The sequence below is a fragment of the Acanthochromis polyacanthus genome, chromosome 6 (genome assembly GCF_021347895.1).
Source record: "Acanthochromis polyacanthus isolate Apoly-LR-REF ecotype Palm Island chromosome 6, KAUST_Apoly_ChrSc, whole genome shotgun sequence".
In the NCBI taxonomy this organism is placed as follows: Eukaryota; Metazoa; Chordata; class Actinopteri; family Pomacentridae; genus Acanthochromis; species Acanthochromis polyacanthus.
In genome coordinates, this window is record NC_067118.1 from 28846150 (window position 1) to 29116081 (window position 269932).

The following is a 269932-nucleotide window of genomic DNA, read 5'->3' on the forward strand; positions in this document are numbered from 1 at the left end:
ATTTCGTATGTAACTGGATGAACTAAAATTAGCAAAAGTAACTTTCCTCATTCATTAACGGGTGTTAAGTAGCAAAGAGAATTTTCATCTTTACACCTCGAATAATGGGTGCAGGAACCTGTTGTGGCAGACTACAGTGTAGCTTTTGAAAATTACAGATGCTGAGAGCAAAACACTTTACAATGTTTGACTTGGTGGTCAAGCATGCTGAATTTGAATTAATTGTATATATTTTGATGCACTCGATTGATTGTTTATTATTTGTTAAGGGAGTAACTTTGAAGAAAATGGCAGCAAGGAAATGCTGGGCTTGAATGAATCGTTCAGTGAACTCTTAGGCTGCAGGTAGACACGAAGCACTGAGTCAGCCATAATTAAACAGCTGCTGCTACAGTAATCTGCTTAGTGGGTTTTAAACGGATGTAGAAAATAGCAGCATGATTTAAATTTATTGTATCACTACAGGACAAATAAAAATAAAAATAGGGTGCAAGAAAATATATTTTAATACATCTCTACTGTGAAACTCTACTGCTGTTGATAGACGGTTACACTGTGATCAGTCTGTTGAACTAAATTTTAAGAAGCACCCAGTTATTTACTGCGAATACAGTAACTCAAAGGGAAAAAAAAATCTGATCCGCTGCATACGAAGAAAGACTTAAGAGTCAGCAAAGACTTATCAAGATAGGTACTGAAGAGAAATTGCTCCACACATTTCTGGTTGTAGCTGGCGCATGTAATTATGTTGCTGCAGCAGAATCTGAGGTTGTCGTAATCTCTGAAGCAAATAAACAGGTTGAGAGCTAAAAAAAAAAAATGCATTTCAATTTCTGATTTTTATAATTAAACATTTTTTAAACAGAAACTAAAAGAAAATAGAGAATACTTTGTAATAACAACCATAAGAATACAATTACAACTACTCTCTTCTTCATCTAGTATCACTTCTTCCTTTTTCTTCTCCATCTCCTTATTTCTTCTTCTTCATCATCTTCTTCCTTCCTTCTTCCTTCCTTCCATTTTTTTATTCTCTTCCTCCTCTTCAACTACAGCTACTATTAACATTTTTGATACTACTACTGTTACTACTACTATTACTGTTCTAATAATAATAAATATATTCATTTAAAGATAGTTCCAGGATTTCGTAAGAGCTTGGAGAGTATTCATTGAAATGATATTCCGTTTTCTCTGCATTTTTGAGACACTTTTGTTACCACCCTTCTGGTGATACCAGATATAATTTCCAGTTCATAAATAACTGATATTCTACTGCTGTAGGACCTTTTAATGTTTTATACTTTACATAGATACGTGGTTCATTCATAGTATTCTCTGTGAGGTATGTGTAAAGAAGAAAAAACAGGATTCATGGTGAGAAATAACCACAGAGGAATACAGCCGAGTATATTGTTCTTCATTCGTTGTCATTCTTCAGCATAAAAGCAAACAGTTCCTCCTTGGTGGTGGACAGGACAGAGGTGCCTGTCAAAGCTCAGTAATGTAAAGAATAAATGCCGAGGGATGCAAGGAGTGTTCAGGCAGTGACGCATTCTGTGATTAACTGCCGTTGGACTGTGAAACCTTGGAGGGCCTTACAGAGCAAGCATACCTGAGAGAGAGGGTAACAATCTGTCTAACAAACCCACAGTCAGCCAGATAATAAGGCATGAATGGATGAAAGTCCTGTTTAACCTCTTATCAGGAGGGACCGAGAGATGGCAAGGGGCAACAGTTTATATCTTTTAATCATTTCCGGTGCAGAGGCGAGAGCCAAGGCAGAGATATGTGATCAGTGGTATTTGTTTGCCTTCTTGCCTGTCTGTCAACAGGATTATGTAAAAACTGCCGAGCCGAATTTTGTACAACTTTCAGTTTCCTGTTCAGTTTTGGTGCTTTTATTAGAATTGCGGGGTAGGGTATTGGCCTTGGCAGAAGATGATAGTCTTAACTCGAGTAACCTTACTTTAGGGTTGGACTGCTGAGCCCAGCATTGTAATAAAAGAGAGAAGCAGCAGTCCTCAGGCTGTTTTGGTGAGTTGGTCCTCATTTCTGAATACACTATGTAATCCTCTCTCACGGGTGCATAGGTTCTTTTTGTGTCCCCCCCCCCCAAACTTGAAAACTACGTTACGCAACAATAACATGTACATTATTGTGACATCTGGAGCACAATGTTGATGACCTGAAATGCCGATTGCAGACAAACTTTGTGCTCAGCATTTATTTAGAGCAGAACAAAAATAATGCAGCCACTTCACTGCTTTGATGGGATCGTTGGGAGCAGATGTGAGACCTAAATAATTCATGTTCACTAACTAATCTTGTGAATACTGGGCTTCAAATAATGAAAAAGGCTAAATGACTCACAGCAGGGACATTTCTTTATAATGAGGCAAACAAATCCTAATTCTTTTTTTAGTATTGTACTGTTATACTGTCATACATATTAACGTTTGTAACAGCAATATGGTTTTCCTTTTCATTAAATGTGGGTCATATAATCCTATTTGTGATGACAAGTAGGCTGTTTCAGACATGAAGGAGAACCCTTACACACTGTGTTAATCAATCTGGTAATAAACCATTCATATTAAATTAAATGTATACCGAGATACAGTATGTCCTGTTAGCTTTGTCCATGTAGTACACTAAACCTATGGACACAGACATACACATATTATGTTAAATAAGCTTACAACTAATTGAGCCTTGCATGAACTTGTGGCATATTAGCTATCTCATGTTAAAGGTAGGGCTGCACAGTGCTGTAGTGGTTAGCACTTTCGCCTTGCAGCAAGAAGATCCCTGGTTCGAGTCTCTGCCTGAGCCCGGGATCTTTCTGCATGGAGTTTGCATGTTCTCCCTGTGCATGCGTGGGTTTTCTCCGGGTACTCCGGCTTCCTCCTACAGTCCAAAAATATGCTGAGGTTAGTTGGTTATTCTAAATTGCCCGTAGGTGTGAATGTGAGTGTGATTGTTTGTCTGTATATGTAGCCCTGCAACAGACTGTTGACCTGTCCAGGGTGTCCCCTGCCTTCGCCCGAGTCAGCTGGGATAGGCTCCGCCCCCCGGTGACCCAAGTGAGGATAAAGCGGTGTATAGAGAATGGATGGATGGATGTTAAAGGTATATTATGCAAGTTGTAGCTCCCGTTCAGTCAATCACCAACACAAGGCGTTCTTATGGTACAGGCATTTAATTTCACCTCTCATGGCGTGAAATAATGTCGTAAGAACTAAACAAACATAAATTAAACTGAGGTTACACAGAGTATGCTTACAAATACAAAAATAAAATGAAAAATATACACAGACACATACCTCATTGGCCGCATTAACCAAACGGAATTAAAAGAAAAGAAACTTCAGTCTTCATACTTATCGTAAACCTCTTATACACCGATCATTCACGTCTGCTTCGATCATAATGTCCGTCAATTCAAATGAACCTGACGCTACTGCAACAAAAGAACATTAGTTCCGCCTGATACACGTACACATTTGTTCCCATGCTTCTCAATCGGGACATGGAAAAGAACAAAATTCTCTTATTTGTACTGCAAATTATTGTAGCTCCAATTCAAAATTACATTAACACAACATGAAGAATCAATATGAACTTAAAACTACATAGGTTGTGCCGATGGCAGCTACACAAGTTTTGAACATAAATTTAGCTGTATTAAAGCTGCAAACAATGTTTTACCGTTTGACAATATAGTGGAGTGATGGTGTCCTTCACAGAGAATGAAGTCACGCTCATTCTATTGGTGTTACGCCGTCTCTGTTCTGTGTTTTGGCAACTGGTCCAGCTACCCGTACATGTTGGTGCATGTGAGTCCCTCCCTTTGAAACTGTTCGACCTTTGCTTTTCAAAGAGTGCCTCACACTGCCTTGTTAAAGCAGTACTCCAAAAGCCAAATAGTTTAAAAATTAATTTCTATACGTATGTTTTTGAGCTAATTTATGTGCATTTTTCTTTTCATTTCAGCTGAGAGAGTCATTGCTGATGTTTTGAGGCTGTCCTCTGCTTCTCCTTCCCTGCTATGTTTGCTATATTCCATTCCACTTCACCTTTCTCTACTTTGCTGCGCTCGGAGGAGAATAATGTTAAATAAGTTGACAACAGCACATTACGGCCCTTCAGTTTATTTTATAGTGCTAGCATAGACAAGTGGTTGTGACTGTTGGGTACAAAGCCTTTCTATGTAACTGAAACTTGAGGGGACGGGGACATGTGGCCAGCACATCTGTTTGTTTTGGTCTGAGCTACTGGTGCTCCAGCAAAATCCAGTAGCTCTGAATGTTGCATAAAGAAGCTTTAAGCTGTGACTGGTGTCTGCTAACAAGATGTACTTTGAATGCCTTGCAAATATTTTATGTCAAGTAAAAACTTAAATACCCTACATTCATAATTCATGTTTGGCTTAATCCAACACATAAATTAACTATCAGTCTGTCTTTTACATTATTATGTCAACATAGTAGATGTTGACATAATAATAAATGAAACTCACGCAAAGGTTTTGGTCTATTTACCAGTGAATGATCAAATACTGTGAAAAGACATCAAATAGCCCATTGTGGCACTGAATGAGTAGGCTACAAAAGACAGATCTGACAACTTGTTTGTGTTGATCAAAGTGGTACATTGTTGGGCTCATTTTAGATGCTCATTAAGTAGACAATGTGGCCATTCCTACACTAGCGTTCAAAAGTTTGCGGTCACTCAGGCAGTTTCATGTTTTCCATGAAAACTCAGACTTTTATTCATGTGCTAACATCACTGCACAAGGGTTTTCTAATCATCAGTTAGTCTTTCAACACCATTAGCTAACACAATGTAGCATCAGAGCACAGGAGTGATGGTTGCTGGAAATGTTCCTCTGTACCCCTATGTAGATTTTTAATTAAAAATCAGTCATTTCCAGCTAGAATAGTCATTTAACACATCGACACTGGATTTCTGATTTATTCAATGTTATTTTTGTGGTTTTCTTTCAAAAATAAGGACATTTCTAAGTGACCCCAAACATTTGAATGGTAGTATATATGTTCTATATTTTCCAAAATGGATCAAAAAATATGTGCACAATACATGCGTTGCCTCTAAACCCAATCTTAGATGATGTGATAAAAACTTAAGGTGAATAATTATTAACTTTTTGTGCAATGTAATGTTTATGTGGGTGTCACGTAAGTCATATGTATAAGAATTTAGATCACATATTATAAAATCTGGTTACTTTTTAGCTTTACTGCTATTTGCGCTTGCTAACCTATTGTTTTTCCAAAACCTGACTCTTGTAAGTAACATATGAGAGAAAGCAATTTTTCAATGCAAATATGGGTATCAGTTCTGGTGTTGGTTTGAAACTGTGATATACTGGAGCACAGTAGTAGTGGTTAGCACTTTCGCCTTACAACAAGAAGGTCCTCAATTCGCATCCAGAGATCTTTCTGCATGGAGTTTGCATGTTCTCCCTGTGCACGCATGGGTTTTCTCCGGGTACTCCGGCTTCCTCCCACAGTCCAAAAATGCACAGAGGTTAATTGATTATTCTAAATTACCCGTAGGTGTGAGTGTGATTGTTTTTCTGTGTATGTAGCCCTGCGACAGACTGGGATCCTGTCCATGGTGTCCCCTGCCTTTGCCCCAAGTCAGCTGGGATAGGCTCCAGCCCCCCCCCCCCAATGAGGATTAAACGGTGTATAGAGAATGGATGGATGGAACACTGAGGCAACTAATTTTAGATGAATGGGTCTGGTTGCTAGGTTTAAAATTTTGAAAAGAAAATGAAATCTTAAGTGTCTGTCGAACACTTCATGCAGAGAATTTACCTTTGACTAATCAGAGAATGTTGTTTCATATTCTTGATTTTTGTGCATTGGTGCTATGTATTAGAAGATTAAGATATAATTGCATTTGCACATTTTGAATACTTAACGTATAATAACTAACATACTGCCATTGGTTTTAAAAAATTACACGTAGTACATTACAGCAGGTATTTGGAAGATAATAGGCTTCCATTGAAATGTGATATTCAATATCAAATCAACTGCAGGAAACCCTCCCATGTTTTTCTCTAAATAGGTAAATGTACAGGGACCTGGAGCAGATGGTTTATAGCTAAACAGAAATGTCACAGCATGAAAATACAACCATTTTATTGGGGCTGCCGAAATGATATCAAGGGAGACGAGAGCTGCATTGTTCACCCATACCAGAGGCATGGAAGTCCAGCGAGCCAGTTTTTCATCCTGTCTTGTGGCACTGAGCACCAGCAGGTTCATAATAGCTCTGCTTAATGAGGGCTATGATATACCTCCGCCACTTTATTGGCAGAACTTGGATTCTTTCCCTGTGCAGAAAACCATTATTCACTATAAAAGAAGCCCAGCTCCAAACAAGCCTAATGCACTGCATCTGTGAGGACTCTTGTCCTATACACTGCACAATGAAAAAATGAGGACTTGTAGTGTGAGATAATGGGCTAGGTGCCGGGTGACTCACTTGGCTCAGGGGAAGCACAAAGGGTGAATTTTGTGCTAAAGAGATAGCAACTCTTAAAAAACGGGAACTTGATTTGATCTGCCTGCTAAAGCTCTATTTTATCTTCAGCTGAACATGCATGGAAGGTGTTTTGGTACAAAAACAAAGCTCTTTCTGCTCTTATCACTTCCACTGGAGACTTACTTTAGTTAATATCAACGGTACGAATGATTATGGCACCAGAAAAATACAACCTTATACTTGGAGATGTTTTTTTATTTATTTATTTATTTTTCAAATTACAATTCATGTGATCTCATAACATACACTAACTGGAAAATAAACCAAATTTGCAACATGATGATCACTGTAGTTAGCTGTTTTTGTTGTTGTTGTTGTTGTTTTTGCCATTTTTCTTCTGACTGTGCAGATTTCTTTGCTCATGCATGCTTAGTCTTAGGTGGTGTGTATGTAATTTCTTGCAGTGCTGTCTTTAGCCCTATATGGGAATTCTCTTTTCTGCCATTGTGGGCTGTATTTAATTTTGCAACGTGGTGAGACATTTCATCTTCTCATCTTTCCTGGAGTTCACGGCCAAGACAGGCTTTGCAAACAAATGCTAATCCACCACCAGCTACACAATGCAGCCCAAAGCTTCCTGATCCCTCGTATATCCTTTTGAACAACAACAAATATATATATTTTTTTCTGCTGAGACCGAATAAGGCCTTCTGGAAGAGACCGAAATCCACTCTCTATTTATTCTCCACTTTCTTTTCTTAAAAAGTAGTTCAGCGCCAGTTAACATGTTGTCTCAGTGGAGGCAACAACAAGGCTTGTCTTACACTGACTCTTGCTTTTCTCATCTTGCACAAGCCCCCACATTTTTTGCGTTATTTAGTGTATATTTTATTTATTACCCTACACCGTTATATGACAGAATGAAGGGGATAAAAATAGCTGCTGAGTGAATATGATGATTTAGATTTAGTCTTTTATCGTATGAAATTCAGACAAACTTATTCGACATTGCATTTACTAAATCTAAATACATATCACATCCAAAACGCAGTCCAGTGAAACGAAATACAAATATTTTCAAGTATAGCTGATAAATGAATATGCTACTGAATGACATATGATAATTTCTATGACTGTGATGTGGTTTTAGAAGCTAGAATAACCAATGTGATTCACCAATACTCTAACAGAGATTGACTGTGAAGTTGAAATATGGAATTTTATTTGTGTTGTGGCACAGCTTTCACGTGGAACATTATTGACTTCACACTAATCAACACATTTACTACAGAGATAACAAAATCTTAAGCTACACAACCATTAAGTATGAATGGGACCACATATTCCAACCTCTTTAATGTGATTTGTATAAGGTTAATTAGCTCTTTCTGCTTAAGGTTCCAGGGGTAACATCCACAAACCCTTGTTATTGATTACACTGGTGGCTGTGACGTGAACTGCAGTCAGCATCCTTTTCCACTCATGAATGAGCAACCAGGGCATTACACATTACATATACAAGACGACTGTGATTGACTGTAATCAAGGTGATAAATGACGTACTTAAAGTTGAACCATTATTATAGCTTGACTGTAAACTACAGTTGCGAGTCTGGAGACAGGTCTGACTATGCAAGACTATAGTTTGACTGAAGTTTTCTCCCTGTTTCGACCCTCAAAGAAACAAATGTTCAGTCAATACAATCAATAGATTTATTTCGAACTTGGATCAAAGGAAAACAATACATACATATATGTACACATTTATACATATACAATAAAATAAAAATGTTTTGTACTACCAATAATCAATTTCAAATCCAGATTTTGTTTGAAAAGGGTGTAGGAAGAAGTAAAAACAACTTATCTAGTCCCACCCCTTATTCCTTATCAAAATGTATCACTAAATTCACCCTGAAACACTGTTCAGGTCATAGCCAGTCATTTAATTAACAACAAAAACAAAATGTTCTACTGATTTTGATCTTTTTGTGCCTTCAGGGAGGTTCTGTTAAAGTCTGTGTTGTATTGGAAACTGGTCGTGTCTTCATAATTCCATTTCTCAGCTAATAGTTGCTAGTTTTAGTATTTAAGATTTGTTCCATAATGGCACCTTATTTGTGCTGTTACGAAGATTTAGAGAAGCATCGAGGCAAAGTATTCAGCAGCATTTTTGCATAAATGTTGCATCTTTTTGATTTCCTTGGAAAATTCATCCCAAGTCCTTCACACAGAAGTCAGCCCAGGCTTTTATAGGCAACAGAGAAAGTGTGGGAGGGTTTATTAATGTTACATTACAATCTGTTCACATAGTGGCTATAAAACAGCAATTAATGGCTACATGTAAAATGTTTCAAATTCTTACACATTTTCGTGATGTATCGCTGCAAAAAAATAAGTCGAAATTCATTATGTAAAGGCCTTAAAAGAACTTTATTGAAAGCTTCAGATATATTTTAGCTCGTCATGTCACTGTAAAGTAAAGAACACGTTTCTATTTGAAAGGCTTGAGTGTCTCATTTCCTGTGTGGAGTAAGTTATCACGCCACAAGCAATAATTTCTCCTGCTTCTAATAACTGTTAAAAGGATTAGGTTGCAGCTTATCAGCATGAAATTGGAAGATGGAATCACATCTGTTTCTCAAGGTTTGCTTTTGTCGCTGTGTGTCATTTCAATGTACAGAGTTACCACACATTACTCTTTGGCAGATTGTGTGTCCTGCTGAGAAGCATCAGAATATTGCCACATTGTCCCTCCTGCTGCTGAAGCCTGTGGAGAAGGTTACTATTTTCAAATGCATCTAATAGATGCACTAAAAATAGTTCCTTTGTCAGTAAACAGTTTCTCCTTTGAAGAACACACTTGAAGACTCTTGAATGACACAAACTTGCTAATTCTACAGCGGTGCATTGTCCTAACAAAGGAGTTCTGCACTGGTTCAGCGTTTCTTAAACCCATACATTTTGCGTTAGTATGCGTCCACATTGTTTTTGTGCTTTTCTAACCATGCTGAAGAACTGCTATACTGTCATACACCCGAACTTCAGAGAGCAGAAGATCTAAACTGAGTTGGTTTTGACAGAGCGACATAGTGATCTGTGACACGTAGGTTCTCTTTCACTCTTTGTAGTTTTGTAATTGTGTCTGGCATTGCATTCTGAGGGATACACGAGGTGCTCGCTGTGTGGAAATGATTTCCATTTATTGAAAGTGAAGATTGCCTCATTACATTTCTTTTCAGAGATGTAAATTTAATGAAGCACCGTACAAAAAAGGTCACGACTGAATGATTTGCTGGAGCAATATCAAAACCTATTAAAGTATAATAAATAAAGAAAAATATTTTCACCAGAAAGTGGAGCCTTGACAGTGAACCCCATACCTGTAAAATATTAAAATATGCATGTTTTACTGCTCAAAGTCAGTCTTTAGAGCCTGTATGCAGAACGCTGATGTATTACACCTTCCTAATTGGTATGGGGGTGATGCAGCTCATTAGGTGTTGGGGAAAAATTATCATTGACGGCAAGTCACTAATTGTTTTGTTTTGCTTAAATAGTTTTTCAGACCTGGTACCGCTTTGCACCAACTTCATCTTGAACCTTTCATGGTCTCCTTTTTTTTTGGTAGTGTCTACGGATACGGGTCCGTAGGTACGGCACTTAACCATTTGCCAGACAGATACAGACCCGTACGCGAGTCTCGCGAGTCAAGAAGCTACTAACCACTGCAAACTGTTGAAAGGTAAGCAAAGGTTAAGGTTAGGGTTAGTGTTAGGGTCAGGTTTAGGGTCCGTACCTGTCGTACCGATGCTACGGGTCCGTACAGCTAGCGTCTACCGGGAGTCACGTGACCAGATCTCGCGTATCTGATTGGCAAATGGCAAGTGCCGTATCCGTAGTCCACAGGCTACGGGTACGGGTCCGTACCTCTAGCAACAACCTTTTTTTTTAGATCTTTTAAACTGCATTGAGCTCCACAATTAGAAACATTTCCAAATGACATCTGGACATAATGTGACTTCCGGGGGAAAGATTAATGCCGTCATCTCAACAGAGGAGATTCTTGTCATAGTAATTTTTGTCTGTAGAAGAAAAGGCCAGTCGCTGCATTCTGTGTGTCGACACAGCATGGTGATTACAGCAGTTTCACTCTGACTGCAGATGCCAAAATGCGTTGAGGAATAATCTCCAGGGCAAACTCATATTCTTCTAATAGATATGTCAGCGTAGCACTGACAGGACAGGTGGTAGACTGGAATGCAAACTGCTCCACTGGATGGTGGCCACACATCTTACATGCAAGCTGTTGCGTGCTGACAGTGAATAAATGCTCCGTACACAAAACCCTCATTGTGGCGAACAGCAACACTCCAAGACAATTAAAAATAAATTAATAAAAATTGTGCCGTTTTGCCATTACAAGTTTTTTGTCTTTCCTTTTTGCTCCAGTTTTATTTTTTTTGGCTTATTCATTTCCTATGTTTATTTCATTTGCTCTCAAATGAAAAACCACACTGCTGCTGATGAAAGTTTGAGCCATACACCTCTCCTGTTTGGTAAGTGAATTACTAACCATAAAGACAAATGGCCGGCCGTGGCAGCAGATGCTCTGCTGAGGAATGGCATAGTATTATTGGATGTTTATTGGAACAAGAGAAAGGGAGGGAGAGATTGAAAGGGTTGGGCAGTTTAGAGTAATTCTGCACAGTACTGCTCTTTAATCTTCATTTCAAGGCAATTCACCAACTGCTGGTGATCAATAGATGATTTCCCCCTACAATGGCTTCATAGCAAAGCATTATTTGAGCCTGACACACCATAAAGGCATCAATGGGGGAAATCTGTTGATCCTTTCAGCAGCATTTCACAGCCAATGATAAAATTGATTTAATAGCAACGACTGATAACCTCAATAGAGGATGCTACGACAATTTTGCTTCGGGTAGAAGATGATGGCAAAGAACATACATCTGAAGAAATGAGTCTGAGAAGAGAGTGAAATGCCTTGTTACATTTATGCAATGTAGTTCTTTGTTGTTTTTTGCTGCAAACCCTTGAATAAAATCAAACTAAGCATACAAGCGGTTGACATTTATGCTTTTCCTGTAAATGCAATGATAAAAGCATATACATGTTTTGTTTCTCCAAATCAAATGACAGAACAACAAACTGGGGCTGCTGGGTATTTAGACAGACAAGAGAGGAACTTAATTCCACACCGGTGTCTTACTCTGAGAAAAAATGTAATGTCCTCTCCAGGAGTAATTGCATGGATCTGAATGTACTCGAACAAAGCAGCCCTCATATTTATGGATTTCAGAATTCATACTCTTCCTCAACTGTCGCAGAATTGATAGTCTTGGACATGCACATTAGTTGCACAAATGAAATCAAACTCGTATCTGCTCTGTAGACAAAACAGAGCGGATATCCCTCGTCTCATAAACGATTCAGCATGAGCGCTGATGAAAACTAAATTGATCCCTCAGTGCAGTTAACGTCCTGCCACTAGACCATGACTGTCTATGTTGAGTCCTGGACCTCAGACCACTGGAGTAGAAAGAGAAACGGCATGTTGAGGAAGTGGTGTGCTGATTCGTAAACTAACAGAGGAAACATGTCTATACGAACAACCTGGAACAATTTCAGGGAGAAAACAATGGTTCAAACTGATTTTATACGCGGTTTTTATTCTCCGGAAAGTTCATAGTTGTGTTTTTTGATCACAGAAGAAACTGTTCACCAGCTCTTACAATAAGTTAATTCTAGCTGTGATGTGTACAGTTCAGGAAATGCTTTTAGTTATCTGTCAAGATGAATATGGACCAAAATAAAAATTTACCATTACTACTGAGACCTGTCAATTGTCATTTCACGGCTTTCTGTTTTCTTTTTGGGCATAGTTTTTACATTTCATATGTAAATCTCATTCCTATGAGGGTTTATATTGAGTCAGCCTGTTCAAAAACAACCATTTAATGAAAGAAAGGACAATGGCCACCTCACAGTAGTGTGGGTTGTGTTGCAGCAGATCTGTGGCAGAAAGTGAGAACAAAAGCTTGTTGATGCAAAACAGAGGGCGTGATCTTGGATTTAAATGGACTAGTTTTTCCCGACGGTTGCCATCTTTCATGTACGCTGCCTGGGATTGTTTGGTGAAGGCGGGCCTTCTACGACACCTCAAGCATGATGGAGGGACCACAAACTTCATGCAGGGATCCAAATGGTTGGAGGCTCCTCATTAATATAGATGGGGTTTTTATAGGAATGGCTGTTAGGCTAAATTATTCAGTGGGTTCAGGGAGACATATGGGTTGGCCCTTTCACTAGCACAGCTAACTGAACGCGTAAATTCCTACTGTGGGGCAGATGAAGCGGAGGCACGAGAGGAGAATCTGGTGTGTGTGAAAAGAGGAATGGCATGGAGTCATGACAGCCCTAAATCATGAGCTGTAATAATGTCACCGGGGTAGCAGCGGCCGTATACATAAACATCCACAACAGCGTGTTTATATTTGTAATTTGAGGACGACTGACTGCATGTGTACGACACGTATTTGCACATGGGATGCATACAAATACTGCAAAAGGTGCATGGTGTTGACCTCATTCTAATCTGGATGCATGATCCAGTTATATGATGATATGTTAACCAGGACAGAGAGAGAGATCACAAACAGCTGTGGAGACTGGAGGTTAAAAATAGCAGTGAGAATACTGCTGACTTTCTGTCTGAGCATGTACACGTTTGATTGACATCTCCTCACAGATGACAGACTGCTGCAACTGTGCAGACACAAACTCAGCAGCTTCTAACCTGACTTTTCGTCCAGCTGACATGTTTGGAGATGTACAGATGTAGCTAATATACACATAGGTCCTTTAATTCTTCCTTCAAGTGTTGATATGTTGTCATTATTATGCAAGAAGGGCTTTGCCTCTTGTGGCACAGGAAGTGTGGATATCTTCCAGCGACAGCGGATGCCGTAAAGTTGGCTGTGGAGTGCTACTATGTGGACAAATGCATCTATCGAAAAACTTGGTATTCAAGAGTACATCAAGAAAAGAGAGAGGCTGCACTTGTTCTTCAGAATTGCATTAGAACTTATTGGTTTTTTCTATGTATGGCTGTTTGTGACTATCTGATTGTTCATGGTGAAGTTGCAAGTTCGAGAAATAACGATACCTGATGATAGAAATACTGACTGGCCGCTGACACCAAACTCGATACATCTGTGAGCTGCCACTTGTTTTTTTCTATTCACTGATGAGGACTGCGAGTTTAAATGTGAAGGTGCCAAGTCCATTTACAAAGCAGCATGCCTCCGTGTTTTTTGGGTTATGACTTATTGATCACAATCTCTCTCTCTTTTCTTAATTTGACCATTTTCAACTTTAATAAAAGTAATATAGAAAGTCAAGTGGAAGTTCTACTTTCAAAAACTCAAAGTATTTTGCCAATATAAAAACACAAGTAAACATCTTACTTTCAAAATCGTACCTAAATATACCCAAAGTTATTGACAAAATCTACTAAAATTAATAAATGTAACAGTGCTCATATAGAATAATTTGGCATATCTGTGTAATAATACTATATTATTATTAATGTATGAATAGAAAAAATCATTTTAATAGTGCAGTAGGTTATGGCAGTGTTACTATTGATGTTTTCTGTTGTGATGAAGCATCTTTAGTGTGTACAAACTCAAAATTGTACATAAGTACAGTAATACAATAAATTTGTAGTCGCATTCCACCTCTGGAACATGAGTGCATCCAACCTGAAATCTGTTTTATTTAGCAGGCAGTTTTGATGTCACAACCTTGGATAAATCAGAGGTTTCATTTGGAGAATTTCCATTAGTACATTAGGATTGTATTCCGATTTCTTCCTTTTGTAACTGCTGATATAATTTCAACCTTGAGAGACAGATGATTAGCTGTTTTTGTTTTTTTTTGTATTGGTTGCACAAACTTGTACGCAGTGTTTATCTCTGCAGTTTTAAAGAGGAACCCAAGTGTGTTACTGATGGAATATTTATCTTTCTTCAACAGGGTCCCATTATGCTGTCATGCAGTTTAAGATTATTTGAGGTCCAGGAAATGGCTGCTGTTATGCATAATGAGTTTCTTCCTGGGTGATTTAAATGTTTGTAGTAGATATGTGCTCATTTGAATTTCAATTATCAGATTCTAGTGGAGACTTCTTTCCATCTGATTGTTTGATGGAGCATGTCCATAAACTCCTCAACTTGTCGGGACTAATCGCAGTGAAGTTATAGCACAAACGTAATATATGCTAAAATACCACGTCATCTGAAGACGCGCAAGCCCTTTAAACATTTATAAAGAGGCAGAGCGATGGTCTCGTTCAAACAAATTGAACAAGCACATCTTCGTTGGGGGGGGGCATTGGAGATATGCATAAACTGTTAATGGCTTTACTTCAAGATATATTGTCAGGGCGTCAGTGGTTTGCCTTCGGCGGCTGCTGTTCATGAAATGTTTTCCTGTCAGGCTACAATCACTGCCTAAACAGTGCACATGTGAATACATGGCATTGTTGTCCAGCTTTTTGATTTTATGTTGCATGATGGCTGCCTGTAAGGAGTGTAACATGTCATGTAAATGACAGGATCCTGCATTAGTGTTTAAGTCAAAAATTTCGATCAGAATTACATTAAACATTAAGTTTCGATGCTGATCTCTGTGCATTCAGTCATTTGCAAGCATTTGTGTAAAACGTGTTATTCATATTATAATCTGTTTGTGCTGTTGTTTTTGGTTGATAGGCTATGAATCATGGACAGATGAGGAACAGGACAGAAACAGAAACAAGTAATCTGAATATTTTTTTCCTCTGTTGTCACCTCTCCTCTCATGTTTGCCCATGCAGGTTGTGAGCATCAGCAGTGCCAAACACACAGACATTTAATGGTCAAGAAGGAAGCTCAGACAAACAGGAAGAGCTAAATGACACACATCCAATGCTGTGCATGAGGTTCTTGTCTGATTTTCTACTGAAAATATAGGAATGATGTACCCTTATAATGTTTCAGTATGCTTCAAAAGGACAGACTGGCCTCAGTGATGTTGTGCCAAGACATTTTTTTTTTCCAAACTCCAAAAGATTTTTGCTCTTGTCATCTTTTAGGTGTTCTTTTATGAATATGTGCACTGACCAATGCTCATCATAAAAACAAATCCAGAAACATCCAGTAACAACAACTAAAATGACCAACCTCTGTTCTGCTGTACCTGCTACTCAAAATACTTCAAAACTCCTTAAAAATACATTAACTACACTAAAGCGTTTTCAACCCCAGTGTATTTCACTTGTACAAACCCTGGGTGGATGAGTCATTCTCACAGTGTGTTCTGGGGTTTTGAAGATCCATTCAGTGCATGATGACACACAGATAAGCATTCAAGTGATGATTACATTGATTTCAGGACAGCTCACGCTCATTTCTGAACCTTTTACTGTGCTGGCTTTCTGGTGAGGCTCACCGTATACCGTCTGCAGTCAGGTGAAGATTAACCTCGGGTGTTTGAAATTTTGTTAGATTGCACGATTCAGCAAGACTCTCCTGTCTACAAATAATCATCCTAACTGTTGAGAGGCCATAAGCCACACAGCAAACCCTTCCCTCAGACGAAACTGGAGTGCGATTATTTCATAGTAATTACTAAATTTTTCTGACTCAAGTCAAGGGAGGTCCAAATGAAATTTCTGGTACAGGCTTGCTCTAATGGGCCACAAAACTGTGTGGGTTGTCATTATGATTTATTGTAGTACCCAGGAAACCCCCCCCCCCCCCCCCAACTTTCAGTCTTATGGCTTTCATTTTTCCTTCTTGTAAGAAGTGTATAAAACCTGGTTAGAGTGGGACCTGTGTGGTGCCATACACGTTTCAGGATGTCTTAGTGAAGGAAATGCAATGAAAAAAAGCAAATGATAAAACAAGCAATCATTTGTTTAATTCTTCGCAGATGTATATTGAGTTGGGAAACCATTTTTACGGGTCAAAATACGTGCATTATATATTATTCATGTCACGAGAAGATACAGCCTCACATTGCAAGGAGGTAGTTTAAACTGGCCTAGTTTTATTCCCTTTGTCATTAGTGCTTTGCTGCCTTCTAGCTTCATCACTCACAGTAAACCCCTATCTAGCTGACAGAAGCCGCTTCACTCACACAGAGTCAGACACATGTGCACGGAGTTAAGATTAATGGAACACCACATACAGCTATTGGGATAGCTGGAGAGTATTTGAACAAACGGGGAAAACCGTAAAGTGTCCAACCACAAAGAGACACAAAAAAAATGTGTTTGATCTAACTTGTTCAGCAGTACGCCAGAATCCAGCTGGGATAACTTTAATCTACACTTACTACAGCCTTAGCATCTGGGTATGTGTCGTAGCCACGGAGAAAAACAAACACCTCAGCCACATTTAATGTTTTTCTCCTGGGGAAATAATATAATGCCCTCTTGCTGGTAGGAGAAGCAGAGTAGAGATATTAAAGTGATATTTCAAATGAGGAAAACCTTTTTATTTTCAGCCTGTATTCCCTAAATGATCTCATGAGCAGTACTTATTAATTTGCAAAATGGGGATGTCAGCGTGATAATATTACCTTTAATGTGGAAATATTCAGATGAAGTGGTGTTTTATCCATGATATGCAGGAAATAAAACGGAGGACAATGCATCCTGGGCTGATAAACCATCCATGCATGAAAAAAATCAAAGAGGGAAATGCATTTCAGAATCTCTTTGCTTACTGTGTGAGTAGCATAGAAGTAACAGAAGTTTTAAAATAATTCAGCAGTTAATTCTGACAATATTTGGGGCATAACTAATAATTGGTATTTTGTTAATGACGTTCCGCAGCCGCACACCATGTTGGTATGTATTCACTCAGGCTAAATGTTGCAAACCAGCAAGGTAAAAAGTGGAACAGATGACATCTTGTAGCACAGTTTGGCAGCATTTTGATATAGAAAATGAAAATTAGGTTCTGTCTGAGGAAGCTGGCATACTAGAACGTAGCAATTCTGCATTTCTTTTTAATGCTATTTAGAATACGATTTGATTATTGAACAATTTGATTGATGGTTTTACATGGCTCTTACTTAGATGCAGTATTTTTTCAGACACTGTTTTATATTCATGATTTAACTGTGTTAAACTTTTGACTTTTTTTAAGTATCTAGCCTAATTTAGATTGCTTTTTAACAAATGGGGATGTAAGTAATTATTACAAATTTTCTTTTAAGTTTGAACCTGTATCATACTTTTCATGGTGCATTTTCTAGCTTGTGTTAGTGTATGAATCCGTCTTCACGACTATCAAACTGTGCTGTCACTGACACAACCACCCTGCTTCCTGTTGTCTAAAGTCTAAGTCAAGCATAAGCACAAGATCTGCCTCTGAGGACATGCCAATGGAAAAGCCATGATTTTAAAAGTAAATAATCCTAAGAGCCTTAGTAAAAAGCAACTGGGCGTCTTTCTTTGGTTCTTGGAGATGTTTCACCTCTTATCTGACATGCTTCTTCAGTTCTAAAAGACTGATAGTCCTATGTAGAGTTTCATCCCCCAAACCTTGGCTAATGGTCCATAAATTATCCCAAAGCTACATACCTGGACGTGTGAATTGCTCTGAAACTGCCAGGTCAGAAATGACTCAAGATGCTAATGATAGTGAAGCTTTCTGGAAAAAACATCTCAAGGCTCCATTGTAAGTAGCTGATAAGTGGTGTTGTAGACCCTCTCATTTGCTTACAGATAGAACTTTCAGTTTATCATGTATGAATTTCTTCACTCATTTGTCTCCTCTGTCCAAAATGGCAACTTTGCTGTCCTCAGTGGATTGTACGTTTCTTCGCATGCGGGTATAGTTGGGCAGAGTCTTATTCTGAAGAACTGCCTCTCCTGTGGTGGATCCGTTGTTTAGTTCCTCCTATGTATACATCTGTCCACTCCTTGCTGCATTGGACTGCTTTGACAGTGTTGCTCAGCTTGTGTCAGTTTGTTTCTTCCTTAGGATGAGATAGTTATCGTCTAAGAGTGTTGCTGGGACTGAAGTGCACAGCTGTGCTGTGAGTGGAGAACCATATGTACATCTGGGACTCCCCATCAGTCAGTCAGAACTGAACAAACTTCTTGAATGAGAAGTGAAATGAACCACAAAGAAAAATCCAGTAGCCCTGGCCTGACGCTCTTAGGACTACCATGACCTAGATGACTGATAGCCTGCACAGATTAATGTGTAAATACTTTTGTAAAGGGAGAACATCTCTCAAGGCAGAGACAGAAATAATTCATCACAAGTGAAGCGACTTTGAGACAAAGTGTTTAGCATTGGGAATCTGTGTGGCTTCCATATACAGTGTTTAAAAATGACAGTTTATAGTCTATTTCATGTACAAAGCAGTAACTAAAACTTGCTGATAGTTGCGTCTGATTTCAGCCTTTTGTTTATACATGAGCAATAAAAAATATGACAAAACCAAGAAAGCCAATAAGACTGTAGTGTCTGTGGGAGCAAACAAACAGTTTGCCAGATTTTTCATTTTCAAAGCTCCCACATGTTATGAGAATACTGTCTGATGTCTAGAAAATAACCAGAATAAAATCAAAACATTTTGAGGAAAAAACTTAGAAGGATTGATTTTCGTGGGAAGTTGGCTTTAAGCATTTTCTGATGACACTAATATTTTACTTTGCACTTTTTGGCAAAGCTGTCTAGATGAAACAATGTTCCTTCTGTGCCTTCAAAAAACAGCAGGTTCCACCAATCACGCATCCAGTAATTTGTTAAATTTGTTGTGACTGATGACAAATGGTGTCACACCACTTCCTAACAGATGTACAGTGTGTCTCCAACGGCAAGTGTTTATCAGACAGCATGCAGACAGCATGGAGAAAAGCTAAGAGTTGTATTCATATTATGGGCTACATTTTTTCTAAAGTCGTCTTGCATCATCAACCCTTCAAGGGGCTTCTTGCAGTCACAGCGACTCTGCACCTGCTTGACAAGTAAATCAGCTTCCTGTGGTGGGAATTTGACACGGCAGAGCTGTTTATCCTCAGCCATGACAAAAAAATAAATCACAATATTGTACATAAACGATGTGTTAAGAATCCCAGAAATGGCGTGGCAAATTCAGCCTCCTTCAATAAAAATGATCACAGCAGACATTCTGACACAAAAGGAAAATCACATGTGCACATAATTCTGCTGTTTACAGCCACATTGTTGTTAGAAGTTCAAGTGTCAGAGTTCTCATATTATAGTATATCCTCCTCATCGTGACTTACTGGGACAGCTGAATAGAGTGAAGGCATCATTAATAATAAAAATTTAATAGGTTTGACCTGAGGTTCCTGCTATGACAAGATGACATGTCAACTGAAAGTAAATTCTATTTGCTTATCATGTTTAAACTTGCCCAACCAAGTCAATAGATTTCATTATAGACTCACCCTGTATAAATTATAGCTTTAGCATAAACCGTTATTGTAGTGGGATCCTGTTGTATTATCAGGCTTTTATTTCTACATCTAATAAAATACTGCAAAGCGTAAATAATTTTCTATAATTTGCAAGTGGCAGTCTGTCATTTACTTGTCTATTCAATATTCAATTAAAAATGTATTTTCATTGTAGTTTACGGCTGGAACTGGATAGAGAAAGTCAATGACTTTTAATTGATTACCTCCAATACATGCCAGAGGAGAAAATTCTGCCAATTTTTTAACACACTAGTAATCACCAGGAATGTGTATTTTCAGATCAAATACTGCAAAGTTGTTTCGTTTTACCTTGACTGCATAACTCCTGGTTTTTGTCCTGTTCTAAAGTGGCATTTCATTGTTTGTAACTTTAAACCCAGCTGAGCTGCAGTGATCCACTCCCCCTTCAGGAAAAAGACTCTCTCTGCATCGGTGTGTCTGCATCAAGAGCACGGACCAGAGTGGTTCACTGCATGGAGTTTGGTGGCTTTGAGGGACAACATTGTAGTTTTTAAAATCAATATTTTAGGTGCAGCTTGAAAATGTCTGACAACAGAAATGTAAAAATATGTAAATTACAACTTAATTAGAAATTCAGATGTATTGAAATGCAATATGTGGGAGCACAGAGAGGAGCAAACGCCAGTAAAGTTTAGGTTGCACTGAAGCGCAACAGGCCACATTGAGACACAGCAACCCACCCAGTCCTTGTTTATGGGTTTCATATCGGCATCATAGTTTCCAACATCTCTGGAGCGTCCAGCTTTACAGTTACTATAGATTTCAGATCTGTGAGTCAAAGCTAATAGCAACGTGACACTAGGGGTCATTATTTTAACTATCCACTCAGTCTCCAGATACTTAGATGTTGGGAGGGCATGAAATCTCTTGTGTTCACTCTTGCGGGCAACAGTAGAACATTTACTGTGCTTTGCTGATTCTGAATGTCTCACCTCGGAAGCACCAGGCAATACATTGGGCAGAAATTTGTTAATTTTTGGCTGCATGCTTTATTGTTTCTCAGTCTCTTCTTACCAAGTAAACAAAGTTCTGTCCAGGATATAAAGCTACGAGGCCACTGAGTTAAGAGAGGGACAGAGCAATGACAGCAGTATGTGTTTTCATATTCTCACAGCTTTGAGTTAACACTTTCACATTTTAAAGACATACAAAACACAATAAAAATAGATCTTTCCACCCAGCGGGACCTTAATACTGGACAGAAGTGTGCACTATTGTATATGCATGTGTCTCAAAAGCAGCACAAATTGCAGAAGTAAGACCAAATGCACTTGAGATTTATGGTGTATTTCTTATCAAGTTGTTATTTTTTTATCATAAATTTTAAGGCAATAATTATTTGAACAAATTAGTTCCATGCAAGGAAAAAAAAAGCAGGAAAATTAAGATCTTTACCTTTGCAGAACAAAACAGCAACAGTTTTGGTTTGAGGGATCAGTTTTGAAAATTAGAAATGCAGTAGCTTGGCGACTTCAGCAGCGGGGAGGACAGAATTTGAAAAATGTAGACTTCCTCCTGGGGCAGTCTCCTATACAGCAGAGAAAGAGGAAACTATGCAGCTTTGTATATACCACTGGTTCGCTAACTGTACAGAGCAGGAGATTCACTTGGAACACAGAAGGCTAATGATAGTGCTGTATCAGTGATCACCCAGGTGGCAATTTCTGACCTGCAGTAAATCCACCAGGATAGTTTCACTGGATCTACTTTTCATTTAGAGTGGCTCATAATTCTGTCAGCTTTTATAGATAATATGATATTTTCTCAATTTGTTCAACGCTTATGCTGCAGGTGTAGCTGACTGTATTGATCCACCGTTAAACCGAGGTTAAGGTTGCGGATAGCCTGATTACCGGTGAAGCTCATAACCCGGAACATGCAGGATTGTAATTCTACGCTCTGTTTGACTTGTGCTCCGTGTTCACGACGGTTTCTGGATAGTTGGACTGATATGGCAGCATTTTGAAAAAGAACAGCTCAACCTTGAGATCCTGACAGATTATAGCGAAATCTATTTTTTCCAGCCCCTGAACAGCTTCTCCTCTCGCAAATCACCTGACTTTATGATTTAGGAGTAAAAATTACGGGATTGAAAGTCCTGATTCTTTCATGGCAATGCAGGTCTTAGCTCTGGGCCATCCCCATATAAGATGCTGTGTGTGTGTGTGATCTAAATGTGACTTTTCAGTCTTTATAAATCATGTTGATAAATTATCCAGTAGTCTCTAGGTACATTCACAGAGTGTAGCTTGAATTTGTCATTCCGTACAAAGACAGAACACTACACTTTAACATTCTACATTTGGTACATTCTGGGATTAAGTGATACTTAAATTTGTCCATAAATGATAAATTATTGTCATGCAAGTTTCATGGATTTCAAATTGACAGCTTTAATAGTTAAATATCAAATGCTCCAATGGGAGAAGCTGGAATCAGAGAATATTGGGAGCTTTGCTTTTAAATCATGTGCACAATTGGTTATTAAACTAGTCATTCAACTCAGTCTAAATACCTGATTTCTGGTATCCACATCGTTAATTTTGTGCATTTAATAACAAATGAAGTTAATGTAGCATTTCATTTTTTTAGCCTAGAAAAAGGTATTTATTTAGAGAACACCGTAATAAGGAGCATTGATAATGTTTAGGGCTGAGCAATTTGGGAAATATGTCTAATTGTGATTTTCTTACAGATTTTGCGATTTCATTTGCAATATAAGATTTTAAAATCAAACTTCAGTTCAGTATTCACTGAGCATTGCATTTCAGATGTGATGGAGTCTTGCCACATGAGACGCAAGTAAAAAGTGTAACTGTCACACAAGGAAGGCTTTGTGAATTTTAAAAACCATTGACATGACAGTTTAAACTTTAGGTCAGACATGCCGCATACAGGAACTCTTATCCTAAATTGCAGCCTGTTGCATTTTGCCCCCTATATTCTGTTTCAAATTGGTCAGCTTTAATAATAATGCCGAATACGTACTGACATTGTTTTTGTCGCGAATGAAACATGCTACCCGAAAAGAAAAAGCAACACAGCATTAGCAAAACAGTCTTTTATTAGAAATATCTTGTATAAAAATGAACATGCTCTACACATTTTTAATTTTTTTTCTATAGATAGTTCATAAATATCCAGGCACTGTAACTCTTTTTTTATCTTTCGTTTTTTTTAAATAATTCAGTACATAAAGCAGACATGATCAATCCATTTTAATAACGTACATTAACTTGCCATTTAATTTCAGTCAGCACTTACATATTCTATTTTTGTAACACAGACAAAGTGTTTTAGAAAAATAAAGAAGGGGAAAGGGGGGTTGTGGCAAATAAAAAAAGCAGTAAATTATCATATTCACAAACACAAACAATCCCACAAACAATACTTTATCAAATGATGAAAAAACAACATTTGCGGCAACACCTTAGACTTGTTGAAGCTGAGAGCTGAGAGAATCATTGATTAAACCAAAAACATTAGTTATTTATAATCCTCTGCAGTAGTTTTCCTTCTGGACATGATGCCTTTCTCTCAAATTGTTCACATGACTTGTTATGGGTTCTGACATGCAACATACAGACTTTTGCATTGCTGAGGGTAACATTTAATGAGACAAATTCCAGAGTTACTGTTTTTATGACGAATACTTCAGAGACTGGAGACAGAAATGGGGTTTACACACTTAATTTTACATTTTACACTGAGTCCTTTCTTAATTGTTTTTGAACAGAACACACCTGAAAGGTAATGGTCGCAACACAAACAACACCATGAAAGATCCAAGGAAAGAATGGCAGGAGTGGTTTAATGGGTATGAGGCACAGAATGAAGGCACTGGCCCTTATTTATCAAGCAGTTATTCAAACCTTCTCTAATCTAGAGGACTATACTTTTGTCAATAGTATTGTAAAAATCAATTAATGTAGTTATGAAGCAGTGAATATGAAACCTGTGGAAGTTTAAAGCTGTACTGAAGAATTTTTAACCACTAGGGGGCAGAGAGACGCCAAAACAAACACAGAAACCTGAGATGCTACACCGCAAATTAGCAAACAACTGCCTTCTTGCACATCCTTTATAGAGCTTTATCCTTTATCCAGCAGCTCCTGTGAGAAGGTGGGTGTTCAGCCTGCTGGATTCCAAGTCATAACCTTGCCAGCAAGTTGATTTCTCGCGATATTTGTGAGTTCACAAATCTCTCAAGAAACCATCTTGCTCCGCTCCCGCCTTCACTTTTCGTACAGCACCAAGTTGGTTCGGGCCAATCACGCAGCAGTATTCGTGTGTGGGGTGGGATAATGGGCGGGATATCCGGGTGTGACGACAACACCAAGCGCCAGTAGATCAAAACAAACCCGGCAACGGAGGACAACGATCGTGTAGATGCTGCTATTAAGCCAGTTTTAGCTGAATCTCCTATCGCTTCTTTGAAGGAAGAACAACGAGAGGCTCTTTGCGCATTTCTGGATGGTAAAGATGTTTGTGCTTTTTGACCAACGGGTTTTGGTAAGAGTTTAATCTACCAATTGGCTCCACTCGTTGTGAAGATCCAGCGATTGGCTAAAAACAAACCTGTCAGAGGCGGGACATACTGTTGCATTGTCCAATCCGTGCCTCTTTCCTCCGAACGGATTTACATGGAGCGGTCCCAGATTGATATAGTGGAGTACTATCAAGTACTACACAATTATTAATCTGGCTATTGCCAGGTTAGCCAAGTCAGTCCCTGCATGACATGCAGTCATTGTGTCTGAATACCTTTGCTGGAAACAAGTGCTTTTTTTACTCTGTTGTGGTACATTTTATATTGGGGGATTGGTGAAGACTCATCCAATTTGTGGTTTGATCAAGCAAACAAACAGGGAGGAGATCATTTACAGCATGTGTTGAAAGGTAAAATGACTCCTCATACTATGCATCTCACACTCATTTTTGAGTTTTGTTTTTTTTTTTTTTTGGCTGTTTGGTGGAGCTCAGCTTGCATCTTCTCCAAATGGGTGATGATGGTGATGATACTGAGCAGCAACATGAGCCTAATTTTGCATGAAAATGCTATTAAAACTCTCATTCATCATTTCCTTGGCAGCCTCCAAATTCCTGACCCAGAAGAGGAAAACAATTTGTGCATATAAATCTTTCGCAAGAAACACAGATTACCCATACATCTACCACACATTATGTTGTACTGTTCTATGCATTTTTACCATCCTATTTATCATATACCAGCAGGATTTAATGATAATAAATGTGGCACGACATTAGGCATTCTTTCTCCCCCTCCCAAAATCAAGCATTTCATGAAGTCTTTCATTGAGGGGCAGAACACACTTCCTCAGCTGTATCACTGTTGCTCCACTGCTGTAAGAATTCCGGATGTTGTGGACAAAATTTAGCACATTATTTTTTTTAGAAACTATGAAATACACAAGTATGGAAAATATGGATTAGATAATTACATTGATCTGTGAAGGGCTTTTCATTTTGTCGAGGGTGCAATTTTCAGTAATCTACCTGCTTGACTCCGCAAAGGCTTCAACAAGTGCACGATAAACGAGGGCCAATAAATCTGGGATGTTTCAGTATGAGTTGTCAAGTCTCCAAGTCCTGGCTGACACATATGGAATGTGATGTAAACCACAAAGATATTCCATGGCAATTTGTGTTTATTGTGGCTCCTTTTGTGTTTGTTCGCTCTTTATTTAGCAGAGGGTAACCCAGTGGGTAATGGTCCAAAATGACATCTCCACTGTGAATGACAACCATGACAAATGTTGCATTCCATAGACGTTGACAACACAGCACAGTACACGTGATGCTCCCATTAGCATGCTCTGGGACTGTACACTATTGGTTTGCCAAGAGGACGGTGTCATCATAATTATTATGAAACATTTATAAAACAACTGGGGTGACCCACTGCTTTATCTCCATGTGTTTCAGATATGGTTTGTGTAGGAATACTGAGTGTACTGTAGTAAGGCATGTACAGTCTGAAGAGTACTGCAGCTTTCGACTTCAATGATACCTGTAACCAAAAATAATTACTTTTTTTTTAACGCTGTTTCATCTTGTCAACTGCATTTGACAAAAACAGAACACTTTTCCCCTGTTTTTGTTGAAATGAGACAAAGGATTCAGCTTCAGCTCGAGAACTGAGACTGTGTGCTATACACTTCAGAAGAAAAACATACCGTAGACCCCAGCTGGTTCAGTCAGCCTGCATCTGGAAACGTCACTGATCAACGCTTGCTCGTGACTTAGAAAGGGTGGGAAGAGGAAAATTAGCTGTCCAAGCTCCTTTACATCTCCCATCTCCCTCCTGCAATCTACAAATTTTCCCATAAATTTGGCATTGAAGCCTTTACCTGATTCCCTAGAAAAATATGACATCCTTTGGAGTGACAGATTCCCATCTTTCCACCCCAGTCCTCTCTGCTGCAGCAGCTTGAAAGTTCTCCGGTGTTTCTCCTATATTCCCCAGAAGCAGGTGATTTCTCCTCAGGCAGGCCTTTGCTCCTCTTCCGCGGTTCATCTCTGTCTTAGATGGCATGGTTACTGTAGCTTATGTATGTCTGCTTTGAGGCCAACACTGCAAGTGAAGTTGTGGGACACAGAAGGAAAGTGTTAAATATGCAGTGGGTGAGATTAAAATAGGCATAGTGTGGAAATCTTCAGGAATCCAGATTGTTGGGATCCAGATTGAAATTGAAGATGTGAAGTTCTATTTCTAGATGAGTTGATTAAACAAGCACAGATGGAGGCAATCATGATAGCAGGGTGCTAATGTAAAATACTTTTGTCAGGAACATCTCCCATCATGTTCCATTTAAACTGAAATGCATAATTTGCTGAAGAGTGTCAAAATGTGACTCAAGATTCAAAATGAACTATTGGTGACCTGTGGATTTAAATTTGTCTCTAAAAATGCAATTTATTCTGGGACACAAACCATCCAACATTAAGTTCAACTGAAAATTTCTTTAATTTACAAAAGCGCTACTGTGTGAAATGTGACTTGCAGTCACAGCTTGTATTGCTTGTTGCACAGGTTGGATTGTTTATTTTTGGCTGGCTTTGTTATTGTTGGCCTAAGACTCATGGTTTTTCCTTTGCGTTGTTTAGTTTCTGTTCTTAATGTGTAAAAGTTTGTCCAGTCTTCTTTGGAGATCTACTCCCCCGTTGGACGTTAAGCTCTATTAGTTCAAGTCAGTGGCCCAAAGGATCAGCAACTGCATTATAACACATGATTCTTTGCTAAAATGTTCATGGATTGTCTACATAAAATTGGAAGGGAGAAATCAACTATGGCTTCCAGACTTTCCAACCACCAAAATTAAATTTGTTCATGTGAGCTGCTAACAGTGAGAATATAAAGTCAAGAACACTTTCAAATGGCAAAATGGCAAATCAACACTTTCTCAGTGTGATGGTAAACAAAAAGTCTAATCGATGCAATGCATTTAAAATAAGAATCAGCAGATTTTTTTTTCTTTTAATAATAATTTAGTCTCTGCTATATCAATAATTAGACTACCTCTTAATTCAAACTGGCATCTTTAGAGTGATTATTTTGTCTAACCAACCCCCAAATCCAAACGCATTCAATGTAAAATGATACAAAAAAGAGAAAACCTTGGCTTTCCAAAGGTACAAAACCAAAGATTATTTGGGATTTGTGCTTGAAATTTACATAAATGACTAACCAATTATCAAAATGGTTCAATTTTCTGCTTATTGACTAATAATTTTGTATAAATGTTAGTCGATTAATTAGTCCATTGACTAATCAGTGCAGCTCTGCAATAAAATTCAAATGATGACAAAAAATAATTGGAAAATAGCATATAATAACACTACAGAAACTTTAACACCATATCACCAAGAAATTTTTGTAATTCCGATTGATGCAGTCACAATTATTGATTTTTATCAACAGTTATATCAGGTGCATGTATGCAACTACAACATTTGTGAAATTAGAAAAATATCGTAATGTTTTCCTCGCAGCCAAGTATTTACCTTGTGAGGCAACTGGATTTCTGCAAGATTCACAAGATCACAAACAAAAAAGAAGATGGAAAAATCCATCCTGTCAGCATCAAGCTAAGTGCTTGTGGCTGATCCACAGCTGGTTTGGACCAATCTGTATCCTATGAGCTACTGCTGGCAGGTATGGCCATGTTCAGGCATGAGTTAGTCTGTGATCGATGGTGATAGGCAGATGGTTTCTCCAATCACCTGCCAAGGTTTATTTAGAGAAAAACCTGCATGTTTCTAAACAGTTTCCAAAGGATGACCTCACAAATGGTTCTGTGTAGCAAACCATCTGGCATATCCAGTTAACAGATTATACCATTAATTTGTCTCCAAAATGCATCATATAGAGTCACCAAGCATAATCATAACAGTAGTATAAAATGCAGTAGTAACCATTCAAATGCAAGTCTTTTACTCCATGCAAAGACCTGAGATTTCTGTGCACCAAGCAAAGCATGCAGCAATCAGTGTACTAGATTTTTAATTCTAGGAAGTCAGTTAGTTGTAAAATACTATCAGGGCAATGTGTGATCTGACCTGGCACTATAATTATTGTTATCAATGTTTGATAGCAGTTCCCATTATTCTTTTACATTCTTTTTGTGCTTCTTGGAATTTCACATCCGTTTCAAATAAATGAGCGATGGGCAGACCACAGTGACCATAACGAGTCCAAACTGCTGGTCAAACGTGACAGTTGTTCGTACATACAGTACCTGTGTATATGTGTGCCTTCATGCTCGTCTGCACACATATGTCTGTGTGTAAGTGTCAACACGTGTGCCATTTTTCAAAATAAGAGTCCTCAGCGTGCATGCTCAGTGGTGGTAATCACACTACCAATCTGCCAATCTGCCCACAGCAGCCTTGGCTGATTGAATATGTCAGAGGGGATGAATCCAATCAGAGGACAGCGGCAAGCCAGAGCTAGGGCAAAAGAGCTGCAGAGGAGGGGGGGTAATAGTAAACACTTCTGTATATTTGTCAGTGCCACGTTGGGTGTGTGAATCGGGGCGGTATTCTTGCCATTTCATCCAACGCATCTCTTCCAAGAGAAGCATTGATAAATGAACCTTATTTGAATATTTATGTGCTGCGAGGCCAAGATAAAGAATAGATGGTCCAGAAAGAATTGGAGCTGGCAGACCCATCTGTCTTTTCCTGTTCCCTTTTATTGTTGTTGTTGTCCCATTACCACAAATTCCCTTCTTTTGTCAACGGTGAAACAAATTAGAAGGGACATATGGCTATCGCTTGTGTCCTGCACTCAGGCAGAGTGGTGTCATCTTCTCAAATTTACAGACTTTACCATGCTGATTGGCCATACCACAGCATCACACACTAACATTGTCCGTCCAACTTAATGTGTGTTGGTCAAGGGGTGGATTTGTGAGTGTGTGATTACTGCCTTGTGTCATTCAGGGTGCTATTTTTTATTTATTTTTTTTAGTTGGGGCAGCCGGGATGCTTTGTGCATAATATAGGCAGGCACGAGTGTTGTGGTGAACATTAGAAGAAATTAACAGGAAAAAATGTGGTCACAGATAATAAAAAGGGCAAAGTCATTTTCTAATCAGGTTACCTGAGAGTCTAAAGTCCCTCACAAGGATCCCCTCCCTCAACACAGTCTGATACATAAGCACAAAGAGCAGTTGTTAGATACACAGTTCAAACCAGAGGGTGAGAATCAACACCCATAAATTGGCTCTATAATTATATAAAGATGCAACAACTCCATTGTGAGGCAGGGGGAAAAAAAAGCCATACATGCAAGTGTGGGCGCAGGATTCTTAGTCCTAATACACACATCATTGTATACTGTTCAGCTTGTCAGAGTATAAAATCAGGACCTTCAGTAATCAGAACATGTGGGGTTGCTTGATTAGAATTAAGCCTGCCCCCACACAGGGACTGCCTACTCGTACACTTTATCTCGGTGATTGAAATATCCTCCATTCTAACACTGAGCTACCCTTCTTTTCGTCCCTTTCAAAATCAGAGTCGTGTGGGCACCCTGTCACACCTCCTGATTCACAAATCCACTACGGTGCGAGTTAGGGAATAGTAAAGTGAATAGAATAGAACTATTTAGCTCTTCCTTGTTTCAAAATGCAGGATAATCCCGCTGAGACAGGAAATGCTTCCAGTCTATGTTGAATTTCATACTGGATAGGTGGAACATGAAACATTTCTTTATGAGGGGATCTTTGCTGATCTATTATACGCATTAGCTTGGCGTTTATTAAGAAGATGATTCCCTGAATAATGAGAAGTTCAGGAAGCGTTCACAACTATTCAAACTAGCGGATAATAAGACATCATTCTTATCAGCTCTAAATATTCACAAAGCTCTGTGTGTCACTTAAAAAATCTGGCATATTTGGCCCTGAAATCACACCTTAATTTTGAACATGCTCATGTAATAGTTACTCATTCCCCACACTGCTAAAGTACAAAATCAATCACAATTCAAAATTTTCAATTCAATTTTTGACATGTGTTCTAGAACTGCTGGAGCTTTCCTCAGAAATATGCATGTGAAATCAGCTGTCATTTTTGTTGTTTCTGTCTGTCTTTTCTCTTTATTGAAAAATGAGACGTGGTACCAACCTTGTGTTTCAAGACTTTCACATAGTTCAGACTTGGCCTCTCCGTTGGGCCTCAGGCTGCCTTTGGGGTTGAACTTGTTGGACATAGTGGCTGCAGTGACCACAGCCTTCAGGCTGCGTTTGCGCTTGGGTACGTTCTGCTCTGGATGGAAGAGAACCACGTAGACCTTGGGCATGTAGAGCATTCCCAGAGAGACCGACGCACTGAGGCTGACAGAGATGGTCAGGGTTGTGGTCTGGATGTACATCTGTAATATAGAAATGACAGTAGAGATGAAAATATAATTATTAGTTGAGGATACACAGAGTGATGGGAGGTGAAGTCTCGGGTCAAGCTGAGCAAACAATACTAAGAATTGTGCCTCTCAGAATCTGCACAGTTTCAGAACAAAGTATCCATCTTACATTGAAAAAAACAAGTTTTCCATGTACTACTAACACTAAATGACTATACTAAAGGATATTTCTTGTAAATTACATCTTCTTATGTATAAACACACAACCTTGAACTACACACAATCAAATATCTGCCACATAATTAGACACACTGATGGCACACAGCACCTTTTTATTCATTTTCTTTGAGTTCTTGTCTTTCTTGAGCTTTCCTGTCATCGCGGTGCTTGTTTATTTATGATATACATCTAATAGACGTGCCCCCTGATGGGTGTCTATGTAGTCTGTGTATAGATGTTTCTACCCTGAGGTTTTAGACGACAGCGTAAGGATTGTGTGTTCTCTGAATCTAGTGACAGCTGCAACTCACAGCTGGGTAGCAGATATACAGCTACGGGCAAAAACGAGGGAGCGGAGAGAAACATCCTACAGCATAGCAAAAGTGTGTGCAAGTAATTTTTCATTTATGATAATCATCCCACAACTCATACACAATCCATCTTTGATTTGTTTACGTGGGAAATGTGATGAGTCGGAGCAGGGGGCTGCAAATATGTAATGAGCAGATCACATTTGACATTTATACTTGCGTATGAAGTGTATCTTATGTCCAGTAAAAGTGAACATGACCGAATAAAGACGACGTATGGAAAATTGTTTGAAATTGTAGTTTCTTAAATATATATTTAAAACCAAAACCAGACCAAAGAAACGCTTGTTTCACAGCGATTCTGCTCTGTCTTTTTTCAGCACTGCAGCGATAAAAGCATTAATTAGAGGAAAAAGGGTAAGCAGAGAACAGCTGACTTTGCCTCTTCTCTGAAGTTGATGAGCACAAAGCGACGAGTGTACAGTGGAAACACAGCTGGGAGAAGTTTTTCAAAGAAATTTGCCTGAGGTTTTGTCTGACATTACATTTGGAGACATCAGAAATAACTGAGCTGCTTGACATGAGAATAGCCAACAGGGCTCCGAACCACGTCAGCTGTTATAGATGATGTTTTCCAACATGCAGTGGTAACATATGTTGCTTGTATGTGAACTTGTACAGCATTTGTATGATTCAAGGGTGTTTACAGAGTTCTACAAACCTTACAGTGCCATGAGCGTCAGAGTTTGAAGTAACACTCAGTGTCGCTCTCACAAGATGGCATTAAAAAATACATCATTACATTTGACTGTCTGAGTAGCATCTCTTGAGCTTTGTGAGTGTTTTTGTTTACCAAGGCCTGGTATTCATTGACTACGATCTATGTTGATGGAATAAGTAAAATCTAAAGGGGAGCTTTTCAGAATTTAAACCCCCTAAAGCGGTGTCAGTTTAGAAAAAAAATAGATGTCAGCGGAAGATGGAACCGATACAGCCTTGTGTTCTATCATACTGCAAAAAGCACATGGGAATTCCTTGGTGATAGAGGGGGAGTTTTGTAATCTCCTGAGAAGATTACACGTGGCCTGGGGTGAGTTTGGAACAATATTGCCAGCCCCCTGGAGTACAGAGTGGAGTCACTCTGTGAGGGCAGCCAAGACCCTTGTCCACTTCCATCGGCCTTGGTGACATAAATTTTCTCTGACATGTTGAAATGATTGCCAATCTGCTCCATCGGCACAGTGTAGGAACAGGACTGAGGACAGAAACCGTTATGAAGTTCTTTAAAGCAGATTTCCCTCTTTTTGTCATTCCTTGTCCAGACAGTGCTGTTACTACTGAAGCATGTAAACAGTAACGCACTTTCACGGCACACTTTGACGTTGGGTTTTTGAATATAGAGGAAATTAAACAGAAACGAAAAGAGGTTTTGATGTGAGAGCAGTGACAATGATACTATTCCCACTATGACAAGTCAAAATTGCTGATGGGTAAAAGTTTTAATTTAGTTCAGTTTCAAAACATCACATAAGGCTACAATTTCTTTGCATTATAATACTTCAAAGTAAAGGGTCAGATCATAGCAAAACAAAGAAAATCTTACTTGAATTAGTACCGGTAACTGTATAATGACTTTTCTGAATAAAATGAATATTTTTTGGATATTCTTATTCAACAGAAAATAAATCAGACTTAAAAGTTTGTAAAAACAATGCTTAATTAATAAATGGAACACAGCTCTTCTGGGAATATAAATATCATTAATTGCTTCTCTGCAAGGCAGAGAATAGAACATTTGCAGCTGCTTATTCAACCCTGATAGCGTGTGATTCATTTTGTGGTGTAGATAATGTGACCTTCAGTGTTTGTGATGGCAACACAACAAGTCTTTGATTTAGTGATATTGGGATCTAATGCAATCCATTCAAAGCAGGTTATACATGTCCTCTTTAATGATGGAGATATGGGTTAAATTACAGAAACTATTTGTATCTCGGCTCCTTCATAACTGGATGAGTTTACATACATGTAGTGTTACTAACTGTTGGCCACAAAGAGGGAAATTATGCTAATGGAAGCCATAAAAATGTGTAATTTAGAAGACTAATAGCTTCCAAACATTTCTATGAGAACCCCAAAATTTTCTTGTCATCACTGATTTACTTCAACCGTATTTTATTTAAACTGAGAATACAGAGCGTGTCCTTTCCTCAAGAAGCTGTTTGCAGACTTTTATCCACTAAACTCAAGGTGTTACTATCACTTGTATCAAATGTCCATGGACACGTATCCACTATATAACACAAACTCTGTCAATTTGTTGACAATCTAGAGGCTGCTATTAAATGCATTACTGTGCAGCACCACAGAATTCCCACACTAAGGCTTCTATTGCAGAAATATCACTATTTTGACTTGTTCCACTCTCTGTTTTTTCAATGTACACCTATGTTGCGCAACTTCAAAATTAGCACTTGTGAGAAGTAATTTGTGATTCACTTTCAACTGACAAGACACGCCAACAGCCACAGTAATTTTATGCTACTTCACAAACATGCGTTGTCTATTTCTGTGTGCATGAATGTGCAGTGATTGACTACTCGGTATGTTCACCCAGTGAGGCTGAATCAAACGCGCACACAGAAACACAGTTAAAGAAAACCAATCCAAGCGAAATTGTGGTGAATGAAGAATCCACACAAGCTGACTCTAAGAGTCTTGTAATCCCCACATTGGAGCACAAAGCCCATCAGCTCATGATGAATAGCGGCATCATCCACACACACAAGAGGTTGATTCGATACAATAAACATAATTTGAGAGGCCATTTTCTTCTTAATGAAGCATAGAGAAAATATAAAAGAACTCTTAAAGGGAAACTGACATGTCACATGAACAAATGAATTTAGAGGGCTTTCTGCCATTGTGCTCTTTGTAGCTTTTGCGACTGTAAAAGCACTTGACAAACTGGGAGTTGTCATCTTTTATTTCATACAGTACTTTCACCACATTTCAAATGGAACGTTTACCTTTTCTGCCGATTGCGAGGTTCCAAAGAAGATGGGGATGAAGGCCAGCCACACAATGCAGGTGGTGTACATGGTGAAGCCGATGGGTTTGGCCTCGTTGAACGTCTCGGGAACGCCTCTTGTCTTGATGGCGTAAACCGTGCAGGTGACCATCAGCAGCATGCTATAACCCAGCAGACAGATGAGAGACAGGTCTGATATATCGCATTTCAAAACACCTCGGGCCATTTCAGGATTGGCTGTGCGCTGGTCCTCGTAGTCGATGATTGCTTGCGATGGGTCGACACCAAACCAGATGCACACTCCGAGGAGCTGCACTGATATCAGGCTGAATGTGATGACTAGCTGGGAGGCCGGGGAGATAAATCGAGGGGCACTGACTGACATCTTGCCCTGCTCGAAAATTCTGTAGATCCGATTAGTCTTGGTAAGCAGTGCTGCATAGCTTATACTCATACCGAGGCCCAGGAAAATCCTTCGCAGGGAGCATATCACCACATCGGGAGCGGAGATCATGAGGAAAGTGGTAGCATAGCAGAGAAAGATACCTGTCAGCAGCACATAGCTCAGTTCTCGACCTGATGCCTTAACAATGGGTGTGTCGTTGTAGCGTACAAAGGTGGCGACGACTAACAGGGTGGCCATAATCCCCAAGACGGCGATGAGGACAGGGATGACTGCCCACGGGGAGCTCCACTCCAGCTTGACAATGGGAATGGGAACGCAGCCAGTATGGTTCTCGTTGGGCCTCAAATCAAAGCGACACATCTTGCAGGTGTAAGTGTCTGCCTGATACTGGTAGCCGTCACAATTCTCACAGTGCCAGCAACATGGAATTCCCTTCACAGTCTTCTTGCGCTGGCCTGGACGGCAGGGTTGGCTGCATATAGAGGAAGGGACTTCTTGTGTTCCACCAGGCCACTGCATCTCATTGGTCTGAGGGGGAAAGAAGAAGAAGAAAAAAGACTCTGTATTTGTGTCTGCACAGGATATGTATCAGCCTTGTTTTTTAGGCTGTTGTCCTTTGAGCAAGAGTGCATTTTAAGGTCTATATCACTGTACTGATGACATGTAACAACAATGATTGTATATTCGGCTTTTTCCAAAATGCGCTTGAACTCAACACTGGGCATGAACACCTCCTGTGGTGACATAGACGGAGCACCAGAGTTGCTGCTGCTACTCTGCTAATGTGCTGTGTCTGTGCGGGCATGATGTATCTCTCCACAATAACACTGTTTTACTCATAGGCACACATATACTGTCATCCGTCTTCTTCATTATACGCCATCTGGACAGTGTCATAATCTGAATTAAATAGCTCTTTTAAAATAGATTACAAAAAAATTTAAGGGTCAGTCTAGCAAGAAAATTGACACGAGTAACTACATATTGTTTCACCAGTTAGATATTAATCAATGCACCACACACCGCATGAGGACACAATTCAATTAACAGATGGTAGATTAGTTTACACGCGCAGAAGTGGATGATAGAATGAACAAACTGCAAATGGGATATTCGCCACATGAAAGCAGCAGTCTTTTTTTTTTTTTTATCTAGACATCACCGTGTAAACGCATCAAATCTTAGCCCAACAGGAAATGACTTTGCTCTTTAATTACACCCAAGGAATGTTGCATTTAACGTGAGGAAAGACGAGCAAAGGGAGTCGAGCTGCGTAGCACTGCAGTCTCAACACAGTGCAGTGCAGCATCATGTGCCTGTGCTATTACACTGACATCATTTTTTAGTACAGCACAGTTTGCTTAAGATGCCTTATTAAGAGGAATGGGGTGTGGAAATAGATGGAGAATATTCAATTATTTAAATAAACATCTGGATAGTTTAGATGATTGGTTTTTCTGTCTAAAAAAGAAATTCCACATGGTGCTCTGGGTGTTCCTTGGAGAGTAACCCGGGCAAGTCGATCTGTGTGCAGCAGTAGCTCAAGGCCTTGATGTCTGCAGTAATCCAATACCATACCTACAGTGTGTGCATCAACAAAATATGAACACCTGGGGGCTCATGTATATTGCATAGCTACAAAAATGATGCATACACATTTCTATGCAAAGTTTAGTATTTAGCACAAAGTAGTTTTGATCTAAACATATGCAACACTGCAGATTGTGCACTCTAGGCAAATGGAAATGTTGAAGAGGAAACTGGTGATACTGTATCTAGTAATGATGGCAAATGTCAAAATAAGGTTAATGCAATAAGAGGCTTTTTACTCCATTATGGACCTACTCATATCAGCATAATTGCGAGTGGAAATGCTGCGGACGATACTGTGCAACACACTCGGTACTGACCTACAGCATCTGTCAGCCTCTCTTTCTTTGCAAATTGTGAAGCCAAACAGGAAAAGGATGATTCATTGATATTATTCTGTTGACTGTTGCCCTACTATAAAGCCTGACGTAAGCAAAATATGTTCAGCAAATTCTTTGATACCACTGCAAGGTGAAGATGCATAAATGAATCTCTACAGCGTGTTGCAACACTACACATGCTAGATGTAATGGTTGCAAGTTAAGAGGCTGCTTTGGCTCTATTAAAGTAGATGAAACTCGAATGAGAATATAAATTCTGAGACTACATTGGCTTCTAAATAATGGATGTCTTACTTTAGGGCAATTTTCTTTTTCCAATTCCTCCGTTCAGTAGTTTTCATAGTTATGGCACTGATCTGAACAGTTGGAGAAGCTACGGATTGTGGTTTCAGTGTAATGTATCGTTTTTACTTTTTCTCAAGACTAATTGAGCTGAATTAGCGATGAAACTTTAAATATGAGATGTCTAATGAATTATTTTCTTGGTTAATTGTCCAAATTTGACACAACAATCTGTCACTCGTATTACCAGAAGACTCAAGCATGGAAATCTTCTAGACACACTTTATCAAATGCATAAAATCTTCATACGTCTAAGTGGAGCTGATCTGTCCAGTGACCAATGATCTTGTACTCTGTGGTGTTATTGGTGATCTGGTATTGGTAGATTTCATAGCGGCCAGGAGCATCTCCATTCACATTGAAGACCACCGGGGTGCCAGCGATCCCTAGGGAAGATAGATAGATAGACAGATAGATGGATAGATACTTTATTAATCCCAATGGAAATTCAAGTGTTCAGCAGCTTACATACAACAACATAAAATAAAAAAAAGAGAAACGTTACTTCGGTTTTGAAGGACAGACTGTGACTCAATGTCAGTGTTAAGCAGTACAGTAAAAACTCAAGGTCTTCTTGCCCTGAGACCAAATGAGCTTGCAAGGGGACTTGAAGCCAGTGCCGTTATAGTGTTAATGATGGGAGCGAAATAGATGTTGACAGGCATGTTGTCCTGGTCCTTTGAGGAGGGCCAGGGCTGCTGTCTGTTCATGTTCCCATATCATTTCACACTCCTTCATTCTGCTTATTGCCCCATTGCCTGTTTTCCGCAAGGTCTCCACTCAGAGTGCTAACGAACGACAGCACTGATTTTGATTACCACTCTGAGGTCTCTCTCATGACTCCGCTTCCCATCTCTGAGCCAACCTCCAATCCCCTCTCGAGCTCCATAACTTGTTGTAAAATTGCACTGTGAGGGAACGAGGATGCAAAGATTTAGTGATGAGAGCTTCTCTTAGGAAAGGAGCAATCTTTATTTGAGCCGACCGCATTTGCTTTGCCTTCTTTGATGCAATCATCTGCTACTCAGCATTACATTGAAGTGGAAAGCACAAGTATACTCTTTTAACTTGCAGCAACAGAAAAAGGATGTACACCATGTCCAAGCACTTGACTGCATTAGAGAGAGAGTTGATCATATTCCGCTAGTATTGATTGTGTTCTGTCATAAGAAAAAAGGGAATTATTTAGCTGTTAGTGTTTTGTTCTCCTTAATAGGTCACAGTATTGATTGTTGATTGTGGTTTGAAGCTATGAGTCAGAGTAGGAAACCTGTGAGTCATTCTTTGAGGCCAGATGTATTTTTGCTCTTCTGCAGATTTGTCAAAAGTCTCATCAACAATCTATAGGAGTTAATTGCATTAGTATCATCCTGATGAATTATCCGGAGGGCACGTCGGAGACAACAGCAGGCAGTATTATCAATTATGAAGATTTTCTTGCCCATCTCAGCAGCAGAAGGAATTGAGTGGGATGTATGTTTCTGCTAATTTGATTGCTGCAATTGATTAGTTTCACCTCTTCACTTGCAAAAAGATGCTGTGGTTTTCATGCAGAGGCAGCAAATATTAACAAGATGCTTGTTTAATAACCAGGTCAGATCTCTGAGGAAAGACCTTGTCAATACCTTGAGAACTGAATTAACTGTGCTGTTGTGGTACTGGAGGAAGTTTGTGCATGAGGCAGTGTGTGGGTGCTGTATTAGCATGCGGTTTCAGAGGAGTGGGACACAAATGTATGAACATGAATACCATTTACTCATTGCAGTTGTGACAGTGGTTGTTAAACTGAACATTGTCTGCACTACTTATTCAAATTAGTTCAATTCAAATTCCAAACCTCTTGTTTTTGGCCCTATTTTAAGGCCGGTTTATTTGAGACGCATTTAAAGCTCTAATATGCATTTCCTAAAAATTAATCATGCTTTCAAACAAAACAATAATTTTCATTGTGTCACAGTTGCCTTCCTAATCCTTTCATTCTGTTACAAAACCATTAGCTAAAGCCATGAGAAATGTGTTTGCAAATTTTGAGTAAAACTTCTATTGTGAGGAGTGTGGAAATGACTTTGGTGGACTATTTCTTTCCCCCCAATAGAAGTAAAACATATAATTACTCCTTTTTTTTTCATAAGAATAGCTGCAATTTAAAAATACTAAGACATTTGTTTTCACTATTTAAGGAGGCAAAGTCCTTAAATGGTTATTAAATATTCAGTTTGATGGAGTAGACAACTTCATAAGTGTAGTATCTGTAGAAAAAAAAATACACATAATCAACATGTTCTTTTAACAATTCCTTATAATATTAGCAGTGTTTGTGCAAATGACCATTTACTATATAGCAATACAAGTAAGGACTTCCTCAAATCACAAACAAATTAAATGGCTAATCAGACCTAGTGAAAACAGGCAGCTTAAAATGATTATGTTAAAACCCTGAAGTAGCATTAAAACTTTAATCACAAGTCATTTAACACCACTTTATAATCATGTTTGTGTCTTGTAAGGCTGCTTTGTGAAGCAAAATGTCTGCAGGAAAACTGTACCTGACCTGAATGTAGACGACAGCATCTTTCCTCAGCATCACAGGGATTACAGTCTTAATACCGTGCATCAATAAGTATCAGCTTTGTCTACAATATCCTCAGTGTTTGGGTTTCCTCTTTCCTTTAGTCAGCATGGATGCCTATAGACGGTTCCCAGAATACACTGGGATCGTATGGACATTCCTGTTGCGTTCCTACAGGCCTTTTAAATTCTCCATTCCATTGTGGCGAAAGACTCTTAAAAGCGAAGCAACCCAGGCAGTATTCCGGTAATGTGTAGCATTGATTTTCTAGCCATCTCTGTTGTAAACCCTATGGCTTCAGTGCTGACAAGCCTTCCAGTAATCTAACACCACGAATAAACAAATGCATAAACAATTGAAGTTTAATTCTCTAACACATGTTTGCTGTTCAGCACTGGAGATAAAAGCTTTACCTCAATGATGTGAGAATTGATCTGTCTTGTGGAACTAAACATCTGTGACCAAAGGATACAAATTTGAGCATGTTCTTTTTCTTTTTTCTTTTAATTTTACACAAATGTGAACTGACCTGCTTACATAGTAATAAGCATGCTCAGGAACAGGTAAACAATGTTTTGACTTTGAAGATGGGGCTCACAGTAAAACATTGCTGAGCACTGCAGAGTTTCCTTTCAAAATCCATTAGAGAACAAAACTAACTGCTGCAAACATTAGTGTCAAGTTAGATTTTGTTATCCCCAATGATAAAGGTTATGTTGACTGCATTATTTAAGAAAAAAGTCATCCATACTTTGTGTTCTTGATTTCATATACTTTGAGACTGTGTAGCGTACATCCAGAAAACTAAGCACCACTAAGGAGGAAAAAGCCATAGTATGTGTCATATTGTAGCACAGTTTTTGCATTTTACTGAAATCCTCTTTAATCTAGCAGCCATCAGACTGGCTGCCAACACCTACTGTCACCCCGTGGAGACTACAGACCACCATCTACCTTCAGTGAATGCAACAAGTCCTCAAATTCATACGACCACATCGGTATGTAACGTGCACCGGAATACAACCCATGAGAGCGCATGAGAAACGGCTTTTCCCTCGCGAAACAGCTTTTTCCTCACTTTCCCAGCACGGATTTAGGGTTATGGTTAGGGTGAGGGATAGGGATAGTGTTAGATAAAAGTTTGTTCATGGTGACGTTTCACCTGCGACACCGGAGTGTCGATATTTACTCAACCGCCAGAGGTGGCATAGTCAAAACGTAACACTCGGTCGTAATACGGGCGTGTACAGACTACCTATGTGGTCGTTTTTGGTTTGAGGACAGGCTGGTGAATAATATGAAAGACCTGATTTAACTCCTCTTTCAGCAGGAAAAAAAACAACAACATTATTTTCTGGTTCTCCTGCATATATGGCCATGATCTTCCACCGCTTGATTTGAGGTCTGCTTAAAGGTCCAACACTGCACCACTTGTCAGAACATATATGAAAGTAGCATATGTTCCCCGAATGTTCCTTTTTCTTTTTCACAATAACTGCATCACCTCTGGTTTTAGCCCTGTTCCAAACAAGCCTTTTCTGCAGGTTTAAATACAGTTGAGTTGCCACTGTCCACAGCCCCTTCAGGAAGAAGACTCTCTTTGCGTCTATGGTTGACAAGGGGTAGCAAAACCACACGGCAGCTGTCAAGGATTTGAGTGTGTGAGACCAGGATTATCGATCATTGAACTTTATCTCTGACTGATCATGGACATATTAAGTAGCACAGAATTTACAGCAGAGTTGTTTTATTTTGTATAGTGAGTTTGTCAGACAACATTGCAGTGAGAAGATCAGTACTTTAGCCACAGCTTGGACATGACCACGAAATGACTTCTGGTTAACATGAAGATGGTAACAGGCTGCATTTTAGTCACTGTGTCATTCTCACTGCGTTGTCAGACAATAGAGAGAGATAAATATGTAACTGAGACCAGCTTAATTGAGAATTCAGCTGAATTAAAATGAAATGAGCAGAAGAGAGGTAGTCTCGCTAGCCAGCCCATTGTGTCGAACATCTGGTAGCACCACACTATTATTGAAGGACATTGTCTTCAATACTAAAATTAATCCATTGGATCATTAGTACCTTAGATGTTAGGAGTGCATGAAGACTCTTGTGTTCACACTTTAAGATTTGATGTGTTTTGCTTGTGGCTGAGACATTTTAGAGTTAACAGAAGGAGAAAGTCTTAGTAGTAAACAAACCTTGCAAACAGCTGGCAGTCAGAGTAAGAAACAAAGTTTGAGCTGGGTGACTGGTGAGTATTGGTTCTTCTGTTGCAGCTCAGTAAAATTCTCACTGGCTTGTAAACCTGAAAATCATTCTAGTTGTAAGGTGCTTGAATTATGGTCGAATTAAACATCTTCATATCTTAACAACTTTTACTGAACATATCCAAGTTTTGTATAATGAATTTCACCATATGGGACCTTTAAGCCAAATGGACCATTTAGCAGCTAACTGTTCACCGGTGACTAATTTTAGAGTTGGGAACCAAATTTTTGTTGGTCGTTGCAAGATGTTCTGTTTGAGAGGTGTTGACACAGCACCAGATTTTTTTGCATGAACAACCAGAGGTCACGTTGCTGGAGAACTGGTTCAGTTCTCGGCTTTGTCAGTTGTCTTTCAGACTAAGCAGAATGCTGATCCAGTTTCCTACATGGTTCCTGTTGGTAACTACACTGAGGTGGTTGTAATATTGCAGTAGTATTCTACATGCTGAATTTTACTGCAGAACAGATCATATTTTTTTTTACATCTTTCAGCCAGTTTTACCTCTCTTTGTATTTGCATTCAGAGTAGGGAACCTTGTCATGGTAATAAAACTATTACTTGGTGGAGGTTACATTAGTGTGATTCAAAGGAGCAAATATTAGCTGTTAGTAGGAAACAGGAAATCCAAGGTCACGCATTTGATTCACTCCCCCATCCATGGAAACCTCTTCCTTATGAGATTTTGCAGCTCTAATAATGATGTCAGCCTCATTCTGTCTCTGTTTCTGACAGACAAGAGTTACATTTACAGCCGCCAAAAGTCATTGCTAGGTGAATGCGAGCATCCCATGTGGAAGGCATTTCAGCAAACGGAGGCTGTCATTTTTCTTGGGAGCACAGTTTCTGGAGCCACCTCCTGCTTAATTTGTCTGACAGTGACAACTTTTACACACACACACACACACAAAAAAACATTGTTGAGATGTATTTGAAAAAACAGAGGGTAAAAATTGCTAGTGCAGGACCTGGTCTCTTGTTTCTCACCTGCAAACACTAATCGTGTTCCGTGGGGCGCCTGGCCAAACTGCTTTCAGTAATGCTCGTAGCTGAATTCTGCAGAAGTGTTTTACCTCATCTAGACGTTCCTTTATCTTTTTTATTTCCTGTTAATTATTCCTGTCAGATGCTTGGCTGTGGCATGACTGGATCCCTCTCCAAAGATCCCACTCTGCAGTTGAGACTGTCAAACCACTCATGTTGCATTCTGCTTGATTTCATGACCCTCCACTTATCTGATGTGTAATTAGCTCAAGCTGTTCTAACTACTAACACTGACCTAAATTGGACCCCATTCTGCAGAAATTTTTATGATGTCTTCACAAGGCAGCAGGTTACATTTGTGCACATGCAGTTTATGTGGCTTTGTGTGTGTGTGTGTGTGTGTGTGTGTGTGTGTGTGTGTGTGTGTGTGTGTGTGTGTGTGTGTGTGTGTGTGTGTGTGTGTGTGTGTGTGTGTGTGTGTGTGTGTGTGTGTGTGTGTGTGTGTGCATAGAGGCCTATAATTAGTTGTTAAAAGTACTTCTTTCTTGTTAGAACGTGATAATAAAAGTGTTGCAGAATCATGCTCTGAGTGTGAACTTTGCACCTTCTAAATATTAGTTTGTGAATGCCTGCAGAATATTTTATCACTTAAGCACTTCAATTCTCTATTAGGATTTCCAACACCAGTTACTGGAGATGAACACCAGAACACAACACAGCAGTATAAGTCATAATATGTAAGTAATGTAGGTACTTTATGCACATACAGAAATGGAAAAATAGCAAATGCAGTCCAGTTTTTTTGTCTGAGGTCAACTGGTGAGAGACGGTATTTCTCTAAATGGAACTATTACAGTTGTATAAGTTTTGCAGAACTGGAGGCTAAACTTTTGCTCTCTATTACATTTTAGGTGTTCATCTACTGCTTTTATAGAGAGAGATAAAATGCAGGGGTCATGGCCATGTGACATTTGTCGTGTACACATAAGTGTTTTAACTTACACCTATTTCTGTCTCCAGAGATAACTGCATATTGCATTTGCCAGGAACACAAAAAGAAGTGAATTTAAGTTTACATAGGACAGCCACTGGATATCTACTGATGCCCATTTCTGTTGTGCTGTCTGTTAACTCTCTTCCCACTCTCATTTATTGTACAATTTTAACCCAGCAGCCCGTGCACTTCAAGCAGGAGATCTCTTGCGTGGGCAATTCAGTGCTGACAAGATAAGGCGGGAATCTCACAAAGCACCGTTCCTGCGCATCATCAGCTCTGATAAAACATGCTGTTCTGCTGGTGATTGTCAACCCTCCTACAGATCTCAGCCTCTTATACTCGCCGGGAATAATTTACATTCAGTAGCCTGATAATTTGAGGCCACTGCATACTCACAAAGCCCCTGCCTGAGCACGTTAGTGAACCCAAAAATAGAACAAACAGGTTGCTTCAGATGCCACCACACAAATGCTCCAGAATGAGTCGACCGTCAACTACTGTTTGTGTATGCTTTATATATCGAATTTCATAGATGCATTTCCTGGAACTCGCTTGCTCTTCTTGTTTTTCGTGTAAATAGAAAAAACTGGCGACAACAACCCATGCTTTACGTGCAGTATGCATGCAGCTTTAAGCCCACCCAAGCAGAAGCAGGAATACACACCTGTAAAGTTGACATTGCGGATGTATTTGAGCAGCAGTGTGCCGTTGATAGTGTCCATCTTGGAGCAGAGGCCAACTTTTCCAGGACAGAGGTCTTTGTGCATGTTATGTAGAGCGTGAGCCATGGCATAAACAGCGTCTATCACGAACTGGACCTTCCCCTCCTGTTCGTAGGATGAATCTTTCCCGATCCGCTCGTGGTCTAAAAGAAACGAAGGTAAAATTACAATACATGAAAGTACATCATACAAGGGACTGGAGTGATGAATTGACAGATGCTGATTGAATTATGATACTTAATTAAACTAATATATGTTTAATAACATATATGTACAGTATATAAATATATGTGAATTTCCAACAGTTTTTAATAGGAATGGTGCAATATTCTGAAGTGAAATCTCGTCAGCGATCAGTGAAAATTGTAAGAATTCAACTATGATTGCTTGATATGTAAAATAAAGCAAATGATGACCTTTCAAGAGGCCTGATTACTCAGTTCTGAAGCCATCTTTTTCTCACCCCATGTAACTTATGTAGAGACTGGCATTAAATTATGCATTAACCACTGATTGTATCTGAAAGTCATTCATACAGTCTACTACAAAATCCAAAACAGCCTCTCATGCAGCCCTATTTCTCATTATGGTCTGTCGATCACTGATTGGACCCACCCCACAATATTCAACTAGGCTCCTGGCATCATGTATCCCAGCCCGGTCTCACGGGGATTCGTGAAACTGTCAAACGCCGATGGACAGCTTAAATTGTCATGAATCCGCCGGTATAAACCACTTTCAGATGTGATCTGGCCGCTGTTGTGGCCGGATGTCCGGCGGCCGCGGCGGCGGCCGCAAACGCCAATGGACAGCTTAGATCGTCATGAATCCGCCGAATTTGCATAGGAATTTAAAGAATGTGCGGCGGCCGAAGCGGCGGCCACAGCAGCGGCCGCAAACGCCGATGGACAGCTTAGATCGTCATGAATCCGCCGGTATAAACCACTTTCAGATGTGATTACCACAGCGGGTTTTGCTCGTGGTGAGCGGCACGATAAACATGACGACATCGTGTTGGTGCGCACGAAACCGAAACAAAAACTGACGTGACAGTTTCACGAATCCCCGTGAGACCGTGTTGTGTATCCCCATATGTCCTTTGCAGCGCAGCATGCTCAGATGCTCATCAAAAACAGGTTTAACTTTTAAACCAAGCAAAGGTTCATTAGTGCAAACAAAAGGTTTTGTTTGTCCCCACAAAGTCACATGCCACTGTACACCCAATAATCAGGAGGGCAGAATATGATCGAGTGGTAGAGGAGGAGAGGAAGACACAGCTACACAGGTCTAATCATTCTTCAGTATTAATGTAATTAAGTGTGACAGGTGTATATTAATCATCACTGAGGTTGTTTTAATGCTTTGAAAATGCGTTAATCGCCAGGCAAGGTGACGATTAGCAGCATAATCCTCCGATTAACCAACGCAGCGCCAGAGCGTTTATGCAGGAAAAAGTGACAGAAGGATGCTGTTTAAGTTTCACATAGAACCAGTAAGAGCTGAAAGGAAGGAAGCAGCAAGACTGGAAGTTGTAACCTTTCAAAGTAAAACTACAGCACAACAGTCACTTTGTGTGATGTTGAATGCTGTTGAGTTTTTTTGAAAATCTTACAGAAGAACTGAAGCTTAAATTACGTCTCTTTCCTTTTTCCTTTTTATGTTCTTGTGATAAACACAATGAAAGCCACCATTCACTTGGTTAAAACAGCCAACTGTGGCTTTACCTCCATCCAAGTTTTTTTTTTATCATTTATTTTTTAAACCCGAAAATAAGAAAATAGTGTATAACAGTAACAGGAAAAACAGATCACTCGCTTTCGTTCAGCACACATTTTAGTGCTGATACAGCTGTAAGGAAAAGGGCTGAGTAAACGCAGACACGCCGCATAATTTAGTCATCTTTTATTTAAAACCCATTTCAACACAACAATTCTTTCCCCGTTGTGATTTTTTTCTTCTTGCTCTACGAATGCATGAGGGTTTACTGTCTTCTGATTCTTGCAATCTGAAATGAGTTGTCTTCAGTGTAATTGCCCCGAATATGACAGAAACATCTTTTGATAGATGCTCAACATTTGAAAGCATGTGAATAATAAAGCATTACAAACAAATCCCCGGAAATAATAAAAGGAAGACAGGTGAACAACAACATTTCACACATGCACCTAAACCACTGACAGGCTGAAGCGGAGGCTCATTTGTATTAGCGAAGTAGATGATCTATGCCAGTGTGCTTGTGGTTTGAAGGTTAATAATGCCTTTTTGTAAGTAGTTAGATCTGTTTTTGAACTTTGCTCAATATGAGGAGAAAAATGTTGGAGATGAAGTGATATATGACGGCGGAAAAATGGCTTTCAAAGAGTAAGTCTGAAGAAGGGCTAATGTCAATAACACATAATAAGAAAAGTGGCAACACTGACCATAATTTGTTATGGTAATGGGTGTACTCTGGAGAAAATTGTCTCACGTGCTTTTGCTGTCTGTTTCCTAATTACCCAAATGTTGCTTTTGCGCTGACATTTGGTGATAATTATACGTAAAGGTATAATTTGAAAGATCTGCTCGCTGTCACCACTGGAGCAGTATTTGAGTCATTTGTGTCATTTTCTTTTAATTACAGTTAACCTCCATGCTGCTTAACAAAAGCATGGCCTATTCCCTCACTTCACATTGGTGACAAGAAAAGCACAACACAAGGCAATGTAAATAGTGCATCGTGATCAGATAAAAAAAAGAGAAAAACCTACATGAAGCAGGCGATAAAGCGGATCATGTTTTGTTTGCAGGCCTTGCCAGAGCTCTGTGGCTGCCATTTCTTATCTCCACAAAGACACTTCATTTTTACAAGCAGTGACTTTAAACAGATGAACAGTTTTTGTTTGCCTTATTATCTGTACGCTCCCACAGTATTTGCTCATATACGTAGAGGAGACCATTTAACATCAGAGCCAAGACTCTGAATGTTTAAAGGTCCCCTCTAGTCAGGCATTAAGACGTGTCAAATTGCTTTGGATAATAACTGATGAATAATAAGTTGTCTATTCTTTTTTTTTTTCCAGAAATAAAACCTTAATTTAACCCATCAGAAATTCTCCTTTAATTAGTAAAGTCAGGTTCTTTGAATATGTAAAATACCCAAAGCAAGACGTCTCCCATTTCAATATTATTCCACGGTCTATATGGTCCATGTAGATAAATCTCAGTAGATCCGTGACATAAGCATGCAGATCACACAGCGTCTAGTTGGTATTGTAGTGGGATTAGCTCGCAAGATATTGTAATGTCAAAATTTTGCTAGGATTTGCACATTTTAAAATTAGTTTCAGAGCAGCGAAACATTCCTTTTTCAGCAGAAAAATGTAAAAACAGTCCGCCAGTGTGAAACTGTGCATTTATAATTTTGACCAAGGAAAAAAAATGAACAACAAAGTGAAGTAAAATATAAGCAAATCATGTTTTTTTTCAATGGAGGGGAACTTTGAGGAGACTTAGTATAACCAGTAGGTCTGGAATGAATATCTCTCTCTGTCTTTGATCCAACCTTGTTTGGCTTTTGGCCTAATAAAGTAAATTTGGTTCTAACCTAGTGTCACTGAAGTGATATTATCGATGATTTTTTTTCTTTAATCTTCATGTGATTCCTCATATTTCGGGTGTGGAACCACTGAAGCAAATTGAAGCCTGTGCACGCATGTTTTACTAATGCATTTTTACTGACTCCTTTGCTCCTATGTTTCTCATTAACACTCTTCTCCTTGGAGATTTGAGATGGAATACAGTGAAGCAAAGATGAAATGAGTAAATCCGAGGCTTGTTGTGACAGCACCTCATCAAAATGTGTGGGCTATTGATTATGTGCCTGATGTGTCGGATATAGTCTCATAATCAACTTTTCAATGCACACCCAATGCAAGAGAACTACCCAGTAATCTACAGCTGTCACTGACAATGATGATTAACCTGCTGTAGAGAATGAGCTGTAATATTACTGTACCAGAAGGCTACATTTGTCAAATATGTTAATGTTGTTGAACTTGTAATTGTACGTCATTCATTGTGTTCTTGGCAAAGTCACAGTCTTTAATTTAAATAGTTAATTCACCTTCAAGGACCATCTTCTATCCTGCTGTCATCTGTTGTGATAGAAAACAACAAGATAATATTGATTTTTGTCTGATATCGATATGTGGATTATTTTTAGGGACATTTGAGAAAACAGTGACTTAATAAACAATGATATTAATTTCTGCCCTATTATTTCTGTAAACAGCGTTATGTTAATGTGACTGCATGATTTTACATAATATTTTCGACAGGTGTCTATTTTTTTAAAAAAAATTTTGTATTTTAAAAATATGTAAGCATTTAATTTCATGAATCCTGTGCTTTAGGAATTCTTTATTAGAGCAGCATCTTCGATATTTGCCTTTATCAGATATCCTTCTTTAGAACTTGACGAATACTGCATAACATCCATGTCTCGATGCAGAAAATGAGTTTTGTGTGGTTTTGTTGACTGAAAAATGGAGAAAAAGCACAGCGAGTGGTTGCTAAAATGTGTGGCAGACAGGTTGTCACATGCCTTAATGTGAATTATGATGACACTTTGCTCCTTTATCAGTGTTCTGGGCGTTTCCACAAAGGGAAAAGATGTAATTCTGAAGGGGCACAATGATCCAGAAAGCTGCAGGTCATACTGCATACGTTTGCTTGTGACATTTCTTTCAATGGAGGCTGATTTCTTTCTTTGTCAGGCTGAAAATTATGGGCTGTATGTCCAAATAATGTGCTTGGAGGGTAGAGCAGACCAGATGATTCTTGCATGGCCATAGTTTGTTTCAACTGGGTCACATTAGGGGTGTGTAATGATATAGAAGTTGGCTCAGAATAATGTATGATACATTTTTCTCTTCATAACTTTTTTTGGCAAAGTTTTAAAACAGCTGAAAGTACAAAAATGTGCTTTAATCTATAATGTTCTTACAAAAAAATTCTTACGCTGTGTCTACACTTGAGGCAAAATATGAACAGAAGCAGATTCAGTGCCACATTTGTGTCCACATAGGATGAATTCAGCTGTGTTTTTGAGCTTTGAGTTTCACCATACACACTTCTTTCCTACATGTATTATCTGAGCCTGGACAGACAACTTTCCTGATTAGCTTAGGTATGCAGCCATGAAGGGGTAATTCTAGTTCCCTTTGGGCTTAAGAAACGCTGTATATGCCTGCTGCTGACACTGTTCAGCACAACAAAACCCGTACGCTTGATTCGGCTGAGCTGATGCTGATACCAGCTCTCATCCAGACTTGCTGGCCCTCAACACTTCCCATGTATACCGACCTGCAGCATCGGATGCTGAAGAATACTGAACAGAACACTTGGGAGCTTCAGGGGTTGTCAGATATGTTCATGTAGCAGACTCAGACTGTAAACTCAGTACTTGTTAGCTTGTTAGCCTGTGGATACTACTCCTGTTTCTGCTGCTTGTAGAGATTCGCTGTCGGAGTTCAGTTAAATTACAGTAGACAACAGTTGGTGCCTGTGCGTTTGCAGCAGTGGCTGGCAACAATATTGTAATATTTTGCATTTTGATATACAGTAACTTCAGGAAACATATGTATTGATTTGATCATTTAGCAGCTTTTTGTAGCCTAATGATGAATGTGTTTGGATGATATTGAATAATATATGGTTTTATTTTCACTCAGTACCGGAGTGTCATATTTGCAAGACTAGTGACTTTGAAAGTGTGCAACACAATACTCAGAAAACATTGCAGGGCTGCACATTTAATCCTATTTTAATCATGATCATAGCTTCCCACAGTCAGGGCCGGCCCTAGGACTTTGGTGGCCCTAAGCAAGATTTTTTTTGTGGCCCCAAAACATGCACAGTGCAACTACCATATCACGTGCACAGCTTGTAATTGGGTTAAAACACACATGCACATGATTAACAGCATTAACAGATTTATGTTTCATTGGAATAAAGACAGGGACAAAATGCGAATCACACACTTATTGTGGTGTGGCCCCCTCTAGTGGATGTGGCTATAAACAATGGCATAGAGTGTTTATGCGAGCGGCCGGCCCTGCCCACAGTTAAATGAACATGTAAATAAAATGATTTGATTTCATATTGGGTAAATCTGATGCTGGAACACCTTATTTCACTCTTTTCAAGACATTTTTGCTTCTTTTCCTGCAGTCGCCAGCTAGCATCTACTCTATCCTGCATATGAGCCGTTTAGGGAACCCTTAGTTCAGTGTATGAGATGTTTTAGGTGCAGTTTAATTTATATTTTGCCTCTAAGCGATATACTGAATTGAGGCGTAATTTAAATCTTATTTTGATGCAAAGATTTGAACATTAACAGGAATGTGGCATGACATGGAAATGGAATCAGTACCACTCAAATGTGAAGCAGCTATAGAAGTTAATTCATCAAAGTCAGTGAATAATTATGACAAATAATCTTGAGATTAATCTGTATAATTGTGATTAGCATTTTAGCCACAGCCAGGCGGCTCTACCTGATTCATTTAGAGATCAAGGTCCAGTATGTTACAGAAGAGAGACAAACACAGCCAGATTTCAAGCTAAGTTTAAACTTGCATTTTTCATTTCAGATCATTTTTGTGCCACATTACCAATTATTACTTCAAGTCATTCAGCTGAAATGTTGTCAAAATGCAGAAAAAGACATACAATAACACTAATTCTAAGTGTCAGTCTCTGTGATTCGGAAATAACTCTGGGTGAAGTGTGCCTGTGGTCACATGCATGTTTTTGCCATAAGTTTCTTTGATAACTGCTAAAATGATCTGCTAATGTAGCCCCAGTGAAGGCTTTGACAGACTTCAGTTGACATCCATTACAAACCCCTCCCATTTTCTTTTTCTAATTAAAAAGATTGGGCATCATCACCCAGGGGACAAAAATAGACCACAGTGCTTGACAGTGCTTGTCATCATGGCTTTCAAAGACACAGTCAGTCAGATTAAGTGAACTCATTGTTGCAGCTCCCAGCTATGGATAATAAATGGGGTTTTCTTGCTTTAGCTGCCTTCAAACAAAAATCCATCATGGACATATCTGGGTACAAAAAATTGGGGGATTTCAAATTACTTTTAAAGAGCATATGCTGTTATATAGAAAATAGAAAAACAATTCTGGACCAGTTCAGGTAAATATGAATTTCTCCACAGTGTTTTTCTCTGGCTTATCTTCCCTGCAAACCTTGACATTTTAGTTGTATCTCAGGAGAACCCAAGAAATGTTCAAAATCGCCCAGTTGCGTGTGGTGTCCTTGATTTTTTTTCACTGAGCAATGGAATTCAGACAATTGAGCAAGCAGGCAGGCATGTATTTGTGTCTGGTAGCCTTGATGACTCATGCCTGCAGGGATGCAAAGCAAAAGAGTGACTCAAGCCAGCTTGCTTCACTCAAACTGTGACCCTCAGTGTGTGCTGAAATGACGTCAGCGAGAGGCACAGCACCTGCCGAGGCTGGCATCTCTGCCAACAACGCAGTAAGATAGAAAACTTTATGCTGTATGAAATGGCCCGATTGTTGGTAAATTTCTGTACTTCATATTATGAGGATGCAAAAATTGAGCCTCTGCTTTTGGAAAAATTACAAGAAAAGCAATTAACAGCTTCTTGTCATGCAGTCAATGTCAGTGTTCACAAAATCTGAGGAGTACAGGTTCTGTTCATCCCAAAGTCGTCATGATTGATGTGTCAGTCCTGCTCATTGCCGATATCTGCACCTGTGTCATGCTATGATCTGGTGCGGTGTCTTTCTGTTACTACCAATTTGTCTCTGTTCACGAGCTCAGCCCGCATACCAGCCATTTCTTGTTCATTCTGCTCTGCAAAACAGGATCATGTTTTATGGTTCACCAGCGTGAAATACTGTGACTGTGACAGTACAGCGAGTGGCGAGCTGATCAGATGGCAAAGTTGAGAACTGCTGAATCCTGCAGCCAGCATTTCCCATTTTGAGTCGGAGAGAACGTAAACGTCATTTTGAATTTGCAGTGAATCAGTTGTGTCCGATTCGTTTCTGGGAGTTTCTTAGATTCTGTCTGTGGAAAATTTCAACTTTTAATCTTGATCAAACCCAGACGGCACCATTTTCAGTTGTAGTTTAATTCAGGGGTTCGCTTACAGGAATGTCTGAGGTAAATTTTACCTTCTTGATATGGTTAGGTTTTCACATTTGAAAGAATAAATGTCTTTGATATACTGTTTGTTTGTTCTAATGAGAGAAATACAGGGGTGTTAAATGGCAGTGTGAAGCTGACAGTTCCCTAATAACCCTCGCTTGTAAAACAGATTGCCTGATCATCCCTTAGCAACTATAACCAGACGCTGCAGGAGTCTAGAAGCTGTTGCATGAGGTTGGCATGAAGGTAATAATCTGCGTTTGAGTATTTAAAGCAGGATAAAAAATTAAATTGTGTGATTTATTTTTTTCTTTTTTAGAGGGGCATGCCAGTGTTACAAAGATGAGCAAAAATGTGATGTAGCAGCAATTCACATCCCCATCAAACCACCTTATGGTCCACCCACTGTGAGGAAGTCATGCCCCCACTAGAGGTTAGTGAATCTGTCATGGTCTTTATTGGATTTGGGGAAGTTTAGAAAGCTTTAGAATTTGCTGTCAAAGACAGAGTTACACTTGCCAAATCCATCAACTAGTCCTCATCCTTATTCCTAAAAGAGCCTTTATCTTGTTAAAGTTTAAAGCGAAAGCAGGTTGTTTGAAAAAATAAATATGTAAGATAAGCTTCCAAACTGAGGTGTGTTAGAATGTAATACTGCGACCTGACAGGTTGCTTTAATATGCTATCCTTTCATACGTGCAGGACTGAACATTACTGCAATGCAAGATCAGTGCTGTTTTTTTTTTTAACACGTTGGGTATGTTTTTGCCTAGATTATGCATTTCCAGTCTCAGTATTCTACATAATATTGCATATGCAGCAATCACAAATAAATTTAGGATCCTTTTAAACCATCTCCTTTAAACTTAAAGGCTGGGGTAGTTACTAAATCCGAAAATTCAGTTATACCTGTAGCATATGGTAGTTTTCACATTTAAATTATGCACCTTGCACATATGGATAAAGATGCAGGTTTTTTCTCCACTTCAAAGGGTGTTGATGGTGTTTTGTTGCATTCAGCGAATGTGGCGGGAAAATGGCCTGTGGATAGGCGTTGACAGTGTAGATCTGAAGCTACAAAGTAAACCTTGTTCTCTGGGGCAACGGATACAAGAACTCTAGGAAACAGAACGGCAATAGGATGTGAATTATACATCTGAATTCTGTGTTGTCTTCCCTGCACACAAAGTCAGCTCCACTTTCATGCTTCAGTCCTGGAAGATGACCTGTGTTCATACCCTGCTGTTGTACTACATAAATCACATGCCAGCGACTTGCATTGTGCGATTAAAAGCTTTGATATCGCACAAATAGAACAATTACATGCCCGTCTAATCATGATAGCACTTTAAGAATATCATTTTCCAGCCTGTGGTGGTTGATTAGTCTTCCGCAGATTTTTCGAGTGAGGAATTTACTCTGCCCTACTTATTAAGTGTATGTGTGTGTGTTTTTAAAGCTGACGATGTGTGGACCGTGTTTAGAAAATGCAATCACAGCAACAAGAGGATAATTTGCCTCTAACATGCCACTTGATATGTTATGGATGGTATCGAATCCACAGCGACTTCAGAAGTGGGAACAAGAAATTGTTCTACTGACAAAAGGAGCAATGAGGAGCATAGTGATAGTACTTGCAAAAGGCTCTGAGTGAAATGATTGTTCCTCTTGCCTGTAAAAAATTTTACTGTGCCCTGGAGGCTACTCAGAGGAAGAAAAGGGGCAGCAGCAATTTGGCTCAAGAGCAGCCACCATGACAACTGATAAATACAGAAATCATTTACAATTGCATGTTCTCCTGAATGTGTGGATTGTTGGAAGCATCTCTCTGCTTTGCCAGAGGACACAATTTATTTTCAGAAGCTTGAGACTTTAGTCGCTCCCAAACTGGTTAATTTTGCATCTACTGTACGTGCTTTAGTGTTTCTGCTCTGGTATTTGGTCACATTTTCTTTTCATTTTCAATATATAGTGAGAGCACAGAGAAAGAAAATGTACATACCGCAAATACAGCATATTTCACCTATCAAAACAAACCAAACACAGCTGTGCTTTTATATTCTGTGTTACAAGTTACTTACTGTTTAAAAATATTAAAACTGGTACCTTTTCTGAAAAGGTATCTGTTTTATCTTTTTCTTAGGAAACAACTGTAGAAAAGGTATTTTTCCATGAGACAGCAGCGCTGCCATTTGCCTGCAAAAGGCTGACAGGCCCCATTTTCTTCTGTGTAGTTCAAAGCCTAAATTCCTTTGGAAACAGTCCAAGAATGCATAATTGTGGACACAGAAGCAACTCGGCCAGAATAATTTTAGATAAAATTTTCCGCACACACCCAAATACAGTGAAATTAGGGAGCCTTTTCGGACCTACGTTTTACACATTCATCTGATACTGTTACTGGTAAACTGATGCAGGAAAGACGGAGTGATTGAAGTGAAAAACATCGATCATCTCTTTACAATGCAATGTTATGCTGGGAAACCTGGGGTCTTGGGATTTCGTGGATGCTACGTTGACTTGTAACACTGACTTGAACATTGTTGCAGAATAATCATACTCGTGATGATGTCGCTCACAGATGGCAGTGACGGGGTGCTCCACCACACAGCAAAAACAGCTTGAGGAGCACAACTAAGAGTCCAAAGTGTTGACTCAGCCTCCAAACTCCCCAAAATCCCATTCTGATTGAGCATTCACGTAATACACAAACTGAATGGATTCACTGCTGACATCCCATTATCAGACACCAGGGGTCCAGTGTCCATGGCCCATAGGGTCACAGCTGTTTTGGCAGCACAAAAGGGAACCCACACAATGCTGGGCTGGTGGTGTTAATGTTGTGGCCATCTGTTTAATTCACATCGACTCTAATTCTGAATCTTATCTAATATTCTAGTCTGGGTCTGGTAATTAAGGCACACTTTAGTCCACTCATCTTTGATAACTAGAAGTAGTTACACCAGATTCTCAGATATTTCTTTGAAACTGTCTATAATTATATCTGATATAAAGAACAGGTGGCAATGTCCAGACTATTGCAGCTCTTATTTAAGCCATGAAGTAGTACCACGGAAAATCAGGAAATCAGATCCTTCTGGCATCACAGAAGTTCAGGCTCAGCCATGGCTGTCGTTTGTTAATCAAGAATTTGGTGAAGAGCTTTTCCAGACTTTCAAAAAGTGGTTGTGGGGGTGTGAAGGCATGAATAGAAGAAGTGCAAAAATTGCAAAAGAACATTCATTTGATATTGTTATGTTAAGCTTTGGAAAGTAGGACGTGCTTCATATTTAGCTGGGACTGGTTTTAGAAAGGTCTTTGAAAGGTGCACTTCTCCAGAAAAAATAAAGAGGTGTGTTTAGTTTACCAGTCTAGAAACTTGATTAGTGGTCTTGGAGGGGAATATAGAACATTTCTAAATGGAAGCTCAGAATTATCCATTTCTTCATAGAAACAACTTCTTCTATCTCTACCGTCAGTTTTTCTGCTACATTGTGGAGCATTGCCTTCTTCTCCAGTTTTGGGGTGTTATGTTGGCATTTTACTGCCTTCATGTCTTGTAACTCAGCGATTCCTCAGAGAACATCTCTGTCAGGCGGAATTTTCTTATTGAAGACATTTTATGGTATCTATGACTTTATCAAGGTTGCTTTCAGTCTCTTGTCAACAGGCTTTCACTGGCAGAGAATGTAGTTTTTGAACTTGAGACCAGCTCAGTTCTGTTTCTGCTGGTTGCTTGTCTTGTTACAGGTGGGCTGAGTCTTTCTTCAGGCTGATCAGGCATCTTTATGCATTTTCTTCTCATTTCTATGTTCTTCATTAAGGATCTGTTCATTTAATGGCTATTTTTGAAACTGTAGGGGTTCAAGCTTAAAAGGTTTTTTGAGAAAGCTGAGGTTACACATGAATAGATGGCAGCCATTAGAGTGCGGTACAGAAGTACAATGGATCTGTAGAGCTTTTAAGGTTGAAAACCTCACTCGGTGAGAGTGAACCAAAATATGAAAGGGGCAGGTAAGACAGCTAAACTCAGTTAAACTCTCTTTTACTTGTCTGTATAATAGGGCTGGACCCGAATATCCCGAATATTCGTTCGCTATGGCACTATCCGGATATTAATTTTGGTATCCGAATATTCCCCCCCCCCCCCGCTTAATTTAACATTCCCACACAGCAGACCTGTCCCTGCTCTAAGAGGCTAAAACATCATATTGCATTTTGGTTTGTGAAGGTTACAGAATTGTTTGGACACAGTCTCCAGTCCCAAACCCCAAATTATGATTGTGGAAAAAGATTGGCACGAGGTGTTTATTGAAGCTGGGACACTGGCTGAATAGATGGATGCATCTCAATAGCTTAGAACAGGCAGCTTCTCCAGTGTTGGTTTTTGGGTTTGATTGTGTATGAGACTGCAGCATTCACACGGCTATATGAGAAATGGATTGCTTCGAAACATTACAGGTGCCGGCTTTAAATCAGTCTGAACTACTTGAGATGCAGCGTTGCACTGCACAGTGTGGTAGGAGCCACACTCAGGGAGCCGACTGATTTTAATGACCTGAAAGCCTGTTTCTAATGGGCTGACTGGATTTTTCTATTGATTATGTTTTCGACACATGCGATGGCATAGTGTCGTGATTGCTATTGTCGCACACTGCAAATTGAACTAGGCACAAGCAATGACAACATTCATTCATTCTTGCAAAATGAGAGATTCCCATTTGCTTATCTGTACCCATTACACTTAGCCTAAATTAGAGGAGTGTGATCGTTTACTCCCTGATGACAAATACATTTATCTGTGCATACCAAGTACACACACACACATACACACTTTGTATCCACACCAGACCCAATCAATATACTCAGTCATTGATTGAGTGTTGTGTATTGACTGAGTGCCATCTTTGCTATTAGTGTAGACTCACTTGTACACTTTTTGATGCCGGATCCTTTCTTCACAGCATGCCGACTGAGCTTGCATTGGAAGTTATTCTCCCAAAACTCTGCAAACCAGATATTCCTCCTGTTGTTCTCTAGTGTTCGGCTGATGAAGTAGCGATCAAAGCCTGAAAGAAATAAATATCCGATGTTAGAATTTAATCTCTTATGTTTCTACATTTCCAGTAGGACCGGTTAAGGTCATTGCAATTTAATTTCCTTTTATCTTTAAAAGTTTCAAAAAACTCTGCTGTGCATACAAATCCAAATCCACAGCACAAGAAAATGCATTTTTCTTAGCAAAACAGTGAAGTTAAAGTGTCTGATTATTGTTGCATCCCATAAAGTGAACTATTAAAATGAAAGGCCTGCTTTTTTTTTAGCCTGCTGATTATGACTTTTAAGGATCTGAAAAGCCAGTCGGCTGCAGTATAGATTTATTCAATGTAAAAATCAATGTGAAATATAAATAATAGCAGTATAGCAGTGACACAACAGTTTATGTATTGTGTGGTTGCAAGGGAGCAAAATTGGGAAGCATCCAATCAAAAAAGAATCATTTGAATGTAATATGTTGAATATAGAAATGAAAACATCTAACATCTAATTCAATGCAAGCTAAAACTATCATCTTGTACAAAAATAAGCCATTGTGGACAATCTGTAAGGTAAGGTTTGGCAGTGTGAATACCTTTGATGGACTGCCGTTTGGGGAGGATGGTGACAGCACCTTCTGCCATTTCTTCTTGGTTCAGTATGGGGGAAATTTTGGAGCCCCAGCTGTCTGAACCCACCCAGATGAAATGGCCTGTTTGATTGGCCTTCTTAGCTGCCTGAAGGAGTCGCCTTTGGGACAGAGAAGTAGAGCAGTGTGTAAGTGAAGCATACAATGCTGCTTTCTTCTGTATTTTTCTCGCATACAGTGATACTGTGCATCACCAACGAACCACCGTTCCTATTTAAATACACCCTAAAGAGGGAGTGTAGCTGCCATGCCGTAGACTTGAAAAGCCACCACAGACTCACTGCAGCGAGTTCTTCCTTCCTGTGGCAGAATGACACCCTTGCCACATTTGTCCAGGCTTGTTGCCAATGGACGTAAGTTTTGGAAGTCATAAAAAAAAAACCTGCCAACAAGCTCTGCTGTAGCAGCAGAGTTACATCAAGGAAGCATGAGCGCAGCAACATAAATTTTAAACACAGCCACCTGGTATATGAACCATTACCGACCTTTACATCGCCCCAAAGATGCCAGGACAAACATAAATATTGAACGTTACATTGTGTTGTAGACAACATCAGTCTTTTACTTGGCACATACTGTTTTAACAACCCATAAGATTTTTTGCAGTTGCATAAAAAAGGACAGTGTAACCTTGTAAAATAATTAAATTCCCTTGTATAATGTGGAGTGGGCGAGCAGTGACTCATCCAACTAACCAAATGTCTCTTTACCTTAGTTTTTATGACCGCAAGGATTTATGTCTGATTGGTAATGATTTTTCCCAGAGTCTGGTCTCCAGAAATTTTGTGAAATGAGCATGTCTTAAAATGCAATTATGAGCTCCACGTAGGAAAAATGAGAGAAATAGATTTTCTCACCATCGGGAGACATGAGTAGACAGGCTGAGAAGTCTGATGTGAAAATAACAGAGTGAGACGTAAAGGTGTTGCTTAGAGCTGGTCGATGAGCGTTTATGCTTCCCTTCAGCTTTGACAGGACAGCATCAGATTTAGTGACAAGGCTGTCATTTTAATGAATTTGTTTGTTTGTTGCAAGTTTTTTTAGTCACTTAGGGACCTTTAAAACTTTATACAATCATTTGCTCTTGAATCTGAGTCAAGATTGATAAATTTTGCATTAAAAAAAACATATCTTCTATCCACGCTCCCTGCCATTATATATGCCTAAATTCAACCATGTTTCATGCTGATGAAAAGGTCAAAATGGCATGTATAATGCATGCTGCTGTAAATTAACCAGTTGACGGAATTCATAAATAAATGATAAGAATGATTCCATTACATTTGTTTTAGTGAAATTTTTCATTCAAGAATTTGTGTTTATCTTCTTTCATTTTCTAGGCCTATGTTGTTTTCTCACCGTCCTAACACCTATCTGGCCAGATTATGGAAAGCTAACCCATAAATATTATATTATTATGACACCGAGACGAGGCAGTATTTTTTTTTTAAAATAATTGTATCTTGTTACAGGGCTCTATCAACACAGCTCAGCCTCTGTTACTTTCTTTGTAGGCAATTTTGGGTTCTTATTCGGCTGCTGCAGGCTCACACTGGCTGAGTTTAAGGCTAGAGCAGGCATGCAGCGCTGAAATCCCCTCAGCTTTCTGTAATTACTATATATCCAGACTATTACCCGTTATCAGGACCGGATTAAGTCAATGAGCACTGGGACTTCTGCCCTGGTCACCATCAGGAGACCGCCCCCAAATCACTGCCCACTTCCACTAGGAGTTCGCCGGCCTACTAACTGGTTGCTGGGAAACATTTCCCTCCTCAAAGCCACAACAGTGCTGTGTGTGTTGACTCAGCTTGAAACTAATTAATTCATTTTTAATTCAGACGATCCGTCTTAATAGCAGATAATGAATTTCAATTGATACGTTTTAGTCCCCACAAGAGAAGGAGTAACTTTACTTTTCTATAGTGAGGCCAGATATAATAGAGTGGGGACGGTGGAATAGATGCCAAATTGGATTACAAGGCTGTTTAGTGAGATAGAAAGAGCATGAGGGACTGGACAAAATATAGAAACGCTTTCCAATGAAACTGTATTTGATGTATAGAATAGCTCCTTTCAGAATGTTATAATAGTAGATACATATATTATTGAATAGTTGTTATTGTGTTATTAATATGCTAACATCATTTTTAATATGACACCTTTTGGATAATTTATTCCATCAAATTAACTATAAGACAACAAAACAAGATAACAGAGTAATAGTGCCTTTCTTCATATAAAAACATGAAGAAAAAAATATACGCTTGCATTTTAAAATAGAAACATCTTTGACATTTCGAACTCATAAATATTAACATGTGGTTAGCAGGACGTATTTTGCATGGAAAAGGCAGTTTAATGTCTTTGAACACACAAGAGACATTTGTGGCTTTTTCATTCCAGCAGCAAACACGGCTTAAGGGAAAGCTCTTACATTGCTGAACAACATTTGACACGTTTGGAAACAGTTAAATGGCTTTACATTATCAAAATTAAGTGTACTTTCACTTACGCAATAACAGTATGACGGAGCAAGAATGTAACAGTGGTTGAGAGAAGTCAGGATAATCATCATGCTAATTGACAGCACTTCACTTGGCTGCACTTACCTGATGTCGTCCTCGTTGGCAAAGATGATGACTACTCGAGCGTTGGGGTTCTCACTCAGCCTGCGAATGATCTTGTCAAACTCTCCAACTCTGGGTTCGCGGGGTATTTTCACAGACTGTGAAATGCACAGACCACCTAATGGGAAGACAAAAGTGGAGGTTTCCAAATTAAAAAAGATCTCATTAGCAGAGTAACAGCAAATTAATGCTGGTGCGTTGTTTCCCAGCTCTGGATGATCTTGAACCTGATTTTGCTTTTCTCTTGTTTTAACTCACACAAATCCTTTTTTTTTCCTTCAATCCTCCTGACTTATTTTATGATAGATGCACTATTAAATGTGCACAGGGGCAATATTTCACAGCATGAGGGACGCAAGGTATTAAAAAAAATCTCTCTTTGGACCGCAAGGGGCAACTTGGAGACATGGCTTCCCATCAATTCAGGTTATGGTCCTGCCAGTGAGAACGAGGGAATTTGGTAGCATTTCGAAGTACATAAATTTTGTAATTGAAAACTGGTTCCATTTGTTCAGAGTCATTTGTATTACATAGGTTGTTTGATGTTATCCAACCTACAAAGTACTGTTTACTAAGATTTTCTAAATTCCGCTTCTTGCCTAAAGAGAGGCAAAGCAACAGGAAGTGTAGGTCCATCTAATTTAATTAGTTAATTACTTGCTGGTAAAACCGACAGTATTGTCCATTGAAATTGATTAGTTTATCTAGTTAGACCCTGGCCAACACATAATTCTCCACAGATTGGTTTAAAAAATGTCCTTCCCTTCTTAGAAAGGCCCATCTATTGAACACAAGTCCAGAAGCAGCAGGGGACTTCCCCTAGTTAGCAACAAGCGAAGGCTTTTTAATTCCCAATGCAGCATTTCAGGATAACTGTTTTGTCACTCTGCCAAAATGCCACAGAGAGTATGTGCATGCTAATGAATTTCCCTTTCGTGACCCAGTACAAAGCCAGCCCGATGAACAATCAATGCATGAATAATACCCTGTAGTCCGGTTCATGGCAGCCAGACTCGCACCATAAAACAAAGCCTGAGCCCTCCTCAGATACGAATAGGTTGGGAAACTGGAAACATGAGTAAAGAACAGGGGATGCCATTAAATTAACGATGATGTTGGGCTGCTTCGCTCATGGGTACAAAAAGTCACATCCGCTTAAGTCAGTGAGGGGCTTCAGCCAGTGACCTGCACTATTGTTCTGATTGTACTCTCAGGATGAATTTAATGATGTTTGCTTTTTCCTCAAATCCCTGGTTTCGCTCTTCCACTGGGGTGGTTTTCTCAGGAAAGCCGAGTATATAAGTTTCGTGTGGTCATGCATGTCACAAGTAGAACACAGCAGTTCTGGCTTATATAAACATTCACTTGGCTGGTTAATGGATTAGCAGTTCCTTCACTAGAGAAACAGATTCATTTCTTCATGTGTACTGGCCCATGTCCTGTTGTTGTGTGGTGATGGGGGATGTCTCCATCAGAAAAGACCTTTTTTTCCCCCTAGCCCTTTGCTATTCCCTGTATATCAAATACTACCGTTTTGTCAAAGTCCTTTGCATCTGATAGATACGCACAGGGTGTCCTTTTGCGTCATTGCCATCTGAGTTAATATTCAGTGTCAATAGATGTGGTAGTTTTTCAAGCTTTAAAATAAGGCGAGCAACTCATAAATTATTGGATTTAGGTTTGTATATCATGTCAGACCAATATTTTTTCACTTAATTTTAATTTAGTCTCATTTTCAGTTGCTCTTTGGCACCAAAGCTATTTGGTTAAGCTTAGGCAAAGATTATGGCTTGAGGTAAAAAAAAAAAAAAAATCATTAACTGCATGTTGCAATTCATGTGATCTGAAAATGATTGATATTAGTGTTGGAATCACTATTTAATTGCATACTTGTGGCATCTATTTCTGATATTTACAGGTGTTCATTAGTCAAACGGACTACCCTGCACTTTGAAAAATGATGCTGGAGTGCGATAGTGTGCGAGTGAGACGCAGCAGCATCACAACCCCAATTTACATGTCTTTCTACTTCTGAAACCTGGCTTTAAATATCACAATGAACACAAATTTACTATAGCAAATGGTGTGCTCACAGTAAAAGAAAAGCCATCCATTAACCATTTCATACCACCACGTTCCGCTTTTGATTTATATCGGAGTTGTCATTTTCTTTCTCTGTGTGCATTTTGTTTCCAATTCACTTGTTAATTTTGATGCAGATATAAAATAGGTTTGTATGCAGTATTCATTCTTAAAGATATTGCGTGAAATGTCTGTGGTATGTCTGATGTCAGAACCACATGTAATGGTAGCACACAATGATGCCTGCTCTGTGTTGCTGAAGAACTAGTCATGTGACATAATCTGTGATATTACACTGCTTTGTCACCTCTCTTTCCACAAATAGACATTAAAATGAGTGTTGCAAGGAGAATGATGTGCAAATGGCTGATAAATGGCATGGCTGTGTGCATTAAAGGCCCATTTTGGCAGAGGACACGAGGCATGTGCATTGTGACTGAGATGAAAGCAGAACCGTGTTTATACTCTACATCTGTGTGCGTTCACATAGTTCTAGTTGTAGACCTACACACGGTTTTATGTATGCCTTTCTGAATAGCAAGTGGAACTAAAGGTGTGGAAAAATGCAACAAACAGAAAGCAAATAAAGCATTTCATGGCTCGCAATATTTGCATACCTCTCTCCAATCTAAGTGCCCCCGATCGTGGAGTCTTTGATTAAAGCGACACAGAGATTTATCTGTGTACCTCTCTGTGCCATTGCACTTACATCACATGGGGAATTTTTCCAGCAGAATACTAGCAACTCTGCTCTCAGAGACTCTATCAATCATTAGATTCTATGTCTTTGCGCCACTGGTTCTTCGGTCCCGTATTCCCCCAACATCTGCTATACGGAAGCAGAGCACTCATCCTTTCCTTCGCTCCTCACGTCATGGCAGCAGGTTGCAGCATTGCTTTACTTCCAGAGAGAATAACGGGAGGATCAGGGGATATAAAGCCAGCCTCTGGGAGCTGCAGCACGCTGAACAGGGCCCTCAACGGAGCCACTGCTGTAACTCTGTTAGCTGTATAGGGCAGCCATTGTAATTTGTTTTATTGCCGACACCTGGCATCTGTCCATCTCTAAGAATAGAATAGCTTAAGATGAGGCACCTCGACTTGAGCACCTCAGTTCGAGTCCCGATAGAAGGAGCAGCTTCTGAACAGGACACTCAGTCTCTACCTTTCACTGACTTGTTTTCTTTTATATATCCACCAAGGATATAAAAGGGGTAAACTATCTTACACATGTTGGTTCAGCTCTGCCCTGCTGCTCCAAACTGACTTTTTTTTACACAAGTAGTTTCTAAATGGGCTAATTATAGGTCTTGCTCATTGCATATTTTATTTTAATATTATCTAATGAAACAAGTCTCGAAGTCTCTGTTCAAGAATCTGATTTCCAATGAAGCACTTCCCCTGATTCCATTTTGCCATTGGACAGGATGTAATTAGGGAGCTCTACTTTAAAACTCCCCCTCTTCCTGTCTGCAAACCACTTCTCACCACTTTCCTTTAACTGAACCAGACCACCTAGCTTACGCTGTGAACACAACAACATACAAAGAGAGACATTATAAAGCAATTAATTACAACTGTGCAAAAAACACAATTTAGTTTGCTACTTAAGTCTCCAGATACATACAGAATCATCCGGTGATTAATTAGGGGTATACGTTAAAATTACCTGAAAATGATCTCTACAGATTAATAATCACTGGCTTGTGTAATGGCATATTGAACAACTAGGTTATGCATTATCAACACCAAGCATTAATTAATCTTCAAGTGTCGCTATTGCTGTAATTTTCCTGATGACATGTTGCAGTTTGTCAAAAGCCAACTAGGTTATGTGATAATTAAATTTAACAAATGCACAGTCCACTGCTGCTCCCTTTAAGCTACAGCCACTTCACAAAACTTAATGTGCAGTGTATTTCTCTTCTAATACTCATCCTACACAAGCCTTCGCATCTAAAAACCCCTCTAAAAATATCGCTGCTCAGGAGGCTGCAGGCCTCCTCTCTTGTGTCTTCCATTGTCAACCCCGGTCTCGGCTTTCCTAATAGCTCTGAACACTAATATTCCTTCTCATCTGACACCCGTGGGAGAGACGGTGCTGCCATTAACATTAAATATGCCCTGGCACTGTGGCTGATTGCAGCACAGCTCATGCTGCTGGTGAACAGTGTTACAGAAGTGCACAAAATACACCCAGTGGGGTGGTATGGGGAAGGTACAGGTGTATAAATAGCCTGTTTATCGGGATGCCCTTTGAGGAACTACCTACACAAACAGACTTAATTTGCAGCTGGAGAACACTGATGGCAACAAAACTTTAAAGAACTAAACCACTGTAATGCTGCTCCTACAGCACTGAGTATGTACTGGTTTCCATTGCAGGATGCATGAAAAACGTCACTTTCTCTACACACGTGGACAAAATTGTTGGTACCCCTCAGTTAAAGAAGGAAAAACCCACAATTCTCACTGAAATCACTTGAAACTCACAAAAGTAACAATAAATAAAAATTTATTGAAAATTAAATAATCAAAATCAGCCATTACTTTTGAATTGTTGATTAACATAATTATTTAAAAAAAACAAACTAATGAAATAGGGCTGGACAAAAATGATGGTACCCATAACTTAATATTTTGTTGCACAACCTTTTGAGGCAATCACTGCAATTAAACGATTTCTGTATTTGTCAATGAGCGTTCTGCAGCTGTCAACAGGTATTTTGGCCCACTCCTCATGAGCAAACAGCTCCAGTTGTCTCAGGTTTGATGGGTGTCTTCTCCAAATGGCATGTTTCAGCTCCTTCCACATATGTTCAATGGGATTCAGATCTGGGCTCATAGAAGGCCACTTTAGAATAGTCCAACGCTTTTCTCTCAGCCATTCTTGGGTGTTTTTGGCTGTGTGTTTTGGATCGTTGTCCTGTTGGAAGACCCATGACCTGCGACTGAGACCAAGCTTTCTGACACTAGGCAGCACATTTCTCTCCAGAATGCCTTGATAGTCTTCAGATTTCATCGTACCTTGCACACTTTCAAGACACCCTGTGCCAGATGCAGCAAAGCAGCCCCAAAACATTACTGAGCCTCCTCCATGTTTCACCGTAGGGACAGTGTTCTTTTCTTCGTATGCTTGGTTTTTGAGTCTATGAACATAGAGTTGATGTGCCTTACCAAAAAGCTCCAGTTTGGTCTCATCTGTCCAAAGGACATTCTCCCAGAAGCTTTGTGGCTTGTCAACATGCATTTTTGCAAATTCCAGTCTCGCTTTTTTATGAGTTTTTTTCAGCAGTGGTGTCCTCCTTGGTCGTCTCCCATGAAGTCCACTTTGGCTCAAACAACGACGAATGGTGCGATCTGACACTGATGTACCTTGGCCTTGGAGTTCACCTTTAATTGCTTTGGAGGTTGCTCTGGGCTCTTTGGATACAATTCCAACGATCCGTCTCTTCAATTTGTCATCAATTTTCCTCTTGCGGCCACGTCCAGGGAGGTTGGCTACTGTCCCGTGGGTCTTGAACTTCTGAATAATATGAGCCACTGTTGTCACAGGAACTTCAAGCTGTTTAGAGATGGTCTTATAGCCTTTACCTTTAAGATGTTTGTCTATAATTTTTTTTCGGATGTCCTGGGACAATTCTCTCCTTCGCTTTCTGTTGTCCATGTTCAGTGTGGTACACACCTTTTCACCAAACAGCAGGGTGACTACTTGTCTCCCTTTAAATAGGCAGACTGACTGATTATGAGTTTGGAAACACCTGTGATGTCAATTAAATGACACACCTGAGTTAATCATGTCACTCTGGTCAAATAGTTTTCAATCTTTTATAGAGGTACCATCATTTTTGTCCAGGCCTGTTTCATTGGTTTGTTTTTTAAAATAATTATGTTAATCAACAATTCAAAAGTAATGGCTGTTTTTGATTATTTAATTTTCAATAAATTTTTATTTATTGTTACTTTTGTGAGTTTCAAGTGATTTCAGTGAGAATTGTGGGTTTTTCCTTCTTTAACTGAGGGGTACCAACAATTTTGTCCACGTGTGTAAATGTAAACATCAACACCCTAGTGTAGGTGCTACCTCTGTTGCACAGCAGCAAATGACTTGCTATCTTACAGACACAATCAGTTAATAATTACAAAGCCAGTTTGAGCTGCACAAAGCTTTGTTTTTCCATCAGTCCAGTCATGGTTCTCTTTATCGTGCCTTGCTCCCGACTAGTAGCACAGCGGACAGATCAGCAATGTTCAGCTCCAGTGTTGTGATCGCGCTGGTTCCACAAACACTGTCTTAGGAAATCAAAATAATGACAAACATCAGGAACAAAAACAAGGTGATGTGGCTATCACTAAATAGGAAGATAAATAATATCCCCTTGTCCAATGTACTACATTGTATACCAAATGATTTATGCAAATCAGCTGATCAGAGGCCTGCGATAAACTGGCAGCCTGTCCAATTATTCGCTGCCTTTAATCCATTGCATGCTGGGACACTCTGAGACCCCTGAGAGGGAGAGAGAATGACTAGATGGAAATGATTTTAAGCAAGAACAAGAACAGTACAGGTACAATCCCAACATTCCTGGTAGCAAACCTAGATGAACTGCGGGAAGTGTGCTGTGTTTTAATATTGGTCTATTTTCGACAGATTGTAGTTGTCCTCTGTTATCATTACGAAGTGAGGGAGTGAAGTGAAGAGAGAGGTGGACTGTGATCATTGGGGAAACGGACCCTGAACTGAAAAGGCCTAGATTCTGCTCCTGGTTACGGTAGCCACCCTGCTAAAGTGTCCTGCAGCAAGACACTAAATGTCTCTACAGTGTCCATGAGGTGCTGTTATGTCGCTGATGCTACGAGCTCACCTCAATGTGCAGGACTGAGGGGGATGAAAAGAAATGAATTTCTCCTAAGGGGATCAATTATAGTATAATATCCTATTCTAATTATTATAAAGTGCTGAGCCACATAAGTGCCCCAAACTACCACAGAATTCGTCCAAGACTGCAACATTAAGGGTACAGCTCAGATGAATTAAAGGCAGTAACTGGCCAGCTTTTACCTGCAACATTTGGAAAACCACACAAATGGAAAAACATGAATGAAGTAACTACGTGTTATAGATTGCACATTACTTGAACTACATGAACGGCTTTCATATAGGGAGAAGATGAATAGCCCCTATTCCACCTATGTATTGATGCAATTTGTCTTCATTATGGCGAGCATGTGTGTCATTTTTCACATCTACACCCTTCATCTACTCCATTCCATCAAAGCAGTCTTCCCATAGTAATGGTGTGTTTGTGTGAGTGTACACAGTGCATCTTCATTTAAAATTTCATTTCAAACACAATGATGTGTCTGAATGCATTTTCTGCACAGCCTGGACAACTTATCAGGGACTTGCTGAGTCTACAGGTTAATATCCGAGAGCAGCTTTGAGCGGGATCATGTGATGAACCCCGGGTTCACTGTTGTGCACTGCAGGGAAAATGAGACTGAACCCTGTTTAGTGTGAGGCTGGTGGGAATCTCTGATATGACTGAGCAGCAAACAAACTCATGGTCTCTGTCTGCCTTTGCTCTGTTAGTTTAAATAAATAGCTATACAGGAGAACAGATCAGATGCATATTGACAGACCAGAGACGTAGACTGAGCTGTATTACCTACTGAAATAAAATGTAATCTTATTGCGATAAATGAGACCGTATTAAAAATGGTTTGGTTGTTGAGAATGTGTTTTCTGAATCTCAAAAGGATTTTTATTATACTAAGAGGTGCATTCTGTCGCTTAATTTACAAATAAGTCACAAATCATTTTGGCCGAAAGGGATTCAAGGAAGGTTCTGACAATATGAGGCTCAAAGTGGATATTAGCCACAGCGCCTTTGAATCACTTTCAAAAATGTTCCCTCAAAATGTCATTTTAGAAATAGTAGTATAAATATCTAGAATACTAGATATATATTCATGTATTCTGTTTTCATTTATTTGACTTAATCATGCGTGTCCAGTGCTTCTTAGACCGACAAAACAATTCATGCATTTCCTCTGCTTCCCAGTCAGTCTTCAGACTGAAAATAGGTCATTTGAGACATTTCAGATGTTTGTTGAACAAAAGCCATGAAAGTTTCAGTCAGATCTGTTTAAAATTGTAATTATCTGATAGTTTATAATATCATTTTGAACTAAATAACTTCAATAAATCAAACTAAAATGTGATTTATTTCAGCATATGAATCAATGAATATGGTAAATAAAAATGTATCTATCCAAAATTTTATGTTCATTGTTCAGTACAACAAATTAATAAGAGCTCCACTGAAGAATCTTGTTCACAAGTACCTTTATGCTTTTATTGACCTTTTTCTTTTCCATCAATAACCCACTAACCACACAGTTCACCTGTAACACAGCTTATGTTGCTGAAAGAAATGATGCTGGTGGATGTTTGGGTTTCAAAGGAGCAGAAGATGAAACAAGATGATAGGAAGCAATTTTCCACATTGTTGTGTAGTCTTTTATAATGGATTTCAAATCATGGAGAGATGCTCTGATGTTAATGAGAACGACGTCTGCATGGTGATGTGTGAAATTAGACAGAATTAAAAGAGACTGTGATGCACCGTGCTATATGTTTTCTGGCGAGGGATTATACCCTCATTACTACGGAAGATATATCTCAAATTACAATCGCTTACATTACGACATTCATCATCCATATGTTCACATACTATGCAATATATGTAGAGCAATCATTTGTTTTCATCTGACTGTTTGCCAGATTTTAAAATAGTTTTCCCACATAAACGTGCATTCTCTAATTTATCTATAATTTTCTGACAATCTGCTGAGGAAGACTGAATAACATGATCAAAGGGCATAATACTACATAGACACTGTGTTGAGGCACTTTCAGTCTCATATTTTAAGCTAAGGAGTTCAAAGGGCCTTCAAGTGGTTAAAAAAATAGGAAATCTGAACATCTGTGTTCTTAAGCAACTGGTGCAAAATCCATGTGCTGAGAAAGATCGGGTGATGCAAATGGAAGCTGCAGTTACTGAAAAACCCAATGTGATGTTTCTTAACCATCTTTCGTTCTTATTCTGATTACACCACAGTCTTTAAAATGTTTCAAGTCCATATATTTGAAATCTGAAAATAGGATCAAATGATAATATAGATACAGTGTGTCTATTTAATCTTTAGGCCTTTTGGTGAACAGGTCATTTAATTAGTGATGATCTGAATGCAGAGCCACATATTAAGATGGAACAAAACTATTAAGCATCAAATCAACTATTATTAGCCCCATTAACAACTGAAATGATGGATGGCACTGCCTGTCTTTCTTTTGTCCGTCTGCACAACACTTTGGTTCAGGCTGAAATACTGCAGTAAAATGTTGTAAATATTATATTACATCAACAACTAATTACTGTGGTGATCTCATGGCAATTTATTGTAATTTACTGACATTCTTCATCTACTCAAAGAAAGTACCTGAGAGCAACACACTCATTCACAAAGGTGTCCTGAGAATACATAATAAAATTAGTTCCGCAAGTTGTACAATCAACATTCAGCATGTACATTACAGAAGGACAAAGCAGGCACATTAATAAAGCTTTCATTATATAAAGCATAATTTAACAGAGGCTTAAACTTATTTTGAAAGACCTGAAGCCAGTTCCACCGATGAGGAGCATAGTAGGTCAAAGCAGTTTTTCTTAATTTCCTTTTCATGAATGAGACCTCCAAGGAAATCTGGTCTTATAATCATGTACGGTAGCCCATATTTCTCAATTTTAAAAGTGATGACAGATAACACAGTAGTTTATCCAGAATGACTTTACAAATTAAAAAAAAACAAAATGGTGTTGTTCCCTTCAGGAGATGAGTGATGGTCACCTTAATTTCACATACAGAATACAATGATGGGTTCTGAAAGTGTCACCTGTAATAAATCAAAGAGCAACGTAACACACGGCACCGAGTGCCTGAAGGGTATGAGCAGTAGCATGCTTGTAAATGACATTTACATAATCAAGCACTGACAAAAATGTTGCCTTAACAATTTGTAATCTGGTGCTAAAAGTTAGACACTGACTAATTCTTAAAACATAGCCGAATGTAGGTTTGATTTTCTTAATTAGTTCCTCAATACGAATTTGAAAAGATAATTTATCATCTACCCAGGTACTTTTAACAGTGGACTTTGTTCTTCAGTTATTGTAATGATTGTAAAACATGTAGACTTTTAATTGGGACCTGGTGGACAGCATGTAATTAGTCTTATCTAGATTTAATAAAAGCTTATGTCTAATAAAGGCCTTTCGAACAATTAAAAAAAATATATCTTAAACAGATTTTTCTATAATGAATGCTGATAAAGAAGTATGTATGTAATGAATGGAGCTACTCAGTACAGTTCTTAACATTCCTAAAAAACATACAGCAACAAAGAAATATTCTGTACTGTGTAAGGTCGGTTGCATGACAGGAGAATCGGCGATGGACAAATGTTTTGCCGATTGAAGACCTTTAAAGATGTTGCCTTTTTCAGTGCATGAAACTTTCTGAGAGCTGTAATGCGCTTTTCCTTGGCATACATCCAAAAATAATGACAGTCCCATAAACTACTGTGCTTTTTCCTGATCGTCAAATACTAGCATGCTAACAAGCTAAACTAAAGATGGTGAACTGGAACGACAATGACAGTTTAGCAAAGTTGATGCAAGTAAATATGACACGGACACCTTTATTATAATCAAATAATCAATGTTAAAAAAAGTGTGTGTGTGTGTGTTTGGGAGGGGGGGTGCTGTGAACTAGCTGCTAAAGTGACTCTTATGAACTGAAAGAGTCTAATCTTTGGTCTCTGCAACAAAAACAAATTATCCACTCAAGCTCGTATTGATGACTCTGCTTACTGTCTGTGAAAGCATATATGAGGCCACAACAACAGCACGGAACTGTAGCTTACACTCTGGCCTCAAAGTTGATGGATCAACTGAAAGTATTTGTTGGCATGGCTATTTTCTTAAGCCAAATGGCTACCAGTCCTGGTATTACATCTGTCAGCAACTCTGCTCTGATATCAGTGAGCTATGAGTCCCCAAGGGAAATAGGCCCACTCTCTCTTTATCCCCACAGTGTAGGGGAAGCTCACAGAGGGCAAGAGGGCAACAGTGACAGAACATGCTATTTTCTACATATTATTTCTCAAAGTGGTACATGCAGTGCCTCCACGGCTGATTTTTTGTTTTGTTTTGTTTTTTTGCTGATAACACTGTCATTTGAGGGACAATAGAAACAAGCTATTGTTGTGTATCTCTATTAAGACTGAAAAGTGTCTGACTAAAAGTGAAAAAAAGACCAAAAGTTGAACTTTAATTCTATACTGTGTTTGGCGTATATGGTTTGCCAAAAATCCTTAGCACAAATTGGTTTTTTTGCTACAGTCTGAACGGAAACCACACGATATTCCTATGGATTAGTATTGTTGTTGTGTTTTAAAAATCGGCTCATGATCTAAAATAAACTTAGTTACACTCTAAGTTACAGTTCAATGTAAAAACACTAAATATCAGCATCGTTATTAGCTTATCGGGACCCATTATGAACTTACATTTCTTCGTAAGAAAGCTTCTTTTCGGTACAACTATGTGTTCAAAATCAACTTTGAAACATTGTTGCTGCAACAACAAGGATGAGCACCATTTTTTGACTACCATGACATACATAAAAAACGATTATTTCCACTCGGTGGTGTAAGCACAAATGATTTGTCGTGTCGGCAAGAGCTTCAGAAATCCAACGCTGCCCTATTTTTCAGCAGCTGTGAAGTTCTAAACTATAATAATAGCAAAGTTTTGTGCACACTTGTCAGTCTGACCTGAGGATACACACTTCATATAGAGACATTTTGATCACCTATTTGATCGTCTTTAGGAGAGAGCAGTATCTTTCTTTTCCTTTCTTTTCTTGCTCATTGCCAGCCATTTGCTGGAGAGCATGTTGTCTTTTCAGTTCCCAGATCATGAATAAAAAAAGAATGTACATGACTGCAGGTTCTAGGGCAGCTATAAATTAGATTTCAGAATGACTGAATGACATTTTCTTTCGGAGTGCAAATGATTTATAAATCAAAGGCAGGCCTCTAAGCACTGTGAAATGAGCTTTTCCGCACCGTGGTAAAATGACTCACCTGACAACCATGGGACGTTCCTCTTACCACGGAGAATCGGCACAGCAAGGCTCTTGCTGCGAAAATGTTGTTAAACCTTAGATGAAGAGTTTAAAGTTTACACTGCTTCGTCTTATAAGGCAAAGCCAGCATTCATGGTGCTTTCTAGTCGGGCGTGGGCACTGTTGAGGTCCTGCAGGACACCTTGAGGGGCATTTCCTCCCAATGTCCGAGAACTACTGAAAACGTTCCCGCATCTGCATTTGATGTCAGGCTGTCTATCAAGCACTATGCCGCCTTCACTTGTTATCATACATTTCTGGCAGCAGATGAGTGCAGTAATGGTTGACATTCTGAATTTAAATCTCTTGGCACATGACAGCTTCTTTATCAGAGCTTCAGATGTGATAAATGGCTCCTTGGCTTTGCTGCCATTCTTCAGTGTAACCAGCTGATACTGCCAGCAGCAAGTTCTGTGTGGTCGCAGGTAAACAGTTGTAGCTTCTTATATGATCTGTGGTGGAGTTTTTTTTCTTTTAGTGAACAAGCTCATGGCTTCACTAATGTTTGCTTGAGTGTTTATGGTAGTGCTGATAACTCAGAATGTCCTTGTTTCTTATGAAAAAGATTTCAAATCTAAGTTACTTCTTAACTCGATCTCTTAATTCTTATTAACCAACGTCTGTAAAGCTGTAAAATAAGTCTGGATGAGAAATTCCAGTTGGTTTATGTGCAGAAAAGATTTGTGTTTATCACAAAAAAAGCAATGTGCATGCAGAGTGGAACAATCTGCTCTCTGATTGGAGAGTTTTGTTTGTTCACAGTGACAATCCAATCTGATCTAGATGTCAGGACAACAGCACAAATCCTACTCATAACTTCAGTGTCAGCCACTGTGGGAATTTGGAGTTTACACTGAGATTTCTAATTTGTATTTGTCCACAGATGTTCACAAAAACACTTTTTGCTATAATGGCAGAATTATTTTGCAAAGGAAATAATTTCTACATTTGCACACACAGTAATTTCTCATGCATATATATATATATATATATATATATATATATATATATATATATATATATATATATATATATATATATATATATTTACAGATTTGTGAAGGTTGATTTACAACTCCAGTAACTGGTGGTAAATTGATTGTTTTCCAGTCCCAAATTTTAGAGATCTGCAAGTTTCACCTTCTCAAATATGAGGATTTAATGTGTTTCTTTGTTTGAATATCTATACTATTTAGACCACTTGTTGCAAAAATTAAAAACTTAAATGTATCACCTTGGGTTTTTAAAATTATGTAAGTAACAGGGTTTTACATTTACAGTAAGGCAACTGCAGTTTGAACAAGGAGAAATACAGGAGTGTGGCACAGTAGTCATGATGATGTGATTTAAAATACTTGATTGGGTGCTCATTAAATGATCGTTGTTGCACATCATTCCCATAGATGTGGGCCAGTAGGGACCTCCTCCACCAGAGGGGTTATTATTATGCATTCTGATTATTGATAAAAGCAACATAAGCCTGATAATGCTGCCAAGTGTTTGCTCATAGGCAGCGGCGCCGTATAGGGGTGAAAAGTTAGGACAATTCCAAGGGCCCATGGATGACAGGGGCCCAAAAAATATGTCGAAAAAAATTAAATTATTAAACTTAATATTAAGCGCAGTATTTTACTATTGTGTGTTTCAAATATAATACAGTTCATATTCGCTATGTTTTTATTGCACTAAAAGTTGAATATCCATTGACAAAAAAGTAAACATCTATATTGACTGACCACCCCCCTGTATCTGCATGAAATGGTTTGGTCCGCTTTAGCGTCACTCACTAACGGTGCTTAATTGCAATCAGACAGGAGATGCGCCAAACAGACGTCGCTGCTGTGTGGCCGGCCACAATGTTGTCAAAAAAACAAAAATCTGGTTACCAGAAGAGGAAGGAAAGGAAAGAGAGAGAGGAGAGAGAGAAAAAAAAGGCGCACGATCTCTGAGCCAGTTTTTCAATAAGAAAGGTGAGTAGCCTGTAGTCTGTGAATTTTGCCTGTTGGTTTAGGCTAATGTCCATGGTGAAATAAACCAACTAGCTATAGATTAGTGTTAGCTTACATTTTATCAACATTTAGTCAGTGCAGGGAAACGTTTAGGAAGGTATTCATATTAAATCACTGCCCCTGCCCCTTTTAGCAGCTGCTGCTGATGATGAGTCAGCAGCACCCCTGTCTCCCCATACCATCACCCCTCCCTGCCCCAGTGAAGAAGGTGAGCAACACTGTGCTAATGACATTGGCATGTCAGTTAGTATCATTGCAGGGAGTCTGTGAGGATTTCTGTCAATCTTGCTCTTTTCACCATTACAAAAAAGAAAATGAAATATTCATTAATGACATAAATTCCAACAAATTATTTTTTATCACATCATGAGCATTATGAAATGATTTATGAATAAACAAATAACCTTCTGTCTGTACTGGATGATACAAATCACCAGTAGTAAATCTTGCTAGTACGAGTATAGAACTACAAGAAGAAAGACAGTTGCAAGCCTTTAATTAGAGTCATGTAAAGCTTTGATGGGACAGTTAGGTCCTAGAGATGTGGTAACAACGGTAGCGCAGCAGCACAGAGGGGGCCCAATTTAATTTTTTTTCATGGGGCCCAAAATTCCTGGCGGCGCAACGACACATGTTGTGAATTGGCTCTATCCATTCTCCATACACCGCTTTATCCTCATTAGGGTCGCGGGGGGTGCTGGAGCCTATCCCAGCTGACTCGGGCGAAGGCAGGGGACACCCTGGACAGGTTGCCAGTCTGTCACAGGGCTACATATGCAGACAAACAATCACAGCTCTATATAAATAAAAATGAATTGAATGGAATGAATGTAGGTATAACTTCACCAAACATTGACAACAAAAAACAGCAAGTGAAAATGTAAATCATGAAACTATTACTATAATAATGGTCTAGCAGGACTTGACCTAAGTCTTTAGCCTGACAGTACTTTTTTAAATCACCACCAACTCATTCAACATTAAAATGCAGACTTTTGTTCCCCTCTTGTAATGTGGTGCTATCAGAACACCACTGAATGAGGTGATGATGGGTTACTGAGCTTGCTGGAAGAGGTCCCTACTGATACACGATGATAATGCTTTTTTAATGATGTGATAACATCTGATGCTGCGCGATTTGAAAACACAGATATGCTGCAGGTTTGGACATGTCTTTGACAAATGACTACAAAACTAATCAGGATACTTTGCTGTATAGACCCATTCTATGTCATAGCTCTTTTTAAATAGTGGAAGAATTCATGTGTACAAAGGTCTATCTGAGAAGTGCAGAGCAGAGTGAAATCGGAAGAAGGATGCATCGGGGTTCATATACTAGCCCATTACAAATGATAAAGTGTTGTTTTTGAAACTGTGTTCCAAATATATGTGCAAGAAAATATCGCCTACCCTCGCTTCTTTCTTAAATGTGCAACACCATCAGACTGCACCAAGGTTCACAAGTGTCCCCCAAGCTGCAGCAGGATCCAGCTAACCGAAGGTCCATCCATTGTGTGATAAAGTGTCCACACCTTTTATATTGCCTCTGCAGGCCCCAGGACATGTGGAGGCCAGAGCCGTCTTGCAGGGCGTACATCTTCTCCAAGATGCAGTAATGAACAATCCTCAGATGGATACTCCCTTGTGTTGAATTGCTATTGTGCCAAAATAGTGGTCTTAATACCTCGAGCTTCACAGTCCAAACAAGGCTAAATAGCTCTAGGAACAACTGCTATTCCTTGTTAAAGTTACAACATTATTGTGCTAAATGTTTAATTACAAACCCAGAAAGTTTTCTTCCCACATTTTGCAGACTAGCTAACTATCGTCTTGTCTTGGAGTGACAACCCAAACTTAACGCAAACAAAGTATTAAGTAGGATAAGTGAGAAACTTTAAGCTGATAAAGTAAACGCACAGATCTATGTTTGGTGACGTGCGTGGAAGTTGGGGCCATTCTGTCATGCTGCGTTGGCAAGTTTCTGTGACATGATGGAGATAAAGCACATTATGCAAATAGAAGATCTGTGGCATCGTCTTGATAATCATTTTCTCGCCGCACACCTGCAGCTAAAACCCTTCATTGATTTTCAAACTGTCTGAGGGAACCGAGTTCCAGGTGGTTGAAAGTAACATAAAGGAGCCTTTGGAAATGTAGCTGTGACAGTTTTAAAGACATGAAACCATTGCGGAATGCTGCAAACTGCTAATCAAACAAGGTAATGAACAGTGGAAAATAGAGAAGTGCTAAACGACCAGAGAAGCATAACAAAGCTCCAAAAACAGGAGGATATCCACCAATCTGTTACTGTATGAGTGTAGGTAATTACTTCTTCTTCTCTTTGCTAAACTCATACCAAAAGTTCAATGTATCCTGTGTTAGTGTTTGAAAAGTACAGTATATATATATATATAGATATGTATATATTTTTTCTCCCATTTCTCACAACTACTCTGTTGTCTTTAAGCAACGGATGTCCATTGTACAAACAAAATCAGCCGGTGAACAGTTGGACAGTAATGAGTGAAATGCCAATGACTCCCAATTAAAAAATAAACTCTGTAAATTAACCTTCAGAGGCTCAACACAGCATTCATCAGTACTCAACGAGGCCTGAAGCAGGAGGAGCAGCTGTCTCGGCTCTGACAGGGATATCCGGTGTTTAACAGGTTGAGCCAGAGGGACATGAACTCCTCACTGCCTTCCTCCCCTCCCTCCTTCCCTTCTTCCTTCCTTCCTTCCTTCCTCCTTTGAAAGCATAATTATATTTAGAAATTTTGCCATACAGAAAATTCTGTTAAAGCTACAAATTTGCATTGTTCTGACATCTTATTGAGTGAATTGTTTGTTTGTTCCGGCATTTCATAGCAGAATGAAAATTTAACATGAAATCAGTTCATTACACAGCGTATACAACTTTTCTCTTGGTCATGGTAAGAGCTCGATCAAATCTGCTGCATCATAAACTCCTGATGTGCATTTAGATATCATGTTACTACTGCACAAACAAAACATTCTTGAAAATCCACTTTTCTCGTGGCTTTTTGGGTTAATGAGTATTCCAATCATTCCTCTTGACATTTCCCTCATGACAAAGGTTGAAGTACGCAAACCTCATTTCTCACATTTGCATAATCTCCCTGTCATCCCAGTGCTGCTGCCTTTGGCCTTCTCCTCCTCTGCTTCAACTGTCATTTATAAAAAAAAATTATCTGATTAATGGCGATTTTAAATGATCCATCCAATTAATCATAGACGGCAATATCTGATGATCGGTGTCCAAGTTTAGGAAAAGGAAAGCACGCCAAGAAACTCAGGGTTTTATTTTGGAAGCTGCATCACTTGAATAATGCCTCAGTTTTTAAATCGCACCATCTTATTCTGTGAAACTCGCTAAACTTGATTATATAAGGGATATAATAGGAAACTGTACAATATCCACGAAAAGAACATCACACTATACTTTTCACAAGGTGAGGATAAAATAACACAGATTGTCAGCCAGCATTACTGCAGAGGACTGTACAGTCTCTAATAAGGACACTGGAGGCATAGCAGCTTTTCGGGAAAAAAAGCACAAACAGAAGGGAATCTACTGAGGCACCAAAGACTTGTGCATCAAGAACAGTCCTGCATTTCAATGGCGACAACAGCAAGACATCACACTGAAAAACAGTTTCATCCTTCTTGTCTTGTAATCATCTTCCATAATGACACTCAGGCCGTAATCCCAGGGGGCGGATCGAGAGTTGGGAAAGGCCCAAATGAAAACATGGCTGTGTGAAAACAGCTCTGTGTCTTAAAGATAGAAGCTTTCTGTGACAGTCCAGCAACTGCACATGAAATGGTTGTCAAGCTGTCGTTGTGATGACGCTCCTCAGCAGGCCCCGACTCAGGAGCTGACAAGCCTGGTAGGCCCAATGCAAACAGGTTCTGTATGTGAAGCTGCACGGTCTGGTATTAATCATTAATGCCTCTCTTCCTGCTCCCGCATCGTTACTGCTGAGGATTCTTTTACTGGATCTTCTGTGTCCATTTGCCAGTAAAAATAAACTACCAAACAAGCAAAAGCTTTCTTCATCTGACTGTATAATTTGTGGTATTAGGATGTACTGTATTTCAGTGTGACTAAACTTTCATTGTTTTTTTTAAATTGTTATTTTTTTTAGCATGGCCTCATTTTGGAGACCGTGTTCAAAATATAAACCAGTTCGATATTTTACCCTCAGTTAGTATAAATAATTTACTTTCTTTGGTTTGAAAATAATGCACATTTATGCAGCACACAATCCTCATGGTTACAAAAAGGGAAGTAGCCTAGTTTGGCACTGGTTAGCCTCTTTTTAGTTCAGTTGCTGTGGGAATAGTAATGTCTGTCTATCTGTCGGTTGGTGGACCACGAATATTTCAACCACGAATGGATGGACCGCCATGAATTCTTTAGAGGTTAAAATACACTGAACTTAACCTCCTTACTTTACCTCTGTGAGCACCATGAGGTTGATATTTTTGGTTTAGGAGGATGTCTTGGCAAACACTAGATGGATCGCCATGAAATTTGATACTTGTGGTGCCCAGACTAAGAATACAATGATTTCCATTATCAGTTGGCTTTTCTTCTCTCTCCAGGTCCATACGACTCTAAAGCAAAGTTACTGATTGATTGCATGATCCTCAGAAGGTGAATCCTAATGGCTTTGATGATCTCCCCACCCCTCTTCTAGAGCCACCATCAGGTCAGAAATCCAGTTCATCCAGTACAGTGATTTGCTTATTGATTTTTTTTTTTAAATCATCCATTATTTCCTCCTAGAACCACAAGCTTAGCTGCATCATTTAGCCATGATATTCTAGATATTTTAGCCAGGCTACCAAAACTTACCACATATAGCACCTATAATCAGGTTTTACATTGCTTCAAAACAACACAGAAAAGACCAACAGCCAAACAAAGCTGCCACCCTTTGAGGATCTTATCATATTGCCAGGCATATTATCAAATACCCAGAGAAATCCCACGAGTTATGGAATTGAGAGTACTTCTTACTGAAGACAAATGTTAAGGTAAACAAAATTGAAGAAACTTGAAGTGAGCATTCTGGCAGAAATCCAGTGGGGGGAAAAATGGAGCTCTTGCTTTAACTTCAAAATGACATATGTCGACACTAATGCATCAGAAGATCGTTATCCTCTGATTTGTTGCAGCTGAAGAGCAGATTTGTATAAAGGCTGTCATTGGATTTTGAAGCCTCACACATTGTTAAGGAAGTCTGGCTGCTGACGGGAAAGTGAACATTCCTCAGCTTTAAGTAGGTTATGACAGAAGAAAAAAAAAACCCTAAACTTCAAAAATTAACACTGCAGAAGACCTTTTGTGAGAAACACCATCTGGATTGTGAGAACACATTGTCCTCGTTTCAGTTACAACTTTTTCCAGTTGATACTGGAGATATGCTGTATTTAGAGAATACCAAGAACTGTCATTCATGGTTTTGAAACTGTTATTTAGGGAAATATTTGAACTCACCTTAACCCAGCCTTCCGCTTTCTGAAACAAAGGACAGGATCATCCGAGGAGCACAACAGTCCCCCTCGGTCTTCGTAATTGTTCTCACCCTTTTCACTTTGAGTTCACGCTTGCCCTCACAACACTGAAGGTTATTTGCAACATCCTCGGAGATATTGACTGCCCCAGTGTCAAACTGTTTCTGCTTCACAGTACAGATACTCAGGCCCAGTCAGTCCGATCAAATGCTTGTGTGAGTCTCCAGTTTAATTCAGTTTCCACTTGAAAGCCCTGTGAGCTGGGATCAAATGATATCAGATTCTCTTGCCAGCAGGACCTTGTGTTATCTAACATCTAACACAACACTTCAATACCTACACCAGCGCCCCCAACCCTAAAGCCAGCCCCCCATAAACCGACGCACGCGTTGATGCTTTGTGAACATAGATCAGCCTATACATGAGATTCTATTCTGATCCCTTTTCCCAGGGCCCAGAAAGAAAAACATACAGTAAGACTAAGTGGATATTTGAATGTCCTGCCTAGTTATTGTGATTGTTTAGCCTTTTATTTTCTTTTGTCACATTGGAGGCAAAATTTTACATTGGTCCTCCAGCTTATAGCTTTAACCAGAAACATTAAACTGCAGGACATTGTAAGGGAAGCATTAAAAATATCACAATATCCATTTATGAGTCTGAATCCCACCACAGCTAGAAAGCTTGAATCTCACCACAGAAACAGCAGCTGCAGTGTGTTGACAATAGGAGCTCACAGGCATATGGTCTGAGGGTCAACACAGCAATCTGTGTCTACTCAGTCTTATTATGTCGACTGAAATGTCCTCGAGAACAAATAAAGCACTAATCTCCATTATAAAGACCTTAAAGCCATGTATAATTTTGTTGATGTAAGAAAATATGGTGATGCTTTAAATACTGGTCATGTTTCACAATAATTAAAACAGCCTGTAACAATTATTGCAGAGACATGCTCCTTATTTCAAGCGTCTTTATTGCCTTTCACCTGTCTGAATGATATTTTGGAGTGCTGTCAGCTGCAGTACGAAGCTGCTAGAACTTCATGCTGTAAAGCCGCTGCCAGAGCCTTTTCCCGTCTTACTGCGAGCCCACATATTGTTGCCAGTTACTATGTCTCTTTACACACTTCAACATCATACTGTCAAGATTTGTATGCAGCCTGGAAAGTGGAAGCCAGCTCACTTGACTAACTTGCTTCCTCTTGGAAAATGTGAGGCAGTCTGCCCAGCTCGCAGACATTAGTGTTGTTATCGTAGTTTTTCCAACACCTGCTGAGCCATCCGTGCTGGCTGTCTCTGCTGTCTCTCTTTCATGGGTCTACATAGTGGTGACAGTAGAAGACCAGTCAGAACTCACAGAAATACTCTGATAATCTCAGACCTCCATATGTTACCTTGTGAATCGAATCGCAAGCGTGATGGCGACTCTGAGTAATGTAATGAGAGCTAGGATCATGTCAGCAGCTCTGTTTATCAGCAGCCTTCATGATGGTTGGACTTGAAATGATGTTATGTGTCGCTACCCACGCAGATGATTCACCAATCAAATTAGTGCATCAAAACTGTCACTTGGAAACAAAAAGCAATTCTCCCGGGTGAACACGAATGTAGTGGTTGGCGTAATTGCAAAAAAATAAACAAAATTTGCTTAAAATGTAATTTTGGTAGAAAAAAAGTCAATAAAAGAACAAAACTTGACGATGTGTTCTGATTTTACTTATAAATTCAGTAACTTTAGCCAAGCTATACTGTAAAATATAGTGAAATAAAGTAAAACCTTGTAATAATCCAGCAGTTGGGGCGACAAATACTGTTATAATCCAACCTAAATATCTCATTGGGAAAAAAAAACTGCAATATTCCATAGGTGAGGAACAGGTTTTAATTTCTCTACAGAAGTGTATTTGCATGTGTATAAGCAATTACATTCACTGTAAATATGGTTAAACAATGTTATATTGCAAATAGTGAGGCTTAATTCTGCAGAAAACACCATTATTTATTAGATATATCTAACTTTACATAAAAATTGTGTATATTTGTTACAAAATATAATTTAAAAAATGTAAAATCATCATTATTAAATTAATGCTTATGATTATTATTACAATGACGGACAGTTCAGTTTAGATCATACCAAGTACAAGATTATCCAGTAGCTTAATAGAAAAATCTTGTGTTTTTGTTCCCGTTAAACATGTAAATTCAGATTTTTCAAATTATTTCACATATGCACATAAACCTGTAAAACTGCCCTTCTTTTTCCTCTGTGTTTTTTTCTACCTAATTCAACATATGCAAATCTGCAATTCAGAGCCAATGCTAGTTTTTCCTCAACAGAAACAGCACAGTGACGTTAGGTGGCTGAGACTGCTGCTCAGTATGGCCTTTGGCTGGTTAATGAGATGGAACATTTGGCCAGTTCTGATCTGGCTGTTTTATTATGTGAGCAGACAACGGCAGAACCCATTTAGCAGCCAAATACCTGTGGCTTTGATTTTGACAGAGGTGCCTGCTTGTCCTCTGCGTCTCTCTCACATAATCAATCAAAGCCTGAATCGGAGGGAAGGGCACTGTAATCAGACAATACTTCAGCATGTGAAAAACAGACATGTAAAAGTTTTGCTCCGGCTGTCACATTTGAAGGAGCTATAGACGGGCTTACTTGACAGATATTTTGTCTAAATTCCTGTTTACAATTGAAAGGCAGTGAAAAGAGCACGGTGTTCGTCTCTAAACAATGATTTTGTTTGCCTGGTTGACGGTTTTTGCCAGACGTGCTGTCTTTACTGTCAGGTGGTTGAATCAAGTGACAGCAGAATTTCAGAAAGTGTTCAAAAAATAAGTCAAAACTCAAAGTCGGCCCCCTCGAGTCTTCTGAGCAAATACAGTTGTACAAATGGCTTTTAGAAACCACATCAAATGTGTGCGAAGACAGATGTTTGACCTTCTGTGGTGAGGAATTCAAAACTAGATGCCTTGTCTTTTATGCTTCATCTTTGTCTTGACATCTCTTTAGTCTTAGTGACATTGGGGACATCAAACTAAGGAAGGGAAGAGACTTGCATAACTTGCATACTTAAGCCGAGGCGTCAGTCAAATGTACCCCAGAGCCAAACTACTGTACTTCCACATATGATCCAAATCAGATTTCTGTCTTTTCCCATCACTGCATAATTATTCCTTTAGTCCACATCAGCAGAAAATAGAAGTTGTTATAGGTCACTATTCCAAAGAAATTGGAAAAAGTTACATTCATCCTGTAAGCTCATTATATCATGAGTTGATAGCATATAGCATAAAGGAAAAATGTCAAATGTGCATAGGCCTTTATGTACAGTCGTCAAATCATGTGTCCTACCACTATAGAGGACACTACAGTATTACAGGAATATTTTTAATCACAAAATAATCAAAACAGCACAAAATTCTATTTCTGTTTTGAGAGCTGCCAATTTTAAGTCATTAAATTATACGTCAGATGGATAAACACAACACGATATCAGACGATGATGAAACTGACAAAACTTTCCAGTTTAATTCAAAAAATTTAAGTTGGCAACATATTGCCTCATGCACTCAGTACATGTTGTAAAAATACTCTGCTTTTGAGAGTATATGAGGATACTAACTTCATCCCCCCCCCCCCCCCCCCAATTTACAGTGTAATTAGCCACCAAAACACAGATTTAACCCAAACACAAAAATCACCCATTCCACCATGCTTACATTACAAATGTAGTCGTAGGACACCAGTGTCTAACATATATATGCAACCAACACGTCGCATCTCCCCTTCGATGTTTACGAAATCTTTCCTATTAAGGTGACCTCAGGAAAAACGCTGGACTGGAATGATTTCACCAAATGCAGTAAAATCCTTTGGCAAATACATCTGTGTAGCCCGAGAGGCTTTCAGGGCTTTGAGCATTCATTACCAAGTGAGGGCTTGATGTAATGAAAGACAGCTAAGTGTGGATAGAGATGAGTCAAAGGTGCCTTCAGACATTCAGAGACCTTCGGAGCATAAGCAAAACATCATTTCCAGGAACATTAGTGTAGCAGTGTGAGCTCAGCCTGAACCAAAGGTGCCCTGAAGAGTTTTTTATATACGCAGGTTTAGGGTTAATTAGCATTTAACATGGTGTCATTATGAGTCAGGGTAAAGATTAAAGCATGTTTTCTAAAAATGAACATAGGTTCAAATCACATTTTATCTGCCCAGAGGGGGGTTGATTCCCCTTTGGATGGACAGTACCTATGCAAATAGGTAGCAGAGCTGAACACTCTGGGGGGGTTTTGCAGGAGTAATCGGCTGCTGGTGCTTCTGCAGGATGACTGATGATGAGCAGCAGCTTAGAGCTGGCAGGACCGAAAGGGATTCAGTGGCACAGAGAGTACTGGACATGTCGCTAGTGATTACATTCTGCTACACAAAAGGTCAGGGGTCAGACTGAATGTGCACCGGCAGCCTCATGCACCAAACCGACTGTGTAGCCAACACTGTACAATGTCATCTACTTATGATGCTCCGGGTTAGCTCTGCAGCCCCATGTTCACACTGACACTGCTACTCTGTATTTGAAAATCAAATTCACTTCCCTCATTGCATCTGCTGTGCACACCTGTGTAGCTGAAAACATTCCCTGGAGATAACAGATGCAAAGTCAGATTTCAGGGATGTAATTCAAATTCCAGCATTAGTCACATCAGATCACTTCAGTTTTACATGCAACAATTAGTCAGTATGAGGATTCCTGGACTGTTGTTTGTCCAAAACAAGAATCAGTGGGAAACAGGCATTCCACGATGTTCAAATATTTTAAAACACAAAGTTATTTTGTGAAATAATCATCAAATTTACTGATAGCCAGGGAAAAAAAATGCTATTAGAGGCACAAGTCTGTTTTATGAATAATACAGTTAAAGTAAACATTCATATCTCTGAGGAACACGTTCAGTTTGGAGGCAAAGAATAACAAAGTCTGTTCACTTCAGGACTGTGCTTACCATTTAAAAAAAAGGCAAAATTAACCTAATAAATATAAAATTGGAGTTAAGACCCTACAGTGTTTTTTTTTTTGGTGTGAGTTCACCTCAGTAATTTACATATGAGGAATTTGAACCTTTAAAAAACAATATAACGTACTTCTTTACCTGACTATGATATATATTAGGGCTGAGACCCTACAGTGATATTAATTATGGAGAATATTCTAAATAATGTAATAACATAGCTAAGACCCTACAGTATTATAAATTGACCTAACTGATATAAATATTAGTCCTTAGATTCTGCAGTATTTTTAATTATGGAGACTAACCTGACTAAGTTTTGACCCCACAGAAGTATACATTGCTAAAGCAAAATAGCTAATTAACTATAAGGCAGTTGTCTATTTTTGGGCATTTCTTTACTAGCTGCTTCCACAGCATGTTGCTTTTTTATTTGCTACTTTGATTATTTTAAAAATCAAGTACTTCGTCCTGTTGAGTTAATCACATGCAAGGTTCAAATTCAAGCATGTAAGACTAGAATGCATTAGCAGCAAGTAACCCATGTAGCCTTTCAGATAACCACTTTTATCTCTCAAATATTCCCTTTTATAGTCTGCTTTTTCCTAAGTTCTCTTATAGGATGTTGTTCCTAAAAAAAAAAAAAAAAGTATATTTGAGAGACAGGGTTGCTTCTTCACTCGCATGGGAATACTATAAGTGGTTCACCAAGTGAGATTCAAAGAGCAAAGGGCCACTTTCACATTGGTTTAAATAAACCCCCGGAAGCTTGCGGAAATGCTTGAAGAGAGACTCACCGTCCTCTCGAGACTTTTGAATAAACGCATCGACACCACTTTCTCCGTAGTTTCCCTCGGATGCCACTGTGGAGACGTAGTTCCAGCGCATGGCTTTGACAATGTCCACCATGGCCTGAGCCTGGTAGGTGTCTGGGGGCACCACACGGGAGAAGAAGTCGTAGCGGGTGTTGTCACTGAGCTCCGGGGCTGTGGAGGCGTAGCTCACCTGAGGGATCTATGAGAGAAAAGAGGGCAAGACACACATACTGTTATATATGGTGAAATATAACAATATACCTTCTGTAAAGTCATTGTACAGCATATGCAGCGAGAGGTTTTGCGTGAAAAAAGCAACATGACAATGTGACACGTAACATCTGGTGAAATCTCTCTTCCACTCCTACACTGCCGCTTTAAAAAGCCTTGATGATGACAGAATTAGCTACTATTCTCTCGAAGAAGTGCCGAACCAATCTGCTCAGAGATTCACACTCATCTCTATCACAATGTGAGATTTATTTTGTCTTGAAAAACGTACAAGCACAAAGATGATCGGCCTCCAGAGCTGAAATAATACCTTCTCATCTTCCCCACAAAGACATTATTGTTTCTGGAAAAAAAAACTCTAATCCTCTTCTGTTACTTACTTCAGGGGTAGCTCAATAAACAGAGAATAATAGAAGGTAAGTTAAACATATTGTAAGGGACGGAAACTCACTTGGATAATCTTGAGATGGTGATTAAAGGAGGTGATAACATCTTACTGGCAACTTTCAGAATTCTGCTCCTCTCTACATGCAGCTGCTCTAAAAGGTTTAACTCCCTCTGTTCTTAGTTTCACCACAGATGTCTTTTTCCGTTGCCTCCAGCAGGAAGCTCTTAGCCTCAACTTTTGCTTGCTCAAGTTATTCCAGATTTATGGCTGTCATAGCTTCTATGATCTTCCTATGGCTTTGGTGCTGCACAGTTTGAAAGTTAACTGACCAGATTTTATGGCATTCAATAATGTGTTTCATGGTTTGACTTCAAATATAGACACACTTTTTATGCTGATGCATTTTTTGTGCCCTCATTGTGATAAATTCAGCCAATAGATGCAAAAGGCAGAGTCCCAGTCCCTTTAAGCCAGTATCTGACTGCATCCCTTAATGTGCAGTAGTAGGGTGGGATACCTGTCCTTATGCCACTCCTGGTTTTCAAGTAGTCGTAATCAAAGAAACCATTCATCATTTCATTACATAAAAGCACTTCAAGTAATACACACAAAAAAGCATATGATGTTGGAAAATCAAAGAAAGGAAAAAGGCTGCAGATTACTTGCTATAGTAAAGTGAACATAACCACAAATCTCTAAATAGCCGATTTCCTCCTTTGCTCTAAGGTATGTGTTTTTCTGACTTGTTTTAATAAAAACTGAATTGCAACAGCCATTTCTTTTCAAATTAGAAGGTAAAAATAGTTGTCTTTGACTGTGAGTTCTAATGATGACTGACAACTGAATGAAATGTCATCTCTTCCAAATGCCGTTTGTCATGGCTCCTCAGCGTAGCTCTGGGGATTTTGGCAAATAGTGTCACCTTTGAGCATCTCTTCTGAGATGGAGGGATGCGTGGATGGAGGGATAAGCCAAACACGACACTGAACAACACTTAGAAACCTGCGGTATTTTAGAATAACATTAATTTGTAACTGCTTTGAAGATTTTCGACTGTGTGTCTGCTTTTTATAAATAGGAATTTGACAGTTAGAATCTCACACCTTGGATTTTTTTTTTTTTTTATTTCTTCCTACCTCCCCACTTACAGACTTTATATCCTGCAGTGCTACATAAAAGCAAACTTCACAAACAAAGTCGTGCTTTACCAATATTTGCTTCACTAACTGCAGAGAGACTGCAGCAGGAGAGATACTGTCCCTTCCTCTCTCCCTCACTTCTCACAGCAGAAGCCTTTAATGTGGTCAGCTGTAGCGCTGCACTGATCCGGCTACTACTGTGCTCCCTGCTTGTAGCTGGACCCAGTGTAGGGAGCACAGCTGTTCAATCTGTGGAGATGACCTATGGTTCCTAACAGCTCATGTATCTCTGCACCGGCTTTCAATTTTGCTGCAAGAATCCAGTGGATAAAGCCAGGGGCCAGAACATGTTGGTGATGAATTAAGAAATGTAAAATATTTATTTTGGAGCAGTAACATGCAAAGGTTCAGTGCAGGCTTGTTTTTATAGACATGTGATGCAGCAAACATGCCGGTCAACAGCAGCCTCATTAACTTGATTTCCTTCCAAAGAGGAGGAGAGACAGATAAAGGGAAATCTGTGTGTGCAGCAATGGACCTTGCTCATGTTGCATGTCAGCCTCGTGGAATCCATTCGTCCAAACGGCATTTCTGCATCAGTCGGCTGAACCTGAATATCTTGTACAAACTGCACAGCTTCTTGATCTGTGAGCAGTGAGCGACATCGATGCCGGAGACTGGCATGCTTCATGCACGTGATCCTCTGGGACGCTCTCAGAGGGCGTGACAGGGTCTCTGCTGAGCTGCACCCTGTGAAAAGGCAGCAGTCAGCTGAACACCAGACGACCAACGCACACCTGAGCTGCAAGCTTATTCACTTTAGCGCTGACAGGAGGCAGAACTTCTGTGTTTCTCTGCCTTTTGGAAGCAACAGAGCTGTGAAGTTTTTTTTTCTTATTTTCCTCACACTGCTTTGACGTCACGGGGCAGGATGCAGCAGGAAGCGAGTGAAGTGTTGTGCATAGGTGTTGCAAAGGTGTTAACGATGTCTCGTTTTAGACTTTTTCACTGTTCTAGCATACAGCGAAAATGAACCTTTCACTCATTTGCACCTATGGTTCACTCTTCAGGTTTTGTGTCATGGGGAGAGATGTTATATTTGTTGAATTCACAAATAGCCTGCATCCTTCGGAATAAAATACAAGGCGATAACACGTGTGCAAAACTGTCAGTGGTATCTTCCTCATAAGATCCTCCCATGAACTCTCCTCCAAAATTCCCTGCTGACATTTACGACTGCAACTAAAGGTGGAACAGTTTGGGGAAATGATTGCTATTTTCATGGCAAACATTGGGATTTCACTTGTGATTTAATCTTTTCAAAGTCTATACTTTAGGCCGGTATTCAATGTGTAATCAGTTTAAAACATAAAGACAGGGCATTACCACGAGACGCCGTCAAAAGCGTGACTGTCACACAAAAAGGATGGCATTTGTTGTGAAACCATTGACGCAGCAGATTAAAGCCATAGTCAGACTTGCTGCAGAACATCCTCAACTGTCGCCTTAGCAGGAAAAAAACCCTGCAGTCCTCCAGAAAAAGATCGAAATAAATGCTTTCCCCCAGATTTTAAATATCCTCTTCCTTTGTGTTTTTAATTTTGCCGCTGTCATGTATTGTGGGGCTGTCGTGACAGGTCTAGTCCCATATCTGCCAAATAAGTGGGAGCTGTGTTGTATTTTTCACCTGAGGGATTTTCACTCATGTAACAATCACACAATTTCAGCTTTTTGTCAAGAACCGGGACAGGCAGAGCTTATCATTTGTTTGTTTTGCCGAGATTTCCTGCTCACTGGACTACAGCGATGGTCCTGAACAGTGTGCTTCCTCTAATAGAACACAGTCACTTCTTAGTATTGACTCAAGAAATTAAATTCTTCAGCGAGGGCTCGGTCTGATCTGCTTCGAGAGAATCAAAAGAAACAGGGATTGGGAGAGAAAAAAAAGACATAGTGTGCTGTGTCTCGGCAGGGGGTTGATGCATGAAAACTGCACTGAGCAAATGAATTCAGAATCGCAGAAAGATTTACTGATAAAGATCCTAGTGGGTTGTTCAGAAGCAACTACAATTTGGTGATTTTGTGCACACACACCATCTTTTCAGGATGAGACTAAAGCAGCAGAGCTTCCTATCCTCTGATGGGAGCTTTTGTGACCCAGTCACTTCATACAAAAAAAACCCACCAATGCACTGTGGCCCCTCTATCCAAGTCTATAGAGCTCTTTTAATCTGCACACACCCCCGACTCCAGCACTATCCATTTAATTTCTAACGGGCTTGGGAAATATGCTTAATTGCTGTGATGTGAGTCTCGAGCAGATATTTGATGCAGATTTAATGTTCAAATCACTTGCTTTAAATAACTGTGCCTTTTTAAAAATTCAACGAGCTCATTTGAACTGCATCAATGCAGGAGTAATGATGCTCATTAGAACTGTACAGAAATATTATACATCTGCAATGTTTGCTGGTGGAGGAAAAATCAAAAGCTTGAGTTGGGCTTTGGAAATGTATCAGTAAATACTTCCTGCAAAAAAAAATGTTAGCAGTTTATTTTTAATCTATGAAAAGAGAAAATAACTTGTGTTTACTTGGCTGTTAGTCTTACTGACAGGTACGCAGGACTGCTGGTAGGTTATTGATGTTTGTTGTACAGTCACATGGATGTAGATACTAGGGGCTAATTGATTGCTGAAATTTATTTGGGTTTGTTTTTTCACAGATTTTATCCAACAAGCACAGGGGAGAAAAAAAGATTATAAAAGTAACTTTGTGCAAACAATTATGTGTAAAAATGCATCTTAAAAGAGCATTTCCTGTTTCGATGCCAGAATTATTGCACAGATATTGAGCAAACTCTCAAAAATTAATACTGTTTGAGGTCATCCCTCACATTGTGATTTAATTGGCAAACCAGATTCTCCCTCGTCTGACACACAGAAAGCATACGCAGGAATTAGCCTGATTCTGAAAACCCTGCGAGCATTTACAACCAAATCTTTTTTCCCGATCTGGACCATACACAGCATCTAAGCTTTCTAAAGCTGCACTGATTAAAGCCTGTGAATTAATTTACTCTACAGGATGAAAGAACACAGAAAGGTGCAATCAATAATATTTTTATTTAAATATATATATATATATACATATATATATCAAAATCCCACATACAGTATCATCTGATTGGGTACACATCAAGTAATAACCTGATATCAACAGCTCAAAATAAATGGTGAAAAGTTCCTGTTAAATTAAAGTTTAAATTAAACATAAGGGAGAACATAATTTATCAGAGGGATTTCAACATTTCATTTTGGAATTTGTTATTCTAAATTTTGACATCACCATTTTCAGTATTTTTGCAAGTATAAATCAGGTTTAAGTATTGGTTATTGGTCTCCTTCATACTAATAACCAGCGTCAGCCCCAAAAGAAACATTATCTGTTGATCCCGAACATCGATTCTGAATGTTGAATCCACCACTGTTAAAACTGCAAATCCTTTTTGTGCACTGTTGAGCTGGAAAGTTTGACTGATGGTAACTAAAAGAGAAAGGATTAGCCAAGAGTCAGCTCTGCTTGACCCTTTGTAACCTGTCAGTCCTGAAGGAGACTAATGCAAGTCGCCTCAATAATGCTATTCTTGCTTCTAATTTACAAAACAGCTCCACATACAAATTTTTCATATTCAGTTTCGAGGCAACTGCAGCTACCGAGTTGCTTCACAGGTGCTCTGGAGAGCCAAAGCGCCCTCAGGCACATATTGGTAGTCTTCACTGTTCAATTAGGAACCAGCTGAATATAACACTGGATGTCATCCAAGGTGAAGCCTCCGTTCAGTGAGTCCCTGCAGTGTGGATTTTCATTTTTGCCCAGCAGTAAGTTAAACAATGCTTTTCCTGGCATGCCGATTGATCAAGCTGTTTTTTTGTGGGGAATTTTAATGTGCTTCCTTACATTCAGCTACTTAACAGTTTCAGTGTTCTTGTCATTAAGACTCCTCACGTCTGCCAAGTGAGAAAGGTTGCTTTTTCCACAGCTTGGCCTGACCCTGTGACTAACTGCAGAAGGATTCTGCTGAGTCATAAAGCAAGTTGAGATCTTTCCACCCATTGTTACTGAGATCAATATAGTGTGAATAAAGTGAACAATGCAAGCTCCTCACAGATGCTTGTGCCAAGGATCAAGCTCTGATCTGCTCGCACAGGTGCTCATTTTATGTTCTAAAGCATTCTTTGTTTGCGCCGTATTGTGAGAATCCCTAGTATTTCCTATAAACAGATCTTGAACAGACGTTTGTGTTTCCTTTTACCAGCTGCATGTCCTTAATTTAGTATAAAATTGTTACTCGAGGAGAAATCTCCGTGAGAAGAAATGCACCCTTTGCTCTCAATTCTATTTTAACAAAAAGGCAGCTACTCGCACACAAACCTGCAGCCGCTATTCAGTGTATGAGCAATTTAAAATGCAAACTGAACAGATTTATAGTGTGCTTTTATTATGTACCCGACAAAGAATCAATGCAGTTTGCTGACAGCAATCTTATTACTGTAAAGTAATTATTTATCAATATCAACAGGGCATGGCATGAAAGGTCCAAGTTATAATGACTAATGCTGAAGCAATGAGTTAGCGCTCAGTTTGTAGAATGAACTGAGAATGTCGTTCAGATGATCATCTAACAAGTTTATCCTCTTCATCCATTCTGTTTCACTCTTACACACTTCCCCACTCTAATTGGGTTCAGGGCAGCCAATGTGTCAAACTAAAAATTAAAATAATGAGCAATAAGCAAGACTCAACCAGCCTTGTCTGCAGTCAGCAGATTAGCTGGCTAGCAGCACAATATCAGCAGTGCAGACCCCTCCATGTTTGTTTTTCATATAATTCTAAAATCTTTATAGATTCAAGAGACACTAAAGCCCCTCACAGACAGTGTCAGGCATTTCTGTCAACAAATGCACTTTATTGTTCTCAAAGGACTGAAGCAAAACAGAGACATTAAGGTCTGCGTTAAAACACTTTGGCTCAGCTCCCAGCTTCAGTTCACAGCAAAAAATCCACTGACGATCCACTGACGACTCACAGTGCTTCACATGAAAAATGGGGATGTGAATGGGAATTTGTGTCTATAGGATCACTCACAATTCACTATATACTGCCTCATATTTCCCTTACTAGTGTATGGATAATTCAAGTGAAGTTGACATTTAGTTTGAACATCATAACCATAATCATATTTATTGTACACATACAAGGAATTCGAGTGTGGCCTTCTAAGCTCTCAAAATGCAAAAAATAACAAGGCTAAAGAAGCTAGAATTTGATTATGTGCAGCAATAGATATATGTGAAAGAACATAATCAAAGTTTAGTGCAAAAAATTAAAGCAAATAAAAGCTTAGTGCAAAATATATATTATTAAAAATAAATACGGGGTTAATAACACTGACATAAGGTAGATGGATGATAGTAGAACTGAACAGACAGCAGAAATGATGTATACACAGACATATGACATTCAGTATATCGAGCATTAACTGTGGTTCAGAATTGGCATTTAAAAAGAGGTGTAGACTGACTTAAATGGAAGAAACTGTTTTTACGACTGGTTATTTTGGCATTCAGCGCTCTGTAGTTTGCACCAGAAGGGATGAATTGGAACAGATTGTGCTCCAACATGTTCCACACTGATGAGGAAATTTCAGATAGGGGGTCTCCGTATTCTTTCTTCAAGAATTTCTGATTGCCAAATTCATAGTTCCTGGTGATTTTCAAAATTTATGTTTTTTTTTTTATTGAGGTGTACAGAAGGATGTGCTCTAAATGTTGAGGTGGACATACTCCCTGCATCCCCGCCTCAAAATCTGCACCACTGTAGGTGGCTATTGAGAATTGTTACATAGCGCTTCTAAAAATACTTAGTTATGTAATATTCAGATAAGTAAACTACAGAAAAGTCATCTAAAATTCGCAGTTGTGGCTCTGATTTGAAAGTGCAAACAGACTGCAAACATTATTGAATGAAAAAAGTATATAGCACTTTATGCTAATAATCCCATGCTGCAATGCCTTAGGGACCCAGATACACGAACGTAGCATCAGACACAGTATTTAAAAGAAAGTTTCTCCTGATGTCCTCCACCTTTTTTTTTTCTCTACACAGTAGCACAGACCAGAATGACAAGCCAAGAAAAACGGCATTCGGTCCAATAAGCCCGACTTGGTAGCAGCATTACTATGCTTTTCTTAAATGTACCAAGAAACATAAAAATAATGAGGTATGTCTCACTGACTCCTTGCTTCTGTCTCCTCGCTGAGATCTTGGCACATATGCTGTTTATATCCATAAATGTGACAGTCATGTTTACAGGGCACAGGCACTGGCAGATGCTGTATGTTCAATGGAGGTCTTATTTATCAGGATTTTGATGGCTCTACTGTCATTTTGAACTCATTGTAGATGTCTTCAAGAAAACAAGTAATAAAAAAGTAGCAGAAAACTATGCAACATTAATTAAAATACACTTCTTTTTTACAGTATCTTTGCAGTATTAGTATTTCATTGCTTTTGTCACATCATGAGGAACAGCATGTTTTTTCCATTGTCTACACCGGGTGATTGAATTTGGCAGCAGTTTAGAACAGAACATTCAAATTTGTACTATGGTATGTCTGCACACTTTAAGTAATAACTGCCAAGAATATTGTTGACTGATTCACAGCTTAATTTTTAAGATTTAAAATTGAATATATACATATAAAAAAAGTAGAAACCAAACTTAAAATGTAAAAAAAAAACTCGGCGCAATTTGTATTTTTGTTCATGTTTTTTTTTTAATATTTTCTTCCTCAGTTTTATATTACTTAATGAGCCTTAGAGGTAGATCCTGTTTCATGGCACAGTCTAAACACTGGGTTGCTGCAAATTACTGGATCGTTCAGTGAATGTGTCTAGAAGGAACAGGATTCTATGAATGTTTCATCAAGAAGAAGAAAAGAGAAATATGTTGTCCTTTGATGCACCTTATATTCTATGGGGAACAAGGCATGTGCATATTTGAAGGTTGGAGTTTAATTGATTAATTGGGTGATTCTGTGAAGGATCCACGTTGTTTTCCACTCTATCTAACAGCAGTTTCACTGACTGGTTCCCATTTTGTCACCAAACATCCCCAGATCTCCTCCACTTCAATGTTCCAAGAGCAGATTTACAAGTTTTGCGGTTGTCAAAGCCCTGGGTGTGACAAGATGGACCAACCAGTCGACACAACAGCCTTTTGTCGTCGTTTGTTTACTCATTTCTACATTCATTCACTCACTCACACATACATGCACGCACACTTATACACACACACACACAAACCAAATCCAGTGCAAAACAGTAGCCAGCAGCGATTTCTGTATTGTTACAGTTTGCATAAATCTTTGTATCTCTGGAAAAGGAGAACGGGCAGGCAATACTAGATAAAAATTTATTTCCCATTCTTGCAGGGGTGAGCTGTTCCATTTCATTTTCTACCTTTTGTCACAAGTAGGTGTCTCATTTTTCATACTTTGTTAACAAAGGCAAAACAAAACAGGCGGAAAAAAATGGTGCAGCTGAATTAAATATTTGATGGGATCCAGCGCTTATTGTTTACCCCCTGTTCTGAAAGCCACTCTATGCTGTTTCCACACAGGGTTTTAATTCTATTTGTTAAGCAGTGGCAATCATTAATTTGGGCAATGGCAAGTGTGATTAATTTCCTCATTACAAATTGAATTATTACTTGCGTTACACATGCAAATGATTCCAGCTAAAGGTTGAGGATGCTGCGAGATTTGAACTGAATGACATTTGTGATTAATGATTCCGTGCACGAACAATAATTCACTTGTTTGCCACAAAATTTGAAAGCTAATTGTAAAGCATGCAATTAATGTTCAGATCTGAATGACCTTCCACCTGGTTATACTGAGTTAGCATTACAACCAACCAGCAAACATTAACAATGACACAAAAGGGTGAAAGTATGATCAAAACACCTCGAATGCCTTAGCAAGGGTTTCTAAGCTACAAGAAGCCAGAGTCTTGTATGAGATCACCGGGAGCTTCACAACAGATGATTAATAAATGTGAATCTAATGAAATGTCTGGATGTATCTGCAGTTACCACAATGGAAATCCCTTTTGTATTCAACAATCCTGAACTGGTGCTGTCCTCTGTCTCCTCTCCCCAGGCAACAGACATTACTGCAATGGTTCAAAAGACATCAGTGTAGGGGAAGAGGGAAACTCTCAGCAGTGCCTTGGGATACAAATGGATTTAATATTTCTGGGAAGATTCAGAACAAGTCTTGCACATTATGTCAGATTCATGCTTTATTCATTAATCTAGCGCGGTCTCAAAAAGTGTCTGAAACATCATGAGGTCAGTGGTCCACAAACCATCTACCATATATTGGGATGCCTGTTGTTTCTGCATATGAACCCTAAATTCTTGAAGCATTTTACATAAAATTTATTGCAGTGCTTCACACCAATGAGCACTGCCAGTTTTGTTAGATGGAGCTACACCAGAAGCTGCCAGGGACTGAACCAGAGATATTTTTTTCTTCCCTCCGGGACAGTTCACAGCTTCTTTGTATAATCATATGCCCAAGTAATTTTTTCTGTGTCACTGAATTATGACCTAAAAGAATTTCGGCCCAAGCCACTTCATTAAAGCTTTTGTAATCAGGCCTCGAGTTGGCTGGCAGTGGCCATAAACATTATCAGCAGGCGCAAATGTGACAGACAGCAGTGTTAGCAGTAACACTGGTGATAACAGCCTGAGAAGATGGAGCTAACTAAAAATAATGAGTTTACAGCAAATCACATTTTCCTGAACCCTAACTTGATGGGAAATATCATGTTCATTTACAGCACTTCATTTCAAATATGTTTTATTTAGTTGGTTCCGTTTCCCTCAATGCATAATAAGCGTGAAATTTATTCTATATTCTATGTCTTTAATGGAAAAGCGGAACCAGATATCTGTTTAATACAGCAAGACCGGATGTAAAATCATATATTTTTTTAACATAAGTAACTTGTGGTCTTAATCGCTCACAACTTTCTAACATTTGAATCCATTAAGTAAGGGGAGAAGTTTCTGCAAAAAACAAAAACAAATGTCATCTGTTGATTTCAGTGAATTGGGTGGAAGGCATATAAATATATAAATGAAATATTATATTTACTATTAAATAGTAAATACTGCCTTTTAAGTTTTCTGAAGTTGCACACGATGAGATTACTTTCATAGAAGAAGCTGTAGTGTGTATGATATTATCGTTATCTTGACTGAGGCCCTACACTGACTGGAAAGCACCAAAGCAATCCCAGATGTTCATCAGTGTGGCTACTAAAATCAAGCTAATCTTGCTTGTTATCCTTTTGTAACAGTTAATTTCATGTGAGTGGCATGACTTGATGGATGGCATGTTTGGTTTATCAGTTCATCTCTTTGGTCTAGACTGAAATCTCTCCTCAAGATGGACTTTCATGAAAGTTTGGAAAGACAGTCATGGTGCCCTGAGGAAACATATGAATTTTGGTGATTGCCTAACTTTTTTGTAGTGAAACCTCAAAGTTCCCATTTGTGGTTCCGAGCAAAATACGTTGTCCACTAATGGATTTATTGCCATTAATTTAGTACAAATATTCATGTTCCTCTCGGGATGAACCAGCATTCTGTGCATATTATTACGCTAACATTAGGACTTATCTCAAAGCATCAATGTGCCTGGAAGAAAACCCTCACAGAGCCAGCATGGCTATGGACTCTTTCTAAAAAGGTATGCAAATATACTGAAATATTAGTATTATGTGTGCATTAATCATTTAAATTAGCATATGCGAGACACTTTATAGTGTTTGATATTTGGCTTGCGTTGAACTTTGTTTCATCTCCCTTCTATGAATGCAGAAAAATTGCTTGTAAATACTGATTTAATGGCCACATTTAAAGAAAAAGTATCCATTTTTCTTTGTAGTTTCAATGTGTCGAAGCCATTATTTCCAGAATCTGACTTCGGTTCCTCCCAATAGTGATTTAAAACACACAGTAGCAGACAGCATTGTCAAATACAGTGTATGTTTTTCCTCCCACTGATATAATTTGTTGAGAAGGAAAGATGATTTAGTCATGTTTAAAAAAATTCTAAATATCACATTGTATGCAGAAGAGTAGCACTGTAATCTGGAGTGCATAAATGATATCAAAGTCTCCGAATTCATTGGGAATTCAGAGAAGTATTCCCAGGAGGTGGACCGCCAGGAGACTAAATGAGGCATCAGCTCCATTTACAGAGGGTATGTCCCAAATCTTTTCCCCACTGCTCCCTTTTCCTTTCTCTTCCCAGTACTAATTCTGCTTCAAGAATCAAGTCAGGTGAGACACGGTAACACCAGGATGAGAGAGAGAAAGAGAGAGACTGTAAACTTATCCACTCCAGCATGAGAAGTGGGATGTAAATTAGTGAAGACTGTTCCTGAAGAGGCCTCCAAAAACATTTACTCGGGATATATTATGGTAAATTGCCGTCAACTCTCGAGCCACTCAACCTTGAAAGTTTATGTAGAAACTTTTAAATTAAGAAGGAGTCATATAGAAAACTATTGAAACACAAATAACACCCTGTGGCTACATACATAGAAAATCCTTAATGTATGTGTGTATATCTTAGTATGTACATATATATGTCAGCATTGCTGTAGTTTCTGAGAATAACAGATTTTCTGAGAGGCTATTGATCTGCACATGTGAGGGAATGTTGGTTTTCATGTACATAGTGGGAAACTGTGCCAGGCTGGGCTAGACTAAGTGGGTTATGCAGACACATCCTGCAGAAGATCCTCTTGAGGTCAATTTTAGGGCAATGTGCTACTATAGCTATAAAATTTTCAACAGATGTAGAACCTTAAATACACTCCCTTTGGCCCGTTTAAATCTGTGGCATTTCTGTCAGGAGTCTCATTATTCCATTATGGATTATTTGCACATTTAAATATTATCTTCCCCTGTCCCAAATGGTTAAATTTACAGTGTGTAAACAATTCTTGTTTTACAGTCCTCGCTAATGATCCGAATATACTGAATGTCTGTGACAGCTTATTCTATTTATCAAGCAAGCTTTGATCAGCTGCTTTTCACCTTCACCGTTGGGTAAACATGTAAAATGTGTCAGTCAGGCATTTCCATCAAGGAATAAGGGATCTAGCAGGGATAGGAGGGCTCATTTCAGAGGGAGGACTAAAGATAAATAGAGGTCAGAGAGACCACTGGTGCCCACTTGTTTTTCTCAAAGTCAAAAGAAAAAAGCCTAGCCAAATTGAATCCAGTGTGTAATGTGAAGACTTGTCCCAAGTGAACAAGGTAAACAAGTGTTGTTGATGTGAAGAGCAGAAATTGGAGCTCACTTCTATCAAACAGCAAGCCAAGCCGGCAAAGCTCAAGAATCTCTTAATGAAACTGCATCAGCAGGGAAATGTGATTCCCAGCAGAAAACCTGAGAAAACAAAAACAGGATAGTGCTTGGGTTTAATTATTCCCATCAGAGGAGAAGCAGCATTTAAACAGCACATACAGTCAGATGTTTCTATCATTCCTGGACACGCATATCAAACTAAAGTCACCCAACACCACAAATTTCTACCTGCTGCATTAGTTTAAGACAAAGCCTGATATACTGAGGTCAACTATAACAGATGAGGTGAAACTTTGTACTGTATTTTCCGTGTTGATTTTCAGCAAAGATCAAAATAGACTACATGCCTTGTGCTGCACTTTTTAAATGTGTAAGGGAACAAACATAGTTTTGATCTAATTTAGTTACATAAATATGAGAACACTTTCTCCAGGCAACTTCCTGCTCCTTTAAGCATTACATTAATTGTGTTTGCTTTGCACTGCAGCAACCTAAAATCTTTTGCAATTTGGGAGTTTGCTCAAGAGAAGCTATTTCTTTCTGCTTAGTGCATTGGTTACGTGTACATAATTCCAGGCAAAATGGGTCACTTCATTATTTTGGATGTAACCCCAAAGGAATTTTGACCCACTGTTGTGTGGAAAAGATTAAGAGAATCTCTAACCAAAAAACATCTGAGGATGAATAGTCCCTGTACCTAAAGTGGAACAGTAGTAGTTGTGTTACTGTCTGTCCTTTTCGTGATTGTAAGCGAAATATTTGAGAATGAGCGCAGACTGAGTGCACAGGGCTATGTTGCAATAGAATAGCTAATATGATGTATATTTTTATGATGTTTTCCTCTTTTTTTCTTTTTTGTCTGCATATGGAAGACACATTGTAATCTTAGGTTTCAGTCTCTTGGATAAAAGAAGGGAAAAAACTGTAAAAAAAATGCTGAAAATACTTTTAAAATACAATGGATAACTTTAACACTGAAAATTGATAAATCAGTGAAAATAATGACAAATATCTGCAGCATATTTATATTTTTAGCTAAATAAAATAAAAAAAATACTTGACATTAAGTACAGTTGAAAAAATATACCATTTTGGAATCCCTAATGTATATATTTTTTCTTTTCAATAATGGCAAATATTAATCAAATTACCTGTTTGGCTGATTTTAATACAGTGAAAAATAGTGTAATTTTACAGTCAATCATTGTGTAAAAACTTTGCGAAATTAAAAAAAAATAATAAATGTGGACATTATATTCAGTGTTGGCCTGTTTTCTTACAATTAGCTTGGAAATTAATACTTTTCCCTAATGATTTTACTAGTTATTATTTGTAGTTTAACAAAACTGGGAGGATCTGTAAAGTTATGGTAAATTCTTTAAAAAAAACTACACTTTTTTTTTTTACAGTGCACTGACCACTACACCCTTACTTTCCACCCCTTTTCTTGTCTACATATCACACTACATATAAGACAGCTGACATGGTTTTGGAAATACATTGCGAGATGCAGTTAAAATGGCTAATTTCCCTTTAGAGGTTATGTGTATTTGGTGTGTTAGATTTAAGGGTAATTTATTTGCCTGTAAAGCTGCCAGCTCCAGTAGAGCCTCATTCCTGCTTGGACTGTTTGAGAGCCTCCTCAAATATAACTGTACAACCATTAACTATAAATGATCAATTACTTGACTACAGCGTCCAACATGGGAGCTGCTTATTATAACCACAATCCTCGCTAATCCTGTTCATGAACTCTCTCTCTACCTTTTACATGAAAATGCTTATGAATATAAGTGGTATCTGCTGTAAAAGTATAGTTAACCCGAAAAAGAAACACAATCAAACCTCTAGCAACTCGGGGAACGTCAAAACCTAACGTCAACTCACATTTCTGTCTCTAATTTCTTTAGTTATTAAAGTCTGAGTTTCATACAGCACCCTCTACTCTTAGATTCTCAATTTATATAGGAAAAGAAAGAAAAATAGTCTGATAAGAGGTTACTCCCAAACTCACAGCATCTAAAGGCTAAACTCCTGTGTTGTGTTAAGGGCTTTCATGTCAGTAATTGGCACCCTGGGTTCCATCTCAGGGTTGCAAGTTTTTCATTTTGGCAAAGCTGTAGAATAAATTTGGGACCAATCAGATTCTCCCCTGAAGGCATGATGAGAGAATCTAAACATCTAAAGTGCCTAAAAAAAGTCTTGTATAGAATGTCCCCAAGCAATTAGATGTTATGTTTATTCCAAGTTCAGAGACAGTTGCCGGTAAAGGAGTGTTGTCTAATCAAAAGCTGCCTCCTACTGCCAAGGAGGAAGACACCATTCAGAGACTGAGAAAAGAAACAAAACAATTATAAACTGAAAAGAACATTAAAGCTTTGAAAAATCTTGTTTACGTGCCACTATTTATTTCAGTTATCTATGAAGCGTATGTCTGTTTTGTCATGCTGAGTCCTGAGTGTTCTCTTGATACTTGAGTATTCATATGGAAAAAGCACAGTATAGCTAAATGTTATAGAAATATTTGTCCTTTCTGACATATTTGGACAAGCAAACCGTTAAGTCTCTTTGATGAAGGTGATATGTCAAATATCTAAAAGGAAAATGAGCCTTTTCAATCACATATTCAATAGAAAAATCAATAATTGTGATATTCTTCTGTGAGAAATGGTAGCACACCCTTCCCATCAGAGGTTATTATTGTTCCATTTATTAGAAATACCGTCTTGTAGATGTTTTGTATAATTGTCCACCAGTCGCAGACAATAATTTGCTGAAATTTTTTGATCACTCTCTCATACTCCTTCAGTTCCAACATGTTTTCCTTGCATGTATTGCCGGTTTCAGAGATCATCTCCCTCACAAAATTTCAATGGGATTCAAATCAGGGCGTTGATTACAGCTAACAACTCTCCATTTCTTCTTTTTGAGCCAGGCCCTGGAGGATTTACTGGAGTGCTTGTATTATCATTATCCTGTTGAAAGACCAACTTCCTGTTCAACTTTAACTTTCAGACAGACAGCCTAACTTTATCTTTAAGGACACTGCAATATGATGTAGAATTCATAGTTGAATCAATGATTGAGTCCATGGTTCAATGAAGAAACTCTTACTTCATAGTTGGTATGAGGTTCCTCTCTTGAAAAGGTGTTTTTGTTCTGCACCAAACATGTCCGCTGGTACTGTAGACAAACAACTCTATGTTTGATTCATCTATCCAGACCACATGGTTCCAGAAGGCCTGGTCTTTGCCTCTACTGGCTAACTGCACTTTTGTTATGTTCTTTTTGGACAGCTAAGGCTTTTTCCTGGCATGCCTTCCATGCAGGTCAAATTTGTGTGATCTCTCTCTGACTGTAGACACGTGGACTTTGACAGTTTGACAGTTGCTGGAGTTATGGACAGATGGGCTTCTTGGAAACTTCTTTTTGCATCAAACCAGTCCTGAATGAACTGGCATTTGTTTGAAATCTAGACAATTTTCCTCACACTTTGGGATAATTTGAAATCCCTTGCTGGAGCCAGAGGCATTGATCTTTTTCTGACCTTGGAGAGTTCCTTAAATCTTGGCATGGTGACTCGAGATTAGGTGACATTTCAAAGAACAAACAACACCAGACCCTGGATATTCACCTCTCACTTCATGAGGAGGTTGGACTCACTGATACTTAATCTAAAACCCATTTTCTAAAGGTGACATAAAAGTAGGGATGCATTTAGTTTTTCATGACTGATCTTTAGAAGTTTTTTATTCATTTGAATAATGACAATTATGAAACATTTCAGTATAATATTCTTATTAGTCAGTGTTATATCCAAATGGATCAAATGTCCAAAAATCTGAAAAAGTCAACAATTTCCTTTTACTAACTTACTTTATAAATGAAATTCAAGTGACAAATGTGACCACTACTACACTGTAGTAGATTGCAGGATTTTTTTAAATGGGTGTTTTTTCTTTGGGCTTTTTCTTGTATCTAAATCGAACTTTTGTTTCCCATTTTTTCATATTCTCTGAACATTGTAGAGCAAAATTCATAACAGTTGACTGCACACAATCAGTCATTGTGGATATCTAAAAAAAATCAATCACTGTAAAAAAAGAAAAGAGAATTTGGAATACGCAATCAGTCAAAAATGTGCATATGAAAGCATTTCTCTCTATTTTAAGGCATCCACTCATGTGTAGACTGATCAATATTGAACAATCAAAAATAAATGCAATGTATCACACTCCCAGCAGCGACCAACAAAGAACAATTGACCAGTGGCTGGTGTGATAAAACCAACAGCTGCAAATACGTGCTGCACTCAAAATGTTTTTAGGATATTATGTTCAGTTTAGCTTTCAACACCAGCATGTCCTTTATCTGAGATGTGACTCATTGTGTGCATTGACAAATTCAGTGTGTCAGCACAATGTGAATATCAGGGATCACTGCTGTCTGTCCTATGAAATATTTTTTTGTGTTCCTCTTACATTCTGCAACATGCAAATCCCAACAAATGATGTATCTTTTTACAGATGAGCTATTCACACCTCCAGGGCTTTGCAATTCGGGGAAAACGCCCTAGCTCAGCAAAAAGCAGTAGCTGTATGGCTGTAAATAAGAAAGTGATGCAGAAACGGGCAGGAGGGATGAGCGCTGATGGGCAAGCACAGCCCCTCTCCTTACAAGACAGTTCATTAAACACCTTTCACAGATTTCACAGCCACTGAGCCACTATGTCTGGAATGAAAAGGCAAGATATGAGCTCATGGGGGTCAAGGGGTCGGCCTGCTATAGAGGGTTCACTGATAAATGCTGAGACAGGAGCGGGGAGAGAACAGCGGCACACGAAGCACGCCAAGCTTATCACCGACACTGACTGCTTTGCATTTATCTGGTGTTCACTTTATCTCCACTGAAAAACGTGTGGTCCCTCAACTTTTTTTTTGTCCCGTATCGCATCACTGTACACTTGAACTGAAGGACAGTAATGAAGACAAATAATTAAAGGAGCATCAACAGTGAGGAGTCGAAACGCTGAATAGATCTACCATGAGCGATAATGCATGGCGGTGAGTTATGCCAGTAAGATAAGTTGGCTGTGCCCTATTTTCCAGAGCTGTCAGATTTAAAATGTTATATCGCTGCAAACTCTGCTGGGTGCAATTTAATTTTGTCTGAAACTAAAACACAAGCAACCAAAATAAGAGGGTCATCTGTCTTGCCAGCTCCTTCCAACATTTGTCAGGACACTGTAATTAAACGACCTCTTTCTAATGAGAATCCATACGGCTGTAATTTGTGGTGTAGCAAATGTAGTCATATAGATAAGCAGTGTGCAAGTTTTGATGGACTTTTTTTTGTGGGGCATTCCACTGTCAGAGAGGCAAATTAATGACCTCCCTGGAGAGTAGGACTGGTATATGGGGAGGCTTATAAATAGAGCAATGGTATGATGGAAAGTGTGTGATATCTGTGTGTGACTCCGACTGATTCCAGACGACCCAGCAAGACAGGAACAAAAATCTCTCCTTGGGCTGAAGCAGGTGCATATTGTTTCCTTTGAATGTGTTACAACTCTATGAAATGGTAACATTTTCAAGAACAATGATGTAAATTGATATTCTTCTCAGAGTAGCGGTTGGATTTGGCACATTTGCTAAATCTCCAAAATTCTTCCGACTTATCCCACCTGTGAATCGCTCTCTGATCAACAGATTTGCTTATGGAGACAAAGTAAATTTGAGCAAATTATTTTCAGCTGTGGTGAATTGTGGTACACAACTTTACGAGATAACAAGTCCAAATTGAAGGAAGCGGTTAAAGTTTATCAGCTGTGTTGTGCCATTGGTTTGGTTTTGACCTCCTCTGTCAGTGTACACAAAAGAGAAAGACAGTTATGACAGCAGTCAGTGGTGCAAATAATTACTATTAATAAACTCTTAATGTCTTAAGCTTGTTATCAACAGAGCCAGCAAGAATGCTAACTGATGCCAAGTTTGGTCACTGTCTGCTTTCTCTGAGAGTTTTTTTTTTCTCTTTTTTCATCCGTAATGAATTAAATTATATGTATTGTTTAGAGTAAAATGAGAATGAAAAATTAAGTCAAGGTGTTCAGGATACATCCTAATGCTGGGTTAAATGTGATTTTTTTTATTTTTTTTTATAGTGAAATGGTGTATGTTTCTTGACAATTTACCACATTGCCAGATGATGATCTTGCAGTAATTTTCAGAGTCTGGATGTGTTTTTATGTGGATTTATGTAGGCCATTCCAGAACTGGAAGACACTTTATGTCCCACCCATCAAATTTCACATAATTCATGTACAAAATACTAAGGCATGCAGCTGTTGTCTAAACTTACTTGTCCTGAGACCAAACCTAAAAAAAAACTAGGAGAAAAAAATGTTTGAAAATATTCTTTAAAATACCAAATATGTCTGGAGTTGCCGCTAAAATGCCAACAGTTTTCCAAAAGAATGAGTAGTGCAAAGCTATGTCTTCTCTTCTATTTTTCATATTTCCATAACATTGTCATTCTTGATTGAATGTCTCACTCTGCCTCATGCAACCCTGTTATGCATATTATCAGAATAAGACAAATTATTTAGACTTTTCTTTACTGTTTTACATCAGTAAGTCTGTCCTCTTGGTCAGCAGTAACAGCTAGCTAAATAGCTAGCTCCTACTCCTATGAAAAAGCTAACATTAGCATGGAGTAGCAACCCTGTTACTGTGTTTAGAGTAGGGTTAGCAAACAGCAAACAAAACATAAAATAAAAATTGTACCATATATGTGTAAGCTGAGCTATTCAAGCCTTTGATAGTTTATTATCAATTATTGATAAATATGTAGCAGAAAATTGTAAAATAGAAGGTTCATTTAAAAAAAAAATGAAGCCAAAATGTCCTCCAATTCTGGAATGACCCATGTGTTTTCGTGATGAACTTCATTTTGATTAATGAGCTGTGTGTATTGTTCTGAATCCAAGTCCTATAATATCCTATTGGCAGCACCATTTTTAAACCAACTCATGCAAAGTGTTACATTAAAAACTTCACATGTTGAGATTAGGTGTAACACAGAGTTAAAGCTAAGCCACCCAAAGTTTAGAATAATATTTAAACCAAACCAACTGCTTCCCATAGATTTATTTTTCACAGAATAAGACATTCATCTACAGATTAAGCCTAAGATGTTGCGTCTCTTGTGAACATGTTTTTAATACATAGGTTTCATGTGTGCTATCTCCCTTGTAGACAAAAATGAAATTGTCAATTTTTGACACACAGTCTCTTGTCATGCATATTTTGAAGCCTGGGTCTAGAGTCTATTGCAAATATATTCCATTTATCTCCAACCATTCATTTCCATGTTCATCCATCATAGACAGCTAGATGATAAATAAATAGACCTGCATGCATGCATATCATGCACCCATGATGTGGATGGAGAACTAAGTAGATATAGCAGCATACCTATTTATCCATCAGCTATCATTGATGGACAGAGATGCCAAGATAGGTCATATACATATATATATATATATATATATATATACATCCACTTATATATCCATATTTCCATGATAGTTACCAATCATATTCTGATGGATGATGGAGAGAAAAGTGACCAGATGTGTAGATATCAAACATAGACCACAAACAGTATTCACCTATAATATATACGGCAGGTAGAACTAAATTGCATTCATAGTGACATTTATACCAAATTTTATAATCAATCATCTCTCCATTACCATCACTCCAGCCAAATTCTTGCAAATATTTGTTTGAAAGTTTTAGTGCTACACAGATGTGTATGTTGTAAGTAACATAAATATGATTAATCTACCTTTAGTTTAGTTTTGTTTTTTAATTATCCAGCTAGAACCAAATTGTGTTAGGGTGAAACCCACCTCTCCCTTACATAGAAAATACATAGAAGCTCTTGAAGCAGTTGTCACTGACATACACTCATGTGTCCCAGCTGGTTTACATGTTTGTGGTTAGCTCTTCAGCTTCATCACACAGATAAATTACACTTCTTGATGTTCCTGACCATTTAGTCTAGTGCATGGTTTCATTTCTGTCTAATCGATTGTTATTTGAGTATAAAGTATATCTGAACCTATGGCTACAAAGTAACATTTTATATTTCTCCTGGAAAGCCAGTTGTTTTTCTGTTGTAATATCTCAAGTATATTCTAATGCCATGCTTCACATCACAAACAAGAGCACTTTACACTACCCTCCAATATTGGACTACATTCCCAAAAGTCTAAAAGAATCTAAGCAATCTTAGGCTCTACTCTTGTGACGAATCAATACACTTGAGGGTGGAGGACAGAAACGAAGGGCCTGGCAGTTAATAGGAAAGTGAAATGAGAGTCTCTTTAAGCACCTCTGTTCTCTGTGTGTGCCGCAGGATTCAAGTTGTCCCTGAAGAAAGTTTATCACATCAACTTTCCTGTGCTGTGTTCGACAACTCAGGAGAGGCTGCTGATTATCCTCGAGCCATCTTTATCATGCATTACTCAGCAGTTGAAGTTTCTGTATTCATTAGAAAAACAACTGTGCAGATCTTTTGAATTCTGGTTCTTGGTTCATATTTTATGAAGTACAATTTGTATACAGTAAGTTGTGGGTTCTCTTTTTTAAAAATCTGTTATGCCAGGACTTAAAGTTATTGGGATTTTTGCGTTAAATGCACTGCAAAATATGAATATATTCAAAGAATTTTAAATAGCAAAGTTAGAAACATCGATTTTGTTTTGTTCTTGAAATGCTTTGCTACAGATTCTGATTCAAGAAAAACTTCTAGTAGAGCTACTGGTCTGTGCTAAAATGGCTCAATAGCAAGTCAAGCTAGAGCAAGTGGTGTATTGTATTGTATCATCTTGCTGGTTATTTATACTTTTAGTTGTGCCTGAAGCAAGTTTTCGATTGTTTACTGCCAAACATGAGCTCCTGTATCCAACATGCAACAAATCAGAGACCAATGAACTGTGTAGGACATTGAAGGCAGCATCTGCACCTGGAGTAGAATATCTGCAAGTTCAAAACAAAAGCTCCCTAATTAAACCTTTGTTCGCTTTGATTAAACAGAATTCTATTGGATATTTACTTGCCTAATATTGGAATGGATCATACCTGGCATAAAGCACTTGCAAGTCATTAAACATGACCTTTTCTTCAAAGCAAAATCAATCACCTCAAAGTCACGGCCCTGCCTTGTTGATACTCAAACCAAATGAAATGTGCCATCCAATAGCGAGCCTTTGCAGTTTTCTATGGATCCCATTCCTTTACCACAGAGTCATTTCAATAATGCCTTTCATTGTTCTGCTGTAGTTGATGGATGTAGTAATAATCAGCGAGAGAGTGAGAGATTGGTGAGATTTAAGGAATTAGTTTGCAGATAGGGTCCCCAAGGTGTCGGTCTTTCTTTCAGTGATAATATGTATTTCATAGCATTTTCTAAGGTTGCAGTGGGCAGCCACATACAGGGAACACAAGAAGGATTGCAAAGCCCATAAGGCTCCAGTGTGTTGTTTGCTTTAATGATTTCGGTTTAGGATTCAGATGATTTTGTGGTGTGGGACCTGCTCTTAATAATCACTGCCATGAAATATAAGGAACTCGAGACTCGGGCTGTTAGCTATAATTTCAAAAGCAGGGTTATTAAACACAAATGTATCCATGAAAGCTTAGGCGATCATTGTATTTGGATTACTTCTGCTTTTGACACATTTCCATCCGTAAACAGAAAATCTGCAACAGAAATCAGAACCTATAATCCTGCCGGTCTTTTATTGCTCACTGATCCTTAATGGAACAGACCTTTGTGTGAACCTCTGAGCGTTTTCCTTTCCTGTTCATTCCTCTCGACTACACTTCAGCTGGTAATATCCCTTGATATGGTAATTGACCGTTGGTAAATATTATTTATCATGCAGCTGCACTGGGAAATTGCAATTTGAGAAAATCCTTCTCCTAAAAATCCGTTTCCATTGTGCAACGTTTCTGAAGGAGACGCAAAACCACCGAGTTCAAAATGCAGTTAAAGGACCCACAGCATTTAGAAAGTCTGAGGACAATGATGACCATTTTCTGTCTTTCTTCCCATCAATATGTTGGAAGTATCAGTTTCTTTTCTGGGCAACACAGTCAGATTGATAGACGCCGTTATAAGTAGCAGTCTAGACTATTGTCATAGAACCGGTGAAGAATACAACAAATCAGCTGATGTTAATTTAAAACTCTGATAATACAAGTGCGAGGACGAAAAGGAGAGCACACACTACACCAGTTTTAAATTCTGTACGATGATTACCTGTTAGCTTTTGTCTCGCTTTAAAAAAAAGAAATTCTTAGGCACAACATGTCCTTGCTCCTGACTACCTCTCTAAAATGACCCCTCAGATCCTCCAGTTCTTCTCTTTCAGTTCTTCCACACAGCAGAACAAAAGCATTTGGTGAGGCTGTTCTTAGTCATTGGACAGCCTTCAGGTCAGTGTGAGAGGAGATGAAAGTAATATTTTTATCGAACATAAAATAGAACCCCATTCATTCCATCTGGCTTTTTGTGTAGTGTTCAACAATTTTTTGCTTTTCGTACTTTTCATGCAGTTTTATACATTAATATTGTTCAATTCTTTTCATTTTATCAACATTTTACATCCATCAATTATCTATACACCATTTAGTCTTCATTAGGGTCAGGGAAGGCTGGAGCCTATCCCAGCTGACTCGGGCGAAGGCAGTGGACGCCCTGGACAGGTCGCCAGTCTGTCACAGGGCTACATAAACAGACAAACAATCACATTCACACCTACGGGCAATTTAGAGTAATCAATTAACCTCAGCATATTTTTTGACTGTGGGAGGAGGCAGTACCCGGAGAAAAACCCACACATGCACAGGGAGAACATGCAAACTCCATGCAAACATTTTGCATTTTTAATATCATCAATATATTTTGTGTAGTATTTATTTATCTTTATTGTCATTGATTGTTCCATCTTTTACTCACATTTTATCATCTAAACTAGCCACTGAGTTTTTCTTTTCCCTATTGTTTTGTTGCAAATTTGTCTCTAAATCTATTTTAAAGTTAGGGGACAAATTAAGTTTCATCAGACACTTGTAAAGTGCTTTGAACTGCATTTAACTTGTCACTATAGTGCCATATAAAAAATAATAGTTTGATTGACTCAACGTTTGACTCCTGAAGCACATTTCTTCCTTATATAAGATACCAGGGTATCTTGCAGGTTGTTTCTGTGGCTGGAAATAGAGATTTGTTATGCTGGTAAACAGCTTTGGATGGCAGTTTAATCAGCAGAATATTTTTATTTCACAATGGTGAGTAAGCACAAATATAGATAGACTGGCTGGAAAATAATAGAAAGACATATCATTATAATAGATGACTGGTTAAATGGACAAAATTCAGAGGACTTCATTGATTTTTTTTTTTTTAAATTAAAAATATCCACAGTGAAAGGATATTAAGCCCAGAAGTTTCATGTAAAAAGTCCCTGACACAAAAGGCAGAATAAAGCTAAGCCAGCATTTAGATGTGATTTTATGTTTTCATGAGTCCAGATTTGGGGTTACACAACACGCAAGTCTCTTTCGTGGCTGTGGTGTGCAGCTGATTACTGGCAATGCAGTTAGACTTTGAAGGAAGTGACAGGTCACACATTAAATCCGCGCAGCAGACAATGTGCTGAACAAAAATCTATTATTTAGCAAAGCAATGTAACTCAGTCAGGAAAACATAATTTGTCCCTTTGCGCCCTGTACCTCCATTTGCCTAGACAGGGTTTTTCCCGGATCAGAGGGCCTTTGGGGGTGACTATGCACAGCAGTAAGCATGACTGTCAGCATACACTAAAAGCAAATAGTCCTTGTTTGACAAAAATTGATGCATTTTCCTATTTTTCTGTCCTTTACACTAAAGAAAACTGAGCACAAATGGTGATCATGCTTGAGTAAATGAAACCCCAATTAACAAAACTCATTAAAAATTGCTATTGCTCCTTTCAATTATTAGCATTTTGGCACTGGTGATTCTTTGGATGGTGCCAGAAAATTCCACTATGCAGGATAAAGCAGCTAAATCAACATGCTGCATTTCACATATCCACACTGGATGAGTTGCAGGAGCTTTTTTTTTTCAGTCCCTGATATTACATCCGTGTGATGGAACACTTCTCTTCCATTTTCACCATGCAGCTGTCCATACCAGGTGTGTAATGGCTCTTGCTTTAGCTCACTTTCTCAGACTCTATTTGTCTTCCACTTACATTCAGCACTCTATTTGAAACATCAGCAAAGGTGAGAATTGAAGCCACAGAATCTGCAGTTCAGCCCTTTCTTCCCTGTTTGTCTTCAAAAATGTTTCATATTGCCCATGGTTACTCACCAAGAGGACAAACCATTCCATGATGTATATTGTTGTTTTGCAGTGGGTTCTCCTTCAGATCACTTCACATGCGCCCAATATGACACTTTAATGACTGAACGAGACCTGCCGCCTCCAGCCAGTGTGTTTTTATTACATGTCTTCTCATCCCAGTATTTTTTTCACACGTTTTCAGATGAGCACAGTTGAAGCTGCTCGTCAGCATCTGTGAAACTGGGGACACAGTGGTTGAATGAACTAGCTCTACTGAAGTTCCACTGCTGTACAACCACGTTGATACCAAAACAACACTGTGTCTGGGTACCGCTGTCATCATATTACAACCACAACTACAGAAAAAAAAATTCTGAGTCTCGTTTTTTATAGACTGTCATCTGTCAAATACAGGAAACATCTCGACAGTGTTAGTAGTGTCTTCGTAATGGAAAGCCAGTTAAGCTATACACTCCCATGGTTCCATGTTCCCTAGAGGCATAATGTGCCGAAGTGTATATTGAATACTGAAATGCTCCGAGGATTGCATATATTGTAAATATCGACAGCAGCAGGCAGTCTGGGTTCTGTCAGGCAGGAAAACGATGCTGTGCTTGGCTACACTGTCATCTCCGATGCTGAAAATCCAAATGTTCTGTGCATGCTCTGTAACAACAGACACACTACAACATCTTGCAAGTGGTAAGTTGTGTTAGTCATATAATCAGTCTTTAAAGAACAAATAACAATGTGACAATAGGCTGTTTTCTACTGCAGGAAGCACTAGAACACTTTAGGACGGCATGAACCTTTTGGTTTGATCTCACCACGACAACCACAAATGTGGAATCCCTTTCAGGACTATTTTCAGGGAAAGGGACCAGTATCTAGGGCTTGATGCTGATTGGTTAACATGGAGAAAGCAAATGCTGATTGGCTGAACTCAAAGGATGCCAAGCACCATCAATAATCTAGCACTCGTCAGTTATTAAGTTAACATAGCAAACACTCCACTGTTGTTTCCTACACAGACACCGGAATATTGTCAAGTAAGGACCATTTCTCAGTGTTTTATGCATTCAGAGCTGCTGTAGAAGTCTAAGTTGTTGGGTCATACACCGCAATCTAACCAGAAAGCCTGAAAGAGCTGATTTCAGGGTGAATCCTGTAAATGTTGGTGCCACCTTGTGCCCACCTTGAATTCCTGTAGTGGAAAGACTCCCAACCTCAAAGAGGTCGTTTATAGTGATGAACCCACCGAGAATTAGATGCAACTCCCCTCGGATTCAGTTTTATAGGGAGTTCCAGCTCATGGTTTAACTGTCTGACCCACATCTTTACTGTTCTGGTTCACTCTCACTTTTATTATATTATATTATTAGCTGCACCACATTGCTGTTTGTAAGAGAAGAGACTCTAGAACTGTACTGTGCATTGCCTATTTAGCACTAAACATTATACGGAGTTAATACCATGCTAAACATAGTGCCACATGTAGAGGCTATCATTATTTTCCACCAGCAATTGGTAGAGACCAAACATAAAGCTAAAACAGAGGACGTGAACACTGGACATAATTTGGCAGGTGACTGGGGACGCTATAAAAACAGATAATGTTCCTCCAAAGCTTCTGAATGTGTAAATAAGCAAGTGTCCACAACACGTGGACTAAAACATAATTTGTTTAAAGATTAAGCGTTCTTATTTTCTCTGAAAACTGCTTCCGCAAGGCCTCTCATTTCTGTTTGATGTGAGCTTCACCGAGAAAGACAAAACAAATTAATTTTATCAAACAGAAGCACTAAAGTGGTTCCCTCATTCACTGTTTTCAGTATAACCTCACTGTGACCTTAACCACTCAGTTGTGTCTTTGTTTATGGAGGGATGAAGGAGAAGAGAGGAGAGAGGAAAGCGAAAATGAGAGAGAGTACAGTACTGTAAGTCCACGGTCCGAGAGATCCCTCTACAGCTACAAAGAGCGATGACATGTTTGATTACATTTATGTTTGATTGAGTTTAGGGCTCCCTTAAGCTAGCTTGGAGAAAATGAGATTTCCCCTCCCAAAATATTACCCTGCATCTTTCTTCCAAGCCATCCATCACGGTCCCATACAGTTTACTACTTTGCCAATTTTCCAGATCCCATCAGGCACTCCCTGTCTGCTTTACCATCTCCCCTGACACATTGCACTGATCGGACCAGAGTAAGCCACCAGGTCCTAATAATCATTACACTCCTTGAAAGTCAATGAAATGCTCGAAACAAGCCCATACTGCAAACTTAAACCCTCCACATGTTCTTGAGCTCTGCAGAACAAACACAGCTCTTTAATTATTTACATAGCAACATAAATTTCAGCCGTAACAAGAGGCTGTGTGCATGTGCAGATCAGCAGAACTGCACGCTGCTGGGTTGCAGTAATACATTACACTGCAGCATAGTAGCGATGTGTCACAGCTTGAATGCTGCACCCCGCTCCCAACAAATGGCAAGCATTACCGCATGCCACTCATACTGGATGTTTGTCATTAAAATGAGGTAGAAACTGCCACATTACACGAGAGATGGGAAAACAGCGTCTTTCAATACACGTGGTCGATGTTTTTGCTTTATTTGTACTTTCACTTTTGCCTTTTGAACCGTGATGAGCAAAGGAAGATTCTATATTGCCTATGATTGCATCAGGCTGTATGTATGTGTTCTCAATCTGTCAACTTTATTGTAGACATCCATCTTTCTCTCATCACACCGATGCAGATTGGCTTGTATAAAACCGTGCAGCGTGAAGATTTTATGTGGAAGAATTAATCGGCTCTTTGTGGTGTATTTAATAAATACCTCGGTGTTCCGTCATTGTGTTAAACTGTGCTCATCTGATGTTGGCTCCTACAAGAGGCCATAAATGGATATTAATACCTGGTTTGCATAGAAATATCAGGAATCATAACTGACAAAACTATCAGCACTTAGTCTTTTTTTGGCAGCATTGTCCTCTCACATCACACCACTGTTGTCTCCCACCATTGCACACTAATATGTGGCACCATAATGGCCATCTGATTGATATTTTATATCTCGGTATGATTTATTCTCCCCTTTGTGAATCAGCATTCCGCTGCAACACTGAAAATTTGTTGGCAATCTGTGAAGTGATGCAGTTTGTCATCGATTAAAAAAAATATATGTTAATCGACTTCACTAGTCACCTTTATTTTTATTCTTTTGAGGCGACTAATAAAACATGAGAAGAAAACAGATTAAAACTCAAAGGAAAATCTTGCTATGCTTATTTAATTTGATTCAAAGTACCTGTGTGCATGCAAAGGTGGTACATGGAGAGACATCATGGCAAACATAATAGTTTGGCAAATACATGCAAAAATGTTTTTTGTGTGTGTGCATATGCAGCGTTAGTGTGTGGTGCCTTACTCTATGAAACCTACACGACAAACTGAAAAAAATCAAAGGCAAAACAACAGAAACTGCTCTCGAGGGAGAGGCTCATAGCATGTTGGGCTGATATTTGTGGACTAGCTGTGCTCTCAGTCATGTAGCCAGTCCTTACTTGACTCCGTTCTTTTCTATCTCAGTGCGTCTCTCTCTGCCCATAAAGCCGGATGCTGTTGGTTACCTTGACATGAAGGACGTACATAAAAAACACATTAGTCTGGGTTATGGGATTCTGTTCTCTGTTCAGTGTGCTACTGCAGGAAGTGTGGAAGTCATTTTGACATTAAGCATCAAAAGATTTTCTACACATGAATGAAAAGGAGCCCAAAAAAAAAAAAATCTTTGGTCTTCGCTCAGTATCAGATAGAATGACAGCAGTGATGGTGTTTGGTGATTATGGCACAAATTACCGGTTTATAGACCAAACCTACCAGTGAACAACAACAACAACAACAACTGACTGACATATCAGATATGGTTTCCTATATTATAATATTTTCCTTACGGGAACTACTTTTTGCATGAAGGTTTGTTCTCATCTGGCCCTTTTTTTTCCATCAGTGTTGACTGGAGAGTTTCCTATGGTTTTTAGTGCAATTCCTTTACCTCCCTACAGCAACTCACTTCAGATTCTTTGATCATGCCTCAGCTGAGACTCCTATCTCTCTGTTCGAGATGCTCACAGATTGCCATCATATACAAACTCCCTCTGGACTACTTGGGGCAGGAGATTTGATTTGCTTATCATCATTTGCGTGGAAACTGCCATGCAAGCCAGCGCACGATTGTGCCACAGTGTAGCGGTTACATGAGTGAGGAACAATGAGATGCAGCTCACATGCTACAGTATAATCTTTTCGGTGACACTTGAATCAGAGGTTCACATTCAAGTCAAGATTCTTAATTAACCTGCATTTATACAGAAATGACACAGACGGGGGGGGGGGGGGGGGGGACCTATATGAATGCAGGGAGAAAACAAAGCCCACACACAAATTTTACTTTACAAGAACTGGCTTCAACATTATAACTCGTCCTATTAATCACATCCAATTCCTGTTCTGTTACTTTGCGCTTCTACGGAGGCGAAATAGCACACACAAGACAGGCTGGGTAAACAAATGACTCCAAATTATGCAATCTATCAATACAAGAGGGACCTGCAAATACCAAGCTGTCAGACCCAAATGAAAGCCATTAGTTTGCAGCGATCAGAGCTTTTGACTACCTCCAACACAGACAACCTGCTGTAGTGCAGTCGGCAGCTATTCTATTAATAACGGCTATGATGGCACCTGCCACAAAGAGGCACAATCAAGGTCGCGGCGCTTACAGGTGTTCGCTGTAATTTGTTATTCAGTCTGTCTCTCAATTCCACGTCCATATTAATTCTCATTTTATCGCTGGAAAAGTGACAAAACTGAGTGCACTCAAAAATGTACCTATGGCTGCTGGCTTGGAAGCTGGGGGAACACACTGATTTGAGGCTGGTGAAGTAGCTCTAAGAACATATTGCCTTTTTGCTTGTGTATTTTCCATATTTTAAATTGGAAGGAAATGTCCAAGGTTGCATTTTGATTGACATCTATGCTTGCCTTTTGCTGTATAAAGCAGCATATTCAAGCATGGTATTTATGAAGGGGCAGCAAATAATGATTATGTAATTTTTGGAACTATTTTCCAAACAAAGTATTAGAAAAAGAGGGAAATGCCTTTTATCATTTCCTACCATATAACAGGCTACACATGTTAAAAGAATTGACAACATGTATTTTTGTCCTGCAGAAGTGTACATTGCCTTTTTCTGTTTTTCAGAGTGCAGCAACAACCAGCCTCACCTGTGAGTGTGTTTTGAATACTGGTCCAATTTTTCACTCTAAAATGTCTTAAACCATCACATCACATCATCACGTAGGAAAATATTTGGCTCCATTTGAACTCATCCAATTAGAAGGGTGAAATTTCAGAAGAACAGAAGACTGGAGCAGGCAGCTTTTTTTTTTATTACTGAGTGAGCATTAATTAAAAACTCTGCATGTCAAACCCACATTTGAATCCCCTCAGAGCATCACATCCAGCATAGACCACAAAAATAACAATCTACCATCACCCAGAATTCATCCTAACTGTATGTCTCGAATGTCTCCAGGGCTTTGCTGTTCAGTATCCAGTTCACCGTTTTGAGCTCCTCATCTAACTGAGCTCCTATTTTCTTTCCACGTTGTTTGATTTAATTATGTTATCTATATTTGTCTTGTCTGGATTTTTGTGTGTGCGCTGCAAAAGATAGATTCTTTGTTAAAGTAGGGCACCTCTCTCATTATATTCTCCCAGGGAAAAAAAAAAAACTGCAAGAGGGTTTTGCACTTCATTATCAGTCTTAACAACAAGAAACTACTCTTCTTTTTCCTAAATGATTAAGCAGGTCCTCTCCGGCTCAGCGTATTTAACTGCACCACTTTCGGCTGGCTGTTTTGGAGCCATTAGTGGAGGAGGAGAAAAAGTGGAGCTAACATTTCAACAAAAACGCCGCGCTCTTACCGGAGTCGTGTTGTCTCTTTCGCCATTGGTCTCCAGCAAATTTTTTTTTATCACTGTCAAGCGGCTGTCCCTCATACATTCTATTTAGAAAAACACGACTGACACAAGCTGTAATTACAGCGCACAAGATTCCAATTTAATATGTGGTTACTTATTTAATGAGCAAACTGTTGGCACGAACAAAACAAGCAGAGAGCCCCCCGTGAGTGATTCGGTGACCCAAAGAGAAGAACCGAGAGGGAGAATTTTAATTTCATGTTAATATTTGGGGATTTAGATGTAAATGTTGTTCCAATAACATCATCTGTTTTGTTTTTGTAATTTATTTATTTGCACTACGGGATAATCCTGAATACTCTGCTGCTTTTTGTCAGACCAATACTTCACACAGTATTTAGGCTAGAAAGTCTGACTGGAGAATTATTTGATTTTTCCTGAAGAAAAATATAGATTTTAATTAATAGAGAGTTAAAATGAGGACGACTGAATTAGTGTATAAATAAGGGGAAATTAGATTTATGTAATACTGAAAACATGTGATTATGTTTTGAAAAAAAAATTGAAATACTATAAAACATTATATTTTTGCAAAGTATTGTTTTAACTCCTTTGAACACCAATCAGTACACTTACAATACTGCATTTTGTTGATGTATCTTGCGAACTTGCTCATGATACATCTTGCGTTTTTGGTATTTATCTTGATAAAATGTCATTTTCTTACCTCTAATAATTGCTGTTGTTTTGAATGTCTTGTATTTCTAGATTTTTTTTTAAATGGATTTATCAGTCACAGATGTTCCAGATGCTAAAAATAAATAAAAATCATTCTCCACAGCCTTGGAGCACAGACTTACTCAACAGTATGTTGTGTGGTATATATCTAGATAATGATGCAACATTTACATAAACTGTTAATATCATTGTTTGTTTAATGTTCAAGTCGTTAGCAGCATTTACATACAGCCAATAAGCCAACAATGATCTCAGAAATGTCTCCAGTTTCAAGTCAATAAGCAAGTATTGTATTGTGCATTTGACAGTAGAGAGATGACAGTAAATGAGTGGAGAGAAACATGGGGAGTAGCAAGCAGTGAAGACTAAATATGAACCACAGTCATTGCTTTAACCTCTTTAATGAAAATAGCCCTCCTTTAATTTTTAAATGGAGCTGTAGTTTGTTTGCATGCCAACGACTGTGTTGTTTAACTTCGCTAATATCATAAAGATTTACATTTCTAATAGTAAATGCTCTAGTAACTCCCATTTAAAAAATGCAAATTGCAGAATTTATGGAACTGAGTGCAACAGCCACTTGTGCAGAGGTAACATCAGGACTTCTGCTCTCCCAGAATGAAGAAACCGCACATAACCTATTAACGACAAGCAGAAGACGGAGCTGAAAAGCCCTGGTAAATAAAACATTGTGTCTTGGAGAAGAGTTGTGGGATGTGTTTAATTTTGATGGACACTGACACTCGCGCTGGTCTGAAGATTTCCTACTTTGCGTGAGGCAGTGCTGTGCCACAGGGCTCACAGGGAGATGTTACTGCAGCCAAGGTCTTACTCTATGTGGGGCTGATACTTAACACAGGCAGCACCCAGGGCTACAGAGACTCGCTGCTGGATCAAAGCAACCCGATGTCAAACTGGGCTCCAGGACATCCATCCCCTAAGCCACATATCCCAAGCATATCCGAGCTAATGGGACTTCCCAGACAGAATCGTGTGAGTTTGAAAACCTCTAAATGATGGGAGTTGCAGGGCCACTGCACTGCCGTCTGAAAGGTTTAGATCTCAGCTCCAACAGAGATTTAAATTCCAGCAACAACATCATGCTGAGTCAAAGTCTTGCCTGAGTAGCAGTTGCTGTTATCTGAACTTTGGTAATACTCCTGTGACTGTGATTTAAAATGTATGTTATGTATCTAATTTTTCCTGCATTTTTCATCTCGCTGTGTGTATCATAAGGTCTGTTACTGCGTATCTTCAGACAGGAATGTCTCTGGGGCAGACAAAATGAAGAGCATGCATTCATTTCCTTTTGATATGCTATCTGTGAGACTATCTGAGTGACAGATCCTGTTGTAAGAGGGTAAGTGCTGCAGATCGAGGGAATAGGACACACAAAATACAATTTTATTCACTGCAGCAAAGTTTTCTGTGGAAGTCCCGAATGCTTTCACTGCGCTCTCACTCTGCGGACTTTATTTTGTTGGACATTCCTCCCTGAGTACTCAACCGGTTCACGTTAACATTAAGTATTAAGTAGACAGGGACAGCAGATACCATTTGTCTGAGTGATTAAAAAAATCTCAACAAGCCTTAAAATACAAGAGAGTTAGTGGTCTGGATTTAAAAAAAAAAAGAAAGAAAGAAAGAAACCATGTGGGGAGCTAGGGAAAGTTTAAGATCTTGACTTTTGGTTCACACATCCACCACTGGAGTTTGTTAAAAAAAAAAATAGTGTGATAAGCAATATCACCCTGTTAGCAGACATCCATTGGGCGAGAGTGCATCATTATTTGGAGAGGTCAAGGGAGAACGGCAAGACCTTTTCTATCAGGAAGTCTATTAAGTATTCAAGTAAGAGCTCAGTTCAATAAGTGCACAGAAAGGTCCAAACACACAGACTCCGTCGTGCGTGGAACTTTAGAATTCACTTCTCATTAACTTTTGCAGTAGACGGTCTAGCAAGTACCAAATGAGTAATGATTAAACATTATAATGCAGAGAAACACAATCATAATGCAAAGATCAAAAGGTGTTTGATAGTGCCCAAGTATTGTGACAGTGGCATATGCCAGGTCTTAAAAGGTATGTCAGCATTAGTTTTTGAAGTGTCACTGCTATCCTTCTGGTTCATGGTTTCTACTGCAGCAACTTATTTGAAGTGTTCGGGTTACCAGTACCTTTGTGCATGTTCTTACAGTAAGACCTGCCACTGTATGTACTTTTTTGTTGCTGTGTTCAGGAGAATAAAGAGTATTTACATCTACATGGCCCTGAAAAACTGTTGTGTGGTGCATGAAGCTTGTTGGTTAAACTCAGAAAAGACAGCAAGAGGAAGCAGCATTGTTTCAATGCATAGTTTCAGTGTCCATCAGCAACGTTACATTCCCCATAGCTAAGACAACAAACAGCAATGCAATCTTGGTTCCTTCCATTATTGTTACGCTGCGTTCTGAATCGTCATTGCAGTCAAAGCAGTCCCAAAATTAGCCACTATGTCACGGCGTGAGTCCAATGGATCCAATACAATAATGAAAACAGAAAAGGCACAGGTCCAATTAGAGGGCTGTTCTGTACATGTTCGATTCACCTCACACTTGTCCCAAGTTCCTGCAGTGGAAAGGCTAATATTCCACAGACACATGATGCTTTTCCTCATCACACAATGAGGCTGCATTCCAGTAACCATGCTACCATACTATATAATTGGCCAGAAAAGATTTAGTGTGTCCTCATGTATAGTATCCAGTCGGATTTTGATGTACTCAAGCCAGCATGCTTTTCTCACCATTCATATTAACACACCAAACAATATATACAACCAAAATATAAGAGTGCGTGATGAAAACGAAAGTTCATTGCAAACAATAGAACAAGAAAATTGCTAAATTGTGGAGAGCACCATACCGCTGCCTCCGCACACGCTGCCATAATGTCACATTTGAATAGCTTTGTGAGAGCAGCTGTAGTACATACTTCAGAAAAAAAAAAAAAAAAGCAGCGCGAGTCTTATCGAAATACTACAAGTACAATAACCTGCTGTTATACTCGTTTTGTACGTACAGATACCACCATCGTATGTGTCGTTCTCCTTTTAGTGTCAACATCGATTCGTTATAGTTAGCTAGTGGAGCCATAGCCAAAGTTCAACCATTAACCCTCACAGTGTTTTAAACGTCACTTTTATTTGTGCGATGTATTCAGTGGAATGGAAATGTTGTAGAGCGAATGCTATTAGCAAAGCAGCAGCATTTGTCAGCAAAGATCTACCACATGCTCATGAACATGGATATGACACTGACATTCAGTTTTCATGTGGAATATGCCCATCCGACTGCAGCAACACAACATTTGGAAGAGTTGCATATGACACAAAGCAGTAGTGGCCCTCCACATGAGACAGGCTGTTTATGAATTACACAAAGCCTATTATATTCAGCAATGACATTGAAAGTGTGTCTGACAGAGGAACATGTGTGGTATGTAGCTTATTACAAGGAAGCAGAATGGCAACGGCATACCAAAAGCCAACAACAGCATATTGCCAGCCACTTCTTGATCTTAGTGTGTAGAAATGCTAGTTGATATTTTATGGCCACTGCCTAAGATTTTCAAAGAAGTACCTCGGGCAAAATACTGGCTGTGTCATTATCTGCTTAGAGTTCATGCTGATAAATGAGTGAGAATACACAGAAAGCTTTGCTTCTGTATTTTAATGTTATGCTCATGTTGGAGAAATTGCAGCTCAACTGTCATTTTGTTTTTCTGCTTGACACCTTGCATTGCTGTTCACGAAGATGAGTCGTTCAGTTGCTGCTGGCTAACAGGTGATGTGGTCCATCATCATGGCTGACTCAGCCATCCCTCAGGAAACCGTGATGTATGTCATGATGAAGGAAACGTTGTGTTCTGCGAGTTGTTTCCTGAAAACATCGTGTATTTTTTTTCTTTGAATTAGACATATGCGGTACTGAACTGCACTGTTATTCAAGTGGCTCTTGATGCTGTATCATCTAAAACCAGATATATGAACAAGGCTCAAGCAGCCCCCAAGTTTCAACACAGCATTTTTGCAATAAGGTGAAACAGGATGTGTGTAAATTTGAAGAAGAAGCTGCTGGCGTCAGCACAGACCAAGATCCCTGTGCAGCCCCCTTGTTGAATCAGTGTGAGGCTATATCAACAGCAGCACAGGGTCCTGTTTGGTATATGTGACTATCTAGGTGGATGCAGGATGTTAACGTGTATATGAATATGGCTGTGAAGGTTGAATAAGAAAGACATAATTAATATTAATGTTCAGGTTTCAGCTGCAAATCTTTCAGAAAAACAGTCTTTTTGTGTTTCTCTGACATTTCAATCACAGCTAGATAGAGCTGGCAGGTTTGAAATTCACCAAGTGTGACAGTGCTGATGACATCATGCTAAAGCATGCAGACGGTCCATCTCTTCATTTTTATGTATGGCAGAAGATATTTTTGCTAATGTGTAAGATTAGAATTTGTTCTTCTTAAAGAATGTATATGATTCATACTGAAATACTGAAAACATAAGTTAGTCATGACTGTATTTCATCATCGTAGATTTGTTTGTGGTCCTCTCATAGAAGAATAATAGTCTTGATCAAATGAATTAAATTTCATTCATTTGCATATTCTTCTGTTTAAGGTTACAATATTTAACCTGGGCTAAGTTGTTTTTCCATTCATGTTTGAGTACAATCATATGACTATAAAGGTTTACTTCAATAAACTGTGGCATGCTATTTGATTAATTGATTTAGATGAAGAGATTTACTTCCTCCCAGCTGGTAAATAGCACGCTGGGGAGGGGAGAAAAACAAACGATAGCTCTGCTGATATTTCTGCTGAAGGGTGGAGAATATAAATCCCTTCCTCAGAATGCATGACTGCGCATTTCTTTCAAATCATCACTCAACACTGTGTACATTTGTTGAACATTGCTATGCACTCATCAATAATGCCAAGTGAAACATTAATTCATGGAAATGAGCTGATTATCTGTGTAGGAACCAGTCATTATTGTGTTGCCGTAATTGAACCTTCTTCAAAGTTTGCGCATGGATTTTTTTCTCGTTTATCTGCTGACAGTTACCGGATATTGGATTGGGTGCTGTTGGTATGTTGCAGGTTCCACAGCAAATGTGATTTTCTTTCGCACAAAATCTCACACACTACTCGGTATAAACAGCAGCAAGCAGTTTTGTCACAAAGTACCGAATGTTCACCTGCTTTAGTTCAGCTATTAGAAACTAATACTCAAAAAATAGGAAAAAGAAATGTCTTTGCTTGCCTCTTATTAAGCCCTGCAGGTATAGGATGACCACGCATTAGTGCCATTTTGAAACTTTTCTGACCATTTGTCCAGAACAAAAGAAAAATCCTTCTACGTCTTTCTCAGTGCCGAATAATGTGAAAATGCTGGGATTATGCTCATATATATTCCTACAAAATATGTCCCTGTCAAACACAAGTAAAAATATTCATTTTACAGAAAAAAAAACCCCAATCTATAACTGTACAGAATATCAGGACTTAGAATTGCTCATCTGCACACTTCAGAGATTCACACGACAAAGATTTTTCCTCTGATATCCTGTATTTTTTTTCCATTAGCCTACTACTTACTGTCTGCCTGTTGACTTCTCATTTTGAATTTTTAAGCTCAGTTTTGCCCCAGGTATGCAAACAGTGATGAAATTCTGTCTAATTCAGTGAAATAAATGTTGTACTATGCCCTATAGTGGTACACCCTCTGAAACACTAAGAGCCCAGTCTTGTAAGCCTCTTCTGTCTAGCAGGCATTTGTAGTTTTAGCTTTGTGATGTGTGAAATCTCAGCTCAGTAGCCCATGGAAGACTGTAGGTGTAGTTTGTTTTTTGTTTTTTGTTTTTTTGCTAAACCTTGATAGCAAAAAAGCAACATGATTTCTCTTTTATTTTTGGACGAAGCTCACATCCCACTCCTTCAGAGATGCGAGACAAGGATAGACCTTTTATTTTTCTAGTTTTTGAACATGCTAACTATAATAATTATGTTGGCCAATGATTTGATTATTAGGTGAAACAATGAGAAACATTCCGTTGTTATTTTGTTATATTTTTAAAAAGCTGACAAATGGTAATAGAAATAAAAAAGTAAAAGTCAAAACTGTATTTTCTTTATTAGCCATGTTACCATATATTTGGCCCACACAGAAATATCTCAACAATTATGAGATGGACTGTGATGAGATTTTGTACCAGTATTGCTAGTCCCCAGAGGACGAAGTCACGCATTTTTGGTTAGCCTCCAAATTATTCTACAATTTGGAAATAAGACTCTTTCATGTCAAAGTGATAATAGATTTCTGCCAAGTAATGCCAAATAATTAAACATGTAAAACATAAAATAATAGATTGCAAAAGCATTCACCCTCTTCAAGTCAGTAATTTGTGGGTGCACGTTTTTGCTGCAATGGCAGCAGGCCTGTGTGGATAGGTCTGAAGCGACCCTGTGAATCTGACCACCTCCTTGCAAAACTGCTCAAGCTCTGTCAGGTGTCACAGAGCTTGTGAATGAACAGCCCTGTTTATGTCCAGCCACAAATTTTCAGTTGGATTGATATCTGTGCTCTGATTAGGCCATTCCAAAGCATTTACCTTGTTGTTTTTAAACCTTTTCTGTATAGCTTTGACTGTATGCTTCAGATCATTGCCTTGCTGGAAAACAAATCTAGTTTTTGTGTATTTTTTTTTCATTAATTTAATCTTTACAAGCCTTCCAGGGTCTGCCACTAAGAAACATCCCTATATCATGATACTGCCACCTCCATGCTTCTGTGTTTGCGATAATGTGCAGTGTTTGGTGTCTGCATCTAGTCTGATGGCTAGGAAGCTTAATTTTGGTCTAATCGGACCAAAAAAAAATCTTCCTGTTGAATTTAGCGTTTTCCATATGCCTTCTGGTGAGCTCTAGTTTAGATTTATTACAGGCTTTTTTCAATTGTTGTCTTTTTTTTTTGTGCCACTGTCCCAAAAAGCTTTGGCTGGTGAAGAATAGGCAACAGCTGTATGCACAGTTTCTCACATCTCAGCTGCTGAAACTTGTAACTTATTTAGAGAAGTCATAGGTGTCTTGGTGCCATCCCTCACTCGTCTCTTTCTGTCTAGACAGCATGCTTTATGCAGATTTGCACATCTGCCATATTCCTTACACTTCATAGTGACAGAGAGATATTCAGTGACTGAAATTTCCTTTTTTTCAATCCTCGGACTGAGACTTTTCAGCAACCTCGTGGAGTTGCTTGTGTTTTCTTGTCATCACTATGTACTTATAGCCAGGAGAACAGAATCAACAAAGATTGGACCTTCAAGATACAATCACCTGACACACATTTGCTGCACTCTGATGATCTCCATTTTACTAAATTATGTGGCTTAGAAAATGAACATGTGATCATGGTAGCAGTGCTGGTTTGAATAAAAATGCCTTAGTGTATGTCAACTAGAGCTTAATTAAAACAAAACAATGTTAATGTGACATCATGTCTAACACGGATACTAATTTATATTAGTGGCCAAAATAATTAGGTTGTATTTTTCTGCTGCTGCACAAGCAAAAGCCACCTAAGTGACACCAAAAGAAAGAAAAATAAAAGCATTAATGAAAATTCTTTTCATCATAGAATCACATAGAACTTGTATATTGCTAGCAGTATTCACTCTGCGTCTTAGCTGAATGAGCACTAGAGAGGCACCCATTATATCCACTGCTTATGCCAATACAGCCGAGGTTGTGTTTGTGCTGCCATGCCAACAGAAGCCCAGAGCCAAGTCCAGGTATTGTTCAGAGTGATGGTGACAATAAAGATGAGGAGAATGAAGCACAGCTTCAAAACATGATGAATGATCTTGTGTTATTTTCATATTCAGGGAAGAGTGTTATTAATTTTCAAGCTGGATAAACAGTCTGGTGCCAGTGCACAGCTGTTAGTGTACCTTTGGCCCTTTGATTCACAAGCTGCTCAGACCAGCCTTCAAGGTAATGATATGAAAGTTGGTCTGACAAAAGAGACAGTGTCAATTATACAGATGTCACCATCAATCTACCTTTTGAAAAATTTCCACCTGTTATTTCCCCTTTTATGAAATATGTTCATACTATAAAGTATTAACTAAAATGTTCCATTTTGGAAAAAGGATCTGAGATTGTCCTTTTAAATGTGTGTGGAGGTGTTCGGCACTGCACATGAAAAAACAGAATACAACATAAGACATGATTGCGAAGGTCGTGCAATTTCCTGAGTGAAACTGTGTTGGTGGATTGCCACTTTCTGGATTTACATATGAACACCTGTGAAAACAGCTATATAATGTCCTCGTCTCTTGCAGGAGCAGAATCCCATAAATTCGATTTTTCTTTTTAAAGATCAAGATATGTCTAAAGTGAGACATTTTCCAAATGAATAATAAATTAGTCACTGCTGCCAACTGAATAAAACTATGTAATGGGGACATTGTTTCTACATTCACGGAGACCGACTTTGGCAGTCGACAGTTTCTTTATCATTTGACGCATTCTCGATTTTTCTTGCTTGTTTTTTTAAGTCGGCTCTCCAAATTGGGATTGTTACAAGAGAAATTGTAGGATCCAGTGTTTGAAGTAAAGTAGAGACTAAACGTCTGGATACCTCTGCCACCTCAGCCTGTTTTTCTGCTGATTGCAGTTGGTCAAACGGTCCAGATCTTTACAATCCAGACAGAAATATCTCAGCAGCCATTACAATCATCATCCCCCCAGAAGATAAAGAACACTGCCTGTGGTGATCCTCTGACTTTTCTGCCAGAGTCACTATGAGGTTGACACTTCGAGTGTGTGTGTGTGTGCGAAATATCTCAACAACCTATGGGTGGATTGCTATGAAATTTGACACGGACGCACATGGAGTTTTCAAAATAAATTCAAATATCGCTAAGAATTCCTTAACCTTTCATTGCACCATCATCATGGCAAAATGCAAATGTCTTCCATATTGTGATTTAGAAGCAGTTACCAAAAAATACCATTTAGTTCTCCTTCAAGCCCGTATGGATGGGGGCATTGTCATCCTGGAAGAGATCATCCCTATCAGGAGAGGATACAGATGATCAATCAGAACAACTTTGTAGTGATTTGAAGTGATTCTTCCCTCTAAAGGAACAAGTAGACCCAAGCCATGCCACCAAAATGCCCACCCCCGCCCCCATGCCAAAGCTACAGATTCAGGTTTTTCCCTTTACCTCACACCCATCTGGAAGTAAAGTCTTACAGGGCCTGCATTGCCAGCAGCCTCTCAGACGTATTTTAATTCGTCCCTTTCAAACCCTATGAAATTTGATGGAAGGGAATACTAAATCACTGAAGTACCCCTTAAATTGCTTTTGAATTCCTCTAGAGTTCATCCATCGCATGTGATGAGAATATTTGTGGTTCAGATCTAATGGAAGTTTACTCTCAGAGAGCCAACCAAGTTAAGTGGAAGCAATGAGTCCCAATCAAATATTAGCCTGTAAGTAAAGCATTACAGGTTGTGTAAACTGACCCTATCATGGCATGAGTGCATTGCAGGGGTTTTTCATCTGACACCACCAACTGGCATGCATTCTGGGAATCTTCTCATGTGTTTTCCATCATTTCGTCAAGGAGCGGATCTGCTAAATAACTTTGAATCAAGATTAGCATTTTGAAAACAAACACACCAAATGTCTCCTTCCTGAATTTAAAAACATATATTCAGTTTTGTAAGCAAGAGGGAGATTTGAATTTATTATACTTCCTCTGTGGATAAGCTCATCTGATTCATCAAACAGAGTGTCCCTTCCTTTTGATTGTATAAACTATCAGCAGTGAGCAATCCATACTCTGCCTCACTGCAGTCTAATCCCTATTCACATACTGCAGTCATTCCACTGCATGCAATTCATCTGAAATTCACAAATTAAACTTAAAAAAAAAAGTCTTTTAGACTATAACTCACACTTTGTTCTGGAACCCAGAAAACACATCAGTGGAAGCAGAATTTCCTTCACTGTATGCCTGCTGATGAAATGAGAAGCACACGGTATCTAAAATAGTGTAATATTCATGAGACGACAGTAATTTTAGTTTCCTCTCCAAAACTGACTGCAAGTTTATTAAACTCATAATTAGAGCAGGGCTAAAGACCATACCAAGACAACACATCTTATTAATCAAATGATGTCTGAATTGTGGCACCTTGTATCGGTGTGAAACTACACTTTCCATTTGTAATGAGAAACACAATCTGTCTGCTGTTAGAATGGCAAAGTGCTGTTTTGTTGTTGACAAGGGCATCGGTGCTCATCAGGAGCTAATGGCTAATTATGCCCCAGTGTTTACCTTGATGCTACCAGGGTATTTTATTTCTTCCACATTCAAAGCAAATCAATTCACCGCAAAGTCAAGTACCTACATTTCTCCAGCTGTGAAGTGGCAGTGACTGACAGATTAAAGCCGATTAGATGATCTATGGGCTTTACACAAAGAATTAATGAGAAGGACCCACTTCATGTGTCTGTAATGAGCGGTATAAATATTAATGTGAGGTTTTCAGCCGCAAAATATCTGAGAAATTTACAACTAATAGACGATCAAGATAAAGGACCAAAGCTGTGGTCTCTTCTGGGAAGGTGAAGCTCAAACATGTAAATAATAATAATGAGACTTCATGAGTCCACCCAGCGCCTATTTATTTTTTAAAAATGTCAGTGATGTTGTTGATATTGGCTTGAATAATCAGCAAAGTGAGAAACTGTGCTGTCAGATTATGAAGACCACCTCAGTGACTTGGCTTTGTGAATGTGATTGGTGAGTGTAAGAGCTAATACTGATCGCCTGATGGACTGCATGATTGCAGTGTTCTGCCTGAACAAATGCAATGCTCCATTTCACTCAGAAACGTTGGAATTTGCCACAAAAGCCTCTGCTCTCTCATATACCTCCTCCAACGAAGCCATGCAGCTTGTGTCAAATTCTGTGGTGAGTACAATAAAAACACACAGCAAAGAAAAAGCAACACCTGATTTTGCAACAGAGCACAATTGAAACGGACTCAACTGCAGAAGCAGCAGCATCATCCCAGTGCTTTGTCCTGGAACATGCATGTTGTACGTCTGACTACTGCGTCTGAATCTCTCCTCACTGGAGGTATAAGCTCAACGAACACACCGGTTGCCCTCAAATGGCCAGAATTGCAGCAGAATATGTATTCAAAGGGAATCTTCTGAGCCTCTCCTGAGCTTAGATACAGCAACATGCTGTAGGTTGAAAGAGAATGTCAAATGGTCTCAAATATGAAACTTGCAAAGCAGTCTGTGTCATGACAGCTGGTTTTGTTTTGTTTCTGCTGCTCATTTTTTCTCAGTCGCTCCCTTTAGCCACTTTGTCATTTGTTGCCACCCCTGTATCTCTTTTCAGTCCTGGCGTTTTGCCGATCTTCGGAGTTTCCCATCAGCTCCAGTCACTTATAGGCATGTATTTTCAGAACTGATCGACTTTCATGAGTTCAGCGCATTTGTTTCTCTGAATAGCATTCAGCCAGCTAATAATGTACACAATGTAAATTTGTCACCTTCAATCTAAATGATTTTATTAATTTCACTGAAATTATACATTTTAAATATTCTGTAGCAAAACAAATTTTATCTTGAGGGATGCTCCCGTGATTTTAAATTCCACTCTCTTACAGTTGGAGGACTTTACACGGCTTTTATTTGCTTTTTAAAAAGTCAGAACTGATGCAGCAGAGCCTGAGATAAACTATTCTAAAACTGCACTGGATTAAAATCACCGAGTCCACATTTAAAGCTGAAATAATGCATATTTTTACGTTTTCAGTGGATTTTCATACTTACAGGTCTACTCACCTGACTTCCACACACTAATCAGCCCCTCAATATTTATATCAGATTGTCTGAGAGGCATTTTGTCACTCTTCCTGTCACCTGTTCCCGATGTCCTGCCTTGTGTTTGAAAATCCTGCCTGATTTTCGATCCGTCTGCCTCACCCCTCTGGATCTGTTCGCTCATTTCGACGTCTTTCTTGTGACTGACACAAAGTCCATTTTCATTTGTCCGCTCTGCTTCAATTTCTGCGTTTGAGTACTTTATTCTGTTTCCCTGTACACACACACCTGTGGCACTGCACAGTGCGGTATTGAAATTGAGTTTTATTAGTATAGCATAATTTTTTCTCTGCATAAAACTCAGCCAGCTAATAATGCTCATAAATTAAAAAGTTTTTAATTAAAATCTTTAGGCTTGAATCGAAATGGTTTTATTAATGATGCTCTAATTTATGACCCTATATATTCTATAGCAAAAACAAATGCTCTGTCTTGTTAAAGGGACACTTCAATGATTTCATATTGTGCTTTTATTTTTCTTTAAAGTCATAACTGATGCAGCAGAGCTTGAGATAAACCATCCTGATTTTACAGTTCCTTGCGTAGGACAAGCGTGAAAATGCGCACCTTACATTTCCCATAATGCAACTCAATAGAGTCTTTCACTAGATTCTGTGTTCTTGGTAAATGCCCACGTCTTTCAAACTCCTCACCCTGAATTTGTGAAGCACACCTCCAGCTATAAATTCCCCAAACCAAACAGATGCACAGATGGCATCTTAAGGATTATTTTATCAGGCTTTCAAAAGCTCCCTGCAAAGGTTTAGAAAATATTATACAACTGCTCTCAAAGGCTGAACTACGATGAATTAGAAAGAAACAGTCAGAGTTGAGGTCAAGGTCTGTCCAACACTGTCACAGCAGCAGTGGCTGGCCTGTTCTCTGCATTATTATTACCATGCACTGTGCTGTTTGTGTGCCCGTTCTGTTTTGTGAGTCTGCACTAGTCAAGAGCAGAAATATCAGAATGATGTTAGTCTTGAATGATACCTCGTCTTCATCAGAACTGATTGATAATTCCTGCTTCTTGTTAAAAGTGAGCGAGTCCGACCTTCTGAAATACCTTCTGATGTGTTCTCCATAGTTAAATACAGAGGCTGGGACTGCATTTCCCAGCAGTCTTAGAGATGTCTTTGCATGGAAATGTCTTTGGAAGTGAAGGTCCTGGTGTTTAATGAGTTGACGGTAGAATGCTCTCTCCTATGAGCTCCAGTATTTAAAACTCAATGCATGTGTGCTTCCCAATTGAAAGAACCAGATAATGAGCACTTTCCAAGGCCTGAAGCAGAAATTTATGACTGAGCAAGGCCTTGATATAATGAAAGGCCACTGGCTTAAAATAATCCTAGTTTGGACTCTTGGCTTCTTAGCGGGTGTCGCCACATACGCTGACAGCAGCTTAATTAGTTTCAGTGGCATGCAACAAAGAAATGGTGAGGAGCAAAACGGCAGAGGCATTGGGAGTGGCACAAGGACGAGGAGTCAGATTTTCAGGATCACCTCACTGATTTCTTTATTTTAGGAGACGTGTGTCAATTAGAGTCATCTGATTAGTGATCATTTGATTCGTGCATAACCTCAGCGTTCAGCCTTTTGAGCATCCAGCAGCACCGAGCTGTTTTAAGTCAGAGTTAATGCCGGTAGTGATTTCCTACCTCACTTCATTCAGTAATGATCCCAGTCAACTCCCGAGCAGTGGGCTTCTGTCCTGTCCTGTTAATTAGTTCAGCATTAATAGTAGCTTTCCTTTTGCCTGAATCTAACTCATAGACAGAGCCTAAGATGCAGAGGGAAAGATGAACTTCCTACAAGGCCAAGCAGTTTCTCAAGTTTATCATGTTGCCAAGGTCTGAATGTCCTTCTCCTTTGTAACATCGTGAGCATCTACCTAAGCACCAACATATTGACGGTGTGCCTTTCTCTCCTCGTGTAATGAAGGCAGAACAGTTAGATGTTTATTTCTATAGAAATTCTAGTTTAGTTCTATTTTTATATCGTCAGAATCAATGCTTTTTAATCAGTATGACATTTTGTCTGTTGTGTCTCTTGTTTCATCTCTCTGATTTTTAATCTCAGGAAGTAAAACAGCAATGCTCCTTTATCTATCCCTTCATGCTGGTCTAATTACAAGAGAAGCAAAAAATACACATGGGGGATGATTACACAGTGCATTAGATGTGAGCAGCACCTGCCCACTTTACATCCAAAGTTTGTTGCTATTTCATAATTTAAAAGACAAAGGAAAGCTTGGCATGGCGTGACTAAACTTGTTTGTGAACCTTGTGCCAGTGCATGATTCTAGAGAAAGTGCTATCATATTTGGAAAATTAGCATGTGCCAAATTTAGCATCATGAACACGGTCAGGATTCACTGGAAAAGTGCTATGTGGAAGAAAACAGAGAGCAGACAGCCTGCAGACCGTGAGAAGATATGTGCAAATTTTACAAAAAGTGTATTACTAGAATTAGGTACTCTACCTTTAAAGCTAAGATATGTCATATTTTTATATCATCAGTGGATGATATAAAACTCCCCACTCCACCCCAACCAGTTGAGGCAGATGGCTGCCTTCCCCAAACCTGGTTCTGCCAGAGATTTTTTTTCCCCTCCCCGTTCAAGTTTTTGTTTTCCTTTCCACTGTTGCTGAAAGCTGGCTCATAGAGAATCCAGGGAGGACTTTGGATTGTTGGGTTGTCTGTTAAAATTCATAACGTCTTCACCTTGTGTTCTGAATTGGCCCTTTATCAATAGCACTGAATTGGATTTTCATGTCTACTTCTATGTAAATGAGGTAACTCATTTTGACAAACCCACGGCGAATTATCAGTTCTCCAGAGTTCATTGTAGGAATACAACCAACTTTTCACACTTGCATCACCAAATAATGCAAAATACATTAACTGTTATCAAGTATAAAGCCAAGAGAATAAAACAACAAAGACAAATGATTTCTCCTTTTGAAGCATCTTATCTCTGCATGGATTTGTGGTAGTCTAGCAATTTATCCGTCTGCTCCACGAGGACATCAAAAGTGCCTGCTTGTGTGAGTCCACACTGTTAATCATGTTAAGTTCATTCAGTGTAGAAACATAAGTTCCCCTGCTGCCTTAAAATATGAGTTAACTACACTGTGGATGATTAATTAGTTTCAAAGTAATGTGTAAAAGCAGCTGAGGTAAATTAATCGAAAGTCCAATAAGCTTATGATGTTTAGTTGAATCAAATACTCACACAGGCAATGGTTACAGACAGATTTGATTTCCTTTAACATTTTCTGAGTTTGAACAGTTTCTTCTTCATTTAACATGAAGAATTTATATCTCATCTGCTGATGTTAGTCAGGACAAACACAATCTGAGTGGTTTCTCTTCTGTTTACACTGAGATTGTAAGTCTACAGCTGTAGGGACTGAATTCAGTAGGGACTACGTTGTTTTGACTGTTTACAAAAGAAACAACCACAGCTTCATTTAACATGTATTTAAACACACATCAAGTTTCCACCATGTCTGTTTTCTAAAACTACAAAAAAAGAAATATCAAGAATCACTGGGGAGTTTAAACTCTCTAATAATATATTCTGGGAGGTCTACTAATACACTAGTTTTGTTTCATCTGTAAGTGAACTCTCTGCTGTTCATTTATTTAACTCATCATTTTAAGTAAACTGCCTCAAGTAATAAGAACTCAAGTTTTAAAGTTCTAAAGTGGTCTGAAAAAAAAGAAATTTTAAGTCCAAATAACTAGAAATCAGTTCAGGAAAAACTCATATCTACATTATGTAAACTAGAAAAGATACCTTGATTTGACTAAAGTCTCCTCAGATGTTTTACAATATAACATGTAGCAGAGCATGTGCTACATTGTGTTTCTACCCAAGTAGGCTATGATCGGACCAGGAAGGCTACGAACAGGACTCGTGTACAGTATCATTCAGGAGGTCCTTGCTTTAATCTCTAATTTCTAAGCAGCTATAGAGAGGCACAATAAAAGTAAACAGTTTCTCAATTATTTGGATTCTGCTTAAACTCGTTCAAAATATTCACAATTATGAGATTCAAGTAATTCTACAAGTTCCAGTGTGCGCCAATGACGTCGGCCCATCGGTCAAATCCGATTTGTGTACCAAAAGTCCGGTAAAACTTACTACATTACTGGTCTCATGTCCGGTGTAATTTTTTTCCTGTAACCCCGAAGTTCCACATAATGCGATCGCGCCGCGCAACGGAACGAAGCGCCGCTGTCTTGCTCCGAAAGTCAAAGCACACAGCAAGCGCAGCTCAGCGGCGCGCCGTCCGGATGGGGAGGGCTGCTCCTCAGAGAGGCGCTCGTGTGAACAGCGATATCACGCGATAAAAATGCATGATAAAAACAGAAAATAAATAAACCACACCTCATTTCGCTTCTACAAGGTCGCTCTGCTTGACCCAGCCACATTGCTCTGTGATTTATAGTACTTCTAGCATGGTTGAGTACATGATTTATGTTTTGATCTCAAATGAGTGCTTTTCTTTATCCAATAGTTAATTTTGTATGGTTTATTCTATATAAAAACGGTAATTTCTCTTCGCCTATGGTGTCGTGTTGTATCTGGGACATAATTAATAAAGTAGTAAATTTGTATCACAATTATTAAAATTAAATTATACATCAACTTTTGGTACATTTGTGCATAAAATATTCGGTCCAGTATTTCAGTCCAGTAAAAAATTACTGTTTACTGGTCCACGGTCCAGTAATAAATTGTGCCCATTCGCACAGACTGAAGTTCCATGCTAAAAATTTAAGCAGCACTGTCAAGATAATATTGATGCAAGATGAGGATTTCCTCAACAAAGCCACAGAATGCAAGCTGACAGCATCACATATTAGATGAAGCTGGAGATACAAGAGCAATTTATGCACGATTTCATAAAGCACAAATAGGAATAAGATGTCAGCAAGCATCTTATTACTGTTTCATCATTGCAAATGTCTCTTCCATAAGATCCCATTTTAAAAGTGATGACTGAAAGATAATGTCAGCTCTCAGAAAATGCTCGTGACAAAAAATGAACAGTGGAAAGCTGTGAAAATTGTCGAGGTTGTAGTGGAAATTTTGCACATATTTTTGATGAAAGCTTGCGCTTAAAACGATGTGCTACATCATCATGTGTTAAAATATATGGATCGAAGATGAGGTGAATAACTTCACTTTCATTTCTTTCAGGGGGTTTCACTGTCCAGAAGCTGTTCTTGTACCAATTTCTACCATCACAACAAACATAAACTCTATTTCATGAACCAAAACATCTGTTGTATATTTCTTTACACCAATTTAACATAAGTCATCACTGAAATTTTGGCATGTGGTGTATTCCATACCTGCCAGTTTTCATTAAATGCTGCGACACCTGGCTGCATTTTGTATGTGAAGTGTTCCCATATTCCTGTACCCACAAACTAAGGATAATGTTAAATCCTCCCTGGCCAGCTTTTTGCCATTCATTCACACCCTCAGGTTTGCCAGTGTTGCTGCACTAAATTATACTCACAGTGGACCGCTGTGCCAGGGGGCATATCAGTAACAGTCTAATTCACCAGTGAAATACACAGGCCCCACATGAAGACAATGAAACTCTAAAATATGCAGTTCCTTCTCAGCCATGATATCACTGGCACCAGCACTCTAATCCATTACCCTAGACGCCTACACTGGAAGGGATCTGTGGATGCCTGATAAACACAAACAGAAACAAAGCCTCAAGACTCTGCCCACATTTACTGTATGTTTTTCTTGCCATTATCACTCAGCGGTTTCGTAGGAGGAGGTAAAATACATGCCTTTATGTACACCCTGTCTTTCTTGAAACAATTTGGGGTTATATGACCCCAGGAGGCCATTTCACAGGCTGCTTCAGCAGGTTTCAGGACTCACAGGTGTCTCTCCTGTGAGTATGGCACCTTTTCTCCCCAGCACCAATGGAGCATCTCCATGTCTTGAAAAAAAATCGCTTTTGTTCTCTCTCTTTTGTGCCATTTTATTTCACTCTCCCGTTTTCTGACAAATAATCCCTCAAAGATAGCCTCGAGCGACAAGCAACTCAGAGTCTCCCCTCTAACCACTTTATAATTGGTCAAGAGCCATTACAGATAGCTAATCAAAGTGGAAGTTGATAATTACTGTTCAGTCGCAGGGTGTCTGGAAATGAGGGATAGCTGTGGTTTGGAGTTGAAAAAAGGAGGTTGAAGTTCCCCCCGCTAAGGAGCGAAATAATTAGATGTGGTCTCCCAGAGCTCCAGCTGACAGGTCTGAGTGTCTGAGTCTTTTGGGATAAATGGGAACAGGTGTTGACTGGAGTAGAGCTGTGCACATTTTTTGGTTATCCACTCCTCTGCCATCATCTTTCAAAGCATTTATGACAGACAGGTTTAATTAATTTTCCAGGACATTTCTCTTTTGATTAATACACACATAGTGAATCGGTGCATGTACTGCTGAATTTTTGCTTTCACAATGTGACCACTAACATGTTCCTGTTATGCATTTGCTTTTGTTTTAAGTGTTAGTCAAATGCAATTCCACAATTTATGCTACATGAAAGATATTCACATCTACATATCATTTTTGTGCATTCTCACATTCTTCTTTGTAGCTGGCATTTCCTCTGAATTTCTAACATCTGTGCATCATGAAGCTCTGGTAGCTCCACACAACTCCAGATCCATATGTATTTACCAAGCAGCAACCTCTTGAGGCTGACTCCAAACAAATCAATCCCCATAGACCGCCATGTTAAAATATCCAACTTTAGAGCAGAAATAAACATGTTTACAGTTTTCCTCTCAATCGCCAATTTCCACTTTCAAAACAGCTGTACAACGGGTCATTTTTAGTGTGACTCATCCACAGAAATTTTTGTTAAGGCTTAAAAGTATGCACACTTAAGGGTGTGGCCAGTTTTTCAGTTTTGGTTGAACCAGGAATTTCAAAACCACTCAGAGGGTACACAGTCTTTGGCATTTACTGCTCTATTTCCTGTATGGCATGAAACATCAATCTGCCATGGAAAGGTTCATTGTGCTTTTGTGGCTACGGTGTCATAACTACCCTGCTCACTCTTCTCTAACAGCGTTCCTTTGCTTGCAAACATATCTGTAATTTTGCATCATTTAGCTGCACTTTCCTTCAGGGCTTCACTTCTTTTAATGTGCTCCCTCTTGGCGCCAATTTCTCTCTCCCTCTCATTTTCTCCACATGCACTCCAAACACTAACTGATTGCTGCGTTGTTGGCTATGTGCATGGATTTGTTCGTGGGATAACGGGTAGAAATCATACCATCAAGTTAAAAGCATTCGAGGCAGCTGACAGTCTACAGTTTACCCTTTTCATTTTGCTTTTTTACTACTAGCCTGACTCCCCATGCCAGTCTCCTTGGACTGTTTATAGCTAACGTTACTCTTCACTTGTTATAAACATAAAGCACCTCAGGAGCATTGATCTGCTCCTGCATGCACCGCCTGCCATTTACAGAAATCTGTCACGTCCAGAAGAATCCTTGCTTTATGCTGCCCTGTCAGGACCTTGACAGTATTCTCAGCCTCATTTTAATGTGGAGCCTTGGGCAGAGCAGGTGCCTCAACATGTAGTATGTAGTGTGGTGGAGGGACTGAAAATTGGTTGCAACTTGGTGGTAGATGTTTTTTTTTTTTCCCTGCTAGTTTCAGTTAGTGATTGCATATATTTTCCTGATTGCATTTTGTGGCTAAAGCTGTGATTTTGCAAAATTGAAGAAATGGCTGCTTGACAAACAGCAGTTGAAGCATTTTCAGTGATTTTTAGTGAGTGGCTAACGGTGGATGAAATTACCCTGGAAGAAATAGTCACTCGAAGAGGTCCACTTTAAAGTAACACACATATGTGTCCCTGTGTATTTATGTAACATAAAACTAATTTTAGAACATCATGTCCGGCATTAAAATGGAACTATTCCATCCATTATGTGAAATGTGGCTTCATCCCAATAGTTCAGCTGCCAAAGCTTGTTAGAATTAAACCCACTTTCAACACTGTTTTAAACAGCGTCCACTGATGAGTCCTGGGTCCATCGTGTTGTTTGGTTGTGTGTCTTACTCGTTCTTGTCATTAGAGGACCAAATGTGTCAGCTGATTGCTGTAATTGACCTGAATGCAGTTTTGCCACAGGCGTGTTTTACACCAAGTCTCACATCCTTTGTGTGGACAGCTAACACAGCTTCCTACTTGTTTTGAAAGAAATCGCCTTGACGTCATTTCTTGTTTTGTTTGTCTCCGTTTTTTTTCCCTAAAACATTACAGTGATTAGCTCCATCTCCCAATAGCAAATTACTTTTTAAATATTGATGACTTTATTTGTACTTAAAGTGATGTAGTGTTTCTCTTCCAAACGTTAACACAGACAGATGAAAAGTTATGAGTGAAGCGTGTCTCTTCTCATATTTTACGTCTGGGTCCCTGCTCTTTTGAATGTAGCTGTGTAAACAGTCCTGTCAGCGCTAAGGAGACTGACAAATCCACAACACCATTGAATAATTCAAAGCACTCTGCCATCCATTCATCCTGCCAGCTTTTAAAGCTTCTGACTGCACTATTGATCTGTGTGCTTTGGCTGTACCCCATTGGATGTGTATCGAATGACCAAAATCAAAAGAACGAGATTGTTGGGGGCGGGGGGATAAAGTTTTAAACTTTAAACGCAGATATTGAATCCTTCCAACATATCCCAATGGCAAGTTCCTCAACTCAAACTTATGTGGACCGTGTGTTGTCAACTCTAAACTGAATCTAGGGTAAGTTTTATCTGTCCTTTTGATATTATGGGATTTGAGTCCCCTCTGAATATCCCTTAAGTACTTGAAGGCAACTGATTAGTACCACTTAATTATCTATTAGAGAGCTATTAAGAACCCAAATAATAAAAAAAGAAGTAATGAGGTTATTTCTTTCTGTTCTGACAGACCATTAAAAACTATAAAGCAAAAGATCCTATTAATTAGATTTTAATTGAATCACATCTTTACCATCAAACAGAAACATATTAGCATAATAATAATAAATAAGAGCTGGTACAGTGTTTTAAGTTCCGGCAAAAAGTTTCTGAGTAGAGTTTGTATGTTCTCTCTGTGCCTGCGTGGGCTTTTCTCCGAGTGCTCTGGCTTTCTTCCACTGTCCAAGGACGTGCATGGAAGGTTAACTGGGGATTCTAAAGTGGCCGTAGGTGAGTGTGCATGATTGTCTGTCTCGTTGTGTTAGCCTTGCAATGAAGTGGCGTCCTGTCAAGGGTGCACCACCTTTAGCTCGTTGTCAGCTCCCACGACCCTCTGCAGGATAGAACTGGTGGAGCTGATGGATGGATAATGAATAAAGCAAAGAACTTACACAATCAACCTAATAAAGCAATGAGGAAATATGTTCCTAAATGTTTAACTCCGTGTTCCAGGGCTTTGAGCATTGTGCACATTGTGTGTCTGCAGTGTGGGGGGTCGCCTTATCGCCCATGTTCCAAAGCAGTTTAATTGGAAACAACTATCTGTGCTGAACTGCACAAAAGCTAATGCAAATCATATTTCATTTGCATAGATTGCTTAATCAAATTAGAACCCATCCCACAGAGACTAGCTCAATAGAATCTTCTGGCAGCTCTGCCTCAACAGTTGAAACAGTGATGTAAACAAGTGGGTGACGGCCCACTCTCATTTGCTTGACTCATATTACCTCAACATCTACATCTTAATGGAGCCACGCGGTGATTCTTTATCATGAATTACATCCAATCCGAGGGTAACCCACACCTACATGTGCAGCTTCTCTGGGACTTAGAGAGAGAAAGAAAAGCACTCCTCTGCACACCCCAATAGTTTGAGTTTAAATATTTCATTACTCCTTTTTCCAGCTTAACTTGCAGAAAAGAGAAGTGGGGCGGTGAAAAGCATTGATAGCACATGCAGTGTGCAGCAGTTATGAGACAACAGAGTGGGCTGAGTGAGTGTGCCTGCAGTCTCTCCTGCTCAAAATCAAGCTGTGCCTTGCTAATGTCTGTAAGCAGTGCAGGCTGATTGCCTGAGTGTTTCAATCTAGTCATTCCTGTGTGCGCTTTGACATTGATGCCAACAGACAGCTAACTTCTCCGTGTGTAAGCAAAGCAGGCTTTTCACCTGAGGCAGATCTTTGAAGTTTAAAACCTGCAAATGGAAATATAAGAAATCATGTGTGTAACACTGGTGATGTGGCTTTTACAAAGACTGATGGCAGCATAAAACATTTAGAGCTATAAGGCAAATTTGCTGAAAGTCATAAAACTCTGCAGACTTTTGTAGAAGTGGTTCAGAGTTACAGTTGATTCTTTATTTTAACAAAACTGTTGCCGTTCACGGTTAACTCCTGACTGGTTGTATTGCTTTTAGAAGTAGTAGCTGTTAGTTGTGATGCTTTTAGCTGACTGACTAATATGCTTGGAGTATTTGAAGACATGACACAGCACATAAAGATGCACTGGCAGGCTATTTAAGGCTCATGCAAGACTGATATTATTGAAAAGTGCAGACAATAACCATCCCCTTAACTTTTTCCCCATTTAAGGTCAGAGCACAAAGCTACGTATGATATTAAACATATTCCCTTTAGAAACAGTGGCTTACAGTACATCATATAATAACCAATATTAGAAATTAGAATTGTGTTTTGTTTGCTTATGTTGCTCACAGCACTAAAAATGTGCCTTGAAAAGAACAGCATGTCTAAGTACAACATATTAAATTCCACTTTCGTCCCATTCCTGCTGTCACGTGTAAAGAACAAAAGGAAATTTCATAATGTTCCTCAATGTCGCAGAGCGTTTGCAAAAACAATTAGCCTGTCACATCTTATTGTTTACCAGCTGAAATTGTGGCTTTAGGCTTGCTTCCCCTAAAGACACAACATTAACCACACTTTTGGCCGGTCAAAGTGAGCTTTTATGCTTTTAAAAAATTTAACAAAGGTGAAGTAAAGCAAAAAAAACCCTAAAATAAAAAATGCACTCTGCAGCAGCCGCGCAGTCACTGAAGGCCTCTGTGTCAGGATCTGATGTCTCCATTAACACTGACTAGCTGATTAACTGTGAGAACGGTACACGGTCAGGTAATGTATTCTCTGAGTCGATGGTAATGGCTTTTACACAAGAGTGTCACTGTCTGCGCAGGTTGTCTGTTTTAGAGGAGGCGCATACTGTCAGAGGACGAGTGAGCGGCTGGATACATTTGTTGTTCTTATTGTAAAGACTGACTTTGCTGTTAAAAACATTTCTTTTCCTTCACAACCTCCCAAATAATTTCTCAGCTTCAGACTAAATTAGATAATTGATATAAACTATGTTATCCTCTTGATCCAGCCATGGCCTGTATGCCTTGTAGCTGATCAAACCAAAAGAAAACACACAGCGATTAAGCATAAAGCTTCCTCAGGGTTTCTCTTGAACCCTCTAAGCACCACTGAAGCTAATTTCTATTTGTGCAAAAGTGAGTTTCACACTCACATTGGGCATAATTACCTGCTTTCATTAATTGAATGTAATCATCTAAAGCTTTCTCCCCCTTGGCTGCTTAATTGCTCATCAGGAGGAATATTTCCAGTTTTCTATAAGATCTATGACTCTGGTTTACGAGGAGTATGTCCAAAAAGAAAATGAGTTTCCTTTTCTTTTTGGATTTTGCACACGCCAAACATCACATCTTGCCCGCAGTGTGTCTACATATACAGTGTGTCTGATTTTATATAGTCTGGAAAATTAATGCAACGGAAAAAAAATGACGAGGAGAAAATTAAGACAAGAGCCGCACTAACTGCTCTTGTGATTCACATAATAATGATAAATCTGCAAGGATTGTTTTGCCTTCAGACACAAAGAATCACTAAGTGAGTTCATCTTTCTCCCGAGGCACTTTACAGACTGTTTGACACGATGAAAACTCAACAATTTAAATCATCTGTGCTTTGAAAATACCAAATGACAGAACTGATAGAAAGTTTAATTTGTAATGCTCACTCACACACATTGATTTGTCTTGCATAAACTGCACTACCATCTAAAGGCACAGCATCTTTGAGTGACTTTGGAACGGGTCCTTCCACCCACTGTATTCATCCCCACGTCGATACTGCTCGGGGTTTTAAGTAATGGTCGAGCTCCTGCAGGGGTCAGTGGGATCTTGTGGGTTTACCATCTGTACTGTTGACTTTGCAGTGTCATTGAGACACATAAGACAGTAAATCTGGGGTCAAACAAAAGGCAGCAGGTTGTAATGTTAAGAGTAGTAAATCCTCCCCCAGATTTAGAAAGGCATGTGCGACAAAATAAGGAATGTGACATTGTTAATGGGATTAAACTGCTGCCCTGTTGACATTTCATTTACTGTGAATCAGCAGCGTTGTGAGATGCCAGTGGCTCACAACACAGGCTCGATTTATGTCTCGAGTTTTATCGAGGAGCCCAACAGGGTAGAGATCTCCACCCTGAGATGATATCATGGTATACAAAGGCACTAAAGGTATCTTGAGATGGGGAACTGCAGCATCCTTCACAATGACACTCGAGCCCCTGCAGGCAATTCTGGCATAACCTGCAACAGTTATGTGTGGATAGACAAGAAGAAGAAAAACTCACAGTACTCAAACATTATGGAGGTGCAAAGAACACAGTGAGTTAGACATGAGATTTCTGTAACTTCTGCCTATAAAAATATGTTTTTTCATCACGTCTATGTTAACGTATTCACTTAAATGGCATTAATAGTACAGTTTTAGTACAGATCTCTAATTTTGGACTCATATCTATTGACAGTCACAGTTATAAATGGGGAAAAAAATACTACTTGCTTTAATATATGGCCAAAAATGACACATTAATGTTCAAGTGACAAATCCCTCAAGCTGCTCTCGTGAAAGCAAAGCAACAGAGTCAATGGTGGTTTCTTCTGAACATAATGATGTTGTTTACCCAGCTCTACCCAGGTGGTTATTTTAACACAGATCTCTCATTTTTGTGGCCAAGTCTAACACTAAGCCTTAACCAGAGTGGAGAGAATATAACAGTAACTTGTAGTGCTTTGGAAAGGCTCAGACAAATGATGTTGCTCCACCAGTAGAAGCAAAAGATCAGAAAAAACAAAAAAAAGTGGGGAAAGCTAATTAAAAAATACTAAATAGCATTGTAGAAATTTAAATAAAATCAAAAACTTTACACGACAAGGATTTTGGGGGATGTGCTTAAATGATTTTTGTGATATATCTTCCAACTTTATAAGCAAAGTATGTTGCTTGGTCCCACCCTTGAAAATATTTCAGAGTTTTTTAGATTAATATTATTACTTTGCTTGGTCATAGTTACAGTGATACTTGCTTGTACGGGGTTTAAAAATAAATAAATAAATAATTATATATAATATATAATTACTAGTTGATGTTTTTTCCACATCCATCCACTGCAAACACTGTTTACATTCTATAATAATAATATCTCTTCACTTCCTTCTTTCAGCATAATTTCTCAGCTCTGCGGAGGATTTTTTTTTTTTCATTGGAATAGAATCGTATAATTTTGGGACATTTGCTTTTATTTGGGAGGACACTTTTCGGCATTTTTATTAAGGGTCATCAAGCAGTGTCCACTGATAGACGCAATTATCCAAGTTGCATTGATGTGATTTGGACTGATGACCAATTCCTACATTCACACGTAAAGCAATACCTGAGGGGAAGCCACGAGTGCAAAACCATCATCTGCAATGTAGTGCAAATAAGATTAGATAAGATGACCTACAAGATATGTTGCATCACAGGGCAAACTGCATATTTAACTGGAACAAATGGTATTACATGAGACAGATCAGGAATGACTAATGCAAAGCACCTTAGGATACAAAACGGCGCTTCAGCATGAAATGGAAAACGCTGGTTCCTGAGAACAGGATTTGACAAAGAGTCTGTGGCAAAGTAGCCTCATGAGAGATGACTATTAATCTTCTTTATTCCGATTCTTATAACTGTTTTTGTAGGGAGTGATAAATGCAGCTGCACGTGAAGAGTCGGTTGGTCCCATGGGGGGAAATATTATGTAGAATTTTAAACATTCAATCGTCCTCGGCATTGTAGAATGAATTCTTATTGACACAGCATTTTATAACAAAGCACAGGAGTTCAGAAATTATCCTCTGAGGAGTCAGAGGGCAGGATGCTGTTTATCATTATTATGTAAGCAAGGGAAGGGAGGGCAAGAAGTGAGGCTGGTATCAACCAGATGTGAAACATTGCTGTTGCACATATTTAAAGTTTGGGCTGGAAACATAAGTTGACATATTTATGTGAAGTTTAATATCAACATTTTTGATGAATCAATAGTAATATGTTCCAGTTCTGCACTGTAGGAGTCCAACACCCCAGAAGGACAAGGTAAACATATCAGGAAATGAGGCATGTTGGCGCGCCAGCCTGAAGACAGCGGGTCAATACGCAGGTGTCTGTTTGTAATGGAAGGTTTAAGTCTTGATGGCTTAATGATCGCAGGTTAAAGAAACAAGGTGATGGGGTGGTGACAAACAGACAGCTAGTCTCTAAGGATTTATTGTGTTTTTTACCAAGTGAAGAAGCTCTTGGGATGATAATCAGATGAGAACTGATCCCCCCTTTTGCCAGCTGGCAATGTGAACTCGTGTAAATATTTGGAGAGCGTGTTCTGTATGCCTGGCTTCTGTTTTTACTCTGTTTGGACGCTGGCTTTTGGATACTAACTGATTTCATTAAAACGGGGAGTCACTGTAAAGTCATGTAAATGGTGTTTTTTTCTTGAAAGACAGTGCTCCACCTTTGTACTGGTGATGAAACGCAAAACTGGGAAGGCTCAAGGGTATCACAAAAGCAGCAAATATAAACAAATTCATGGAGACTAGTGGGACCATCTGGTGTAAGAACATCAGACATGTAGGGTGGGAGCTTTTGAAATCAAGACTCAAGGAGTTGAGAGCGTTTTGAAGCAGCTTTTAAAAAGCGGAATCAATAAAAAGTGTACTGCTGCCGTAATTTTTTCTGTATTTTAGTTATTTTTCCTCATCTCTTTTGCCTGTTAGAACAGACACATATCAGCTGTCACAGCCAATAAAAACATTTAATTTGTGCAGCTTTGGTTCACGTTTTTGCATTCTTAAGAGTTTTGAGAGCACAACAAGCCTGTAATTGCTTTTTCTTAGCATGTAAAACCAACACCTTCATATCCCAGAGCAAATATTCTGGAGCGAATCAATTCTGTGCTCATCACATGGAGCTAAGACTTAAAAAGAAACTTAAATTACATCCCTTGAGCATACTTTAAACAGTTTTTCAGGCATGGCACTTTCAGTGATTTTAAAATGGTAAATCATTGGAATTTGCATATTAAATGTTTATTCCTGTTATTTAAGGAAGTATGACACTCTAAACATCACTAAGGAGTAACTGTAGTTATTGCACAGATTTTGGTTTTTGTACATTTTTTAATATAGGTTACTGGCTGGTTGATGGATTACATTCATTACAAAGATGTTCATATCCAGTGCTGATATCTGCGCATGTTTGTTACCATCACCCTGCTGTGGTGGGTTTTAAATGCCGTTAGGGACCCATTTTTGACGACAAGTGCAAGTAGCAGGTATTGAGCTCGCAGACTGTGTAGGCGTCTTCAAGACACCTGTTATTTTGGTTCATATATTTGTAGCAATGCAGCATACAAAAGGCTTCCAGCAGGTGTGGTGAATAAACTTTAGCCAGTCACATCACTGGTCATTACCATAGACAGTCTATGGTCATTACACAGGACAAGTGCAATTGACTGAATGGAGAAGAGGAATTCCAGGTACAGAAATTGAGACGTGTTTTGTGCAACATGATGAAGTGTTCGGTGATTTTAACCCTGCAAGTTCATCAAGAGTGTGTCAAATGTTCCTGAATTAAGCATTGTAAGAGAAAGAAGGTGTTATGATTGCAATTTTGCCACCCTGTAAGCTGGTCTATCCTGTCCTCCCAGTATGGGATATTTGATGTGTGGCCAGGTGTTAGCTTGGTTTTGTATGCCAAATTGGAGTGTTCAGGATACAAGCCAACCAAATTGGGTGGATCAACTGCGTGGCCTGCAGATGATTGGCTCCGGCCATTGACAGCCCACAACAAAGGAATTGAGATGGCCTGAAGCCACTGGGAATCACCAACCTCCCTTTCCTTCTTGCCCAGCCACACTCACATCCAGGCTCTTCACCTGTAGTGTTGTTTATTTTTGACATACGGTTGATTTTGTAAAATCTGTTGGAGTTTGTAGGAGTGGACAGTGATTCATTTCACCCTTGTTTTCTACCATTTTCTTTCTATATTTTCTGTATTTTGGTTTATTGATTTTGATTAGGTGACCTTGTTTGCTTTCTTTAGACAGCCTTCCTGCACCCTAAAGATGACTTTGACTCCTGAGGCCGGTGAATATATTCTAAATAAATGCTCCTATTATCAAATCCAAACAGTCTGCTTCGGAGACTGTTTGGGACCTGGGGAAGATGGGTTGCTATTATGCTGTGTCTCTGTCGCGCCGAGACAGGGCATGACAGTATAATAAAACATGTTGATGAAGCCGTCTGTGTGACTGCATCAATCTGAGCCATTTCCTTTTTTTAATTCCACTGTATCGCACATCATAAACGGTCACATCATACTGTAAAATGTGACACAGCAGAACTTGCACCGTCAGTCACTGCAAAGATAAAATGCGACTGTCACTAAAAGGAAAGATAGAGAGAAGGCATGATAACAGGACTGACATTACTCATAATAATGTATGTAGTATAGAATGTGGTTTGCTTATGGAAGTCTGCATGTGATGCACATGAAGGTAAACCCAGTGGATGGTTAAGTGTAATAGCACCGTGCTCTGCTGCAGCACTTCACAAATGAAAGGCTGCAGATTTATCAACATATGTGGCTGCTGCTTTCAGACGCTGCAGGGATTTAATGTTGAGGGAGAAACCTTTTCATGCGGTGTAATGCAGCTGTGGGCAGGTACTGGAGAAACCACTTATTGTAGTTTGTGTTATAATTTATCAATTCAGACTGCTTTATTCCTGCTTTAAACACAATAAACCTTAGCTTTTAAGGGATGGCTTGATCGGAATGGTTTGTTTAGATTTTAAAGTGCCTCCCCGGTTCTTGATTAAACCCTCTGTGTGTCAAAGTTGCACATTTAGATGTTTTTTTTCATCGGAAATATTCCGTAGCAGCCATAATGGGGGTCTTTAAGTGTTGTTGCGTCATTGCTCTGCATTTTTTTCCAATTTAATTTAGTTTGCTCTTGTTGACAGAATCACCAAAGTGGCAGCAGATTGACCTTGTGCCAGAAATAGATGCGGTTTTAAGGTGTCTCTTTACATCGCAAAGTCAGAAAAAAATACTAACATTTCACTTTGCACTGCGTCTTCGAAACGCATCTTCAGTGCACAGCCGCAAAAATACAGTGCATTGTTCTGCATTTTATGGATGATGAAGCCCACTGAATGCACACAGGAAAATCAAATGCAGCAATGCTTCTTTTTGTGTCGCATGCGGTGGAAAATAGTTTTTGCTTTTTTTCTATTTTGGACACGAAAACGATACCATTCATAATGACTGTCACTTTACAGTGCTTGGCATAAAAATAAATCACAACTTGCCCCAGTCCTATTGTTTCAAGATTATGTCTTGAATTTTCTTTTTTCACGGTAAATCCCAAGTGCCTCTGACCAGAAGGCGAGTCCCTTTGTGGGACTCTGCGGTGACTCATGGGAGCCTCCATGTTGTCTCATTTGCTCGAAGGCTGGATGATGTCCAAGCTGCTTAGCCCAAAGGCAGCCAAACTTTCTCTCTGTGTCCCCGCTGCAGGGTAGGCAGAGGATTGCGCCTGGCGTTAGGTTGACAGAACAATTCCCTTACAGTGGCCTTATGAAAATTGCATAATATTGACCTTTTCTGCTCACATGTTTTATATATATTTGTCAAGAGAAGTGCACAGAAGCTAAAATGAATAAATAACTGATCTCTCACTTCACTCGTTTTCCCCATAGATGAGAGTGTCACTTTGAGTGCTCGGATGAAAAAACAAAAAATCCCTCTCCTGCAATCAATATAGAAGCTGTCACGGCACCATTGATCACTTTTAATTTAAAGCTGTTTGAGCTGCTCAACGATTTCTGCTTCCTCATCTTTGCCGGCTTCAAACCTTTGTTAAAGTCTGAGTAAATTTTAAGCAGTGCAGCCTCACACAGCAGGACAGTGATGGATTGGTGGGTTGATGGTGAGATTATGCAGGTGAGACAGCTCCGAGCCTTTTATCCCACGCTCTTTTCAAGACAGCCATCTGATGGCTCTGCTCTGTTTGTTGGGGTCTATTGTGAAGATGTGAGATTTTGTAAACTTTTATAGAAAAGCCAGAGCGGGCAACCGGAGACTCATCCTAATGTTAGAAATTGGAAGATTGCAGCCACTGTTGGTACAGTGACAGCTTCAACACAGAGAACATAAGCAAACCCTGCTGGTTTTTATGCCGTGCTCCTCGCTGTCCGTCTTGTAGTTTCGAATTTCTTAACAATGCTCAGCAGAACAGAATGGTGCATTTAAAAAAAGAAAAGACATTTTCCACTCCTGCCAGCGTTTCCTCTGTAGGCCTGCTTGTGCTCACTAATTAAATGCCAGTAATTAATTTGACTGAAACGTAACATATAGAGAAAAAGAATGCACAGGATGAGAAAGCCACACAGTAGCTTTTTGTCACTGCGTTTGGTGATTACCAGCAGAGGTTTGGATTGCCGGCACACGGATTTGCACACAGCAGGAGAAAGGATAAAATACTGCCAAGAATAAAAGGCAAGGTTCTGGGCAGCCTTCACTCATGGCTGTCCTGGGAATTGACCGCTTGAGCTTGGGTGGGCAAAGTGAGTTGAGTCAGAACTAATCCTGAACTAAAGGAGCTGCTCCTGTGTTGCTAGAGCATGGTAGATGGAGGGACGTCTGCAATCTGGGGTCGAGAAAGACAGCTTCATGGATTTGGCCTGCTCCATTGTAAAAGTCAAGTTGAGGGGCACAAATGAAACCATGGAAAGCCCACTGGTCTGTGAACACACTGAAAACAATTGCTTGTTTTTTAAGGCATTTACTTGATTCGCTTCCGTGTTTGTCTGTGCTGGTCAGACTTTCTGGATGCAGGGAATTCAGCACATGGGATTTGCTGGGTGTAGATAGGTGGGTTTCAGGGAATGGGCTGCGAAATGAACTAATGTAGCGTAGTGTGCACCAAATTACACTTGGAACAGAATGGGAGTGAGCTTAGTCAGAGTCATTTCTCCTGTCCAAACCTGTTTCTTCTCATATTACCACGAGTCCCAGGATGTTGAGGCTCTGTGAAGGTGACAGGGTGCACCTTGGGACTGTCCGTATGTGAAAAGTGCTAAAAGCCAGAGTGTAGGCTTCAGCCAGGCTGCTCTTATTATTATTATTGGTAGTCAGGGGATATCTGACCACACTAATGAACATAAAGATCCATTAAATCAGAAGACATCAGAGCTTAACACTAATCATATTTTTATATGGACAGCGGGTCCAATGACTGTAATGTGAAATGGGGCTCTGGTATGACAAATCCTTAAACCCTTTGCATCAAAATACTCTGATAAACACAGTGTAACAGCAGATTTAGCAGCTAAATGATGATCTCAGTGGAGCATTTAGTAGCTAAAGAGCCCAATGTGTCCTCTGGAGTTGGTGGAAAACAAAACTGAGCTAAAAAGAGAGTGACTATTGGACTTTAGATGACCTGTGAAATGAATCCTAATGCTGCTCTATGTCTGCAGAGTGTGTATAGATAAGGTCTGCTGAAACATTTGCTATAATAACTTGTTTTTTATGGCTAAGCCAGTTGAGATACTGAGATAACTGATTAATGCAGGTTTATCATTAAATGCAATGTTTTATGTTAATGCTGCTGTATTTTCATCCAGCCCTGACAGTGACAGGAAGAGATATTTGCCTCTATGGTTGATGAGTAGATGGGCCATTAACAAGTGAAAGTAAAAAGCATATGTGTGCATATTTTGAGAGCCTCTAAAGCTTTCAGCGTATCTTTCTGTAGCTGATCGGGTAATCAATAAAGTCTGTCTCAACACGGTGAAATGCTGAGGGGGAGTCAGGCTCCGTGCCTCAGGGTCAGCCTCTGTCTCTAATGAGGGAAGAGAGGGGATGCAAGGTCTCTGCTTCACAGACAGCAAAAGGCAACTAGTTAACCTCGTTTCTGCTCAGAGCAGACCAGCTACACTCTGTCCCTTCCTTCATCCATCTCCGCAGTTCCAACCTCCTCTCCAGAGGAAAGGCTCAGTCTGCAGACAAATGTGCTGCTTGTACCTAATTTAGAGAGCTGTTGTGTGGAAGTTGCCCAAGCTAACCTCCTTTGTCTGAAGCTTATGATTGTCTCAGCAAGTCGGCTCCGATACCTGAACCAGTGCATGCTCCTGCATTTTCTGACTGCCGCAGCAATAACTCAAGCCAGTCACTGTGGCTGTTTTCAGTGACGTACGAGAGATACAATCAAAAGCCTGGGGGCTTAATTACCCTCAGTCTGTCTTGAGTATCATAAGCAACCAACACTAATTACCTCAAGTGCTGATGCACTTTTCTCTGCTTATATAGCAGAATAAGACCAGTGATGAAGGACCGAGAGTCGGACCGCTGATGAAGGATGCAGAGAGGGAGCTTTCAACCCAATCCTGGGCGTAAATTACGTAACAATGTAGTAAATATTCATGACAACCATGGGACGGAATCCTTGCTCTCTGAAGTGCTGAGCAAACACTTTGCCTCAGCCACTCTAGACTGTGAGGAGGATAAGAAAAGCCATAAGGAGCTGAGAAACATTGCAAGTATGGAGATGGAAAACGGAATTGGTTCTGAAACTGTGATGGTGTGTGCTGTCCAGTTTGCAGACTTTCATTCATGTGCTCTTTCGTGATCATATCATCCATCAAGTATAATAAGCAACTCTGAAAAAAAACCTGCAAAATATATATGAAAAAAGGAGAAACTACTTCCAAAGACATAAAGCTGCAGCTATTGAGAGACAGAGTAGCTCATACACCAAGTTGTGCCATAAGCAAAAGACTCATCTTATTAGCTTCACAGCAACAGCTCAGGTGAGAAAAAACAGATCGAGAGGCCGAAAGAAGCTAGTACCAAGTTTGTAGAAGAAATCAGAAGTAGCGAGCATGAAACCTTCTTGCTGCAAGGGAGTCGACTCATGGTTTTATTTAGACTTTAATGATAGAGAAAGAACCAGAATCTGCAGGATGCACTGTGAGAAAGTGCAACCTTAACTCTACTTGTGAATCAATATCCTGGCAAGCAACAGAGTGATTTCTGATGGGTCTCACTGACACTTACACTCTGATATTCAGAAGTGTTAAATTCAAATAGTGTTAGAAAGGCCAAAGTGAAAGTTTATGACAAGTATTTCAAAGAAAAACTATAATATTCTCACTTGTTATGTAAAATGAATACATATAAATCTTTAATTTGTTGAGTTTGTTTTTATTTTCTGAGTATACCCGCTCTCCCTCAACCTGACTCATCTTCTTCTACTTCAGTTAGTAATTACCTGCATCTCCCGCAATGCCACTGGACAAATGCCAGAGAATGAGCATGACTTTCTTCACAAAGTCACCAAAAGTTTAGGCATTTCCACCGACGCTGAGAGACACTAAACACTTGGCCAATTTAATGACCACCACTCAATAACATTCCTCCAGCTTGCCTTTAACAGTCGTGGAGGCTCTGAATGTGCATTCTGGGTTCTTCGTTCTTTCTACAGCAGTGTGTTGCCTTGCAGCACCTTTATAATAACTGCCTCTCTCTTATGAACTGATTGATTTTTGCCTCCGAAGCCTCATTTCACTCAGAAATACCTTATTTGACAAAATAGCCGCATAATTACGTCAAACAGCAATGCGAGCAATGCAGTCAAGTAAATTCAAATTTAATGCGGGGCAGTAAAACGAGGATGACGGATGGTGGATGTGATGAAGCTAAATTAATCACAGTGGGAACATTTTTGTTTACGTTATTAATTTATTCACACACAAAGCTGAAATCGTGAAAAGAATTTTTTAGAAACAAAGGCACGACAAGAAATAATGTGTATCTGCTGCACTACACTTCATTGAAATATGAGAACAGCACTACCTCATGCATATGTATATCATCTTGTGACCTGATGTAGTGTTAATATAATTCAAAATATTAAACCCTGTATTATTCTTTTCACCTGGGGCCACTTCCGGGCCCATACAAATCACATTTCCATGGCTTCTTGTTTCCCTATCAGTGTGATTCATGAAAAACCGTTACGCCTGTCGAGTACAAAACAGAAGATAAGTTGATTAAAGGCTTTTTACGGCTTCCCAGTTCTCCACAATGTTTATTTGAAATACTATAGATGTGAATATGGAAAAAGAACTTTAGGAGCAGTTACAGCCATTGTTGACTTTACTTTTTATTTGTCATTATTGTATGTTTCTCTTTTTAAGTAACTTTAGGTACCAAAGAGAACCATATTTACTCACTGGGTCTGTTATATACACTATTTTCACCTCAGTCACACTCAGATGGGAATGTTTTTCGGGCTGGGTTGTTAGAGCAGTTGTCAGATTTTGGCTGTATGAGCATCCGATGTCCATTTAATTATTCAGAGATGATACGCATGTGCTATCAAAAAAGAAGTGTTTTCAAACGCTTGAGGTTGGACAATTCATTGCCTTCCTTCAGTCTGTTCTCTTTTCTGTGAAGTAGCAGAGCTATAATCAAACTGGCCTGTTTACCATCCATTTTTTCGCCGGAGTGGTACTTGCCATGCCATGTTGTTGCTTTCAAAAACAAACCTGAAATGTGTCAGATTTTTTTTCAATCCCCTGCTGACACAAAGACTTTGTGATACTGGTTTAAGATCTTAAATGATAGTGAACATGTCAGAACAGAAAACCCCTGTGTTTGTTTTTGCATCGCAATCCACCACTGGAGGTGGATGCCGTGTGCACATATTCCATTACCTAAAAGCCTTTTCTCCTCCTTCCATTTGTCCCACTTTGGATGCAGAGAGTTTGTACAGGGGTGCTCCATAGTTTTCTGCAGCCAAGGTGTTTGTAGATATGGCATAAACATGCTCAGCTAATGGCTGCTTCCAATAACTTTCAGTAGATAGTGGTTTTGTAAAGGGAAAGACTGGGAAACTCTTGGTTTGTACCGGCATGGGTTTGACCATTCACCGCTTGCAGTTAACGATAATTTCCTACTGTAGGTGAAGAAATAACACAAACTTGTTTACCAGTTCCAAATATCAAAGTCTTTTCATGAGTGCTTTGGAGAAGATAATTTTTAGCAACCATATCTTGACTATAGTGTTTCATGCTTGGAGTGAAGTGACAGCATCTTGTAGCAGTCTCCTTTTGCCCTCAATGGGATTTGCCAAGTGGATCTCAAGGCCCTGTCAAGGCGGTTGTTCAAGCCCACTGGGCAGACGCCTTTAAGGCCTTGTGTCCATCAAAAGGATGCTACATACTCTGGCTTGAGCTAGAGGGGAATAATTTGTCCACCCTTTGGGTCCATCTAAAGCTATCAGAGTCTGAGTTGTGCTACACTCACACAAAATTTATTCTTTGACCAAGAACACTGAGTCTTGGATGCTGACGCTCTGCCCTTTAGAGCAGGAGAAAAAAAAAGAGAAAAAAAGCTAAATAATTTGTTCCCACTGCCGATTTGGCGTATGATTTGGAACACACAACAGATTCATTGGCAAATTCTGCCCACACAGAGGCTTGCCAATTCAGCCGTGTGAAGACATCTCCAAGTCTGTGAGTGGACAGGCCCTCCTCTGGCGGTTCATGTGCCCTCCGTGAGGGTCCTGGCAGCATCGACAGCACTATGTGGTGGAACATTGGTGTTGGAAGTTGTGCAGTAGCTTGCGGGTGTAGGAGTCATCCCAGGTTTTGGGCTTCCCTTTATACATGGCTAAACAGTATCTTAAGAAATGTGTGTGGGCTCTTTCTGCTGTGACCTTTGCCCTCTGCGGCGTGAAGTTAAGTTAGCAGTGATGCTGTAGTTCAACTCTTTCTTTTTGTGCTCGTGCTCTGTGCTAAGAGCCTCATCGTGTCATATCTTTGCTTGAGCAGAGAGGTTGATTGTGGACTGCTGTGGAAAACACCTCCCACAACTCAGTGCATATATGAAACGGAGTCATGTGCAGCCTGAGAAGATGCTGTCAGGTGTCATGAGGCGTTGGGGCAGTGTACTAACCAATCTCTTCTGGCAATCTATATTCTGCAGTGCTGTGAAACGAGACACTTCCCTGTCTGAGATATGTCACAAGTGGTAAGGATAATCAGACTGTGCATTCCCATGATGACAAAGGTTGTTGACAGGTCGGAGCATGGCACTGGAAAATGACTAAAACACATAGTTCATCCACCACTTTCTAAAGAAGCACCAAGGATTTGTAGTGCAACATTTATTCCATATGATTTGTGACACATCAATCAGGCTTCTTTACGTGGCATATTGTACTATTTATCTTCATGCTCTCTGCTGTGCAGTTAGTCTGAGCTAGAATGGCTTCAGACAGGTGAGATATTGTTGAATCAATGCCACAGCAGGAGGCCTAATTTTCTATCGCGTGCTTTTAAACGATGAAGTTTGTGTGAATAGAAGAGATGCTATATGTGGTATTACTTGCGATTTGAAATCTGAATGCTAGCAGAAGCTCTGGCTCTGAGATTCATTCAGACTGACGTGCACATTGTTAGTCAGTGATCAGTCACAAATTGAAAAAGGTCCTCACCTGTGTTCACAGAGTAAAGCCACGATACATAACCACACATAACCATTGTTTCTTACTTCTACTGACTTTAAATGACAACAACCTGCTTTGACACAGGCCTTTTGCTGATTAGTTTTGGTTAGTGTAGTTTGTTGTTGCAGCATCAAGCAAGTGTTAAAATAGACCCGTCATGCAGTATATTGTTTATGTTTTGTTCCCATTTGCACATCATATTTGCATCTGTTGACCCAACAGCTCATTCTGTACGCTATGTTCAATAGCAACACAATGAACTTGTGGTGCCATGCATGACTTCCCTGAATTAATTAGAAGAAGGCAAGATTGAGGACTCGTGGCTAATTAATGTCATTAGTGAGGAGAATTATGGTGTAATGATCAGCGCCTAGTTTTCTGGACAGAAGGAGAAACGTCTGAAAGTAATGTCATTCAGGCCGGTGGGGAAATAATAAGGTCATAAGGAAAGCGACAAAAACATGAAGTGAGTGTATGCATGTGGTCCTGAATGTTTATGTTCCAGTAAAATGATCCCTGTGTGCTTACAGTGTGGTGATATTTACACTCTGTAAGGATTAAATACATTGTTTGCTTTTATTCTATCTTATTTTAAAGTGAAAATCTGATTGCCAAATAATGAAAGAGTTAGGCAAGAGTTAGTGTGTGCTGTAGGGTGCTCTATGAAATAATTACCCTCTGCAGCCAAGATACTGAAGAGAAAAAGTAAAGTAAGTGCGTGCATGCATGCTGTAGAAGAAACTGACCTTGAAGAGGCGCAATATGTTGGCTACCATGATTGACACGGAGCTGGCAGACGCACCAATCACTCCCACCACTCTCTCAGGCTTCGTGATGATGGGCGGCCCTCCGCTGAGACACTTGACATCAGTTGAGTCTTTCTCAATCAATGCCTGAACAAATGTCAGCGACTGTTCCAGAGCATGGGTGTCCCGGGAGCAGGTGTCCAGTATGCGTGCCCCCAGAGTGATGTTAGGCAGCAGCTCATTGTCATTATTGATACGATCCAGGGCGAATAACATGGCCTCCAGCCTGTGGATCCCTTTCTCCTTCTTCAGCTCTCCACAGGCTTTGCCATCGTTCCCCCTCGCATGAACCGGGAACAGCCCACCCAGAGATATGTCCCCATCAATGCGTATTGAGTTGAGGTGTGTGTGGCCCGGCATTTTGGGTTTGGCTGCCAATGTAATCAAGAAATAACAAGCCAGCAGCAACACCCAGCAGCAGACGCCTCTGTGGCAGCCAATCCACGCTCTCTCAAAGCTTCTTCGCAGAGTCATAATGAAAGGCTAAATCCGCATCCAAATACAAATTCAAGTCCTTTGAAAATGAAAGAGGTGTGCACACATATACCCACACACACATATACAAATGTCCTGAAGGATGGCCGCAATATTTTTCAGAACACAGTTGTCTTCAGAAGTCTCTTCTCATGGTTTCTAGCTCTCACACAAACTCAGTAATACTAATTATGCAGCCTCGCTCTCTTTATCTCTTACCCTTTCTTCTTTCCTCTTTGTGTTTCACTCTTTTCTTACACCTGAGAGCCGTGGATACATGCAGTAACTAAACAGTACAGAGAGTGCTGAGGTGGAGTCCACAGAGAGCACTCTCATAAGGCAAGAACAAAGGTGGGAAGCTTGCCTCTCTTCTCAGGTTCTCCAGAATCACTCGGGTGCATTTAGCTTTCCTCTTGGTCTGTCAAGGAGGCAGAAAGTCACAAGGCGAGCGAGTGGGTTCCTGCAAAGAGAGAGGAGAAGTGTGAGACACTAAAGAAACAGCGGAAAGAGCTACCTCTGTAAATATAAGGAAATAAAAGATGAAATGGAATATTATTTATGCAGTATCAGTAAAGGTGCGTTTATGCAGGGTTCAGCCTTGTATTAGTCTCAGTTAAGGTTTTTCCTCCTTTGTAGAATCTCCTATCGAGTTCTACTTAAGTCAGTGGATGTGAGACTCGCTCCAAAGTGCGCTCCGTTTTAATGAACTGCACTGCATTTTTGCGCTGGCCAGTCGAAGCTCCAGTCTGGTTCCTGGATCCTTAAGTTGAAGCAGAAATAATACCTGGGCCCAGTGCTCCGCACAGGAAATCTTTTCTGTGTTGCACCCAAGCCTCAACTGCTTTCAGACCACAGCAATGAATTATTTCTATGTGCCTTGAGCATAACTGATTTGCTGCTGCTTGGCACTATTCCATAAGCTTCATAACTGCACACTGCTCTCTTCATGGAGATCGTCTCCAGAGTGTTTTACCAAAAGGTTATGAAATACGGCGCTAAATTAAGAGCACAGGATTCTCATAATCAAAGGAACAATATTCCTTGAGTTAATAACATATCTGCCTTTTGCACATCCAATCCCTTGTATCCCCTTTCCCTTGTATCAACAGTGGCGCTGGGTGCTCTCTTTCTTTGCTTCTCAATCTCAAGATACACACACACACACACACACACACACACACACACACACACACACACACACACACGTACGTACGTATATATAAAGTGGGTATGTGTCTGTGTATGTTCTCTCAACAGTGAGCCGACTTCCTCCACAGCGCCAGACTAATAGACTGATGGATCTGGTCACAGTGGGAGAGGCCTGCAGCTGTCCCTCTCTCAATTGACCATCACACACACACACACACACACACACACACACACACACACACACACACACACACACACACACACACACACACACACACACACACATGCGGTATCTGCCAGGTTTTACTTTATGCTGCTTTTGTATGCTAACATACAGCCTCCTGCTGTGTCGCTGCCTGTACCAGAGGACAGAAAGGGCAAAAATTCTTTCAAGATCACATAGTTGCACTACATTGCAGCAGCTGTCAAACCGTGCACTTTGGAGCTGTGATATTTTTTCAATTATTTTAATGGGGATGGAGGTATAGTGGCTGGCAGTAATGGCCCTTTCTTATCATAACATGTTTTTCTCTCATTTTGAGTACGTATTTGGAGATCCCACTGAAGTAGAGGTGTCAAGAGATTTGCCACGGATCATGAATTATTGACGGCGTCGCTGTCTGCCGGTCACATGCGAGTCTTTGCTTTCTTTAACTCTGGACATGGAATCAAATAATAAAGATGCCCTTGCTCGCAGTACACTACACAGTGGCCTGTCTTATGCTGCTTCTCCCATCCTGCTGGGAACCAAAAGGAGATATTTATATCACTCTGCACAGATCATCCTCCTAAAACACAACATCCATAATGGATGAAAGCCAAGCAGTCACTGCATAACATCTCATTCTAGGGGAAAGCCTAGAAGAGAGGAGGGAGAGGAAAGGGTAACTACACAGGTTTGAGTTTTTTAGAAGAGTTAAAAATAGACAGACAGGTAGAAAAGTAAACTGGCAAACATGTTCAAAGGGGACTCTGAGTAATGATGATGGAGCGATGCCTGCTTCTAAACCACCATTAACAGACATTTTTCTGACAAAAACACCATGTAGAAGGAAAACGATCCATGTTATGCAGACCATAATGATTCTCTTGAGCTCTCTGTGCTTCACTTTGAAGGATTTGCAGCACTGGTGGCCCAAAAATAGCTATTTAATTCGACAATTGCATTTCTCTTTGTAGGTATTTATAATGATGTTGTGTGATAATTTTCCCTGAGATCATAATAAAACCAGGAAAATTCATGACAAATGCTGCAGGCAAGAAATTACTTATTTCAAATCAGCCCATCCAATCATAATTGTGATTATAAACTAATAAAACCACAATCAAGATAGCTGAAAATGCACCGCTGAACAAAACAACCAGATTAATGTCTGAAGTGCTGGACAGTATTCTGATAATTGAGTCAGGTTTTAAGAAATCTGAACGATGAAGTCCTCCCTCCCTTAAGATCTTCATGAAAAGGATGGACCCTCGCTGTGCCCCTTCACTGTCATCGCTCTGTGAAACACTGCATGCACAGCGGCAGCTTTACCAGATGTTTAGTCACAAGGCCCAGATGGGCAGAGCAGATAAACATCAGCTGTCTACAGAGAGTAGGAGTTAGGGGAAATTTCAGAATCCATATAGCAACCGTCTCCCTGCTCACTGTGAAGTGGAGGAGCTCCAGTTTCCTCTGCCCTCAACCGGAGTCCCCTGCTGCTGCGTGAACGACACACTGACAGCTGACAGAGCTGAAGTTTTACTCCAGTAAAGGTTTCACTGAAATAGAAGTGCACACTGGATTAATTTGTCAGCACTGTATTTACTGGAGTGTGTCTGGAATTTAGTAGACGAACGGGCTCTTTTCATTAGTGAGTGAAAACCATTCCGTTAAAGTTCTATTAAAGTCAAATTAATCACTTTTAAAACCGGTTGTTTACACTGTACAGAAAATTAATCATGTCTGCAACAGCAAGTAAGTGATTAAGCCATCTCACCAGTTAGCATCTCGCATGTGTTGAGTTAATTGTTTTGCATTTGAAAGTGGGTTAAGGAAAATTGAAGGTACATGTGAGTGGGATTTTTAGGTAATTACATTTTTTGGCACAAATGCGGTTGTTATTAAAAAGTCACCGATGAGTTAAATCAGCCATCCAATTTTATCTCTGCCCCCAAACGACAGGTGCAGTGAAAGAACTTTTTCTGATTTGATTTTTGTTTTTTGTTTTTAAAGCCATTCCTGTCAATTATTTTTAGCTGCACATGTTTTAAATATGGCTCCTTTTTCAACAATGCAACACACTCTGTTCTGACATTTTAATTGAGTACAATCTGCTTAGATTTTCTAAAAACATGGAAAAGTTTAATGCCTCCTAGGGGAGGAAGCTGCTCTTAAAGATTGCTCCAAGTATTGGAGAGCTGGAGAAAGATTAAATGCTAAAATGGAGGGACACATAAGCAGTGCCTCTGAAATAGTTTTAAAAAGTACAAATCTTCCTTTTCTGCCAAATGATCAAAGATTGCCGACAGCAATTCTAAAATTTGAGTCAGCCGTTGGCTACTCGCCAGCTACCAGCAAGCCAGAATGACAAGCAAACTCCCACAAAGCCAGACTGTTTCTGAGGAAACACGGCCAATAATTAGCAACTGCCTTGCTATAAAAAGGTTTTTGTTTGTCTGGCTTTGGTCTTAGCTTGTGTTTCACTTCACACCATAACAAAAAGACATCAGAGTGATTATAACAGCCCCATACATCCACATCCTCCCACCATGAACCCTCATTCACAAGCTCTCAAATCATGTGAAAAACATTTCAGCTATTGTTTATAGCTCCGAGACGCTATATAAGTAACAATAAATGTCCTGAACTGCTCGATTAGTGTCTCCTGTAATCAAGCTCTTTATTTAAGAGGAATGTTTTGATGATTACTAGAAACCTTTTCAACCAAGAAACGAGACCCAAAGATGCAGCAGCTAATATCAGCATCCCCAATTATCCTCTATCAGCTGAGCAACCAAAGAAATAACATTTTCATTTCAGACACGCTAAATAACCAGTGCTGGAGATGCTGCTAGACGTGTACTGTTACTATGTACTTTTTTATGATCTGATGATTCCACATCTTGCTGTTTTATCTGGTCTCTCTGAACATCCTGTAAGCTCCAAAGCAACGCAGTGAGACACACAGCTCGATTTTACATCGTGTCGTCGCTGCAAAGCCTCGCAGTGACATGCGTCCTGCTAATAGGTCCGTCAAAGCGGAGCTGGGCAGTGTCTGACAGTGATGTCCTAATCCAACAGGGAACTGCTGTTTTGGCTGTTATGCTTCAGCAGAGGAGATACTTAGGCCCAAAAGGCCATTATGATCACAGCAGAGAATAGAGATAAAGTCCTCAACATGGAGAGCGTGACACTGCCTGCATGTCTGTGGGCTGGTAGGCTCGAAATACTTGAGTGGGTTTTCTAGCCTCAGATTTATTGTTCATTCTTATTTACATCGTGTTCACTCAGTACGTTTTTGCCATAATGTATTTTTACGCTGTGTGTGTTAAGTTCACCTGCTTGTGGGAGATTGTTTTTACATTTTCATTGGTGACAAATGCAATCACCCACTGGATTATTTTCAGAGATATTTTTTTCTGTAGAGAGAATAAACCAATGACATTTACAGGGCCTACAAAAAGTCTTCACCTCACTCAGAAGTTTTCCTCTTTAATTTCATTTTCAATGTTTACTCATGATCAAATTAGTTCTGCTTTTTGACAAGAATTTTAAATAAAAACTCTTTCAGGTCAAAATGAAAATAGATCTCTACAAAATAATGTCAGGTAATTGAAAATACAAAGTAGGCGATTGTAATGTGACTCCCCTGATTCCACACAGGTGCAATCACTTGGTGCTAAAAGTCACAACATTAGTGAAATGGAGATTTTTTTGAGTGCAATGAATGCATCTCAAATGACTGTAGTATGAAGACATCTCTGAATGTGGAAGGTTCAGTCACTGGTGAATTAGTACTCCTGGATATAACTACACCATGAAGACAAACACTCCAAGCAACTCTGTGACAAAGTTATTGAAAAGAATAAGTCAAGGGATGGATTAAAGAAAATTTGGAGTACAATTAAATCCATCATTAAGAAGTGAGAGGAAATTGGCACATGTGAAAATCTGCCTGGAGCAGGCTGTCCTCAAAAACTGAATGACTGTGCAGGGAAGAGACTGGTGAGATAGGCCGCCAAGACACCTATGACTCCTCTGAAGGAGCTGTAAGCATTCACCACCATGCTTTATGTTGTAAATGTAGATGATGTGCTGTGTTTGGTGTCCACCAAGCATGGATGAATACTAAACCAGTGGCCAAAAAGGTCAATTTTGGTTTAATCAAACCAAAGAATCTTCTTCTTCTAGTTGACTTCTGAGTCTCCTGCATGTCTTCTAGCTTTTCTCAGTAGTGGCTTTCTCATTGCCATAAAGCTTTGACTGGAAAAGAACAGGCAACAGTTGCATATATTCTTCCATCTCAGCTGCTGAAGTTAGTAGGTTATATATGAGTCCCTTTAGAGTAGGTGATCCTTATGCAAACACTTATTTTACATGTTATCTTTTAAATTACTGACATTACTTTGTGGAAATCAGTTTTCACTTTAACATGAAAGAGTTTTCTTCAGTGAAAATTGTTGTCAAACGTGTTAAATTAAATTGATCATGATTCAAGTTGAAAAGCAACCTTAAGGGGCATGAACACTTTTATAGGAGCCTGTCCTCAAACCAAAAACAACCACATAGGTCGTCTGTACACGCCCCTATTACGACCCAGTGTTACGTTTTGACTATGCGACCTCTGGCGGTTGAGTAAATATCGACACTCTGGAGTCGCAGGTGAAACGTCATCATGAACAAACTTTTATCTAACACTATCCCTGTCCCTATCCCTAACCCTAACCTTAACCATAACCCTAAAAACGTGTTGGGAAAGTGAGAAAAAAGCCGTTTTGCGACGGAAAAGCCGTTTCGCGAATTAAATCCCGTAATGCGTTCGTTTTCCCCGTAGGGGCGCAAACGTTCATACGACCGCATAGGTCGCATTCCAGTGCACGGTGCAAACGACCGATGCGGTCGTATGAATTGGAGGACTTGTTGTTTATGGGCACTGTATATATCACAAATTGGAAGAGTGGAAGGTAGACGTACAAAGCAGAAGGCTTTGACAGAGCATCCAAACTTGCACGAATGCTTCGGGTTTCAGCACTTTACTGAGGTCAGGCAAAGGTTGTGGTTTCAATTAAACAACAATGTACACATTTGGTCTGAAGTCACAAAATGTATTTTTCGTTAACCCAGAAAAAGATCTGTTCCTAATGGTGACTAACTGCTGCTATGGCTGAAACATACGCAAAAATTCAGCAATGCTGTCGCTACTTGACTGGATATTTTAGCTGAAAATGTTTTACTGATACACTTAATTTATATGGAGGACCAAAACTGACAGAATTGCTCATTAATTAACAGCATTACCTCTTGATATTAATAGAAAACATAATCTGGCCAACATTGTTCCCTTCAAAACATATTTGCTGCTGCAGATTAGTTTTGTATAAGCACACTTTTTCGAAGACTGGCTTAGAGAAAAAAAACTCTCAGCCAACAAAAGTAGAAATTATTGCGCTAGCTTCTAGTGACTCAGTGCACAGCTGTTAATAAGTAATTGTCATTTTAACATTATTGTCTCAGTTTAAGTCTCGGAGTCCATCAGGGTGGAGAATTGCAGCATTCGGTTCCCTTCTGTATCATTTTTCCATCACGCTGACATTTTCTGTGTCACTTTCTGCTGAAATACAAAAGAAACTGGAGCTTAATTATTATTGACGTCAATCTGATGACTATGACTGTGGTTTGTAGACAATAAAAGCAGCAGCAAAGAAAAGCCTGTCTTCATTGCCAAGGGGAGTAGTGACAGATCCTCTAAACGCAATGACTCACTGGTTATGGTATTTGAGAAGAAAACAGTGTATTTACACCTCAGTATATGGTAGGAGGGGGGAATGTAATGCCGTTTACAGCATGTTGGAAATGTCTTGTTTCCATGTTTACGTTTTCTGTAATTGATATATTTTTTTTAGTTCTTGTAAACAGAAAATTACATGGATGGGATTACATACTACCTTGGGATGTATAATGTTGCTGTGGAGTCAGCTAGTTAGCAGACAGGTTTTCTTAGCTTATATTTATTTAAGGGGCTCAGGCGTGTTTTCCAATACTAATAAAAGAGCATCTTTTATCATCAGATCACTCAGCAGTTTTATAGGTGTTTATTGTGATGTTTTTTATTCTCCGATTGGATCAGCCTTATACAATTTTGATATATTTTATTTTACTCTTTTAATAAGTCATGTCTGTTTTTTTCTCTCTCTCTTTCTTGTGCTGCTTTTATATCTTGCATTAATGCCATATGCTAATCAAGTGAAGCACTTGCCTTCCTGTTGAACGGTGCTATTCAAACCTTGCCGATCCTCATGAAGAGGAAGTCACGCAGAATATAAAAATCTGTTTATTATGTCTGTGTGCTCAGAATTTACTCACAAAGGTGTACATACATTGACGCAAATTGCGGCCATCATGCATTAAAGGTTTTTATTCCGCAATGAATGTTTTCTAGTAAGAGTACAAAGTTACCTTTGTGGCAAACGTTGCACAAATCACCGCAAGATGCATCATCGTTTGAGTCAGTGTCACATTAATTCTGTGTGAATCGTCCCTTGTATGATGAGTCAGATTCAAGGCGGAAGATAAAAACAAGGGGGGAAAGAGCGTGGGGGGCCCGGGGAGCAGAGGGGACTGTGCACGGAGCCTCATTACATGCATTGTAACTCTAGAGACGAGGCTATCTGCATTCATCCCATCTCTGCCACAGACATCAGACACCCACCTCAAAGCTAATTCCCCTTTTCTGCTTTACCCTCTTCCCCCCTCTCCAGGACACTGTCCATTAGCTCGCTCCGCCAGAGCCCAAGATATTGGGGCCGATTCATATTCGCTCATTAACACTTTCTTCATGCAAAATGCAGATTCCATTAGCAAACAGTCTGTGTTGCTGCCCTGGGCAAACTGGGAACATGGAGAGAACATCTAACAGTGAAAATGCAGAATGGGACAAAACAAGGCTTTAAAGAGGTCATCGTGGTATAATAAGGAGATGAAAGATTCACAAGCAGATTTCTGCTGTGTTTATATTGCACAGCTCTAATCATATGGCGCCTTTGCTATTTGAAAATGATCTCGAATGTGATTCATGTATTTATAAATCAATCAATACAGACTGCATGCAGACAGACAGCAAAAACTAAGAATAGAGAACAGCTTTGTTGAAGACTCCCAGAATTGAACTGTTAGTCAGATGTGGTGCTGCAGCAGCTAAATGCCCCTTCATACAGATTCTTTGCTACAAGATGCAATTTCCAGGATATATAGTTTGAAACCATATCTCCTCCCCACTGCATGTATGTACAATGTGAATTATTCATGGCCAAATCCTTCAAGGCTCTGCCAACATATGTGCAATTAATGACAGAAGGATTGTAAGGGTGGAGGAATGGTGTGGCTTTTTCGTTGTGTTTCCTTTATTTCTAATTCAAGACAGATTTTTTTTTCTTCCCACAGAAAGAAAGATAAGAAATATGTGCATGAGAGGCAGTGAAGCAATAAACATAAAGGCAGTAGCTGAGGCTTTGTGTGTGTCCCACTTTGCTTGAACTAATTTTTCATGTCGCACCACAGTTTACAACATCAACACACAAAAAGCACCCTGTGAGCTTTGCTGTGGAAGAGCCAAGTGCAGTAGTTCCTAAGTGTCTGAGTTAGAATGTCCTAAATGTGCCAAATGAGACGGACATAACGAAGGGATAGTATGACAATTCAAGTACATTATAATGCTTTCTACTCAAAACTAGGCAGCAGACACACTCAGATGGCAAATCACCAAGAGCTCTCTAAGTTAACTGTGCTACTGTGTTTATTTAAAACAGCTGATTAGCGGCCTTATTAACTGTTGCCAGTTTGCTTTATTGCAAACCATGACTCAGAATGAAATCCAAACATAGTCACAGCCTAAACTGCATGAATACATCAATAATGTAGATGTCAAACATCCCTGTTTGCTGCACAAGGGATTTGCCAGGGTCCCCAACCAAGTGAAAATAAATACAAATGTCTGAGCATGTTGATAGATGAAGCTGTGACACTTGTTCTGCAGATCAATATGCTGGTGTCACGTACGGGGAGATGAGTGATAAAGACACACGGAATTAAAATGGCAAGAAAGAGCGAAATTTGTATTTAATTTTCCACAGTAGGACTTTTTTTTAATAGGTGCTTTCATCTTTTTTTCCGCATGTATACTTCCTTCACAATGTGGGAGTTGGATCACTATTAATCTGATGAAAACAACAGAGCCAAAGGCAAAGCTAACAGACCAATTTCTTTCAAACTAGATGACAAAAATGAAACATTTTTTGTGTCTGCTGCACAGAAATCAAATGAAAGAACACTGTGGCAGCTGCCATGTAAAGCACTCTCCGAATCCAATAAATCTCTCCCCGAGAGCAGCACCCTAATAGTCAAGTAATAGCGGGCTAACAGAGCTGAGCACATTTCTGAGTGTGCAGGGGAGATAGTTTTGTCACAGAAAGCAAATGTGCCAAATGCACCTCCCTCAGTGGTGACAATAGGGGGGCAAAGACGTATTTGTGAGGAATCACATATTTCAAATCACACATTGAGCTTCTAAGTATAGCTCGGGTTTATCTGCGCTCCTGGAGACAGAAGCTATGAATACTGCATCCCTCTGGTTGCTGCCACCCTGTCAAAGAGGGTTTCAATGTTGAGGCATGCTTGGATGGATAAAGTGGAATTTTTATCATGAGAACAGCCCCATTCACTTCTCTTTTGCGTTCCTTTACATACAGGCGTGGGGTGCAGAGTGTTGCTGACTGTTCCCGAGAGACTCAAAGGCAACACTATATTTGAAAAGGATAAAGCAAGAACAAGAGCATTAGAGGCTCCCAAATCTTCTCTATAAACTCTATATGTTAGAGAGTGATGTGTGATTGTATCCACCGGACAAAGTCCCAGTTTGAAATGAGGACTAAGTGGTCAGCAGGGGGAATCGGTGCAGGAGGCATTCTGCTTCTGCTTCAACTGGTCGAACTTCGTTATTCCCGCTTCACTCTTTGGACCAAGGATTGATTTTCAAGGCTTGGTGAAAGCAAGCAAACTGATCCACAGCTCTGCATCTCTGCCATTATTTCACAGTCCAGCACCTGGGCCTCGTTTTCACTAATCATACGTCACTCTCTGATATATGATATTTTTAGCAAATGTAGGGTAAGCTCCAAACCCAACTGGCGCATTGATGGTTTTTGCCAAATGGTTGTGGTTTCCGCACCATTTACATTTGGCTGACACAATGGCACATGCCATATGTGATGGCCTGAAAGAATAAACGGAGCCGTTCCATGTGAAGCCTTCACTGCAGGGTAGTAAACACCTTTTTTTCATTCAGATGAAATTAAAGGTTATTATCTTTGCAAATTAAACACAGTCCTGTAATATTTTTAATATCTAATATTCATCATACAGTGCTTTAAAAAAAAACGTATTCAAAAGGAAGGTTGCTCCTTTTATTGCTTTCCAACATTGAATCGTGGTCAATTAAATTTGGCTCTTTTGACAAGGATTTACAAGAGAGAACTCTTTCCTGCCAAAGTAAAAAATGACTTTCACACAGTGATGTCAATTAATTAAAAGGCAGAAAATGTCAAAGAAGTAATTACATATGCATTCACTCATATAAAGTGATTCATCTAATTCGGCACGGGTGCAGCCATCCGGTGCTGCATCAGAGAGACGTGAATGTGTCTCCAGTGACTGTAATATAAAGTCGCCTGTATGTGGAAGGTCCAGTTGCTGGTGAAACAGTACTCTGGATATAACTACACCATGAATACCAAACAACGCTCTAAGCAGTTCCATGAAAAGGTTATTGAAAAACATAAGTCAGGGCATAAGTATGAGATAAATTTCAGTGTCCAGACATGCAAGGCGGATTGAGACGCATCCACACAGGCTGAGTGCTGTATTTGCGGCCAAAGGGGAATCTACTAAATACCAACTTGAAGTGGGTGAATACTTGTGCAGTCACTCTTTGTGTGTTTTATATTTTTGATTAATTGTAATTACTTTCTACTTGGGATGTCCGATAATATCGGCCAATTGATGTTATCAGTAGGATACTGACATAAAAATGCAGTATCGTTAAATATCATTATTGTTTTATTTGGCCTGTATTTATTTTCAAAAATATAGCATTTTTTCCGTAATTTAAGTTGAAGTCGTTTTCTTCACTTGCACAATGTCTACATTTGGAAAGCCTTGTTGCATTTGAGAATGCGTCCAGTGGGGCATCACAATAAAATCAGACATGTGTAAATTCCACGACAGGAGATATGTGATGTTATCTAAAATTAGTTAAATAACCTACATCGATACCAACAGTATCGGTTGATATTGGTGTCCGAAATTGAGAGCTGGACAATGTCGGCATATCGGTTATTGACAAAAAAGCCAATATCAGACATCCCTACTTTCCACAAATCTGTCTTCACTTTGACATGAACGAGTCTTTGTTTGAACATTCTTGTCATTAACACAAAAATGAACTAATGATGATTCGATGTTGGGAAGCAATAACAGGAAAACGTCCTTTCCTTTTTATAGGCACTGCAAGTAGGCCTGGACGATAGGCTGTATAAAATGTTTCACTGATTATTGATAAGTTTTAACTTTTAATGACCTATGTTAAATAAAGACCAACAGAAAAAAAGTATTTACCTTTACTAAGGCATACAGGTTCTGATTTTAACACAACAATTAAAAAAACGCACAAGTAAATACATTTACACATATAAATCAATATAAATAAGGGCAAAGGTATGATCTCACCTTGATACACTTTAAATTAAGAGGGTGACGAGACTGAAGCCACTACATCACACTGAGGTTATGGTTTTCAAGGCTGTCATGCCCTGCTCTTCTCATCTAATGCATTTAAGTGAAACTATCAAATATTCTAGCAGCATATTGCTGTTGATGACGTGTCTTTCAGTGGAATATATCACTATTGTTTTATCACCCAGGCCTTATAATTGATGCCTGATGCAGATTAGTTCCATGAAGAAGTGTTCCCAGAGGTTTAACTGCCTGAACCTGATTGTCAGCTGATAGTAGTTCAATATCTTACATGGCACTTGTACTCTAAGTGACTCTGTCCACTCCTGTCACCACACAGAATGCAGTGTGCTTGCAGGGCCAAATAGGGTACACCCTGAGTGATTTGAATGAGTGTCAGTAGCAGGGCTTTAATAACACTTTTTCTCCCGGCACACAGAGGAAAGCAATGACACTCTGTTTCATTTGTCTTTCTTTGAAGATCTCTGGTGAACTCTCAGGAATTTCAATCTCTGTTTTTCTATCCTGTTAAATTTCTGGTTTTGTCGCTGTATTTATTTTCATTTTTCACAAATGGTATGGCTCTGAGGGATTTCACAGATTTTTCATGTTCTGTTGTCCATATTTCATTTTTCTGTTATTCTACTAGAATATCTGTATTTGGTCTGTTATCAGCTGTTTTGTCAAGCCACGCGTGCTCTCGATAACATGATATGGTTCAACTGGACAGCTGGACTAAAGCAAAGACTACAAAAAAATAACAGTAAAATACTGCAGCTTCGTAACAACTATGACTTCAAATGTATTGTTTCATCCATCAACAGTCATAAATAAATGTTTAGTTTGCAATTATATAGGATGAAGCTTAGCAAATATTCACAAATGAGTTGTATGTTCAATAGAAAAACAGGACCGAAAGGATCAACTAGTTGTCAGAATGGCAATTCATTTTCTGTCAATCAACTAATACATTTATCAATGAGTTGCTTTAGCTTTAAAGATATCATTAACCCTTTTATAGCTGTGCTAAAGCGCCTTAAAGAACTTCATCAAGGTTACAGAATGATCATGATCTTGTAGTATGAGACCATTAGTTTTAAAGTTTCACTGGATTGCTTTTTTTTTTTTTTTTTACTTTTGCTGTTACCATTAACTTCTTGGAATCTCCTCTGGTTACCTGATATAACCCCCTCTTCAACAGTAATTTGCCTTTTTGGCATTTTAGTTTCCATATGAATTTAACAAAGTCCTGATAGGCACTATGCAGCCATCTTGCTGAGACCCCCAAGCAGTTATTATGGGCTAATAAGACCAAATTTCTCTCTAAATAAGTGGGAAGAGAAATTGCAATTTCAATGGTTACTGTGATAGTAGAACTGCAATTCTAGAATCACCAGTCAAGTTTGATGGAAACTGTTTGAAAGGCTTGATAGCTTTGCTCCCAATAAAAGGATAAAAAAAAACATATTCCCCAAAGGTTATACTTCTCTGGGGCATAAACAGTTTCACAACATGGTGCAAATATCAGTGCAACAAATAATTTTTTGATGTTTCTCAGTTTGACTGTTATGACGCTTGGCTTGTTGTAAAGAGGGATGGAGCGTGTCCTACAACCACCATCTTTACCTACTGTAACTCGCTCATAGATTTCATTTTGGGATTTTTCCAGTAAAACGTCTCTCCCTTGAGTGATTTCTGTATTAAACGAAACACGACATAATAGTATAATTAGTGGGTTTTTGAATGAGCTGACAGTCAGATTTTGTTACCTGTGGACAGAGCCAGTCTTCACGCTAGGCTATGTGAGCGCATTTACAGAAATGTTGGGGTTTTTTCTTTAGTCGAGCTACAATATTTTCTTAACCTTGACCAACTAAACTAACAACAAACGGAATGAAAACTCAAGCATCCATGACCCTGCCTTTTGTCTGCTACCTTCCACCACAATTTCCTCTCTGCACCTTCTGTGAGGTACAAGTAAATAAAACCCATGCAGCAGTTACATTTCCTCAAAAACATATAGATACAAAGAGTGGCAGGGAAATACTTGCGATTATATACTTGAATCTCTGCATTAATTTCCTTTGCTCAGGCTTCTGTGGATATGATGTTCTGTTGTGTTGTTGTACGGTAACCTCATTGTGTGCTGTGTAACTGTAGACTGATGTTGAGTACTGGTGCATCATGCCACATACTTGTTGGCACTCCTGGGCATGTATCAAGGGTTCCTGTCATCATCTCAACCAGAACCCTTTCAGGCACACTCACTTCCTCGTGGTGTCATCTTTACTTTTTAGTGGTATCATTACTAAAAAAAACTAGAGAGGAAAGCCCAGGCTGCTTAATGCTATCTGCCAACACTGAAATCTCTCCTCTATTTTGCCATTCATCCCCTCTTAGAGGGATCTATCTGGCTTCAAAGGGTATCCAGTCAGCCTTTGGTCTGATGACACGGATTTAATCCCCATACTAAAGATTTTTATAAAAGTGATTTTTTTTTTCTTTATACCCTTCTTCTCCTTCTTTTTCTTGTCATGTGCATGCTGGGCAGCTGAAATGTGGCTGAAAGAGCATGTTATGAGTCTGCCAAGAGAAGAGGAGCTGAGAGTAAAATGCAGGAATACAAACAGTGAATCAAAGGGTGTTAGGTTGTAAGCTTTGCATCACTGCTAATTGGGTTGCCAGTGCAACTTATTAAAATCTGACGCTTTTTACCCCCCATTCCAAGCCATATTCTGTGATTCTTGGCAGAAGGTGTCTTGCAAACCATTAGAGAGGTACATTTGAGCTCTACAGGCGAATAGTGCATGATGATTATTAGAGTCAAATGAATATTTCAGGAGCTTGGAAATGGTATTTGTGTATCCTCCAAGTGTGCAGACAAACCGCAAAAGTTCTAAGAGCAAGTTTAAGATTTTGTCAGTGCTTAATCGGTGCGGGTATACCCATGGCAGTTTCCTCTACAATTTTTTATCTTAATTGATGTTTTGCAAGAGCTGCTCTCTGGGTTTGTGTGTAGGGGCTGTCCTTTTCATTTACTCTTTTATGATCATGCTATTGTGAGGACTTTCAAGGCTGTAATTCTGATTAATGGCTTTGCAAATGCACGCCACTTGACTGTGAACATTAAATCTAAAATTTGACCTTACAACAGCTTTTCAATTCAGGAAGCACTGAAGTCAGTCACATTGCAAACACATATTTCAAAGAGAAAGTCCGATACGTAGATCCGATTTCCTTTAGAAGCTTCTGACCCATTTTGCTAACGACGTTTTTTGAGCCCTCTGACTTTATTGGAGCTTCTTTCGGGGAGCTTTGAATCATTTACAGTGAGCCACAGTGATTGGAGGTGTCGATGACAAAATGAGACATGATGATGGCCTGTCCAGCTGTCTGTCAATCCTACCAAAGCTCACTGTCAAACCAGGTTCCTGCGTCGTTGGTTTAATACTTTCTAGTCCACTTGGGGTCTGCTTGGAGGAATCTATCTCATACTTGCACAGCAGACCAGCATCTACATATGCATGCACATTACTGCTGAGCCTTAACTACTGCTCTTGTTGCATGTTTGCTGCTTGGAAATAAATTTTGGCCTGCATGCAGACGTCCACAGATGAGTCCACAGAAAATGTAACACTGTTCGAAAACAGCCCATATGGCGTGTACCAAGACTTAGTGTGAATGAATGCAAGTTGACAGTGCGATACTGTGCACTGTGTTGCCCTTAAGAAATATAAAGCAGAGCTATAATTAGTATAGCAAAGTTTTATTAAAGCTGAAATATGAATGCACATTTCCTAATACCTGCCTTCATAATTCTCAAAATAACTTCTTACACCATGTCATGCTGTCCCTGCAGTATTCCAGCTGCAGTGATTAGTCAATTAATCAATTAGTCAAATTAGAAAATGAGTCTGCAGCTAATTTGATTAGCTGTAATTTCATTAATTTATTTTTAAAGCAGACATGCCAAAAAAAAAAAAGTGCGGTTCCAGCTTCTTGATTATGAATATTTCATTATAGCAAATCTAATCTTTGTGATTTGAGCTGTTGTTTGGTCAAAATAAGAAATTTGACAATGTCCTACAACAAATGATTAATCAAGAACAGAACTGCTGGGGGTAGCGCTACATATTTATACAAGCATCTTGTTTATTTCAGTTTGCTTAAGTGAGAGAGATTAACTCCAATTCAACTTTATTCATTTAATTTTAGCCAGTAATCAAACATGCAGACCATAAGAAGGCACTGATGACTGAAAACAATATTAATATATCGCCACAAACAACAGAGCACATATACACATATAACAATATAAATTATATAAGACAGAGGTTGTTAGATGTTCTTAATCTGGTCACTGTACTTTGTTAGATTCATTAATGACCACAAATAAAGAACTCGAGGTTGAGATGACTCATTGCTCTCCCCCGTCGACTGCAATGAAATAGAAAGTATGTCTTCCACGTCAATACACAGTACCGGTAGACATTCTGGGCACAGCCTTGTGCCTCCTTTGTGGTTTTCAGCAGGAAACATATTTGATTCCAGGGTTCTTCCTGTACAGTCTCGCTGCTGTTATATCCTTGCGTCTGAACTTCAAGGTCTTTGTCTCACAAACATCACTTTCACAGGGATAAAAGAAGGTAACCTCAAATTCAGGGTCCTTTGACATACTTGAATTTTGAAATGCTGTGATTTACCTGCACTGACTCACTCTCTCTCTGTCTCTCTCACTCTCTGCAGTATCCATATTTACAGGCTTTCTGTGTGCATCTTGGGTTTTTACAATTGAATACAATCCATTAATTATTCACCCCTCCCCGCTCTATCACAGCCTCCTTAGTCCTCTTTATCTCTCCCTTCAGTCTCTTTCGTTGAATTCCCCTCGCCAGATACTAGGAGAACGAAAACCGCCCTTTGTAGCAAAGCTTAGCGTAAACCAAGCTAGCTTCATGTCAGGCCGTCCTTTAAGTGAAGCGTGGGACCTGATAATTGTTCCTTTCATCTGTCTTGTTAATTCTTTGATCAAAGGAGATGAGGCAGAGAGTGAATGGGACATTGATTGCAAACCGCAGTTAAGAGTTGGACGAGGTTAGCAGCCCCACAACACTGCCATCTGCGCTTGGAGATCAAGGCAAAACATTTTTGTGAAAACGGTCTGTTGTGTCCGTCAGTCACGTTCCAAAAAAAAAAACACAATGCCAAGACACAATTTCAGCAAACCCTTGTGCAAGTTTCCAGGCCTCGTGTGTGCCTGTGCAGTCATCTTACATTGCTGAATTAAAAATTTTTGTTCTCGTAATTGTGCTTAAAAATTAATGCAGGTTTTGAAAGCCAGTCTACTGCTAGCATTCATCATGTTCTGACAGCTTTCCCTGTAGATTAAGCGTTCACCCTCGATGCCAGGGGAAAATAAGGAGGAGCTCAGATGAGAAACAGGGTCATTAACTTGAGGCTCCTCGGCAGAAATAGGTGTCTGATTGAGCAATTGTGATTTTCTGAGGAGAAAGCTTTGAGACAGACTTTGAACCATAAAGAAATCATGGAAAAGATTTGTCTGTGAAATATAGGCCAGCTGGATACTGGGTAATACTGTGGTGAACATTAGTACTGGAGCATTATTTGTTTTGCAGTAATACACTGATCTTTTGGTTCTGGATGAGAGAACAAAATTGCTAAGCCCATCAGGTGCTGTCTGGGTGCTAATCTAAGGCACATTTGAAATAGATTCATTGCACAGCTGCTTATTGGTCTAGCTTTGCAGTGAAGTCAACTTATTTGGGAGATTAGCTGCTCAAGAGTGAAATGATGACACTCGAAACAAGCACTTTCATTTTTCCACTTTGGGGGAGATGAGTATTCAAATTAATACAGGATTTTAGAAGCGCTGTCTCACTTCACTCTCAAACATTTATCCTAGCCCTTTTTTTTTTTTTTCGAAATCGCATAGGTCTGCCTGAAACTTTTTAGTCTGAGCGCCTTACCTTAAAGTATCCTTGTAGATAAAATGATTGAAAGGAAGAAATTGTAATCCTGTATTCCACAAGGTCACCTTCATTTGTCTGCGCTAATTGGTACCTCTAGTAATTAAGTACTCAAAGTGAAATAAATCACTTGCAAACAATGTTTAATTACTAGAAAATGAAGGAAAATTGTTACACAGTAGAATGCTGCTAAATCTCTCTCTTGGTGTCAGGAGGGTGAAGACAGACGAAGGGTCACGCTGTTTATAATGAGGCTGAGTCCAGAAATACCACCTCCAGAAACTGAACCAAGTTCTCAACAGCTGCTCACAGGTCTCTCTTCCCTTTACATTCTGCCTGACGTGCCGCGCATTCAGATCTCAGCACCAACTGTGAGTCTTTACAGTGGGTCAAAAGATAGACATCTGCCACCATTATGTACTTATTGGTGTACATCTGTGAAATGTTTTCAGTATAAATATGTACTGCCCTCAAACCTCTACGTGTAAGTGTGTAGGTTAGCTGAGCATGAATGCTCTTTTCAGCAATGCCCTGCTGCACACTCTCACAGTTGCACAGAGTCACAGCTGGAGACTGCACACTACACTCACAGTTTTATCTATTGGTCACAGAGCAGCCCCGCTGGAGCTGTTGCCCTTGACTTACTGCTCTCACTACGGCTGAAAGTAAAACCTTGAAAGAAGCGCTTCAACACGGGAATTTGCACGTCAACTTTTTCACCAAGTCGTAGCAAAACAAAAAATATTATTTTGTTGTAAAATTCTTTGCCATCTGTAGCTAAAACGACAAGATTTCTAACACATTCAGGCTGCAGGGTGCCTAAATGTAAAGCTGTCAGTGCAATGACTATTGGAGTTATTCTGGCATGCAGCTGGCAGGGAGCGCAATAGACAGATAGCTGGTCCTTCTTAGACAGACAAGCGAACACATTTAGTCTGAAATGCAAACCTACAGGCAGTTCTGAGTTTCCACTTCACCTCATTTGCATGTCTTTTCCTTCTTGGCACGTAACAGTAGTGTCATCAACAGCACCGCTAGACCATATTTAATGAAAAGTGAAGAAACCCTGGAGCATTTTGATCACTAGTAACACTATGGAGCACTGTTACAATGAATAGGTCCTGCTTTCTTTTTTTCTGTTTTGTAAATTTTGCTCTCTACAAACTAAGACTGCAATAACGACTATTTTGATTGTTGATTAATAAGTTGATGGTTGTAATTACTCTATGTTCCTCATTTAGCTCTCAGCGTTTAAAGCTAGCTTGAGGTCGTTTTCGGCATGTTTTAACCAACAGCAAAGACCAAATAGAGCTGAACTTTTTCGACCAAAGGCTGGGTGATGATTTGGTGAAACCATTGGGCTCACCAACCATTTGATCTGTTAAAATCAACAGTTATAGCCATAATAACTCCAGTTTAAAAAGCATCTTCCCCAATGCTTAAGCTAAGTGGTGGTCAATTTGCAATATACTGTTTGCAATCCTGGTTAAATTTTCAGTTCATCCAGTGCTCCCCATTTCACCTGTGTTGCAATCAGCCTTGAACTTGGTCTACTAGCAGCAGTGGGTGGCTCATGCTTTTCTATAATTACATCAGGTAGCAACTGACAAAAAACACACAAAGACATCCCCAGCAAATTGGCAAATTTGTTGGCAGCTAATTTGGTCAGTGAGTTTTTGTGTCAATTATTTATTGCACTCTTACTATAAATGCACATTTAATGGTGCAGACCTCCACACACACGTGCAGTTAAAGAAATATGTATTACCTCTTACTGCAGGTGGTAGTGATATCCAGCTCCTACAAGTCTGGTCCCATGATGTTACACTATTCAACTGGCTGTAGTCAGATGACACAAAGCGCACCCTTGCACTTAAAGAAGTTGGCGAAATGGAGAATTGCTGTAAGCATATACTGAATTTATGTATGTAGTTCAGCAGAGAATTTTGCCACACATGAGTTCATGTTTTGAATAAATTTGTGCGACTTGAAAACACTGCAAAACCAGTCATGCTGTGTCGAAATGACTGCAGCTACGCTCTGGCTTTGTCTCCTAATATACTGTACTGTATATGCCTCGTTGCTAATAAAGGTCCTGTCAAGCTCTGTCTGTGTTTGCCAGGGGGCTGCTTTGCTGTGCCACTGCATAATTGTACAGGTCTCCCTTGTCTGTTCTCCAAAGCTCCCTGGGCTCAACACGAGGCATCACAGCAAGAGAACAAGGGTCACAACCACTAGACATATCATTAATCACAGAATCAGGGGGTTTTAGCCTGGGATTATCCGTCCCTAGGGGGGCTAAGTCAGTTATGGAGTCCCCTGTAGGTGCTGCAACCAGAGGGAAATGTCAGTCTGGTGGCGCCTGATAGACTCTGCCCCGGTTGAGGCAATCTGCAGAGAGGATGAAAGGGCTGGAACATTGATTTCAGTTCAAGAAGCAGGTGGGAGGAAAAGGGAAAAGGAGGAAGTCAGAAAGGCCTTCAAACAGTCAATCCCCAGTCGAGGAAAATGTAGTCAGATAAGGTGTGGCAACATCTGTGTGGGTGCTGGAAAAAAACTCAGGCTTTAGTCAAGATCATTCAGGTCACTTTCACAACCAGTTCTTTCTTCCATTCACCTTACATTTTGAAACCAGGGGAAGCTGCAGTACAATCCTCTTTAGCTTTCAATTGTTTCAACTGAATCTATTTTTTGACCACACGGTATTTTATTTTTATTTAGACGTACAGTAGATGGAAATGTTTAGGCTTATACTGTGGATGAACATCTTTATTTCCATATCAGCACATTGTATCTAAAACAAAAACAGGTGCCATGATAAGGATTGTTGCCATTTACCACTGAATCATAGTCAATTTAATTTGGCATTTTAGACAAGAATTACAAAGAAAGACAGATTTTTAGCACTGTCCATTAATTAAAAATATCAAATGTAAAATAAATGATTGCATAAGTGTCCCAATCTTCACGTCAGTATTTATTCGATGCACCTTTGACTGCAATTACAGCTTTGAGCCTGTGATCTCTCAACCAGCCTTGCACATCAAGATACTGCAATTTTATTCCATTCCTCTTTGGTGACTTGCTGGAAAACAAATCTTCTCCCAAGTTGCAGCTCTCCTGCAAACTGCCTCTGGATTTTACTGTGCTACATTTATTTTACCCTCTCCCTTCACAAGCCTTGCAGAACCCGCTGCAGAGAAGAAACATCATCATATCATGATGCTGCCACCACCATGCTTCACAGTGGGAATGTTGTGGTATATTCAGCATGACATCAGTGATTTAACTATATTTTCCATCGTATATACCAGAATTTCCTTTATATGAATCTAATAATATCGTAAATGAACTTAAATGACCACTAAACTCTGACTGTTGACTGTGCAATACTGATACTGTGAAATACTTGTTTTTTTTTCCAGAAAAACACTTGGACTTGCCAAAGGAGTGCACACTCTGGCTCTAAGCCTAGAAAAGGAGACATCGCGTTAAGAACCCAGAATGTCATAGCAATAAGAATTATTGCTAATCTGATATCATCTGAGAGTATGACTCCTCACATTACCTCTGAGGTCTCCGGGGTGTTGTCTATGATGTCTACATCGAATTAAAGAGCATAAAAGAATCAGATGTTCTGTATTTACACATTTATTCCGCAGATGACTCAGTTTTTGTTTACTCTTAAATGAAAGTCTAATATACTGGAAGATCACCATCTGCTGCTGTTGATTTGCAGCACAATAGCATGTTTGTGATGATCTGTAGTGTTTGGTGTCTGCCAAAAATAGTCTGCATTTTGATGTCCAAGTAGCTTAATTTGGTCTCAACAGACCAAAGAACCTTCTTCCAGATGACTTAAGAGTCTCCAACAGGCCTTCTAGCACACTCTAGTTGAGATACAATTTGAGCTGTTTTTTTAATAGTGACTTTCTCTTTGCCACTCTCCCAAAAACCTTTAACTGCTTAAAAACAGGCAACAGTTGTTGTATTGATTGTCTCTCCTACTTTAGCCGCTTAGGCTTGTAACAGAGTAGTCATAGTTGTCTTGGTGGCCTCCCTCGCTAGTTTCCTTCCTGTATGGTTACTCAGTTGTTGAGTAGAGCCTGCTCTAGGCAGATTTACACATGTGTCACATACCTTCTACGTCTTAATGATGGATATAACTTTACTGGCAGCCTAATCCGACCCTTTTTATGGAGTTGCTTGGAGTGTTCTAATGCCTTCATGATATAGTTATAGCCAAGGGAAACGATTCACCAGTGACTGGACCTTCCAGATTCGGGTGACCTTTATACTACAATCACTAAAGACACATTTGCTGCACTCAAATAATCTAAATTTCATTATTGTGTGACTTCTAGCACCAGTTAGCTGCTGTTGAATGAGGTGAGTAGCTTGAAAAGGGATGAAAACCTCTGCAATCATTTATTTAGTTTATTTACAGGATATATTTGCATACTTTGAAATTAGTTACTTTTTGTATATTCTTGTCAAAAGAAAAGCCAAGTTAAATTGATCAATGTTGAAAAGCAGTGAAAGGGGAAATCTTCCACAGAGCATGAATACTTTTTAAAGGCACCACAGCCATTTTAATAGGTAAAAAGAAAAATAATATGCGTGGTGTGAATTCCACTGTACAACACACAGCAAACTGTCCTTGTGTGAGGCGTTGTAAGTAGATTTTATGAGTGTCTAGGACAAGAAGAACAGGTGACCAGTTTTCTGACCCCATCCCCTAAAGAGAGGGGAGGTCAACTGCCCCCAAGACTGTTGTCTTAACCTGCGTGATTAATGGCGCATTAACGAGATGGCAGGTCTTTGAGCACATCGCGACTCTCACACTGCCTCTGCATTATTAATGCCAGCACAAAGAGGCTGTTTAATGAGCCAGAACTCTCACTGGATGTTGATTAGGCGTGCAATTGGTGTAAAGGCTCACCCTTCTGAATGTATCTACATTCCAGGAGATGTTTTGCTTTTCGTTGCTGTTTTTTGTGTTAGTGTGCACGGGGTTGAGTCGGATTAGTCCATTAAGCCACAAAATTCCACAGTAACCCCTTACACTTTGGAGGTGGAGCCTTTTCGAAGGCTGCCAAACATGGCATATTCACTAAAGAGGCAGCCTGGTACATTTAATACTAGTAGATTTCCATTTGCACATTTTTAGAATCATTTCACAAACATCAGTGTTTACTTAGTCGGTGTTACAGGCTTATTTACCCTTCAATTTACAGTTTTGATTAGGCGGAAGTAAGAAAGATGGAGACTTATTGTATTTCAAGATTCTCCCAAGGACCAAGGTTGTTCAGTTTGCCCTTACACTTCTGCAGCTGTTACTCACTCAATTTGAGAAAATGCTTTGTTTGGTTTTTTTTTTCAAATGGAAATTCCCTTACTTCAGGGTTGGATTTTTAAGCAACTGTAAATAAAACTGCTTCAAGTATACTAACTAAAGACACTTTAAATATAGGCTGATCCTGTGAAGGCACAAGTTCAGGTAATAATTTGATAATGTGCTTATTGACTTTCTTGCAGCTACATGAGAAGATTGATACCACTGTCATGTCTGCACATTAAATATCAATCAATCAACCAATCAACATTTATTTATAGAGCACTTAACAACACTCAAGGTGACCAAAGTGCTTTCCAGTTAAAAACAAATAACTGAGGAACAAGTAAATATGAAGATACGGTCAGCTTAGCTTCGTATAAATACTGGAAAGAGGGAGAATCAGCTCGTTTGTCTCCATGTAAAGGTAACAAAATCTCCCAGAAGAACCTCAAAGGCTCCCGAAACAACATTTTATACCTTGTTTATTTATTCTCCACAAAATCACTACACTCAGCTCAAGAAATTTTATTAAACAAATTTGGTTGTCTTTGGAAAGAGACAGGCTGCAGCAGCTACTTCCTCTGCTGACAGTCCTTACGCAAAGGCAAGTTTGCATCTCCCAGCTCCAGCTTTATATTTGTGTCGACATGAGAGGCAGATTGATCTTCTGGATAAGAAAGTGTTTCCAAAATCTGGAGTGTCTGTTCAGATTTGATCCGGTGTGTAGATACTGTGGATTCCACTTTTGTTAAACTGACATTCCATTTAGTCTTTGACATTCATACTCATTTTCCGTGGGGGAAAAGAAAATAATGAGAGGGAACAGATCCAATTGAAATCGCTGTTTAGAGCGAAGGCCCTACCAGTTTTTACTGTTGGATTGCTGACTGAATTTTCTATTTTGCATCATCTGTCATTAACATTTTTTTTTTTATTTTCCAAAAGCACTAACAAAAAGAAAAAAAAACCTTTAAGTGCAAAAGTTCTTTCCTTTTCTCAGGATTATGTCTAGTATGATACCAGATGCAAGATTCACTTACTTAGCTCAGTGTTGAATGTGTAAAAGTAACATGTTTCCTTTTTCAGAGGATATTATAAACAGCAAAACTGAAACAATTTGAGTCCCCAACATCATTTGTGTCACCTATCGAATTTTTCAATATTTGGTACTTACAGTGCTACTGTGTAAATACTGAAAACTGAATGATAAAATTGTCTTTTCCCATCATACATCATCCAGTGAAAATATCCAGCCTCTCAGATATTACTTACAAATTCAACAATCATATTTTTAGAGAAAAATGCACACAGGCACTTTCCAAAAAGACTAATGGAAAGTTGAGATCGCCGTCCAGGGATAAATGTGCTCTAGATAAATATTCATGATTTGTTACAAGCCTAATAGAGAATTTCTGTGTGTAGAGCTTGTAAGTGCATGCTCCAGGATTTGCAGCTTTTTACCCACACGGTGCAATTTCCGAATCTACAGCAATCCATTTTCCACTGATTAAAATAAAATAGATTTTTACCTCCGCTGTCACCGACTCTTTATATGATGATGTATCTGCGGTCATTGTACGCCGCGGCCTACAGCAGTGAAGTAGGTTCATCACAGTTTTGCGATGGCGCAGGACGGCTGAAGCGAGCAGGTTATTTTTTGCTTCTGCTCCGTTAGGAAAACATGATCACAGCAAGACCAAATAACATGTGCTGTCTCATTATCTCTGTGGCTCTGACAGGAAAGGCGTGGGAGGGAGAACCACAGGCACTGTAATCACTGTCAATGACCAGCATATCAATTTCAGAGGGCAACATGCAGGCCCACATTGCTCCTCAGACAGAAGCTTAAAAGTGCACTTGTTAATGAACATCACTGCATTGTGCTATTATTTCTTGCTTAACTTCACACACAAGACCGTTTTCCAGCTGTTGATATCCAACATCAAACTCCATGCATATCATTGCTTCAGTTTAAATGATCAGAATTTCTTGCTGGCACACATTTGCTTTTTTTTTTCTTTTTTTTTGGTCGCGCATTATAATTTGCAGCATCTGTGCAATGGCACAACAGCTTTGAGTGCAGAACAATAACCAGTTTCTAGAAGGGGGGGAACATTCCAGTACAATTCAACAAATGAATTCATAACGCGACAATTACTTTGACCGGCTGTTATTATCCTTTCAAACAGCGGCAATGTTGCGACAAAGGTAGCAATTAAGAAACATTCTCCTTAAAGACTAGGCTACATTCCTGAGCAGCTCTAATTGTCACAGAGAATAAACCTCTTCTATCCACGCTGCTCCCATTACAGGTCCGTGCTGCTGTAACCGCTGTGAGGGCTAGAAAGGTTTCCACATAACAGTAATCACTTTAATTTCCTTACATAATCGGCATAATCAGAGCTCTCTTTAGTTTTTGTGCAGCAAGGTCGGGGAGGATGAGGACCTCTGCCGGTGCTGAGCAGTTCTTTGCTATTGACAAGCTGATAACACCAAGAACATACAGCTTCTGTGCTCAGTGAAGATGAAATCAAATGATCGACCTGTCATACACGTGTGAATGAGCTCCGCTCTGTGGCAATGTCTCACCTTGCATTGTTCTCTGGCACTTTATTAATGGTCCACTGATTGTGCTGAAAATTGCAGTGAAGACAGGCTCAGTGACAAAAGAGGAAAAACGCTCCGAGCTTCGTTGTTCATCTCTTTGAAGTGAGATTGCTTAGTTATTCTCAGCTCTTAATGGCTTCTCTTGTCCTTAAGCATATGGGCCGCAGTTATTTTTTCCTCTTTTGTCACTTTCCACTGGACACTGGAGTCGCATCGTCAGTCTCAGTGACTGCAGCAGATGGATCAAACATCCTGTGGCGGACACACAGAACTCACACAGAACTCACACAAAACTCCTGCCCAGCCATCCAGCATACCTGATGCAGCTGAGGCTTTAGAATACTGTGAGGCTGTGTTCGTGTCTGTGTTGTGTGGCTCTCCCTCTCAGACGAATCAATATAGCTCATGATAAATACATTAGACGCTTGGATCAAAACGCTGTAATTCAATTCTGATTCCACTCAAAACAGACACAATTGGGATTCAATATTTAGGTGATAAAAGTATTTCTGATCTGAAACATTAGAAGAAGAAAATGAATGATATATGGATTTTATGACACACAAAGATCAGTAAACACAGGCAGTGATGCACATTGGGACTGTTTATGCTTCAGAAATGATGGATGGTAACTATAAGTGCATTTGCTCTTTTTAATGTTGAATATGGGACTTTTAAATAGATGATCCGAGTGCTTCTGCCACCACCACGGGAAAGATTAATTTTTCACTAACATGCTGCTGAATGGATATTGTCTAACAGTTTTTGGATCAGCAGCAGTGCTGATGGAGAGATGGGATGTCATTCTGACTCATTCCTACAATCTAAATAGGCTGACAAGCCACATATGAACAGCCTTTCTTTCCAGTCACAGGTTTCACCTGTAACTGATCACGTTTATGTTACATGTCTGTGTTGAGAGCTTCCCTCTGTAACTTTACTTTCAGATCTAAATACTTTAATTTTACATAAAATATAAGCTACAATCTGAAACAACATGACCCGCACTTAATGATTGAAAAGCTTAATGACACATAATTTGTGATTCAGCTTCCTGTCAGATCACAATGGCAGCACACAATTTGCAGATAAATGCTTTGAGTGCTTCCCAAATATAGCTTTATTTTATAATATTTGCTATTTGATGATTGAAATGTCAAAGTGAAAGCAAGTGGAAAAGATTCCGAAATTGAAAGTCAGCTGCCATGTTCCACCATTGGTAAACACTGCCCACATGATGCAATGTAAATTTGTTCAGGCTGTGTTGTTCACAGTAGTCTTGTCTGTAGAGGAACTACACTCTATGGTTGAAATTGCTGTTCATCAGTCGCACGTCCCAGATGTTATCTGAGAAAAGTTAATATTTCACACTGGAAATTAATGGAATTTACCACATCTAATTATAATGAAGTCACAATCAGAAGTCATAGATTCTGATTTCATTGTCTCTCAGTTCCTACACGAACAAATTTACAGCACCATCACAAATCATCATAATCATCATAATCAGACAGAAAACATTCATTAACTACTGCTGCTAACAGTTAACAAAAATGCAATAATGACACAACAGCACACTAACTACACTTACAAAAACAACATGGGAGTAAAATTAATGCAGGACTTCAGCAGTGGAGCTGTACAGCAGGTAAACAAACTAAATGATGGCTGTGATCATCATTAAAAACAGCTGGTAAGAGCAGTGATACGTTTAGAATCAGGTCTGAATTAAAAAGCCAGTTGTATCTTTTAAATTCCCACATTTAGTACAAAGAAATATCCTGTTACTTGCTTGTGGAGTAGTTGGAAGACGAGAGGGTTTCAGCAGTGCTGGGATGTGGTAGTAAGTATCCATTGGCTAAAGGTGGTTTGTTACCTTTAGCAAGGAAGAAAAGCCAATAAAGAAAAGAAAAATCTGCTCAAAAAAGGGGGAAACACTGAAATAAAGCTCCCAAGTTGCATTTAAACAATGATCTTTCATCAGCAGTGTTTTGGAGCAGATCATTGTCTAACCAATTACAGATGTGCTTTTCTCCATACATAGTGTTAGAATTCAACTCCCCTCTTTGTAGATACACAATCAGTGAGACGTCAAAGGCCAGATGCCATTCTAACCAACTTTAAGACAATTTCTTAATTTCCGGTATATTTGTCTGATTATTATAAAGCTTTAATGAATAAAGACCTGAGGTCCTGTAGGATAAGAGTGGCTTGGATTATTGATTCTGGATTTAGGGTCATCCCACCGGTGATGTAAGGTTTTTTTGTTTTGTTTTTTTTATCTTAGATTTTAAACTCTTCATTCCTTTTAATGTATAAACTTCTGGGTGTTAGAAGGAGAAGAAGTCAGGAGGTGAGTTGCAGGTCACAGCAAGGAAGAAGAGGTCTGTGGAGGCTCACAGCTGACACTCTGAGCCCTTATAGGTTATTTAGGATCCATCTAATGTCTCCAAGAGGGCATTAAATTGTCTTCATCATTGGAAACATCCATCCAGCTTGCTGTCTGTGGTTCCATATGAATAAAAGTCTTTTTTCTTTTGCCAGTGACCCCAAAAGGTTCCAGATCCAAATTTACAGCTATGAGAGAAAAATCCGGGGTTTTGTGAGCGGTTGGTCTGGAAGGCATCATCATTAACCTGCTCTTCTGCTCTGAGGGAGGCTACATGGCCTATATCTCAACGTGTGAATGTTTCGGTGGCTTGAAGCAGGTGTACGATTGCAGAATGTAGTGAGCTAGAAGGAAAGTGGCAGGTTCACACACTCACTATATAACACACACTCCAACACACTCCTGCTAGAAGCACCAGAGTGTGGAGGGAGAGTTACTTAGAAAGATTGTTTTTGGCAGCCATATTGATTTTTTTCTCTTCCAAATTTCATGTGTAAGACGGCTTGGATCTGTTGTTCTGTAACAATGTAGCTGAAACTATGCCTTTTGCATAATCTTTGTGCTATGTTGAGTTTGAGTTGAGTTCATCATCATCAAATATGTGACTGTTTCTGAGGCAATGTTGGCAGCTTTGGGAAAACCTGTTTGACATGCAGCCAATTCATCAGAATAAATCTTGGTTATTAAGTCAACAATGGTGCTAATCATAAAGACTTAAGATTTCACAACAAGATGCAAGGGCACAAAGACATAACTATATGTAATCAGGAATACAGTTAAGGTGGGGAACACAAACTGATAAAGCAGTATTATGTAGCATGTATTGTAGCCACCCACAGAGAAACTGTATCTTGCCTACACTTCTGTTTTCAGAAATTACACACTTGGTTAAGGCCCACAGGGTTTGGAAATGTGATTTAAACCATGGAACATACATTCCGCATCTGCCCTCTGTCCGCAGAGACCAGAAACCCTCTGTGATGCTTTAATGTTTCATCAGATCCTCTCTGCCTTAGCATGTAGTGGGAGAAACCACATGCTCACGGGGGAACGTTAGAGGACAGATGCCTTCTTAAAATGCTGCAGCAGCAGCAGCAGGAGTCTAGCTTGGCATGCTACAACATGGAGAACATTATTGACATGGATTTCTGGTCATTAGCATACTGACATTTGACAGTAGAAGTGAGAGGAGCAGAGAGCTAATGTGCTCCCAGTGACATTTCCCCACGGACTTGTCAAATGAACTCTCGCAACCCCTTTTGCTTTCTTCGTCTCTGGGAGTGCTGCTGGAGAGAGGTCAGGTCACTTTCTTCCTTATCTGTCTCACAGATACCGCGTGATGAAAAATGGCAAACAAGAAAATAATTCTCTAGGTTTTTTGTTTAAAATTGTAATTCATCTGCTGTGCTAGACAGCTTTCAAAGGACTCGTGGCTAAGTTGGAGACGCAAAAATTGCAGCTTTCTATGCATATAAATGGCCTCAATATCAACAAAAAGCATGATTTGATGAAGTTCCTTCTCTGTTGTCACCCAGAGTAAAACCACAGAATGTAATTTTTTTGAGCCTTACCGAGTGTCAGTGAGGCGAGAGGCTTTGACGCAGAAAATGAAACATCTACATCCTTGTGAAAGCGCTGTCACTGTCTCCGGGGTGACATCACAGTTTCCAACAAGGGTGTCACATCATGTGCTCCCGAGCGCCAAGAGTGTGGCGATTTCATTTCAAACATCACTAGAGAGTCTGTATTCATAAAGCGTCCAACGATTTTATAAGAGTTGTGCCAATGGTGAAATTCTGATGGAAAATCACATCAAATGAAGATCCTGCTAAATGTGACCGCTGTTATTAAGGTAATAGCGTAGCCCTTAAGATTCCTCAGAAGGTGAGCAATGGTCAAAACTGAGTGAGATTACTTTTATTGATCTTAGGTCTTCTTAAATACAAGAGAAAATAGCTGTAGAGACGATGGAGCTGACCGAGAAAAGTGCATCAAACCCTGAGAAGTCGGAGAAGCACACGGATGATATTTATTTTTGAACTTCATCTCATTAGAGAAGAGTCTGTATTTGTCACTCAATAAATCAGCGCTGTTACACCATTACCACTGTTGCACAGCTTCAGTTAATTTCATCACCATATAATTTGTCCACCTTGTGAGCTGATGAAGCAGCATTAATGAATATAACAGACTTCTAGTGCTGCTGAATGATGAGACGCATTTCTGAACAATTATGAACATATTTTTCCAGGCTTGCTAGTTTACTGGGGATGAAAAATCCCATAAATTGGTAACTTATTTCCTCCAGATCCTCACATGAAACTGACAGAACTATAATGACACATTTACCAAATCTACATTGTATATCTTCTGGGTGTGATGAAGCTAACAGAAAATAGACTCTGAATATTTACAGCCAAAGTGTTCCAGTGTATTTTGGAGTTATGGAGTGTGGTTTCCCTCATGCAGATATTATCGATTGACCTATGACAGCTAGCGGTAGTCGTACGTGCACACAAGCACATCTTGAATAAGTACATTTTAAACAGGACTGAACAAGTCAGCAGCTTCTTAAAATGGAGCTCTCCTCAAATTGCAATACCCAATGCATTGCTCCCTTGTTAAAAGCTTGTCACAATCTGATAACTTTGGTGGACATATTAGAGGCTTCTGAGCTATTAACCTAAAGCAAAGAGCTTGTATAGGCTGGTATTGTACTAAAATCAACACAACAGATTTGCAATAGCAGCAAACTGAGTCTATTATTCAACTGAAGTCAGTGTACTGTATGTTTTATTGACCTCATTTAGATTTGTCATATCGAGAGTCTTGTGCTCACAGAGGATGCTTTTCAATGGACTTTTGTTATAATTGCCAGTCTTTCTTGGTCTTGGTTTTCCCAGGCAGCAAACCAGCACGTTCTCCACAAATATTTTGAAGCAAAGGATTTTTCTCTGCTGTGATGTTGCCAGGAAAGCTTCCAGTCTGTGAAAAGCATCAATTCCTGTGGCTCCCGAGGCTCGTGTCCTGTGTGGATCCAATATCCTTGGACTTAAGTTTCATTTTAACTTTTTGTTTACTTTTGGTTTTCACTTGCTCTTGGTTTAGGGTTGAACACCAAAAATACATGGTTAGATTTAGGGATATATTTTACTTTGGCTGACACTGTCACAACAATAACAACATGTCAGAAGGTTGGTTAAGTTTCATCACCACAATTGCTTAGTTAGGTTTCGGAAAATATCATGGTTTGGGTTGATATATGTTCCTTTTCACTACATGTTTGAAGCTTTTCCTCATTTTTGTGTTACCAGGGTGAAGTCCTGCCCCATCTAATATGTGATTGGTTGGCTGAAAAGGAATGACAGTAAAGCAATGACTAAATGAAAAAGATGCCGATTTGAGATGCATCAGAAACAAATGGCAAAAAATAAAGACATTCCCCCCAAAGTAAAATTGAGAATGCAGTTTAAATGCATAGAACCACAGTTCTGTGGGGACCAAGTTGTACCATAATCATCAATATTAGTGCTTCAGTACAGATACCCTAATTCTTAAAAAACGCGCCAGGCCTTTGTTTCTATGGCACTGAATGAAAGAACTGCAACTGTCACAGATAGCCAGCTTAAAATTGTGATTTCTCTGAAATGGCACCTGTAAGTGCAGGTGGATCAAGGTACACCGAAGCTTGTGGAAACACACCTCAAAAGTCATGTGTGGAGATGCAGTTCTGAAAAATGTTTCCTCTTGTTCTTTTTTATATATTTAATCCACTGAAATTACTCTATAGGAATCTGTTTGTACTTTGACATGAAAGAGTCTTTTTATCTAAATTGTTATCTGAAAAGACAAATTATATTGACCATGAATCAATGCGAAAGACAATAAAAGGGGAAAATGTACAAAAGGGGTGAATAATTCTATAGACACTGTATTTATTGTTTGAACTGATGATCAAAGGACCAGCTCTGGATGACGAAAAGTCACAATGCAAACTGTCACACTGCAACGAACGAAGGAATCAATTCAAACTTGTCTAAACAGCTCAAAGACAGACATCCAGATCTGAACACAGAATTCAAGCTGAGTCTCACAACATGTCTCTGTTCACATCCTGAAATGTTACCGATGCTGTCAGTGGACTGCGACAGCTGCATCTGTTGGAGCAACGTTCCACACACAGCGTTCACAAAGGCAATCTTAGCTTGTTTAGGCTAATGTAGCAATAGCTCATAATGTGAGCTGGGTGCTGCTGATAACGTTAGCTGGTTACTGTGTGTGTTAACAAGCATTGTTCAGCAGCCTCTGTGCTTTTCCTAATGGTCTTTTCACAATATCAGCATGAGGAGGATGTTTAACAGACAGACAGATGCAAAGTAAACCAACACACACAGCATCTATATGAAGCTTTTCACAGGTTCACAAAACATGACATAAACTCACATCAAAGTCCTCACAAGGAATCTGGTTCAGTGAATTGTTTTAAATATATGAACGTCCTGGTGTTGTTTTTTTTAAGTAATCTTAATATTTTTCATGTATTTTTTGTATGTAGTCTATTTTTTTTCATTCAATTTTCATATATCGGACGTTTGAGCACTGATTTGATTTAAAAAGCAGGTGTTGAATATTTCATGTCATCTCTTTATTTTTCATTGTAGTAACAAAATTCATATGAAGAATAGAATGTCAGTGGTATTTGCACCGACTACTAAATTTCTGGTGTCACGACATCCTTTACTTCACAACTCTCATCCACAGCGCTCCTTCATCCACACAAATCGATGTGGCAGAACTGATCAGGGATCAAATGAACACTGCTACAGCTCGGTGCGCTCTCAGTGTGGGCAAACGTGTTGAAATGGCTTTTTCCTGAAGTTTTAATGTCGCAGGAACACCTACAATTTAATTTCACTTCAGCTGCCATTTATAATAGGTGTCACAGCTCACAGACCACTCACTGACATTTACTAGGAGGGGGAGTAAACATTGTACACACATCTGGATGCATAAGATGGATGCATTTGCTTCTTTTTAACATTTGGCTAGAATGCCACCTAATGAGCAGTCACATTTCAGTCTGATATGAATGGTTTTTGGAGACATTTCAATTTTTTTGATGCCAGATAGCTATCCGATCTGCTCGAGATGCATGAAGTGAAGCATAAATGGGGTCTTTCATGAAAACTGTCTATTGTATAATATTGTTCATTTTGAGTTGTTGCCTCCCCCACACACCTGGGAATGATTGCATATTCACCATGAAAGAAGGAAGATTCTCTGATGAAGCCTTGTTTGCGATAACGTAGCCACATAAATGTCGGAAGGAACATTTTCCGGTAGTTGTTTGGAGATGCTTGCAAGGCTGGTTACACTTTTAAAGACTTTGAGTTTTACTTTTTCTTTTCCATACTCCTACAGCACAGCAGCCTTATTAGTTTGCTTGGTGCTCAGGTCCACATGACGTTTTGATGAGATTGGGAAGACACCAATTATTATGTTTATCTTTAGAAAACCATACTACCACCCTAAGAGATGAAATAATGAACTGCCGTCATGTAATCGAGCTTTTTGTGTGTTCTTGGTTGGCTACAATCCCGTTTCGGAAATTTCCGAGATAAAAGTTGTTTTCATTCCTCAGAGTCAGTCAGAGAACTTTCCTAAATCACCTCTAAGCTAGAACTAATTTTTATGCTGAAGAGCTCTGAGAGAATTTCCTGAGTGTTTGTGACTACCACCCCAAACGGTTTGACTAATTACTTCCTCCTCTCGCCTCAGCCTCTCATCCTCTCAGTGAAATCACCAGGTATAATCTGAAAACTCCCTGCCCTTTGTGGCACGTGATTTGACATGCCTGGATTAGATTCTTTGTTATCCTGTTTCTAGCTGCGGCAGTGTTCCTGCGCTCAGATATCAAACTGTTCAAAGAAGTGGAAAGACGAATCCCCCGGGAACTGTGTTAGAAAGTCTATAACACCACTGTTTTGCATTTCCACATCACGCTATGCATTCTCATGGCATACCGTCTCTCCAAGTGTGCACTACGGAGGAGCTCTGTTGCTTTAATATTTCATATTTCCTATGGGGTCCGCCGTGTGACGATCAAAGATGGAGACAACCTTGAAATGCCTCGCTCAATTTACACATAGAGGGTATCAATTAGAGAAAGTAGGCCGCAATAGAGGGGGGCAGAAAGAGATTACGGTGAAGACAGGCTGCATCAAACCTGAGGAGGGGGAGAAAGTGGGGGAGAGAGTGAGTTGTGTCTAAGCAGTAGGAGGAGGATTCACAACCTCAGACCCCATACTGACAACTAATTAAAGCGGTGAGGCCTTTATTTATCACTTTCAGGTTCTGCTATAAGTGATGAGGCAGCACGATGTGTTTCTGGATCCACTTTAAAAGGCTCTTTTGGGCTCCTTGTTAAAGCTAAAATACACTTCCCAGACATGTTTTACATCCTTAACCCATTAACTTAATTGTCCAATTTGGAAATCCCTTTGCTTTTTAAATGAGGGTTAATGTGCACATATTGGTGGAATTTGAACTCCAGTTCAGTTTTGTGCTGTTTTTCACCACAACAGCCACGCCCTAATAGCGCTCCGTGACACTGTTGTGTTTACTGCGGCAAAATAAAGTGCAAATTAGTGGCAATTAGCGGTAACTCTGAATACAGGAGGAGGATTGTGGAAGCGAGGAAAATATTCTAAAATCCTGACCTTTGACTGAGTCTGGTTTTGGCATCGGGGGAACTTTAAAGTGACTTTTTTTTGACCCAGTGGCTTCTTTTAAACCACTTAAACCCATTTAACACATGAAATATGCAACATTACAAATCTGTTTAAAGTTATGAGTTGTGTTGTGGTCTGACAGAACTAGTTTGTAAGACATGTTGATCCACCAACTTTGCAATCTAATGCATTTCTAACAGTCACACAGCATCATAAAAAAACACCAGACGGTTCATCTGGAAGTCATTCATTGTGTAGTACAGAAAAAGATAAAACTCTGGCCCCTTCTTCACCTCACAGCCAGCCAATTAAAGTCACAGAAAAGGTTAGACACAGTCCCTCAAGGCAAAGGAGAGGATGATTCTGACGCTGTTCAGGAAGCATACGTTCCAAGTTCTTTTGCATTATCGTTCCTCAGACATGCTAACAGCCACATGCTCACACATTTGGGTTTTGGTCTCACACTGATGGATTTCAAATTTTATCCAAAATTACCATTATGAGCATTAAGGACGCTGGCCCGCTTCACACACTGAATCCTATGATTAATTTTTCTCATCAATTTTATTATTTATTACAATTTCTGCTGCTTAGCTGCTTAGAGGTCCAGCACGAACTGACCAAATGCTAATCTCCCTTTTCACCCACATGCTCTGTGTTTTGCTGTATATTCAGTTATTAATCCATGCAGCTGGCAGGAGTGAAGAGTGTACGCATAGGGAAGAAGACTAATGAGGCCCTGAGAGGTCAATGCACTGAGAAAATGTAAATTTCTGCTGCTTAGCACATATCAGGAAACAGGCAAACAACATGCACAATAATTTCTCTATATTTTACCTTTGGCAGCTGCAGCCTAGACACACATGCACTATACTGGAAGTGAAGCAAACATGTCTAGCAGAGAATATCTTCATCGTTAAGCCTTTGTCTGAGTATAATATCTGTCTATTTTGCATTTTATCTACTCATCTACAGCAGATCCACTCATTTTTATCAACTCCAACCACCTAACTATGTGAATGTGAGTTATCCGAGTGACGAACTGAACTGACATTTTACCTCAGAGCAGCCTCGGTCCTCTGAATGCCGCCTCACCAGTGCAGAACTGTGTGTACTGTGTGTAGTGGGATGTTTGACCTTCCTTTGAGAAAGCAAGCCTCCAGCTGTTTGTGAGATGAAGTAGGCGGGTTTCTGCTTTACACTCGGCACTCAAGAACATCTCATAAAGGTTTCATGCGGTTGTGTTTGCGCACTTCACCGTAGCGGTTTTGCCTCATCCTGGTGTCTCCAAAAACACTGCTGAACTTGATTTTGCAGAGTGCATGGTGATATTATCGTCTTAGATTATTGGGACATTATGAGCGTCCAGCATTGGTCCACATGGTGTTGTAAAGAAAAAAAAAAGCCTCGTAATCTTTTGGCTGTTGTGCCACAAAGCTAAACACTCAGTCTGACTAAATGGCTGCCCAGACTATCACAGATCCAACACTTGCCAACTTTCTGTATATTGTGGACTAAAATGATCATTTGGAATCTCGCAGTTTTGATTGTGATTAATCTTTTTCCCAACGTTAAATGATCTAAATGCTGTGCCTTATACAACATGTTGTCCACACTAATTGCTGAGCAGTTTCCAATTGGCTGTCATTCAATTCATGAGATGTTTGGACAGCTCATATGATGTGATTTTCATTTGTGCTGTACTACAGAGGGGCCAGTTTATAGGCTTTATATACGGGTTTGGTGATACTGTCAGCTTTAACTGAAAGTCACAGTGCAGTTTGGTAATAGAGTTAAATCGTAGTCTTGACCAGTTGAGGCTGCTACAGGTTTGTCCGTTGAATCTCCAGTCGGGTCTTTAGTTATGCATCCCTTTCTGCCTCATCAGTAAGTTAAACTATTGTTGCCAGTTTTGCTAAAGCAAACTGCAGGAAAATAGAAATACTGATAAAATCATGACACCAAATAATCAAAGAAGCAATATGAGGAGGCAACATAATTTCACTATTGATGGGTTGATTGTGGAAAATGCTCAGTCTGTTTGTTGAGGTGCTACTGCTCTACATTGAAGTCCATTTTCCCATAAGTGTGGCTGCAGATGCACGGCAAACAAACTTTTTCTGCAGTGCAATTATTGTACCTGGGTGGCTGTGCTTCAACTCACACTTGATTGTTTTTAAGATGGCAGTTCTAATCTGCTGTTCGGAATGTCATCCATTTCACCTTTATGCACCCTTTTTCTTTTTCTGCATTGCTCTGAAAATATGTAGTGAACTACAGACTCCCATTTTTTAAAAAAAAAACTGACACATACACCCTTTATTTATTTACCGTTCACCCGACTTTGACTCATTTCTAGAGCGCTCTCTGAGGCTCTCATGTATTTACTTTAAAAGCAAAAATACTTCTCATCTTATGCTTTAATTATGTTGCCCCTGCTTTCTGTTGCAGAGCGAATGCAGTGCAATTAAATGACTATATCCTCAAACATTAGTAATGCAATTAAGTCTTTTAGCATGAATAATTAACCGTGCTTTCAAGTGGTGGATATCCCGAGCTGAAACTTTATACTGCACTGAACGGAGATTGTATTCGAAAAGATTTAAATTCATGGCATCCGATAAAAGTTTTGAAACTTTGGATGTGCTAATCTATGCAATGCTGACTTCACGCCTGCCGAGACTTACTAAATGTAGAAGTGAGTGACGGATACAGTATTTTTAGACTCCTCTTTTGCGTACTTCTTTCACAGATTTACTGTGAATAAATGAATGCACCTGCCAACTATGAATGGAGCAAACAGGTAGCAGGAGAATAAGAGGGAGACAGAAAAAGTATTTCGACTTTTAACCGGGATAGCAAATAGCTCTGTCTCTGTGGCACCTCTGAGTAGGCCATTAAACAGGCAGTTTGGCAAACTGAACAGCCCGCAGAGTTTCAAAGCTAAAGATACATCCTGATGCTCTCTCAAAGCGCTGATCCCACGTCTGAAGTGGAGAAGTACTGCTTATCCGACAAGACTTTAAGCAACTTAGAGATGCCGAAGGCCCCGAATACAAATAATACAACACTTACAATTAGTATGTGCAGGGGATCGTATGACTAATTTAACTAGAATGTAAAAAGTAAAGACAACAAAGCATGTTTCAACCGAGAATTCCTGTTATGACATAACTGCACAATCCGTCCCCTGGATAGATAATCGCTTTGTTAATGTCACATCTCGAAATGCTAATTTGCAACAAAGACTGGTGTGAGGAGTGTGAGAAAAAGAAGGAGCAGTATGATAATGTCTTTTTGGTTTAAGTTTTTTTTTTTTTTTGAAGTGCAGCATCAGGAGTCTGCCTAAAAGTGAACATGACATGATACCCTAAAGAGCACTTGTGGTTGAACATTTAACTGCCCTGCCATTTTTAATCACTGCAGGCGGCCGGGTGGAGACAGGCAGCAGACTGGCTCGGTCTCACGTTGCCCCGTCACCGTTCGCCTCCAACCATTCCAGATGACAAGTGTCACTGTGCCACGCTGATATGTTTCCCAGAAACCACAGCCTGACTGCCTACAGGAATATATTGAACCCCGGTCATTTCTGCAGGCTCTTTATTGTAAAGGTCAGCAAAGACACGGAATAGATGAGCTCTCCGTATCACTCCTTAAGTCCCTCTGTTGCCTATGCTGCAGTATACTGTAGCTCTTCATCCGAATAAAAACCCTGCGCCTACAGTGGGCCGTCTCACGCTTTTGTTAGAATGCTGTATTCACTCGTGATCATTCAATCCTATATAAAGCTTTTGGGATTTGGAGATCAGCCGTTTTCACTCCGTGCCTCCTCCTTATATCCTTAGGTTCTCTTTCTTGGCTCTCACTCAGAGCAGAGAGCCGGGTCCCTTGTGTTGGCCCAACCCCTGGTGACGAGCTTCATTACATAACCACTGGCAAAAATTAAAATATGCAGCAAATCTGCAAAAGGCAAAAAAGGCAGATAGTCTGCCATGAAAGAGCCTTTGATTCGCCAGACGTGTCGTATAATAATTGCAAATTACAACACTCACTGAGAATAAAGATGGTTTATAAGGCTGCTAGAGTCATGTGGCGCTCTGTAGATTTGACATAGCTTTTTTTTAATTAATGCTGCATCTTATGTGCATTGATATAGCTTTTCTACTTTTCTTTTAAAGCTTAACAACAACACACAGATGTAAATGAGCCTCTTTTTTTGCTAAATTCAGCACATCCACATCAGTCTGAGTGAAGATTTATCCTCCAAATGTTTTTATATATTTGTTTTATACATCTCCTATCTAAATGTGCTACATTGTACGTTTCTGTACTGCGTTCTCTGCCTCATAAGTGGCTACTGCTGTAACTGATGTCCTCACTTCAACCCACTACATAAGGATCATCCTCTCTCTGTTCCTCTTGATCTGAATGTTCCTCTTTCTTCCCTCAAATAACCGTGTTGTCATTTCTTTCCAATAAAATTTAATTCAAATGACACTCAGTAAAACTGTTCAAATGTAGAATCATAGCTTAGATTAGTCATTTGAAGTATCTAATCTTTGGACTGTAAAAGATTCAAAACAAAATTAAAGTCATGGCAAATGTTATTTCAGAAATTGAAACTGCTAATTAATGAACGAGGTACTTTGTGAACACAGTACAAAAAGAAAAATATTTTTAAGTTAAAGGGGAGCCTTAACTTGAAGAGGATTCTTTTTTTATTATTATAGGTCTTACACAAGGTATAGTCAACTGCATCAAGTGCCATGACTTAAGGCATTTGGAAAATAAAGTAAAAAACTAAACTGGTGCATACTACCTCCAGGAAATACCCATATGCATGCACTCCAAAACTGACAGAAGCTTTCGTCTTCACCCTCTTTCCTACTTTTATGTTACCAGAGTAACTGCCAGCCATATAACTGACAACTATACAACGACTAAAAAGTATGTAAACCCCGACTGAGTGCTGTGAAACAAATTTTAGCCCCCCTAAGCACTGCAGGTAGTGTTGAATGTTTCGCCCTCCTATGTAAGCTACAGAATACAGCTCCGACCACTCAGGGGTTTTCGAGCTCATCAGATTCATTTCTGTGCCAGAGTCAGACAGTAACTTGGTGCTTGTTGGTTCTTGGATATCGCTATGGATTCCTGCTGCCCGCAGACTAAGTAGAGATTTCCCGCTGCAGTTTGGTTAAGTTACACATTTTTAGTGCTGTAAGTGACAACTGTTTTGCATTTTGTTTAAATAATAACTAGTCTCAAGGCCATTTCTTATTTGAATGAAATACGATCCATGCTCCCTTTTCCCAGTTTCAAGTGGTTTGAAAACTTAAAGGGGCACCGAGGAAGATTTTTTATGCTTGTAACAAAGTCTCATATTAATGTGGATGAATCTTCGTTATTTACACTTATTAATGCCCCCATTTTCGATTCATGAATCATTTTGGTTTTGTAAATATTTGTATTTTATTAATTTTTTGTCGACTCGTCCAGAATTTCCTGTGAGAGACGGAGCGATTTACAGCAAATACGGTGTGCGTGCGCTGACGGAGCGTAGCAGAGCGGAGCTAGTTGTTTTTAGCAGTAGCAGAGTGGAGAGTTGGTTGAGAAGACGGCACACATGGAGCGCAAAAGGAAACGAACGGAGCAAAATCTGCAAGCAAAAAGGTCAGATCGACAACGAAGCAAAAGAAAAGTTCATCTTGGACAGGCATTTCAGAGGTGGAGAGAATTCCGGCAGCAAAAATGAATCAAAGCAGATGCCGAGCTAGCTGTGCTTCTCCTAGACAGGTACGTAACTTTAGCTCTTTGTAAGTTTGATACAATTCTTTTGTCTTTTGTGTGTGTTGCTTGCGATGTGTGGTTAGTAGACTATGGGATTCGTTTGACTGTGACTGGTTTAGTTGACTAACTTTGTGGCAAAAACACTCTCGGAGCTACCGAGCATTAGCTCCGAGCTAACGTTCGGTTAACTCCGTAGCTCGGAGCAGCTTTGACAACTCGGTTTTACAACATTAGACCGCGGAGTCATTTACACACGTTATTGTTCAACAATGATTTCAACTCCGCCGGCTTTCTTGAGGCTCGCTCGCTTGTTTATGACGGTTTGCTACGGTGCGCGCTGAGGCTCATGGGAAATGTAGGCAACGCTACATTTCCGCTAAAATCTTCCTCGGTGCCCCTTTAAACTCCATCTGGTAACTTTTGTGAGGGTTCAATCTAACCACACCGTTGAGGAACTGGGCATGTAGTTCTAAAGTTCAGTGTATTCCGACACAAAAGATAAGACGTGCCTTTATTATTACTGAAGGAAATTGTTCCATCATCAGTTGCCCAGAAAAAATAAAAACATGAGCATAGATGCAGTGACTGGAAAAAGATAAAATCTGGAAAAGATTCAGAAGTAGCAAAGTAATATTACACATGAAAACCAAATATTGTCCATGAAACTTGGTGGAAACAACAGCAGGAGAAGACAGGCAGATGAAGACATTTAAGGAAAGGTGAAACCAAAATAAAGCTCCAGAAACACAATTACACTCAGAAAAATACACATATGATATGATTTTTTAAAGAATGGAATTAAAAAGCAGGGGTCTAACAGGTCCAGCACACAGACAACAGTTAGAGCTTTAGGCAAATTCTGAGCAGTTAGCACCCTTTCCATTTGATGGCAAGATGAGAATATCGGCTCCTTGTTTGTTAATTATCACAGGCGCCTCAGAGGACCAGGGCTATTAAATCAAGTTAATTATCAACCAGTGCCCCTTGAAGAAGAAGAATGACAAAAGCGCCGGTGGCCAGTAACCTTGGCAATAGATGAAGCCACAGCAAAGTGTGGCCAACGAGGGAGGGAGGGACTTTTATTTTTGCTAAAGCTGTGAGACTAACATCCATAATTGTTCAATCTGTCTGCCCAATAAAAAGCACAAATGCAGCTCAAAAACAAATGTAATTTCACTCTTGCTAAGAAGGTCAGGCCAAAAATAATGACCAACTCAAAATGTTATTTCTTCTCCATGGTGAGCCACCTTCAGCTGCAGCAGGCCGGATGAGTAAAAAGCAGTGTTTATGGTGCTCACTGTGATAATGCTGGATGAGTAATTCAGACGCTCTGTGAAGGTCTGAAAAGTGCTGAAGTGAACGAGGGAGTTTTTAAAAGCACTGCTGAGTAGCGTATTCATAAGAGTAATGCGACAAGGACCAGAGAACGGAAACAGATAAGAAAAACATTACAATGAGAGTTTTCATTCAGAGGGGTCTGTGACCTTTAAATTGAATATTTCACATGAAAACATCCGCAGATATTTTGAACTCCGTAACGGTGAGTAATTTATTGACTAGCAGTGTTGGCGAGATATGCATGTGGTCCTCCTGGGGCTTGCTCTGCCGCCGTTATCTTTCAAAGAAAAGCGTTATTACTGTTGCAGATGAGACAAGAAATAATGACCCAAATACAGGGAGGACCTCAGATAGCACAGAACAAAGCAAGGGGAGGAAAAAGTGCAATCCTTTCCTCTCTGCAGCCAAGAACTCACAGAGGAAGTGTCAGTCTGTCAGAGGGTGGATATAATCTTCCACATTGTGACGCATGGGGCGATCATGGTGCCCTGTCACCGGCAGTCCTTGTCGTTGATTAAGGCTTTTCATCCTCCGCCGGGCTTAGCTCTAGGCCGCCCGCACTTTGTCTTGTGACGTGCGTAATTTCCCCCTCACAGTCTCCTCATCTTGATAGTGAGCTAATAGAAACTCTCTCCAGATCGGCTCCTAATGAAGACAGATCCTCAGATGGCCAAGCACTCTCATTTATAATACCAGTCTATCAACTTGTTTTAAGTAGATTAGGCATGTTCTGTGTGACAAGCAAAAGGCAGGGGGGGGAGCAAGTGTATCAAAATAATTTATAAAGGGGATTTTGCAGAGCGTCATTTTCATTTAAGCCACATCATCACAGCTAAAAGTTTGCTTGATCTTTACACAATGAGGAGATGAGAGGACTGTCAGCAAAGATTGAAAATGTAATCAGATAGATATTCACTGAGCAGATGGGTTTATGGTGCCTGGATAGTTTCGAGAATAGTGAGGTTGAAATTAGCAATTATTTTCATTATCGGCAAAGTGACTCTTTTGTTGTCAAGCTCGAAACACGACTCATGTCTAAAAAGTCTGGTTGAGGAATGTTTTGCCTTTTTTTACTTAGTGGCACAAAACAACTCTTTCGTTTCTAAGGGAAAGCAGATTTTTACAAAGAAATGTCAATTAATTAGAAACTGCATTTTACCCCTTCTTGCTTTGTGAAACTGTTCAAGCTGTGTCAGGTTGTGAGGGGGTTGTGACTGAGCTGCTGCAATAACTTGACACACTTTTTCTGCACTCACATGATTTACATTTCACTAATTGTTTGACTTCTACACTCAAATCAGCGCCAAAGTTTGCACCAATCTTATTGAGTTATGACAGTTTCTCATTAAATTTTCTCCAACTAATGAGCTATACTGAATTACAGGAATTCTCAGATCTTTTCTTCGACAACTAGCTCTATTTTAAATAACCATTTTCTGAAATAACTTGTAGCATAGAAGGTAGTTTTTGTTTTTTTATAATCTTGGAATCCTGAACTTAGATTATGAATCCAGTTTAATTAATTTACTGCAGCTAAAACTTACTTTTAATTCAATCAATGCAGACATTTTAGTTTAGATTACACACAGTATTAGGGTGGTATAACTACCAACATTATTATGGCAGCACAATTCATTAAAACAACGTTTGCAACTTGAAAGATTTATTTGAAAATATGTTTCAGTTTTTATGTTGTGTTTAATTAAATGATGGTAACAGGTCCCCTGAAGTAACACTAATTGGCTAAACTTGTGTTGAATCAGGTGGCTCCCGTTAAATTGGGTAAATACTTACGCAGCCACTTGCTTAATGTTATATATTTTTAATTAATATATTTTTATTGACATTAGAAATCTGTTTTCATTTTGGCATGAAAGAGTCTTCCTGTTTTTTATACTACATTGGCCATGATTCAGTGTAGAAAAGCAATACAGGGTGAAAACCTACAAGGGAGATGAATACTTTATCAGTGCTGCAGTAAATCGATTCTCACCACCCTATAACTTCAGCCATTCGGTATACATGAATCATGAAACTCCATTAACATCAAGATATAGGCAGTAATTTTGCCTAATTTTAAGCCAAACTAAATGCAGAATAGATAGAGCCTTTTAGCGCATTCCCTTTTACCGCCGTGTCCTGCAATTACAGAAACCTTTTTCTATAAAGCAGAACGGAAAAGTAGTGAAATCAATCATTTAACAGCAGTTCCTGTGGACTATGTTGTGTAGGTGGTAGATGTATCAACAGATTAGACCACACAGTGAGATTAAATCCTACAGGAGTTACCTCTAAGCTTGGCATGTTGTCCTTTGAGGTTGTGTGTTTTCATTACGACAGCAGCTGACCTCAACCAGACTTACATTAGCCTCTAATGATCAGGCGCATTCCACTCAATAAGCTCGAGGGAGCAGACAACTCTCTCTGGCAGAGCCTCTGGTTTATGGGTTTTGTTAACTAATATTACCATTAATAATTCAGCACAGCCCTTCCTTTAGTAGGTAAATATTTGTGTAAATGGTGTGGCCCCACCGTTAATTCATATTTGTTACTGTGATGGTATGCTTGTAAAGGCCTCACGCAGACATGTAGTGCAGCGTTGTGTAACAAACTGGAAGGCATGATGCTAATATCGATCTTGGTACTCTGCCAAAACTTTAACTGATTGTAACTCGAAGGCATCTTCTGCATGAAGTCTAAAGAGGGAATTTTAGCTACATTTGTAAGTTTTGCAAAGTTTTTGTCGCCTAAGAGTTTAGATTGTCAGCACTGGGAAAGTGCCCCTCTCAAAATAAGAAATAAAAACTTATTTCAAAGAACTTATGCTGATAGAACAAGTGAAAAAGGGCTTGGTAAGATTTCACAAGATATTTAGAATATTGAGATCTTAAAATTAGCTGGGAAAACTTATTTTAAGCTACATTTCACCAGGATTGTCAAGCTTAGGTGTCTTAACCCTCCTGTTGTCCTCATTTGCGGCACCAAAAATATTGTTGCCTTGTCTGAAAAAAATCCAAAAATTCAGCAAAACATTCCCCAAATTTATAAAAAGAAACTGCAAAATCTTCAGGAAGAAAATTCCTCAAAAGTTTCCCTTAAAAGTTTTATTTAAAAAATATTCCCAAATTTGGCAAGAAATAAAAATTAGATAAATAAAAAATATAAAAATTGTAAGCATTTTCAAAAAATGAATAAAAGTCTTCCAAAAAATTCCTAAAAATATCTAAAGTGATTGCATGTATATCAGTAAAAGTTCTGATATTTTCTTTAAGAACATTCAGAAAAAATCGCTGGATTTTGGTTGATTTTTTCCTGAATGTTCTTAAAGAAACTTTTTTAACATTTCTTTTTTTCCCACCAAAAACGTTCAAAAATTTCCCCCAAAAAATTGAAAATGTGAAAGTTTTCACTATGAAAATTTTTCAAACTTTAAAATGGGTCAATTTGACCCGCAGGATGACAAGAGGGTTAAAACACAATAACTTTAAGATTGTTTGACTGAACAAGATATTTAAGATGCACTGTCTTAAAACAAGTCCCTCTATCTTGCTGAAATGTCTCTTGTTAAGTGAATTTATCTTAAATCAAGTGGGATGAGACATTTTGAATAATAAGACAAATAGACTTGGTAAGATTTTGAGTTTTTCCAGTGGGTTTATTTGCAGATTATTTTTTCAATTAAACTATTCGTTTTTTTAGCCAACACAGATTCTCTCAGCCTGAAGAGATATTTCATATGGCTTGTTTTACACTACAAAAAAATCACACAATTATATAAAACACTATTAATATATTAAGCACATAATTTTGAGAAATACAAGTCACAGAATGTTGCCACCTTTGCTTGAAAAATTACCCTTAAATTAGCATTTATCCGACTGTCAGCAATGTTGCTGATCACTTTTCTTCTGCTTGACTGAGCGACTCCATAGCCAAACATAAGTGGATATTGAATTTCTAAAACATGTAAGGCCCCTTTCCTCATGTGCATGTCTTGGACTGTTATTTAAAAAAGAAGGCCTCCAGCTGTTCTCCATAAAGTGTTCAATGATTTATGACGAGGGAGGATAAAACGTGTTTGACTTCATTGCGACACTGATGAAAACACTCTTTAATTTGTTTAGCTGGGTGTGTGTGTTGGCCGCATTAGGGTGCTGGGAGATTGTGACATGAAAAATCTCGTCAGTCTCCGTAGTCTCACATCTGCAATCAGCAGAACTAAAGGCTCCCATGAGATGCCTGCACATATTACAGAGCTACGTATCACTGCATTTACCCACCGATAAGACACATTATCAGCTCATTCTTCAAAAGACATGACATGATAATTCCCACAGCATATCACTCTTTGGTCGCTCACAAGTTCAGGTTTTTGTTATCAGCTTTGAATTAAATGAGCTAATGTAATGTAAATTAATCCTCAGCCTAAAAAAGACTTGCATTTAGTGAAAAGTGCAGAAGTTTTATTAGTAAAATGTGGAAGTATCAAATGTCCTTCTGCAGAAAATCCCGAATAAAAGATTATTAACACTGATGCATATATGGTATCTTCACTGGTGCTGCTGCAGAGGTAGAGATAGTGGAGAGAGATAGAAATGTCCTGAGGGACTCAGAGATCAAGGCCCCACTGGGTCACAAGATGAATAATAAGGATTGTGAGATGATTAATGGGGTAAGAAAGAAGTAAAATGAAAAACTGTCCAGCTACACAAATCTGCTGTTTCGGAAACACTGAAGAAAGGTGGGACTGCTCTCGACTCATAGTCATATAGGGCTGAACAACTGAACTGTCAGGGCCCCAAACATCTCAGTAACACTGATTTAAGCTTCACCTAACATCACATAATGACTGCAGTTTAGATTAATGTAAAAATATTCTTTTGAAAAGCAGTGAACTACAAGTACAAAGGGCCACTGAATGGAGATACCTCAAAACTGTGTTTAAATTCTTCACTAAATGTGCTTAGTTTCCATCACTTCATGCACAAAACTACATCAAATAAGTTTTTAACTAAAGCATTCATGATTCAGACTAATTAAAATTCAATATTTGTTAAACCCTATGCTGAGGCTCGCAATCTCTTATTTTCCTTTCCCCCAAGTTGTCACATTGGATGACCCAAGTAGCTGGAAAGTTGCAATTTATTTTGTACCTCATGGGTAAATACAGTGGTCTAAATTCCAATAAACATCTAAGCTGCGCCATTACATGCAGCCCCACCACTCTGTTGACAGAGATTATTCCCGAATTCAAGCCTGTGGTCATTTCTGTGGAGTGCAACTTTGGAGGAAATGCGTTGTGTGTTGCACTTGGTGGATGCTACACCCTGCAAACACATTAACATCAAAGAAAACTAAGCAATACACATGCATTAAACATCAGCCACTGATCTTCAGTTATGATCGGTGCCTCAATTTGTACGGAGGGAAGGCCACGTCGCACAAGGTTCAGGAGCTACGCAGGAAGCAATGCTCAAGTCTACGGGAGAAAATCCATTAAATGGAAAATAATGATATGACTTCACGATGAAGCTCCAGCAACGGCAGCCCTCCTCCTCATAATTGAAACGGTGCAGCAGGATATCAGAAGCCAATGGCACATAATGCAACAGGGCAATGAATGTATGAGGTGTAATAGATCGTGAAAATGGCAGTCGGATGGCAAAGATGGAATGTTTCATTAGAAAGCCTGGATCGAGTCTGAATGGGTGGCTGTTGGTGCAACACACTGTGGTGAAAGACTGGCAGTAAAGAGTGCCCACACAGTACACCTGGACGATGGCCTTTTGTTCTCACGATACCTTTAATAAGAGGTTCTGAGGGGCCAGCACCTTTTGGAACGTATTTAAGTGCTGGACTTGTTAGGCTCCTCATCTAAAAAAGAACCATATGAAATCTTTCATATCCTGGATGTTGTTAGTGGCAAGAGGTGTACCAATCAATAAAATAGTCATTCATCCGAATACCTGAATGCCACAGTTGAGCTAAGGGCAACTGGAAGCTCACCCGCTGAAGAAAAGGAGGCCGAATTAAAGGCACTGCACTGGAATCAGTGGTTTAGAAAAGCCTTTTGGCTGGCAACAAAAAGACAGTCCAAGCAAACACATAAATCTGACAAAGTAAAAGCAGAAAGGAAGTTTACAAACTGGCAGCAGAAAACGGACGGATTTACGATAGCAGAAGAGCCATGCTGCTTCGGTAAAAGCAGTTCCTGTTTGCACCGTGCAGGAAAAATAATTGCTAGGATTACTTTTAATACTGAAGTGAAGGTCTGGATCTGATTATTATGAAATCAGATAGCTTTATCTTTACATACCCAAAAAGCAGAGTCAATTCTGATTTGACAAAAAGCTACTATACCTCTTACATCTATATGTCCTCCAAAACAAGACTGATGCTGTCTGCAAATCATTTTAAATATTTGTTTCATTAAAACGAGGATGTATATGTTTAATCTTTCAGGATGTTGATGGCACCAGTCGGACTAAATCCAGAAGAACACCCCAATATATCAAATGCTCTCCATGCCATGTACTAATATTTCTCTACATGGGTAAGACATCCAGAGAGGAACAGCCTAAGGCATTGTAACACTACCGCTGTGTGTGTCTGTGTGAGTGCATGCCTCGGCTTCACACTGCCAAGTTATGAAGCAGCCGGGGTCTAGAATATTGTTTGTATTGACTGAGGAAAGTCTACAGAGCCTCTATTACAGTCACGCTGTAAACAAAGACAGGACACGGTGTGCAAGTCCGACGAGTCCCAGGCAGCTGGAATCATGAAGCAAACGCAACAGCCCACTGAAGATGTCGTCCACACCTGTCTCTGTTCACACAGCAGATCTGTGGGAAACACCATAAATCACTAATGGGTTTATTAAATTGTTCATTATCTGTTTTTTACATTTAATTAATTAACACAAATGAGTTAAGCTGTTTCTGCTGCAGTTTATTCAAAGCAATATCGAAGAGCAGAAACTTAAAAAAAACCACAATTATATATTTATCAAATATGCTCTTAATAAAACAATGATCCTAAAGAAATTGCATTTCCTAATTGGCAACAGCAATACATCATAAACAATAGTGTGTTGATTATATTATTCAAATGGAAAATCACATTGTTGCCCATGAACAGTGTTTTCTCATCAGATGCCCTTAACAGCAGGACAACCTCATTTTGCTGCAGCATTACAAATTACTGTTAAAGAAACAAAACAATCTGTTAATGATGTGACAGCAGTGGGGGCCATGACTCACATAGTAGTGGGGTGGTCCGATGCCAGCCTCCTCCTCTACACAAATTAAAGTGCTAAAGTTTCAGCAGCAGCAAGAAAGCTGCACTAGCCATCTGCAATCGTTGTAGAAATTGCGCATTTGAATTTGTAGCGTTTAGAGAGTTCTGGTTGTGGGGTTTGCATGTTACCCTTGTGCCTGTGTGAGTTTTCTGTGCGCGCGCTGGTTTCCACTCACAGCCCAAAGACATCAATGGTATAGTTCATGATTAGCGGTTTGAAAGCGGCCATAGGTATGAGTGTGATCGTGCACGGTTGTCTGTATTATGTTATTATTGTGATGGATTGGCAACTGCCCAGAGTGGACACCAATCTTATGCAGGATGAAGCGGGTGTAGCTAATTGATGGATGTGACAACACTATATTAAGTTTTGGTTTGGCCGAGGAATGAAAAAGACCTTGAAAGATCATGGCTTGGGTTCTAATAACTACTTTGTCAGGGCTAGGGGAACAAGGTCATCTTAGTAACAGTCCTTTAAAGACAATCCATAAGTGCATTGTACTCCCTGTGTGGACTTTATCTCTCTGTAATACTAAAAATTTGTCATCAACAACATCACCTGCTTTTTCCTTTTTGCTCCCGTCATAATTACAGCCACTTAAACCCTTTATGACTCTATTTTGAGGCAACATTGATGCTGTTGTTCATTTTTGGAGGTCTTATTCTGAAATGAGAACTCATTTGTTGTCAGCATAATGAAGAAACATATCTCCAAAGTTGCAGATTGTGGTTTGCTTTGTTTTTTTGTAACCTGAGCATCTCAGCAAAATGTTTACCATGAACATGTTTAATTTGTTTTTCCTGCAATATCCAGTTCTTGGCAACTATAAGGGCTTTGTTAAGGTTCGGGTGCAATTGTGGTCCTCGTTAAATATTTAAAAAGTCAAAAAGTCAAACGCTCATTTTTTCAGTATTGAGCTAAAGCCATTGTCTTTGTGGTTTTGTGGCCTAAGCCTTCCTTTATATATTTTATCCTTTAGTTTATGTTTATGTTCTGTTTTCTGGAGGTTTTTCTGCAGGCAACCTGAAAGATGCAGCTCCGTGTTTCTGCATGTTTTCCTTGTGACTCACCGTGAATAATTCCTCACTTACAGGTGTCAAACATAAAAGCAGGAAGTGGTGCACATGGAATGCCTTATTACTGGCCCTGCATTAGTAATCAGGACTTGGTGTAAATACAGACATCTCATTACCAGTGAGCTGAAGTGTGGTATCGAGGAAGGGCAAGGGCAATGACAAGGATTGTCTGAGTAATGGGCTCTAAAAGATCAGCACACCATTAAGTGGACCTGCGGTGCACACACTAGCCCTACAGGCCCATTATGAAGCAAAACACAACCAAGTGAGACAACTAAAGCCCCTAATGGCAGTCTCCCTTTACAATTTAATGTTGTTAAACGCAGCTCTTTGGATGTTGTCGAGGAGTGCAGTATGATTGCTAGACTGAGCTATTGACAAAGAGTGTGGGATACGCTGAATAAAACATTATCCTGCATGTGTGTTTTTTTTTAAATTGCTTGCATTTTTTAGCTAATTTGTACCAGTCAATCAACAGTGACCCGAGGTAGTGTGCACTCACTCCTGAAAAGTCAATATGTTAATGCATTTTGCTCAGAAACAATGACATTGTGCTTCCTCATACTTATCCTGAGCTTCCTGTCTCGTTTTGTTTACATTCGATTGTGGAGACTTGACTTGGGCAAAGTGAGCAGAGCATGAGACGGCAATTAATCATGTCGGGTGTCTGCCATCGGTGATACCTATATTATTCTTTGGACCACTGTAGGTTATAGGATGAACGTTTTGCATCTGTCTTGCTTAAGGCATCTGCAGTATAATGAGAAAATCTGATCTGAGTAGTAGATCCATAAACATTCACAGTAGAGCAGAACAGGAGCAAAATACAATTACTGGCTGGTTTGCAATGTTTGCGCGGAACTTGACATGACTTGCTTCGCTTTTTCAGCCTACCACAACATAAACACCGACGGCAATGTGAAGCTTTTGGGTATTTCATCACCTTATTGGATAGTGGCAGTGGAGAGGCTAGAAATGGTGGGGAATGACATGCGTCATAGTAACTTGACCAGCCAGGAATTGAGCCAGGGACTTGTTTGCACCCTAAGTGGTCATTGTTAAATGAATGGAAAATATTTTTGTCAAGATTTTACAACTTTATATCACTGGGAATTTTCTAACTCACTGCTAAAAGTTCATCCATTCCATCCAACTGCGCATGTAATTGAATATTTCCATGTGGCTCCGTCTTTCGAGCCAGTCGCTGTGGCACACAAATTGTAATCAAGGCCCAGGAATAGCACGCAGAGACATGGGTGGCTGTTGACTGCAGGATTTAGGAATTCAGCTGAGCCTCCCCACTGCTGCTGGCGTGAGATTTCTGCCAGGCGCTGGTGCGCAGAACAAGAACTAATCTGGAGTGGTCTGTTGCAGTTAAAAGGAACTGGCCCTGAAGTCATGCATTATGGGGGAAGTGGGGATCATTTTTTTCCATTCATTTCTACAATTTTCTCTGTAGACTGATGTAGAACATTTCTACTGAATACTGAATCTTCCCAGGGGTTGTGTTGTTCTTCACCTTTTGCTGCTCAATGCCCATTCAGCCTGAATTTATTCATTTAATATTTTCATCAGTGCGAGGCCATTACCAGAACTGTCCTTGTTCAAAGAAGATGTGAATCTGCTTCTGTTTTTTTATCCATTTTTTTCCCCTCACAAACACGCTTATAAAGCTGTATTTTCTTTGGACATTATACAAGGTAAGATCAACATCACTGCACACACATTTTATTTTTCAGGCACTTGGGGGACGTTAATGTGCTGGATGTCTTTAGTCTGAAGATATGTTCATACATATTCATGAGTAGGGGGCAGGCCTTAACATTCACAAAGAAAGTGAGGGAAATGCCTCAGCTCACGCATTGGGAATATCAATGAAAAATGCAGAAGTGTTAAAGAGAAGCTTTGTATTTTTTAAAACATAGAATTGGGGGATGACAGCTAGGAAATGTCTCACAACACAGCAAATACTGTGGGTCCATATGTGGCAAATGGTTGATAAATTACGCACCAAGGGACGGGCATCACGAACTCCGGCTTCACATGACATTTTGTAAAAGATGAAGGAGATATCTTACCTCTTTAATGCATACATGTCCTGTATATAATGGAAATTCATTGGGAAAGGGATGTAGGAATCTATAGCATCATGATATATGACTCCACAGTATATCACCACAAGCAGAGGAAACCCTTCTCATTTATAGAAACATCATACAATTAGCATGCATGTCCAATTTCCCAAAAGCTATGATACCATTATAGTAGGGATCGACCATATGGTTAATCCAAGTGACCTAAAGATGTCACACAAAATATTAATCAGGCTGCTATGGCAACAGATTAATCACCGAATAAAGCTGTGCAGATAAGAGAAAAGCATACAAAAATTAGCTGTGAATTCTATGATTTAACCAGAGGAGCTTTAACAACCTGAAAACTGAAAAACGGCAAAGCAGCCTCACTACATTTGCCACAAAAGGTAACCAAATTCCGAATGTTTGCTTCATTCACACTGACTTGTGGCAAAGCATGAATACAAACATGAAAAAGTACCTGAGTTATGGTGATGACACCAGACGACACAAAATAATTACTGTAGCAAAAACATTTGCTTACATTTATGTGACAAAGACTCCTTGCGGCTCTTTTCTGAGGCAAAAGATTTAATAATGTGATGCTATTATAAAGCTACAAAGTCTGTAGAAGCTAAGCATTTGCTATTGTAACTAAGCTGCAAAAGTCACCAATTCTGTACAAACCTATTATTTGGACCTGAACTGTGTTTTACCAAAAGTAAGTCAAGTCATTTTTTTTTACTTGGACAAAATCTTAACTAGATCCCTGCAAGAAGAGATTTATTTATTGACAGTAATTTGCCAGTTATTTCAGTGTGGTTTGTAAAGGTTTTGGAAAGCACTGGCAAATTATGTCCTGTTGAATAGAGAAAACATATAAGATAACAGCATGTGTTCTGTGAGTATGTGTGTGACAGTGTAACTAAGCCCAAAGAGATAATAAACACTTTTAATGTCATACATGGGGGTAGATTTTGTTTGAAGATTGGCAGGAACACAATAAGTGGGGAGTCTGAGGCCCTCCCAGAACCCTGAATGTTGTTCATGTTCTAGTTTCTTAATAAAAAGATTAACATTAAAGATCACATATTTACATGTATATATATTGGAATTCACAGCACAGCTATTTTTCAAACTTATGTGTATGGTGTGGTTATAAAATCTGTATTTTAGCAGCTTGGAAAGGATTCACAAGTGACCGCTGGTTAGCATGTGGTCTTAATGGGCTGTGTTTCTGTGACTATTTCATACTCATTCTGCTGTCTGACAACGGAAACAGACACATATGTAAAGGAGAACAGCTTAATTAGGAATTTCTCTGTATTAAAATGCAGTATATGTGAGCAGGACAGAAAAAAAAACTGAGTTTAGGTTGAACTGAAGCACAGAAGGTGGTCTTCAGTTCCTGAGATGCTGGTTGCGCATGAAGACTCTTGTGTTCATTCTTAGAGCCAACAGCGTAACGTTTGGTGTTTGTTTGACCTTTGTTCATGAGACATATTCGCGAAAGTAGCTCTAGAAAGTAAACAGACAATTCTGCATTTACTCTATTTGTATCCTTTACTGTTATAATTTGGAATTACTTGTTTGGAATGTTTGCTTCCCCTGTGAAATCAGGCCTCAGTCCAAGACTTATCAACAAATCTGTCAATAACACAGCAAAACTGACAAAGACAAGCACTATGCCCTACTTGGAAACTGTATGAGCCACTGAACCATGAAATAAGGATCAAAGCCTTGTTGTAAGGGAAGCTTTGGGCGCTTTGGTGAAATCGGCATGTGGCATTGCAACATTTGATAAGAGCAAAGATTAATCCAGCACCTTGTCGGAAGTGTCTCCTTTATGGGGAACTCTTTTGCTGGGATGGAAAGATTATTTGCTTCATTGTTTGGGTTGTAAATCTTGTAAATTAACCAGAGTGCCAGTGGATGTCATCTCAGATTAGTGTCAACAGGCCTCTAATGAAGACGTTCAACCTGTAGGCGTGTTAGAGCCCTTCAAGCACTGACTCTCTGATAGGAGCGTTTGCTTACAGTATGACAGTTTTACACAAGAGCATCTGGACTTTATAACATCATCCAAGGGGGGGGAAATAAAGCTTGAAAATCAAAACTTCCTTTGTCCAAAGTCTGCCACAAAGCTGTTTTGCCAGAAGACACATATGGGAGAAATGACTAAAGCTTTATAAAAAAAGAAGTGAAAGCTTGTTAAAGGATCACAGAGAAGGAGAATCAGCAGTTTAGAAAATAGGATTGCGATGAGAGTGTGAGAAATGGATCTGCTGTTGTTTTGGAGATCATCAGACTGTGGTCAGCACAGCAAGGCCACACAGACGGCCCCCTGACAAACAGATGGAGTGCCAGGAGGAGAAAACAGAGGAGGTGATCCAGAATGTGGACACTCCGTGATCATAAAGCAGTGATAAGGAACAACAGAGGAATGGATGTCGAAAACTCCTCCAACACACTGAGAAAGCTGCTGTCTGCCCGTCTTCCCTCGTCTGTCGGTCTCTTGCCACTGCTGGATGCCTGTGAATTTCAGCGCTGTCGTATGCTCTTGCTTTTCAGCTCGGTGTGAAAGAAAAAAGGAAGAGGAGCCGATGAGGAGGATAATTTATCCTGCCCTGCTCCTATAATGTCACACTAACTCACAGCAGCATGGAAAATGAATTACAAAAGATGGAGGAAATGACAGTAAACATATCCTGGATGATTTTCTGGGTATAAGGGGAACATTATCAGGTCTGGAACAGATTACACTACAAGGAAACTCATTTGGATGTAAAGGTTAAAAGTAATAGGCTTTGTGCTGCCAGTCAGTCTCTTACTCTGTTTATTGGAGCTTCTCCAGGCTTTGCATCTTAATGAGACGGGGGTTTTTTTGTTTCTGGCAGAAAGTTGTTAATGAGGGGGAACACTGAGTACTGTCTTGTGCCACTAAAACCTATAGGTACGCTCTTAAATATTTGAGCATTCCCCTCAAACGGGAGACATTTCACAGTTTTTGGTGATGGAAGCTCTTTCTTCAGCTGTCAACTGCAGTAATTGTTTATTTCCCTGAAGTGGGCCTCTGAGGCTGCACTTCCTCTCAGGTTGCACACAAATCTTACCTCCGACTGGCAGCTCTAAACGTGAACTATGGCCCGAACTAACCCCAATAACCAAAACCAAACACGGTTGGTAGATATTATTGGAGGCTGTGCACAGCTTCAGACAGGGGGCTCAGTTCCAGGTCAGAAATGGTTATCTCCATGTATTTGCACATCATGTCTTTTGGGAAATCATGAGATGCTTTTGGGAACTGGTTTTTCTCTCAAACGCATGTCCTTAAAACACCTTGATATAGTGTGGAAAAGCAGCGCAGACAAGTAGCTGAGTATTTCAGAATAAAGGAAGAAAATCCAGAAAAGCAGGATAATAAAGCATAAATATGTTCTCATGGAGACTGCATAGATTTTTAAAAAATGACATTAAGGGTTTTTCTCCAGTTCTGGAGTGCCATGATTTTTGATTAGCAGGTATAAAAGTGCTATTTGGCAAACACCGCAGGTTCTCCGAAACACCCTGTGCTACCAATAAATTGATCGTTTTCATTACTGCTAATACAATAAGGAATCTGCAATTCACCTGAGTTTATACCAGAGTTGATCTACTCACATAATAAAGCAGCATGAAGGTTGGGAAAACTATGTTTTTTTTTTCTCCCAGGTAATCACTATGGCGCACGTCCTGTGACTGCTGATGGAGATTTACACCCCAGACAGTGTGATATTACTCAAACCGTACAGGCTGGGTGGAGAATTAGTGCTGCAAAGATTCAGCAAGTCTGTGTTTTTTACCGTGAGAATGAATGTATGAATAAAGCAAACTGGAAAAATGTTATTTCAGTGAGGGATTCTGATGGGTCTTTCAAAGTGCTTGTTCTGGGGCTTCAAAAGACCCATTTGCCCGTTCTTTCCCCCCCCAAACAAAACTAAATGGTTCCATTTAAATTTCAGTGGCTTAGTAAAACATTCCTCTGTGGCTACAACTGTTTTCAAAAAGTGCTCAGGGAGAGTCTGATTGGTTTTTAAATACCACAAGTGTGAGTCCTTTTCTGTTGTAGATGGTTGTCTTTTAACGACCACATGGGTTTTTACTTACTGTGTGAATTTGCAGAAATGAATTCATCCCCACTAATTGAAATCCAGTGAGGCATTTGAAGTAGATGTGCATGTGGGACTCTGGAGAGATTTAGAGTGGAACGTAGCAAACCTGCAGCCAAATAGGCTGCCATGAAAAATGAAATCAATAAGATCGAGTGGAAATAGAGCAAATCCACTGAACCTTTGTGTTGTGCAAAAATCTTAAAATGGTATGCTTCATATCAGCATGTGCAAACTGATTATTCCTTTCTTTCCTTGGAGAAAAATAAAACACCTCATCACATCATTCTTAGAGAAATAAATGTTTTCTGTGGATGTTCCAACCTACTGAAACGAGCAACAGCCTGCAAACAGCAGAAATGTGAGCAGCAATTAATGCACTCCCTGACAAAGATGCATGGTTAGGTGAGGCATCACCAAGCCGTATGGTCCACCAGGGCGTCATGTCTCACTTACAAATGATTAGAAACAAAGACGGATTGGCAACGATTCATACCAACAACCCGGCAAAAGCGCACAGATTTCAGTGCGTCTTCAGGATGGCACCTTCCACATCCTGCAGCCACTGATTCAGCTGAGTTTAAAATGACCGTCTGATCAGACCTACAGACTCCTCGGATATTTTTTTTTTTGCTCGTGTGAGGAACACCAGCAAGGCAAGTGGAGCGGAAAAGAGAGAGGGGGGCTCCCGCAGATACAGCTGATGAAAGGGCTCATTGTATTGCCAAGTCTCCCCCCTCTCCTCGTCAGCTCCACCAGAACCGACGGACCTTTTTTCTTTTCTTTTTTTAATTCCTGAAAAACAAACAAACAAAAACCTGAAGCAAAGGTGATTCATCTGTTGAGTGTGTGATCAGAGGGAGACCACAGCCCTCCGGAACAGGGCTGTTTGCGCACCAAATATCCTCAAGTAAAGCCATTTTAAAGTCACTAAATGCGATTGGAATCCGTGAAAATGTCAACAAATGGCGAGAATGACTCTATTTTCTCGCACTTTTTCCTCCGACGATGATAACATAGCTCCAAGTAGCTTCACACGCAAACATACAGTCTCATTTGTGCAGCAGAAGCCACAACACAGATGCAGAACTCGCCATGCACGACTGCCACACCACTCCAGCGTGAAAAAAACTCCTACCTTTCAATCCCTTTAACACGAGCGAGCTAAAAGTGGAGAAAAGGAACTTCTGCGGTCTGTGAATGTGTCCAGTTTGCTTCCTTTTTCCTTCCTCCGTCTTTATTTGGCAGCTCCAGTCAGTCCGTTGTTGTGCCAAAACCCGACGCACAGATTTTTTTAAAAAATCAAAAAGAAAAGGATAAAGACAGGGGTGGAGACGTGGAAACACCGGGGTGAAATGTTAGTAGTTGTGGGGAAGGAATTGCAGCAGCAGCAGTGTGTTACTCCCAGACTCGAGGTTTTAACAAAAATCTCCTGTTTCTCGACCAACTCCGCCGCTCAGACGCTGTCCAGTAGCGAGTGGTGCTGAATGAGACTCCAGGGGTTGCAGAGATTTCCTACTTTTCTCTTCTTCCTCTCCCGCTTCCTGCACAAACCTGCCCTCCCACCGCTCAAGATTAGAAATGATCGCCTCTCGCTTCTTTTGGTGAAGCGCCACAAACCAGATCCTCACCAAATGAGAGCTTTGTCAAGCACTGACACTCTGGGTAACGCACAGTAGTTAAAAAAAAAGAAAGAAAGAAAGGAGGCAGGAGGTGGTGGTGGAGGGACAGGACAGTGAGTGACTGCGTAAAATCATTGCTTGACAAATTACTTTGAAATCTGCTGCATTTAAAAAGCAGATCAATAAGTTAGCCCAGAGGTCGAGTCTAATGAATGTTTAATTGGTGTCAGACAAAGAGAAGATGCAGGTTTCCATGTTTGAAGACTTGGTGGGATGATGTTTTTTTTAGAGTTTTGTTTTTGCGATTTGTCGTGCAGAAAGGGAGCAGAGATTTTAAGAGAATTAACTGAGAGAGATTTTCTGCGTAAACTGTGGCTTCTTTCCTGAGAATTTGCATCATATCTTCCCCACTGCTGCTTTTTTTTCTTCTTTGCATTTTGGATGAATTCCTATACAAGGCAGATTAAGAAATTATTTACAGTAACGCGCTGACGCATCTCTGTCAGATGAACAGGGAGGACGTGTGTGTGTGTGTCTGTGGGTGTTCCTCGCAGCTGTGATCTCTGTGATGGTGTTTGCTGATCCTTTATGGATATCAGTGGGGATCTGGAGAAGCCAAAGCTGCGCAGGAAGGCTCCTCTCCGGGTTTAGGTCACTCCTGTCAGTACAGCGTTGTCTGGATCCACAACACACAACTATTGAATTTCATTCTTAAGGCGCCGACTAGCGCATCTTTGGCTCCATTGCTCCTTGGTGTCTCCCTCATCTGCATGTGTGAATACTTGGGGAGTGTTTTTCAAGTTCTGCTCCCTCCTCCTCCTCCTCCTCCTCCTCTTCTTCTTCCTGCTCTTCCTCTTCCTCCTCATTCATCGCCGTTGCGCATTCGTGCGTTTCAGTCACGCGTCTGACCCTGGACGTTTACGTACTGTTCGCTCGTTCAATGATTACCTCGGATCATCCCTCGGGTAATTTCGACTTGTTCATTGGAATCGCTTTTCTTTATATGTTTATCATTACGCAGCTGATTGCAGTTATTGATTCATCAATGTAATCAGTTCTCTCGCAGTAATGAATGAACAGAGTCGATCCAGCTGCTCCATCTGGAGCTGCACTTTAATCCAAGCACCTCATACTACCTGAAAGTCCTAAAAAAAAAAAAGTGATGGTACAGTAGCAGGGTTTTTGTATTTCAAATCATTTCCTATAAGTTCCCTCTCATACCAAGTTTATTATCTGTAACTGAAATTAATAATAATAGAACATTTAGTCTACAGTTCTCTTCCATTTTAAGGGTTAAGAAATTATTTTACTTTCATCCATTAACTGGTGTAAATATTAATAAGTTGTCCATAAATGGAGCAGCAAAGGAAAAAATGAGTGACAGTCTGGAGGAAAATGTTCCCCAAACTGGAAGCATTGTTTTAAATCCTGAATAAAACTTTGAATTGACCTATTCAGAATTCGTAGATGGTTTATTTACATTAATAAGGCCAGTAATTACAGCCTGTAGGCTCTTCATCGTGGTGTTTATTTGGATGCATCAGTATTATTTTTGAAATCGGACTGAAGTGGAACTGTGTGCTGCAGATGCATTACAGTTTCTAACAATCGGCAGTGCTGAGCGATCAAGCAGTGGCACATAGCTTATTCTTACGTGCACTGCATGTGTACGGGAATCCCACTCTATTACTTCTGCTCACCCTCTGAACAAACTGCGCTGACTTTCATTCTCATTTTCATCCAAATTGTCAATCTTTGTGGATTGTTGGTGCCTAATGTGAAAGGTTGTCTTTCATGAAGAATTTAGATTTTATTATAGCTTTGGATTTTAGCTCATCTCACAGCAATGTTTAGTAAATTATGCAAAAAGAGGCACCCTGTAAACTACTTGACGAGGTACTTAAATAGTACAAGAAAAGACAGTTTGCATCTGCATGCATAGTCAGATCGAGTTAGGCCATCAAAGCACAAACATCCTTTTAATGTAGGACATGTAGTTACAGTACGCACTAACATTTCTGTGGCCGTGATGTAAAAACACTCTGATAAACAACTTTGAATAGCTCTGTTTTTTTTTCCTCTGCTTGAGTGCAAAATTCATGAGAAAGTGTCATATATGAAAAGCTTGTCAGCAACCATTTCCCTAAATCATTAAAATAGCTTGTCCTGTGTTATTCATAAGGCAGCCCCGTTGTGCTCTGGCAGTGCTCTGCTATGATATTATATTGTTTTCATGTTGCTCATCCAGCATATAGCAGTGATTAAAACTCACACGGACACCGGCACAAGTTCACAACTCAGCTGCAAAATGTTCTAGCGGTGGAAGAAATGCACAGATTTTGAATTATGTAAGCAGTTACATTGGAGTTCCAACTATATATTTTTTCTCACCTCTTGACTGGAACAATTACAGGATGAATGCACTTTTTTCCCCCCTGAGAACATTCTCACTTTGCAAAATAATGAATAACACAACGAGGCTTTGAGACTGGAAGGTGTAATCATGTTTATTAGAAGTTTTATACATTTTATAAAACCTACCAAAATGCTCCACAGTTTTAATTATTGAATTGATGAGGGCCGAAGCAGAATTAATAAATAATCTTGGATGTAATAAAAGTCTCACCTTGGCCAGTCACATGAGCTTGGGGGGTCCATGAATTATTCGGCTCTCCCCTCACCGTGATCCATCTCAATTGGGTGGGCAGCAGGATTTGATTAGCTCTCCTCTCGTACTGCAGTGACAGACTCGGGATCCGGAGAGTGATTCTGTCTCAGTAAATGCAGAGTCACACCCTGGTTTAAAAGCCAAATAACAAATAAATCAAAATGAATCTTTGGAATAAAACAGGTAATTACTGGGCTGGGTGTGATGTTGCTCTCAGTGGCTGGAAGCTGTTGCAGGGCAGATGAGATGTGCTGTTATCTGTAAATATTCCTGCTCATATTTATGGCTATCTGTGTCCTGCCAGGGTGGTGATGCAGTGCAGGTTGCAGGAGTCGGGAGGACAGGGCTTCTAATGAAAGCACAGAGAGAGCCGAGAACTCTGCACAGCACAACAGATACGTCTTCAACAGAGGATCTTCAGCTTTTTGGAAAAGTCACTAAATCATATATTTAACAGCAGACCAAAAATTGAGATGTTTACAGACTCCTGAAAGCAGGTCACAGAATGTTGTCTTTATAATTCATATAATTCATCATATTTTAATGTGAATGTGGGTATTCAGAACACATTATAATGAGAGTGAAAGCATACTGTTGCAGACTTTATCGGTTGTGTTTATGAGTTGCTCTTATTTATTTACCTCGTAATTGCCTTTACTATCTATAGGCATGCTTTCGCACATACAGTCCCTGCAGAGAAGGGTGAAAGTGACACATTTAAAGCCCTTAAATCCAACACTTCTCTCTGTAAACAAACCCGGTGGCAGGGCAATGCCGAGCTAACAGCAGATGAAAGTATCCATCTGTGCTTGCACCTCACTGTAATCACAGATGGATCGGTAATGTGCTGCACATTACATAACCCCAAACAGCAACTAGAAATTAATGAGATGCCACAGTAGTGAAAGATTACAAAAGCAGTCTGTGTAGCCGTCTATCTGTCTCCTTCACCCGGACTTTGGGAAGCGGTGATGGAGGCTACATTTGCAGCGAGGTTGGGACAGGCAGCTTGAGCCTTGGGACTCGGAGCAGCAGAGTTCTGGGCGTCAGGCCATGGATCTGTCTGGCCCACTGTCCTGCCTGGCAGCGCCGCGGCTTTCCACAGATGTAAATGTAACTGTAGGTGGCCCTCACAGCGTTAAACACGGCTTAACAGCACACTAACCTCTCCAGTCATGTGGGCTTTTATTAGCTTTGACTTATATGTTTACCAGTTTCTGTACTTTACACCACCACGGCACTTTATGCTGTGTTTGTTGCTTCAGCATAACATTTTCTTTATTAATTTTCTTTTGATATGAGCAGCTGGAAAACACTCAAGCTTTCCAAATAATATATAATCTCATGATGAAACAGATTTTAAGTGTTGCATTGGGCGCAACTGTGTCCAACCTTTGGAAATGGAAATAGCGCTTAAAATGTGTCTCAGAAGAAAAGTCGGAAACAGTTTCTGATGAACACGGAGACTGATTATATCAAGCAAAAGCTTTAACACATACAGGCACCTGGCTTTGTCTAAAACACAGACTTAAAATGAGTCCAACATAAGTCGAGAGATGTGCATGGTGGTATGTCAGTGTTACACATCCAGACTGCGATGGCATTAGTGGTGCAAAAAATCATTTTCGTCATAACATCAAGCTCAAAAGGTGTCAGTACACCATCACCAGGAACATGCACCTCTATTTCAGACCACGATGACCTATAACCTCTGTGTCTTGCAGTCAGCTTTTTCCGCCACCTGCTGGTGACAGAAATAGATGTGTAATTCTATAACTGAGCTCTTAACAAAATGTTAAATTAGACCTCTCAACCCCAAAACCTGCAGGCGGGTTTGAAAAGCACTTAATCTCTCCCAAAAGCACAGTATTTATCAGAGGCAGAAAAATAGATTTTCAACTCTCACATGGGCTTTGATCTAGTCGTGCATAAAGTATTGTTCCACTGGGAAAACTGAACAAATTTTGTTTAAAAGATTTGCCTAAAGTATATCACTTCTCAAATCAGATTCTGTAAAAACGAAAAAGTCTAAACACACGACAGAAATTCAGAGAGTATTAAGCGGAACTAGGCTGAACTGCAGGCTGTGTTTAAACAGAGCAGATAGAAGACAGGTCTAGTAAAATAAGTTAAAATGAATAAAATATCTCTAGCGTGTAAAGTCACTGTATTTTTCCACCACCTGAGAGCACTTATGAAAATGTGAAGAAATTTTGAAGTTCTCTCTACTTGTAGTCGTGGTTGAATTGTTTCCACAGAGGTGCAGGACTTTCTACCGAGTTTAAAAAAAAAAAGAGCTCATAGTGAGGAAAAATGTCACAGGAGTAAATAAAACAGAGGAGATGTGGAAATCTTTTTACATGTCATGTTAATTAAATATGCTGGTCTTCAACAGGCCATCCACTAACAACTTATTCAGAGCTTCTCGTCTCAAAACAACTGAAAAAATTGCATAAAAAATATGACATTGTCAAAAAAAACTACTATTAAAATCCCTCAATGTGACTATAACCCATCTCTACCCAACTTATCAGAATAAAATATGACCCTGAAATAGCATTATGCTACTGCTAGAAAAAGATGAAATAAAAAGAAAAAAACAATCTGTTGCCCTCTTCGCCCCGGTCGTGACTCGCTTCACATTCTTCTCCTCAATAGGCTGCTTTTTACTGCAGTAACTTAGCCTTGCTTTTGAGATGAACCAAACCTCTGTATGTGTTCCAGCCTGAAAAACTGCCCCTGTAGCCTCTAAAATCTTTCAAGGGAGAAAGAAGTTCCGTTCCCAGAGAATATTGTTCTGAGTGGCCCTGAAAACACTGCTGTGCGAGTCTATGTGCTGAGTGGTTAAACTCAGAGAGGACAAGTGGCATTTCTCTGTCCTTTTATGTAACTACTTGAACTTCTACAAGCAGGGATCAATCAATTTTATCTTTCTGTCAGTGTCCTCATCCATCAGCAGTCGCTTCATCTCTAACAAATGTTGTTGTTTTTTTACCACATAGGCTAACATAATGTTTTTGTACTTTCAAAGTAGTAAGACATGCACCACAATGGAACTAGAAAGGCTCAAAGGACTTATTATGAGGCTGTTCCTGTAAACACTTGTGCTACATTAGGCCTGCGAGTTCCTGCAGTGGAAAGCTGCCTACCAGCACTATCATCTACCAGACATTCATGACACCATTTGACATCACTGAAATTGGTACCAACCAATCTGACACAGATTGGAATCAAGACTTTATTAGACTCCTCTTGCTCACTGTACTTCAGGATTATTTTAAATATCACGTCGTAGCTGCTGCCTTGGGGATACACACTCGTGATTGAATTCAAGTTCATATATGGTTTATTTATTTAATCATATGGCATTTAATTAACAATTCACGTCTCTCACTCGGCTTCCTCTAAATAGCGTTAAATCAGGTTCCCCTCTGGCGTCATTCATCACAAGTACAGTATGTCTCAGAGGATTTTACGGAGACTGAGGCTGCTAATCAATCACACAACAGCATGGTGTAAAACAGCAATGCAGGAAAACAAAACATAACCACTACAAAGCACAGGACACAATAAAGCAAGTAGACAAGACATAACAAATGAGGAGAACAGAGAAAACCTTCAACGTGGAGCATGTTAAACACGATGTAGTCTTTAAAACAACAAAGGCTGAAAGTGTTTGGTAGCGCTATGTATGCCATTCTGGACAAATTGCAGCAGTACTTTTGGTATGGATGGCCATATACCAAAGCAGTTAATATCTACTAAAGTGGAGCTGGTGTTGAGTTGGTTTGTAGTTTTCTGTTTACTGAAAATTACAGGAGATGATTTACCATCTCCTAAAATCTGACTATGTGCATTTTTTTTCTGCTACATATGACTGGAAATGGCAAAATAATAATCAACAATGCGTTGGATCATTGCAATCCTTTTTATTATTCAATAAAATATAAAGGAAAGTATAAATTCAAGGTTTGGTTTTTACTTTTTTGCAGTCAAACAACCATTTTCTTGTTTTTAAAAGATGCCATAAATGATTATATTTGGATATTTACTGTTCAGTGTTGAACAGATTGAAACACTGCGAGCATTATAATGACATACATATAATATGAGAGACAGCAGGTCCGATTTGTGGCACTGGCAGCGAGCAGTGACTTTTTGTGGCACCGCTGTGGTGCCACGGTTAATGCCACTGTTTGGGCGAGATGCCACTGCCGCAGTGACACTTTTTGTGGCACCGCCGCGGTGGCACGGTTAATGCCACTGTGCAGTGACACTTTTTGTGGCATCGCCGCGGTGGCACGGTTAATGCCACTGTTTGGGCGAGATGCCACTGCCGCAGCGGCATTTCCAGTGGCCTCTGGAGATGCCAGCAGAGATACCACGGTTAATGCCACTGTTTAGGGAACATGCCACGGTTAATACCAGTACTTTTACCGCTGTTTAGGCGAGATGCCATGGTTAATGTCACTGTTTAGCAGTGGTGTAGTGGTCCCTGGAGAAGTGGGTATACTCTTAATTTTCACATTTTTTTTAATTAGTCCAGAAAAATGCCCTGTTTTAGAAACAGTGACATAGAAGACTACTCTATTCAATTTATTCAGTCATTTCTAATTGCCCACTATGATAAAATTATCATGACTTGATTAGGAGCAGTTTGTAGTTATTACTGGTCACACAAGCAAACTGGATTAATGTAACATGTATTTATCATGAGGCAAACATGGTGTTTCAGTTACTTTTGAACATTTATTTAAATAAAATACTTCAAATATGAAGTTGACAGTGCATCCTTGTTCATATTTCATCATGAATAAAACCTCAATATTGTTTTAGGTCGAATCTTAAACTACCTGTCCTCATTCTTGTGTTTTTACTTACTTTAAAATCAACTACCAGCCTAGAGGTTTTCCCACATTATCCCAATCTAGCTAGCTTCAGACTTACGTTAGAATAACGTTAGCCTTTCAAAACGTTAGTCAGACTCGGCCCGACACTCAGTTTAACCCGTTGCGCCTCAGTTGCGCTTCAGTGTCCCGCCCGCGGTACACTTTGAGATCTGCATAAGCAATTTGCTAAATGTCTGAAACTGCAAACGCGATTATACAAACACTATACGCCGATGGAAAGCTTAGATTCTCATGAATCCGCCGGTATAAACCACTTTCAGATGTGATTACCACAGCGGGTAATATAAACACATTTGTCCGACAAACAACGAATATCCATCCATCCGTTCTCTATACACGGCTTCAACGTACACAGCGCGACTCACATTTCCGGGTTCATTATTACACACAGATGAAAATATTCCACAAAAAACGGCCATAATCCAACCTTGGACATCCAGACGAAACAAGCCAGTAAACTATTTTGTCCAAAACATGTCTTGAAGACGGTATATGATCCATGAATAGGTCGTTTTCGAGGAAATACACCTCGCGATGCGCGTCCAATATTCCCTGTATTTCTCGTCATATTTTTATTTACAAGTAGAATATTAGCATTTTTTTGTACTGAAAATGGCTGGAATTGAATGCAGCTTTAACCACTGGCGACAAAATATCCTCTCCTTGAAATGTGCAGTCATGTTGCCAGTAGTTTAAAACAATGATTCATTTGGAAACCACCTTAAAACTTACCTGAGAATTATAACGTTCATGAAAGTAGGTTCGCTCGATACGTGCCACTCACTTGAAAGGTGTTTATTCTGACTTTCTCGCATTTCCGCGCATCTTTCAAGCAGACCTGTCAATCAACTGGAGTGCCACAGAGGTGTTAGCAAAATTTTCCTCTGTATGACCCACCCTACTCTGCCTCTGATTGGCTCATCCCTAAAGTTAACCAATCGAATCAGTGAAGGTAGCATGTACCAGCCAATTACAGGCAGAGGAGGGTTGTTCATGGCTTCATCATCCTTAAGGAAAAGAGGGCTACCTGGCACACAGATATTACTGAATGATGCGCACCAGGGAGCATTAGAAGTGGGTATACGCAATGCTAACTGAAAAATAAGTGGGTATACGCCGTATACCGCCGTATACCCTGGACTACACCAGTGCTGTTTAGTGGTTGGTAACTGGCGGCCCGCGGGCCAAAACTGGCCCATCAGGAATAATATCTGGCCCGCCAGATGATTTTGAAAATTTGATTTGGCACGGAGCCAAGCCAGTCCGTCACTGCAACACGAAACTCGCGTGGTCGGCTGCTGCCGGGCATTTCCGCGTTTGTGCTACTGGTCGGACACGGTTGTACCAGCCAGATTTCACTGAGCAACAGTGTGTGCAAAACGTGTGTGTCTCAGGAGTCATTTTTAATACATCTGTGATCAGAATTGAGACATGTGTCCCAAGCAGCGGCGATCAGCTGTAGAAGCGCCGCTGCTCGCGGTATCGCCCCGCGCCCCCCTGCAGAATCGGAGCGCACCCCCCCGCAGGTTGGCCCGCTGTTCAATTGTTTACAACAAACATTTTGGCCCAAAGCCACATCTACTTGCCGACCCCTGGTTTAGGGGATACCACGGTTAATGCCACAGTCTGGTAGAGATGCCACTTTTTAAGCCAGTAGGCTACTTTTACCGCTGTTTGGACGAGATGCTACAGTTAATGTCACTCTTTGGGGGAGATGCCACTACTACTACTACTATCTGGATGGGGTTATCCGATTCTGTGGTTTGTCCGGTGACCGTATTAACCTGAATGAACTAGTGGTCGTTGCCCCTAGGGGCGCTAAAGTACGGTGGCCAACAGGGGCTAACGATCTGCAACTTTCCAAAACGCCTCAGTTTAGGAAAACAGCTTCAAGTACAGAAACGATGCAAAATCACAAACTCAAACACAGGTCTAAACGAGGTACAAAAGAGGATCGTGGTGCAAATGAAATAACGCGCTGAAATAAAACAAAACGCGCTGCTGAAAGAGGAACGATGCAAAGGAGAAAACGATCTCCAAACCAAAAAACAATCTACAAATCAAGTAACGATTCCAAAACAAAGAGACGATTTGCAAACTAAGAAGCAATCTCCAGAACATGAAACGATTTCCAAACCAAGAAACGATCTGCAAACTAAAAAACGATTTCCAAACAAAGAAACAATCTTCGAATGAAAAACGCTGCATTACCAGTCACTACGAATGGAGCAGGGGACACTCTCGGCGTAACAGATGGGATGGAGAGAGAGAGACAGGACCGGACAGCTGCCTGAACCAGTGTCTTTGCCCAAACGACTGTGCATAAAAATACAACGGGAACGGTAATGTGACTTTCATTCGAGTATATTTATTATGATTATGTTTGTATCACTACATATAATGCTTCACATACGTGGCATTTATTTTATTGTATGTTACACCAGACGTTGCAAGGCAGCACATTTGCATTTGTAGATTAGCCTGAGAAATAAGCTAAATTTATTAGAGATTCCCTTATTACAGTCCTCCATACCTAAACCATGTCTTTTTTCTTTTGCAGATGTACTGTCCATTCTGTGGATCTGTGCTTGGAGCTTCTGATGCCTTTTGCTCTGCATGTGGCAAAAACGTAACTTTTTTAAAGCATGTCAAAGTGGAGACACCTGCTACTGATGCACAAGTTGATGTTGCACAATCCAGCACCAGTGCAGGTAAACAGATTCAGGATTTTGTAACACAAAATGATTATAAGTGGGCTTGAAATGTTCAGATCATGTTTTTGTATACAAAATCACTTCTAAATATCACTATCCTGGTTCAGTAACTATTTATAGCCAAATTCTGGTCCCGCTCCTACACCTCTATACCAACGCCAAACCAAAGTTCATCGCTGCCATGGATCGCTGCTTCAAAGCCCAACACCGTTCCAGCAACCCCGTGTCCGCTCGTAAAACGCTTACAACCGCTCCACCGAAGTTTGTGCAACGTTTAATCGCCGCCCGGGCAACGCTGGCGAAGCAACGGTGGTCCAGCGTTCAAGATTTCTGCATTGGCCTAGCGGACCCAAGCGTCCACGAACTTGCGTCTAGCGGTGCCAAACTTTGACTGGGCGTTGGTGGAGCGGGGGTGAACTTTGCCAGGGCGGAAAATTGCCCCCTTCTCACCGCTCGCAACATTTTGTGCAGCTCAAAACTTTCGGAGCGGTAGGAGGGCCCCTCCAGAAACATCAGCGGTGGCCGAGCGTATACGGCGTTGCTTTAATGGGGGCCAACTTCTGTTAAACGGTGGTGAAAGGTTACGAGCGGTGATGAATTTTTTCACCGCTCCAGGAACGTTCCAGCAAAGGTCGGGCGGTGTGACCAAGCCTTAAAAAAAACAACAACAAGGCATGGTAAATGTCATCATGAAAAACTTATGACACTTTGTTCTTCGTTCAACATGTTTGCTGTGTTCCTGTGAAAGTATTCTTCTGTCAAGCTATTATTCTCCTGCCATCACTCAGTGGGTTGGTGCACAACAATGCCGTTCACTTAACACGCTTTCAAGAAGAAAAGGCTGAAGAAAACCGTTGAAGAAGCAACTGTGAAGCAGTGAAAATTGTAGCTGATAAAAGACAAGGCATTCAGTGGTGGAAATAGCATATCATAAAACAATTACAAATTGTTACATGAAAATTTTGAAAAGAAGAAGTAGCACATTAAGCTCAAATGTTTGGACTTAACCAAACATAAATAAATAAAAAATGAAAGTGGCTTGGTGGTTCGCCTTGCAGCTAGAAGATCCCTGGTTCACATCCCGGCCTTCCCGGGATCTTTCTGCATGTTCTCCCTGTGCATGCGTGGGTTTTCAAAAGGTACTCCAGTTCAAAAACATGCTGAGGTGAACTGATTACTCTAAACTGTCTGTAGTTATGAATGTGAATGTGATTGTTTGTCTCTATGTGCAGTGCTGTGATAGACCGATGACCTGTCCAGGGTGTCCACTGCCTTCATCATAAGTCATCTGGGATAGACTCCAGCCTTGCCTTGACCCTAATGAGGATTAGGCGATGTTTAGATCATGGATGGATGGACGGATGGATTGAAGTTGGCTGCAATCTTTTCAGATCAAGACGTCTTTAAATAAAATACTATGTTCAAACAACAAACTTTGTGGAGTTACGAGAATTAAACTTTTCTTACCAACCAAGTGTATTTTAAATTACCACCTGTTTCACAACAGACATGAGAAGCATGGCAAGTTTTTAGGTTAGTTGCTTATAAAATGAAGTTGTTCTAACAACTTTTTCCAAGTGTCATTCTAATTTATCATAATTTTGAACAGAAGTTTCTCGGTAGATATGTGTTTAAATGCAAGTTAAAAGTTGCTTTAATTAGATTTACTTTTGTGTATTTTTTTTAGTTTTTCGTGTTCGATAGCTTGTTAAACTGAAGTTGTGTATTTGAACTCAGGCTGTATTGCCTTGGAATATGTTCACCTTAAAATGCCCTTTGTATCATATTTGCCCTCTAACGAATCATCTTAACTGTATGGATTTGTCTCAGCACATTCAGCATGTAGAAGAGAGGGAATGTGACACCTTCAACTTGGGTTTAAAAAAATTAAGTTATCAAACCAATTTCATGAAGTTAGTTGAATTTAATTTGAGAACAATTGATGTAGAAATTTGATTTTAAGCTAAAAAAAAAAGTAAAGTTGATGGAATTAGCCATATTATGCCAACACAAGTCTTCAAAAATGTTTGCAGCTTAGAAGATTCACCTAAATCAGTAAATTTGTTGTTATTTTTTCTTGCAATCATGCATTTAAAAATGTTGTGAGAGCAAGTATCCTGAATTATTTTTTTGGATAAGTACGAGAACAAGGATTTACAGGCACAAACTAGATGTCAATGACGCACATTCAATAATACCCCAACAGGAAATACAAGCTAGAAACTACCCTACTAATAGTTGGTACAGTTCAGACTTCATGAATGCGATGAGACTAAACCAAAATGTTTTATCACTTAACTGACCGAATCACTATCAGAGGCTAAAGTGCATTAATGATAGGATGGCAGGAATTAACATGGGGAAGCTGTTTCACTTTAAATTACATATTCAGGTAATTTGGGGACCTGAGTTGCAAGCTTGAAATTTCCTTTGCTCCTTTTCCACACATCAATCCCTTCATTTATGCAAAGAGGGTGTTTTAATGCATTTTAATGTATTAATACAGCTACTGGGCCTCAAGGAAATAAATGATAAACCTTGGCTGAAGTTATTACCTCCTTACTTTCAGGTATAACTTGGGCATCATCCAGAACTTAGCAAGGATCCTGGTGAAACACTGATGAGCAGCCCGGCAGCCAAACAAGCGGTGGCAGTGCTTGAAAGAAAAGTCAAAGTTTGTTTGAAGGTTTTTGAAGACGTAACCTTTGACTGTTGGGATTGAATTGTAGTTATTTTGAGGATTTCACATTTTTTGTTCAAGGAATGCTATGACATTTGGGGATGAATACTTGTTCACTTTGGTGCCATGAGTCAAATGAGAAGACTGTACCTCTAATAATCTACCATCATGCTTAAAACTTTGGAGTGTTCAAGGATAATAAGGACAATGTTTAATAGCTGCTCTTTAAAGCATCAAATACAGGCCACCATGAAAGTACACAAAGAAAATTGAATGTTCAATTGCACAGAAAAACGCAGTGTGCTCCCTCCTTGGCTGTTAAACATCCCATCACACCTGATAATGGAGCCTCTTCATCCTCCATCGTTCTCCCCATGACTCCTGTATAGGTCTCAAGAGATATATAAGTGGTGGAGGCTATGGTTTGTGAGGAATGATGTAGTTCTGCCGCCCTATGTCCCCAAACCTTTCCACCTAGTGTACTCAGCACTGCAGAGCTGACAGAGTCGATGTTAGGCTGCATACAGAGCCCAGCGCTGGTTTTCATTCGGTGATTCTTGGTCAAGGTCAGCCTTAACCTCAGCACAGTGCAGCTTTTCTTTATTTATTGTGAAAAAGGAAATGTCATTCCTGTATTTATATTTCTTTTTATTCATCTATATATGTGAATTGTGCTTTCATTGCTGTGTGTCCGTTAACAGTGGTTCAATTAAATAAACCCTTGTCTGTCCAAAAATAGGTCATAAAAATGACCAATAATTATCAATAACAACTGAAATGAAACATTTTATCATGGAATTTTATTTTAGCAATTGGATCAGTCTGTGTCTTTTCAGAGTTTAGTTTTTTGTCACTTGGAGCCCAAAACTAATTTTTGTAAAATATTTTTAGTGAATTTTGTAAATTTCACATATGTTTTCACACCTGGACAAGGGACATGGACCAAATAGTTTCAGAGAGAGAGAGGGATGGATGGATGGATGACTGGTCCTCCTTTTGCTGCAAAAACAGCCCTGACCTGCATGGACTCCACTAGACCCCTGATGGTGTGCTGTGGTATCTGACACTAAGATGTTAGCAGCAAATCCTCTAAGTCCTGCAAGTTGCATTGTGGAGCCTCCATGGATCGGCCTTGTTTGTTCAGCACATCCCACAGATGCTTCATTGTATTGAAATCTGAACAAGTAAACGCCTCAAACTGATTGTATGGCACATTATCCTGCTGAAAGAGTCCACAGCCACCAGGGAGTACTGCTCCCATGAAAGAGTGGACATGGTCTGCAGCAATGCTTAGGTAGGTGGTACGTGTCAAAGTAACATCCACATGGATAGCAGGACCCAAGCCACCATGCCACCTTCTTCTATTGCTCCATGGCCCAGTTCTGATACTCACATGCCCGTTGTTGGTGCTTTCAGCGGTGCACAGGAATCAGCATGGACAACCTGATTGGTCTGCGGCTATGCAGCCACATACGCAACAAACTGTGATGCACTGTGTAATCGAACACCTTTCTATCAGAAACAACATGAACTTCTTGAGCAATTGGAGCAACAGTAGCTTTTCTGTTGGATCGAACCACACAAGTCAGCCTTTCACTCTCTACATGCATCAATGAGCCTTGGCCACCAATGACCCTGTTGAAAGTTCACCACTGTTCCTTCCTTGGACCACTTTTGATAGATGCTGACCACTGCAGACCAGGAACGCCCCACAAGAGCTTTAGATTTGGAGATGCTCTTACCTAGTCATCTAGCCTTCACAGTTTGGCTTTTGTCAAACTCGTTCAAATCCTTACTCTTGCCCATTTTTCCTGCTTCTAACACATTAGCTTTGAGGACAAAATGTTCACTTGCTGCATAATATATCCAAACCACTAACCGGTGCCATGATGAAGAGATAATCAGTTTTATTCACTTTACGTCAGTGGTCATAATGTTATGCCGGGTCGGTGTACTTATATATACTGTATGTGCAAAGTTCAAGTTGCTTCCATGCTTTGTTCTGAAATTTAACAATGTGACTGATTTTGCCTCATCAAATGTTTCTATACATTGAACAGAGAAACTAATGATAATTTTGGCACATCACAATATTATATACGTGTTGTTTTAATTGAAACAAATCATGGCAAGTACTCTGTGAAGAATCTATGCCTGGGGAACATTTGATAAGGTACAATCAGAGGCAGGTGAGACACAGTGTGAAATTCTCAAATTCAGCCAAAAATATTTAGCAGAACTTAGTTTCGGGTCCATAAAAACCCAACAACACAATGCCCCCCTACGATCTGATTGGCCACCCCGTGTGCCCCCCAAAATTTTCGTTGGAAATTTGCATTACTGATAGTCCGATTTCCGACGCACCTGAACGCAACTTCATTATCTGACTGCACCTGAATGCCCCAATGACATGAGTTTGATGTTTTGATTGTATATTGTTTGGCTTTGAAGAAGCTTTGAAGACGTTTCCTGATGCCAGAGGAGAAGACGAGCAGCTTTGTACCTTTTGCGGTAAGAAGACTGTGACCGTTTCTCGGTATGTAACTGTCCGCACTTAGTTCAAGTAAACAAAAGCCTCATATTTGCTATTTATTAAAAAATCACTGAAAGCAACACTTCCAGTTTTGTTTTACAATAATGAAATGATCACAGATAATAAAAATATAAATAGCAGAGAAAACCTGAGAGAATAATTTCCTGAAAAGTCTATGAAGGAAAAGTAGCTTATTCTCCTGAAAGATCAGAATCAGCTCCAACATCTGCATCTGACAGCATCAAGACAACCAGAAAGAAAAGAAAATGACTTCTTTCTGATCACACCTGTTCTGCTGCTCACATTCTTCACCTTTATATTCCACTTTTAAAAGTTTAGCAGACAGGTGCTCTGTTTTGGGGTGTGAGGATGTCGTCGGTGATGTGGAGGCTGAAGTTTCCGTTTCACCCACAGCGTGCTTTTGAGCACCCGGGTCGGACTGATGTTTGAAATACTGACCGACGGCTCAGATTTAACTTTCTGCAGTTTTGATGGATGTTAAATTTTCACTCAAAGCCGCCAGGAGCTGGGTCTTTAAATAACCGCCGTCTCCTTACAGAGTGAAAGTAGCAGTTCCTTCTTAAGGTCAGAGACTGCAGCATCTGAGGGCCTCTTTAAAAGAAGACGGAGTTGATCAAGGCGTTCTGGAGCAGAAAGGCCACGACCAAGCAGCCTTGAGATCTTAGGCAGCGTCTCCCTCAGGTGGGTGTCAACGGTGTTCACGGACAGGTCTGTGGTAATCCTGTCAAAAAACAAAACAGAAAAAAACCTAGATTATAAATCAACATGTAACCAAAGCACTGTGTGTATAACGCCATCATATAGGATGTAGTTCAGAAAATGTCAAAGTATAGTAGACTTTTCAAGAATAACACAGTATGGCCTGTAGTTCGTATAGAATGTCGGCAAAAAAAACCCCATAGATTATTATGTGATTCAAAAAGCACAAAATGATGGGATGCTGCCTGAAACTGTTATGTATGATATGTGGTTTAAAAATGTCATAGTGAAGAATATTGTCAAAATAGTATGTCATTCAAGAAAACATCAGAGTATAATATGTGGTCTAACTAAAACTAAAACAAAAAGTCATATGTAAATTAAAAAAGCCTGTAGAATAGCAGGTCGCTCTAAAAACATCATATTATAGCATGTCGCTCCTAATGTTGGTCCACAAAACGTTGTTCTGTCCCGGCTGTCTGAACTAGGGGAGCAGCAACACAAAAACAGTCCAAACTCTGGTTTCCAGAGGGTTAGACAAGTATTTATTTGAAAGAGTAAGTTTACAACAGCACAACATGTGAGGGGGTTAAAAGCAAATGGGTGTTAGTAAAATAAAAATAATTAAACAGAACTAAAAGTGAACTTCATGTTGACATTGATGGGCATTCCAACCAGGAACAAAGTAAAAGATCATCAGTACAGAAAAAAAAACTCTTCCTGTTCACCTCTTAAAACCCAAGAACACACCGCAGTAGCTTCCTAAACTAAAACTACCGATGGGTTCCCTGTTTTCCTTTCTGAACAATTCAAAGGTCCCTCTCTATCTCCCCACACATCCACCAACCACTGGAACACATCTCCAAAGTTCTTCTGAAGCTCAGCTTCCCCTCAGAAGAAGTGCCGCCAGATGAAGGAGCCTTTTGAGAGGCAGCTGGCATCGTGATTGGACGGTACTTTGGTCTGATCCAATCCAGCTTCAGCTCCAGAGACGGCAAGCAGGACGAGTCAACGGAGGCCGGGTGGACGAAGGGATGCAGCTGAGTACAATCCAGAAAACACCAGAGGAGTGCAGCAGTCCAGGGCCAGAACAAACAGAGTAGCATGGTATGTCTCTGAGAAAACACCACAGTATAGCCTTTGGGATGAAAAAACGCCATCATATACATCGTATATTGTACAAATAACAAGTCAAAGGAAAGAGACATACATTTTAGAATTGTAGTAATTGTGGGCTGACTGATTTACTGATTATCAGTATTTTATTTTTTACTGATTTACGATAATAAATACCTTTATAAAAGGCACTACTCTGGCTCTGAATATTTATTTACCTGTGGTCACTCTGTCTAGAAGACAGAGGGCTGAAAATTTCTAAGTCCCACAGTAAATCGCTGTCAGACAGTTCGAAGACTGATATCTTCTAAGGTCCTGAGTAGATCCCTGTTAGTTTGAACCTTCAGACAGTCTGAAGGCTGAAGTTTTAAAAGTTTCTCAGTACTTCTGTGTTAGTTTAAACCTTCTGGTTGACAGAAGCCTTAAAACTTGTGACCATGGGTCTTGATTTCACATTTAGACCATCCATCTGAGTTCTTCTCAGAACTTCACCTGGGTTCTTTAGAGATTCTGAACAAACTTTGATTCTCTTCATTGAACAGTAAAGTTTGTGGAGATCAGAAGGTAACATTAGTTTGATCGATGCCTTCAACTACTAGTGGACTTTATCTGGAAAGCAGTTTTCTAAAATGAGTTCTTAGTAAATCTGTCCACAATCAAACCAAGGACATAGAAAGAGGAAATGTTTGAAGAAACAACTTGTTTTCATTTCAGACTAGAAAACGCTTTAAGACCTTTATCTGTTTTTGCTCTTTTTGATCGTTTTATTGTCTCTTCTGTTTAATTTGATCTTCTGAAGTCTAACTGGTGTCTTTTCAAATGTTTTGTCTTTAGTTTGATTCTTCTTAAATGTTTTGTTTTGCTCTTTTCTCACCTTTTATTCTTTTCTAATGTCTGATTTGATTTTGAAATGTTTTGTCTTTTTAATGTTTGTTTTTTCAAATGTTTTATGGGCTTGTTTGAAAAACTTCCTTTTCTTTCCCAATGTTTAATTTTTCAATTAAATCTTTAGGGTTTTTCTTTTTAAATGTTTTACCAAATTTTAATGTTAATTTTCTTTTTAAATGCTTCATTGTATTTTCTGTGTAATTCCTATTCAAAGTTTTGTCTTTAAGATTTAATTTTCTAATTGAGCATTTAATTTTTTCATGAAATGTTGTCTTTTTAAATATTTAATAATCTCATTAAATCATTTGTATTTTTTAAATGTTTAATGTTCTTTTTGTTTGATTGTATTTTTTAAATGTTTAATTATCTAAAATATTTCATCTTTAATTTTTAATATTTGTTTAAAAATGTTGTTTAATTTCATAATTACATGTTTTGTATCTTCTGTTTAATTATCTAATTAAATATTTTGCCTGTTTAATATTTAATTGTGTTTAATTTTCTTTTTAAGTTGCTTCCCCCCCCCCTTTGATTTAATTGCTTTTTTAATGTAGTTTATTTCTTTAATCTTTTTTTCTGTCAAGATTTTAACCGCAACCTTAAAAATGAAACAAACCAACAAATTTGTTTAGCACCTTTCACACAGATGACAAAACTACACAAGCAAAGAGAAAAAAACAATGCTAAAAACTATGATTAAAACTCAAAAACATTTAAAAAAAAAGATTTAACGTGGTAATAAAATGTGTTGTGTCCAGGGGATGGAGGGAGTTTATTGAAGTGTTCTTGGGCTCACACAGTAAATCATTTAAAATAGAAACTTGATATTCAATCTAAGGAAACTGCAAAGCAACAGAAAAAATAATATTATCTCCTGTTTTCTCCTTTAATGAGTCAACTCTTCTGGTGCTTTCAGACCAAAGAACTACAGACTCTTCACAACCTGCTCAAACTCTTGGTACAGGGCCTCACCACACGGGTCAAGGAGGTTTCCTTCTCATTTCTACTCTGAAGCTCACCTTCTCCTGCTCAAACTGCTGACAAATGGTTCTGCTGCTCTAAAGTCTGGTCTCCAGAACTTCCTAAAAACTCTCAAAGTCTCTTCTGCTGCAGGTTGCTTTGTAGAACTGTTCCAGAAAACCTCACTAAACCACGTGGAGGGGCCTCAAGATAGTCGTCCAAATGAAATCGTCAAAAAATCAAACTAGCACAACCCAAACGCTAAAGTCTCCTGCAGCCTACCAGAGAACCTCTTTAAACAGAGAATTGTTTACATTTTTCAGATTTAGGCATTGTTAACAATGTCTATAAGTTGGTTCAGGTTGTTCAGTCATTTTTTTAAGTTCTGCACTTTATTTTATTTAAGATTTACAGTTATATAAAAAGTTATTTATAAAAAAATGTTGTCAAAATGTTTTTTGAACCGTACTGAATTTATTTGGTTTTGATAGTCAGTTATTGGTTACATGCTGACACTAATAAAACCAGTAGGTTACATCAAGACGTAGCTATCACACTAATTAAGGTTTGACATTATCATGTTTAGGACATTTGCTTTAATACATTTTCTCAGACTGGACCACGTTGAATTTTAGTTGAATACCCCTGCTCTACTGGATTGCCGTTGTTTTTTTCCAACCTGTCAGTTTGTATAGGTCTCTGGGGATGTTTTTGAATTTTTGTTCTGAAAATCCGACCTCTCTGTCAGTTTTTTGTCATTCAAAAATTAGTGCTTGATTCAGCCAGCCGATAATGTCGTGGGCCGGTCGGGGCCAAAAATGCCAGAGCTGATTTTTTGCCCCAGTCCACCCCTGGACTGACCCTGTTATCAGCTAGCCCTACATCTAATTTTAACAGCATCTCCCAATATGAACTTCTGTTCTGTTAGCTGAAGGTAACCTTTGTGACCGTTATGTATGCATCGCTGCAACAGATGCTGCTGACTCGATTCACAAACAAGAACAGGATGTGAACATAGTGATGGCAAGTTGTTAACATGAAAAAACAAATGAAGCTTTCTCACCTTGAATTCTCTGCACACATTTAGATGCCTGTCTTTGAGCTGCTTAGATAAGTTTCAGGTGTTTGCTCCATTTCATCTTAAACACCATGACATTATCTGAACTTTTATTTTTGCATCTCTAATGGTATGGCAGACCTGTCGCTCCACCTGCACTTCACCATGTCTAGTAGTCCACCTATGACAGACAGGGGAGGAACTTTATCTTGAATACTATTGCAAATAAGCACCTCAATGTTTTCAAAACCTTCGTGCCAAAGCATCGGTTCTTGTGGCTTTCCTGCATATAAATGAGCAAAGCCCTTTAATTAAATAATTCCTCATTCAGTACATATTTCACTCAAAAACAATGAGCTTTCAGAGTGCCCATTTTATTGCTAAATTAATTGCTACTTCTGCCCTCAGAGATGTGCTTTTCGCATCCCCTGCTTTATCCGTTGCCACAGTTTATCTAGGATGAGAATGTTGCCGACCATACATTGTGTGAACGTAATCCAATTCAGAGAAATGTTTGGGGCTGCAGCCAAGAGTCATTGTTATACACTGAGACACCCTATCTAGAAAAAGCCACCAAACCGCCTTTACAATCACAGCATGCAGGATAAGTCATGTTTGGTTTTAATCCTCAGAAGCAGCTGCAGTCGGGGCACAACTACAATGCATTTTATAGCAGATGAACCTGCATAGTGTGGGAGAAAAGCCTGTCGAAGATGAAGCCACAAAAATATTTACACATGAAAATGATGTTTATTCAACAGGATTATCAATGGCCAGCCTTAGAATAAAAGCCTTTGAGGTTATATTAGAAAAACATACAAAGATTTAGCAACTGTAAGTGCAGTAGCCTCTGCATGCAGTATCGCATCATTGTGCAAACATGTACCCTCATGGTCACAAGGGAAATTTTTTTAAATAGTTATGGCTTGGTCTGAAAATGTCGAAATCCTATCGAACATTTGAGCTTATCTTAATTGCTTTTGCTTGTGATATTTCTCACCAGTCCATCAAAACTTAGCCGCCTTTACTGCTGCAGTGTTGAGGATAGCTCAGCTTGTGTTCTGGCTGCTTTTTAAGAGGATCAAAACTGCTAAAATGTGTTTGTATACCTTAAATTAACCCTGCAAATTGCGTGAGGTGAAGAAGTGAACCTGTAAGATACTTACTGATAAAAATGTTTATTCGTCCAGATGAACATTAGCCAGCAGCAACAGGAAGAAACCTTTGATGTTCGGACCCTAAAGATTGCAGCAGGACCTCTAACTGGCTTTCACCTGCACTTATTGCAGATTAATATCAATGTTTGTATCCCTACAAGTTGCACGTTGACACGAATGAATAATGTATGAAAACTGAAAAGTGGCGCTTCATTTGGGCATCTGCAAGTGTGTTCATTCATGCCATCTGTTTCTGTTTAGTGTCTGTCCTGACTACTATATGTACAAACACTATGAAAAATGAAGTTTACTTTAGAAACATAGGTGAATGTGGCAGTTGTAGCATTAAATATTAATCCTGATATAGCTATTGATTAGTTTTACAGGACAAAGTCTTTTTAAAAATGAATGAATTCGACAAAGCCTTCCAGCGAACTGCTTTGTAAGACTCTCTGTGATCACCATCTGCCTTGATATGTTGATATATAGTGTTGAGTTTAGTATATGCATGCGCCTTTTAGCAAGTGTTTGTTTTTCAACTCTAATTAGAGCATCTGTTCTTCTGTGTGGTACAAAGTGAAGCTGGGATATGTTGCAGATGTACCATTTGCAAAAAGCACAAATGGTTATAGCCAATCCAGCCTCAGTACCATCCAATTATTATACATTCAAGAGGGATTTTATAAGCATGCATTCATTGGACTGTTTCATCATTGGAGCTGAATTCAATTCCACTATCCCCTCTTTGAGTTTTTAATGTCTAAAACATTAAACGTCAGGGAACAACGTGCCTGTATGTCTTTTATGAAATATATATTTAAATTCTTTGTGTCTTATAGTTTTAATTAGAAAAAAATATTCTGTGTTTATTAAATTTTAATGCAAGTTGCTAAGAAGAAATTTCAAATAAAGACAGCTATCTTGGTAAATGAAAGACACTTTTTTTTTAAAATGGCAAATTGAAATTAGTGAACTTTAGAGGTGGAGATAAACAAATTTTGCTACCTTCTGACATAGCCTGGCTATCTGCTGTTGCTGTTTCCAGTCTTTATGCTAAGCTGCTAAGTTGAGCTAACCGGCTGCTAGCTGTAGCCTTATTTTCTGTACAGACATGAGAAGGGCCATGAGAGCTTCTCATGTAAGTCTCGGCCAGGAATGGATGTATTTCAGCGGATGTCATTTTTTCCCCCTGCATTAATCTTTTAGATATGGGTCATTGCAACAAGTTGTAAACACAGCTCTGGCTGTCTCCACAGAGGGTTGTTCCATCTAAAATCATCAGGGCCCTTCTGCTCCATCATCTCTGAATTGCTTCAAACTTTTTTATTGTAAATTATGAATATTTAAAATAGTTTCTGTGACATTTTAGATGGATTTACCAAGTGCTTTCCCAGAAAATATGGATTTTTTAAATTGCTTGTCAATCCAACTGTCAGCAGGTTCTCACACAATACAAATGGTGACTATGTTTGAATTACAATATCTCAGGAATCATTCAAAAGCCTGAAATTTGCATTTGTATTTCTCATCATGTAGTTATTTCAGAATCTACAATATTGGATAAGTAGATCAAAAGCCGCCATGACAAGTCTTATATTTTTGGGCCCACATTAACAGAGTATGCAGAAGTCAATTGATGATATTTCCCTTATTAGTTGCATGTTACAATATCACAAAACAAAAAATCTAGAATACTTTGTAAAATGTGCTGATACCTCTATAAATATTCATATTTTAGGCTATAAAAAATTCAGGCAAATTACAGATGGTTCAGCAGCAGCTGAACCTAAAAATGAAGCACATTATCCCAATGCATTTTAGGTGCATTTGGAAGTGTCAGAAAAGATTTAATAGTTCTTCAATTTCACAAAAAAAAAAGATGTGTGATGAGATGCTTCTGCTTCTTTCACTGTTTTTGACAACATGAAACATCCCCAACTCAAGCTGGCATGAAAGAAAAAGTACAATTTCCCCCCAAATGAAATCACTTCCTGAAGTCTTTTTTATTTTTTTGCAAAGGTGGCTTTTTTTTTAGCAGTTGGCAAGCAAAGCAATTGGTTTTGTTTCCAGCCTCCGTTACCGTAGCCTCTACCACCACACTGTGAGGACACTCGTATTGAATCTAAAAAAGCCTAATTCGTATTTTTTTTGACATGTCAAAAGTTTGCCTCAAATTCTTTTGACAGTTTTATGGAAACAACTTCTGATACATTATCACCCTGTAAAAGCAATCATTGTTTATTTGCACAGCATCAAGCCGGAATAGCGAAACATTACTTTGTAGTGGTGTTTTGTCCACATTGCGTACTTAGGTTCACTTTTCACTCTCCTCTCAGCTCTGGTTTTGGTTTCCTACAACTCCCGGGGGAAATATCAGACTTACTCTGGCGGCTGTTGGGTGTTCAGTAGGTAGCATAGAGTGGGCATATTAGAGCTTTTTGCTGGAAACAACTGCATGGTGCAGTTGGAAATGACCTCAGTGAGAGTGGCGAGACTAAAGAACGGTGTTATAAAACCAAAAGTTTTATAACAAAAGCTGATGGAGTTGTGTGCCGGTTCACTTTTTAGATAATGTCGAATACTGAGTTGCTTATTCAACATATAACTTCCTCTAAACCATTTGGAAGGCTCATACAAACACTGCATTGCTAATGCAAGCCGTAAACAGAGCTCTCGCGTGCATTTTAACTTTGAAACTGAATGTAACCTTTAAGCTGGAAATGTCACGTCTATGTTTACCACACATGCTGGAAGTGGGATGGGGATGGCGATATTCTATGCTGCAACATCTTCAAAAAAGACGACTTAAGAGCAAACAGTGACTAAGCCGTCTTTCTCCCATTGACCAAACCTGCCTGCAATTACTTCCTTGTCTCCCCTTTTCTCTGTTCTCATTTGTTACATCCTCTGTGACCTTTCTATTTGATGTGGCAGCAGTCAAACGTCAGTGTGTGAGCATATCGTTGATGGAAGGATGGAGGTCATTACCAGCAGTTGTCTTGGAGAGAGCTTCAATCCCCCAGAAAGCTAAGGCCAGAAGTGGGCCACTGGAGTTGGCTTAATTACTGACCGGGCCTAATTGGCTCCTTGTATGGGCTGTGATGCAAGCAGGATGTGACACTTAAGGCTAGACTTCTTCTGCTGTCTGCCCTTTGTGTCAGTCCCATTAACCTTTCCCTTCCACCTTCTCCTCTGCCTTTTTATGTTCAATTAAAGGCACTATTTAAATGAGCTGGAGTAGTAAGAATTAGAGCTTTGTCATGGGCCATGTAAAAGGAAATAATGGCACATAAAATTGCTATTCTGGGCACACTTTCAATCCAAGAGATGAAAACCTTTGCTTGCTAAATATTTAGCTGTGCACTAAGTTTCAGGCTGAGATTGCTGCAGATGATTAATGAATGTTCAAAATACATGAATGCACAGATGTGTGGGTTGCTTGTGGGTGTGTGCGAGAGCTTCTGTGGCTTTTAAATGTGGATCAGGCATCGGATTCAGCCATAATTAGTTATTGTATGTCAGCAAAATGGTAAACACTTCCAATAATAATATTGTACAGTCAAAGGGAACAATACTTCAAAAGGAAGCTAAAATCTGCAAAGTAAAGCCATGCTCACTGTTTGCCCTTTGGGATGTTGTGAGCTATGGTCTGTATTGTCAGTGCTGCGTAATTAATCATGCCACCTAACTGCATTCATAGGGTCCCCTTTGGTTAATTGGACTGCAGCTGCAGAATAGACTCAGCGATGATTTATTCAGCAGGCAGGTGGAACGACACTTGGCCCCCCCTCCTCCTCCAGGTACCCAGGATGGATGGCTCACTCCGGCACCCGGCTACTCCCGGTGCTCCTCCATCCCTCAGGCCAATCGACTCTGAGGGCACATTTACAAGATGGACTTCATGGTGACAAAATGAGAGGAGGAGAGGTACAGTGGAATCAATTTCCCCTCTTTACTCCATATTCAAGGGTTCTACTAGTAAGGGTGGGAGCACAGATAAAGATATTGACCATCTGTAGAAAGTTTAACGGGAGAACTTCCTCACAGTTCCTGTTTACAAGTAGAAAACAAATACCAAAGCCAGTCGAAGGTGAAGTCATTTAGACATTTGCCCTCTCTGCTTCATGGGTCTTTGTTTCATTTACTGGCTTTGCTGTGAGGCAGACCAGTGGTGACTGTATCATTTCAGGCTTGTTGGAAAGTCAAGCCACTCGGCCACACTCTTTTACAGCGTTTTATCTAAGGTTGGGATCATTTTGTCTCTCAGTGGAGTGGTAAAATAGCTGAGGTTGAAGACTAGCTCTGATAAAAATCAAGTTTTTTTATCTAGTTCAACGTCTGTGTAGTGTTTTTACAAGCTAAAAGGCAGGTCAAGAGTAAAATAAGTCTGAGCATGTCCATCTTTAAACTGCAGTGTACTGACAACACTCTCCAAAACACAATTCATACTTCTGGTGACGCATATGGAATAAACCTAAAGTACCACTCCTGTCAGCTTGCCGGGTGGGGCTTTTCGTATCATCATAATCATTTTCAGGTTTAAACATGTTTGGCTTCTACTATTACAGCTTGTCGTTGTGTTAAGTAGAGTAGTTTTACAGTGTTTGAGTAAAACCGTGGGGAGCTGGAGTGCTCGAGCTGCAGAAAGCAACAGAGCAGTGGGCGAAAGGAAGAGTAGGGACTCCATAGATCCACACATGCTAAAGGAAGCAAAGGTGAAGTGTCATGTCTACGCCATTTTAAGACAGGAAGGGATTATTGCTATGGGGGAAAAAAAATTCAATATGGAATTTTGATATACGGAGATGAGTTTTTCTTCAGTGCCACTAGAGGGATGCTACCTTTCCAGGTGATGTAACTAACTCTGAAGAGTCCTAACTGAATCTAGTGAAGTAAAAGACACCGCCAGTTGACATTCTCAGATCTTACATTTATCATTGTCATTTGATGGATGTAAAATGTGTAATTATCGTTCCTTTGATGTCAGGCATGTATCATGTGGTGTAATATGTCGACCATACATTACTTTAATGCCAAACTGAACTGTTTTCATTATGTTCATGTTCAACCATATGTGGAATTTTTCACAGATAATCAGTCAGATTGCAAAATGGCTCCCATAATCTACGGAAGCAGGCCCCATACATCAGCATTAGGATTACACCTTCTCTGGCTGTAGTTTGCTTCAGTGCTGCTGGCGTACCATTACCCTGAGATAACCACACTTTAATAGTTAATGCAGCTGTGGGGCCCCCACTGCATTACAAATGGACCCATCCGTCTCGCCTAGACCCCTGCGGGTGGCAGCGCCACAGTCCGTCTTCAGCAACTCTAATCATTCATCAATAGGCAGCTATCTGACACCCGCTTATACAGGACACCCAACACTGTGATGTGGTCAAGGCCAGAGACGGACATCCTGGTGTCAGAGAGGGGATCTGTCAACCGATATTACTCCAGACACTACCGTGGGACTTCCCAGCTGCAACAGCTGGATTGCAGGCTCCGAGTATAATCTGTTTATCTAAATGTCAACCTCTTTTCTAACCTGTCTAGACACTGAACAAGCGCAAAGAAACTGAAGTGTTGTTTACTCGATGAATGCATAATACACTTTAAAGACATCAAAGTCTATGTAGGTCTCTGTGAAAAACTGTGCTTTAAAGCCTTTGGTGGCTCCGGAGGGAGCTGCATAAAATCTGATAAATTGCAACATCAGCTAGCATCAGTTGGGACTGAAATCTACAAGTTTGAAAATGAGAAAAAAATATATTATAAGAATGTGGAGAAAAATGTGAACGTACCAGACCTCTGTAGAACTTACCTCATCAATTTTTGAGGCACACACTAGAATAACTGACCAAACTGCTGTCAGTCAACCTGCACTGTGTGTAGTGTTGGTGCCAAGTTTTGGTAAGAAAGAAAAAGTCTGCACTCTTATTCAGTTGCTTCTTTTTTTAAAAACCTGTCCATTATTAGTCCAACATTATTACTTAAGTCGCATTTAAAGGGGAACTCCGCCTATTTCACATATTACATGCACTTTATTCATCATGAGAAGGACAAGGCAGCCTGTGAATACGGTTGCTATGGACCTTCAAGTATCACTTTAAAGTCTGAAATATGAAATTCAAATGATTTCTTGAGTAAAACATGCAGCTGAGCTTCATTATTGGAAGAATAGAATCAGCGGTTTTGGAACTTCAGCCTGTCTAAATATTGAAAATATGTTTATCTCTCTGCCATTTTAATTTTTGACCATTTTTTTTCTAGTGAGTTCTTTATTAACTTAATTTATGAAAGTGACATAATATTAACTTGCTGGACAACCCACTTAAATGGAATTGTATTGTGCAGATTATGTAGAAAACACGGAAAGTTATCATATTCCTGAAAACAAGGAAAGTTAACATATTCCTTTTCTCTCCATTTTGGGTGATATTTATAAAATGTCACTGTCTGCTCACTGTTTGGCCATGCTAATTCTGTTTGCTCTGGTTGAGAGGCAGGAGTGCCCTCTTTCCAATTTGCCTGACAGGGGAATGCCAGTAAAAAACGCAATCAATAAGACAAATGTTAAAGTGACTCGACTCTGCAGCTGAGCCTAGCACCTGCTTTGTGGAGGAGTTTGTAAACCTTTTATTCCCCGACTGTAAAGCCTGGTGCTTATTTGTTGTTGTGGTCATCACATCAGCCCTCTGCCAAGAGATTCTGCTCTCAATTCCCCATGGAAATAAAAACTGTGATAAAACTCAGCACAGATAGCTTCAATAAGTAACCAGCACAGATGCAGCCCAAGCCAGACGCTTTCTCCGGGGACTGCAGCTGCCATGCAGGGATGTGACAGGCCCGAAATGGGCAGGCGGGCCCCTTCCCTTTTGATCAATCAGGTAAGACAGAGAGGGGTAACGTGAATTCTAAAACTCCAGATGCACCGTCACCAAGGTGACTCTCATCTATTACTCTTCCCAACCGCTCTGAACATATGCTCATCTGTCACAGTGACAGACCTCCTTTGCTTTCTCTACTCCAGTTGGATTTAGACCCGATGAGGCTCAGTTGAATTAAGTAGTGTCTTAATTCAGCTGCGTCTGATTTTCATTTCTCGAGAGCAGATTTTAAATGGCATTGCAGAATGAGATCTAACAGGGAAATGGGGGAACAATGCAAAACTGTTTATTGGAATAGTCTTAATATTTTGCAAGTTTGGACATTTTCAACTAATTTCTACAGCTGACGTTGATGCAGAGGATGTCTAGGAAGCATATTGCTGCGATAATTTCAAGACTAATGCATGTTTACTGCATTATGTGTGCTCCTGTGAGACAACAAACCTGCTACACGTCAGATTCAGGTGAGCAATTGCTTCCTGTTCTCAGGGTAAGACTACCCTCTGCTGGACATTTTCACAAATCTAGTTGGCTGCCAGGAGACATCCTTGTCAACAGGAGCAGAGGTGACTTTTTCCACTGAGACGTGTTGAGAGATATTAGCGCCAATACATCTGTTCATCGGGGGTGGTGGTGGAACAAGGGGGAGAGGTGCTACTTCTACCTGTTTTTTTTACCTCTCAATAAGCAGTGAGGAAAAAAATATATTTGCATGCAATGCTGTTTATGTGTAAGTCTCACCACAAGATGGTGTCATTTCTCAAGGATGTCACATGGTGTTGGCCTCAGTATTACCTTCCAAATGTAGAGTCTGTCTGCCACCTATTGGTAAAGACAGCAGGATGCCTTGTATTAATCAGCATTGCAGATATTTATTAGTTTTTATTTGTGTTTCTATTTAACTTGAATGGGAGTGCAAAGTAGAAAAAATATAGCAGTGTGAGTGATCCAGATTTACATGTAAAATCTGCCATCACATTATTGCTGTGAGCTTGAGGAGTGCTGAAGCCGACTCTGTCCTTGGACCTCACTGTAGAGCCACCAAGTGATGCAAATTTGCCTTCAGGGACGAATAGATTTTACGTTAACAATAATAAAACCCACTGTGATGAGCGCTTTGACTGTTTTATAATGCAGAAGCTCCACTGGATGTACAATTCTTCGCAGTAACCTGCTATGTCTGAATGGACTGGAAATGATTCTAATGACTTAAGGAGCTTCAACTGATAAGATTTGTAGATTCCTGCCTTGGCTGCTGATTCTCACAGAGCAGGACGAAAAAAAAATAAACACGAGACCTATTAGTGTGTCTGTGCCAAAGGAAGTTTCAAATATGGCACTGTTTTCTCCCTTAAAAATTTCACAAGCTTGAGTCACAGTATGACTGATGCGCCCTCTGGATCTCCGTCCAAAAATCTCAGGATGTGGAAATGAAACTATTTGAGAGGGAGAGTGGAGCGCTGACTCAGTTGACCGACGTAAGGAGGTGAAATAAGGTAGTGTAAGAGCTCCTATTATTCCCTGCATATAGGAGCCTCCCATAAATACAGTCCTGTGTTCACTAAACACGGCGCACGCGCTGCTTCCTGTGTTTGTGTGAGTCAGATACTACTCATGAGTGGACTGAATCAACCGGGCCCCATCCCCCCGCCCACTAACCTCCATCCGCCCCCTCACACAAGTATAAAAGACACCCACACACATATTCCCATCTCCGCCCACCTTGCCTTTCAAACTGATCCCACACTTTTCCTCTCCCCTCCCAATGGATTTTCTCTCTCTCTCTCTCTCTTGCCCTTTTCCTTTTTTTCCCCCCTTTCCTTCATCTCTTCTACGGGGGATGAGAGGGAGGATGTGAGTGGCGTGTGTGTATGTGTGCGTTAGTCATGTTCAGGCTCATCCAGGGCCAACAGCAGCACAAGCAAAGGGGAAACCCAGGCACAGGCAGGAATAGGATGTTTTGTCCACATCTGTTAGTTGGTTTGGCTGCAGCACTCTTTTGCGGTTTACACAGCGCCTAAAAATGGATTGCTAGAATGAGCTAGAGAGTGCGCTGGAGGGGAAGACGGATGAGCATATAGGAGGAGGAGGAGGAGGAGGAGGAGGAGGAAAAAAGGGCAGGAGGACATAGGTGGGGGAAGGGTGAGCATGCCAAAGTGGGCCAAGACCCCCCGATGGTTAATAGGATTCTGTCTGCCCAGAGCTGCTGCAGAGTTCACGAGCCGGGAGACGGCTCTGAAGAGGGCGTCTGATGGGGAAGTGTTTGTCTCCTGTAAGATCTGATTAGTATTTAAATTCAAACTGGCTCATTGGGTTGATTTGTGGTTTCCTGGTGCTTAAGATGGGCTAAGATCTGGCCATTCCGATGTTTGAGGATCATCAAATATGGTGTGACACCCCGAATATGCAAGAGAAATAAGAGAATCAGTTTCATTCCTAAAAATCGATGAGCCAAATAGAGCGACCACACTGAGTGGAGATTGATAAAAAAAGTTGACTTTATTTTACTATAATTTGCATCTGATTACACTTTCCGACAAGAATTTTGAATTGAGATTATTTTTATGTGTGTGTGGAATTCTGTACTGAGGTAATATTAAGGGATTTTTTTGCAGCAGATCACTGAACCAAAGCAAATATGGGAAACAAAAGGTTGTGATCCAATCAGAAGCAGGAGTTTGTGCATTGTATTATACTGACAGTTATTTCTTCATTTTTTTCACCTTTTTCAATTTCAGGGATTGCTGGCCAAACAACAGCAACATAGTGAACACAGAGCTAAATCAACACCTGACTGTAAAAGTTATACAGTCATGAAGGCAGAACTTAATGCAGAATTCATTAGATTATATTGAATTACTTTTATGTAGGCGTACCATACAGGCAAGCAACTGAATCTATTCAACAGAATAAAATGTCATTCCGGTCACTTTTCCATTTCTAAAACTTATTTTGCTTTTCACAGTCTTCATAACGGGCTGTTTTGTGCCGCAGCCGAATGCAGAATGCGAACATTTGTCGTGCACCACCTCTGATTAGTCACACTATCCCCTTGCCAGTCTCCAGGTGGTGTCAGAAGGACAACATTCTTCACACACACAGCAGACCTATTTCCCTGAGCTCCATCCACATACTGAGAGGCTGGGTATGGCAGAGATGTGTGAGGGCGTGGGGGATGGGGCTGAAGTAGTTGTGGAAGATAGAGAGGAAGGAAGTGAATAGAGTGAGAAATTGGGAGGGAAGGGGGTGGCATGCAAGGCAAGCACATGCTGAGCAGAACATTGGACTCATTGAGAAAAGCGCTCTTTCCATTCATGCCCTACCCGATCCCCTTTTTCACCAAACTCCCACTCCTCTCATCATGTACGTACAGTGTATTGACAGCTACGTGTTTTCTGCAGATAAGAAAGCCTTGGGGGTAATTGGGTGTGTTTGTTAACACTGAATTATTTGAGATGTGGCCCGACAAAACAAACAGGGAGGAGGAATACATGCAGACGGAGGCAGACTGCCCATTTCTGCCACTTTCTGGTCACTACACGTGCAGTATCTGTTTTCAATTTGATAGCGGCAGACCCATCAACTCCAGATGGGTAGTTCATTTACATAAGAAACCCTTGTGTGAAAGCACCGGTCGGTAGCTGCTATGATTAGAGCACAGTTCGGAGTGTTTCTCGATCACCACACCCATTCACTTGACATTGGGCAAGATTGGTCTATTTCAAATGTAAAATGGTCACATCGATGTCTGGTGAGAGCAATATGAAAGGTGCACCTATACGCCCCAGTGAATGAAAGACGCAGCAGCAGCAGCAGACAGGGCAGGTTTATGGCTCTAGACTGGTTAATTAGGAATAATCAGGAATAAAATGTCCATCGGTGTATAAGCACTGATTAATAAATAACTCTACAGTATCATGCTGTTAGCACTGGGTAATTGAGGGGCCTTTTTGTGAACTCGAATTAACTTTTACTGAAGTAACATGTGCCACTTCAGCTGAAATGACATCTGTTACAGACTAAAAGATGCTGTTTTCCAAAAGAATCAGAGATTAAACAACTGCACAGTCATTTGAAGTGAAGCTAAAGAAGAACAAGAGAGTAATGTGGTTGCTTTAGTCTTCTTAATTTGCAACATCATGTTTTTCCAAAACTATTTCAAATTCTGTCTCCAGTCCGGCTGCTAAAAAGTTCAAACAAAAAATGTTTTCCCTTGTGAAGTCAGTAACTCAGAACTTTTGCAAGATTTATTAAATTTATCTCAGAGATCCTGCTGATTGCATTTTAAAGTTCCTGCTAGTGTCTGAGCAAAAATAAGCAGCAGTAACAGAGAAAAAACACAATATAGAAAACTCTCAATATACTGCAAATTAGAATAAAGAGAAATGTGATTATAAAATGACAAATTTCCTTTCCAATTGTCAAATAAAATATTTCATTTGAAAAATGCCTAAATAACCCAACAGCTTTTAAAACCTGTTAAAAACACAAATCTATTATTTAAGAGAATCATCAAAATGCATTAAAAATGCACATTTTCCTGCTCTTTTTCCCCTATAAATCTTCGGTAATTGCAGAATGCTTCAGGCAGAAAAAGCTGCAAACACTTAAATTTATTTTCCCAAGGGCAGCACAGACTTTGAGAACTGTTAATAAAAATAAATCTAGACCGGGAATAACATTTTAAAACATAGAGTTACTATAAATCATAAAAAAAGATCTTATAAAAATACTTTGTAAATTGATTTTTCTTTACTCAGACATCTTTCAAAACGGTCTTATCAACATAAGACATTGTAAGAGAATTTCCTGCACCACACCTTTTATTTGAACATCAGTGTTTACTTTCTAGCTTTGCAGGTGTAAGATCAATTCACTACATGTATTAAAAACACATTAAGCACTGTGAAACAAATGCCTGCAATCGTACAAGATGAATGGAGGATTGTGCTTTCATTCCATGCTTTTTTATACTTCCTTCTACTCTATTCAGTTTTAAGGCAAATGTTGTACCCTTTACTTCATTGTAGAATTTTCTAGTTACATTATAAAACAGTTATTTTAGAGACAAAACTTGCAATGAGTTTATTAAATATTAAACCTTTCAAAAATGGTTAAAAATAAGCTCCACCTTGAGTCTTTGCATTAATGTAGTGCTGCTATATTCCATCAAATTCTTTTTTATGTATTTTGATGCTTCAGGTACTTCTTGCTCATGTTGATTTACAAAAGCAATATTCTTAATGCAGGGTTTTCACTTGTAATAGAGTCACATTCTGCGTTTACACAAGTAAATTATCCGAGTCCTCTCTGAGTTTAAAGGCAGCTTTTGTTTACATTGGGGGAGGTCATAGTTCACTCACCATTACTGTGGAGACTGTGGTATGTTCTGTGGAGCAAAGGCACACCGCACAGGATGCCTTTTGTTCTGGTGATAAGACTCTCGTGCGTAAGGCAAATCCTGCGAACTTTTACGCATCTTTTCTGTAGGTATTTTTGCCATCGAACCTGGAGCATTAGGCAGATCCAGGAGGGGTTGAGGAGGAGGTTGGGCTCATCCAGTGCTCTTGGTGGCCCATTTATCATATCCCCGCCCTCCAGTGTTTCAGCTCCCATGAGGGCGGCTCTTTAAATTGCCCCAAAACTCCTCCTGGCTGGCGCCTTTTTCCCTTTATCTGCATGAGACAAGACACACGTGCTATATTTAGGACGTCGTTGGAATAAACTCCTCATCCTGCTGGTAAGAAAAAAAAATCAAAACCTTATTTCTTCAGGAAGAGAGGAAAAAAAGATATTGCTTTCTAATTCATAAGTGTTTTTTAAAGGTGCATGAGCTGGGAATTTAAAGGGGCGGGCTGTGTGTTGTCGGACGAATAAAAGCTGTAGCCTAGAGATCGGTGCAGGGCTTTTTAACCGGGTACAACCAGCTAGGCTTAAAGGAAACATTTCGTCTTAAATTTAGAGCAGAGGTTAGAACCGAGCGACAAAGGTGAGTGCAAAAGAGCGAGAGAAACTTTGCATGCTCGACGTGCCGCAGCCGGTTTATTTAGTGCATTTTTCCCCAACACACAGCTCCGGCAGAGAAGGGAGGCTGCATGCGTTACATGTGAAGCCGTCTTTTGTTGCTTTGGCCCGGGCTTTCACCGCCGCCGCCGCAAACGAACTCGGTCACCTCCGCTCGCTTGCATTTTTTCCGTGCGTAATTTTACCAAAAAACAAAGACGCGAGCGCATGCAAGGCGGCGGTTTTATCCTGCAAAGAACCTCACCGGTCATTGTGTGTGTGTATATATGTATGTGTGTGTCGGCGGATATCTCTCGGTGGCCCCGGCGTGCAGACATGCTGTGAGATAGTTTCATGCGCAGGCCCGATTCACTGGCCACCACAACAAGCGCACACACGGGCCTCTAAACATGGTCGGTAACGGGGGAAGGGAGCGCCGGGTTCGGTTGAGTGTTGCAGGTTTGTGCGGCCTACCGAGCCGATTTCATTCGCCTGCCAATCCTCTCATTCGTGTGGCACCTTCAGCCGGTTTAATGGCGCGCAGTGTGAGACAGAAATAGAGCGCGGATTGATTGAGTTAAACGCGTTACCGGTGTGCGCTTCGGCAGGTCATTCTTTTTCCTTTTTTTTCTTTGGTTTGTTGTTGCGGTCACTGAGTTTAATAGCCGGACTGTTTTCTGTGCTGCGCTTCTCTTTACGCCTGTATCTGTGCGTAAACTCGACGCCTCGTCTTTGCAGCAAAGACCCACCGGTGTGATTTATCTCCCAGGTCTGAAAAGCTAAGCAAACATGAGCGACAAGGGGACAGTCTCACCGCAGGAGAAGGAGGCTACAGAGAAGAGAGGGCGTGGAAGACCCCGCAAGGCGCCCCAGGTGAAGTCCTCTGACGTAAGTAGCTTATTCTTTACATTTGCTGGCTGTCATTCTATCAGCTTTGCATGTCCTGAGACCATTCCTGACCTGAATGCAACATCAACACCACCTCCTGCCATGTCTTGTTACATGGCAGAGGAGCAGATAAACACATCTGCTGCAGCTGATGCTCAGATAGATTGCAGGTGAGGTGCTCCATGCAGATCCATGCCATAAGCCCCCATTGTGATCATTTGACTTTATCAGTGTAAGCGTAGAAGTCTATGACAAACTTCCTGCTCCGGTTTGTAAGCAACCTGTAACCCAACACCTTTAAACCGGTTTTAACCCCCCTCAGGACCCACCTCTGCTGCTCATGTAATGGATGACATAGCCGAGTGGAAGCGCAGAGTGGCTCATATATCTGTCACTCAGCCCCGTGTGTTTTACTATTAAATTGCTTGGTTGCTATGAGCTGCGGTTGTAAACACGTTAGAAATGCAACAGGAGACAAGTCAGCCATGACACGCCTCACAACCACAGATTAGGCATGAGTAAGATAACGCTTCTCGTGCTGAATTCACCTTGCCATTTTAAGATGATCTGCATTTAAATGTTGTTTTTTTTTTATGAATGACACATTTATGAAACTGTCTGAAACAACTGTGTGAGGCACCGTGCAGCTTTCACCACCTGTCAGCCTTTAAAGCACATGTCTGTTGTGCTGACCTTGAGATGGAGTCTTGCATGTATAAATACACCCATACCTATCAAGTGTAAATGCCAAAATACTGTCTCAGTGTTTCGTAGCATCCTAACGTGAGTGTGTTCACTTTGATTGTCAGGAACCAAGCGGGTCCCCGGTTCTAAAGAGAGCCAGAGGACGACCAAAGGGCAGCAAAAACAAGACAAGTGGCAAGAGCAAAGTAAGTTGGTGCAGTCGTGTTTCCACATGGTGACATATCCTGATTGCCGCAGCAGCAGCAGCTAGCTTGCATCCTGAACCGGAATGGCAGCAAAGCCCAGAAAGACAGACACGTCCTCGTGATGACGCTGCACGCAGCACTCGTCCTGGCATCTCTATCTCAAGCAAGCACTTCCTCTTTCGAAACTCCCCCCTCGTCCTCCCGATTCCTTTTGGTTGATGAGCATTTTAACGGTAGCTAACCTCATCCTCTTTAAAGGATGTCCTGCTGTTACTCGTGATATATTTGTTGGCTACAATTTAGCCGCTTCCCCTCCTCCTCCTGCTCCTCCTCTCCTGGTGTCAGAAATAGCCTGGCTAGGGTTTCCCATTGTAAAGACCTTGGTTTACTGCCTCACTTTTTTTTTTTTTTTTTTCTTTTTTTGAGTGATGCTCACCCTGTACTTCCTGTCCTCCAGCTTCCTGCAGCTTGTCATGCACAGTGCGGTGCAGGTGCAGAGGCCGCAAGACTGTTTCCAAGCTGACACTAAGCACCCCTCCGCCCCCACCCAGCACACAGCCCTAGTTCTTCTCTGCCTGTCGTCTCCATAGCAACAACTGATTTTCTCCCTCGCCCCAACCCTCCAGCTCCCCCGTGTGCTCTGTCTTCGCTGCTATGTATGGGAAAGAGAGAGAGGGAGCGAGTGAGAGACGAGGGGAGAAGAAGACAGCGCATACATGTATTGATATAGCTTTTAGCAGCGAGGGCCGAGCTGCAGAGGGTTTGTGTCTCCGCTCAGTTTCACCAGCTGTCTCTGAGCCTCAGACCAGGTGGCCAGCGAACTGGAGTGCCCTGTGTGCAGTTCCTGTCGGCCTTCCAGATAATGGCCAATGAACCCAATGCCCCCTTTTTCATCAGTCTCATTGCAAAGGTACCAGCACCATCTGCAGGCAGCTACAAGTAAAAGCTCTCAGGAAATATAGGTTGTTTATACCATAGGTTTTTCTTTTTTCCTTCCTTCCTCCGTCCTTGCTGATCCCACCCACAATCGCCACCCCCAGCTAAATTCTTTGCTGTAGCCGAGCGAGTCGGCAGGTCACTGACTTTGAAGATCACTGCAAAATGTCGGGGCCTGCTTGCAGCTCTACTGACCTTGTACTGTTTTCTTTCCCAGAAGGCGACAGCAGCTCCATCTGCAGGGGGAAAACGCAGGGGAAGACCTAAGAAGGAGGTAAGAGTCTCTCCCAGACAAGACAGTGTCACAGCAGCGCTCGCATTTTGTGCAACCATTCCTCTTCCAATTGAATTATGATTGGTATGACTGTCTGCAGGGTGAAATTGCATTTTCCTAATTCCCTCTTGAATGCCTCCTTCCTCTCAGACGAGTCATTTTTTTTTTTTTACTCATCAGCTATTTTGGTTCTCGTGTTCATTGAGAGCCGCTGCTTGGTCACTCGAAGCCGTTACTCGGTTGCGTTAAACGGCAGAATCTCTTCTCGAGGAGTGTTCTTTAACCAAGTGTTGACAGCAGGATTTTTCTTTCCCCCCTCGTCGTCCTCCTCTTTCTGTAGCTGCAAAATGAGTTGCCAGACTATATACACTCAGTCAAAAAAGCGTGTGTTTAATCTAGGAAGAAACTGCGGTCTTGTAGTAACATTCTGTCATGTGCATGAGTGGTTAGGGCGTACTCTGAAAGAAGTCTGGATTGCATTAGTCACAGAAAGGAATGACCCAAAGTTACCCTCCTAACTAGCCCCTCTCATTTTTATGAATGAACATGTTGGGCAGTAGTGAATGTGAGGAGGAAAAAGGGAGCAAAAAAAGCAGGATGCCTCATTGTGACTCACCGGCGTTATGAATCACTTTTCACTACAGATGGCTCACCCTTCCCCTGGGTGTTCTTCATGCCACTGTGGTTTATCAAAGAGGTTTACAATAACATCGATATTTTTTTCATGTTGGTACTTGGGGTTGTTAAAAGTAAAAACAGTTGTGTTGCGGCATGAATCACAGGCCGCTATTGTAGGTGAACAGTGATGGCGTTTCAGAGGCATTTTCCTAAGTGGGTGTAGTCGAAGCCTGACTAGATTTTTTTTTTTTCTTCTTTTTCCTGTCGCAGGAGAAGGAGGAGAAGGCGTCCCAGGAATCATCTGAGGAGGAGGAAGAAGAAGAGGACCAGTAATTCACAACGCATGCTACCTCACTCAACATACTGACTTACTGTTAACCAGAACTGGGCTGTATCTCCAACACCGGTGCCACCACATGACCACTGTTCACGACAAAGCCCCCCCTTTGCCAAAGGCGGGTTAACACAGTACATATATCATGCAACAGCACTGGATAGAACGATGGACTTTGCTCAAGCATAGATCTATGAATTACATGAAAGGTAACAGCCCTTTTCTCTACATGTCATGTTATCACGTCTTTTATACTGGACAAAAAGTTGTGCTCCGAGGAGCCTGGACGTTTGTTTTGTTTTTTTTTTCCCCCCTAAAGATGGTTTGTAGGACATTTTCCTCTGCTTAATGTTACTTATTTGTTGTACCCGCATCTGAGATGGTAGGGCATATAGATTTTTCTCCATGTTTTGTACTGGACAAAGGTGAATTTTACCTATACTTGCTGTTTTGTTTTTGTGTGCTCGTGTGAAGTGGTTAGCCTATCCTTTGCCTCGTATTATAGGTGGAGTTGAGCTTCAGCATTTAGGATGAGAATAGGTGACTGATGGTAGTGTTTGTTTTTTTTTTTTTTTTTTCCATGTCTAATCTGCATAACTGATTTCGCCCCCCTCTTATTAGAGCAGAACCATCTTTTTCCCCCGCTTTTACCCCTCTTTCCTGTAGGACAGTTTAGATTAAGAGATGCTTCTCAAATTTCCTTCAGTCCTCAGTGTGCGGTGGGGAGATGTAAAGTGTATCGTTAGTCATCAGGATAATCTGAGCAGACTTACTGTTTTGTTCCTTCGGGTTACATACCATTAAAAAAAAAAGAAGTGTGTGCTGCTTTTCATGTTATAATAAAACTCAATTCTTTTTGGTATAATGTGTGTTTTTAAGGATAGGGTTGGCAGAGTTCTAGGCTGAAAGTCATCAGTGTCGTTTCTTCAGGGAGCTTTTACAAATGCTGTTACATTGGCGTCTTTGTCTTCACATGGTCCTCAGTTTTCCAAGCGCTCACTCAATCACTCGTAAGGCAAACTGCAATTGGTAAAACAAGAAGTTTGATTGTAATGGAGGATAGTCGGTGGCACTGCTATCCAACAGGGCTGTATGTTTTGTTTTTTTTTCATTCCATCTAGCTCTCACTGCTTCACCTAGCTTGGTCCTTCTGTCATCACTTAGTACCGTAATAAACTTTTCTTAGTCTTTTGAAGATGTGTGTCGTATGCTGTCTGCTACAAGGAGGAAAAAAAAGAGTTTGTGTATTTCTAAGTGTCAGGGAACCCGCGGTCACAGTCCACTTAACTGGGTTTTTCCACACACCTAAGCTGCTACAACCTCAGTTACGAAACCCGGAAAACTGCAAACAGGCGAGACAAGGCCTGGAATTTCATACCTCACTCAACGGCTTACTTTACCATATAATTGCATTTAACTGGTTTTCTGTTGTTTTTAAATGTAACCTCTGGCATGAGTTGGAACGATGTCGTTATTACAGAGTTTGTAATTTTTTTTTTCCTTTTTAACCTGACTGTAATAAGGTATCTAAGATGTCAAGTGTGTGATTGTGTGCATACGCAACACGTCTTGGCTCGTTCATAACCAGAGCTTGCAGACAGGTTGTTTTTTTTTTTTTTTTTTTTTTGAAAATGTGTGAAGCAAGTCAGGGAGACCTGTCAGCTTGACGACTGTGTTCGCTGACTGTGGTAGATTAGCAGGTGTGTTTTTATCCTTTAAAAAAAATTTACTTCTGGTGCACTGAAATGTTGGTTCAGATTTTCATGGACAAATGTTTGTGTGTTTGTGATAGACTGGGCGCTCTTACCACTGTTCTGTTGGCCACCGTGTCTGGCGCTACCACACACAGCCACCCCTCGCCATACTCATACAACGGTCATTTCATGTCTTTTCCAACCTCCTCCAACTACTCTCAACAATGTCATTTTACATAGCAACATCATGCATCCGTTGATTTATATAATGTAAACTCAATAGGATGGGATCATTCTTTTTAATGTACACCGTATATAAATGTACAATGTCTATATTTCTATGGTGCCCTACAACAATTTGTATCAGAAATGGTCAATAAAGAGAATTTTCTTTGTCATTTTGTTGCCACTTCTATTGTTGCAGCTTTTTCTGCCATGGAAGTCATGTTGCCATCTTAGCTAAAGTGACGTGATAATAACAGGACAAAGAAAAAAGTTACGTTATTTTATTTACATCTTCAGTGTCTCAATCAACAGCATTTCTCTCAAAGCAACATAGTCCAACAGTCTGAAAAAGTAGAAACAGTGCTGTCAAAAGTACATCAGTAGTTGTTTGATTTGTCAAGTGAAACCCGAGCCTTCCATGCAAAGTTCACCAGTGCAAATCCGATCACGCATTTTGTACACTCTAAATTCTGAATGGCTCATTTCATTGGTTTTTCACATTAGATGAAAAGCGTCACTAGATGATGCAGAGAAAAACAGTGAGATGGAAATATGATCGGGGAGCACTGAGATGATTTCAGCTCCAGAAAAGATCATGATGATTCAGATAAAGGCTCATAATTCAAGCACCTCTAGATGTCGTACCTGATAACATCACAAGTTTGAGCATTAGCTGCTCTTTACAATACATTAACTACCGAACTGAGTAATGTCTCTCTTCAAGGACAGTTAAACAGTGCTATTGTTGTTAGTTTACATTCACACGCAAGGCAAATAAAGGCCAGGAATGGTTATAATTCTTTCAGAAAAAAAGGGTAAGGCTTCCTGAGTGCTTGATACAGTCAGACCTATGGAATTTATCTGAGCAGATTCTTCATCTGGAGGTAAATTTGCTGGTGCCATGCCTTGTAGACAGGACATATTTTGGGCACTAGTCACAACTCATTTTAGGGATGAGAGGAGCCTGGTGTTATTTGCTTCCATATCTGGCTTTTCATGCCACTGATAGGAGTCATAGGATTTGGCTAAACCACAAAAAGATGTGAATTGCAGGGCAGCTGCTTAAATTGAATAAGCAAATTAAAACCAAAGCGGGCTGTTCAACCTTTTGACTCAAAATGAAACGGAAACAAAGCTTGATTTTGGGAGTTAATTTCACTTTATCCATACGAGGCTTTGAGATTAAAACTCTTTTGAAAGTGGTATTGCAGTGTTTCAAGTCAACGAATGTGACTGTTGAAACACTGGAGGCATTTCATCAAATAAAGCACAGCAAGCAACCTCAACACAAAATCCAATCTAAGCAATGCTCACAAACCCTCTTACAGCAGCAGTGCTGATTTTAACTAGTGCACAACATTCATACTCTCACCACACTAAACACAGCTGCTATGTTACAGTCAGTACACATGCCTACTGCAACCCACAGGAACACAACTGCTTGCCACACGTCGCCCACAGCAACAATATGAATATAAACAACAGAGTAAACCTACACGAACCTGTATCGTCCAACTTCCTGAACTCTGAGTCATCTCGCTGAAGACCACAGTAAAAACATGTCTGAATAAATAATTTTAAATAAATAAGGTACTGCGTTTGTTAGGCACACAGGGGTGGCATCGGGACTTCACAAATGAACAGTCATTCTGTACATTACACAGGAAGTAGAAAATGTTGCTGATGTATTCAGAGATAATGGCAAACGGAGTAAAGAAAAACCAACTGCATGGCTTCAAAAATTATTGATCTGTGCGGCTGAAGGTTGTCTCCTCGCTGACAATATTTTCTATGCCAGCTTTACTACCATCAAGCATTGACGTCTTTGGTCAGAAGAGGGCGTCGCTGTTGATAACTTCTGGCCCAGCCTTGTACAATCTGCAGACATAAAATACAGTGTAAGAACAGGTTAGTATAGCACAGTTAGCTTAAAAAAAAGCATGAAGGCCACCTCCTGTCATTCATGAAACCTCTAATAACTCATCTTGGTTATTAAAGCCACATATTTTAGACTTTTTCCCCGAGAAAATAGTCCCATCATGCTTTAAAATGGCTTAGAGTTAGATCTAGAACGAGCAGATCTCGCTGCAGCTCGAGCACTCAAGCTCACCTACGACTCTGAAAAAAACATTGTAAAACAGAATGCCAAGGTGTAATATTGCTGGATCTTTAAGTGAAATATTGTTTCTAACAGGGAAGTGAAAAGCTGCTGTGGACTAACAATAAGATTATCTCTCTTACATCCAATGGTACCAAGCTGTGACATTTTCCACACAAGTACTTAGAATGTAAGATTTCTGCATTTGAAACTTCCACCACCACCCCTGTTATACAGAGGTGAATGAAGTTTTTATTTGTGTAGAGAAAATATGAAACTGTAAAAGCAAGATGTGTTTCCAAATCCAAAAATATTTGCACAGAAGAAATAAAACGTTTTCTGTGATTTTTGTGAATAATACTAGTAAGGACAAATGTACAAATGTATCCTGTTTCATATCAAATGAAAGTAAAACTTACTAAACAACTGTATACATGGTGAACATTGCCACCTAGTGTTTCTCAGGACTTAGTGCATGACTTTGTTTTAGAAAATTAGTGTCTGGGTTAAATTTATAGCACATTGCATGAGAATGGTAATAGAAAAAAACAACACTCCAAGTGTTAAACAAATGTTTACAAAGAAATGTGGAAACCAATAAGTCCACATTTATTACAGTTATGTCTCTTCTCATAAATTATGAATATAATAGGATACAGGAAAAGAGGAGGGATTGTTGTTTTTCTTCTGATTTTCAAAGCTTTTTAAAATGTACCATGTAAAAGGCATGTGTTTGTTGGAAAAGATACAATAAAATAATTTACAGGGTCTATCAGACAAATAATGTAATTTCTATAAGTGATGTTCAGACCACAATATTCTTTCCAGTCAGATATTTAAAAACCTGAGCATTTGTACCACCAGCCCTATTACAGGAGCCAGTTTTGGTAATGTAAATACTAATCTCATGAAATCTTTCTTTCTCGTATAGAAAAAAAGTCTGAAATATTTTACCTCCTAAAGGAAACCAAAACTAGTCCCCATATGCTATTTGGAGGGGAAGTGTATAAACCTCACCTCTTCAATTTATACTTGTTTTCTTTCTTTTATTACTGCTATTTTGCTGCTGGGACTCAAAAAAAGATATCCTGTTATATTCTATCTAACAGGCTAATCATATTTCTACTATGCTTCTTTCAGCTATGTTTCTGTGTGGAACAGGAACTACTGACAAGTTGAGGAACTTCTATGCTCTAAAGGTAAATGTCGCAATCAAAGATAACCACATAGTTTAAAAATACAGGGTGAGAAAACAAGTTGGCAGTAGATATACTGCCTTTGTGGTTGAAAATGTGGTCCTTTCTACATTTTTCTTTACCAACTATCCGCTTAGCAATAGAAATACACAATATCTAACTGATGAGTGTCTCATTTTCATCTGATTTAGCAGGTTACAAGTGTTTCAGAGACCACAGGTGCATCGTACCCTTGTGTCCTCCTCTCTCCACAAGATTTCTTGTTCAGCTTCATTGAGCTCCTCTGAGGGATCATATGTATAAACCGGCAACAGCTGATGACGAAGTCTGTCAATTCTGAAGGAACAAATAAAAGTGATTATCGGTTAAATGAAACACATTGGCACACAGAAGTTTATCATAGCAGCAAAGTGCCAAGACATCAACATACGGAGATTAGTCTTACCTCCTTTTCCTACGAATATACATAATCTGAAACAGAAAAAAGAAGTATTACATGTGCTGTGTACTGGTAGATTGCTCTGGTCTTGCTACGTATCATGTATTTCATTTTGACAAAAGTTAATGGTGTATTTTTCAATGAACTGCAGTCAGCAGGTAAACTTTGTCGTCTTATGCCATGCAGAGCAGCTAACCACTTACCACAGCTGCAGCTATTCCAATAATGGTTATGAGGAGAAATGGCACCAGCACATAGGTGACTGCCACATCCCCATCTGTGCCGGAAGGGGACTCAGTAGTATTGTTCATCGTAAATGTTCAGGACAGGGAGACCGAGGAGGGGCTGCTTGTGCAGGCTGTTTACAAGCAGCAGACCCCCTCCGTGGGGCAGACACGGTGCAGCCGATCACTCCTCAAACTGCCCTCTTGTTGTGCCTGCCTCATCCTCTGCGCTCATGTGACTTCCACATGGTATCACTGCCCTCCATAATCAGCGAGAAATCCCAGGAAACACGGAAAGATAAGGATTTACACACAGTCACAAACCTAACAAGGAAGTTGTAAAATCAGCCTGGAGCAGATTACTTACAAGGGGAAAGATATCTAACTAAGTTTCTGCGATAAACTGTCACAACTGGGTTGAACACATTCAAAGAGGCCAATTTACCACAACATAAACAGTTCAGGTCTTAATAGCGAGCCACTTTTTGTAGCTGTGGTCAGTTGGTTTGCTAGAATAATGAAGACATGCAGTCTTTGCTAACTGCACTATCCATATACACTAAGATATAACCTATCTACAACGGTATACTGACTAACTTTCCTCAGTAAGCCATCCTACAGACCACCAACAGCTGATGAACTGTTAGCAGCGCTGCTAGCTACATAAACATAGCCTCCGTCAGCTGCACCGGTACCGCATAAGTTATTTCACGCACAAATAACCTTCAGACACATTTCTGCGATTATTTCTACATTAAGCCTGTTTTTTTGTTTCTGATAAAAAACGAGTGAATACTGACTCACTGTGCAGTGCGTAAAGCCTGTCCGTTCAGTAACCTGATGTTATAGTTCCGCCAGTGGCAACAACAGCGTTCAGTGCCCGAGCTCTTCAGAATAAAAGCGGCAGGCTTTCACAAAACTGCACAAAAATCTTCCTTACATTTTTTTAAAAATATTTTTTTATTTTTACTTCTGATGGTATAAATAGTAAAAAAAAAAAAAAAAAAAAAAAGAGTTTTTAATGTCATGAAAATGGCACTCTTTTAACCTTGTGGTTACCATGGTAACTGATGCTACACAGCTCACGTGCTCTGGAGTAGGTTATGTTGAGAATTTGGGGATTTCAAGGTACCATATGGTGAAAATCCATTTTATTTAGTTTTATTTTTGTTATAAACTTTGAGATGAAATGTCAAAGCTATTAAAATATGAAGACATTTGCTTCTGTCATTTCTCAAGACCCCCATAACTACAGTGCTTCAGAAAATTATTCACACCCTTGGAAGATTTCCTCTTTTATTACTTTTCAACACTGAATCATGGTCAATATAAATTGACTGTTTTTCACAAGAATTTGCAAAAAATATTCTTTCATGTCAAAATGAAAACAGATTTCCACAAAGTAAACTCAAATAATTATAAATAAATAGTGCAAAATAGGGGATTCAAGGAATAAGGATATTTATTTTCATAGCATTTCTACAACGGAACAACAGAGTATAACAAACAAACAACAAACAGCTTCATTTAAAATTAAAAACAAGTATTTTTAAAAAGTGTAACAGTGCATTGGGGTGCAATGTGTGCTTTAAAGTGTCTGCGTAAAAAAAATTGCTTAGCTTGAGATGGTGATTGCATAAATAGCTAGAAAAGCACTTGGAGAGTGCAACACTCCACCAAGGCTGCTCGTTCCTTGTATCATTTCCATCGAATAAGTAGTGGTTGATTTATTGCAGGATCTCAATCATATGATTGTCAGCAGGCAGCTGACGTAGTGTTCACTTGTTGTCATAGTTACAGTGACGCCGTGCCGTTATTAATGATACAGAAATCGGGGATCCAGACTATAAGCTTCATCACTGCCAAAATCTAATCACTTGGTCCTTGTGTCATTTCTGGATTTCCCTGAAAATTACATGTAAATATATCTATCCATTTTTGAGAAATTTTGCTAACAGACAGACAAACCAACATTGACAGTCACATAACTCCATCATATTCTTTGGTGGAGTTATTGCCCGCTTCAAGTCACTGTTTAATAGACGGTCAAAATTACAGCATTGATCCTGTGTATTGAGGTCTCAATCAGCCATGTTCAGACTGCACATACGATTGTGACTGAACAGCCCTTTTCAAGTCCAGCCTCAAATTCTTAACTGGATTAAGGTCTGGGCTGTGACTCAGCAACTCCAGTACATTACTTTGTTCTGTGTCGCTTTTGCTGCTCATTGTCTTGCTGGGAAACAAATCTTCTCTCAAGCTGCAGTTCTCTTGCAGACTGCATCAGGTTTTCCTATAGAATTGTCCTCCACTTTTCTGCATTCATTTTATCCTTTAGCTTTATAAGCCCACCAGGATCTGCTTCAACAAAAAATCTCCACATCATGATGCTGCCACCACCATGCTGATGGCAAGTTTGTGATGATGTACTCTGTTTGGTGTTTACCAAAGACAGTGTCTAGTCTGATGGCCAAAAGTCTTATCAGACCAGAGAACTTCCTTCCCACATGCCCTCTGGTGAACTCCAGTCAAGATTTAGCATGAGATTAAACCTCAGCTGTAGAAGCTTGTTACTCTCTGAGCGGTGCCATTGACGTCTTGCTGACCTCCCTTTAATTATTAGGGTCCGAGCACCGACGGTGCATCATCAAAGGGCGTGTCTGTAGCAACACGGTGAAATTCGATGTTTCGCCATGAAAATTGAATTATTTATATCTCAGCTGCACGTGGTCCAATCTGGACCAAACTTCATATGATGGACATCAGTCCAGGTCAGAACACATCCACACTCATGAATTTAGAAATACTCATAGCGCTACCTACTGGCAACAGGGAGTTCTTGTCATTACATTTGCACGTCCCATTGCCCGATACTTTGTCATATCATTCTAGAAATTTGACAGCTCAGACTTCCGCTTTATGCACCCCCTGCCAATGGTCAAACTGTCATGACAATACCTGAAGGCACCACACAGGTGTCCTTTTTTTTTAATGCACCCTGAGCATCCACAGTTGATGGAGACGTGTCCGCCTCCTGAGTAAAACAGAAAAAGGTAAGAAATATAGCAAGAAACCGAGAAATTTCGGTGAACAGATGCTTTAAATGCTAAAGTTAGCAACTGTTGGTTGTTTAGCGAGTTTAGCGAGTTTTACGTTTAAATACGTTAATAATTTAACGTGCTGCCAAATCAACATTATTGTTTTTCAAAATACACCGGAACAGCAACCTTTCACTGTTAGCTAACATCGTGCTCGGCATCTTGCTAGCTTGTTTTGTCATGTTTGAGATGTGAAATGTGTGTGTGGCAGGCGGAATTGAATGAATACGAGCTATTTAAGTAAGGTGTAGGCTATTATGTATTGTGGCTCAACCTCTGGATTCATAATGTGTGAAAATTTGCATAATTAAGAACGTTACTTTAGCATACAGTCATTAAAAACGTTTGACTTGTTGGCTAAATACTCGTTGATTCAATGCCTGCAGATTAACATGACTTACTCAATCAACTTGTGGATTAAAGTAATATTTTCATAATGTAAATACCCCCAAAATATATATTAGGGACATGGGGGTAAGCATTCATTTTTTATACATTCAAGACTACAAAATTAGACTCAGGTGTTTCAGGTTATGTGTCAATGTGTAAAACCAGCAATGTGGATCATGTCTTACTTATAGTCATCTGACTTTAAGGGTCTGATGTTCTCTTTGCTATTGAAGTATATGTTGTCATCATGCCAAGATCTATAGAACAAATTATGTAAATACAATAGTCTACAGTGAGGAAAATCATCTACAAGTGTTGTAGATATCAAATGGCTGCCAGTTTGTCCACTACTGGTCGCCACAGCAGATTCAGCCAAAGAGCAGACCATCTGAGGCAAAAAGAATCCCCAAGACCCTTAAGCTTTCAACACATTATCTGTAGCTAGAATTACAAGAAAATAACATTGGTGAAAGTCTAAAAGCAGAACTTCTAGACAAATCAGTGTTTGACATGTTTGATACACTTTTCAGAGGAAAAACCTCACGCCATCTGTGACGTGGTGGTGAAAATATTGTTTCATGTGGCTTTGCTTTCTCAGGGACTGGACAGCTTTCAGTCATTGATTCAACTACAAAGTCTGCATTAGATATCTTTTTTTTTTTTCAGATACCATGAGGTCATGCATCCTAAAGCTCAACTAAAGCCTTTCAGTGAGATGATGATCCTAAACACACCCACAAATCCACCAAGGAATGGCTCAGAAAGAATAAACTAAGGCCTCAGGGATGGCATAGTCAAAGCCCACATTTGAATCCCATTGAAATGTTGTGAGGGCGTAAATTAAATCCTTCAAACAAGCTCAAGGAATTTTGACTTGTTTGTTTTGTAAAACATGTTAAAAGGCTGAAGTCAGAGACTAGTACGACTATGCAAAACAACAAAAAGGAGTTCTTTCTGTTACCGGGGCCATACTAACTTCTGAAACCAAAGGCATATATAAAATTTCCAGTGTATATTACGTTTATGATATTTTTGTTGAAAAATGATTGCGAAAAACTAATTTTCTTTGTAGTGTTGTTCAAATTTGCCACATTTATGTGTAGTCTTTGTATCAAAGAGGATCAAATGTTTGCATGATATATCAAAAAGAGCCAACCATTTTGATGCCATGTTTTTTCACATGGCTACATGTAATATATTCAAATGACACTTTTCTATGTTCACAGCTAGGGTTAACCTCCAGTTCAGCTGTTAAGAAGAAAGAGGGTGACTTAAATTACAACACCGAGCAACAGATTCACTGTTTACTGATCTGTTTATCGTGTACAAGACTGTTTGGCAGCACAGTTGAAGCTTTAATCCAGTAAAATCAGTTTTTCTAGATTTGTAAAGCCTGTACTTTATATATGTAAATCAGTATCTTTAGTATCTCCAGACAACAGTAGACCAGGGGTAGATTAAGCACTAAATGGAGGGGTTAGCATGTTTGAAAAATGTGTTTTAAACAATGTTCAAATTCTCCTTGCTTTTAGGAGTGAATTATTATTGGGATGTCTTAGAAATGAACCAGTTATAGCACTGACCACATCATATTCACGCCTCCAAGGATAAAATGGAAAGGAGCATGTGGGCCGTCAACAAGGCCAAATATTGATTGATGTCCTCTGTAAATTCTCTGAGTGTGGGAGAACGACAATACAGATAATGAAAGTCATTTTTAGGTTTTAAAGCATTATAATACAATTTTAGACATTACCAAAAAATATGAATGGATTAAAATCAGGATTTTGCCTCACATGCTGACTGAACTTTTAAGGCTAGCCTCCGTTTAATGATCCTTGGCACTATGTTTCAACCCTTGATCTGTCTCAAAAGCTGAAAGTAGACACTGGTGCCGTGGGGGTCTATATGAAATAGTTTTAATGAGATGTTCACATGTGTAGTTTAACTTAAATTTTTAGAAGGAGCCATGAAAAACCCTTGATGTGGAATTACATTCGGCACTGAGATGTGGGATGGGACGGCATGTCTATGAAGAGTAGAATTGTAAACACATACACACAAAAACCTAGAAGAAACTTAAATCCAAGCAATTCTAAAAAAGATAAAAAGGTGTCACCTATACCAAAGAGGCAGAACACATAATTTTGTGTTCTGATATCAGAAGACCTAAGACATAGCAGATAATCTTCATCCTGAATGACTGAATGTCTCTGATGATCCTTAAGGATGGCATCATCTGGTTTCAAATCTGAAGTGATCAATCCAAAACATTTCAGGGCCTTTAGTGCTGTGTCCATCTGCAAGTCATGTCAGTCACAGAAAATGAAGACTGTGCTGCAGTGGAAAATTGTTTCAAATTCTACTTTCGGTCTGTTCTGCAATCCTTGTATCTTTGACAATGTGTCCTTTAAAGGCAGAGGAGTTCATTTTCTCTGAATGAAGCAAGTGAAACCTTTAATTGAATGTGGTGTAACTGACTTATCAGGGTCCAAACACTTGAGTTTTTCCTGTGTGACCTCGTGGTAATAAAAGTATGAAAATGCCCTGTCATCAGCAGTTTATGTGACAGAGCATTTTATAAAGACTCACGCCTCAATAAACATTGTTCTTTGAACTGTTTTTAAAAAGCAGCTCACCCCCCTTCTGTTGCTGGACTATAAATGGCTTTGTTATTATACCTTCACAGCCACAGTCTCTTCTGTGTAGCCCTTTATACTGCAGTCAATTCCGCCTGAAATTTTTACTGAAGTTCGCTAATATCCATCCATCCATTCTCTATACACCGCTTTATCCTCACTAGGGTTGCGGGGGGTGCTGTAGCCTATCCCAAATATGGGACGCGCAGCGCGAAGTGCACGTTCACGAAAACTAGCTATTTGTGGATTGTTTACTGATTTCAAGACATGTTTTGGACAAAATATTTTACTGGCTTGTTTTGTCTGGATGTCCAAGGTTGGATTATGGCCGTTTTTTGTGGAATATTTTCATCTGTGACCAGTTATGAGCCTTCAAAGGTGAGTTGTTCTGTTTACGTTATTTGTTGTTTGTTGGAGAAATGTGTTCATATTACCCGCTTTGGTAATCACATCTGAAAGGGGTTTATACTGGCGGATTCATGAGAATCTAAGCTTTTCATGGGTGTATAATGTTTCTGTCATCGAGTTTTCAGCTTCAGTCAATTTAGCAAAAAACGTTTGCACATCTCAAGACGGCCCGAACACGGGCCGCTGAAGTTTAACGGGTTTTAAAACAATTTACTACATATCTGTAGTCACAAAAGTTTTAGCATGTCATAGGTTTCTGAGATTGTCAGATTATTTGCCACATCTACAAAAAAATGTCAATGTGAGACTTCCAGTACAAAGACCATTAACCACAATGCTTATGCTCCTTTGCAAGAAACTTCAGCCACATTATACAAATCTTAAAGGAGTACCAGTTATCTTCTTTATAGGTCTATTGAAGCTATTTTCAGAGGAGTGAATTTTTTGTTTTTTTGTTGTTCTAGGGTGTTTCCAACTAAAAACTTCTTTGGACATTATTTCGTTTTAGACATCAGTAGAGATTAGTTGTTAACTGTGAAATTAATTGACAACTATTTTGATTATCCATTCAGACTTGGTTTGAGAAAATGTTTGAGAAAAAGAAATCAAAATGCTTCGATTCCAGCTTCTACAATTTTTATGTTTTCAGGTTTCTTTGCCTCACTATGACATTTTTCATGATTCTCTGACTTTTGCAGACCAAACAAGCTGGTTATTTGCGAAAATAGTCAGAACATTTATTGACAGTAAAACTAATCGTTAGTTGCAGCCCTCAACCTCAGTGACAGCAATTTCTGCAAGTCTCATCTTTTTATCTAGTGATTGTGCAAACAGATACAGTCCAGTTCATTCTGATACAGCACTGTCACCAAAGAATGTCTTGTATTTAGTAAAGTCAATTTGCAACTGAATACTAGTCAGTCCTGTTTGTATTTAGCCTGTTGGTCCCTATTTTGTTTCAAGAAATTTCTCTTTTATTCAGCTCTGATTCAAAAAGCTGCATGTAGTACAGAGGTTACTTCAAACGCCGATCAGATTCCACATGTGCTTTAAAAGCATGACTCCTCATTCACACAGAGGACACAAGTAAATACGTGACTAAATGTACTTCAGTATTTCGTTTCTACTGAGGTTGCACTTGAGAAGAAGCTCTGTTCTTTTTATTCCATTTGATGATTGAAATACTTTGCAGGTCAGGATTTCTTGATACAAGTGAAAGATTTATTCAGATCCTTAGGTAAAAGCCTCATTAGGACTTTTTAAAAAGCTGATTTATGAACTCTAGTCCTGCATCTGAAATCTTTAGAAAAGAAAGTGATATACTATCCATACAGTGCCATGTCCAACAGTTTGGACACAGTCACAATGCCATAAATTGTAAAAAGGAAAAAATTAAAGTTACATTTCTTTGATTATTTGTTTCACAAAAATTAAATCAAGTTAGCACTGTCACCTCACAACTGGAAAGTCCTGAGTTTGCTTCTTGGCCTCGGGGCCAAAAGACATGCACCCCAGCCAAACAGAGAATTAAGTGGTGTAAAGATAATAGATGATGGATGGAATCAATATGTACAATAGGTTCTTTAGCTGCCATATGGAAAAAAAATGTGACACCATGTTAATTTGTTTCTATACTTGTCTTGTATCTACTCTGTGTAAACACAGTCTGCAGTTCAGCCAAAAACTATCTGAATGTGTCACATGACACAAATTCACAGCTGAGTGGCTTCTTAGTTGTACAAAGGAGTGCTGAAATGTAGTATTTAAGAGAATATTGTTTATGCGAAATGTTTATTTTTGGCAAATCAGAAAAGTTCAAAATCACATGATTCTTTCTGTTTTCATAGTTTCTAATGAAATTGTGTCATTTGTTTGCCCAAAACACAATTTTCAAATGTCTTCTTTTTGTTCACAGACCAGAGATATTCAGCTGATGCACATAGAGAAACAAAGAAACCAGATAATTTTCACATTTAAGAAGCTGAAATCTGGGCATTTTGACTTGTTTAGTTTCGCATTGAATTAGTTTCCTCCTGCAAGGTCCTGTAAGAGAAATGAGCTGATACATACAGTGATGATGGATGAAACAAGAGTCCTCTCTGATGAATGAATAATGGTTTTGTGACTACTTGACATAAAACAGAAGTAGACGTGATACACAGTAAAGCATTGGTTTTGGGTTGTGCCACTTTGATGCAGAAGTCCCTCTTTTAACTGTAAGGTTACGATGTAGTAACTCACTGTGCTTATGATGTTAAAAACATTACCATTTGGTTTGTGAGCATCAATCATATTTGCATATTTCAATATTAGAATATGACCATTTTATTTTTTGTGTGCTGCTAAAGCGTTTTTCATACAATTGGAAGAGGAGAGAATATGTATTGATTTGTGTTCATTCACGCATTTACAGCATGTGTAGTCACAGTTTTTGCACTGTTATTCCATTGCCACTAGATGTCACTGAATATATGAGTTAAGATTACTGTGCTGTGAACAGTAAAATGTGAGTTAAAACGGACTTGTGTGTTCAGTTGATATTCTGCAATATGAACTTACAGTATCTCGTAGCTATGGTTAATCAGTAGACAGCATTAAATCCCAGTGGACCTGAAAAAAATCTTGCTTAGAATACTTTAATTGGATAAATGCAGGTAAATCTCTAAATATAGTCACTTCCAGAGAGATTAAATTTCTCTCAGAAGAATCAATATTACCACAGCAGAGAAAAGGATGCACCAAGGTTGCTTTGTTTTGTTTTTAAATATTAAAATGTCTTCTAAGAATGATCTTGAGAAGGTTTGTTATTGGTAAGAGTTAAATATGTGTATTATAATAACGTGTATGATATAATATGTAACAGTGCAACAAACCATTTAAGCATAGCTCTGTTAATGAAAAACTATTGTGTTGCTTGGCTGGACAGATGAAAACAATCTGCACTGATGGCAGATTAATTACATTTCTAAAGTCATTGCTCATCAGAGTTGAACAAAAATCTGCATCCGGTTAATCTGCTTGAACGCACAGAGCAAACACCTCCTCTCCTGTCTTCACCCTGTTTATGTCAGATGTTGAGTGGCTTTGGCAGGGTGCTTTATTCCGCTGGGAGAGTAAAGAACAAGCACTGAAAAAAATAAGACCGATTCAACACAGACATTTGCTGATACCTAGCCTTTGTGTTTTCATTTCTCTTATGAGGAAGCTTGTAGATCGCTACGTCTGATGCACTCTTGTCCGTGAAGAGCTGGAGGCAGATGGTGCTGTGTCACGTTTTTGCCCGTTTA

At 39.6% G+C, this 269932-nt stretch overlaps 3 protein-coding genes and 1 long non-coding RNA gene across 6 annotated transcripts; 1 reads left to right on the forward strand and 3 right to left on the reverse strand.

Moving 5' to 3' along the window:
• Nucleotides 1-23123: 23123 nt before the first annotated feature.
• LOC110956798 (metabotropic glutamate receptor 4) lies at nt 23124-216072 on the reverse strand. Of its 2 annotated transcripts, XM_022202512.2 has the most exons (12): nt 215515-216072; nt 156934-157927; nt 86948-87164; nt 61223-61358; nt 58557-58711; nt 57853-57993; nt 44694-44894; nt 37455-37591; nt 34525-35460; nt 30731-30977; nt 29703-29748; nt 23124-26672 (listed from the first exon to the last, which is right to left on the reverse strand). In XM_022202512.2, exons 2-11 carry the CDS (start codon nt 157465-157467, stop codon nt 29711-29713), a joined length of 2742 nt encoding a protein of 913 aa, XP_022058204.1. In that variant the 5' UTR covers nt 157468-157927; nt 215515-216072; the 3' UTR covers nt 23124-26672; nt 29703-29710. The 2 variants fall into 2 exon arrangements, with proteins under 2 accessions (XP_022058204.1, XP_022058203.1); XM_022202511.2 differs by lacking the exon at nt 29703-29748 and having other exon boundaries at nt 215515-216071.
• Nucleotides 216073-231546: 15474 nt separating this feature from the next.
• LOC127534497 (uncharacterized) lies at nt 231547-249778 on the reverse strand. Its single transcript, XR_007942660.1, has 3 exons — nt 249655-249778; nt 245033-245113; nt 231547-232245 (listed from the first exon to the last, which is right to left on the reverse strand). It is a non-coding gene; the product is annotated as an uncharacterized LOC127534497 (long non-coding RNA).
• A 130-nt stretch (nt 249779-249908) lies between these two features.
• Nucleotides 249909-256326, forward strand: hmga1a (high mobility group AT-hook 1a). 2 transcript variants are annotated; one of them, XM_022202517.2, is made up of 5 exons: nt 249909-250031; nt 251064-251182; nt 251992-252072; nt 253226-253282; nt 254171-256326. In XM_022202517.2, the coding sequence occupies exons 2-5, from the start codon at nt 251084-251086 to the stop codon at nt 254231-254233; spliced, it is 300 nt and encodes a 99-aa protein (XP_022058209.1). In that variant the 5' UTR covers nt 249909-250031; nt 251064-251083; the 3' UTR covers nt 254234-256326. The 2 variants fall into 2 exon arrangements, with proteins under 2 accessions (XP_022058209.1, XP_022058208.1); XM_022202516.2 differs by lacking the exon at nt 249909-250031 and adding an exon at nt 250144-250280.
• Nucleotides 256327-256419: 93 nt separating this feature from the next.
• smim29 (small integral membrane protein 29) lies at nt 256420-260904 on the reverse strand. Its single transcript, XM_022202513.2, has 4 exons — nt 260090-260904; nt 259893-259918; nt 259678-259783; nt 256420-258031 (listed from the first exon to the last, which is right to left on the reverse strand). Exons 1-4 carry the CDS (start codon nt 260195-260197, stop codon nt 257963-257965), a joined length of 309 nt encoding a protein of 102 aa, XP_022058205.2. The 5' UTR covers nt 260198-260904; the 3' UTR covers nt 256420-257962.
• Nucleotides 260905-269932: the final 9028 nt, after the last annotated feature.

Excerpts from the sequence above, each read along its gene's own strand:
- LOC110956798 (XM_022202511.2), bottom strand. The coding sequence starts at position 157,467 with ATGACTCTGCGAAGAAGCTTTGAGAGAGCGTGGATTGGCTGCCACAGA. Across the intron at positions 57,994-58,556 it reads CAAACGGCAGTCCATCAAAG|GCTTTGATCGCTACTTCATC; the intron begins GTATTCACACTG and ends TATTTCTTTCAG. Across the intron at positions 26,673-30,730 it reads TGAAAGTCTTGAAACACAAG|TGTTGGCCTCAAAGCAGACA; the intron begins GTTGGTACCACG and ends CTTCACTTGCAG.
- hmga1a (XM_022202517.2), top strand. The coding sequence starts at position 251,084 with ATGAGCGACAAGGGGACAGTCTCACCGCAGGAGAAGGAGGCTACAGAG. Across the intron at positions 251,183-251,991 it reads CCCAGGTGAAGTCCTCTGAC|GAACCAAGCGGGTCCCCGGT; the intron begins GTAAGTAGCTTA and ends TTTGATTGTCAG. Across the intron at positions 252,073-253,225 it reads AGACAAGTGGCAAGAGCAAA|AAGGCGACAGCAGCTCCATC; the intron begins GTAAGTTGGTGC and ends TTTCTTTCCCAG.
- smim29 (XM_022202513.2), bottom strand. The coding sequence starts at position 260,197 with ATGAACAATACTACTGAGTCCCCTTCCGGCACAGATGGGGATGTGGCA. Across the intron at positions 259,919-260,089 it reads TTGGAATAGCTGCAGCTGTG|ATTATGTATATTCGTAGGAA; the intron begins GTAAGTGGTTAG and ends TTTCTGTTTCAG. Across the intron at positions 258,032-259,677 it reads GGAGAGAGGAGGACACAAGG|ATTGTACAAGGCTGGGCCAG; the intron begins GTACGATGCACC and ends TTATGTCTGCAG.